Raw genomic sequence first — 239,103 nt, forward strand, 5'->3', positions numbered from 1 at the left:
ACTGCAGTTAGAATTAACTGAAGCAGTCTGAGGAAACAAAAGCTAGGTTTGTCTCTGTATTACAAACTAGAATGAGAAATACAAAATTCTCCCTAGGTAGAATGGTCCATTTCATACTGACATCCTACAGAAGCGCTCTTCCGTTTCTATTCCTCATTCAGCCAGGAGACCAAACTCAACACTGCTCAGTTCCAGAGACTCAGGGACAAAACCTGGGGTCTGAGACTGGAGAAGTAAGGCATGTGATAATGTTCCTCACTAACAATTGTTTGAAAAAGCAATACATTTTTAAAAATTGTTATAAATTGCATTGTTCTTTCTTTCGGCTAAAGTGTTTTATTTGCCTTTTAAAACCACCTCCCCTCCTCCCCCAGTTTTATTGAGATGTACTTGACATACATCACTGTATAAGTTTAAGTTGTACAGCATAATGTTCTTACATATATTGAAATAATTACCAAAATAAGGCTACTGAGTATCCCATCATCTCAAATACATGCAATAAAAAGACTATATATATATATATATATATATATATATATATTTCTTTTTATTAGAACTGCATTATTGGTACTTCCCTGGTGGTCCAGTGGTAAAGAATACGCCTTACAAGACGGGGGACGCCGGTTCGATCCCTGGTCAGGGATCTAAGATCCCACTTGCCGCGGGGCAACTAAGCCCACGCGCCAAACTACTGAGCTGGTGCACTTCAGCTAGAGAGCCTGCGTGCCGCGAACTACAGAGGCCACACGCCCTGGAGCCTTCGCACCACAACTAAAGAGAAAACAACCCACACACCACAACTAGAGAGATGCCTGCGTGCTGCACCGAAGAGCCCGCGCGCCGCGATGAAAGATCCTGCAAGCCTCAACGAAGATCCCGAGTGCCTCAACTAAGACCGGATGCAGCCAAAAATAAATAAATTAAATAAATAAATAAATAATAAATCTTTTTTTTAAAAACTGCGTTATTCATTAAAATACCTGCTCTATTCTACACTTGTTTTTTGTTATTGTTGTTGTTGTTTTTTTAACAACAATCCCAAGGGGATGTGGGATCTTAGTTCCCTGACAAGGGATCAAATCCAAGCCCCCTGCACTGGAAGTGTGGAGTCTTAACCACTGGACTGCCAGGGAAATCCTATTCCACACTTTTGAGAGTTACCTTTAAATATCTTTCAGAAAAACTTGTTTATGAAATTATAGTTAAGTATATAATAACTAAACAATGTAATTTCAAACTGACTATATGTTCATTATGAGGGTAATTAGAAAGTTTCACTTTCTATATTCAAATTGTAATATATTTTAGCTCTTTAGTTTTTTATTTCGAAAAGTACTGTCAAGTGTGGATAAAAGAGCCTATAAAATATACAGCCTTTAGAAGACATTGGGATTTATTTCCATCTAAAGAATAATTAAGTTGCAATATTTCTAAGGGTATTTAGTAAGGAGAATGTCCTGGTGTAGCACATACATAAATACAAGAAGATATATCACATTTTAAAAGTTGCAGTGACTCAAATTTTGTGAACTGTTAGGTAGATTACTCTGTATTATACAATATTTCTAACTAGCATGTTGGCAAAAAAGCCATTTCAGCATGGACTTCCATGATTCCAAGCAAAGAAATGAGTCGATAGTGGAACTTTTCATTAAACACAGAAGAATAGAGGAGAAGCCAATTATAGGGGAAAGTCATTTTTTGAATGGAGAGTTTTGTTGCAGGAAAATATATTCATAAGGGGAAAATAAAAACCTAAATTTCCTAAATCACAGGAAGATTTTGACATGTCTCCCTGTATTTCATTATGATACAGATGCAAACAATTCAAAAATGTAAAAAACACAAGGATATAGTTTGAGACACACACACACACAAACCCTGTCCTAGAAAATTAAAAAATACACATTTTTGAGTTCAGATGGAATGACTGAAATATTTACCACTGTCAAACTTAGGTAGGGACAGGTTTTATTCCAAATGATTATTACAATATAGAGAATGATCCAGCCATAAAATCTGTAAAGCCTTAAAATTCAGACCAGAAAAGAACTTTTTTTTACACCAAGAGGTCAACAAGTGGGAAAACTCGCATATGGTGGAGTGGATGACCAGGTGGCATGAGCTTACATACTTGGGGGATGTTTTACACTAAAGTCACCTATGCTTGGTTAAGTTTCTGCAGCGCTGTTGTTCTGAATTACAATGCTTAAAAGGGGTTCAAAACATAGGCCCCTTGGGAGAGGAGGAAAGCACAAGTAAATTTTGATTAAATCATGGTAAGTGCCATTATATCCAGAGATAAGTGAAGACAAACAATAAGGCAATGGATGGGAATTTGGAGGATTCTCATCTGGCTGGTTTCTAAGTAAACAAGGGGGCTATCAGGAGTCTTACTGAAATTAATGGGGAAGTGTACTTCTTAGCAAATAAACTGTTTCCGTCCAGGCAAAAGAAGAAAGGGAGGTCTTTAACCTTCAATATTTTCCAGAGTTACAGACTTGGAGTAAAGTCTAACATTGTCTCTACATAATATGATGTCAAGCAAAATTCAAAAAATAATAAGTACACATTATATTTGAAAAATGGAATATTAGAAATTTAAACCAATAATGATAATAAAAAAACTTGCCCAGGAACCTCAGCATTTGAGTTTGGATGGTATTGAAGGACCCTGCATGCTCATTGTGCCTCTGTTGTGTCTGTCCCTGTCACGTGCAAGAGAAATCATTAAGTGTTGAAAGATGTTGCTCTAAATCATCAAGTCAGAGGTCTGTGAACTATAAACTGAATAAAACCCTAGAGGTTATTTTAAGACCAAAATTGTTATAACTCTATTTCTGTTTTGTAGGTAAGTTCATTTGTATGCTTTTTTTTAGATTCCACATATAAGCGATATCATATGGTATTTGTCTTTCTCTGTCTGACTTCACTCAGTATGACAATCTCTAGGTCCATTCATGTTGCTGCAAGTAGCATTATTTCATTCTTTTTATGGCTGAGTAATATTCCATTGTATATATGTGCCACATCTTCCTTATCCATTCCTCTGTTGATGGACACTTAGGTTGCTTCCATGTCCTGCCTGTTGTAAACAGTGCTGCAATGCACACTGGGGTGCATGTGTCTTTTCGAATTATGGTGTTTCAACTTTGTTTTCTAAAAGTCCCTGGGCAAGGTACCATTGCTGGAGAGGGGATGCTTTCCTCCCTCCACAGAGCACCTCCTGGTCCATGCTGGGCTGGTTCTAGGCATGGGAGTCGGCTTCAAAGTTTCACCACATGCTGCCTAAGCCCGCTGGAGCACATTGAAGAATTTTCACCATCATTTTCAGTCAATATCACACCCTTTTCACATGAGAAAGTTGAGTACCTCCCCCGACCGCAGCTGTCACCACAACAAAGAGACATCAATAAATGAAACTAATAAAAATACGGTAATATATGAAGGAAAACAAAAAACAAAAATCAGCCCGCCTCAAGCTCCTCCAAGTCAAGCAACAATGAGTTCACAGGAGCCAGATGGCAAATGTAGCAGCTCATGACCAAGACTTTCCCTTGTCTCTGGTGGAGCTGCAGCACCAATGGAGGGTGAAAGAACACATTTATTTTACATATGGATGGAGAAAGTGATAAGTTATGGACAAGAAAACTTCCTATGAGAGTTCAAATAATAAATAAACTTCTGTATTCCCAAAGAACTCTCCAAAGAGGGGAGAGTTTCTCAAACGCTGAGATCTGAGATCTGACCTGTGTTCACACTTCAGTACATCCCCAAAGGCATTCACCTCACTATCTACAGCCTAGGCCTCTTTCTCTTGCTACAAAGTGGGTAAAATATTCAAATGAGAAGCAGAAATTCCTCCACGTAGGAAAAAAGAAACATGATTTGCTGTGGCTTTTCCTGAAAACTAGTTCTTTGTTCACCTGAGGATTGAGGACATTACCAATGGGTCTAGAAAAATATTTCAAAAATTCACCCACTGCTTGCCACCTTCTGAATACACAGCAAACAGTATAATATGCAGAAATGAAGCTCTTTTCCTAGAACTCCTAAATCGAAAGCACATGGGTAGAAAAGAGGAGTGGGTATGTTAAAAGTTTGCCATTGAGCTTTATAAGTAAACTGTGTTCATTTGCAGAGGACATCTGACTATTGTCTCTCTTACTCTGAACCCCCCTATTCCTGCCTCCATCTTAGCATTTTTGTTTGTCTTTTTCAGTTTTGAGGACTGAGACCCATTTTAAATACTAAGTACAGTTAGATACTCTCTCCAAAAAGAACTGCCACACACAGAAACACAGCCAATCTGGCCAATCAGTTCAGGCGTCAGTGTTGCTCAAACTGAGAGTTTCTGGTCTAGTCTCTCATCTCCATGTTACAAGTGGGCTCCCTGAGGCCCAGACGGGAGATATTTCTGAAGAGGTCTAAATTGAGTGAATAGAACCGTGTGTTCTGTTGGGCTCCCTGAGGCCCAGACGGGAGACATTTCTGAAGAGGTCTAAATTGAGTGAATAGAACCGTGTGTTCTATTGGGCTCCCTGAGGCCCAGATGGGAGACATTTCTGAAGAGGTCTAAATTGAGTGAATAGAACCGTGTGTTCTATTGGGCTCTCTGAGGCCCAGACGGGAGACATTTCTGAAGAGGTCTAAACTGAGTGAATAGAAACCGTGTGTTTCCGAATGGAATTCTGGAAAGGCCACCTGAGCGGCCAGTGGACAGAGCTTGTCCTTATTCTCCCTCTCATTTAAAACACCATCTTTCACGTGCTTCAGCAATGGAAACTTCTCGTTCAAGAACTGATCACACTGATTACCAAGCTTGAATGGCATTCCAGGAGCTTAGGCTTCAGATTGAGGGCTACAGGGAGAAGGGGAGGCTTGTATGCGGAGGAGTGAAGGGCTCTTACAGGGGACGAATGGGAGTGTGGGCAGATCCAATACAAGGAGATAGTGATGGGCTGTTGCACTGTCTAGCCGAGAGAAGACCAAGTCCTGGAGAACATGGGTGCAGTGGTGATAGGAAGAATTCTGGTAATTCTTCTCCAGAAAAATCACAGTAACATTTAAAAATACAGAATAGCAAAACATAGCAGAAAACCTTTTTAGGGGTCAGCCTAGAAAGAAACTATGAGCAAACTTCTTCATCATGAATACAGGGGCTCTGATGGAAGAAGGTACCAAGTCAATCCAGTCCTTCCTTCATCATTTGCAGAGGACAGTTAAGAGGAACCTGATGGAAACATCATCTCACATTTCAAGAGATCACAGAAAAAGGAGGAAAATGGAATAGAAGGGAACAGGTTAAACTAGATTTTGAATGTTAATATAAAAGATATTTGACATCTTTGCCAAGTACTCATCAAAATAGACTAAAATTATTTATCACTTACTGAAGTACTTTTCCAAGATCTCAGATAAAGAGGAGGAAGCACACAAACATCAAACAAATGTCAAAAATAGTTAATGGGAAATAATTTGTGAACTACATTAAATCTAAAATTTCTGGTGTCAGGAATTCACTGGCGATCCAGTGGTTAGGACTCTGTGCTTTCACTGCAGAGGGAGCGGGTTCAATCCCTGGTCGGGGAACAAAGATCCCGGAAGCCATGCAGCGTGGTCAAAAAAAAAAAACATAAAAACAAAAAAATAAAAATGCTGGTGTCAAAGATTTAAATATTTGAGAATCTATCATATTTAGAAAAGAACGACATGAGTTAATTATAGAAGGCCACCAAAGCTAAGTTCAGTAGTCAGTAATTATTTATAGAAAAGTAGAAATTGGACATATTAAGATTTATTTCAAACTCCAAATAATTAACTGTAAAAAAGAAAAAAAAAAGTAAATCCAGTCCAAAAAAACCCCCAAGAGTTTTAACATTTCTTTAAAGAGGCACCTTGCGGTGATAGGCATTTCTTTCCCCACTTCTCCTCTCCCCTGTCCTCTACCCCATGTCAGGAAAAGGGAACGGGGTGACCGACAACTGTCTGAGTCAAGTCACTGCCCCCGCCCCGGGCTGAATAGGAATTACAAAAGGGTATTATCTTTGAAACAAATGATTACTAAAGGCACAAAACGTATAGACAGTTTTGCAACTGTCATCCTCATCTGTATAACTAACCTAAGGCAACAAATTTGAAATTTATTAGATTCTGAAGCCACAAATCAGTTTATCACACATTAATCATCCATATGCAAATGCACCGCCGACCTGAATCCAGTTTCCCCCCTCTCAATACACTACTACGTACTTCCGTTTCATTCTGTTTATCCATCTCCCTCTTTCTTTCTCTTGCTTTTTGTTCCCCTCTGCTCTACTGGTGCTCCCGCCCTATTTCGACCCTCACACACGTCATGCCTGCTCTACAACTTGTTTCCCCTCTTATTGCTCTTTCTCCTCAATCTTTTTTTTTTTTTTTAATATTTATTTATTTATTTAAGGCTGTGTTGGGTCTTCGTTTCTGTGCGAGGGCTTTCTCTAGCTGAGGCGAGCGGGGGCCACTCCTCATCGCGGTGCGCGGCCTCTCACTGTCGTGGCCTCTCTTGTTGCGGAGCACAGGCTCCAGAGCGCAGGCTCAGTAGTTGTGGCGCACGGACCTAGTTGCTCCGTGGCATGTGGGATCTTCCCAGACCGGGGCACAAACTCGTGTCCCCTGCATCGGCAGGCGGACTCTCAACCACTGCGCAACCAGGGAAGCCCCTCCCCTCAATCTTTGACTGCATGATATCTCTCTGTCTTTCTGCCTTTCTTTCCCATCTCTGCTCCCTCTGTGCCTCTGGGGGTAAACCCCTTCTATCCCTGTTACGCTCACTTCCGCCCCACTCTCCGGCACCCCAGGTGGCTGTGCATCCTTCCTGCTCGCTCTCTTCCTCTGCTCCTCCAATCACTAGTTTTCCCTGAATGCCAAATTTCCAACTCCTTTATCCTTACCCCCGACGCTCTGTGTGAAGTGCTTCACCACTGTTGCTCCCCCTCCTATCAGACTCAGGACTCCTCTTCCTATGTTCCTCTGCTACCCCTGCAGATCTTGTTTTAATTACTTTTTTTATTTTAGAGAACTGTGACTTTCAAGGCTAAATTTCTTTTATGTTACTGTCTCTTTGCAAGATCCTCAGCCATCATCTATATTCTCATCGGTTTTCCCACATTCCTCTCTCCTCAGATTTTCTCTCAGTCCTTCTCTGTCTCTGCTTCTCCCGATCCCCCTCGCCTACCTATTTGCAAGGATGCGACTGAAAAAGATGCCTTCCTACCGGAAGAGCACATTTTCGAATTGCGCTGAAGACAGAAAAACAATGGCTGCCACATGGCTGACCCAGGTCACCTCCACAACGGGATAAGGGGAAGGGCTGACTACAAAGGGGAGGCCTGCAGAGCAGGACCAGCCACAGGAAGACGCAAGGGTCTGGGAGGAAGGGTGGAGGGGGCGTGGCGAGCTCTCCAGAATCCCAGGACCAGGGAGAGGACGCGGCCTCTCCAGGAGCCGGGAAGCCAGCACTGCCCTCCAGGGGCGGAGAGGGCGAGGCTGGGGGGTAGATGTAGTAAAGGGTATTTACCTACTTATGCAGCGTACGGGATCTTCGTTGCCACGTGCGGGATCTTCCTCGCTGCCTGCGAGATCTTCCTTGCAGAATGCAAGATCTTTAGTTGCGGAATGCAGGGAACTTTAGTTGTGGCATGCGAACTCTCAGTTGCCGCATGTGGGATCAAGTTCCCTGACCAGGGATGGAACCCAGGCCCCCGTGCATTGGGAGCACGGAGCCTTAGCCACTGGATCACCAGGGAAGTCCTGGTAAAGGGTTTCAAGCAAGAAAATGTTGAACGGCAGCTCCCACGTGGACGAATGGCAGAAAAGCCAAGGGCAGGGACCAGCTTCAGGGTGAATTTAAACCCAAAGGAAAACATACACGACCTGGAACGGACCTGTAGGTGACGTCTGGATTTACTTGTATCCCGGATGCTGGGATACAAGGTCGAGCCTTTCCCAAGGCCCTGAGGACAGAATAAGGGGGACCACACAGCACAGACTTACAGAAAAGGAGCCTGTTGAGTGTGAACTTCATCCCGTGTACTCCAATTCTGGTTCCAGAGGAAAGTGTGGGCGGAGAGAAGCAGGGCTGGGCGGGGGCGAGTAGGGAGCGCAGATCAGCGCAAAGAGAACTGTAGGGCTAACCCGGGGAAAGTGCTTCCCGGGACCTTGACCTGTTTAAGTTACTACCTGTGACAGTTTCTGGTGTTTTGTTTTGTTTTTGTTTTTTTTTTTTTTTGCAGTATGCGGGCCTCTCACTGCTGTGACCTCTTCTGTTGCGGAGCACAGGCTCCGGACGCGCAGGCTCAGCGGCCATGGCTCACGGGCCCAGCCGCTCCACAGCATGTGGGATCTTCCCGGACCGGGGCACGAACCCGCGTCCTCTGCATCGGCAGGCGGACTCTCAACCACTGCACCACCAGGGAAGCCCGTTTCTGGTGTTTTAAAAATTTTATTTTTGGCCGCACTGGGTCTTCGTTGCTGCGGGCGGGCTTTCTCTAGTTGCAGGGCGCGGGGGCTACTCTTCCTTGCGGTGCACAGGCTTCTCATTGCTGCGGCTTCTCTTGTTGCAGAGCATGGGCTCTAGGCGCGTGGGCTTCAGTAGTTGCAGCACGCAGCCTCAGTAATTGTGGCTCGCGGACTCTAGAGCACAGGCTCAGTAGTTGTGGCTCATGGGCTTAGTTGCTCAATGGAATGTGGGATCTTCCCAGACCAGGGCTTGAACCTGTGTCCCTGCATTGGCAGCCGGATTCTTAACCACTGTGCCACCAGGGAAGTCCTCTGTGACAGTTTTAAGGTAAAAGCTTAAAATTTTGTGGGCCACTTACGTTGGAAGCTGTTTCCGCGAGATGAAAATGGTTTCAAAAAAGCTGTTTTTTAAAAAAAAAAAAAAAGCTGTTTTGCCAGCAGGTTGCTTCCCATATTCCTGCTAGCGAGGAGAAAGCAATTCAGAGGCCTGGAAACTTGGGTCTCCAAGTGGTTGCTGTGGGGCGGTGGATTCAGAAGTATTTCCTGCACTGGGCGTTTCTCTGTATTACAAACTAGAATAACAAATACAAAACTCTCCCTAAGTAGTAAGTGCTACTTCTTCCTCACACCCTAAAACTGCTTTTCCATTTTCTCTTCACATTCAAGCAGGAGGCCAAACTCAACACTCTGCTCAGTTCCAGAGACTCAGGGACAAGACCTAACATCTGAGACCGGAGGACTAAGTCATGCAAAGTTTATCTCCTTATCACAGAAGTAAGCTGGTGAGGACTTTCCTGGTGGCACAGTGGTTGAGAATCCACCTGTCAATGCAGGGAACATGGGTTCGAGCCCTGGTCCAGAAAGATCCCACATGCCGCGGAGCAACTAAGCCCGTGAGCCACAACTACTGAGCCTGCGCTCTAGAGCCCGCAAGCCACAACTACTGAGCCCACGTGCTGCAAATACTGAAGCCTGCACACCTAGAGCCCATGCTCTGCAACAAGAAGCCACAGCAATGAGAAGCCTGCGCACCGCAACAAAGAGTAGCTCCTGCTCGCTGCAACTAGAGAAAGCCTGCGTGCATCAACGAAGATGCAACGCAGCCAATAAGTAAATAAAGGCTCAACTTAAAAAAAAAAAAAAGCTGGTGAGACATGAGCTACTTTTTTAGACTTTTTTTTGATGTGAACCATTTTTAAGTCTTTACTGAGTTTGTTACAATATTGCTTCTGTTTTATGTTTTGATTTTTTCGCCACGAGGTATGTGGGATCTTAGCTCCCCAACAAGGGATCGAACCCACACCCCCTGCATTGGAAGGTGAAGTCTTAAACACTGGACCAGCAGGGAAGTCCCTAAGCTACTCTTTATTGATGTGATGAAGGGTCTTTTGTTTTCTGTTACTTGGGAAAGAGAACCACATGTGACTTTGTCATTTGCATTGGGCATGGAGACAGTACACACATGTGGATGAACTGGATATTATGTTAAATCTTTTCCAATGCAGACACACCTGCTGGTAAGTCTTCATGTAATCCTGCAGAGGACCAACTGAGGATGTATCGAATCTAAATAAGTATACAATAACTGACCTGAATTATCCAATAAATAATCTTTCTTTCACATCAACACTGTGGGGAAATACAAATACGAACAAAACCAAAATGTAAGACCAATAAATTTCCTACACCTAGGTAATATGGAAAGGGAACAGCTTTACTATTGAATAATCATTACTCATGATCACAACACACAACCCGCTTCGTATCCTGATTCAGCCACTTGCTGGGATGGAACTGAGTGACTCTGTAAACCTGTCTTTGTCCTAAATTCCTTCATTTCTGAAATGAGAATAAGTACTTTTTTCAGAGATGAAAATTCAGTAAGTTACTATGCATAACGCATTAATAACAGTGACTTGTATTTGAAGTGTAATATGAAAGACAATAGAAATAAAAAAAGATCACTTATTAAAGGGGACTTCCCTGGTGGTGCAGTGGTTAAGAATCCATGCTCCCGGGCTTCCCTGGTGGCACAGTGGTTGAGAGTCCGCCTGCCGATGTAGGGGACACGGGTTCGTGCCCCGGTCAGGGAAGATCCCACATACCACGGAGCGGCTGGGCCCGCGAGCCATGGCCGCTGAGCCTGCGCGTCTGGAGCCTGTGCCCCGCAATGGGAGAGGCCACAACAGTGAGAGGCCCGCGTATCGGGGGGGAAAAAAAAAAAAAAAAAAAAAAGAATCCATGCTCCCAATGCAGGGGGCCCAGGTTGGATCCCTGGTCAGGTAACTAGATCCCACATGCATGCCGCAACTAAGAGTTCACATGCCACAACTAAGGAGCCCGCCTGCCACAAATAAGACCCAGCACAACCAAATAAATAAATAAATTTTTTTTTAAAGATCACTTCTCAAAGAATCTGTATTATTTTGGTTAGTAACAAAGTCTAAGTGGAGCATAATGGGTGTCAGCTGTCATGCTAAACATAGCACAAATCTTATTTTCTCTGCAAGGAGCTCTGCCTTTGAATGTCAGTACATCACTGGGAAATGGCAGAATGGCTTCCAGGCATTTGGCAATGGAGATTGTCTCCTTGTTACAAACTATAGTTGGACTCTTGGGGTCTATCTCATTAATCCTTTTGGTTTCACTGTGTGCTTCCTAAACTCCACATACTGGATTTTGAAACACCTGACCACAGCCAACTCCCTCATTAAAGGATTTCAGTTTACCCTCATGATATTCCAAAATGAACTAAAGTCCTAAAGGCTTCCATGGAATTAAAGTCCTAAAGGAACTCTCTTCATATTTAAAGTGCCTCTACTTTCTACCTCTCATTGACTTATGTTCATTTTCATTTCATAGGAATCCTAAAACAACCCACTGATTTAGAGATCCTTTGGTTTAAAACAAGGGAAATATGTGGAGAAAGAAAAAGTAATGCTAAGAAAAAACTGTATTCAAAAAAAGTTTTTTTTCTGGAATTCCCTGGCAGTCCAGAGGTTAGGACTCTGCTCTTTCAATGCAGGGACCGGGTTCGATACCTGGATAAGGAACCAAGATCCCCTAAGCTGCATGGTGAAGCCAAAAAAATATATATATATATCTTAGAGTAGAAAATTAACCATGTAAGACCATATTGCTTAATACCACAATCTGAAATTGAGATTTTAAGAGCCTATCGATAATTGCTCTTCTAGTAAATTGCGTAGTTATATTATCTGATAAACACATCCAAACACCCATTTTTATTAATCTAGGATAAAAATACCTTAGGCAATTTATTTAATATTTTATAAGCATTTTCAACAATCATATTGCACAATGAGATGAATGTGTGCTGCAAACAAAAATATGTAATAAATTATTATCATAAAGAAAAGTGTGGTGCTCCTTATCAAGAAATCAGGAGTTTTAAGAGCAAATATTCACTGTTTTGTCAAACAGTTAGACTCCATTTTTCAGGGTTTGATTACTGACACCTTTTAATCTTCGAGATAACATCTTCCCATTCGGCCTGAGCAAGCTGATAAAAAAAGCCTAAAGGGTCCCTTCTTTGATTCAACCTGGAAGTTCAAACGTCAAGCCTCATCAAGTAATTTCCTTAACACACCAAGCCAATCACCATTCCCTGTCCTCTCAAACCATTTTTTGAACGCCTTGGAAGTCTCCAACATGTGCCTAGAAAGCTGAATTATGTAACATTCTCATAACATTTCAATGTTAATATCACCCTCAATAACCAAACCAAACTTTGGGTGGAGTTCTACTATACTCCAGTGAATGACCACAAGTGCAAACTAGCAAAAATAAAAAAATGTTTTAAGGGTGAATATATGAAGTTTCTCAAACAAAAACATTCCCATTGTATAATACTCATTTTTAAAAGAAAATCCATGAACACTGATCCTTTAAAATTAATACACTGATGGACTTCCCTGGTGGCACAGTGGTTAAGAATCTGCCTGCCAATGGAGGGGACAGGGGTTTGATCCCAGGTCCGGGAAGATCCCACATGCCACAGAGCAACTAAGCCCATGCACCACAACTACTAAGCCTGTGCTCTAGAGCCTGCAGGCTGCAACTACTGAAGCCCACGTGCCTAGAGTTTGTGCTCTACAACAAGAGAAGCCACCACAATGAGAAGCGCATGCATCACAAAGAAGAGTAGCCCCTGCTCACCACAACAAGAAAAAGCCCGCGGTCAGCAATGTAGACTGCATGCAGGCCAAAAAAAAAAAAAAGCACTGAGCTCAAAAAGGACAAAAACATTGTATAATGTTTAAATTTTCTAATATTTTGCATGTGTTTACTACATTGCTATTTTCCCATCATGTAAATCAAGGTGCATGTCATGATATATGTAAAGGACAAATGTGAAACTGCATGATTTTTAAATTTTTAGTATTTTGCATACACTTACTACATTCCTATTTTCTCTTCATCTAAATCAAGGTGCAGGGGGCTTCCCTGGTGGCGCAGTGGTTAAGAATCTGCCTGCCAATGCAGGGGACAGGGGTTCAAGCCCTGGTCCACATGCCACAGAGCAACTAAGCCCGAGCACCACAACTACTGAGCCTGTGTTCTAGAGGTCTTGAGCCACAACTACTGAGCCTGCGTGCCACAACTACTGAAGCCCAAGCGCCTAGAGCCTGTGCTCTGCGATGAAAAGCCACCGCAATGAGAAGCCCACACACGGCAACGAAGAGTAGCCCCTGCTTGCCACAACTAGAGAAAGCCCTCACAGCAACCAAGACCCAACAGAGCCAATAAATAAATAAATAAATAAATAAATAAATAAATAAATAAATAAATATCAAAGTGCATACCATGAGATTTATTTAGACACATGAAAGAACAAGAAAAACTACATTCATATACTGCATATTCAAGAATGGGGAGCAGGTATTAAGGAGCGTTTAACAAAAATAGAACAGTCCCAAGGTGGAGAACAGCTGTAATGCTCTGTTCAGTATGGACTGTCTTATGATTAGTGAGATGTGAGCCCCGAGTAAAGTTTTCTCTCCCATTCATAACATATGTGAGATAATCTCCAGAATGAATTCTTCGGTGAATAAATTCCATGTTTAAAGGACAGGACACGACAATTACATTTATCTGGTTTCTATCCATAATGAGTTTTCTAATAAAGCCTAAGATGGGGACACCTGCTAAAAGTCTTGTCACATCAAAACATTATTAAAGTCTCTCACCAATATAGATTACCTGATGGTATTAACTTAGGCTTGAAAGCACACTGAAGAATTTGCCACGCTCATTATACCTGTAAGACTGCTCACGAGTATGTAATCTCCGATGACTTCATAGGGTTGAACTTTGACTAAAGGCTCTGCCACACTCATTACATTTGTAAGGTTTCTCTCCAGTATGAATTCGTTGATGCCTTTTAAGGGCTGGCTTCTCATGAAAGGCTCTGCCACAGCTGTTACATTTGTAAGGTTTCTCTCCAGTATGAATTCGTTGATGCCTTCTAAGGGCTGGCTTCTCACGAAAGGCTCTGCCACACTCATTACATTTGTAAGGTTTCTCTCCAGTATGAATTCGTTGATGCCTTCTAAGAGATGGCTTCTCACGAAAGACTTTGCCACAGCTGTTACATTTGTAAGGTTTTTCTTCAGTATGAATTCTCTGATGAGCTGCAAGGTTTCCTTTCATACTAAAAGCCTTGCCACACTCATTACATTTGTAAGGTTTCTCTCCAGTATGAACTTGTTGATGCCTTCTAAGGGTTTGCTTTTCACGAAAGAACTTGCCACACTCATTACATTTGTGAGGTTTCTCTCCAGTATGAATTCTCTGATGATTCACAAGGACTGATTTTTGATTAAAGACTTTGCCACATACATCACATTTATATGGTTTTGCTCCTGTATGGATTATCCCATGTTTCCTGAGGCTTGTTTTAAAAAAAAAGGTTTTCCCACACAAATTACATTTGTAAGGTTTCTCTCCAGTATGAATTCTCTGGTGACATTTAAGGTATGAATTTTGACCATAGACTTTGTCACATACATCACATTTATATGCTTTTGCTCCTGGATGGATTATCTCATGTTTCCTGAGGTCTGTGCCACAAAGAAAGGTTTTCCCACAAAAACTACATTTGTAAGTTTTCTCTCCAGTATGAATTCCCTGATGACGTTGAAGGGATAGATTCTGACGATAGACTTTGCCACATATATCACATTTATATAATTTCTCTTGAATGTGTGTTATCTGATGTCTTTTGAGGTATGAGCCTATAGAAAAGGTTCTGCCACACTCATTGCATTTGTAAGGCTTCTCTCCAGTATGAATTCTCTGGTGAACTGCAAGACTTCCTTTCTTATCAAAGACCTTTCCACACTCATTACACTTGTAAGGTTTCTCTCCAGTATGAACTCTTTGATGAATTATAAGGTTTGAATTTTGGCAGAAGACCTTGTCACATACATCACATTTATGCAATTTCTTTCCTATATGGATTCTCTGATGAATCCTGAGATTTGAGACCTGATGAAAGGTTTTGCCACACTCATTACACTTGTAAGGTACTCCCCTGTGTGGGTTCTGGTCTTGTGTCAGTATTGAAGGATGCATAAAATCACTCCCATATCTATTAGAAATGTTGTTTTGGACAGGAGGAGAAATTCCTTGAAGTGGTGAAAATGAGGAACTAATGCTGATACTCTTAACAGCTTTATTAAATTCATCAATTTTCTGTTTACTTTTAAACATATGCAGCTCATCCTGAAGGCTTAACACAAGTCTATTTCCAATAGGCTTGTTTTTTGCATCCCTTCCACTATGTGGACTTCTACCAGTGACATCTTGGTGACAGGATACAGGGATATTTTTGTAACTTCTTCCATCATCTCTCCACTGAAAACCATGGTCATACATATTTTCCTGAATTTCCGGGAGGTAAAAATGTTTGATTCCCTGGGTTTCATGTCTTCCCAACATCAATGTGTGGAATATTCCACCTCTATCGGTGTTTGACTTTAGTTGTAATTTCTTGATCACATGTATATGAAAGATATCTACAAGACATAAAGAAACATACATGACCTACTCATTACAATGCATGAGTAAATGTTTCATGTTAAATACATGATATCATACCAAAAGTAATACTTATAAACAATCAGTTATGAAACTGTGCAACCATGATGTTCAAATTTTTAGAAACACTAAATAGGATTACTTACTAAAGAAAGTGATAACACGTAATTCAAATTAAGTTTAGGGTAGCCTAGGGGATTGGGATTGACATATATACACTAATACGTATAAAATATATAAGTAATAAGAACCTGCTGTACAGAAAAAAAAAAGTTTAGGTTAGCCTAATTTGAAACACACTATGACAAAACATTCAAATTGGAAAAACTTATATGAGCTCTCAAAAAAAGTGTTTTTCCACCATGACCACAAAGAACATAGCAATTAACATTAAACACACAAATACCAGGAGTTTAGAGAAAAAACTTCCGGGGAGATGCAAGAAGAAGTGACCCATGGAACTAAAAACATTATTCACTCATCCCTACTTGAAATGGTTTCTGAGTCATCATAACTGCACATAATGATTTAGGTTGTGTCCTGAGAAAGCTGTTCAATGGATGAACGGGGATCATTTTTACAGTGTGAGTAATGAGGCAACTGAAAATACTGAAGTTAAAAGAAAAGAAGCTGGCCTAGCAAGTAACATAATACTGCTACAATTTTAACAGTGGGAATTATAGTATAGGTATGGAACAGAAACCAAAGACATTCAAAAAGGGAGAAAATGAAGCATTACAGAAACAAAGCAGGTTTACATCTATCACATTGTTTCCTATGTAAGGCATAAATTGAATATTCCGTAAGTCCCATTTCCATGCATATATTCACAAAGAGCATACATAATATTCCATAAGATGTACAATAATGTTCTTAGCTGAAACTTGAAGGAAAAGCCAGAAGAAGGCCATCAAAAACAGATGAATGAGTTTATGCTATACACAAACATACAGATATAAAGAAATCGAAAACTATAAAAGTTCCTCAACATATTTTAAAAAGAACAAAACTATCATATAATGCAGCAGTTACAGTGTTGGCAATATATCGAAAAAAATGAAATCACTGTCTTAGAAGATACCTGCACTCCCACATTCATCAGAGCAGTAATCACAATAGCCCAGGCATCAAAACAACCTAAGTGTCCAACAGACGAATGGGGAAAAACCCTGTGAGATATACAGAATGTAATATCATTTACCCATAAAGAAGAAAAAATTCCTACTATTTTTAATAATACAGATGGACAACAAGGGTATAGACTCAGTAAAATAATCCACAGAGAAAAAATAATACTCAATAATCTCACTTATGTGTAAAACATATCAAAAAAAAAAAGGGCCAAACTAAGAGCCACATAGAGTAGCACAGTGGTTACCAAAGGTTTTAAGTTGAAAGATTTCTACATATTTAATGTACAGCATGGTAATGATAATTATCAATACTATACTATATGCCTGAAAGTTGGTAAGATGGTAGACCTTAAATGTTCTCACCACACATAAAAAACTGTAATTATGTCACAGATGAATGTATTAAGTGACCTACCAAGGTAATTATTTTGCAATATAACTGGATCAAATCATTACCCTGTACACCTTAAACTGATATATATTAATTAAATTTCAATAAATCGGGAAAAGAAAAAAAAATTGGGAAAGGGAAAATACAAATAAGTAGACAAAAAAGGTAGTGGTTTACCAAGTAAATAAATTTCAAGAAACTTAAAAAATAAATGATTTAGAAGTAGAAAATATGCCAAAACTAGCAGATGTAAAAAGCATTAGATTACAAATCAATGAAATAGAGAATAAAAACTACATAAAATCACAAGCTCACAACTTGGTTCTTACCTACATCTAGAATAACTACCAAAAAGAGTAAAGACTCAAATTACTGAAATCAGAAATGAAAGAGAGGACATTACAACTGATTCGACAACAATCAAGAAAATTAGAACAAAATATTAAGACAATTCTATTCCTAAGTATTGAATAAACTAGAAGAAGTAAATAAATTCTTAGAAAAACAACCTATCAACGCAAACCAAAGAAGAAATTAAAATCTGTATGAACCAGTAACTGGAAAAAAGATGGAATCACTAATCAAAAACCATTCAAAGGGCTTCCCTGGTGGCGCAGTGGTTGAGAGTCCGCCTGCCGACGCAGGGGACACGGGTTCGTGCCCCGGTCTGGGAGGATCCCACATGCCGCGGAGCGGCTGGGCCCATGAGCCATGGCCACTGAGCCTGCGCGTCCGGAGCCTGTGCTCCGCAACGGGAGAGGCCACAACAGTGAGAGGCCCGCATACCGCAAAAAAAAAAAAAAACAACCATTCAACAAGAAAGGCCAAATACATTCACTGCAGAATTCTAGACAACATTTCCAAACAATTAAAAATAATCTTCCTTAAACTCTGCCCCCAAAGAAATACAGAGAAAGAAACAGGTGCAAACTCTATGACACGAGAATTACTCTAATACCAGTGCCAGACAGACATTAAAAAAAAACACAGATTAAAATCTCTATAATGAATAATGATGCAAAAAGCATCAATACAACAATAGTAAGCTAAACTTAACACCAAATTAAAAGGATTATATATCATAAAAAAAGAGAGTACATTCTTGAAATATCAGGACGCTTCAACATATGAAAACATTCAGTGTAAAACAATACATTAAGAGAATGAAAAAAGGACTTCTCTGGTGCCAGAGTGGTTAAGGCTCCGCCTGCCAATGCAGGGGACATGGGTTTGATCCTTGGTCCAGGAAGATCCCACGTGCCATGGAGCAACTAAGCCTGTGCACCACAACTACAGAGCCTGCGCTCTAGAGCTCGCAAGCCACAACTACTGAGCCTGAGTGCCACAACTACTGAAGCTCACATGCCTAGAGCCCGTGATCCGCAACAAGAGAAGCCACCGCAATGAGAAGCCCACGCACCGCAATGAAAAGTAGCCCCTGCTCACCGCAACTAGAGAAAGCCCGCACACACCAATGAAGACCCACACAGCCAAAAATAAATAAATAAAATAAATAAATGTATACAAAAAAGAGAATATAAAAAAAAACCCTACATGATGGTCTCAATCGATGCTGGCCAAGCATCTGAAAAGAGTCAACAGCCTTTCATGATAAAAATACTCAATAAACCAAAAAAGTTTTAAAAAGCCACCTCAACACAATAAAGGACATGTATTGACAGCACACAGCTAACATTATGCTCAATGGTGAAAGACTGAAAGCATTCCCTCTAAGATCAGAAAGAGGACAAGAATACTTGCTCTTAATTCTAAAAACTTATGCCTGGAAATCCTAGTAGGGACAAGAACAAGTAGGCAAAAAAAGAGATAAAAGGTATCCAAATCTAAAAAGGAAACAAAATTATCTGTTTAAAACCAACATGATCTAATTTGTAGAAATCCTGAAGATTCTGGAAAAAAACAAAAAACAAAAAACCCTGCTAGAAATAATTACCAGACCTTTAATCAACATGCAAAAATCAATGTATTTCTATACAACAGAAATTCCACCATGAGGGGGCTCTTCCCCAATCAAACACTCACATGGAAAATAGAAAACAAAAACACTAAAAGTAACATCTAATACATAGACCTGATGATAAAATTAATAAAATCAAGACCACTTGTTACCCATAGAAATGTACAAAATGAAAGCAGCAGTGCTGTAAACAAAAAAATGACAGCTCACCATTGATAAAGTATCACTCCATAAACTGTCTCTTTAAGACGCTTCAAAATTAGCTGTGACTAATGAACAATGGCACAAACGGGACAAAAAACATGGCATGACAGCTGAGTCAACAGTCTGACCTGAGAATGTGAACTTGGACAATGTTATCCCTAGGAGAAATTCCTATACCATTGCTTGAGGCTCAAACGATGGTAATTATTACATGTGAACAACATTGTCACAGTGCCTTTGAGACATGTTTTGGTGATATTCCTCAAAACCAAAAGAAGAACTGCAAAGACTTATCAGGGTCTTACAACATATGAGGGAAAGTATTCTCCATCAGAAATTTTCTGTTACACAGCAAACCCATTCCACAGTATCCACCAGAAGTTGTCCATTAACTACAGGTACATTATCAAGGAAAGAAATGAGATAAAATTTCACTCCCTAGAAGCATGTCTTTCAAAAGCAACTTTCAAAGGCAAAATCATGCAAACTTAGGAGAATATTAAATCAGAAAGAATATATATTTCCTGACTAAGTACAGCAATAAGAAAGGAAAAAAATATAAGATACGGGATTCAGATATTATGGGTCCTTGACATGGAATCATGAGCTCAACCCATAGAGTCCAAGATAAAGCCGGAAAGATTCATATCTTCTCCCCATGTAGGACTGGGGATTAAAACAAGGATCTCTCTGTCCACCGTCTTTAGAGTTTCCCTAAATTACAATAACAGAAGATCTAATGTACCTCCCTATTACACACATCCCTGATGGGTGTGGCAAAGTCAGAACAGAAGAAATGGCCGATGGATCTAAACAAGCAGACGGGGCTTGAGAAAGCTCCATGCAGGTTCTGAGGTGCCAGATGGAATGAAACAGCAAGCAGTGTTTTCCCATCTTATAATTAGATCTTCTATAAAACATCAGATGGGGGTGTAATCCAGAAAGGCCCAGGGACTGGAATCTGGAGGCATCAGCTCTGATCTATATGGACTGAAAACTGAGCATTCAAGAGAATCAAATCTAAAAGGAGAGATGAGAGAGCAAGAGACCCCTTTATTTTATTTTATTTTATTTTATTTTTTTTTTTTGCTGTACGCGGGCCTCTCACTGCTGTGGCCTCTCCCGTTGCGGAGCACAGGCTCCGGACACACAGGCCCCGCGGCCATGGCTCGCGGGCCCAGCCGCTCCGCGGCATGTGGGATCCTCCGGGATCGGGGCACGAACCCGCGTCCCCTGCATCGGCAGGCGGACTCTCAACCACTGCGCCACCAGGGAGGCCCGAGACCCCTTTATTTTAAAAGTTTCCAGTTGGGGGCTTCCCTCGTGGCGCAGTGGTTGAGGGTCCGCCTGCCAATGCAGGGGACACGGGTTCGTGCCCCAGTCCGGGAGGAGCCCACATGCCGCAGAGCTTGCGCATCCGGAGCCTGTGCTCCACAACGGGGGAGGCCACAACAGTGAGAGGCCCGCATACTGCAAAAAAAAAGAGAAAAAAAAAAGCTTCCAGTTGGGTGTTTTAAATATTTAAGCACTGGAAAAAACTCCTGGTGTATCATGAAGTGGGCAGACCATCTAAAGAAATGGCACATTTAAACTCCTGAGGCCTGAGACATCAAGGCATTGAGTTCAGTTAAGCAAGGCATGGGATTCCAAAAGGCAAATAAGGGTAAATGCAAAGATACTCTCCCAACATTTGGAGGGAAGCTATCCTCACCCACAGAGATCAGGTTCCTGTAGGTCTCCAACATCACGTCCCTGTACAAGGCCCTCTGACCAGGGTCCAGGCATTCCCACTCCTCCTGAGAGAATTCGATGACCACATCATTCAATGTCAACTGACCCTGAAAGAAAAACACATTTCACCAAGTGTGAAAGAGTTTATTTGTGTATTCCACTAATAAAACACTGATTCAGGGGCTTCCCTGGTGGTGCAGTGGCTAAGAATCCGCCTGTCAATGCAAGGGACATGGGTTCGAGCCCTGGTCCGGGAAGATCCCACATGCTGTGGAGCAACTAGGCCAGTGCACCACAACTACTGAGCCTGTGCTCTAGAGCCCACGAGCCACAACTACTGAGCCCGCATGCCACACTACTGAAGCCCTCACGCCTAGAGCCCATGCTCCACACCAAGAGAAGCCACCACGATGAGAAGCCCACGCACAGCAACGAAGAGTAGCCCCCGCTCGCCGCGACTAGAGAAAGCCCACGCGCAGCAACGAAGACCCAATGCAGCCAAAAATAAATAAATAAAATAAATAAATTTATATATAAAAAAATACTGATTCAAAATTAGAAAAGTTATTACTATTATACATTAATTTAACAGGTTAAGAAAAAAACTATCACAATAGTAAAGTTGAAAACTTACTGGAAAATTAAAAACCATTAAAAAAAAGGAAAAAAAATATTGCAATTAAGAAAGAACATTTCGCCAAACATGATGATCAGAAGGAAACATCTGGAGAGAAGTTAACGCTCTTACACTGTTGATGGGAATATAAATTGATGCAGCCATTATGGAAACCAGTGTGGATGTTCCTCGATAAATTAAAAATGGAGTTGCTATATGTTCCAGCAATTCCACACCTGGGCATACATCCAGACAAAACTATAATTCAAAAAGATACATGACATGATCCCCTATGTTCATATGATCATTAGTAACAAAATTCAAGACATGGAAACAACCTAAATGTCCACTGACAAATAAATGGATACAGAAGATGTGGCACATATATACAATGGAATATTACTCAGCCATAAAAAGAAACGAAATTGAGCTATTTGTAATGAGGTGGATAGACCTAGAGTCTGTCATACAGAGTGAAGTAAGTCAGAAAGAGAAAGACAAATACCGTATGCTAACACATATATATGGAATTTAAGGGGAAAAATATGTCATGAAGAACCTAGGGGTAAAACAGGAATAAAGACACAGACCTACTTGAGAATGGACTTGAGGATACGGGGAGGGGGAAGGGTAAGCTGTGACAAAGCGAGAGAGAGGCATGGACATATATACACTACCAAACGTAAGGTAGATAGATAGTGGGAAGCAACCACATAGCACAGGGAGATCAGCTCGGTGCTTTGTGACCGCCTGGAGGAGTGGGATAGGGAGGGTGATGCAAGAGGGAAGGGATATGGGAACAGATGTATATGTATAACTGATTTACTTTGTTATAAAGCAGAAACTAATAAAAAATGCATAAAGTAAAAAAAAAAGAAAATGTGGTATATATATATACAATGGAATATTACTCAGTCATAAAAAAGAATGAAAGAATGTCATTTGCAGCAACATGGATGGACTTAGAGATTATCATACTAAGTGAAGTAAGTAAAAAGACAAATACCATGTTATCACTTATATGTGGAATCTAAAATATGACATAAATGAACATATTTACGAAACAGAAATAGACTCACAGAGAACAGACTTGTGGTTGCAGGACTGTGGTGGGGGGAGGATTGCAAGTTTGGGATCAGCAGATGCAAACTAGTATATATAGGATGGAGAAACTACAAGGTCCTACTGTAGAGCACAGTGAACTAAATTCAATACCCTGTGATAAAACATAATGGAAAAGAATATGAAAAAGAATATATATGTATAACTGAGTCACTTTGCTATACAGCAGAAATTAACATAACATTGTAAATCAACTATACTTAAATAAAATTTGAGGAAAAAAAAAGGGAAATCCTCAATGCATTCCCACTGACATTACAGTGCAGTGAAGGGGGCTGGCCAGGGCTCCTGACTTTCACCACTGTACGGTGTGGCTGAGCAGGGACCACTAGAGGAAGTAACAGGAGGCAAAGAGAGAGCAAGAGCAAGACACAGAAACAGCATGTCAGAGAGTTAACACTGTTAACATTCACAAATCTAAGGACACAGAAAAGCTAAAAGTGAAAGGATGGAAAAAGATATTACATCCCAAAGATAGCAGGGATGACTGCATAATATCAGACAAAATGAATTAAAGAGAAAAATTGACATAAGACAGAAAGGACATTATATTAGCATAAAAAAGGGTAACTCTCCAAGATATAACAATTATAAATATTTAAACACCTAACAGAGTTCCCCTCAATACCCCAGTGTTAAGTACCAATGGAAGCAAAGAGAAGACCAACAGGAAACAGAGCACGTGAACAACACTATAGACTCACAAGACCACAGAGATCACCCCATCCAACAAAAGCAGAAAACACATGCTTCTCAAGCACACATGAAACATTCTCCATCACAGACCACGTGTTAGGCCACAAAGCAAATCTTAGCAAATTCAAGAAGGCTCAGATCATAAAAAGTACTTCTCCAAACATAATGAAACCAAACTTCAAAAAGCCAGCAGAAGGAAAACAGAAAAATTTCAAAAATGTAGAAATTAAACAATTCATTTTTAAACCAATACTTGAAAGAAGACAAGGAAACTTTTAAAATATCTAAATGAAAGTAACAACACAACATATGAAAAATTATACAGTCAAGTAGTACAAAAAGGGAAGTCTACACTGCTAAACATCTACAACAAAAAAGAGAAGAGAACACAAATCAGGAATATATTCACTACAAGGAAGGAGAAAAAGAAAAAACTAAACAAAAAGTTACTAGAAAGAAACAGAGAAGAAAGATTAGATGAGAGATAAATGAAACAGAATGTAGGAAAACAAAATAAAAATCAACCAACCAAGAGTTGGTGTTTTAAAACTAGGCAGGAAACAGACTGCAACTGATATCACAGAAATGTTTTTTAAAGGAAGATAAGGGAGAACTATGAACAATAATGCCTACAAATTACATAATCTAGACACAGGTAAATTCTTACAAATGCCAAACCTAACCAGGGCTAATCATTACAAAATAAAAACTTTGAATAGAATTATAACTGGGAGATTCAAGCAGTAATCAAAAATCTCAAACAAGGAAAAACCCAGGACAAGACAGCCTCACTACTGAATTGTACCAAACATGTACAGAAGAATTACCTCTAATCCTGCTAAAATCTTCTTGAATAGTCTCAGAGGGAACACTAGCAAATTCCTTCTATGGAGCCTGCTTAACTCTGATACCAAAGCCAGAAAAAGATGCAAGAAAAGAAAACTACAAAACCAATATCACCCACACATACCGATGCAAAATCCTTAACAAAATACTACAAAATCAAATTCAACAGCACATGAAAATGTATTCAAATCAACACCAAGTACATTTTATTCCTATAATGCAAGGTGACTCAACACAGAAAAATCAATTAATGTGATGTAACACGTTGACAGAATAAAGGAAAAAAACACATATGATCATCTCAATTGATGCAGAAATAACCCACTTAACAAAATGCAGCAACCTTTCAAGATATAAACCCTCAACAAACCAGAAACAGTAAACTATCTCGACATAATAAACACCAAATATGAAAAGAACGCAGCTAACATTATACTCTACAGTCAAAGACTAAAAGGTTTTCCTCTCACATCAGGAGGAAGGCAAGTGTGCACACTCTCTACTATTCAACAAAGTACTGAAAATCCTACCAAAGCCGTTAAATGGAAAAAGAAATCAAAGATACTCAAACTAAAAAAGAATTATCTTGTTTTGTGGGTGACAAGTTTTATACGGACAAACCACAAAGATACTACAAGAAAACAACTATGTTGGGACTTCCCTGATGGCGCAGTGGTGAAGAATCCACCTGCCAATACAGGGGACACGGGTTTGAGTCCTGGTCCCTGGTTCCTGGTCCGGGAAGTTCCCACATGCCCGGAGCAACTAAGCCCATGCGCCACAACTACTGAGCCTGTGCTCTAGACCCTGCAAGCCACAACTACTGAGCCCATGTGCCACAACTACTGAAGCCTGTGCACTCTAGAGCCCATGCTCCATAACAAGAGAAGCCATCACTGTGAGAAGCCCAAGCACTGCAAGGAAGAGTAGCCCCCGCTTGCCGCAACTAGAGAAAGCCTGCGCAAAGCAACGAAGACCCAACGCAGCCAAAAATAAATAAATAAATAAATAGAATTTTAAAAAGAAAAAAAACCCCAACTATGTCAAAAAATATGTTTAGAAAAGTTGGATAAAAAAAATTAACATGCAAAAACCAGACAAATTTCTATATGGAATGAAAAATGTCAAAAAAATTAAGAAAACAATCCAATTAACTACAGCATTAAAAAGTACAGCATACTTAGGAATAAATTAGCCAAGGAGGTAAAACACTTGTACACTGAAAACTATAAAACTTGTTAAAAGTAATCCAAGGAGATACACACAAATAGAAAGATATCGTGTATGCATGCACTGGAAGACTTAATATTCTTAAAATGACCACAGTCCCAAAGTGTTCTATAGATACAGTAGAATCCCTGTCAAAATTCCAATGGCGGGGGCCTCCCTGGTGGCGCAGTGGTTGAGAGTCCGCCTGCCGATGCAGGGGATACGGGTTCGTGCCCCGGTCTGGGAGGATCCCATATGCCGCGGAGCGGCTGGGCCCATGAGCCATGGCCGCTGGGCCTGCGCATCCGGAGCCTGTGCTCCGCAATGGGAGAGGCCACAACAGTGAGAGGCCCACATAACGCAAAAAAAAAAAAGGAAAAAAAAAAAAATTCCAATGGCGGGCTTCCCTGGTGGCGCAGTGGTTGAGAGTCCGCCTGCTGATGCAGGGGACACGGGTTCGTGCCCCGATCTGGGAGGATCCCACATGCCGCGGAGCGGCTGGGCCCGTGAGCCATGGCCGCTGAGCCTGCGCGTCCGGAGCCTGTGCTCCGCAACGGGAGAGGCCACAACAGTGAGAGGCCCGCATACCGCAAAAAAAAAAAAAATTCCAATGGCAATATTTGCAGTGACAGAAAAAAACATGGTAAAAAACATGCTAAGAGAATCTCAAAGGACCCAAAATGGCCAAAATACTCTTGAAACAGGAAGGAGATGGAGAAGGCCCTTTTTGAGTATCAAAGCATTACATACAAATTAATCAAGATGGTGTGGTACTGGCATGAACACAGACACATAAAGCAAAGGAACAGAACAGAACGCTCACAGATAATCCTTGGCATGTATGTAACGTACTCACAAGGCTGGTAAGACTACACAAGGGAAAAAGGACAGTCTCAGTAACAAATGCTGCTGGGAAACTGGATATCTACCAACAAAAGAATAAAGTAGGAACCTTGCTTGCATAAAACAGAAAAACTTTTCTGTCATGAAAAAGGCAATCAACAGAGTATAAAGACAACCCCTGAGAAATGGAGGGGAAGAAAGTGACTTGAAGAATCCAGAGAATTTTTTTGATTTCGTAGTTTAAAATCGATGATGGAATAAAATGCCTTCTATCACCGATGTCTCTTTCTGAACTTCCCATTCCATTTTCCAATCATTCAGATTTTGAAGTCAGTGACTCACTCATTTAGCTTCTAGTGTATTATAAAAAAAATCAGAACAAATTTCTTGTTATTGTTCAGTTTTCCAGAATTTACCAAATATTGTGCATATTCAGATGATTCCATGAACAGGATAGGTCACGGAATTTACAAAGAGCGGACAGTGAATTCAGACGAAGCCCTGTAACAATACCTGCTGCCCAATAGCACGGAGACCCCATCCACAATCCATAGGTGTGAAGCCCTGCCTGAGACAATGTCCACTGGAACCTCAGAGGAGATGAAATCTAAGTGGACATGACAGGGACTGAGGGAAGGCACTAGATAAAGGTGAATGTACAGGTGTCAGGAAGGATACCTCAGAGTGAGACAAGATTAGCAAGTCCAGTTGAGGGCACTTCAGAAAGGAAAGACTGAAGAATCAACTGAGAATATGACTTTACCTCAGAAAGAGCCATTCCTGACTCCTTTTCTTTTCCTTCTCTTAAGGGCTTCTTTGTTAGACAACTGGACTCTTTAGAGGTCTATCCTGAGAGCTGAAAACATGCTGTTTAATGCTTAGAATCAACACACCCCCTTCCTGAGTCACCACCACACACACAGGGAAGCCCTCAGCATGTGGAACAGACAGTCCTCTGCTGCCCACTGTCCCAGGAGGGATCAGGACAGTAACTCCCACACAGAGACCAACAAGTCAGTTTGCCCACACTTTCCATCAGATCACACTCCCCTCCTGGCGAGGCCCTCACGTACCCAGCAGCAGCAGGCACCTCAGCTGGACCCGACGATCCCCTGCAGGTCACAGACCAGCCCTGATCCATCCCCACGCAGAGCAGAGCCCTCAGCCTCAGCCCAGATCTCAGCCCTCGGGAATGGGGGGACCCAGAGTCCTGATGCTCAGTGACGGATCCAGATTGGAGCATCCTGGGGCACTTAAAGGATTACTGATGTTGGGCCCCATCCATACTATTGGAAAGCAACCCTCTTGTTATATGAAGGGGATATATGAAGATGCCTTACTCAGATCAATGTGAAGTCTGGGTGGAGCACCACCTAGAGGAGGTGAGCCCAGCACACCCACCACGTTCTTTTTTTCCCAAAAGCTCTATTAATGTATAATTGATGAATAAACATGGTGTACATATAAGATATACAATGTGATTATTTGTCAGATATATACACTGTGTAATAATTATCACAAAAATTACACATGAAGGCACCCAAGGACCCACTAAACCTAAGATACCATATTTTCATTTACAATGATTCCAGCCCAAACACTGTCATCTCCAAAACCTACTAATTAAAAGAGACACATGCAATAATGCACATGCCACAGTCAGACCACAACCTCTCCCAATGAAATGGCCCAAATTCTCCACTGTATCCTTCAAAGTGCATCTGAAATGGTCTTCAGTTACACAATAAAATGCTCAAAAATACCAAAGGTAACCCACAAAATGATCTCTAAAATTTTCTGTGTATCACTTTAAGGGTTGCACGATGATTCTCCCACTCTCAAAAGACCCAACATGAGTCAATGTATAGAGTGGATTCTGTGGGGCACCCTATAGATCCATTCCCTCAGGACCATGGTGTCCATCCACCTGTACCCAGAGCGTGCTGTTCGCATAGCTCAGGTCATATCTCTAAGAGCATAGGAGGAAAACGTTTGTCTTTCTAAACCCACTGCCTTCATTCCTACTCAGGTGTGACCATGAGTTATTCAATGTAACCAATGCATGCAATCCGCAGTCTCAGCATCTATGTCCCAGGGAAACTGAGCTAGGACTTTATGGCAATTCAGTTTGTGTAATGAAGCCCACAACTACACATATCACCTCAAGGTGCTCCAACCACAATTAAGACACCCCTTTCAGGGCTTCCCTGGTGGCGCAGTGGTTGAGAGTCCGCCTGCCGATGCAGGGGACACGGGTTTGTGCCCCGGTCCGGGAAGATCCCACGTGCCGCGGAGCAGCTGGGCCTGTGAGCCATGGCCGCTGAGCCTGCGCGTCCGGAGCCTGTGCTCCGCAACGGGAGAGGCCACAACAGTGAGAGGCCCGCATACGGCAAAAAAAAAAAAAAAAAAAAGACATCCCTTTCAAACAGTTCTCCAGATGCCTTGACCCCACAAGGGCCAGGTGCCCACACCATTCACTTGGCTCACCTTGAAGCCCACACTGGCTGCCACATCCCTCCTGAAGACCCCTACAGGCTCCACGCACTTATGGGCAAACAGGGCTAAAAGGCACAAGGGCCTCTCAGCAAAGCCATTGCAACAGGAATACACACAAGCTGCCACCCAAAGGCCACTGGCCATTCATTATGAAGGTCAAGAAGTTGGCCATCCTGGGAAAACTGACCAACAATTGGGAATGTCATGAAGTCCAGCTACAAAGGCATTTGAGTTCATTTCTGGAGACTCAAAGCAGACAGTCCCCAAGTTTCTTGACTCCTGTTCTACCCACTCACAGGTAATTAAAAGATACTCTAGCTCTTTGAGGGAGGCCTCCTTCATGCCCCATTAGGCTCCAGACTTCTGCCCACCCTTAGCACAGTGAAACCACGATCCTGGACTCTGAGCAGATGAACTGCTGGAAGGCAAGGCTCCTGTCCAAGGTGGCGACTGGTCACCTGATGTGCACAGCCTGGAACACCTGGGGGCCAAAGCAGAGCGCTGACACAGCTCACTAAACGTGGGAACACGTCACCCACTGCTTGAGGACACCAGTTGTGCAGGACTTCTTAGGCCTCCCTACATCTTTTTGCTCTTGAGTTACTAAACAGACACATAAGGTAAGGATCAATTAGAGTGGAAATGTCCAAAACCAGTGTGAGACCCATCCTCATTACCTGCCCTGGCACCTTGATACTTCCTGAGGCGTACTCAGCCCAATCGATAATCCTAGCCTTGAAAACGTCCCCAGAGTGAGGTGTTGCAGTGACCCTGTGTCCTTCAATGGAGGTTAAGCACGAAAGACTAAAAATAATCAATACACAAGTACATTTCTGTTGAGGGTGACTGATACAGAGGCAATAAAACCTGGGTGTCGGAGGAAGGGGAAGGGGACACATCTCTGAAGTAAGATGTGGAGGACAAAGGGCCTGAGCCATGGTGACTTAAAGGCCAACCGTAAGAACAGGAACTAAGATCTGAGAACAGAAAACGTGTTGGGGTTTGGGAACAGAAAAAAGGTGAATGTGTCCGGGGCAGAGTGAACCATGAGGAAACGGTCACTTCCCAAGATGAGGCTGGAGACACTGGCAGGGCCCTGAGCATGACACAGGGCTGTGCAGACACAGTGAGGAGACTGGACTTTGTCGTAAAGACAAATAACAGCCGGCGGAGATATGAGTGCCAGCACTGACTGAACTCTCTTCAAATTTAAACTTTCTGCAGAGAAATACATCTCACTATGGTCACTTTAACTCTGAGCCTATGTTCTTGTGTCCTTTCTAGGGTTTGTTTTACTTTTACATTCTGGGATGACTGTGACCCATGTAAATTTCTAAATACAACTAGACACTCTCTTCAAAAATAATTGCCACACACGGTGGGTGGGGGTGGGAGGTGGGGAGGGATGATGGGAGATTCAGATTGACATATACACACTACAATGTATAAAATATATAACTAATGAGAACATACTGTATAGCACAGGGAAGGCTATACAGTATGTTCTCAATGCTCTGTGGTGACCCAAATGGGAAGGAAATCCAAAAAAGAGGGGATATGTATACATATGGCTGATTCACTTTGCTGTACATCAGAATCCGACAGTACAGCAGTGTAAAGAAACTATACTCCAAATAAAAAGTGCTACTTATACTTTTTATTAAAACTTTATCCAGGGCTTCCCTGGTGGTGCAGTGGTTGAGAGTCCGCCTGCCGATGCAGGGGACACGGGTTCGTGCCCCGGTCCGGGAAGATCCCACATGCTGCGGAGCGGCTGGGCCCGTGAGCCATGACCGCTGAGCCTGCGCATCTGGAGCCTGTGCTCCGCAATGGGAGAGGACACAACAGTGAGAGGCCCGCGTACTACAAAAAAAAAAAAAAAAAAAAAAACTTTATCCATAAAATAAGACTATAATGATACATACTAAAAGGTTAATACCATCTTTTTTGAGTGGGATTAGAAATGATGTCCATTTTCTTCTTTTTGTCTATTCTCACATGGGCTTGATATTACCTTTGCAATAAATATATACTCAAAGAAAAAGAACTGTCACACACATACACACACCCAATTTCACCAATGAATTCAGGGGTTAAGTGTTGCTCAGACTGAGAATTTCTGGTGTAGTCTCTCTATGTTACAAGTGGGCTCCCCGAGGCCCAGAGGGGACACATTTCAGAGAAGGTCTGAATTGACTGAACAGAATCAGGTGGAAATGAATTCCGAAAAGGTCACCCGAAGGGCCTCTTCCTTTAAAGAGGTACCACGTGCTGACAGTTTTTTCTTACCCAGTCCTCGACCCCCTGACAAGGACTGTAAGGGGGTGAAGGACAAGTGTCTGAGTCAAGTCACTGCCCCGTGGCTGACTAGGAACTGAATATGGAAATCATCTTATGATTCAAATAATTACAAAATGCACAAACCTTATGGCCAGTTTTTCGATTCTGATCCTTGTCTATGTAAGTCAAACAAAATTTACATTTATTAGATTTTAAAGCCAGAAATCACGACTTAATATATATCGTGATTATTTATACCACGACTTAACTGTCCACATCCAAAGAACTCACCACCCGTCTGGACCCTGTTTCTCCCTTGTACCTGCACTACTACATCTTCACATTTCATTCGGTGTATCTGTCTCCCTATTTCTTTGTGTCCATCTTTTTCTTCCCCTCCGCTCTCCTACTGTGCCTGCCCTCCTCTCTGTCTCCTCCCTCACGCCTGCCCTGCCCCACTCTGCGACCTGTTCCCCCTCCTGTTGCTCTCTCCGCCCAACCTTTCTGACTGTCCTAAATATCCGTATCTTTCTGCATCTTTCTTCCCGACCTCGGCCCCCTCTCTCATCCCCTGGTTACGGCGTTTCCATCCCGGCCACAGTCCCTTCCGCCCCACTCTGTGGCACCACCAGGTGGCTGTACTTCCCATCGGCTCTCTCTTCCTCTGCTCTTCTAGTTCTTAGTTGTTCCTCTCTTGCTCTCCCAGAGCCACTTGGCTCTGAAGGCCAAGGTTCAAACTCCGTTCTCTCCGGCCACTCTCTGCGTGAAGTGCCTCGCCACTGTACTGTCCTCCCTTCTACGGGTGATCCAGGGCCCCTCCTCCCACGCTGCTGTGCCATGGGTTCTCCCCCGTTCCTTCAACGTCTCCGTTACTCCTACTTCTCTGTCAGTCGCTCCGTCTCTACTCCTTACTTCCCATCGCCCACGTGTTTCCAGAAATGGCGACTGAATAACATACCCGCCTACCGGAAAAGAGATATTTTCCAGCGGATGGAATTCGGGAAGAAACAACACTGGGTGTCACACGTCTGGCCCAGGTCACCTCCCCCTTCGCGGGGTGAGGAGAGGGCTGACTACGAACGGGAGGCCGGGGGAGCAGAAGGACCGGCCTGTGGAGACGCGAGGGCAGAGGCGCTGGGAGGGAGGGAGGGGGTCTGAGAGGGGCGGGCCCTGCAGAACCCCAGGACCGGGGAGAGGACGCGGCCTCTTTGGGAGAGGGACGGCCAGCGCTGCCCTCCAGGGGCCGAGAGGGCGAGGCTGGGGGCGCGAATCCACCTCGCGGAAGAGGACGTTACGGGGTGGGCCTGGGGGTGGGGCGGGTCACTGTAAGTCTGAAGCAGGAAAACGGCGCTAAGACCGTGTCTACGTGGACTGAAGGCCGTAAAGCGAAGGGCAGGGACCAGCCTCAAAGCGATTTCAAACCCAAAGGAAAACATACCCGCCCTCTAACGGCGACGTCTGGATCTATTAGGTAGGAGGCCGGATGCTGGGATTTACGGTTCATAGTAACTCCGAAGCCAGTACGTTGCAGTACGAGGAGCAGCGAAGCATAGATCTTCACTAGCGATGGGCAACTTCCCTCCGCATCTTACCTCGTACCGTGACCTTCAAAACTCGGCCCCCGTTTGCGGTTCCGCAGGTAACTAGTAATTCGGGGGAGAGGCGGGGCTTCCGGGGCGGGGCCTGGGCGGAGCGCTGTGTGCGAGAGGCGGGGCGAGGAGAAAGCCCAGACGCTGGGATGGCCGGAGGGCGGGGCTGGGAGCAGCGAGCAGGGCAGTCACTTTCATCAAAAACTAAGACGTTTCCTCTTAAGAACGGTTTAAATAAAAAGCTCCCCCACTCCACCCCACAACAGGTTGCTCTAAAATCCCGTTAGTGAGGCTGAAGCAATTCAGAGCTCTGGAAACTTGGGTCTCCAAGTGGTAGCTGTGGGGCGGTGACTGGAGCCTGGAACATTTCCTGCAGTTAGAACTAATAAAAGCAATTCAGGAAACAAGAGCTGGACTTGTCTTTCTATTACAAACTAGAATGACAGAATTAACAAAACTCTGGGTAGAATGGGCTTTTTCACACTGAAAACTCTACAGAACATTCTGTTTCTATTCCTTGCTCACTCAGGAAGCCAAACTCAACTGCTCGGCTCATTTCCAGACAATCAGGGACTAGACCTGAGGTGTGAGACTGGTGAACTAAGGCATGTGATAATTCAGGGCACTAACCGTTGCTATAAAAAGAGCAATAAATTGTAGTATTCTTTTTTAAGCAAATTTTTTAAATTGTTTTGCTTTTTTGCCTTTTAAAACCTGCTTTCCCCCGGAGAATAACAGAGAAATACTTGAGATACATCACTATTCAGTAAAGGTGTACCACAGAATTCTCTGACTTAATGTATCTTGTGAAAAGATTAGGACAGTAAGTTTAGTTAGCATCCAGCATTTCATATAGATACAATAAAAAGAGAAAGAAAAAAGAGAAACGTTGTATTCCTTTGATGAGAAGGCATTATTCTTTAAAATACTTCTCTTCTACACTTAATAATTTCTTTCAAATATCTTTGAGAAAAACTTCTTTATATCATAGTACACTTAAGTCAAACATAACTAAAAATAATTTAATTATAATTCAAACGTTTTTTATTTTGAAATTGTAACATATTTTAGCTCTGTTTCTTTTAATATTTATTTATTTATTAAACCTTACTTTATTTTTGGCCGCACTGCATCTTCATGGCTGCACACGGGCTTTCTCTAGCTGACGCAAGCCGGGGCTACTCTTCGTTGCGATGTGCAGGCTTCTCATTGCAGTGGCTTCTCTTGTTGTGGAGCACAGGCTCTAGGCACACAGGCTCAGTAGTTGTGGCTCACGGGCTCTAGAGCACAGGCTCAGTAGTTGTGTCTTGCAGGCTCTAGAGCGCAGGCTCAGTAGTTGTGGCACATGGGCTTAGCTGCTCCGTGGCATGTGGGATCTTCCCAGACCAGGGATCAAACCCGTGTCTCCTGCATGGGCAGGTGGATTCTTTTTTTTTTTTTTTTTCCCCCACTGTTCAAGGTTTATTTATTGTTTTAGTTGGTATAACACTTAGACAGTTGGTTGCATTATTTATGTCGATTTTTCTTTTTTACATTACATGGCAATGTATACTACTCTGATACATATAGTACATAAAATAAGATTCTTTAGAACAGTTATGCACAAGACATACAATACTGGATTTATAATCAATCCCAGAATGTGATTAATTGGAGAAAAAAAGTTGGATTAGGCATCTTGGCTAAAGGAACCAGAAGTTATATAACACGGAGTTAAATACACATCTGGTTTGAAGGGCAACTGCAGCATCTGCAACATCGTCAGTGGTACCTCTTGAGGAAGTAGAACTATTTTACACGAACCAATTTAGGAACACACGAGATACGTGCCATGCAGCATCAGGATACAGCTGCAGGGTTTTATGAACCATTCCTATTGCTAATGTTAGGAAACTGATGTTTTTCCTAGGCTGTCTTAACATGACTGCTTTAGTCACAGATCAGATACAAAGGACAATATGCACAACCTTCCACTAAAATCCTGTTGTAGCCTAGACAGTGAAGTGGTATGATATTAGACTTTAAAACTGCAGCTCTTTCTGGATCCCCCAAAGTGTATCTGCACTCTTCTTCAAACAGGCCTGTTCCTCAGGAGTCAGAGTCACTTTCACAACACCTGCGATTCCGTTCTGTCCCCAGATGCAAGGACACTAAGGAAGACATCCTCTCTTACTCCACAGAAACCCTTAATCGTGGTGGAAACCAGACGTACCCGCCTAAGAGTCTTCATTACACTTTCTGCCAAATCTGCCACAGATAGTCCAATGGGCCAGGATGTGTGTGTAGCCTTTCAGTCTGATCACCTCAAAAGCACTGCCAGCCACCTGTTTGTGAACTGCCTTCCACTGTTCCTTATCTGCATCAGTGCCTAATTCGGGGTGCAGATTCTTCGGGGAGACACCAGCAACATTCCCCCCACTCCATACAGGCACACTAGAGTCTCCCCAGGGATCCACCCATGACAGGTTGATGGGTGAACCCCCAGCCTTTCCCCCATGAGGTAACGGAACCGGGCCGAATCCAAATTGCAACCGCTTCCAATAACACGGTTTTGGGGAAAGCTGCTTATCTTCCAAGCCGCAGAGGTCAAGGTATCCACTGGATTGGAAACAACAAGCAACTTGCAGTTTGGGCTGTAGTTTACAATATTAGGAATGATGAAGTTAAAGATGTTCACATTACACTGGACCAAATTAAGACGGCTTTCTCCCTCTTGCTGACGTGCCCCAGCTGTGATAATAACCAGCCTGGAGTTTGCTGTCACATTACAGTCTTTGCCAGAGACGATTTCTGGTGTTCTAAGGAAAAGGCTGCCATGTTGGAGATCCATCATCTCTCCCTTCAGTTTGTCTTCTATGACATCAACAAGAGCAATTTCATCTGCCAAGTCCTTCAAGATACTGATGGCACAGGCCATGCCAACAGCACCAACACCAACCACTGTAACCTTATTCTGGGGGACATGTTCTTCCTTGAGAAGATTCTGAATCAGCTGATCCTTGGGAGTTGCCATATTGGACTTAGAACCGAAAGGAATCGGGAGTGCATGTCGGGCGGGCTGGACCCGGAATTGGCGGTAGCTGCTCGGGTACTCCGAGTAGGGACCGGGAGGGGCCTTAAATAGAACCGCGAGGCTGACATCAGGGGGGAGCCGGGCGGACGTGCGGGAACCCACCAGCAGGCGGATTCTTAACCACTGTGCCACCAGGGAAGCCCTAATATTGATTGACTGATTGATTGATTTGGTTGTGCCAGATCTTTAGCTGCAGCAACTCCTTAGTTGCGGCTTGCAGGCTCCTTAGTTGTGGCATGCAAACTCTTAGTTGAAGCATATATGTGGGATCTAGTTCCCTGAGCAGGGATCGAACCCAGGCCGCCTGCATTGGAAGCACAGAGTATTAACCACTCCGCCACCAAGGAAGTCCCTAGGTCTTTGTTTCTATTTCTGAAAGTTCTGCTACGTGTGGATGAGAAAGCCTGTAAAGTATACAGTCTTCAGAGGAAATTAAGATTAGTTTCATCTAAAGACTAATCATTTTTACAATGTTTTAAGGGCATTTTGTAGGGAGATACATTCTCTTTAATATAAACCCTAAAGAAATTAAAACTAGGTTATCAGCTATGCAAAAACTTCATTTCAACCCTCGGTATCTTTATGGAAATAACTGATAACACCTACAACGTATGTTTTATCACATGCCTACATGATGATATTTACATAGGGAAATAACCTAATTACAATATTTTCAGGTAAACGAATAACCTGCCACAATTCACCCTTGAGAAACAGATCATTTGAGTAAATACTTTGAATTACAGACTACATTTTTAATTTGAAAATCGCCACCACCCAGAAAACAAATCTAAAATCACAGATGGTGGCCATGAGAGGCTAGGTAACGTACTCCATAATGCGGTGACCTCAGCATTTATTTGGTGTAGGCAACTGGCCAACAGGGATCTCGATCTGACTCGAGCCTTTCCCCTGACAACACATCCTATGGAACAGCCCACAGAGTCACAGCAAGTTTAAGTTCCTGTTATGACTGACTCCCCCAGCTGCCCTTGTGATAACCATTTTCCCCTGTCACCCAAGGCTTTCCCCTGGTTCTTCTTTGGATGAGACACGCTTCCAACAAGGAAGCCTACCAATTCCTGTTTTTTTGGTTTGCACTGACAAATGCAGCCTGAACCCAAGAAGCCAAAACATTTCACCCATGGACCCTAATGAAGGTACGTGCCTCAGGGCATGCCCCATGCTCTCTGCCTGCACCCTTCCTTGAATTCTGACGTGTTCCCTCCAGCTGTATCTTGTACCTCCTCCAGGACCTGTGAGTAATAAACACCTCCATTTCACGTTCCCTTGCAGTCTTTTACTGAGTTGTGGCTCAACAATCAGTATCAAGAAGCTCTAGGTTAACAAATGCTAAATTTAAAAAGTCACAAGAGGGATATTAGACAATTCTATCAAATGTAAGAAGAATAATTAACAGTAATTCTATACAATTATATTGTTCCTTGTTCTCTGTCGTGTGTGTGTGTGTGTGTGTGTGTGTGTGTGTGTGTGTGTACACTCGAAGGTTTGACACAGGTAGGGAGAGGACAGTAGGAGAACCAGCACTGACCTGGCAGTAAGAAAGTAGCAACTACAGCTTCTCAAGGATGAGCCTCTGGGCTGCAGATCACTGTAGTGTTGCTGGCCCTCTGATTTTTGGAACACATTTTCCCTACATCCAAGAAGTTACTGGCCTCTCTCAAATTGTGTCCACGGACACATACCTACCAGAATCTATCTAATGAAAACATACTGCCATGTGAAGTTTATACTCATAATTTCCTTTCAGGATTCAAATGAACTTACACACTCTCATGGGGTCCAACACAGCCTCCATGCAACCCATAATGATCCACTAATTCTGCTATAAAATACCAGAAAACATTCCAAACTCTGATAAATCATGCCTGAGGGAAAAATACATATGAAGACACCCAAGGAAACACTACATGCAAAACACCATTTTTTTTTTTCCTTTTTTGCGGTACGAGGGCCTCTCACTGTTGTGGTCTCTCCCGTTGCGGAGCACAGGCTCCGGACACGCAGGCTCAGCGGCCATGGCTCACAGGCCCAGCCGCTCTGCGGCATGGGGGATCTTCCCGGACCGGGGCATGAACCCATGTCCCCTGCTTCGGCAGGCGGACTCTCAACCACTGCGCCACCAGGGAAGCCCTGGAAACACCATATTTTCATTCATAGTGACCACAGACCAGACACTGTCATTTCCAAAAACTACATAAAGGAGATGTATCCAGTGATGCACATGCCACAGAGAGACCCCACCATTTCCCAAGGAAACACTCCAAATTCTCATTCTCTTTCTTATCTTTTGTATCAGTGCATCTGAAACTTTATTTGCAACACAAAATACTAAAAAATACAAAAGGTAACCCACAAAATGATCTCTGAACTTTTCCCTATATTACTCTAAAAATAGCAGTGATTCCCTCCCGATGCCCGCCCCTGGACAAGGAAGGATTTATTACTTGCAGCAATTAATAAGAACACCAGAGTTCTTTCCCAAAGCAGTGCCCCTGTACCATGATCCTTGATCTCCCAAAAGACCGACACAAGTCACTTGTGGAGTGGATGCTGTAGGGCACCCTCTACCTCCATCGCCTGAGGACAAGGCACCCATCCTCCTGCACTGAAGGATTCCTGCAGGCTCAGCTCAGGGAACACATCTAACATTGGAGAAAAAATGTTTTTCTCTGCCTAAATCTACTGCCTTCTTTCTTCCCGAGGTATGACCATGAAATATCCAAATAAACTAATGCATGTAAACCTCAGTGTCAGCAGCTATGTGCCAGGGAACCTGAGCTAAGGCACTATGGAACCTCAAACCATGCAACGCACCCCACAACTAGCCATAAACCTAATTCCAGGTGCTCCAGGCAGAAGTGAGACACCCTTCGCCAACAGCTCCACCCACCCTTTGAGCCCACAAAGGGACAGGTGCACACATCTTGATGCCCCGACTTGCGGCCATGTCTCTGCTGCAGAGCCCTCCAGGCTTCCCTCCGATTTCCCCAATTATCTACCTGTTCCCAAAGCACTCATGGGCAAACAAGGCTGAAAGACACAAGGACCTCTCAGTAAAGCCATCACAACAGGAATACACACAAGCTGCCACCTAAAGGACACTGGCCATTCAGTATGAAGGTTAAGAAGTTGGCCCTCCTGGGAGAATTGACCAGCAACTGGGGTTGTTATGAAGCCCAGTGACAAAGGCATTTGAGTATAGTGAGGAAATCTCCAAGACGGACGGTTCCCAGGGTTTTTATCTCCTGTTCTCTCCACTCACAAGTAATTAAAAGATACCCTAGCTCATTGAGGGGGGCCTCCTACATGCCCCCTTAGGTGCCCAACACCTGCACCCTTAGCACAGTGAAATCACTATCGCTGACTCTGTGCAGATGACCTGCCGGAAGGCAAAGCTCCTGTCCAAGGTGGTGACTGGTCCCTGGATGTGCACAGCCTGGAACACCTGGGGGCTACAGGAAAGCAGTGACAGAGCACACTAAACATGGGGACAACTCAGGACCCTGCATGAGGACGCCAGTTCTGTAGGGCTTTTTAGGACTGCCTACATCTTTTCCTCCCATCCTGGGAGGAAGAGAAACACGGTGCGCCCTTCAACGAACGGAAAAGGGGAAAGACTCCAAATGATCAATGGAGGAAGGCATTTCTGATGAGGGGGGTTGATATGGAGGCAATAAACTCTGATGAATGTGACAGAGACTGGCTGGAGGGGATGGTGGGGACCTCTCAGAGCCTAGAACTGAAGGAGGACAGAGGGCCTGAGCCAGGGTGACTTAAAGGCAAAAGGCTAAAACAGGAACTAAGATGTGACACAGAAAAGGCACCCCAGGAAGGACCCTGAGTCAGACCAAAAATGGACCAAGTAAGATGACTGGCCAGAGCCAACCCGGAACCTAACCCCATGACCATCAACCTGAGACTGCGAGCCACGTGGCGGAGCCTGGGGTCCCTCACCCCGCTGCTCTTCGCCCCGGCGCCCCTCCCCAATAAAGTCTCCTGCTTTGTCAGTACGTGTGTCTCCTCGGACAATTAGTTTCCGAGTGTTAGACAAGGGACCACTCTTGGATCCTGGAAGGGGTCTTCCTTCCTGCATCAAAAGTATGAACGCTGGGCTTCCCTGGTGGCGCAGTGGTTGAGAGTCCGCCTGCCGATGCAGGGGACACAGGTTCGTGTCCCGGTCCGGGAAGATCCCACATGCCGCGGAGTGGCTGGGCCCGTGAGCCATGGCCGCTGAGCCTGCGCGTCCGGAGCCTGTGCTCCACAAAGGGAGAGGCCACAACAGTGAGAGGCCCGCGTACCGCAAAAAAAAAAAAAAAAAAAAAAAAAAAAGCATTCCCAAGATAGACTAATGCTGTAATGCTCTGTTCAGTATGGACTGTCTGATGATTAGTAGGATGTGAGCCCCAAGTGAAGGTTTTTTGCATTCATACGCTCATGAGGTAATCTCCGGAATGAATTCTTTGGTGAATATATTCCTTGTCAAAAGGCCAGGCCACATTAATTACAATTATTGGTTTCAATCAGGAATGAAATTTCTAATAAAGCATAAGATGGGGACACCTGCTAAAAGCCTTGTCACATCACTACATCATTAAAGTCTCTCACCAATATGGATTGCCTGATGGCATTAAGTCAGGCTTGAAAGCACACTGAAGAATTTGACATGCTCATTACATGTGTAAGACTGCTCACTATTATGAATTATCTGAAGACTTGGAAGGGCTGAACTCTGACGAAAGACCTTGCCACACTCATTGCATTTGTAAGCCTTCTCACCATTATGAATTCTCTGATGACGTACAAGGTTTGCATTTTGACTAAACACTTTGCCACAATCACAATGTAATTTGCTCCATTACGTATTTTCCAATGAACTCGAAGTTGGGGTTTTTGACTAAAGACCTTGGCACACGCATTACATTTGTAAGGTTTCTCTGCAATATGAATTTCTTGATGCCTTGTAAGGGTTGTCTTCTCACAAAAGACCTTGCCACACTCATGACATCTGTAAGGTTTCTCTCCAGTAAGAATTCTCTGAAGAAGTACAAGGACTGCATTTCGATTAAAGACTCTGCCACACACATCACATTTATATGGTTTGGATCCTGTATGGATTATCTGATGATGCCAGAGAGTTAAGCCATGATGAAAAGTTTTGCCACACACATTACGTTTGTAAGGTTTCTCTTCAGTATGAATTCTCTGATGAATTGCAAGGTATGAATTTTAACCAAAGACCTTGCCACATATATCACAATTATGTAATTTCTCTCCTGTGTGGATTATCTGATGCCCACTGAGGTATGAGCCCTGATGAGAGGTTTTGGCCACACTCATTACATTTGTAAGATTACTCACTATTATGAATTGTTGGATGACTTGCAAGGTTTGTGTTTTGACTAAAGACTGTGACACACTCATTATATTTGTAAGGTTTCTCTCTAGTATGAATTTCCTGATGAAGTCCAAGGACTGCATTTCGATGAAAGACTCTGTCACATACATCATATTTATATGGTTTTGCTACTCTATGGATTATGTCATGCCTACTGACGCCTGAAGAAGAAAGAAAGATTCTCCCACAGACACTACATTTTTAAGGGTTCTCCACAGTATGAATCCTCTGATGAGTTACAAGGTCTGGACTTTGACTAAAGACCTTGGCGTACACATCACATTTATGTAATTTCTCTCCTGTATGGATTATCCGATGTCGACTGAGGGCTGAGCTCTGATTAAAGGTTTTACCACAGTCATTACATTTGTAAGGTTTCTCTCCAGTATGAATTCTCTGATGAACTGATAGCTTTCTTTTCTGACTAAAGACCTTGCCACACTCATTACATTCATAAGGTTTCTCTCCAGTATGAACTCTTTGATGAATTACAAGGTCTGAATTTTGACTAAAGACCTTGTCACATACATCACATTTATGTAATTTCTCTCCTGTATGGATTATCCGATGTCGAGTGAGGATTGAGCTCTGATTAAAGGTTTTACCACACTCATTACATTTGTAAGGTTTCTCTCCAGTATGAATTCTCTGATGAACTGATAGCTTTCCTTTTGTCCTAAAGACCTTGCCACACTCATTACATTTGTAAGGTTTCTCTCCAGTATGAATTCTCTGATGAACTGAAAGCTTTCCTTTTGTACTAAAGACCTTGCCACACTCATTACATTTGTAAGGTTTCTCTCCAGTATGAATTCTCTGATGAACCGAAAGCCTTCCTTTTGTACTAAAGACCTTGCCACACTCATTACATTTGTAAGGTTTCTCTCCAGTATGAATTCTTTGATGAATTATAAGATATGAATCTCGGCTAAAGACCTTGTCACATACGTCACATTTATGTAATTTCTTTCCTATATGGATTCTCTGATGACTCCCGAGATTTGAGCCCTGATCAAACGTTTTGCCATACTCATTACATTTGTAAGGTATTTCCCTGTGTGGGCTCTGGTCTTGTGTCAGTATTGAAGCATGCATAAAATATATATTAGAAATGTTGGTTTGGACAGGAGGAGAAATTCCTTCAACTGGTGAAAATGAGGAAGTACTGTTGATACTCTTATTAGCTTTATTAAAATCATCAATTTTCTGTTTACTTTTAAACATATGCAGTTCATCCTGAAGGCTTAACACAAGTCTATTTCCAATATCGTTGTTTCCCACATCCCTTCCACCATGTTGACTTCTTCTATCAGTGACATTTTGGTTATGGGATGTAAGGATATTTCTGTAATTTCTTTCATCATGTCTCCACTGAAATCCAAAGTCAAACATATTCTCCTGTATTTCCGAGAGGTAAAAAGGTTTAATTTCCTGGATTTCATGTCTTCCCAATATCACTGTTTGGAATACTCCTCCTCTATCAATGTTTGATTTTAGTTGTAATTTCCTTATCACGTGTATATGAGAAATATCTACAAGATATAAAGAACCATACATTTCCTATTCATTACACTGCATGAATAAATGTTTCACGTTGAATATATGATATTAAAGAAAAGTAACACTTTTATCAAACAGAGTTACGAAACTTTTCAACCATGATGTAAATTTTTGAAGAACAGTAAGAATAGGATTCTTCACTACAGAAAGAGTGATTATACGTAATTCAAATTAAGTTCAGCGTAGCATCGTTTCAACCACTGTGACAAAAACATTCAAATGGAAAACTTACATTAGCTCTCAAAAAGGGTATTTTCCACGGTGACCACAAAGCACATACCAACTAACAGTAAACATACAAATACCAGAAGTTTAAAAAGGAAATCTTAAGGGAGATGCAAGAAGTGAGCTATGTAACTAATACTGTTATTCAAGCATCCCTGCTGGAAATGGTTTCTGAGTCATCACAGCTGCACATATTGATTTAGGTCACCTACTGAAAAAGTTTTTCAGTGGATGAAAGGGAATCATTTTTACAGTGTGAGTAATGAGGAAGGTGGAGGGATGGATGATGAAGTACTGTGGAAACTGGGGAGATCAAGAGAACAACTTAAATACGTGACCAACGACAGTGATTCTATCCACATCAAGAGACAATGTAAACGGACTTCCCTGACGGTCCAGTGGTTAAGACTCTGTGCTTCCAAAGCAGGGGGTGCAGGTTCCATCTCAGGTCAGGGAACTAAGATCCCACATGCTACGGGGTGTGGCCAAAAAAAAATAATAAATAAATAAATAAATAATACAAAAAGAGAGACAGAGAGAGACCATGTAAAGAAAGACCATGACTGATAACAGGACTGAGTGGAGGAGAGGGAATAATAAACATGGGGTATCATAGCTTGTGATTGCATATATGTGTGAATAAAACTGTATGAGGAAACTAAAAATAATGAGGTTAAAAGAAGAGGACTTCCCTGGTGGTGCAGTGGTTAAGAATCCACCTGCCAATGGAGGGGACACGGGTTCGAGCCCTGGTCCAGGAAGATCCCACATGCCGTGAAGCAACTAAGCCCGTGTACCACAACTACTGAGACTGCACTCTAGAGCCCGTGAGCCCCAGCTACTGAGCCCACATGACACAACTACTGAAGCCCACATGCCTAGAGCCCATGCTCCTCAATAAGAGAAGCCACTGCAATGAGAGAAAGCCCGCACGCTGCAATGAAGACCCAACACAGCCAAAACTAAATAAATATACAAAAAGAAAAAAATTAAACTAAATTTTAAAAATTAATTTAAAAATTAACTAAGGGAAAAAAAAGAGAAAAGAAAAGAAGAATTGGTCCAGCAAGTAACACAACACTATTCCTTTTTTTTTTCGGCCATGCCATGCAGCTTGCTGGATTCTTATTCCCCAAAAAGGGATCAAACCTGAGCCCACAGCAGTGAAAAGAACCAAGTCCTAACCACTGGACCACCAGGAGTTCCCAATACGATTCCATTTTTAACTGTGGAAACTATACTCTGGGTATGGGGCCAAAACAAAAGGGATTTAAAAAGAGAGAGAATGGGACACTGAAGCAATAAAGCAGGTTTACATTTATTACATTATTTGCTACATAAGGTATCAAATTGAATATTCCATAGGCCCCATTTCTATGCATATAATCACAAAGCACATACATAATATCCCAGGAGATGTGAAAGAATGTTCTTAGCCGAAACCTAAAGGAAAAACTACAATAAGGCCATCAAAAAGAGAGTTTCTTTCATACAAAAACATACAGATACAAAGAAACTGAAAAGTATAAAAGCTCCCCAGAATACTGTAAAAAGAACAAAACTGTAATATAATGCAGCAATTACATTATTGGGAATAAATCAAACAAAATGAAATCACTGTCTTAAAAGATATCTACACTTTGGGATTCCCTGGTGCCACAGTGGTTAAGAATCCGCCTGCCAATGCACGGGACACGGGTTCGAGCCCTGGTCTGGGAAGATCCCATATGCTGCGAAGCACCTAAGCCCATGTGCCACAACTACTGAGCCTGTGCTCTACAGCCCGCGAGCCACAACTACTGAAGCCCGCGCACCTAGAGACCGTGCTCCGCAACAAGAGAAGCCACCGCAATGAGAAGCCCGCACACCACAAGGAAGAGTAACCCCCGCTCACCGCAACTAGAGAAAGCCCGCGCGCAGCAACAAAGACCCAATGCAGCCAAAAATAAATAAATAAAATAAATAAATTTATTTTAAAAAAAAAGATACCTGCACTCCTACATTCATAACAGCAGTAATCACAATTGCCCAGGCATTGAAACAACCTAACTGTCCAACAGATGGATGGGGAACAAATCTGGGAGATACACAGAATGCAATTTCATTTACACATAAAGAAGAAAAAAATCCTGCTATTTTTAACAGCACAGATGGACAATGAGGGTATATACTCAGTAAAATTATTCAGAGAAAGAATAATACTGAATGATCCCATTTATGTGCAAAATGGTTTTTTTTGGTGGTACGCGGGCCTCTCACTGTTGTGGCCTCTCCCATCGCGGGGCACAGGCTCTGGATGTGCAGGCTCAGCGGCCACGGCTCACGGGCCTAGCCGCTCCACAGCATGTGGGATCTTCCCGGACCAGGGCACAAACCCATGTCCCCTGCATCGGCAGGCAGACTCTCAACCACTGCACCACCAGGGAAGCCCCAAAATGTATTTTTTTTAAAAAGAGGCATGCTGGGACTTCCCTGGTGGTCCAGTGGTTAAGAATTCACCTTCCATTGCAAGGGACGCAGGTTCGCTCCCTGGTCAGGGAACTAAGATCCCACAGGCCAAGAGGCAAATTAAGCCCAAGCGCTGCCTCAACTGAGCCCGCGAGCTCTGGAGCCCGCCTGCCACAACTAGAGAAGCCTGCGCGCCACAATGAAAACCCAGTGCAGCCAACCAAAAAAAAAATACATAAATAAAAATAAAGTAAAATTTAAAAAAGAGGCATACTAAGAGCAACTTAGAGTAGAACAGCTGTTACCAAACTCTGGTAGCAGAATGTGGAGATATTAGTCAAAGGAGTAAACGGCTAAGGTAGCAAAACAAGCAGACAGGGCTTGAGACAGCTCCTTGCAGGTTCTGAGGTGCCAGATGGAATGAAAGAGCAGCCAGTGTTTTCCCATCTTCTGATGAGGTCTTCAAAGAACACAAGATGGGGGTGGAACCCAGAAAGGCTCAGGGGCTGGAGTCTGGAGGCATCAGCTCTGATCTATATGGACTGAGAACTGAGCATCCAAAGGAATCAAGTCCAAAAGGAGAGCTGAGGGAGCAACAGACCCCTTTAAAACAACCCTGTTGGGGCTTCCCTGGTGGCGCAGTGGTTGAGAGTCCGCCTGCTGATGCAGGGGATGCGGGATCGTGCCCCGGTCTGGGAAGATCCCACATGCCGCGGAGCGGCTGGGCCCGTGAGCCATGGCCGCTGAGCCTGCGCATCCGGAGCCTGTGCTCCGCAACGGGAGAGGCCACAACCATGAGAGGCCCGCGTACCACACACACACAAAAAAAAACCCTGTTCACACTCCTCAAAATCAAGCAGCAACAAGTTCACAGGGGCCAGATAGCCAAGTGCAGTATATCATGATAAAGACTTCGCCTTTTTCTTTGGTGGAGCTCCCGCACCACTGGAGGGGTAAAGAATACATTTTACATGTTGAGGGACCGAGTGATAACTAAGGGAGAAGAAAAATTTCCTCTCAGACTTGACAACGAATAGATTTCTGTTTTCACAAACAACTCTCCCATTTGGTCGAGTTTCCCAAACACTACTAATGCTGCGGTGGGTCTGGAAACATATTTCACACACTCATCCACCGCTTGCCTCCTTCTCAATGCAGAGGGAACGATGAAATATGCAGACATCTAACTCTCTTCCAATAGGTACTGAATCAAAAGCAAAGAGGTAGAGCACAGGGAATGAAATAGTTTAAAAGTTTCCGCTTGGGCGTTAGACACACTCAATCACTTAAAAAACTCCTGGTGTACTGCGAAGTGGCCAGATCATCTGAAGAAATGGCATGTTTAAACTCCTGATGCTACATCAAGAAGCTTTTCATGCCTCAGTCAACATGGCTTTGAGCTCAGTTAAGCAAGGCAGGGGATTCCAAAAGGCAAACAAGGGAAAATGCAAAGATACCCTCCCAACATTTGGAGGGAAGTTATCCTCACCCAGGGAGAGCAGGTTCCTGCAGGTCTCCACCATCACGTCCCTGTACAAGGCCCTCTGAGCAGCGTCCAGGCATTCCCACTCCTCCTGAGAGAATTCGATGACCACATCATTCAATGTCAACTGTCCCTTAAATAAAAAAACATTTCACCAAGAGGACATGAGGACAGTTCTTATTTCCATACAAAATGAGTAGAGGTAGAAGGTCAATTATGTTGAAGTATGTATTCTGACAGATCCATGGAAAAGTATTTGAAGCTAAGTGGGTGTCTAGTTTTAATTTCTTATGCTTTGTCATAGAGATTACAATATCCTTCAAATAGATTTATCCTTCTCGTTCTTGTGGGCAATACATGAAATATATACAAATAAAAATTCAACACCGTGTTGTCCATGTGCAAGTGTTAGATATTACGTTCTATACACTGAGGAATAATCATCCTCCTGGAGGTGGAGGAACATGAGTGGTGTCTTCAGAGACGACAGAGTCCACAGTGGGTTTATAAAGAAAGCTCAAAACCTCCAATTATGATGATGGTAACAGCAGCAAAGATGAACATTATATGAACACTTCCTATATGCTGTGCATTACTCTAAATGTTTTACATGTATTAACTTGTTAGCAACATCAAAGCTCATTAAAGAAAGATCTTAAGGAGGAGAAAACTGTGTCAGAGACACTCTGAAAAACTCGACTGAGTTCAGGAATCTAAGGAATCATACAGTAAGCACATGAACTTGGTTGGGCTACACCATGGTTGGGCTCTGGAACTGAAGCTTAAAAATCAGAGTTAGGGCTTCCCTGGTGACGCAGTGGTTGAGAGTCCCCCTGCAGATGCAGGGGACATGGGTTCGTGCCCCGGTCTGGGAAGATCCCACATGCCGCGGAGCGGCTGGGCCCGTGAGCCATGGCCACTGAGCCTGCACGTCCAGAGCCTGTGCTCCACAGCGGGAGAGGCCACAACAGTGAGAGGCCTGCGTACCACAAAAAGAAAAAAAAAAAAAAAATCAAAGAGTTAATAAGTAACACATAGAGCATTAAAACTTCATTGACAGATGATTACCTGACAAAACTTTAAAGAAGTTCAAGGTAAACAACATGGAACAGCCTGAAAGTTCATTATACACGTGTACACGCACACACACACACAAAATGTCAGTAAACTTATTACTATTTAAACCATGAACATGATACGGTAGAAAAAATTCAAGGCCAGGGAATATATTAAAGATACAATATGAACTGCAAAAAGATATCTATAGATTTAAAATCATGATGTCTTTTATCTAAACCATGGACTTGCACATCCATGCACATATGCACACATCAACGATAAATTAACTGAAACGAGAGTGGTCTCCTGACAGATTTTCAGACTATTTTTTCATTATCATATTTATTCACGTGTATTTCAGGATATTTCTTACAGAAATGAAAATGTACAAACTGTACTGAGTTTCTCAACCTGATTCTATAGTAGGCTACTAAAAAAGAAAATAGTACAGACATTAAAAAAAAAAGAATACTTTAACTCCAATTTCAATAACTATATTCAAAAATATAAATCTGTCCATTTGAATTTATACAGATAGGCATTAACAAAAGCCAAAAAGGGTTTCTTTGTTTTTCCCCTAATAAAACATTGATTCAAAATCAGAAAAAAAATTTTTAATTAGAAAAGTTATTACTATTATACATTATTTTAACAGATTAAGAATAAAATTCTCACAGTGGTAAAGTAAAAAGTTTCTTGGAGAATTATAAAACATAACAAAAAAGAATATGGAAAAAATAAATTGTTATTAAGAAAGAACATGTCACCAATGTCATCAGAAGGAAAGGGTCGATGCATTCCCTCTGGAGTTACAGTGGAGTGAAGGGGGCTGGCCAGGGCACCTGCCTTTCACCACTGTACAGTGTGCCTGAGCAGGGACCACTAGAGGAAGTAACAGGAGGAAAAGAGAGAGCTAGAGCGAAAGACAAATCTAAGGACAGGAAAGGCAAACAGCAAAAGGAAGGAAAAAGACATTCTATCCCACAGACAGCAAGAGTGACTGCACAATATCAGACAAAGTAAACAGAAAAACTGACATAAGAGACAAAGGACATTACGTAATCATAAAAGGGTCAATTCTCCAAGAAGATATAACAATTACAAACATGTACTGAGGGAAGGCACTAGGTAAGGATGAATGCTTAAGCGTCAGGAACAACACCTCAGAGTCAGAGAGGATTAGCGTGTCCAAAGAAGGGAATTTCAGGATGGATACACTGAAGAATCAACTGAGAACATGACTTCACCTGAGAAAGAGCCATTTCTTACTCTTTCTCTTTCCTCTTCCTCCTCTTCTTATGGGCTTCTTCCTCAGACCATGTGAGGCTTTAGAGGTCGATCTTCAAAGTTGGAAACAGGCTGTTTAATGCTCGGAATCAACACACCCCGTTCCTGAGTCACCACCACACACACAGGGAAGCCCTCAGCATGTGGAACAGACTCTGCTGCCCACTGTCCCAGGAGGGGCTCAGGACAGTAACTCCCCCACAGAGACCAACACAGGAGTTTCCTCACACTTTCTTCAGATCAGCCTCCCCTCCCGGTGAAGCCCTCACGTACCCAGCAGCAGCGGGCACCTCAGCTGGACCCGACGATCCCCTGCAGGTCACAGACCAGCCCTGATCCATCCCCACGCAGAGCAGAGCCCTCAGCCTCAGCCCAGATCTCAGCCCTCGGGAATGGGGGGACCCAGAGTCACGATGCTCAGTGACGGATCCAGATTGGAACATCCTGGGGAACCTTAAGTATTATTCATGTTGGGCCCCATCCCAGCTACTTTAAAAGGCATCTCTGGTCAGGGGGTATAAAACATATAAAGATGCCTTACTCAAATCAGTGTGAAGCCTGGGTCGAGCACCATCTAGAGGAGGTGAGCCCAGCACACCTCACGCTTTTTCTTTTCAAGCACTACTGAGGTATAACTGATGAGTAAAAATGGTGTACATATGGGCTTCCCTGGTGGCGCAGTGGTTGAGAGTCCGCCTGCCGATGCAGGGGACGCGGGTTCGTGCCCCGGTCCGGGAAGATCCCACGTGCCGCGGAGCGGCTGGGCCTGTGAGCCATGGCCGCTGAGCCTGCGCGTCCGGAGCCTGTGCTCCGCAGCGGGAGAGGCCACAACAGTGAGAGGCCTGGACCGCATACCACAAAAAACAAACAAACAAACAAGAAAAAACCAGGACCAACCTTCATGTTCCTGACCAAAGGAAACTTCTCTTTCAAGGTCTGATCACACAGATATAATACTGAGTATTCAATTCTTCTTTCCAGAAGACCTCAGTAAAATATTTAAACATGCAGATTTGCAAAAATATAGCCACTGGTGAAGAAAACATGGTAAGGGGTCAGCTGAAAAATAAACTGTGAGCAAACTTCTTCATCATGAATAGATGGCTCTGTTAGAGAAAGGTTCCAAGTCAATCCAACCCATCCTTCATCATTTGCAAAGAACACTAAAGAGGGACCTGAGCGAAAACATCTTCCTGTCACCTCATAGCTATTTTAACAGACCAAATTAAAGAGGAAAAAAACAAATATTAGACTAACTGGTTAAATTAGGTTTTGACTGTTAATGTAAAAGACTAATGAACTTTTTACCAAATATTCATCAAAACAGTCTAAAATTATTTACTAGTTATCAAAGAAGTTTTCCAATATATAAGATGAAGAGGAAAAGCACTCAGGCCTCATATAAACCTGAATCAATAAAAAGAAATAACTTGTGAATTATTTTAAATCTAAAAATGCTGGTGTTGAAGTTTTTCAAAAATTGAGGATTTCCCTTATTTAGAAAAGAATGTGATGAGTAGACTACCTAAGGGAACCAAACTTATTCCAGAAGTTAATAATTACCCACAGGAAAGTAGAAATTGAATGCACTAAGATTTATTCCAAGCTACACAAAGAATTAAACGTAAAGAAACCAGAAAGAAAGAAGAAAATTCATTACAAAACCCAAAACTTTTAATGTTCCTTTAAAGAGGCACCATGTGGTGACAAAGCTAGTCATTTCTTGTGCCACTAGTCTCTCTCCTCTCCTCTACCTCATGCCAGGAAAATGGAACGGGGTGACCCACAACTGCCTGAGTCAAGTCACTGTGCCTTGGACGAACAGGAACTGCAAATGGAAGTTCTCTTCTCTTACAAATACTTACAAAATACACAAACCTTTCACTTTTTGCACTTCCCATCCTTATCTAATTTAAGCAAGTAAATTTTAATTCATTCGATTCTAAAGCTACAAATCAACATATCACAACATAGTCATCCATATCCGAACAACTCACCACCCATCTGGACCCAGTGTCTCACCTCTATCTGCACCATTATGCGTTTCCATTTCATTCTGTTTCGCTGTCTCCTATTTCACCTGTCTTTGTTTCCCTCTACACTCCTGCTGTTTCTCCCCTCCTCTTTCTCCCTCACCCTTGTCCTGGCCCACTCTGCGACTTCTTCCCCTTCTTGCTGCTCCTTCTCCCCAACCTTTATGATTGTCCTAAATATCCATGTATTTCTCCATCTTTTTCCCAAACTCAGCTCCCTCTCCGATCTCCAGATTACATCCTTTCTGTAGCTGCTACAATGCCTTAGTCTGCACTCTCTGGCACCCCAGGTGGCTATGCCTCCTTCCTGCTTTCTCTCTTCTGCTTTTCTAGTCACTAGTTTTCCTCTCTTTCTCTCCCAGCACCACGGTTCGCTGAAGGGTATGGTTGCAGCTATTACGCTCTCCGCCCACTCCCTGTGTGAAGGCCTCCCTCCTACCGGTGATACAAGGCTCCCCTTCCTATGTTACTACTCCATCGGTTCTCTCTCATTCTTTCCTCCTTCTCAGTTTTTCTGCTTCTCTCCCAGTCGCTCGGTCTCTGCTTCTCCTGATCCTCCTCGCCCACGAATTTACAAGGATGAGGGATGGTGACTGAATAAGATGCCGCCCAACCGGAAGAGACTATTTTCCAGCGGGGTGGAACCTGGGGACAGACATACACTGGGTGTCACACGGCTGGCCCAGGTCACCTCCCCCTACTCGGGGTGAAAGGAAGAGCTGACTAGGAAGGAGAGGCCTGCGGAGCAGAAGCACCGGCCTGAGGAGACGCGAGGACAGAGGCGCTGGGAGGGAGGGAGGGAGGGGGTCTCCGGAGAGGGGCGGGCTCTGCAGAACCCCAAGACCGGGGAGAGGACGCAGCCTCTCCGGGAGCACGGCGGCCGGCGCTGCCCTCCAGGGGCCGAGAAGACCAGGCTGAGGGCGCGAATCCACCTCGCGGAAGAGGACTTTACACTGCGAGGGCGAGACATTAACAGGTTTGAAGCAGGGAAATGCTAAGAAAGGCGGTGTCTACTTGGACAAGGTGAAAAAGCCAAGGTCAGGGACCAGCCTCAGAGCGAATTCAAACCCAAAGGAAAAAACACCCGTCCTGTGAGGGCGACGTCTGGATTTACATGGGGTGGAAGGCCGGCTGCTGTGATTTTACGTCCATAGTGACTCCGAGACCCCGAGGATGGAGTAAGGGGGACCGCGCGGCACATATACACCACGAAAACTTACAGTCAGCCGCACGACGTTAACCTAGAGCTCACCGCTTCTGCTTCCGTAGAAAACCGCGGACACGCAGAGAGAAGAAGCGGGGCTTCCGGGGCGGGGCCTGGGAGGAGCGCTACGTGCGAGGGGCGGGGCGGGGAGAGTGCAGGTCTGCGGAGAGAGCGCGGGAGTGCGGCGCAGGGGCCGAGGTTCCTGTCCATAATACTTTCAAGGTAAAAGCGTACAGTTGTGTGGGCCGGTTTTCCAAAAACCAAGAAGATTCCTCGTAAGTTAAAAACAGATTAAATAAAAAGCTTTTTTTTGCCAACTGATTTCTCGCTCGTCCCGCTAGTGAGGCTGAAGCAATTCAGAGCTCTGGAAACTTGGGTCTCCAAGTGGTAGCTGTGGGGCGGTGATTGGAGCCTGGAACATTTGCTGCAGTTACAATTAATATAAGCACTTTAAGGAAATAAAAACTGGATTTTTCTTTGTATTACAAACGAGACTGTGCATTAACAAAAAAAACTCTAGGGCTTACCTGGTGGCGCAGTGGTTGAGAGTCCGCCTGCCGATGCAGGGGACACGGGTTCGTGCCCCGGTCCGGGAAGATCCCACATGCCGCGGAGTGGCTGGGCCCGTGAGCCATGGCCGCTGAGCCTGCGCGTCCAGAGCCCGTGCTCCACAACGGGAGAGGCGTCAACAGTGAGAGGCCCAAGTACCGCAAAAACAACAACAAAACAAAACAAAACTCTAGCTATGTAGAATGGTTGTTTCATACTGAAACCCTAAAGAACGGATATTCTGACCTTTCAGCCTCCGCGGCCGCCTTGGAGCCCCTGAAGCTTGTGGCAAAGGGGGGCAATTAAAAAACCAAAAGAAGCAGGTCCTGAAGTTTACTCTTGACTGTACCCATCCTGTACAAGATGGAATCATGGATGCTGCCAATTTTGAGCAGGTTCTTCAGGACAGAATCAAACTGAATGGAAAAGCTGGTAATCTTAATGGAGGCGTTGTAACAATCAAAAGCAAAAGCAAGATTACCGCAACTTCTGAGGTGTCTTTTTCCAAAAGGTATTTGAAATATCTCACCAAAAAATATCTGAAGAAGACTAATCTCCGAAATTGGTTACGTAGGTTAGGTAGGTGCTATCACCAAAGAAAGTTACAAATTGCATTACTTCCAGATTAATCAAGATGAAGAAGAGGAGGAAGATGAGGATTAAAAGGCAATTATCTGGGAACTTCCCTGGTGGTCCAGTGGCTAAGACTCTCCACTCCCAATACAGGGGGCCTGGGTTCAATTTCGGGTCAGGGAACTAGATCCCACATGCTGCAGCTAAAAGATCCCGCATACCACAACTAAGACACAGCACAGCCAAATAAATAAAATAAAAATTATTTTTAAAAAAACCTCAATTACCTGGAATATTCTGTATGAGTTCTAGAATAAAACATAGGAACCAAAAACAAAAACGGATATTCTGTTTCTGTTCCTGATTGACTCAACACTCTGCTCGGTTCCAGAGACTCAGGGACCAGACCCGGGGTCTGAAACTGGAGGACTAAGTCACCTTAGCTAGCCACAATATTGTGCAATAATTTCAGGAGTTGGTTGCACTCCCAATGCGGGGGGCCTGGGTTCGATCCCTGATCAGGGAACTAGATCCCACATGTAGGCTGCAACTAAGAGTCCACATGCTGCAGCTAAGATCCCGCCTACCACAGCTAAAAGATCCCACATGCCGCAACGAAGATCCTCCATGCCTCAGCTAACACTCAGCATGACCAAATAAATAAATATTTTTAGAAAAATAAAAAAACAAAAATTATTACAGTAGAAAATAAACCATGTAACATATTGCTTAGTAACGTTATTTGAAATTAAAATTTTAATAGCCCTTGGATAATTGCTCTTCTACTAAATTGCCTAGTTATATTATCCAATAAACAGTTCCACACATTAATTTTTATTAAACAGGGTAAACGTATTTAGCCAATTTTTTAAAATAGTATTTTACAAGCATTTTCAACAACCCAATTGAACAATATGTCTGCTGCAGGAGAAAAAAAATGTAATAAAATTATTAGCATGAAGAAGCGTATAGTGTGTCCTAACCAAGAAATCAGGAGGTTCAAGAGTAAATATTGTGTTTAATTAAACAATCTGACTCCAGTTTTTGATGTTTCACTACTGACACCGAATAAGTCACAACCTCTTCCTATCCAGCCTATGTGGGCAAGCTGATAAAGAAGCCTGATGGCTCCATCCTGTGATACAAACTGAAAGTTCAAACCGTAAGTGTATCCTCCATCAAGCCTCACCTGGTAATCACATTAACACACCAAGCCAGTCACCATTCCCTGTTATCTCAAACCATTTTAAAACACCTTGGAAGTCTCCCCTGTCCCCCTAGACAGCTGAAGTATGTAACAAATATTCGCATACACTTTAATGTTAGCATCAGCCTCAATGACGAAATAAAACTTTGGATGGGGTTCCACCCTATTCCAGTGAATGGTTACAAGTGCACATTACCAAAAATAAAGAATGTTTGGGTAGTGAATGTATGAAATTTCTACTTTATCTCTCAAAGGAAAAAGTTCTTCTTGTATATTGTTCGTTTTTAAAACTCATGAACATTGATATTTTCAAATTATTTCCCTGAGCAATTCAAGCATAAGAGATCGTACGATTTTAAAATTTTCTAATATTCACACGTGCTTACTATATTCCTATTTTCCATAATGTAAATCAAGGTGCATGCCATGTACTGAATATTCATGAATGGGGAACAGGTTTTAGGGAGTGTTGAAAAAAATAAAACAGTCCCAAAGTGGTAATTTGCCCCAAAGACAGCAAAACAAGACTTTATTGCAGTTACACCCCTCCCAGAAATGTGACCTTAAACCAACCACTCTGGAATTTCATGAATGATACCACTGAGGTAAACAACAGGATAAGACCTTTGCCATACCTCCCCCAGAAAAATGTAACCTCGACAAAAAAATTTTTCTTCTCTTCGCAATAAAAAAAATTTTTTTATTATATGTCCTGGAATTATCTCCAAGATATATACTAATGAAAAATTTAAGTATAAAACAGTGTGCATGCTATGCTGTCATTTGCATCTATTTTTTGAACTTCGTTTTATTTTGTATACAGCAAGTTCTTATTAGTTACCCATTTTATACATATTAGTATATATATGTCAATCCCAATCTCCCAATTCATCCCACCACCACCACCCCCTTTCCCCATTGGTGTCCATATGTTTGTTCTCTGCAACTGTGTCTCTGTCTTGCAAACCAGTTCATCTGTACCCTTTTTCTAGAGTCCACATATATGCATTAATATACGATATTTTTCTATTTCTGACTTACTTCACTCTGTATGACAGTCTCTAGGTCCATCCACGTCTCTACAAATAACCCAATTTCGTTCCTTTTTATGGCTAATACTCCATTGTATATATGTAGCACATCTTCTTTTTTTTTTTTTTTTTTTTTGCGGTATGCGGGCCTCACTGCTGTGGCCTCTCCCGTTGTGGAGTACAGGCTCCGGACGCGCAGGCTCAGCAGCCATGGCCCACGGGCCCAGCCACTCCGCGGCATGTGGGATCCTCCCAGACAGGGGCACGAACCCGTGTCCTCTGCATCGGCAGGTGGACTCTCAACCACTGTGCCACCAGGGAAGCCCTTGGCACATCTCCTTTATCCATTTGTCTGTTGATGGGCATTTAGGTTGCTTCCATGACCTGGCTATTGTAAATAGTGCTGCAATGAACATTGGGGTCCATGTGTCTTGTTGAATTATGGTTTTCTCTGGGTATATGCCCAGTAGTGGAATTGCTGGGTCTTCGCAATAAAATTCTTATGCTGCCTAGCTTCTATCTATAAAAGCTTTCTGGCTTGTACAGCTTTGACCACCACTTTATCATCTAGATGTGATGCCGAAAACTCAGCCTCTGCGCAACGGTCCCCAATCAAATCTCAGAGACAGAACTTTGAGTGAAGTAGAAAAGAATAGCTTTATTGCTTTGCCAACCAAAGGGGGACACAGCAGGCTTGTGCCCTTCAAAACGGTGTGTCCCGGGGCCTCCCTGGTGGCGCAAGTGGTTGAGAGTCCGCCTGCCGATGCAGGGGATACGGGTTCGTGCCCCGGTCTGGGAGGATCCCATATGCCGCGGGGCGGCTGGGCCCGTGGGCCATGGCCGCTGAGCCTGCGCGTCCGGAGCCTGTGCTCCGCAACGGGGGAGGCCACAACAGTGAGAGGCCCGCATACCGCAAAAAAAAAAAAAAAAAAACAAAAAACGGTGTGTCCCAACCGGAGGCGGGGGAGGGGGATATGGTGAGGAGTTTTATAGCACTTGTTCAAGGGCAGGGTTGTTGATAAGTATCAGGGTGTGTGCAGGGCCTGCTTCCTTTAATCTGGCCTCAGGTGATCTCCTGATGTTTCTGGAATGAAGAGTGCTTCATTAAATTTTGTTCTGCAGAAAAGCTCAAAGATATTGTTCTGTGTATCCCTTGAGGCAGGAGGATCCTATCCCAAGGATGCACTGTTATTTGACTGCCCTTCCTTTGTCTCTGTATCCTGATTAGCAACTGTTTCCATCTGCCCTTTGAAATTCAGGGAAGATCATGGAGGCTGAAGCCTATTCCCTACAAACAGGAAACAGGAGACACAGGAAGGCTTCCATGTCCAGGAGGCCCTCAGGGTCCTGCTCGGTTTCAAATGGGATGCACCCCAAACCTTGAAGCACTCAAGAAACCTAATTTACTTAGTTCAATTTTTGTACTTTAGTAGAAGGCAGAGCCTTAAATGAACTCCTATGGTATTTTCATTATAGCTGCATAAATATTCTGGAGCAGAGTTTACAGAGAATAAGTCAGGTACAAATTATGAATATATAATTCCTAAACCGTATGTTGTTTGATTCCATCAGGGAAAGAAATTGTTACAGATTCTTTCAACCCTAAGAGCCTAATGGTGCTTCTGTTATAAAGCACTGACGTGGAACAAAACTGTGCTGGCCGAAGAAACATGATTCACCCAGGGTTATGAAAACTGACTGAATTTTATTAATTAAAATAGGATACCCATTTTAATTAATTCAGAATTAAACTATAGAAAAATGTAATGGCAGCAGTTAAATGTGAATCATACACATATAAATACTATTTTCATTCTTTTGATTAATTGTTCCATTCACAATTACTGGTAGTAAAGGGTTTTACGATGGAAAATGTCACAAAAGGCTGTCCGTGGACCAAAAGCAGAAAAGCGAAGGAAAGAGAGCAGCCTTAGCACGATTTCAAACCCAAATAAAAAGATACATGACTTGTAATGGCGATCTCAGGATTTGGCAGGGAGAGGGCCGGGTGCTGGGATACCAGGTCTACAGTCACTCCCAACACCGTGAGGACTGAGTAAGGGGGACAGCACAGCACACGGTCCCACCAGTAAAGAGAAACATATACTCTGCAGAGTGACCTCCCCATGTACTCTGTTTCTGCTTCTGGAGTGAAGTGTGCCTGAAGGAAACAGGCAAGGCTTCACGGGCTGTACCCAGACAGTGCTACTGTTAAGAGGCGGGGTGAGGAAGGAGCCTAGGTGGGATCAAAGAGCCCGGGAGGGCGGCTGGTGAAGCTGCTCCCCTGTACCTTGACCTGCGTACTTGAAGTGACTATCTGTAACAGCTTTAAAGTGAAAGCTTAAAATTGTGTGGGCCCGTTATTCCAACACTTTGAAAACTAAGATGTTTCCTATTAAGATGAAAATGGTTTCAATAAAAAGCTGTTTTTATAGCAGGTTGCTCGCATGTCCGGATCCTGAAGCTCAAACAATTCACAGGCCTGGAAACTTGGGTCTTCAAGTGTTGGCAGTGGGGCAGTGGTTAGATCCAGAAACATTTTCTACAATTTGAATTAATTTATGCAGTTTAAAGAAATAATAGCTGTTCTTGTCTCTGTATTAGAAACTAGCATGACAAATACAAAACTTACCCAGAGTAGTAAGGGCTATTTCATATCATACTCTCATCCTACAGATCACCTTTTCTGTTTCTATTCATATTCAAACAGGAGGCCAACCTCAGCTCCAGAGACTCAGGGACAAGACCTGGGGTCTGAGACTGGAGGACTCAGGCCTATAAAATTTATCCCCCTATCACAGAAATAAGCTGGTAAGTCAGAAGCTATTCTTTATTGAAGTGATGAAGGGTCTTCTGTTTTCTGTGACCTGGGAAAGAGAACTACACCTGAATTGCCAACTGAATTGGGCATCTAGACAATCCACATACATGGATGAGCTGGGTATTATGTTAAAACTCTTCCAGGCTTCCCTGGTGGCACAGTGGTTGGGAGTCCGCCTGCCGATGCAGGGGGCATGGGTTCGTGCCCCGGTCCGGGAAGATCCCACATGCTGCGGAGCGGCTGGGCCTGTGAGCCATGGCCGCTGAGCCTGCGAGCCAAGGCCGCTGAGCCTGCACGTCCGGAGCCTGTGCTCCGCAACGGGAGAGGCCACAACAGTGAGAGGCCCGTGTACCGCAAAAAAAAAAAAAAATTAACATACCAGGGACTTCCCCCATGGTCCAGTGGTTAAGACTCTGTGCTTCCACTGCAGGGGGCACGGGTTCGATCTCTAGTTGAGGAACTAAGATCCCACATGCCTCGCAGCAGGGCCAAAAACCAAAACAAAACAAAAACCATGCCGGGACTTCCCTGGTGGTGCAGTGGTTGAAAGTCCACCTGCTGATGCAGGGGACACGGGTTCGTGCCCCGGTCCTGGAAGATCCCACATGCCACGGAGTGGCTGGGCCCGTGAGCCATGGCTGCTGAGCCTGCGCGTCCAGAGCCTGGGCTCCGCAACGGGAGAGGCCACAACAGTGAGAGGTCTGCGTACCACAAAAAAAAAAAAAAAGGAAAAGAAAATGACACTTGGTTAGAAAGATACCTGGTGCTCGGGCATCACCAGAAAAAAAGCAAGAAGTCAGATATCTCAAAAGCCAGACCATTTCCCACTTCTGAACTTGTCCTCTATTTTTGTTAAAAAAAAAAAAAAAGAAAAGAAAGGTCAGGGACCTTCCTGGTGGTCCAGTGGTTAAGACTCCATGCTTCCACTGCAGGGGGCATGGGTTTGATCCCTGGTCAAGGAACTAATATTCCACATGCTGTGCAGCTCAGCATCCAACCCCCCAAAAAAGAGATAAAGAGCATATATATTTATGAGTATGAAGAGGAAACCATTTGCTACGAAAAGTTTTCCTGACAATCTCTGTCTACGTAACAGACCGCTAATCATGAACATTTAGCACATTAGCGCTGAAAAGACACAGAGCCTGTGATGTGAATCCAGCACCACGCGGGAGCCCAAAGTTCCACTCACTACGCAGATGTCACCTAGCACCTTACCTCCCTGGGAGCCCTGTCACACACTAGGACTTAATGAGAAAACCTAACACACCTGGGGGAAAATGGGAATCTAAAAGGGACAATGGTTTTCCAAAATCCTTTGGGGATTCTTAGAAGACGAGCCATTACCAGGGTGGGGTGTCTGTCTTGATTTCAGCGGCATCTCTCAGGCATCCGCAAAGCCCCTTCCTGAGTCATAGTACCTACACGCACGCCCTTGGAGTGGCAAGGTCATCAGGGCGTCAACGTCATCCAGATGACCCCACACTGTCCTGCAGTCTTCTTCCCATCAAGGTTCAGTTTTTCTCTCTGATTTTCCATCTAGCAAATCTCCAAACCCCAGGACCTCCTGGTGGTCCAGTGGTTAAGACTCAGTGCTTCCATTGCAAGGGATGAAGGTTCGTTGCCTAGTCAGGGAACAAAGATACCGCATGCCACGTTGCATGGCGAAAAAGAAAAGAAAACAAAACAAACAAATCTCCAAATTCCAGTTTTTCCAGGGGTTGTTGTAACATCAGTTGCCTCTCCATCCTACATTCTGAATATATTGTTTTGATTCATTTCTGTAAAGTATCGTCAAAACTACTGCCTTGGAGACACTTCATGAAATTCTCTTTAAAGCTTTTACATTCACTGAAGTGATCCAGCAGGTAGCCACCCTTGTCTGGTGTGGGGCCAGGGCTGGAAGCACTTGGACCTGAAGATCATGGCCATCGACCAAGCCCATCAGTTTTAGATTTTAAAACATTATTACAAAGTAATCAAGATGATGTGGTACTGGCATAAACGCAGATACATAAGCCAATGGAACAGATTAGAAAACTCAAACAATCCCTGGAATATATGGAAAAGGTATAGAAAAGGGTACCAAGACTAAACAAATGGGAAAGGACAGTCTCAATAACAAATGGTGCTGAGAAACTAGATATCTACAAGCAAAAAAATAAAGCTGGTCCCTAACCTGCATCAATGGTAAATACTGTGTGTCAAAAGATACAATCCACAGAGTAAAAAGACAACCTCTCAGGAATGGAGGTGATGAAAGTGACATAAAGAATTTCCAACAGTCAGAGGTTTAGGTTGATTTCATAGTTTAAATTCCAGGATGGACTAAAACACCCTCCATCACTGATGTCTAGTTCTGAACTTACCATTCCATTCCCAGTCATTAAGATTTAGTCAGTGACTTGCTCACTTAGCTTCAATTGCCTTTGAATAAGTCAGAACAAATTACCCTTAGTTGGCCTGATTTCCAGATTTTACCAGGTATTGTGCACATTAATACCCGACTTTCATGTGCACCATCTAGATCCTGGTTTACAGAGAGCAGACAGTGCATCCAGATGGGGCCCCTAAGCAACTACTGCTGGCCAATAGCACTGACACCCCGACTAAATCCATGGGGGTGAAGCCCTGCCCAGGACTACACCCAGTGGAGCCTCTTCACAAGTTCCAGGTCACTGGGTCATGGGGAGACGGGATCTAAGTGGAGACAACAAGCCCTGAGGGAAGGACCTGGGTGACCGTGCATGTACAGATGTCAGGCGGGATACTTCAGAGTCAGACAAGGTTACCGAGTCCAGAGAAGGGCATTTGAGGAAGAATAGACAGAAAAACCAACTGAGAATATGACTTTACCTGAGAAAGAGCCATTGCAGACTCCAGTTCTTTCCTCTTTCGCCACTTAAGGGCTTCTTCCTTAGACAAAATGAATGTTTAGAGGTCGATCCTGAAAGTGGAAAAGATGCTGTTTAATGCTCAGAATCGACACACCCCCTTCCTGAGTCACCACCACACACACACGGAAGCCCTCAGCATGTGGAACAGACAGTCCTCTGCTGCCCACCGTCCCAGGAGGGGCTCAGGACAGTAACTTCCACAGAGACCAACAGGTGAGTTTCCCACACTTCTCTTCAGATCAGGCTCCCCTCCTGGTGAGGCCCTCACGTCCCCAGCAGCAGCGGGCACCTCAGCTGGACCCGACGATCCCCTGCAGGCCACAGACCAGCCCTGATCCATCCCCACGCAGAGCAGAGCCCTCAGCCTCAGACCAGATCTCAGCCCTCGGGAATGGGGGGACCCGGAGCCATGATGCTCAGTGACGGATCCAGATTGGACTCACCTGGGGCAACATAAATATTACCGAGCTTTGGTCCCACACTGACTACATGAAGAGGAATCCCTGGTCAGAGGGTACAAGACATGTGTATGCATAAAGCCTCGTCGATCTAATGGGAAGCCTGGGTGGAGCACCACGCACAGGAGGCAAGCCCAGCACGGCCCCCACTTGCTTATTCTTTCCCAGCTTTACTGAGGTGTAACTGACGAATGAAAATGGTGTAAATGTAAGAGGTACGATGGGATTACTTGACAGATGTAGACACTGTGAAATAATTATCACAATCAAGTAATTACACTTCCATCAACTCACAGTTATCATTTTGTTTCCGTGTAGTGAGGCCACTTAAGTGTTACTCTCTCAGCAAATTCCAAGTATATAGAAACACAGTGTGATTAACGACCGTCAGCATGCTGGGCATTAGATGTCCATGTTGAACTTACTAATTTCACAACTGGACCTCTGTAACCCTTGAGCAGTATCTCCCCACTAACCCCACCATCCAACTCCTAACAACCTTTGTACTCTATGGCTCCATGAGTTTCACATTTTTAGTTTCCACATTAAATATGTGTTTTTTTTCTGTCATAATAATGTCATAATTTATGGCAGACATAAATTTTCTATATCCATTCATTTATCAGAGAACATTTTGGTTCTTTCTACATATTGGCTGCTGTGAATAATGCAGTAACGGTCATTGGAGTGCATATATTTCCCTCACTATAACAATTATGTTTCCTTTGATATCTAGCCGCAAGTGGGTTTCATAGACCACACAATGCACCCCGCAACTACCCATAAACGCAATTCCAGGTGCTCCATCCAGAAAGAAGACCTTACTTGCCAACAGTTCCACACACCCCTTGAGTCCACAGGGACAGGTGCACAAACAATTCATGGGGAGAACTCTGAAGCCCCCACTTGCTGCCCAATCCCTCCAGCAGACCCTTACAGCCTCCCTTCCAACTTCCCAATTGTACTGCCTCTCCACCATGAACTCATGAGCAAACAGGGCTAAAAGGCAAACAGGGCTAAAAGGCCCGAAGACCTCTCAGAAACACATTTCAGGACTTCCCCGGTGGCACAGTGGTTAAGAATCCGCCTGCCAATGCAGGGGAAAGCAGGGGTTCGAGCCCTGGTCTGGGAAGATCCCACACACTGCGGAGCAACTAAGCCTGTGAGCCACAACTAGTGAGCCCGTGTGCCACAACTACTGAAGCCTGTGCGCCTACAGCCCGTGCTCCACAACAGGAGAAGCCACCACAATGAGAAGCCCGCACACCACAACGAAGAGCAGCCCCCGCTTGCTGCAACTAGAGAAAACCCATGCGCAGCAACGAAGACCCAATGCAGCCATTTATTTATTAATAAATAAATTAAATAAATTTATATAAAAAAGAAAACACATTCCAACAGGAATATTCACAAGATGCCACCCAAAGGACACTGGGCATTCAATATGAAGGTCAAGACATTGGCCCTCCTGGGAAACCTTGCCACCAACTGGGGACATTATAGAGTGCAATTACAAAGGCATTTGAATTCAGTAAGGAAGTCTCAAAGACAGATGGTCCCCAAGCTTCTTGTCTCCTGTCTCCCCACTCGTAGGTAATTAAAAGATACCCTAGCTCTTTGAGGGGGGCCACCACATGCCCCCTTAGTTTCCAGCCTTCTGTTCACCCTTACACCGTGAAATCACTAAGGCTGACTCTGTGCAGATGACCTGCTGGAAGGCAAAGCTCCTGACCAAGGTGGCAACTGGTCACGGATGTGCACAGCCTGGAACACCAGGGGGCTGTAGCAGGGGCTACCCTGTGCCCGTGGTTTTCCCTGAGGATTATTCAGCCCGACCCACAGTCCCAGCATCTAAAGACATCCCTACAGTGAGATACTGCAGCCATCCTGGAAAAAAGAGGAACACTGTGAGCCTTTAAATGAAAGGAAAATGGCAAAGACTTCAAACAATCAATGGAGAAGGGCATTTCTGGTGAGGGTGATTGATACAGAGGCAATAAAACCTGGGTATCGTGAAAGAGATTGTCAGGAGGGGATGGGAGGACATCTGAGTCTAGACCTGAAGGGGGACAAAGGGCCTGTGCTATGGTGACTTAAAGGGAGAAGGTAAGAAAGGAACTGAGATCTGAGACAGAAAAATTGGGGGAACAGAGAAAAGGTGAAAGTGCCCAGGGCAGAGTGAACCATGAGAACAGGGTCAGCTCCCAGGATGAGGCTGGAGACACTGGCAGGGCCCTGAGGATGACACAGGGCTGAGTAGCCACAGGGAGGAGCTGGGATTTGTCCTGAGGGCAAATAAGAGCCAGTGCAGGTCATAAACTCTAAACTCTCTTCAGATTACACTGAATGCAGAGAAATATGTCTGACTCTGGTAACTTTTACTCTGAGCATATGTTCTTGTTTCGGTTCTAGAATTTGTGTTTTTCTTTTTCATTCTGGGAGGACTGGGACCAAATTCAGCTTCTAAATACAAATGGACACTCTCTCCAAAAAGAACTGCCACACAGAGACACACAGCTAATCTGGCCAGTCATTTTGTGGGTCGGTACTGCTCACGCTCCAGAGTTTCTAGTCTACTCTCACGTCTCCATGTTATAAGTGGGGTCCGTGAGGCCCAGAGAGGAGACATTTCTGAGAAGATCTGAATTTAGTGAAGAGAATCAGGTGAAAGTGAATTCTGAAAAGGTTGCCTTAAGGGTCAGTGGGCAGAGTTCGTCCTTATCATCCCTCCAACTTAAAAAAACAGGACCATTTTTCATGTGCCAGAGCAAAGGAACCTTCTCTTTGTAATTACAAGTAATTACAAAGTGCACAAGTCTTGTAGAGAGCAGCTTTGCAATTCTCATCCTCATATGTATAATTTAAACAGATTTTAAATTCACTACATTCTAAAGCCAAATCATGTATCATGACTTAATCATCCATATCCAAACAACTCACCATCCATCTGCATCCAGTTCCCACCACCTACCTGCACTACTGTGTTACCATTTCATTCGGTTTATCTGCCTCCTTATTTCTTTCTATGCTTCTGCCTCTGTTTTTTTGGTTCGCGGGCCTCTCACTGTTGTGGCCTCTCCCGTTCCGGAGCACAGGCTCCGGACGCGCAGGCTCAGCAGCCACGGCTCACGGGCCCAGCCGCTCCGCGGCATGTGGGATCTCCCCGGACCGGGGCACGAACCCGTGTCCCCTGCATCGGCAGGCGGACTCCCAACCACTGCGCCACCAGGGAAGCCCCCCGCCTCTCCTTTTGCTCCCCTCCGCTCTCCTGCTGTTCCTGCCCTCCGCTCTATTTCTTCCCCCACACCTGTCCCACCACACTCTGCATCTTCTTCTCCCTCTTGATGCTCTTTCTCCCCAACCTTTCGGATTGCCCAAAATTTCCCAACTACAGACTGGCATTTGACATCTACCTCTATAAGGATTAAATCATGAGCTGCTGCAGCTGCTGACCTTCCTCACCCCATGAAGGGAGCTCAGGGTGGGCATCAGGAAAGAGGCGCTCTGCGCTCTGGGAAAAACTGGCAGAATAGGTCTTCAGATAGTTAGATATTTTTAGAAAATTTTAGGAGCCCAATTATTGCATCTCCTCGTATCTAGGAAAACACTAAAATCCTTCATAGTGACGTCTGCTCCTCGTGACTAGCAGAAACCTTCACGAGACTAGCAGAAACCTTCTGCAGAAGATGTGCTTGACTGCATGTATGCTCCTGTCACTAAAATCGGTTTCTCAGAGCTATCTGAAATGTGGTCTCCTGGGCTATAGTCCTCATTTTGCAGAAACAAAACTTAACTCACAGCTCTCACGTTGTGCATTTGTTTTCAGTCGACAATCTCTAAGTATTACCGCCCCTTATTTCCCAACACCTCTGCTTCCTCTCTGCCCTCCAGTTACACCACTTCTGTCCCTGTTACACTCCCTTCCTTCCCACTCTCCGGCGCCCCAGGGCGCTGTGCTTCCTTCCTGCTCTCTCTGTTCCCCTGCTCTTCTGATCACTAGTTGTACTCTTTGTCTCCCAGCACCAAGTTGCTTTGAAGGTCATGGTTCAAACTTTTTTTTTTTTTTTTTTTTTTTTTTTTTTTTTGCGGTACGCGGGCCTCTCACTGTTGTGGCCTCTCCCGTTCCGGAGCACAGGCTCCGGACGCGCAGGCTCAGCGGCCACGGCTCACGGGCCCAGCCGCTCTGTGGCATGTGGGATCTCCCCGGACCGGGGCACGAACCCGTGTCCCCTGCATCGGCAGGCGGACTCAACCACTGCGCCACCAGGGAAGCCCGTTCAAACTCTTTTATCCTCTCTCCCAACTCTCTCTCTGTGAACTGCCTCACCGTTACCTCTCGCCCATAGCTGATCCAGGGCCTCTCTCTATGTTGCTCTCCAATCCCTGGAGATCCGGCTTTTTTATTTACTTCTCTATTTTTATTCATTTGCTACTTCCCCTACAGGAAAAGACCATTTTCCATCGGGTGGAATTTGGGACAGAAGAACACTGGGTGTCACACGCCTGGCCCAGGTCACCTCCCCCCACGCCGGGTGAGGGGAAGGGCTGACCAAGAAGGGGAGGCCTGTGTGGCAGAAGGACCGGCCTGAGGAGGCGCGAGGACAGGGGGGCTGGGAGGGAGGGAGGGAGGAGGTCTCCGGAGAGGGGCGGGCTCTGCAGAAACCCAGGACCGGGGAGAGCACGCGGCCTGTCCGGGAGCGGGGCGGCCGGCGCTGCCCTCCAGGGGCCGAGAGGGCGAGGCTGCGGGGCGCGAATCCACCTCAGGGAAGAGGGTTTTACATGGGGGGTGGAGGGGGGAGCGGAGGTAGTCATGGGTATGAGTGTGTGTGTGTGTGTGTGTGTGTGTGTTGTGGTTTATTACTGCTTTTATTTGAGCTACATAAGGGAGGGGGCACCATAACATCTCAGTGGTTGGAGACTTGGCCTAAGCGCCAAAGGCAGGCTGAGAAGGCGCAGGAAGCAGGTTCTCCTTTGAGACATACTTGGTCTTTTCTGCCTCCCTTTGGCTCTAGTATTGACAGATCGTATATCTGAATGCGAACTGTGACTACGGTGGTTCCACCTCCATGGGTTCGCCCCCCACCCCCCAATAATGGGTTTTAAGCAGGAAAATGTAGCGAAAGTTGGTGTCTACGTGGACCGAAGGCAGAAAAGCCAAGGTCAGTGACCAGCCTCGGAGCAAATTTAAACCCAAATGAAAAGATACCCGACCCGTAACGGCGACGTCTGGATGTACTGGGGGCGAAGGGCCGGGTGCTGGGATTTTAGGTCCGTAGTGACTCAGAGACCCTGAGGACGGAGTAAGGGTGGGTGGGGCACGCGGCGCAGATTTACACTAGAAAAGAGGAACTTACCGCTTCTGTGCGACCTTCTCTCCCCACTTCCGGTTCGGTAAAAAACCACCAGCGTGGAGCTGGAAGCCGGGCTTCCGGGGGCGGAGCCTGGGCGGGGCGCTACGGCCGAGGGGAGGGGCGACGACGGAGCCAGTTTTGCGCACAGACCTACGGAGGGCGGGGCAGAAAGCCGGGAGGAGGCGGTGCTTCTCCGCGTCTTGGAAGTAATTTTTGTTTGTTTGTTTGTTTGTTTGTTTGCGATACGCGGGCCTCTCACTGTTGTGGCCTCTCCCGTTGCGGAGCACAGGCTCCAGACGCGCAGGCTTAGCGACCATGGCTCACGGGCCCAGCCTCACGGGTCCAGCCGCTCCGCGGCATGTGGGATCCTCCCGGACCGGGGCAAGAACCCACGTCCCCTGCATCGGCAGGTGGACTCTCAACCACTGCGCCACCAGGGAAGCCCGGAAGTAATCTTTTTAACTTACTGTGTTGAGCCGTTTTGCGTAAAAGCTTACAGTTGTGTGATACTTACGTCGGAAGATAAGACGTTTCCTCTTAACAAGTTGAGAATGGTTTCAGTAAAAAGCTGTTTTTCCCACCAGGTTGCTCGCATTGTCCTGCTTCTGATGCTCCAGCAATTCAGTGGTTAGAAACGGTCTGCAAGTGGTAGCTGTAGGACAGTGGGTGGATCCCGTAAAATTTCCTGCAGTTAGAATTAATTTATGTAGCTTAAGGAAACAAGAGCTGGACTTGCCTCTGTATTACACACTAGCATGAGAAATACAAAACTCTCCCTAGGTAGAATGGGCCATTTCATACTGACACCGTACAGAACAACTTTTCTATTATTCCTTCAGCCAAGAGGCCAAACTCAACACTCTCGGTTCCAGGGACTCGGGGACAAAACCTGGGGTCTGAGACTGGAGGACTAAAGCATGTGATAATTTCTGTCACTAACCATCGCTGTAAAAAATGCAGTGTATTTTTTTTAATTGTTATAAATTGCATTGTTCTTGCTTTTTATTAAGTGTTTTATTTTACTTTTAAAACCACCTTCCCCCGCCCCCAACTTGTATTGACATAATCACTGTATGAGTTTAAGCTGTAAGGCATAATATTCTGACTTACATATATTGAAGTAATTACCACAATAGGTTTAGTAAGCATCCATCATCTCATATAGACACCATAAAATGACAAAGCAAAAAAACAAAAAATATTTTTTCTCTTTATAAGAACTGCATTATTCTTTAAAACAGTCTATTCCACACTTGAGAATTACCTTGAACTTTCTTTCAGAAAAACTTCCTTATGAATATACTTAAGTATATAATAATGAAACATATGTAATCTAAAAATTACTACAGGGGGGCTTCCCTGGTGGTGCAGCGGTTGAGAATCTGCCTGCTAACGCAGGGGACATGGGTTCGAGCCCTGGTCTGGGAAGATCCCACATGCCGCAGAGCAACTGGGCCCGTGAGCCACAACTGCTGAGCCTGCGCGTCTGGAGCCTGTGTTCCGCAACAAGAGAGGCCACGATAGTGAGAGGCCCGTGCACCGCGATGAAGAGTGGCCCCTGCTTGCCACAACTAGAGAAAGCCATTGCACAGAAACGAAGACCCAACACAGCAAAAATGGATAAATAAATTAAAAACAAATTACTATAAGTTCGTTATGAGGGTAATCATAAATTTTCACTTTTTATTTTCAAATTGTAATATATTTTAGCTCTTTGTTTCCTATTTCTGAAAGTTCTGTGAAGTGTGGATAACAGAGCCTGTAAAATATGTAGTCTTCAGGGGCTTCCCTGGTAGCACAGTGGTTAAGAATCCACCTGCAAATGCAGGGGACACAGGTTCGAGCCCTGGTCAGGGAAGACGCCACATGCCATGGAGCAACTAAGCCCGTGCACCACAACTACTGAGCCTGTGCTCTAGAGCCCGTGAGCCACAACTACTGAGCCCACGTGCCACGACTACTGCCCGTGCACCTAGAGCCCATGCTCCACAACAAGAGAAGCCACCACAATAAGCCCACGCACTGCAATGAAGAGTAGTCTCCACTTGCCACAACTAGAGAAAGCCCACACGCAGCAATGAAGACCCAACGCAGCCAAAAATAAATTAATCAAAAAAAATCACTCTAGGAGACATATGCTCATTGTCACTACCAGCAACCTTCTAGTGAATAGCAGCAAACTTCTGCCAAAATCTGTGCTTCATTGCACGTATCCCCCCTTTACCAAAAACATGTATAATACTGACCCCTCACCCTAACTCTTCACAGCAGTTCCTCAGAGCAATCTGAGAGGCTGTCTTCGGGCTATAGTCCTCAGTAAGCCCCTAATAAAACTGAACTCAAGGGCTCCCCTGGTGGTGCAGTGGTTGAGAGTCTGCCTGCTGATGCAGGGGACACGGGTTCGTGCCCCGGTGCAGGAAGACCCCACATGCCATGGAGTAGCTGGGCCTGTGAGCCATGGCTGCTGAGCCTGCACGTTCAGAGCCTGTACTCCACAATGGGAGAGGCCACAACAGTGAGAGCCCCGCGTACCGCAAAAAAACCCAAAAAAACAAAAAAGAAACTGAACTCAAAGCTCTCACATTGTACTTGTTTTTTTCAGGCAACATCCCCATCCTCACTTGGTGGGAAGTTCTTATTTTCTGCAAAACAACTCAAAGATATGCTTCAGATTCTTTTTTATATCACTTCAGGAGGAACTAGGAGTCCTTTGACTTTATTCTTCTAATCATTAACTGGTTGAGATTGCTCTTTGGAATTCAGGGAAGGTTTAGAAGACCAAAACCTTTTCTCTACAAAAAAGGAACGGGGGACACCGAGGTGACTTTGTACTCAGAAAAGTCTCGCAGTGTCCTCCTTGGTTTTAATTTCCCCTTTACTTTGATACTCCTCAGTCAGGAGAACAGGGGAGAGACAAGAAAGGGAATAAAGTTTTGGAGAGAGAGGCTAATCACAAATTCAGCAGGGGAAATTAGTTTTAAAGGGACTCAGTTTCAGGTTTTGTTCTTTCTGTATCAAGGCTTCATCCTTGGTGAGCATTCATTTGTTTTCTGAAGTACCCAGGAGCAATGTTGTCTTTTGGAGATTGAGCTCACTGGGATACAATTTTTTTTTCAATTTTTTAAAAATCTGGGCTATAACTGTGGCACTTTTCTTGCGATTCCAGGATAACTTGAGGAAATGGGATCCTGTTCATCTAAATGTTTTGAGGGCAGCTTTCTTTCAGGGAGTCCAGCCTGTTTTACGTTTCAAAACTATGAAAAGTCCACATGCACAATTTTACTAAGTGCATTGAACAAACTAAAAGTAATCCAGGATTACGGTGGCCATTATAACCTTCCATCTCTCCGAACTCGTTTTCCTTAAGATTAAATTTGAGGACTACAGTTCTAAAATTAAACAAAATGAATGGAATATTTATTTTCATTGGTACCTGGAAGCTTCCAAACGTGCACAAAATTCTAAAATTGCCTACTTGCGATATACTATTCTGCACTGACCAAAACCGAAAAACTAGAAATGAACGAAATAACTTCTGAAGCCTTGTGTTCCTAGTGTTTTCCTCCCCCAAACTGAAAGCTCGTGTGTCTTCTCAGAACCTTTTGTTTCAGACTCCACCCAGGCAACAGTCTGGTGCTCAGGCCCTGCCCTGATGCCATCTTTCTTTCTCTGCCTCTGCAAAAGCCTGCCCCTTTAAACTGAGAGCGTCTGAGGATCGAAATACTAATCCCCAAAATAATGTTTCTAAGATAAATTAGCAATTGCTATACATTTTTGATAATAGCCATTACACTTCAAAACTCCCAGGAGAAACCTTGCTTTTTGTTACGCTCTGTTTGTTAAGGTCTTTTGGTAAGTCACCCATCCAGTTGAAAAGGGAGAGCCATTGTTTTAAATTATTCCACCTTAAGGGGCACCCCATATGAGAGAGGATTCCAATTCTCTCTGTAGACAATGTAATGCATTCATTGACTGGTACACACAAGCTTCCAAAAGATGAGTTGACTTCAAAAAAGCTTTAAAAGAATTCATACACCACGGAACCACAAACTGGATCTAACTATTTTTTTAAGTTCATATCTGAGACCTGGCTAAAAGTTAAAGGCAAATATGTATTTTTAGTCTCTATCTGTCTGTATTTTCATGTGTATCTCTATACATGTGTATATATGTCTAGTAAATGTGCGGTATTTTTTTTTCTTTTCTCACTCAGGTTGTTGCTGCTAAAATTAATTTGTAAAAGAACTCTATGTAATAGGCCTAAAAACAAACCAGCAGTTATATGAATTAAAGAAATATAATAGAAACCTATCCAAAATGCTTTTCAAGTTCCTGCAATGTGTGATTAAAGTTCAGTAACTGGGAGCTAGCTTAAGGATTTTGGTACAATTAAAAGGGACATATCTTTAGAGTTATCAAAACTAAAAATAATACAGGCATATAATTTTCATTCAACCTGGGCTTTTTGGCCACATAAGTTTATGTTCTATCTGTAACCAAATTGGTGGCGAGATAAATAACTCTGTATAATAAATTTTTTGTTAGTAATCTAAACAGGAATGTTGAAAACAACCGAATTGACTGGAAGTGTATGAAATAAAAGGTTCGAGGTAGATCTTTAAATCTCTTTCCAAAATCAACTCTGAAACCTTACACTTGTACGAAGTTAAATTAAACGCTGGAGATGACTGGGACTGAGGGTAGGCTCCAGGTGACGGTGACTGTACAGGTATCAGGCAGGATACTTCACAGTCAGACAAGATCAGCGAGTCCAAAGAAGGGCATCTCAGGAAGGACAGACAGAAGAATCAGCTGAGAAAATGACTTCACCTGAGAAAGAGCCATTGCAGACTCCTTTTCTTTCCTCTCCCTCCTCTTCAGGGCTTCTTTCTCAGACAACGTGAATCTTTAGAGGTCGATCTTGAAAGTGGAAAAGATGCTGTTTAATGCTTAGAATCGACACACCCCCTTCCTGAGTCACCACCACACACACAGGGAAGCCCTCAGCATGTGGAACAGACAGTCCTCTGCTGTCCCCTGTCCCAGGAGGGATCAGGACAGTAAACTCCCACACACAGACCAACAGGTGAGTTTCCCACACTTTCCTTCAGATCTTGCTCCCCTCCTGGTGAGGCATCATGTACACAGAAGCAGAGGGAACCTCAGCTGGACCCAACAATCCTCTTTGGGTCACAGACCAGGCCCTGATGGATCCCCACACAGAGCAGAGCCCTCAGCCCAGATCTCAGCCCTCAGGAATGGGGGGACTCAGAGTCACGATGCTCAGTGACGGATCCAGATCGGAATCACCTGGGGCACTTTAAATATGATTGAGGGCTTCCCTGGTGGCGCAGTGGTTGAGAATCTGCCTGCTGGTGCAGGGGACACGGGTTCGAGCCCTGGTCTGGGAGTATCCCACATGCCACGGAGCAACTGGGCCTGTGAGCCACGGCTGCTGAGCCTGCACATCTGGAGCCTGTGCTCTGCAACAGGAGAGGCCTCGATGGTGAGAGGCCCGCGCACCGCGATGAAGAGTGGCCCCCGCTTGCTACAACTAGAGAAAGCCATTGCACAGAAACGAAGACCCAACACAGCAAAAATGAATAAATAAATAAACTCCTACCCCCAACATCTTCTAAAAAAAAAAAAATTGAGGTTGGGTCCTACACTGACTACATAAAGGGGAATCCCTGGTCAGAGGGGTACAAGACATGTATATGCAAAATGCCTCATCCATCTAACGTGAAGACTGTGTTGAGAACCATGGAAGGATGAATGAATAGTGAAACGTGGTGTATATACATAGAATGGAACATTACTCAGCCAGAAAATACATCTTGCCATTTGCAACCACATGGATGAAGGAGGTACTATGCTAAGAGAAAAAAACTCAAAGACAAATACCACATGGTTTCACTTATATATGGAATCTAAAAAATTAAAAAACAAAAAACACAAAATACAGTGAAAGGAGACTCATAGAACTAACATGTGATTTCCAGAAAGGGGTAGGGGGGTGAGAGAATTGAAAAAGATCAATGTTCATGACTTTTCTCTGAGAATGAACATACACAATGGAAATTTTTGATAGATAAACTAGAAATTTCACCTATTAACTCTCCCAACACATTTTTGTTAGTTTGCACTTAGGCTTTCTCCATTGGAAAAGGATGGATCCCCACTCAAAGTTGAGATTCGATGGCAGGACTGATGACTCCATACATTAAAGTGTTAGGAGTGAATTCCCTTGATGGTCCAGTGGTTAGGACTCCGAGCTCAGCTTCAACTGCAGGGAGCCTGGGTTCCATCCCTTGTTGGGGAACTAAGATCCTGAAGGCCACATGGCGCGGCAAAAAAAATAAATAATGTGTTAGGAAAATGTTTGTTACATAACGAGGCTTTCTGGGGAGAGCAGGGTAGACTTCCCAAGTTCTTAAAAATGGCTACAGAGAGCAGAGAACGCTGATGGGCTTGTGTTACTCTGGATGTAGGACCGGGCTGAGGTGATGGTACTTGCTCGTTGTGTGAACCTACAACTGCTGCCAAGGGAAGGAACACTCAGCTTTATCATCAGCCTGTCCTGCCCACGTGAGCAGAAGAGGAACAGTTTGTAGTGAGACTTAAAGGTGTCTATAGTCAGACCTCAAATATGGAATCAGACTCTTTCATACAAAACTGAATGTTTACTCAAGAGTAAACTCCTGATGTCTTGCTTAGGAAAGACCGCAATTTTCCACCTGCTAATAATATACAAACTACATTCCTCTTCCTGATGCACAGAGATCGCATTGCACAATATGTTTGTTGGAATCCTAACCACGAGGCCAACAGGCAACTCCCCCATATCCATTCATCTGTTGATGGACATTTAGGTTGCATCCATATCTTGGCTACTGTAAATAGTGATGCTGTGAATGTTCAAGTGCCTGTATCTTTTCAAATTAGCGTTTTCTTTTTTCCTAGTAATGTACCCAGGACTGGAGTGGCTGGGTCATATGGCAGTTCGACTTTCAGGTTTCGAGGAATCTCATCTTGTCAAGCATATATATTATATTTTTCAAAGATACTGTTCTGTCCAATTTATATATTTAATTTGTATTTCTCCCTTTACGTCAGTGAAATGTTTGGAGGTTGCATAAATCAAGGGGTTGTTTTCGGATTTGCGTCACATGAAAATGTACAAAGAGGAATGACACATGCAATTACACATATACATATTCTTTTTCACATTCTTTTCCATTACGATTACAGGATATTGAATATAGCTTTCTGTGCTATATAGTAGGACCTTGTTGTTTATCCATTTTATATATTACTTTGCATCTGCTAATCCCAAATTCCTAATCCAACCCTCCGCTACCTGCCCCCCTCCACCTGGGCAAACCACAAGTCTGTTCTCTATACCTGTGACTGTTTTTTAGGTATGTTCATTTGTGTCGTATTTTAGATTCCACACACCATCAATGCTATACAAGATGTTTTCATGAAAAAATCTTTTCAAATTTCTTGGGTATATTTGCAAAGGTAGAATTGCTGGGTGTGATATCCTGATGTTTAAGAAATAATGATGTCCTCATTCAAATGAGAAACGCACAACTTCCATGCACAAACAACTGGGCAAAATTGGTCTCAAGACCTGGCCTTGATGCAAGAGGGATGAGAAATTGGGGGAACACATGGCTATGTGTAAAATGGTATTAAAAGAGTGCAGAAAGTCATTATACTGAAACGATCTCTATTATACATAAAAAACAAAGTATAAAATCTTATATATAGCATCTATTGATATTTTGTTGTAAAAAAAAAATACACCTGAAAATCAGATGAAAGTTATCTTACTGAATAAATATACTTCAGAATGAAGATTGTAATGGGTATACTTGCAGTGTATATATTTGTAATATATATATTTCATGTGATTTTATGAATTAAAACAGGAGACCTATGATACATTTAGAATAAAACAACAGCAAAATGTAATGGCAGCAGTTAAATGGCGAATCACATACACACACACACTACTCTATTTTGATTAAATTTCCTCTCAACATAACTGTTCTCTCTTCAATTTCAAAGAATAAAACTAATTTTCCTTTAAACATAGATGTACACGACTGCTATCACCATCCAATGGAGAAAGTGACCAACTTTTCCTGTGCATTGTATCTACCTGATAATCAGTACCTAGTAACCTGTCACTCTCCTGCCATGAAAAGCCCAGTCCCTTAATGTCCTGCCTGCTTTATTCATGGTCAATTGGTAGAGGATTCTGTCCTGTCACCCACACTGGCCTATCCACAGAAGGGCTCCCTGAACGTAATAAGCACGATGAATCATGTCATAATTTTACATTATTCCCTGCCCCTCCCTGCCGCTAATTCACACACTACTGAATTTGATCATTCAAGGTCTTCGTTTTTCCAGGGAACATGGATGTGAAGGAACCATGCCTAACGAAGTTGGCCCCTTTATGTTACTGCTTTCTTCCCAGAGACAATCATCAAAGGCCTGTAATGAAGGCATAAGATCAACAGACTTTAACCTTCAGATTGAAAGGCATAAATAGTAATTAAGCCTTTTCAAGAAAACTCAAATAATTATTCATACACTGAAGATAATGGGCTATTTCCACCTATCTCCTTCCTCTTCCCATACACGCAAGTTTTAACATGCTGTGATTTGTAATTATTCTGAAGTATGTCATAACTCAAGTTAATCTCAGACAACTAAAGGATTATTTAGTCCTAGTATGCATTCTCTGAGGTGTGGTTTATTGAAGAATTGCTCAAAATACTCACCAAATTCATTATATTTGTGAGGATTCTCACAAATATAAGTTCTTTGGTGACCCCTGAGGACGGACTGTTTCTTGAAAGTGTTTTCATGTTTAGTATACCTGTATACTTTCTGACCTGTAAGAATTCTCTTATTATACCAAACATGTGGATGCCTGATGAAACACTTTACAATATTCATTACACTTGAATGCTTCTTCTCCAACGTTAACGTTACGTTCCAGATTTTTTTTTGTTTTAATAAATTTATTTATTTTTGGCTGCGTTGGGTTTTCGTTGCGGTGCGCAGGCTTCTCATTGAGGTGGCTTTCCTTGTTGTGGAGCACAGGGCTCTAGGCGCGCAGGCTTCAGTAGTTGTGGCACATGGGCTCTAGAGCACAGGCTCAGTAGTTGTGGCGCACGGGCTTAGTTGCTCCACAGCATGTGGGATCTCCCCGGACCAGGGCTCAAACCCATATCTCCTGCACTGGCAGGCGGATTCATAACCACTGCACCACCAGGGAAGCCCTGTTCCAGGGTTTTGATCTTTAGGTTCAAGCATTAGCACACATATTGCTCTATGTGGATTCTCACAAAGATGTATATTCTTAAGTCTACTGCACGTTGAGTCTTGGATAAGATGCTTATGTGGATACGTGGTTTCAAACATCTTGGGTGCCTTTCTAAAAGCGGCATCTCTGGGTCTGATATTGTGTTTTATAAGAAATATGGGGCTTTCCTGATGGCACAGTGGTTAAAAATCCACCTGCCAATGCAGGGGACACGGGTTCGAGCCCTGGTCCGGGAAGATCCCAAATGCCGTGGAGCAACTAAGCCCGTACGCCACAACTACTGAGCCTGTGCTCTAGAGCCCGTGAGCCACAACTACTGAGTCTGCGAGACACAACTACTGGGCCAGCATGCCACAACTACTGAAGCCTGCGCACCCAGAGCCCGTGCTCTGCAATGAGAAGCCACAAGAAGCCGTGCACTGCAACAAAGAGTAGCCCCCAGTCGCAGCAACTAGAGATAGCCCACACGCAGCAACAAAGACCCAATGCAGCCAAAAAAAGAAGAAAAAAAAAAGAATATTTCTGAACTACAAGTCTTTGGTATATGTCTCACTTTCAGGTAGGATGGCATGAATTGAAAACATCTCAAAATGGATTCTTCTGGGGTAATTCCCTGTTGCTCCAGTGGTTAAGACTCGGCGCTTTCACTGCCATGGGCCCGGGGTTCGATCCCTGGTCTGGGAACTAAAATCCTGCAAGCCACGCAGCATGGCCAGAAAAAATAAAGGATTCTTTTATTTCTTATCATGATACCAGAATCAGAATTATATTAAAACTGAAGGATTATTTCACCGTGTTTAGAATCAGAGCAGCAAGGAAATAAACCTGTGAGTTAGAAAACACTATGGGCCTAATAATTTTTGCCCAACACTTGGAACACTGGGCAGACTGGCCAGGTGTTACATGGAATATTACAGTATCAGGAAAATGAACAAAGTCCATAGATACAATCTGGCCCTAACACCGTTTCCCTTTACCTATCTCTGTTCTTGAGATAGAAATATGAAACTTGAAAATTCACATTTCATATTAAAATCATGGTGGATATTGAACACAAATTGTTAATATATTGGGAAAAGATGTCTCGAATTAATATTTCTATGAAAAGGAGACAAAATCTAAAATTGGAAAGGATTGTACGTCACAATGATCAATCTCCTCAGTCATCCAGCAGCCAGGTTGCTAGAAAAACACTGAAGACTAAGTGGTCGTGGAGGAAGAAGGGAGAGGACCCATCACATCCAACACAGCACCCTCTGGATGTCCTGTGAGGTGAGAAAGATAAATCTATTTCTTTCAGTTACTGTTTTCCAGGCAATCTATCACAAATAGAAACTGTCCAACCTGAGAAATAGGATTGTTATTTAGTGATGGGCACAGAATGGAGCATTTGAGAAAGAATCTTGAATTTAAAATGTTGTGGCTGAAGAAAACTTCATAAAGACATCCCTTCACTCATGAGCTAGAGCTGTTCAGCACGTGTTGTGGAAAATTCATGTGTGAAAAAATTATGGTGTGAGAATTTACGACAAATATTCAGAACATTAGGCTGTAAAGTACAGGACAATTAAATTTCAGTCCACAAATATAATCACATGTTTATTTGACCATCTGACCTACTGATCTATGATCCTATTCATCACACTAACTGTCTTTGCACTCATAAAGTACATTCACTCATTCTGTCAATGGGGAATGAGTCCAATCACTGAATATGTAGGAAGAAATACAATAACCTGCCTTCAGGAGCTTATACTGTGTAAGGGAATGTCAGCAATTATTAAATAAGGTATGACTGTGTTAGGTATGATGAAGAGGTATATATATTAATACAATGATAGAGTGAGATGGTGGCCTAATTTAAACAATGTGTTCAGGAAATGCTCAAATGAAAAGAAGATAACTACACAAAAGCATTGATTAATTAAGAGTGTGTCATGCAAACCCACATGAAGACCATGAGGATAAGGATGAAAGTGATATTTGGAATTCAGGAAAGGAAAGAAAACGAATTGTGACCTGGAATACCCAAAAGAGCCCAGTGCTTTGGGTCCATTTACAACTCTGGACAGAAAAAGAAGAGAATAAATTTGTTTACTTAAGGCACTCTGTGGTAATTTCGTACAGCATAAATAGGAAATTTAATTACATGGTGTATGTAGAAAAACAAAAGAACCTACAAACATTTCTGGAAAAAGAATAATTTACAAGGTATCAGGACACAAGTAGAACATGCAAAAATCGATCACAATTCTATATACTAGAAACTTACAAATGAAATTGAAATTTAAAATGTAATATATTGGTGAATGCTCAAGAAAGTAAAAGAAAAATGTGTAAACTAAGAAAATAAGGGGTCAAGGAAAAGGAAGAGTCTCTGCTACACTGTAGTGATGTTCATTAGCAACTTGTAGTTGTTTGAGGGAATTGGCAACTGGAAACAAAGTTTTGCAGAAACATTCTCACCACACCAAGTGTGCACTATCCTTGCACTTCTGCTGAAGTTATGTTGCAGTTCTAGAAAATGGTACGTCAGAATCACAAACACATCACAGAGACTGGCTGTCACCTTCTCCCCCAAACACTGTTACAAAATGCTAAGCGGGTAGTCCTGGCACCAGGAAGCAATCAGAGGAGTATTTTGCTGTTTGAGACTAAGAGGCAGAGTCTATGAGAAGTGGGGGAAGTGCTCCCAGCTCAAACGGGATTCCTCTGGGACAGACAATAGTACAGTAGCAAAGATGCAAACGTAGGAGGAATAATTTCATAATAATCCAGCACAAATTATCTGATGCCTGGTGAGCTGTTAGCCCCAAGGAAAGGTTTTCCCATTCATAACATCTGTGAGGTAATCTCCAGAATGAATTACTTGGTGAATAAATTCCTTTTCTAAAGACCTGGCCACAATAATTACATTTATCTGGTTTCTTTCCAGAATAAGTATTCTAATAAAGCTGAAAATGTGGACACCTACTAAATGCCTTGACTCTTCACTACACTGTTAAACTCTCTCAAGATCATGGATTACCTGATATTCAGTTAGGCTTAAAAGCACAATGAAGAATTTGCCACACTCATTACATTTGCAAGGTTTCTCTCCAGTGTGAATTCTTGGGCAGATTATAAGGTATGAATTTTGACTAAACACATGTAGACAGTCATTATACTTTCAAGGTTTCTTTCTGTTATAGATTATCTGGCGGTAAGAGAGGCTGCACACACACAAACACTTTACAACACTCGTGATACTTGTACACTTTCTCCCCACTGTGATTTCGCCAAAGAATTGTAAGGTGTGAATTTTCAAATTTGAATTTTTTTTTCAAGTTTGAATTTTGAAGACCTTTCCACATACAACGTATTTATATGGCTTTTCTTTTTCTTTCTTTCTTTTTTTTTTTAAAGAAGATGTTGGGGGTAGGAATTTATTAATTTATTTATTTTTGCTGTGTTGGGTCTTCGTTTCTGTGCGAGGGCTCTCTCTAGCTGAGGCGAGCGGCGGCCACTCTTCATCGCAGTGCGCGGCCTCTCACTGTCGTGGCCTCTCTTGTTGCGGAGCACAGGCTCCAGACGCGCAAGCTCAGTAGTTGTGGCTCATGGGCCTAGTTGCTCCGCAGCATGTGGGATCCTCCCAGCCCAGGGCTCGAACCCATGTCCCCTGCATTAGCAGGCAGATTCTCAACCACTGCGCCACCAGGGAAGCCCATGGTTTTTCTTAAGTATGGATTTTCTGATGTGTAGCAAAGGTTGAGACCTGAGTAAAGGCTTTTCCACACTCAATACATTTGCAAGGTGTCTATCCATTATGTAGTCTGTGATGAATTCGAAGTCGTTGTTTGTAACGAAAGACTATGCCACACTCATTACATTTGTAAGGTTTCTCCCCAGTATGAATTCTCTGATGACACACAAGGTTTGAATTTTTACTAAACACTTTGCCACACTCACTACATTTGTAAGGTTTCTCTCCAGTATGAATTCTCTGATGAACTGAAAGGTTTCCTTTTCGATTAAAGAGCTTGCCACACTGATTACATTTGTAAGGTTTCTCACCATTATGAATTCTCTGATGACGTGCAAGGTTTGAATTTTGACTAAAGACTCTGCCACACTCATTACATTTGTAAGGTTTTTCTCCAGTGTGAACTTGCTGATGCCTTGTAAGGGTTGGCTTCTCACGGAAGAACTTCCCACACTCATTACATCTGTAAGGTTTCACTGCAGTATGAATTTGTTGATGCCTTGTAAAGGTTCTCTTATCCCGAAAAAACTTGCCACACTCATTACATTTGTGAGGTTTCTCTCCAGTATGAGTTACCAGATGACTTGTAAGGTGTGTTTTTTGACTAAAGACACTGACACATTCACCACATTTGTAAGGTTTCTCTCCAGTATGAATTCTCTGATGAACTGCAAGGACTGCATTCTGATTAAAGACTTTGCCACATACATCACATTTATATTGTTTAGCTTCTCTATGGATTATCATATGTCTCCTGAGGCCTGAGGTAGAATAAATGGTCTTCCCACACACATTACATTTATAAGGCATCTCTCCAGTATGAATTCTCTGATGACTTGTAAGATGTGAATTTTGACTAAACCTCTTGCCACACTCATTACATTTATAAGGTTTCTCTCCAGTATGAACCCTCTTATGACTTACAAGGTGTGAATTTCGATTAAAGACCTTGCCACACACATCACATTTACACAGTTTCTCTCCTGTGTGGATTCTCTGACATCTACTGAGGTTTGAGCCCTTAGGAGAGGGTTTGCCACACTCATTACATTTGTAAGGACTTTCCCTGTGTGCTTTCTGGTCTTCTGTCAGTATTAAAAGATGCATAAAATCACTCCCATGTATATTAGAAATTTTGGATTGGCCAGTAGGAGAAATTTCTTGAGATGGTGAAAACGAGGTACTATTGTTGATGCTCTTATCAGCTTGATGAAATTCATAAATTTTCTGTTTACTTTTAAACATATGCAGTTCATCCAAAAAGCTTAATGCCAGCCTATCTGCAATTGGCTTCTTTCCTGAATCCCTTCCACCATGTCGAACTCTTCTATAAGTGACATCTTCGTTAGGGGATGTAGGGATATTTTTGTAATTTCTTTCATCATCTCTCCACTGACACCCAAGGTCATGCATATTCTCCTGTATTTCCCGTAGGTAAAAATGCTTGATTTCACAGCTTCCATGGCTTCCCAACAGCACTGTTTGGAATATTTCTCCTATATCAGTGTTTGATTTTAGTTGTAATTTCTTGATCACGTGTATATGAGAGAGATCTACAAGATAAAAAGGACCATAGGTATACTATTCTTTACACTGCATGAATAAATGTTTCATGGTGAATATATGATGTTACACCAAAGTAATACTTTTACCAAACACAGTTATGAAACTTCTCAGCCATGATGTTAAAGATTCTTAGGAACACTAAAGAATAGTATTCTTTACTAAAGAAACAGTGATTATACGTAATTCAACTTAAGTTTAGGGCAGCCTACCTGCAAACACGCTGTGACAAAACATTCAATTGGAAATACTTGTATTAGCTCTCAAAAAAAAGTTTTTCCACCATAACTACAAAGAATATACAAATTAAGACTCAACATACAAATACCAGTAGTTTTGAAAGGAAAACTCAACGGAGATGCAACAAGAAGTGAGCTGTGTAACTAATACTGTTATTCAGCAATCCCTCCTTCAAATGGTTTCAGAGTCATCACGGTTGCACATCTTAATTTAAGTCGTATCCTGAGAAAGTTGTTCAATGGATGAAAGGGGATCATTTTTACAGTGTGAGTAACGAGAAAGGTGGAGTGATGGGTGAAGAAATGCTGTGGAAACTGGGGAGATCAGGAGAACAACTTAAATATGTGATCAAATGACAGTGTCTCTGTCAGCATCAAGGGACCATGTAAAGAAAGACCAGGACTGATAAGGGCCTCAGTGAAGCACAGGGAATAATAAACATGGGGTATCACTCCTTGTGACTGCATATATGTGTGAATAAAACTGTACGAGACAACTGAAAATAAGGAGGTTAAAAGAAAAGAAAAATTGGCTTAGCAAGTAACACAATACTGTTCAATTTTTTTTTTTTTTTTTTTTTTTTGCGGTACGCGGGCCTCTCACTGTTGTGGCCTCTCCCGTTGCGGAGCACAGGCTCCGGACGCGCAGGCTCAGCGGCCATGGCTCATGGACCCAGCCGCTCCACGGCATGTGGGATCCTCCCGGACCGGGGCACGAACCCGTGTCCCCTGCATTGTCAGGCGGACTCTCAACCACTGCGCCACCAGGGAAGCCCTGTTCAATTTTTAACTGTGGAAATTATCCTATGGGTATGCGGCCAAAATGAAAGAAATTTAAAAAGAGAGCTAATAGAATATTTTAGATATAAAGCAGTTGTACATCTATTACATTATTTGCTAAGTAGGGTATCCAATTCAATATTCCCTAAGTCCCATTTCCATGCATATTTTCACAAAGAACAGATATAACATTCCATGAGATGTGCAAGACTGTTCTTAGCTGAAACCTGAAGGAAAAACTAGAATAAGGCCATCAAAAGGAAATGGGGGACTTCTCGGCTAGGGCAGTTAAGAATCCACCTGCCGATGCAGAGGACATGGGTTCAATCCCTGGTCTGGGAAGATCCCACACGCCGTGGAGCAACTAAGCCCGTGCACCACAACTACTAAGCCTGTGCTCTAGAGCCTGTGAGCCACAACTACTGAGCCCATGTGCCACAACTACTGAAGCCCACTCACCTAGAGCCTGTGCTCCACAACAAGAGAAGCCACCGTGATGAGAAGCCTGCACACCACAACAAAGAGTAGCCCCTGTTCACCACAACTAGTGAAAGCCCACATGCAACAATGAAGACCCAACAGAGTCATAAATCAATTAATTGATTAATTACTTAATTAAAAAAGTAAACTGAAACTAACACCACACTAAAAGGATTATATAAAATAACATAAGGTGATATATTCTTGAAATGTAAGGTGGTTCAAGATATGTAAACTTTTGGTGTAAAACAGTACATTAACAGAATGAAAGAAAAAATAAAATGACCATCTCAACTGATGCAGTAAAAACCATATAACACAAGTCAACAGGCTTTCATGATAAAAACACTCAATAAACAAGGAATTTAAAAAGCTACCGCAGCACACTGAAGGACATATATTAACTGCCGACAGCTAACATCAGGCTCACTGGTCAAAGACTGAAAGCATTCTTTCTAAATCAGAAACTAGAAAAGGATACCTGCTCTATTTCTAAAAGCTTATTCCTGGAAATCCTAGCAGGAAGAAATAGGCATAAAAAGACATAGAAGTATTAAAATAGAAAAACGAAACAAAATCATGTGTTTAAAAGCAACGTGATGTAATATGTAGAAAACCATGAAGATCCTGCTAAAAATCTTCTAGAAATAATGAATGAACTCAGAAAAATTACAAGATAGTAAGTGAAAAAATCAATTGTGTTTCTATATATTAACAATGAAAAATCAAGAAAGAAATTGAGAAAACAATTCCATTTACAATAACATCAAAAAATAAAACAAGGGGACTTCCCTGGTGGCACAGTGGTTAAGACTCCACGCTCCCAATGCAGGTGGCCCACATACGATTCCTTGTCAGGGAACTAGATCCCACATGCATGCCGCAACTAAGGAGCCTGCCTGCCACAACTAAGGAGCCGGCGAGCAGCAACTAAGGCCTGGTGCAACCAAATAAAAACACATAAAATTTTAAAATAAGTAAATAAATAAAATAAAACTAAACACTTGGGCATAACCTTATAAAAGGACAGAAAGATGTGTACACCGTAAACTAAAAACATGGCTAAAAATATTAGAAAAGACACAAATTGATGCAAGGATATCCTAAATTCATGTATTTGAAGTCAATATTGTCAAGAGGTCAATACTACCCACAGTGATCAACAGATTCAACTCACTCTCTAGGAAAATCCCAATAGCATTTCTTGAAGAAATAGATAAATACACCCTACAGATTCATTTGGAATCTCAAAAGATGCTGAACAGCAAAATAAGCTTGAAAAGAACAAAGTCATAGGTCTCACGTGTCTTTACTTCACAACTTACTCCAAACCTACACTGATCACAACACTGTGGTACAGAGATAAAGACAGAGAGATGGTGGAATAGTACAGAGACGTCAAAAAAAAATCTCTTGTACGTGGTCAAGTGATGTTGTACAAGGCGGTCGAGACAACTCAATGGGGGAAGGTCAGTCTATTAAGAAAACCAGTTACCCAAATACAGAACAGTTAAGTTGGACCATTAACGTATATGATATACAAAACTAATGACAGACCTAAACCAAAGACCAAAATGTATAAAACTGCTAGAAGTAAACATACAGGAAAAGCTTTCTGACATTGCATTCACCAATGATTTATCAGACATAACACGAAAATCACAGGTGACAAAGTAAAAGCAGCAATTTGAACTACCTCAAAGTTATAAACTACTGTGCATTAGAGCACACTCAGTAGAGTCAAAAGTAATCTACTGTATGGGAGAAAATACAAATGATCTATGACATAGTAGAATATCGAGACTATATAAAGAACTCTAAAAAGAACTAATCACCAATTCTACCATAAGGGGGCTGGCTCTTCCCCAATCAACCAAACATACATGGAAAATAGGAAACAAAACCACTAAGAGCAACATCAAATACACAGACCTGATGATTAAAGAAATAAAATCAAGACCATTTATTACGCATAGAAAAGTACAAAATGAAAGTAGCAGTGCCGTAAACAAAACAAATGATGGTTCATCATTGAAGGTATCACTCCACTTCATAAGCTGTCTCAAATTTTTTTCTTTTTTTTTTTTTTTGACCACGGCTTGGCTTGTGGGATCTTAGTTCCCTGACCAGGGATTGAACCCGTGCCTTCAGCAGTGAAAGTCCTAACCACTGGACCGCCAGGGAATTCCCAAGCTCTCTCATTAAGATGCTGCAAAATTAAGGGTGGATGTAGAATGAAGAGTGGGCACACAGGTGACAAAAAATATGGCATCAACAACAGTTTAGTCAATAGCCTAACTTGAGGATGTGAACTTGGACAATGTTATCTCTAGGAGAAATTCCTATACCATTTCTTGAGGATCAAAAGGGATGATCAGGGCCTCCCTGGTGGCGCAGTGGTTGAGAGTCCGCCTGCCAATGCAGGGGATACGGGTTCGTGCCCTGGTCTGGGAGGATCCCATATGCCGCGGAGCGGCTGGGCCCGTGAGCCATGGCCGCTGGGCCTGTGCATCCGGAGCCTGTGCTCCGCAATGGGAGAGGCCACAACAGTGAGAGGCCCGCGTACCGCAAAAAAAAAAAAAAAAAAAAAAAAAAGGGATGATCAGTAGTATATGTAAACAACATTGTCACAGTGCTATTGAGACATGCGTTGGTAACATTCCTCAAAAGCAGAAAAAGAACTGGAAAGACTTATCAATCAGGGTCTTTATTTTGCATCCTAGAACATGCTGACCCCGTACTAACTAGCTTATAGTGGTGATTTCCTATGTAGCAGGAAATATTGCAACAATGAGGAAAAGTATTCGCCATCAAGAATTTAACGTTGGGACTTCCCTGGTGGTGCCGTGGTTAAGAATCTGCCTGCCAATGCAGGGGACACAGGTTTGAGCCCTGGTCCGGGAAGATCCCACATGCCGTGGAGCAACTAAGCCCGTGTGCCACAACTACTGAGGTTGTGCTCTAGAGCCTGTGAGCCACAACTGCGGAAGCCTGCACACCTAGAGCCCGTGCTCCACAACAAGAGAAGCCACCACAATGAGAAGCCCGTGCACTGCAACAAAGACCCAACACAGCCAAAAATAAATAAATAAAATAAATTTATTTTAAGAAAAGAATTTAATGTTACACAGTAAACCCATTCCACAGTGTCCAGCAGAAGTTGTCCATTAACTGCAGGTACATTATCACAGCAAAGAAATGGGATAAAATTTCAGACCCTGGGAGTATGTATTTCAAAGTAAGTTTCACAGGCAAAATCATGCAACGTGGGAGAATATGAAATCAGAAAGAATATATATTTCCGTACAAGGTAGAGCATAATAGAAGAAAAAAACACGAGATATGGGGTTCAGATATTATGAGTCCTTGACATGGAATCATGAGCTTGACCCACAGATTCCAAGCTAGCCAGAAAGATTCATATGTTCTCCCCAGGAAGCACTGGGGATTAAAAAGAGGATCTCTCTGTCCACCATCTTTACAGTTTTCCTGAGTAACAGTTACAGAAGACCTAATGCACCTCTCTGTGACACACATCCGTGATATGTGTGGCCAAGTCAGAACAGAAAAAACGGCTGAGGGATCTAAACAAGCAGACAGGGCTTGAGACAGCTCCATGCAGGTTCTGAGGTGCCAGAACTGAGAACTGAGCATTGAAGGGAATCAAATCCAAAAGGAGAGGTGAGGGAGCTAGACCCCTTTAAAACAACCCTCTTTGTGCCTCTCAAAATCAAAGAATAACAAGTCCACAGGAGCCAAATGGCCAAGTGACCTAGACCATGATAGAGACTTTGCCTTTGTTGCTGATGGAGCTCCTGCACCACTGAAGGTGACATGATACATTTTACATGTTGAGAGACAGTGATAACTCAGGGAGAAGAAAAATTTCCTCTCAGACTTGACAACAAATAAACGTCTGTTTTCCCAAACTACTCTCCATCTGGGTAGACTTTCCCAAACACTACTAATGCTGTGGCTTCCTCTCTGCCCTTCTGAGATCTGATCTGTGCTCAAGTTTCGATTCATTCCCACCCATTTGGTTTTTTGCTATTTTCATGTCACTCTTCATAGTCCAGAGTGCTTCCTCTTGCTCAAATATGCAAATAATGTTCACATAAAAAACAGAAATTCCTGCCTATCGAAAGAAATGTCAACGGCTGTGGCTTTTCCAGAATTCCAGCTCTCTGTTCACATGAGAGTGAGGACATTACAGGTGGGTCTGGAAAAATGTTTCACAAATTCAGCCACTGCCTGCCTCCTTCTCAATGCAGAGGGAACCATGTAACATCAGATATCCAGCTCTCTACCAAGAAGTACCGAATCAAAAGCACTGGGGTAGAGCACAGGGAATGAAATATTTTAAAAGCTTCCGGTTGGGCATTAGACGTACTCAAGCACTGGAAAAACTCCTGGTATATCATGAAGTGGCCAGATCATCTGAAGAAAGGGCATGTTTAAACTCCTGATGCTAGGACTTCCCTGGGACTTCCCTGGAGGTGCAGTGGTTAAAAATCCGCTTGTCAATGCAGGGGACACGGGTTGGAGCCCTAGTCTTGGAAGATCCCACATGCCGCGGAGCAACTAAGCCCATGCGCCCCAACTACTGAGCCTGTGCTCTAGAGCCCGTGAGCCACAACTACTGAGCCCACGTGCCACAACTACTGAAGCCCACGCACCTAGAGCCCAAGCTCTGCAACAAGAGAAGCCACCACAACAAGAAGCCTGTGCACCGCAACGAACAGTAGCCCCTGCTCACTGCAACTAGAGAAAGCCTGCGGGCAGCAACCAAGACCCAACGAAACCATAAATAAATAAATAAAATTGAAAAAAAAACCCAAAAAACCAAAACTCCTGATGCTACATCACAAAACTTTTCTTGCCCGGTCAACATGACTTTGAGTTTAGTTAAGGAAGGCAGGCGATCCCAAAAGGCAAACAATGGTAAATGCAAAGTTACCCTCCCAACTTTTGGAGTGAAGTTATCCTCACCTACAGACATCAGGTTCCTGTAGGTCTCCAACATCACGTCCCTGTACAAGGCCCTCTGAGCAGGGTCCAGGCATTCCCACTCTTCTGGAGAGAACTCGATGACCACATCCTTGAAGGTCAACCGTGCCTTAAATAAAAAAAAAAATTTCGCCAAGGGGCCATGAGCAGAGTTCTTATTTGCACATAAAATGAATAGAGGTGAAAAGATCAATTCGGTTGAAGTATGTATTCTTTTTTTTGTATTCTTTTTCTAAAAACATCTTTATTGGAGTATAATTGCTTTACAATGGTGTGTTAGTTTCTGCTTTATAACAAAGTGAACCAGCTATACGTATACATATGTCCCCATATCTCCTCCCTCTTGCGTCTCCCTCCCACCCTCCCTATCCCACCCCTCTAGGTGGTCACAAAGCACCGAGCTGATCTCCCCGTGCTATGCAAAAGTATGTATTCTGACAGTCACTTAAAGGTATTTGGAGCTACTTGTGTGTCTAATTTTAATTTCTTATGCTTTGTCACAGAGATTACAATATCCTTCAAATAGATACAGATTTATCATTTTTGTAGGAAACACATGAAATAGATACAAATAAAAATTCAATGCCGGGTTGTCTATATGGAAGTGTTAGCTATTATGTTCTACACACCGAGGGATAATTAAACCTGGAGGAGCATGAGTGGTGTCTTCAGAGACGACGGAGTCCAGAGTGGGTTTAAGGAAAGCTCAGAACCTCCTATCATGATGATGACAGCAGCAGAGACGAACACCGTTTGAGCACTTGCTATGTGCTATGCATTACTCTAAAGGTTTTACTTGTATTAACTTGTTATCAACAACACAGCTCATTAAAGACCTGTTCCGATACTGCAGAGGAGAAAACTGTGTCAGACACTGAGAAACTCGACTCAGGTCAAGAATCTAAGGAATCACACAGCAAGCAGCCGAACTCCGAAGGCTGGACTTTGGAAATGAAGTTTAAAATCAAAGAGTTACGCAACACATACAGCATTAAAAGTACACTGCCAGAATCTCAGGGCTTTCCCAACGCCCCCCAAATCCCACCCCACCCTCCTCTGCCCTTGGGATCCTTTAGAAGGAAAAGGAAAAAGAGGAGATGGAAGGAGAGCCCGTTTTCCTGGAGGGAGCCGAGCCCGTTTTCCTGGAGGGAGCCTTGCCCGAAGCCTCCTCATCTGACTGTAGCTTCCCACAGGTCACTGCCCTTCCACAGGAGGGGTGAGCACCCAGGGTGCGTGAACGGGATGGAAAATGCCAGTCTGTCTGGCAAAGGGAGGGAGAAACGGGCAGGCCGACGGGAGCTGCCTAAGAAACACGCAGTGGCTCAGGTGGGACCACAGCGTCCCCTGGTGGAGCTGCTGGTGGCCAACGGTCTGGAGGGGCCTATGTTGGACCAAAGGGGCTTGGGGGCCCTGTCGGTGAGGCAGGGGCATGCTGGGAAAGGCAGTGCCAGCCCCAGCAGGCTGGGTGAGGGGCAGTGAGGATGTCTCCACACCGAGCACCAGGGACCGCTGCTGCCCAGTGCTCACATCAGCATGAATCTGTCTGTGGGCAGAGCTCAGGGCGGTGTGTTCAAGGTTCTGGGCTAGGCTGCCTGGGTTCAAGTCTCAGCCACACCACATCCCAGCTATGTGGCCCTGGGCAAGTCTCTTAACCTCTCTCTGAACCTCAGGCTCCTCCGCTGTAAAATGAGGGTAATAACTAGGCTCCACTTAGTGCATGGGAATTAAACACATTAATATTCTTAAAACCCTCAGGACAATGCTGTGTTCATGCTAAGTGCTACTGGGAGGAGGAGGAGGAGGTTAAGTAAACAAAATGCTCTTGGAAGCTTAAAAAACAAACAAAGTACATTGCCAGACAGTTCCCTGAGAAAACGTGAACGAAGTTGAAGGTGAACAACATGGAACGGCCTAAAAGGCCATTACACATGTGTGCACGCACATATGCACACAAAATATTAGTAACTGTATTACTATTTAAACCATTAATAGTATAAAAATATTCAAGGCCATGGAATATATTAAAAATATAATTTCTACTGCAAAAAGGTAAAATACATAGTTTCAAAATCATGATGACTTTTATCTAAAGCATGGAATTGTACATCCATGAATGTATGCACACACATGTCAACACTATATCAAGTGAAATGAAAGGAGTGTTCTCCAAACAAATTTTCAGACAATTTTTTCACCATCATTTTTATTCATGTGCATTTCAGGATCTTCCAGACAATGAAAATGTTATTGATCGTACTCAACTGCATTTGTCCACATAATTCCATAATGGGCTACTAAAAAATAACAGTAGAGACATGAAAAAATAGCAGAATACTTTAATTCCAACCTCAATATAATAGCTATATTAAAAAATATGATTTTGTCCATTTAGCCTTAGATAGGTATTAACAAAGGCAAGAGAGTTCCTTTTTTTTGCACTAATAAAACTTTGCTTCAAAACTGGAAAAGTTATTACTATTATACAGTATTTGCACGGATTAATAATAAAATTATCATGATAGTAAAATTAAAAACTTATTGGAGAATTAAAAATCATGACAGGGCTTCCCTGGTGGCGCAGTGGTTGAGAGTCCGCCTGCCAATGCAGGGGACATGGGTTCGTGTCCCGGTCCAGGAAGATCCCACATGCTGCGGAGCGGCTGGGCCCGTGAGCCATGGCCGCTGAGCCTGCGCATCGGGTGCCTGTGCTCCGCGACGGGAGAGGCCACAACAGTGAGAGGCCCGCGTACCGCAAAAAGAGAAAAAAAATCATGACAAAAAAAATGGAAAAAAAATATTGTTATTAAGCAAGAATATTCCACCAAACATCATGATCAGAAGGAAACACTTAATTAATTCCCGCTGAAGTTACATTGGAGTGCAGCGGGCTGGCCAGGGCTCCTGCCTTTCACCACTGTACAGTGTGCCTGAGCAGGGACCACTAGCGCGAGTAACAGGAGGAAAACAGAGAACAAGAGACACACAGAGAGTGTGTCAGAGCTGCAAATGTGAACATTCACAATTCTAAGGACATGGAAAGGCGAAAAGTGAAAGGATGGAAAAAGACCTTCAATCCTAAAGGGAGCAGGGGTGATTGCACAATATCAGACAAAATAAACTGAGGAAAAAACTAGAGACAAAAATACATTACACAAGAGACAAAATACATTATGAAATGAGAAAACGGTCAATTTACCCAGAAGCTATAACGATTACAAGTATGTATACAGCTAACATCAGCGCTCCCCCCAAATTGAAGAAGCTCTTAACAGAAATAAAAATGGAAATAGATAACAGCACAATATTCGTATCAGATTTCAATACCTGAGTTTTACCAATGCATGGAAACCAAAAGATCAATAAGGAAACCGAGCACTTGAACAACACTGTAGAACAATTGTACCTAACACACATGTACAGAACACTGCACCCAACAGCAGCAGAAAACACATCCTTCTCAAGCACGTGTGAAACATTCTCCATGACAGACCACATGCTAGACAATAAAACAACTCTTAACAAATATATGAAGATTCACATCATAAAAAGTATCTTCTTTAACCACAGTGAAATGATATCAGAAATAAAGATCAGAATGAAAACAGGAAAATGCTCCAAAAGTGGAAATTAAACAGTTCATTCTTAAAGAAGCAATGGGTCAAAGAAGAAATCACAAGGAAATTTTTTAAATATCTGAATGAAAATAAAAACAACATGCCAAAATCTATAACAGGCAGTCAAAGATGCACTAAACAGGAAGTCCACGCTGCTAAATCCTTACAACAACAAAGGAGAAAGATGCACACTCTGCACTACTGTTCAAGAAACTACTGAACAAGTTAGCTAGAGTTATTGGAAAACGAAAAAAAATTCGAAGTTATCCAAACTGAAAAAGAGGTAAAATTATCTTTTTTTTTGTAGGTGACAAGCTTTTCTATATCAAAAGCAAAAAGATTCCAAGAGAAAACTAGTACCTCAGAAAACAACTTTGAAAGAGTTGCAGCATAAAAAATCAGCACATGGGGCCTCCCTGGTGGCGCAGTGGTTGAGAGTCCGCCTGCCGATGCAGGGGATGCGGGTTCGTGCCCCGGTCTGGGAGAATCCCATATGCCACGGAGCGGCTGGGCCCGTGGGCCATGGCCGCTGGGCCTGCGCGTCCGGAGCCTGTGCTCCGCAACGGGAGGGGCCACAGCAGTGAGAGGCCCACATACCGCAAAAAGGAAAAAAAAAAAAAAAAAAAATCAGCACATGAAAATCAGCTGCATATACAATGAGCAATGTCAACAGAAAATCAGAGAACAATCCTACACAATCCTTAGGAAAAGATCAGCCAAGTAGGTGCAAGACTTGTACACTGAAAAGTACTAAACGTTCTAAAAAACAGTGCATAGGGATACATAGAAACACCCTGTACTCATGGATTGGGAACTTCATAGTTTTAAAATGACCAAATTAGAGAATTCCCTGGCAGTCCAGTGGTTAGGACTCTGAGCTTCCACTGCAGGGGGACACAGGTTCAATCACTGGTTGGGGAACTAAGATCCTGCAAGCCCTGTGAAGCAGCCAAAAAAAAAAAAGAACAAATTGGGGCTTCCCTGGTGGCGCAGTGGTTGAGAGTCCACCTGCCGATGCAGGGGACACGGGTTCGTGCCCCGGTCCGGGAGGATCCCACATGCCGCGGAGCGGCTGGGCCCGTGAGCCATGGCCGCTGGGCCTGCGCGTCCGGAGCCTGTGCTCCACAACGGGAGAGGCCACAGCAGTGAGAGGCCTGCGTACCACAAAAAAAAAAAAAAAAAAAAAAAGAACAAAAATGATCAAATTACCCTAAAGTGTTCTACAGATTCAACGGAATCCCTATATAAAATGTCAAAGGCAATGTTTGCAGTAACAGAAAGAAATCATGCTAAAATTCATAGGGAATGTCGAGAGTCAGCAAACAGCCTCTGGAAAAAGAAGAGGAAAGCAGTCATGTTTAGATTTTAAAACATATTACAAAGCAATCAACATGATGTGGTACTGGCATAAACACAGATACATAAACCAATGGAACAGATTAGAAAACTCAAATAATCCTTGGAATATATGTAAAATGCATAGACAAGGGTGCCGAGACTACATAAAAGGTAGGATAGTCTCAATAAGAAATGGTGCTGAGAAAATACATACCTACTAGCAAAAGAATGAAGCTGGAACCTTACCTACGTTAAAGGTAAAAACTTCTGTCTCAAAGGATACAATCCACAGGTAAAAAGTCAGCCTCTGAGGAATGGAGGTGATGAAAGTGATTTAAAGAATGTCCAACTGTCAGAGATTTAGGTTGATTTCATGGTTTAAATTCAAGGATGGAAGAAAACACCCTCTGTCACTGATGTAAGGTTCTGAACTTTCCATTCCATTCCCAGTCATTAAGATTAAGTCAGTGACTTGCTCCTTTAGCTTCAACTGTCTTTGAGTAAGTCAGAACAAATTTCCCCTTAATCCCTCTTCACTAGAATCCACCTTGGCTAAGAGACTCGTGCACACACAGGGGAGGACCCTGGGATAAACCAAATACAGACTCGGAGCCAGGCAAAGCAAGATGACTGTCCAGAGGAAACCCAGAAGAAAAGCCCTATATAAGAAATTCAAACTACCACAAAGGCACGACTCTCTCTCTGAGCCTGCCCGTGTGTGTCTATTCAGACGTAAACTTTTGCCTCCTAATAAACACTTTATTTGCTTCACTACTTTCCGTCTGTCGCAATTCGTTTCTATGGACGAATTCGGGCCAGGGGCCTTGTCAATGGCCACTGGCCCTCGTGGTCTAGGGGCTAGGATTCAGCACTCTCACTGCCTCGACCTGACTTCAACCTCCAGCTAGGAGCTGAGATCCTGCTTCAAGCCTGTAGGCCCAGGCCACCAGAGATCAGCTTTCCAACATATCCCTATCTAAATGATGTCTATTGTCTCTTTCAGGCAATTAGATAAGTGAAATCAGGTAACTCTGCTGCCAATATAATGTCCTAAAACGAAAATCTGATCAGACCACTCTTTTTTTTTTTTTTTTTTTTGGAGCAACAGGATTTATTTTGTGCTCAGGTTAAATTCTGGCTGCAATATTCACATTTTCTTCATTCTGGAACCCAAAAGGGTAGAGCAGTCCTTATCTAGGACACCCTACTCATATCACAGAAGGATCCATGGTACAACCACACAATGGTTCCTAAAGCTTCGGCTTGAAAAGGGCATGGGTCACTTTTGCTCACATTTTATTGGTTTAAGCAAGGTCTTTGACCATGCCTGATGCCCATAGAGAATTAGAAGTATAATTCTCCCATAGGATAGGGAGACAAATAATTGAGACCCATGACATAGTGTGCTAATGCTACGTTTAAGATTTTTGCATTTATATTTAGGGGTGAGATTGGCCAGCCTATAGTCTTCCTTCCTCAAAGCGTCCTTGTTGTGCTCGCTTCGGCAGCACATATACTAAAACGGGAAAGTGTCCTTGTGATCAGACCACTCTTGACTTTGATCCCTTTATTGGTTTTTCATTGTTTGGTTAAATAAATTTCTTAGCCATTAAAAAAAAATTCCCCCTTATTGTTCTGTTTTCCAGATTTTACCAGGTATTGTGCATATTAATACCTGAGTTGCATAGGCAGCTTCTTTATCCTGGTTGACACAGAGCAGACAGTGCATCCAGATGGGGCCTCTCAACAATCCCTGAGGCCCAGAAGCACTGACACCCCATCTCCAATCCATGGGTGTGAAATCTGAGTGGAGACGACAGGGACTGAGGGAAGGACCCAGGTGACTGTGATGTACAACTGTCAGGCAGGATACTTCAGAGTCAGGGAAGAGGAACGAGTCCAAAGAAGGGCATTTCACAAGGACAGACTGTGAATCAACTGAAAATATGATTTTACCTGAGAAAGAGTCATTCCTGACTCCTGTGCTTTCCCCTTCCTCCTCTTCCTCTTAGCAGAACACAAGAAAAGGAGAAAACAAAATATTAGACGAACTGGTAAAACTAGGATTTGACTGTTAACATAAAAGATCATTGACAACTTTACCAAGTGTCCACCAAAACAGTCTAAAATTATTTGTTACATACCAAAGAGCTTTTCCAGTACAAAAGATAAAGAGGAGAGAGCAGGCAGGCCTCCAAGAAATCTGAAACACATTTTAAAAAGAAACAATTTGTGAGGTTTTTCATCTAATAATTGTGGTGTCAGAGTTTTAAAAATTTGACAATATATCATGTTTAGAGAAGAATGACTTGACTTGATTATAGAAGACCACCAAAGCTTGTTACAGAAATTAATGATTATTTATAGGGAAGTAGAAACTGAATGAAAATTTATTCCAAGCTACAAAAAGAATTATATGTAAAGAGATGAAAAAGAAAAGAAAACCCATCACAAAAAATGAACACTTTTAATATTCCTTTTAAAAGGTACTATGTAGGGCTTCCCTGGTGGCACAGTGCTTAAGAATCCGCCTGCCAATGCAGGGGACACAGGTTGAAGCCCTGGTCCAGGAAGATGCCACATGCTCTGGAGCAACTAAGCTCGTGCGCCACAACTACTGAGCCTGAGCTCTAGAACCCGCGAGCCACAACTATTGAGCCTGCGAGCCACAACTACTGAAGCCCATGCGCCTAGAGCCTGTGCTCCACAACAAGAGAAGCCACCGCAATGAGAAGCCCGTGCACCGCAACGAAGAGTAGCCCCCACTCCCTACAACTAGAGAAAGCCTGCGCACAGCAGCGAAGACCCAACACAGCCAAAAATAAATTAGATACAACATTAAAGAAATAAAAAATGTTTTAAAAATATACAAAAAATAAAAGGTACCATGTAGTGACAGATTCCACCATTTCTTGCCCCACGTGTCCTCTCCCTACCCCTCTGCCCCATGTCAGGAAAAGGGAAGCAGGTGACCCACAACTTAGTGGAGCACATCACTGCCCCCTGGCTAAACAGGGTTTGCAAATGGAAGTTATCTTCTGATACAAATAATTACAAAATGCACATGACAGGAGTTCTGCAATTCTCATCCTCATCTGTACAGTTAAAGAAAAATTAATTACATTTTAAAATAACAAATCATGTATCACAACTTAATCATCCATATCCAAACAACTCACCATCCATCTGCATCCAGCTCCCACCACCTACCTGCACTACAATGTGTTTCCATTTCATGAGGTTTATGTCTCCCTATTTTGTTACTTGTCTCTGTCTCTCTTCTTGTTTCCCTCCGCTCTCCCGCTGTTCCTGCCCTCCTATTTCCTCCCTCACACCTGTCCTGCCCCACTCTGCAACCTGTTCCCCCTCTTGATGCTCTTTCTCCCCAACCCTTCTGATTGCCCTAAATCTCTATGTATTTCTGCCTTTCTTCCCCCACCTGCTCCCTCTCTGCCCTTCGGGTTACACCCCTTCTGTCCCCGTTACACTCCCTTCCTCCTCCCTATCTGGCACCTCAGATGGCTGCGCTTCCTTCCTGCTCTCTCTCTCTCTCTCTTCCTCTTCTCTTCTAGTCACACTTTGTCCTCTTTCTCTCCCAGCACCACGTTGCTCTGTAGCCCAAGTTTCCAACCCTTTCATCCTCTCGCCCACTCTGTGTGAAGTGCCTCTCCTTTGTTACCCCCGTCCCGCCGCTGACCCAGGGCCCCTCTATGTTGCTCTCCCATCCCTGCAGATCCGACTTTTTAAAAATTTACTTCTTTATTTTATTCACCTATTTCAGTGCTTAATCGCTTTCATTTCCCTGTCTTTTTACAAGTCCTCAGCCACCCCCTGTATTCCCATCGATTCTCCCTCATTCTTTTCTCGTTCTCAGTTTTTTATTTCTGTCCGTCTCTGTCTCTGCTTCTCCTGATCCCCCTCGCCCACGTATTTACAGAGATGGTGACTGAATAAGATGCCCGCGTATCGAAAGAGCAAATTTTCCAGCGAGATGGGCTTGGGACGGAAGAACACTGGGTGTCACACGCCTGGCCCAGGTCACTCCCCGCCCCCTACGCCGGGGAAGAGGAAGGGCTGACTACCAAGGGGAGGCCGGGGAAGCAAAAGGACCGGCCTGAGTTGACGCGAGGACAGAGGGGCGGGGAAGGAGGGGGTTCCGGAGAGGGGCCGGTTCTGCAGAATCCCAGGACCGGGGAGGGGACGCGGCCTGTCCAGGAGCGAGCGGCCGGTGCTGCCCTCCAGGGGCCGAGAGGGCGAGGCTGCGGGGCGCTAGTCCACCTCGCGGAAGGGGACGTTACATGGTGGGGCGGGGGGGGGGGCGGGGCGGAGCTACTAAAGCGTTTTAAGCAGGAAAATGTAGTGAAAGGCGGTGTCTACGTGGACCGAAGGCAGAAAAGCCAAGGGCAGGGACCAGCCGCGGAGCGAATTCAAACCCAAATGAAAAGATACCCGACCCGTAACGGCAACGTCTGGGGTAGGAGGGCCGGGTGCTGGGATTTCAGGTCCACAGTCACTCGTAACACACTGAGGTTTGAGTAAAGGGAGCCGGGTAGCACAAATTTACACTTCAAAGGAAACACTTACCCCCTGCAGCTCGACCTTCACTCCGAACTCCCCACTTCCGGTTCCGTAAGAAACTGAGCTGAGTTAGAAGGGCTTCCGGGGGCGGGGCCTGAGCGGAGCGCTAGCGGCGAGGGTCGGGGCGAGGAGGGAACCAGTTTTGTGAACGGAGCACCGCGGGTCGGGAAGCAGTTGGTGCTTCTCCGTAACTTGGAGTAAAATCTTACGTTGTGTAGGCTACTTAGGTGGGAAGCTAATATGTTTCCTCCTAACAAGCTGAAAACGGTTTCAATAAAAACCTGTTTTTTGCCAGCAGGTTGCTCGCATGTCGTGTTCGTGAGGCTCAAGCAATTCAGTGGTTGGAAACGTGGGTCTCCAATGGGTTGCTGTGGGGCAGTGGTTGGATTCCGGAAAATTTCCTGCAATTAGAACTAATTTAAGCAGTTTAAGGAAACAAGAGCTGGACTTGCCTCTGTATTACACACTAGAATGAGAAATGAAAAAACACTCCCAGTGTAGAATGGGCCATTTCACAGTGACACCTTACAGAAGAGATTTTCCTTCCTATTCTTCATTCAGCCAGGACTATAAACTCAACACTCTCTTGGTTCCAGACACTCAGAGAGAAAACCTAGCATCTGAAGATGGAGGACTAAGGCATATGATAATTTCTGTCACTAATCATTGCTTTTAAAAATGCAATACATTTTTTAAAAATTGTTATAAATTGCCTTGTTCTTTTTGCTAAAGTGTTTTGCCTTTACTTAAAATCACATTCCGCTCCCCCCTCCCCCAGTTTTGATACGTATTTGACTTACATCACTGTGTGAGTTTAAGTTGTACAGCATGATGTTCTGACTTACATAGATTGAAATAATTACCGAAATAAGTTTAGTAAGCATCTATCATCTCATCCTCAGGATAAAGAACAAACTCCACTCACATACTCTGTCCCTAACATCTTTTCCCTTTACTTTTCTCTGTTCTTTAGGTGGAAATATGAAATTCAAAAATTCACATTTCTTATTAAAACTATGATGGCCACTTAAAAAGTAGGTAATATTTAGAAAAACATGTGAGACTCACGTTTCGCTGAAAACGAGACAAAATCTAAAAATGAAAAGGGCTTTGCTCTCAATCGTCACCCTTCTTAGTCATCCAGCAGCCATGCTGCTACAAGCAAAGTAAAGACTAAGTGCTCATGGAGATAGAAGGGGCAAAGGACCCATCACATCACAAACTTGGCCTTCTGGACTTCTTCTTATGTGAGAATGATAAACCTCCAACTTCTTTCAGTCACCATTCTCCAGGTGTTCCTGATGAGTATCAGGTGTTCCTGATAAATAGGATTATTATTTTCTGATGGGTATAGAATGAAGCCTTTCAGAAAGAATCTTGAATTCAAAATTTTGTGGCTTAGGACTTCTCTGGTGTCGCAGTGGTTAAGGATCCGCCTGACAATGCAGGGGACACGGGTTCGAGTCCAGGAAGATACCACATTCGGCGGAGCAACTAAGCCCGTGCGCCACAACTACTGAGCCTGGGCTCTACAGCCTGCGAGCCACAACTACTAAGCCCCCGTGCTGCAACTACTGAGCCTGCGCGCCTAGAGCCCGTGCTCTGCAATGAGAAGCCACCACAATGAGCAGCCCGTGTACCACAACGAAGAGCAACCCGCGCTCACCGCAACTAGAGAAAGCCCGTGCACAGCAACGAAGACCCAATGCAGCAAAAAAAAAATTTTTTGCAGTACGCGGGCCTCTCACTGTTGTGGCCTCTCCTGTTGCAGAGCACAGGCTCCATACGCGCAGGCTCAGCGGCCATGGCTCACGGGCCCAGCCACTCGGTGGCATATGGGATCCTCCCGGACCGAGGCACAAACCCATGTCCCCTGCATCGGCAGGCGGACTCTCAACCACTGCGCCACCAGGGAAGCCAAAGCAAAAATTTTAAATAAATAAATAAAAAACATTTTGTGGCTTAAAAAGACTTTATGAAAACATCACTTAAGTGAGTTAACAGCTGTTGAGCACATGTTGCCTAGAATTCACACCGCGTTAACAAAATATAGCATGAGAATTTATGTCAAATGTTCAGAATGTTAGGTTGTAATGTCACAGAAGTAAGGAATCCAGTGCCACAAATACTTCCATGACCATTAAACCTACCGGTCAATGAGCCTGTGCATTCCAGCACCCTTGTTTACACTGGCAACGTGGATTCACTCATCCTGTCAGCCGTGAATGATTCCCTCACTGACGATCCAGCAGGAGATCAAATCAATACCCTGCTTTCAGATAGCTTCTGTTCTATAAGGGACGGTCAAAAATAATGAAATAAATTAAATAATTCAATAATACATGAAATTTAATGGAATGATGTGTGTAGAAAGTCAAAGGAGTCTACAGAAACTTAGAGAAAAACTGCAATTTGCAAGGTGTCATGATATAAGAACACCCCAAAATCTATTATAATTGTATATACTAGCAATTTACAAATGGAAACTGAAATTAAAAATATAATATCATGTTTGAATGTTCAAAAAAGAAAAAGTAGAAGAAAAATGAGTAAATCTAACAAAACACTGACTTTCATGAAACAGTAATGAAAGAAATCAATGATGAACTTTTACTTACATTTACTTATGACATACCGTATTGAATATGACATATCATATTCATTGATTGGAAAACAACATCGAAATGTTGTTAAATTACCCCAAATTGTCATACAGGTATAATGCATTTCCAATCTAGATTTTTATGGAACAACCACTATTATTCTAAAATTAATATGGAAAGGCAAAAGAACGGGAAGAGCTAGAGCATCACAAACATACTGAAGTGGCTGGAACCATTGCACATGATCTCAAGACTTCTAATATAGTAACAGTAATCAAGATTGTGTGGGATTTGTTGAGGGACAGACCCACAGACCAAAGGAACAGAATGAGGAAAAGAACCCCACACAGCTACAAGTAACCTTTAACAACATGGGTGTGAGCTGTGCGGATTTACTGTTTTACACAGATGCCACAACAAATTTAATAATAATGAAAACATTTGAAACGTTGGGAGAATTGCCAAAATCTGACACAAAGTGGCTGTCGGAAAAATGGTGCAAAGACTTCCTCCATGCAAAGTTGTCAGAAAACTGAAAGTTGTAAAAAAATTGCAGTATCTTGAAGCACAATAAAGCAAATTGCAATGAAAGAGGTATAACTGGATTGACATAATAGGAAGTTACCATAACCACAATTATATATGACGATAGTCGATTTAAAAATGGCAAGTTATACTCATAAAATTAACGATAGATGTTGTGTGATTTAAGGATTTAAATAACTTAGCTTATTAGAGTAGCAAAATGGTTAAGATACCTCTCTTTGAAGCCAGTCAACATGGATTCAATTCCTGATTTACCCACTTGCTGGGATGGGACTAAATAAGTCTTTAAACCTGTCATTGTGCCAAGCTGCTTCATTCATGAAATAATAAACAACAGTACTTTTCTTCAGAGATGAAAATCCAATATCTTATTATGCATAAAGCAATAATAACAGCGACTCTTACTAATCAAAATCAACAACACTTATCAAAGAAAAATATATCATTTGGGGATGGGAGGAAACTCTAAGTGGAGGATATCAGGTGTCAGTTGGCATGATAAACAGAACAAATCTTTTCACTGGAAGATCCTCTGGCAATGAGAAAGGACAGAATGACTTCCAGGAGTTGGGCAATGGGGATTATCTCCTTGCCACAGACTATACTTGGATTCTTGCCATCTTTCCTTCTTATGTATCATGATATTTTCATTCTCTTCACTGCATGCTTCTCTACCTCCACACACTTGCTTTTCAAGCACCTGACCATAGCCAACTCCCAGAGAAAAAGATTTCCTGGCACCATTTTGCCATTTCAGTTCTTTCATTGAACTAAAGCCCCGAAATAACTCTTTCATCACGTTTACAGTACACCTATTTTGTGTCATTGCTTATATGCATTATCACATCACAAAAGTCCCAAAACAACTCACTGATTTATACACCCCTTGTTGCAAAACAAGGGAAATATGCAAGGGAGGAAATAATCATGCAAAAACAAAAAGTGTATAAAAAACATTTTACTATACTAGAAAATTAATGATGGAACATACTGCTTAATACTGTAATTTGAAATACAAATTTTAATAGTCTTTGGATAATTGATTCTCTAGTAAATTGTTTAGTGATATCATCAACTAAGCATTTCCAGACATTAATTTTTAGTAAACTAGTATAAAGATATCTTAGACAACTTATCTAAATAAAATCTTTACAGCATTTCCAAAAACCAAATTGATTTTTTTTTTTTTTTTTTTTTGGTGGTGCTGCTTAGCTTGTTGGATCTCAGTTCCCTGACCAGGGATTGAACCTGGGCCACAGTAGTAAAAGTCCCGAATCCTAACCACTAGATCACCAGGGAACTCCCTACATTTTTTTAATATTCTTTTCCATTACAGTTTAACCCAGAACATTGAACATAGTTCCCTGTGATCTACAGTAGGACCTTGTTGTCCATCCATTCTATATATAATAGTTTGCATCTACTAACCCCAAACTCCCGGCCCATCCCTCCCGTACCTCTCCTCCCCCTTGGCAACCACAAGGCTATTCTCTATGCCTGTAAGTCTGTTTCTGCTTCATAGATAGGTTCGTTTCAGTCACATTTTATTTTTTTATTTTTTATATTTTTTGCTGCACTGTTTGGCTTGTGGGATCTTAGTTCCCGGACCAGGGATCAAACCTAGGCCGCCGCAGTGAAAGCGCCAAGTCCTAACCAATGGACTGAGGAGGAATTTCCTGTGTCATATTTCAGATTCCATAGATAAGTGATAGCATATGGTATCTATCTTTCTCTTTCTGACTTTCTTCACTCAGTATGATAATGTCTAGTTCTACCCATGTTCCCAAAAATGGCATTATTTCATTCTTTTATGGCTGAGTAGTATTCCACTGTATACGTGTACCACATATATCCATTCATCTGTCCACATCCATTTTTTAGCAGCCGGCCAAAAAATAAAATAAAATAATCCAACTTGAACAATGGAATTTACATGTGGTGCAGGAAAAGAAATGAAATAAATTAGTAGCATGAAGAAAAGTGTGGTCTTTCCTAACCAAGAAAACAGGATTTTCAAGAGTAAACATCCAGTGTTTTATTAAAGAGACTCACATCTTTTTTTTTTTTTTTTGCGGTACACGGGCCTCTCACCGCTGTGGCCTCTCCCGTTGTGGAGCACAGGCTCCGGACGCGCAGGCTCAGCAGCCATGGCTCACAGGCCCAGCCGCTCCGCGGCATGTGGGATCCTCCCAGACCGGGGCACGAACCCGTGTTCCCTGCATCGGCAGGCGGACCCTCAACCACTGTGCCACCAGGGAAGCCCTCACATCATTTTTTGATGTTTGACTACTTACAACTATATATTAAGATTCACCATAACCTCTCCTTATTTGGCCTATGTGGTGAAGAAGACCAAGTCTGAGGGCTTCCTTCTTTGATACCAACTGGAAGCTCAACCATAAGTGGTTATCCTTCCCTAAGCCCGATCCAGTAATCACCTTAAAACATCAAGTCATTCATCATTCCGTTATGTCAAACCATTGTTTGAACACCTTGGTATTCTTCCCTGTCCCCCTAGAAAGCGGAATTACATAACAAACATTCTCGTAACACTTCAACATTAATATCAATCTAAATGACCAAACTAGCCTTTGTGTGGAGTTCCACCCTATTCCAGTGAATAGCCACAAGTGCAAACTAGCAACAACAAAAACTGTTTTGGTGGTGATATGTGAAATTTCTAGTTTATCTATCAAGCAAAAATCTTCCCATTGTATATTGTTTAGTGTTAAGAGAATACTCAGGAACACTGTTATTTTCAAATTATTTCACTGAGCGGTTCAAGGACAAAAGTGAAACTGGATGATTTAAAATTTTTCTAATATTTTTTATGTGCTTCTATATTCCTATTTTTCCTTCATATAAATCAAGGTGCACGATGTTAGATTTACTGGGCACAAAAAAGATCACGAAGAAATACATTCATACACCACATATTCATGAATAGGGATGAGGTTACACATTCACAAGGTGGGGTCACTTGCCCCCAAGACAGAAAACCAAGAAGTAATTGCAGTTTCACCCCTTGCAGGAATGTCACCTTAAACCAATCACTCTGGAATTTCCCGAACACTAGTGAGGTAATCTGCAGGATAAGACTAAGACTTTGATGCTACTTTCCCCCAAAAAAGGTAACCTTGCCTGAAAGAACCTTTTCTTTTACTAATAACATTCTTATCCCACCAAGTTACTGCATATAAAAGCCTTCCAATTTGTACAGCACCGTTTAGGACCTCTTTAATTTCTAGGTGGGATACTGCCCAATTCATGAATCATTCAATACAACCAATCAGATCTTTAAATTTACCCTGTTCAATTTTTGCACGTCAATAAAATTCAGAGTTTGAAATAAACTGCTATGTGACTTGCATTATAGCCATCTGAATATTCTGGAATAGAGTGGAGGGAATAATCAAGTACAAATTATGAGTATATAATCCCCAAATTATATGTTGATTCCATATTCGAAAGAAATTGTTATAGCTTCTTTCCACCCTGACAGCCTAATGGTGCATTCTTAGCGTTTATTGTAAAGCACCAAGACAGGATAAAACTGTGTTGGTAAAAGAAACAGGATTCAACCAGGGTCATAAGGAAAGTAATTAAATTTTATTACATCTGTGTGGTTTCTCTCCAGGATAAATATTCTGATATCTAGCAACAAGTAAGTAATAATTTGAAACATTGCCATATTTATTTACTGCATATAAAAGCCTTCCAATTTGTACAGCACCGTTTAGGACCTCTTTAATTTCTAGGTGGGATACTGCCCAATTCATGAATCATTCAATACAACCAATCAGATCTTTAAATTTACCCTGTTCAATTTTTGCACGTCAATAAAATTCAGAGTTTGAAATAAACTGCTATGTGACTTGCATTACAGCCATCTGAATATTCTGGAATAGAGTGGAGGGAATAATCAAGTACAAATTATGAGTATATAATCCCCAAATTATATGTTGTTTGATTCCATATTCGAAAGAAATTGTTATAGCTTCTTTCCACCCTGACAGCCTAATGGTGCATTCTTAGCGTTTATTGTAAAGCACCAAGACAGGATAAAACTGTGTTGGTAAAAGAAGCAGGATTCAACCAGGGTCATAAGGAAAGTAATTAAATTTTATTACATCTGTGTGGTTTCTCTCCAGGATAAATATTCTGATATCTAGCAACAAGTAAGTAATAATTTGAAACATTGCCATATTTATTGCATTTTATTTACTTTTTTTTTTTTTTTGGCTGCATTGGGTCTTCATTGCTGTGCGCGGGCTTTCTCTAGCTGCTCTAGATGCAGCAAGTGGGGGCTATTCTTCGCTGTGGTGAGCGGGCTTCTCATTGTGGTGACTTCTCTTGTTGCAGAGCACAGGGCTCTAGGCACACGGGCTTCAGTAGTGGTGGTTCACAGGCTTAGTAGTTGTTGCTTGCGGGCTCTAGAGCGCAGGCTCAGTAGTTGTGGCGCACTGGCTTAGTTACTCTGTGGCATGTGCGATCTCCCCGGACCAGGGCTCAAACCTGTGTCCCCTGCATTGGCAGGTGTATTCTTAACCACTGCCCTACCAGGGAAGTCCCTATTGCATTTTAAAGTATAAAGTATTTGGTGAACCCTCAGTTTAAGGCACAACCAAAAAGCTTTGCCATATTCAGTACATCTGTAATGTCCTGTTGCGCATAGATTATCTGATGATTAATGAAATGTGAGCGCCGAGTAAAGGTTTTTCCCATTCAGTGCATTTGTGAGGTAATAATCTCCAGAATGAATTATTTGGTGAATGAATTTGTTGCCTAAAGCCCTGGTCAAACTAAATACATTTACCTGGTATTTCTCCAGTATGACTTTTCCAATGAAGCTAAGATGTGGACACTTGTTAAAACCCTGGCTTAAAGTCCCTCACCAATATGGATTACCTGACAGTAAGTTAGACTTCAAAGTACAATAAATGATTTGCCATACTCATTATATTTGAAAGGTTTCTCTCCAGTATGAATTTTTTGGTGCACCTTAAGGTACAAATTTTGACTAAAAACTATGAGACATTTATGACATTTCTACGATTACTGTCCAATATGGCTTATCTGATGCTAAGTGAGGTTTTGCCACAGGCGTGAATGTGCATGTTTCCTCCCACTATGAATCTCCCATGAATTTAAACTGTCAGTTTTGAATGAGGACCTTCCCATATATATCACATTAATATGGTTTCCCCTCTGTATTTATTATCTGATGTGTAGTGAAGGTTCAGATGTCAGTAAGGTCTTTTCAACACTCATTATTTTTGAAAGGTTTCTCTCCATTATGAATTCTCTGATGCTTTGCAAGGGTGGCTTTTTGACGAAAGACCTTGCCGCACTCGTTACATTTGTAAGGTTTCTCTCCAGTATGAATTCTCTTATGAACTGCAAGGTTTGATTTCGGACTAAAGATCTTGCCACACTCATTACATTTGTAAGGTTTCTCTCCAGAATGAATTCTCTGATGAACTGCAAGCTCTGAATTTCTACTAAAGGCCTTGCAACATATATGACATTTATGTAACTTCTCTGCTGTATGGATTATCTGATGACGCCTGAGTTTTGAGCTCTGACTAAACGTTTTCCCACACTCATTGCATTTGTAAGGTTTCTCTCCAGTATGAATTCTCTGATGACTTGCAAGGATTTGTTTTTGATTAAAGACCTTGCCACACTCACTACATTTGTAAGGTTTCTCTCCAGTGTGAATTCTCTCATGAACTGCAAGGTTTGATTTCCGACTAAAGACCTTGCCACATTCCTTACATTTGTATGGTTTCTCTCCAGTATGAATTCTCTGATGAACCATAAGGTTTGAATTTCGACTAAAGACTTTTTCACATATATCACATTTATGTAATTTCTCTCTGGTATGGATGATCTGATGTCTACTGAGGTGTGATCCCTGAAGAAAGGTTTTGCCACACAGATTACATTTGTAAGGTCTTTCCCTGGGTGCTTTCTGGTATTTTGTCAGCAATGAGGGATGCATAAAATCACTCTCATGTATATTAGAAATGTTGGCTTGGACACCAGAAGAAATTCCTTGAAGTGGTGAACATGAGGCATTACGGCTAATAGTCTTGTCAGCTTGATTAAACTCATCAATTTTCTCTTCACTTTTAAAAATATGCAGGTCATCCCGAGAGCTTAAGGCAAGGCTGTTTTCAATAAGCTCAACTCCTGCGGTACTTCTACCGTGTCCTTCTCTCTTACCAGGGAGATTTTGGTTATGGGTTATAGTCACGCCTTTGTAATTTCTTACCTCAGCTCTCTGCTGAGACTCAAGGTCATAAATATTTTCCTGGACAACCTTGAAGTAAAAATGTTTGATTTCATTCCTTTCATGTCTTTGCAGCATTATGGTTTGGAATACTTCTTCTCTATCAGTGTTTGCTTTTAGGTGTAATTTCTTGATCACAAGTATACGAGAAATATCTACAAGATACAAATAATCATATGTATCCAGCGCATTGTAATTCACAAATAAATATTTCAAGTTACATACATGATACTACACTAAAAATAGTACTTATTTCAAAGACAGTTATGAAACTACCTACAATGATCTTAAAAACTGTAGTAAAGCAAAAAAAAAAAAACAGGATTCTTGGGGCTTCCCTGGTGGTACAGTGGTAAGAATCCGCCTGCCAATGCAGGGGACACGGGTTTGAGCCCTGGTCCAGGAAGATCCCATATGCCACGGAGCAACTGAGCCCGTGCGCCACAACTACTGAGCCTGCATCCTAGAGCCTGAGAGCCACAACTACTGAGCCCATGTGCTGCAACTACTGAGCCCGCATGCCTAGTGCCCATGCTCTGCAACAAGAGAAGCCACCACAATGAGAAGCCTGCACACCACAATGAAGAGCGGCCCCCGCTTACCACAAGTAGAGAAAGTCCATGCACAGCAACAAAGACCCAACACAGCCAAAAATAAAAATAAATAATTTTTTTAAAAAACAATAGGATTCTTTACTAAAGAAAAAGTGATCAGAGGTAATTCTAATTGTTTTAGGGCACCCTATTTTCAAACAACCTATGACAAAAACACTCACATTAAACAAACTGGTATTAGCTATCAAATAAAGTGTATTTTTCCACCATGACCCCAAAGCACATGACAGTTTTGAATTGGAAAAGTAATCTAGCACAAAGAAAGTGAAGAATTTGACAAAACAGTTTAATCAACCAAATATTTTTCTAAATACCTCTTATAAAACTATGTACCTATAAAGAAGTATAAAACATTCTAAAAGTACAGAACAGTAGAAAACCTAGGCAGAACACTTTACCATTAACCAGAGCCGTATCTTTCTGGATCCATCTACTAGAGTAATGGAAAGTAAAACAAAAATAAAGAAATTGGATCTAATTAAACTCAAAATCCTCTGCACAGAAAAGGAAGCCATAAGCAAAATGAAAAGACAACCCACAGAACGGGAGAACATATTTGCAAATGATGCAACTGACAAAGGGTTAAACCTCCAAAATAAACAAACAGCTCATACAACTTAATATCAAAACAACAAGGACTTCCCTGGTGGTGCGGTGGCTAAGAATCCACCTGCCAATGCAGGGGACACAGGTTCAAGCCCTGGTCCGGGAAGATCCTACATGCTGAGGAGCAACTAAGCCCGTGCGCCACAACCACTTAGCCTGCACTCTAGAGCCCGCGAGCCACAACTACTGAGCCCACATGCCACAACTACTGAAGCCTGCGCACCTAGGGCCCAGGCTCCGCAATAAGAGAAGCCACTGCAGTGAAAATCCCGTGCACCTCAACAAAGAGTAGCCCTCGCTCTCCACAACTAGAGAAAGCCCATGGGCAGCAACAAAGATCCAATGCAGCCAAAATAAATAAATAAAATAAATTTATTTTAAAAAACCACCCAAAAACACTAATTCAAAAAGATACATACACTGCAATGTTAATAGCAGCACTATTTACAATAGGCAAGACATGGAAGCAACCTAACTGTCCATCAACAGGTGAATGTATAAACAAGATGTCATATATATATGCCATGGAATATTACTAAGCCATAAAAAAGAATGAAATAATGCCATTTGAAGCAACACGGATGGACCTAGAGATTATCATACTAAGTGAAGTAAGCCAGACAGAGAAAGCCAAATATCATGTGATATGGCTTATATGTGGAATCTTATTAAAAAAAGGTACAAATGAACTTATTTACAAAATAAAAAGACTCACAGACATAGAAAACAAACTTATGATTACCAAAGGGGAAGATAAAATTTGAGAACCTAGGACTATGTATTTCTTTTTTTTAAATGAATTTATTTATTTATTTATTTATTTTTGTGCCACCAGGGAAGTCCAGGACTATGTATTTCAAAAGCAAGTTTCAGAGGCAAAATCATGCAAACTTAGGAGAATACAAAATTAGGAAGGTAGACTAGGTAGAGCAGTACACGAGTGAAAAAAATACAAGATATGTTTGTCAGATATTATAGGACCTTCAGATGGAACCATGCACTCTACCTACAGATGCCAAACAAAAAGCCTGAAAGATGCACATATTCCCCCCATGAGGGACTGGGGATTAAAAAGAGGATCTTGGGACTTCCCTGGTGGCGCAGTGGTTAAAACTCTGCGTTCCCAATGCAGGGAACAAGAGCCCACATGCATGCCACAACTAAAAATTTGCATGCCACAACTAAGGAGCCCTCCTGCCGCAACTAAGACCTGGGAAAACCAAATTAATAAAATATAAAAAATAAAAACAAAATAAAAAAATTAAAAGAGGATCTCTCTGTACACTGTCCTTACAGTTTTCCTAAGTAACAATAACAGAAGATCCAACCAACAGGGCTAGTACACACATCCCTGAACTGTGTGGCAAGAGGAGAACAAAGAAGTAGACAGGACTTGAGACAGCTCCATGCAGGTTGTGAGGTGCCAGATGGAATCAAAGAGCCCAGTGTTTTCCCATCTTGTCTGGGTCTTCTAAAAACATCCAATGGGGATGGAACCAAGAAAGGTTCAGGGATTAGTCTGGAGGCATCAGCTCTTATCCATGTGGACTGAGAACTAAGCATCCAGTGGAATCATGCCCTGAAGGAGAGATGAGGGCGCAGGAGACCCCTTTAAAAATCCCACCTCATGGGCTTCCCTGGTGGCGCAGTGGTTGGGAGTCTGCCTGCCGGTGCAGGGGACACGGGTTCGAGCCCTGGTCTGGGAGGATCCCGCATGCCGCGGAGCGACTAGGCCCGTGAGCCACAACTACTGAGCCTGTGCGTCTGGAGCCTGTGCTCCGCAACGGGAGAGGCCGCGACGGTGAGAGGCCCGCACACCGCAATGAAGAGTGGCCCCCACTCGCCGCAACTGGAGAGAGCCCTCGCACAGAGATGAGGACCCAACACGGCCATAAATAAATAAAAGAAACAAACTTAAAAAAAAAATCCCACCTCATGCTGCTCAAGGTCAAGCAACAACTAGTTCACAGGTACAAGACAGCAGTGTGGTAGATCACAATACTTTGCCTTTGTCTCTGGTAGAGCTGCAGTACCACCGGAGGGTAAAAGAACACATTATATATGCTGAAGGACAACGTGGTAAGTTGGGGAGAAGAAAAATTTCCTCTGAGGGCTCACAATAAGAAACTATCTTGTGTATTCCCACAGAACTCTCCGATGAGGGGAGAGTTAACCAAACACTATTAATAGTGAGGTTTCCCCTCGGCCTTTCTGAGATCTGACCTATGTTCACACTTTGATACATGCTCAAAGGCATTCACATCACTCTCAACAGCCCAGCACTCTTTCTCTTGCTGCAAAGTGGGTCAAATATTCAGCTGAGAAACAGAAATCCCTCCACACAAGAAGAAAGAAAGGTGATTTCCTGTGACATTTCCAGAACTCTAATTCTTTGTTCAACTGAAGATTACAAATGAATCTAGAAAAATATTTCAAAAATTCATCCAATTTTCCCCCTCCTTCTGAATGCACACGGAACAGTATAAAATGCAGAAATGTAGCTCACTTCCTAGAACTCCTAACTCAAAAGCACAGGAGTAGAAAAATAGGAACGTGGGTATATTAAAAGTTTGCCATTGAGCTTTATGAATACATAAGCTCTGAAACAACCCCTGATAAATCATGAAATGGGGAGATCATCTAAGGAAAGGTAGGATTAAACTCCTGATGCCACGTCATGAAGCTTTCCAATGTCTGAGATAATAGGGATTTCGGATCAGTCAAGCAAACAGGGCCTCCCAAGAGGCCCACAAGAGAAAATGGAAAAATACCCAAGGGCAGAGCCCAACTTCTAGAGGGAAATTATCCTCACCTAGGGAGACCAGGTTCCTGAAGGTCTCCAACATCACGTCCCTGTACAAGACCCTCTGAGCAGGGTCCAGGCATTCCCACTCCTCCTGAGAGAATTCTATGGCCACATCCTTGAAGGTCAGCTGTGTCTGAAATGAAAACACATTTAACCAAAGAGCCCTGAGGAGACTCTTATTTTCACACAAAATGAGAAGAGGACAGGGGAGTAAGGATCAATTCAGTTGAAGTAAATATTCTGACAGATCCATGTAAAGCTATTTGAAGGAAACTGTCATTCTCTAATTTAATTTCTTAGGCTTTCTTAACATTATGATATCCCCCATCAATCAATGGATTTTTTCCTTTTGTAGTCAATACATAAAATACATACAAATAAAATTCAACAATGGATTGTCTATGCAGAAGTGTTACATATTATATTTTACACACTGAGTGATATTTAATATCTAGGTAAGCTACACTAAGAGTGGTATCTTCTGGGCTTCCCTGGTGGCGCAGTGGTTGAGAGTCCACCTGCCGATGCAGGGGACACGGGTTCGTGCCCTGGTCCGGGAAGATCCCACATGCCGCGGAATGGCTGGGCCCGTGAGCCATGGCTGCTGAGCCTGGGCGTCTGGAGCCTGTACTCCGCAACGGGAGAGGCCACAACAGTGAGAGGCCCGCATACCACAAAAAAAAAAAAAAACAATTATAAATATATATATATACATCTAACATTAGACCTCCCTGCAAAATGGAGCAAACATTAACAGAAATAGAGAAAGAAATAGACTAGAGCAAAACGTGAGTAAGAGACTTCAATACTCTAGTTTTACATACGCGTGAAAACGAAAAGGTCAATAAAGAAACAGAAGACTTGGACAACACCATAGAACAACTGTACCTAACAGACATGTACAGAACGCTCCACCCAACAACAGCGGAAAACACATCCTTCGGAAGCACATGTGAAGCATTCTCCAAGACGGAACATACCTTATACCACAAAACAAATCTTAACAAATTTAAGATGATGGAGATGATAAAAAAATATCTTCTCCAAACACAATGAAATTGGGAATTCCCTGTCGGTCCAGTCGTTAGGGCTCCATGCTTTCACCGCCAAGGGCCCAGGTTCAATCCCTGGTGAGAGAACTAAGAGCCCACCAGCCAAAGTGGCCAAATAAATAAATAAATAAGCACAATGAAATGATACTAGAAATAAAGAGCAGATGGAAAACAGGAAAATCCCCCTAATGTGGAAATTAAGCACCTCATTCTTAGAGAAGCAGTGGGTCAAAGAGGAAATTTTAAGCAAACGGGAAAAAAATCTGAATAAAAATAAAAACACAGCATACCAAATTTATCACAGGTAACCAAAGCTGTACTAAGATGGAAGTCTACACTGATAAATGCTTACAACAAAAAAGGGGAAAGATGCACACTCTGCACTACTGTTCAAGAAAGTAATAAACTTCCTAGCTAGAGCCATTAGACAAGAAAGAGAATTCTAAGCTACTCAAATTGAAAAAGAAGGAAAATGATCTTTTCTTTTAGGTGACAAGGTTATATATGTACAAACTAAAAAGGTCCCACAGTAAAACAACTATTTCAAAGAACAACTTTACAAAAGCTGGAGCATAAAACATCAGCACGCAAAAATCAGTTGCATTTCTGTATACAATGAACAATGTCAAAGAAAATTAGAAAACAATTCAATTTACTATAGCATCAAAAGGAACAGAATATTTAGGAAAAAATTAGCGAAGGAGGTGCAAGACTTGTATACTGAAAACTACTAAATGCTGCAAAAAGAAGTCCAAGGAGATACAAATAAATAGAAACATACCCTGTACTCATGGATTGGAAGACATAATATTGTTAAAATGACCATATTACCCAAAGCGCTCTATAGATGCAATGGACTCCCTATCAAAATTTCAACGGCAATGTTTGCAATAATAGAAAAAATCATACTAAAATTCATATGGAATCTCAAGGGATCCCAAAGAGCCAAAATACTCTTGAAAAAGAAGATGGAGGCCGTCATATTTGGATGTCAAAACATATTACAAAGTAATCAAGATGATGTTGTACTGGCAGAAACACAGACACATAAACCAATGGAACAGATGAGAATATCAAAAATAAGCCTTTGAATTTATATAAAATGTATAGACAAGGATGCCAAGATTGCAAAGGGGAAACTCCAGCCTCAATAACAAATGGTGCAGAGAAACTAGATCTGTTAGCAAAAAGATGAAGCTGTAAATCTACCTACAGCAAAGGTAAAAACTTCTGTGTCATAGGATACAACCCAGAGTAAAAAGACAACCTCTGAGGGGCTTCCCTGGTGGCACAGTGGTTAAGAATCCACCTGCCAATGCAGGGCACACGGGTTGAAGCCCTGGTCCAGGAAGATACCACATGCCGCAGAGCAAATAAACCCGTGCGCCACAACTACTCAGCCTGCTCTCTAGAGCCTGCAAGCCACAACTACTGAAGCCCACACACCAAGCGCCCATGCTCTGCAACAAGAGAAGCCACCACCATGAGAAGCCCACGCACCGCAACGAAGAGTAGCCCCCGCTCGCCGCAGCTAGAGAAAAGCCCACATGCAGCAGCAAAGACCCAATGCAGCCAAAAGTAAATAAATAAATTTATTTTTAAAAAAAAGACAACCTCTGAGGAATGGAGGTAATGAAAGTGATATGAAGAATTTCCAGCTGTCAGAGATTGAGGTTGATTTCAAGACTAAATTTGCTAATGGACTAAAACGCCCTCTACCACTGATGTCTGTTTCTGAACTTTCCATTCCATTCGCAATCATTAAGATTTGAAGTGAGTGATTTACTCGTTTAGCTTAATTGCCTTAAAAAAGTCTGAACAAATTGCCCATAATTGGTATGATTTCCAGATTTTACCAGGTATTGTGCATATTAATATCTGACTTCCATGTGCAGCTTCTTTATCCTGGTTTACAGAGAGCAGACAGTGCATCCTGATGGCGCCCTAAAAAATCCCTGCTGCCCAGTAGCACTGACAGCACGTCTCTAATCCATGGGGGTGAAGCCCTGCCCAGGACTGGGCCCAGTGGAGCCTCTTCACAAGTCCCAGGCCACTGGGTCATGGCGAGACGGGATCTCAGTGGAGATGACAGGCCTTGAGGGAAGGACCCGGGTGAGTGTGAATGTACAGGTGTCAGGCAGGATACCTCAGAGTGCGAGTCCAAAGAAGGGCATTTCTGGAAGAACAGACAACAATCAACTGAGAAAAAGACTTTACCTGAGAAAGAGTCATTCCAGGTTCCTTTTTTTTCCTCTTCCTCCTCTTCCGGGCTTCTTACCCAGGTAGCAATACTCTTTAGAGGTTGACCCTGAAAGTTGGAAAGATGTTGTTTAATGCTCAGAATCGACACACCCCCTTCCTGAGTCACAGCCACACACACAGGGAAGCCCTCAGCATGTGGAACAGACAGTCCTCTGCTGCCCACTGTCCCAGGAGGGGCTCAGGACAGTAACTCCCACACAGAGACCAACAGGTGAGTTTCCCACCCTTTCCTTCAGATCACACTCCCCTCCTGGTGAGGCCCTCACGTACCCAGCAGCAGCGGGCACCTCAGCTGGACCCGACGATCCCCTGCAGGCCACAGACCAGCCCTGATCCATCCCCACGCAGAGCAGAGCCCTCAGCCTCAGCCCAGATCTCAGCCCTCAGGAACGGGGGGACTCAGAATCCTGATGCTCAATGATGCATCCGGATTGGAATCACCTGGGGCACCTCAAATATTACTGAGGTTGGACCCCACACCGACAATATTAAGTGAAACCTCTGGTCAAAGGGTACAAAACATGTATATGAAAAATGCCTCAATGACCTAATGGGAGGCCCGTGTTGAGCAACACCCACAGAAGCCTAGTCCAGCACAGCCCCCACTTTCTTTTTTTTCCTAGCTTTACTGAGGTATAATTGATGAGTAAGAATGGTGTACATATGAGTCATCGAATGTGGTTATTTTACACATGTAAACACTGTGCAATAATAATCACAATAAAGTAACTTTCAACTCCATCAACTCACAGTAATCTTTGTATCTGTGTGCTGACACTTAAGTATTACTTAAGTATTAAACACTTAAGTATTACTCTCTGGAAATTCCAAGTACATAATAACACAGTGGATTCACTATAGTCAGCATGCTGTACATGAGATGTATGTGTTGTACACATTTACAACTGAATGTTGTATCCTTCGAGCAACATCTCCCCAGTTACCACACTACCCAAACCCTCCTAAGAACCTTTATACTCTACGGCTCTATAAGTCTGATATTTCTCCTTTCCACAAAAAAATGTCTGTCTTTTTTTGTCATAATAATGTCATAATTTATGGATGACATAAGTTTTCTACACCCATTCACTTGTCAACAAACATTTGGTTCTTCCCACATCTTGGCTGCTGTGAATAATGCAGTAATGGTCAATGGAGGGCAAATATTTCCCTCACTATAATGATTTTGTTTCCTTTGGATAACTAGCCAGAGGAAGGTGTCACACACTGTTTGCCTGTTCTCTGTTTAATTTATCGAGGAACCTCCACATTGTTTTCCATAAGACCATAGCATTTATATTCCCACAAAGCACAAGGGTTCCCTATTCTCTGTACTCTGTGTGTGTGTGTGTGTGTGTGTGTGTGTGTGTGAGTGTGTGTTTGAGACAGGTAGGGAGAAGACAATAGAAGAAGCAGCACTGGTCTGGCAGCAAGAAAGTAGCAACGGCACCTGCCCAAGGATGATCCTATGAACTGCAGAGCATTGTGGCATTCCTGGCCCTCTTGGAAAAATCTTTCCCTACATCAACGAACTTAACGGCCCTTCTCAGGTTCCGTCCACAGACAAATACCTAGCAGAATATCCCTAATGAAAACCATCTGCCGGGCTTCCCTGGTGGCGCAATGGTTAAGAATCCGCCTGCCAATGCAGGGGACATGGGTTCAAGCCCTGGTCCGGGAAGATCCCACATGCCGTGGAGCAACTAAGCCCGTGCACCACAACTACTGAGTCCACGTGCCACAACTACTGAGCCTGCGTGCCACAACTACTGGAGCCCGTGCTCTGCAACAAGAGAAGCCACTGCAATGAGAAGCCCGTGCACCACAATGAAGAGTAGCCCCTGCTCGCTGCAACTAGAGAAAGCCCGCGCGCAGCAACAAAGACCCAATGCAGCCAAAAATAAATAAATAAATTTATATTTAAAAAAAAAAACTAGGACTTTCAGGGCTAAATTTATTTTTACTGTCTCTTTGCAAGACGCTCAGCCGTCGTCTACGTTCTCATCCGTTCCCCCTTATTCCTTCCTCCTCAGATTTTCGCTTTCTCAGTCCTTCTCTGTCTCTGCTTCTCCTTATGCCCTCGTCCACGTATTTACTGGGCTGGCGACTGAATGAGATGCCCCCCCTACGGAAGTGCATATTTTCCAACGGAGTGAAATTGGGGAATGACAACACTGGGTGTCACACCTCTGGCACAGGTTACCCCGCCCCCCTCAATCTACGCCGGGTGAGGGGAAGGGCTGACTAGGAAGGGGAGGCCTGCGGAGCAGAAGGACCGGCCTGAGGAGACGCGAGGACAGAGGCGCTGGGAGGGAGGGAGGGAGGGGGTCTGAGAGGGGCGGGCCCTGCAGAACCCCAGGACCGGGGGGAGGACGCGGCCTGTCCGGGAGCGGGGCGGCCGGCGCTGCCCTCCAGGGGCCGAGAGGGCGAGGCTGGGGGGTGCGAATCCACCTCGCGGAAGGGGACGTTACATGGCAAGGACGGAGGTAGTAAAAGGTTTCAAGCAGGAAAACGGTGCGAAAGGCGGCGTCCGCGTGGATGTAAAACCCAAGGGCACGGACCGGCCTCAGAGCAATTTCAACTACAAAGTGAAACGACCCACACTTTGAATTTACTTAGGATGGAAGGGCGCGGGCGAATATTTTAAATTCCGTAGTGAGTCCCACACTGTGAGGATGTATGGGGGAACCCCGAAGTGCGGGTACACTAGAAAAAAGAAATCACCCACCGAAGAAGAACTTGAGATCTCCGTAGTAACCCCGGCTCACCCCGCCGCTTCCGGGTTCGTAGACCATTGCGCAGGCGCAGAATGCTTTGAAGGAGCAGCCCGAGGGCGGGGACTGAGAAAGGCGCTTACGCGAGGAGGCGGGGCGAGGAGAGCGCACAGGCCTGCGGGAGAACACCCCCAGTGGGCGGGGAAGGAGGCGGGGCCTCTGCATCCCCTCCCCCACCCCCAGCCTTGCCTGTAAAGCTACTCTTAGGGATTTAGAAACGTGTGTCTTTTGAACTCTGTGTAACCCCTTGGCCTCCTGCCTATTTTGATTTACTGTTGAAACCAGTTAGATCCATTAAACTCTAACTTAATAAATAATAAACTGTAACCTGCTTTTGAGGATCAAGCCCACTTTAATTATTTTTAGGAAAGCTTGCACATCCTGCAAGTGTCATTTAGCTAAAGATATTTGTCCAAGTTGTTTTTTAGAAACTTGGAGTCAGCTGTGTCCAGTTTGATGCCGAGCTGGTTACAACTAGTTAGAACCACTGACCCTCCACCTGCGCATCTGTGAGTGTCTGCTCTGTGACATTTTGCAATCAGAGGGCCAAAAACTCCACCTTCTGAACAAGCTAAGAGCCATTTTCTGAACATGAGTTCCATGAAGAAACCTGTAGCTAAGCTGAGCTGGTGCAGAACAAAGATTACCTCACATTTTTCTTATCTCCAACCACTTTTCCCGTGTCCCAGGCCACCTTCTTTCTTAATCCTTAAATACCAGAGGGCCTTGTGGTCAGGGAGGCAGATTTGATGTTTCTTCTCCCATCACGTAGCTTGGCTGCCTCATGAATAAACCTTTCCCTGCTGCAAACCTTCACGTCTTGCTGAGCATTGGGCAAAGGAACCTGGTCTGGTAATGTAACCAGATAGGGTAGGGGGTGCTGGGAGAAAGAGAACCAGGCATGGCTTTCTTGACATATGAGAAACCATTTTTGCCTTAGCCATTTCGTGATCTAAGCCTGACCACAATGCTTGCCCTTGAACAGGTCTCAGGAATTAAAGATCTTAAGGGAATAAAGGAACGCAGAAACATAGCCTTCTATCAGGCAAGAGAAGTTACAATAGCAAAGATAATATATCAGTTGTAAAGACTCCCAGTTCTGTTTCAGTAGTAAAGATTAGCCTGAGGCACTCAACCACCAGGTCAACTGGAACCTAAGGGATGTTGATGTTGACCTTTTCTGACCCTCTTGCCCAATCAGCTAAACCTTGGACACTGTTCACAGCCCAAGCCCCTTCATGGATATGCATGTACCATTAGCTTAAAACTTCCCCTTTAAAAAAAAAAAAAAAAAAAAAACTTCCCCTTTGACCTCTCTGGCAGTCAATTGGTTGAGACAACATGCTTACACTGCGGGGTCAAGGATTTGTTCCCTGGTCGGGGAACAAAGATCCCGTATGGGGCTTCCCTGGTGGCGCGGTGGTTAAGAATCCGCCTGCCAATGTAGGAAACACGGGTTCGAGCCGGAAAGATCCCACATGCTGTGGAGCAACTAAGCCCGTCCGCCACAACCACTGAGCCTGTGCTCTAGAGCCTGCGAGCCACAACTACTGAAGCCCGTGCACCTAGAGCCTGTGCTCCACAATAAGAGAAGCCACAGCAATGAGAAGACCGCGTACCACAACGAAGAGTAGCCCCTGCTCACTGCAACTAGAGAAAGCCCACGCACAGCAGTGAAGACCCAATGCAGCCAAAAATAAATAAATTAAATAAATAAATTAAAAAAAAAAAGATCTCGTATGCTGCACGGCACAGCCCCCTACCCAAAAAAAGCTTCCCCACTTTTGCTGTTAGGGAGACACTGCTTTGGGAAAGATCCCCACTGTTCTCCTTGCTTGCTGTAAGTAATGTCCTTCCTGTGAATTCCATGGTGGTCCAGTGGTTGGGATTCCAGGCTTTCACTGCTGGGGGCTCGGGATGGATCCCCACTCAGGGAACTAAGCTCCTGCAAACCATGCGGCGTGGCCAAAAAAATATAAAAAACAAATCATTCCTTCTTTCTTGCTTTGGCTTGGTTGTGTCTGTTGGCTACACATCCGCCAAGATTTTCCCTGTAACAGTAACACTTTCTCTAATAGTTTTAAGGCAAAAGCTTGCATCATGTGGGACACTTGTCAGAAACTGAGATGTTTTTTGTTTTTTCTGCTACACACGTGGCTTCCGGGATCTTAGTTCCCCAACCAGGGATCAAACCAGGAGCGAACCCAGGACCTCAGCAATGAAAGCACAGAGTATTAACTACTGAATCGCCAGGGAATTCCCAGAAACTGAGATGTTTTTTTCACGACAAGTTGAACATGGTTTATGTCAAAACCTATTATTGCTAGCAGGTTACAGGCAAGTTCCGCTGGTGAGGCTGAAGCAATTAAGTGGTGTAGAAACTGGGATCTTGGTGAGAGCCTGACGTGGCAGTGATTGGACCCAAGAACATTTCCTGCAATTACAATTAATATAAAATAAATAACCAACAAGCACCTACCATACAGCATGGTGAACTATTCTCAATATTTTGTAATAAACTATAAGGGAAAAGAATCTCAAAAAGAATGTATATATAGAAAACTGAATCATTGTGCTATATAACTGAAACTAATGTAACATTGTAAATCAAATATACTTCAAATTTTTTAAAAAAGAGAATTAATTTAGTTGGTTTAAGAAAACAAAAAACAGAGTTGTTTGTATAGGGATTACAAATGAGAATGTGAAATGCAGAACTCTCCCTGAGTAGAATGGACAGTTTCATACTAACATGCATTTCTGTTTCTCTTCAGAAACAGTAACGGCATTTCTGTTTCTATTCTCCATTCACCTCAAGACCTAAGAAAGAGCCCGGAGACAGTGACAGACACATCAGTGGTTTATTGGACAGGGGAACTTACATGTCATAAGCAAGGTCCTGAAATGACACCCCACCATGTATAGCAGAAAGCAGGCAGGCAGCACAGGGCAGCAGTCTTCACTACTGGAGGGGAAGAGGTAGGTTACCAGTTGGTGGGGGAATTGACCTAAACTTGGTTCATGGGTTACCAAGGAAACTGTCATAGTGGAGCTGTTCTGATCTAAAGAGTAAAACAATCACTAGCTGGGGCGGAGGGGTAAGCATGTAGGCAGTTACTGATTAGGCTCTGTGATTAAAAAATATAAATAGATCCTTTTAGGGTCTGCAGAAACCTGGGAGTGTTTCTGATCCTGAAGCAACATACAGTGAGGAGGGAGGACAGGACAGTGGCAGGGGAGCAGGGAATAAGTAGGGGTGAATTCAGGGCTTATATGGAGGTTTGGTCAGGAAAAAGGAAGGTCCAGCGGGTAGCACCACCAGGCTTCCCTCTGCTCTGCACCTGGGGGTTTCCTTCTGCCTAACTGAACTGGATCATTGCCTTCTGGATCTCTTGGAGTCTCTGTGGTGTCCTGGGGAGTACGGCTCCTTCCTGCTTATTTCAAAGTAATGTTTGAAACAATCAAGGAAAATGCTTACAGATATCGTTTTGGGCCACATTTTGAACACGGTTTTGTTTTGTTTTGTTTTCCTTCTTAAATTGAATAAAGAACTGTTCAAATGAAAAATTGGGGGGACTTCCCTGGTGGTCCAGTGGTTAAGACTCCAGGCTTTCACTGCAGCACGGGTTCCAAAAAAGAAAGAAAGAAAGCAGAGGGCAAGAAGTAAAGATTTATGATTCACTGCAAAGACATGATAGACTAAGAAAGACACTCGGGCATGAGTGGGTGGAGACAGGTACACTAGGACTCAGCCGTGGGATGCAGGGTGTCTAGGGTTCTAGGTGGAGGGTCAGTGTGGGTGCTGACTACACCCAGAGCAGGCTCATACAATTAAGTTGTCTTTGTAGTGAACGGAAATTGAAAGGTGAAATGCAAAACTCTGATCGTGCTGACTGAGCGTTTTCATACTAAAGATATACGAACATCATTTCCATTTCTATTCCCCTAAAACCTAGGAGGCAGAGACCAACTCTGGTCCAGGGAGTGTAGGTCAAGGGGAATCTGACAGTTTAAGTCAAAAGCATTGCTTTATAACATTAATGTAAAAAAAATTTTTTTAAACACATATTAAGTCTTTGGTTCTTTATATTTAATTTGTTGATCTGTTACAATCAGGAGGTGACTTGCTATTTCATAAATATGAATGAAATTAAGCCTAGGGGCATCTACTTTTTTCAATAAACTGAAATTTTCTTTTGGCCAACTTTAAGGTCATACTTGCTGTCTTTTCTATGTGTGTGTTGTAAGGACAAATACAAATTAAAACTAAGAGACTTAATTCCTCTTGCATGTGACAGGAATAGACACAACACAGGCACAAGGAGCATGCAGGGTCCTTCAATGCCATTCAAAGGCATAAACGCTGAGGTTCTTGGGTATGTTTGTTATTATCATTATTAGTTTAAATTTTCTAATATTCCGTTATCCAAATGTAAAATGTGTATTTGTTATTTTTTGAATTTTGCTTGATGTCACATTATGTAGTGACAATGTTAGACTTTACTCCAATCCTGGAACTCTGGAAACTAGCAAAGGTAAAAGAACTGCTTTTCTTCTTTTCTGCGGAAGGTAACAGTTTACGAGCTAAGAACTACACTTCCTCTTTAATTTCAGTAAGACGTATGATAGCCCCCTTGTTTACTTTGGAAACAGCCAGAAAGGAATCCGACAAATTACCATCCATTGCTTTATCAACGATTACTGATTTGTTGGTCCTTAGATCAGTGGACAGAATGCCTGTTAACATGATTTAATCAAAATTAAGCTTTTCTCCTCTTCCAAATGCCTAACTTTTTGGACCACTTTTGAGCTTTGTAATTCAGAGCAACCTTGCTGCCAGAATATGTGCACCCAAGAGTAAGTGACTTCAGCATAAAACATCATCTGAGAAACTCAGGCGCCTGCCATGTGTTCATCCACCCCTCTATATGGGAGTTTTCCTACCTTGTTTACTCCTGGGTATAAAAGAAAAGCTCTTTTTTTATCTGACTTTTGAGGCTTTACAAATTTTGTGGTTGCAACATTCTCTCTATGGTAAGAATCTTTTTTTTTTTTTTTTTTTTGCCACACAGCGCACCTTGTGGGATCTTAGTCCCTGGACTAAAGATCAAACCGTGCTCCCTGCAGTGGAAGCGTGTAGTCCTAACAACTGGACGGCCAGAGAATTCCTGGTAATAATCCTTTCTGGTAAAATTTATCCTTATCTAAGTTTGAGAGTGGTAAATATTTCGGTCCTTCCACCCGGACTCAGAAATGTATATTCTTTAATTTTTAAGGACACGTCATACTATATCCTTGTGTTTTTCACATTTCTGAATCCTTAATAATTTGTATCAGTTTCATAACAATATCACAGGGTGACCTGTGTCAAAATCTTCCTGTGATTTAGGAAATTTCCTTTTTTCTTGTAAATATGCTAATTTGGCTGCCTTGATAATTATGTAAGCAACAAAATTCCTCATTAAAGAAATGGATCCGGGCTTCCCTGGTGGCGCAGTGGTTGAGAGTCCGCCTGCCGATGCAGGGGACACGGGTTCGTGCCCCGGTCTGGGAAGATCCCACATGCAGCGGAGCGGCTGGGCCCGTGAGCCATGGCCGCTGAGCCTGCGCATCCGGAGCCTGCGCTCCGCAACGGGAGAGGCCACAACAGTGAGAGGCCCGCGTACTGCAAAAAAAAAAAAAAAAAAAAAAAAAGAAATGGATCCATGACTTTGCCTTATAATCAGCTTCTCTATTGTTCTGTGTTTAACGAAATGTTCCACCATTGACTCGTCCTTGACCGGAATCATGGAAGTCCACACTGAAACGTCTTTTTTGCCAACACAGCTAATTTCAAATGTTGCATAATACAGAATAATCTATCCAATATACATCCTAAAATTTATTCCAGTCACTGCATCTTTTAAAAATGTGATGTTGTTTGCATATTGTGTTACACCAGGACATTCTGCTCATTTTGTCTGAAAACATTTAAAATATGCTAATATCCCTATGTAAACATCAATTGTAAACAATTGATTGCCATTTCTCTATGGAGAAAATCTTCCACCTGTAGGGATGTAGGAAAACATAATTTCTAGTAAATGTTTTTATTATTTATTTTTGGCTGCATTGGGTCTTCATTGTTGTGTGTGGACATTTCTCTAGTTGTGGAGAGCGGGGGCTACTCTTCATTGCGGTGAGGCTTCTCCTGTTGTGGAACACCAGGCTCTAGGTGCGCGGGCTCCAGTAGTTGTGATGCATGGGCTCAGTAGTTGTGGCGCAGGAGCTTAGCTGCTCTGTGGCATGTGGGATCTTCCCGGATCAGGGCTCGAACCCATGTCCCCTGCATTGGCAGGCGGATTCTTAACCACTGCGCCACCGGGGAAGCCCCTGTAGTAAATGTTTAATGACACATATTGCCATAGAAATATTGAGGGCAGAAATGAAGTTATTGCATAGTTGATAATTTAGTTTTACTTTCTTTAGGGTTCATATTAAAGAGAATATGGACCTCCTCACTAAATGCCCTTAGAAATATGGCAAAGTTAATTATTCCTTAGATGAAAATAAATCCCAATGTCTTCTGAATACTATATATTTTACAGACTCTGTTATCCACCTTTGACAGAACTTTCAGCAATAAAACATAAAGAGCTAATATACATTACAGTTTAAAAATCAAAGGTAAATTTCTAATTACTCTCATAACGAACATAAAGGGAATTTGAAATTGCATTATATTTAGTTATTGACTTAAATATACTATGATGTAAACAAGTTTTTCTCAAAGATATTTGAAGGTAATTCAGTACAAGTGTGGAATTGGATAAGCATTTTATGAAACTAGGCAGTTCTCACCAAAAGAAAAAATTTTTTTCTCTTATTGCCCGTCATCCTTTTATTTTACCTATATTGAACGATGGATGCTAATTTAAAAAAATTTTTTTAAAAATTTAGGCTAAAACGTTAAATAATTAAAACACGTTAGCAAAAAGAAAGGGCAATACAATTTATAACAATTCTTTCTTTCTTTCTTTAGGCCACACTTTGCGGCATGCGGGTATCTTAGTTCCCTGACGAGGGATCGAACCCATGGTCCCTGAATTGGGAGTGCAGAGTCTTAACCACTGGACCACCAGGGAAGTGCCAATACATAACAATTTTTAAAAACGTTTTGCTCTTTTTAAGCCAATGGTTAGTGACCTAAATTACCACTTGCTTTAGTCCGACAGTCTCAGACTCCAGGTCTTGTCCCTGAGTCTCTGGAACTGAGCAGATTGTTGAATTTGGCCTCTGGTGTGAAAGGGGAATAGAAACCGAAAAGCTATTCTTCAGGCTGTCAGTATGAAATAGCCCATTCAACCCAGGGAGAGTTTTGTATTTCTCCTTCTAGTGTGCAATATAGAGACAAGTTCAGTTCTTGTTTCCTTAGACTGCTTAAATTAATTCTAATTTCACAAAATCTTCTTGGAGCCAACCACTGCCCCATGTCAACCACTCTGGGAGGCCCGCATTTCCAGAAACCTGAATATCTTTGGCCTCATTAACAGGACATGAGAGCAACCTGTTGGCAAAAATAGCTTCTATTTAAACCGTTTTCAACTTGTTTAGAGAATACATCTTGGTCTCCGACATAACTGGCCCCCACAAACGTAAGCTTTACCTTAAAACTGTTACAGACTGCAACTTAAAATAAGCCCGTCAAGCACGGGGAAGCACCTTCCGGGCCCGCCCCCTTCCGCTTCCGCTTCCCCTTCCCCGCCCCACCCTCCGTGTTCCCTTCCCAGACCCGGGTTCCCCTCATCGCCCCCGATCCCGACGCTAGCGCTCCGCCCAGGCCCCGCCCCGGCCGCCACGCCTCTTCACCATGCGCAAGCGCACTTCTCTACGGACCCGGAAGTGAAATCCTTGGAACGAAGGTCACACTGCCCAGCGTAGGTTTCTCCTTTCTAGTTTAAATCTGGGCTTCGCGGTCCCTTTACTCCATCCTCAGGGTTTTGAAGTCACTGTGGTGTTTTAATTTCCACTCCCTCCCCTCCTCCTCATGTAAATCCAGACGTCAGTATTACAGATCGCGGACCGTTTCCCTTTGGGTTTTAAATATCTCTGAGGCCATTACCGAAGCCCTTGCCTTTTCCGCTTTCGATCCACGTAGAAACCGCCTTTCGCTACATTTTCCTTCTTGAAACCCTTTACTACCTCCGTCCGTCCCCACGTAACGTCCTCTTCCGCGAGGTGGATTCGAGCCTCGCCAGCCTCGCCCCCTCGGCCCCTGGAGGGAAGCCCCCCCCCCCGCCCCCGCTCCAGGAGAGGCCGCGTCCTCTCCCCGGTCCTGGGATTCTGGAGAGCCCGCCCTTCTCCCTCCCAGCCCCTCTGGTCTCGCGTCTTAGACCGGTCTTTCTGCTTCACAGGCCTCCCCTTCCTGGTCAGCCCTTCCTCTGACCCCGTGTAGGGGGAGGTGACCTGGGCCAGCCTTGTGACACACAAGTGTTCTTCGGTTCTGAGTTCCAAACGGTCTCTTCCAGTATGCGGGCGTCTTATTCATTCGGCATCCTCGTAAATACAGGGACGAGGGGGATCAGGAGAAGCAGACACAGAGAGCGACAGAACAAAATAGAAAAACTGAGGAGGATAAAGAATGAGGGAGAACCAATGGGAACATAGAGGGACTTGTAAATAGACGGTAACGTTAAAGTGATCAAGCCTGTAAGGTAGCAGGTGAATAAAATAGAGAAGTAAATTAAAAAGCCGGATCTCCAGGGATTGGAGAGCAACAAAGGGAGAGGGGCTCTGGATCAGTGGTAGAAGAGTGGTAACAATGGTGAGGCATTTCACACGGAGAGTCCGGGAGAGGATAAAAGGTGGAACCGTGGCCTTCAGAGCATAATGGTGCCGGGAGAGAAGGAGAGGAAAAATACTGACTACTAGAGCAGAGAGAGCAGGAAGGAAGCACAGCCACCTGGGGCGCCAGTAAGGGAGGAGGGAGGGAGTGAAACTAGGATAGAAGGAGTGTAACCAGAGGGCAGAGAGAAGAGATGGGGGAAGAAAGTGGCAGAAATACATAGAGATGTAGGGTCATCAGAAATGTCGGGGAGAAAGAGCATCAATAGGGGACACAAGTTGCAGAGTGGGGTAGGACAGGAGTGAGAAAACAGGAGGGGAGAAACAGCAGGAGACTACAGGGGAACAAAAAGAGACATAGAAAGCAATAGGGAGACTGATAAACAGAATGAAATGGAAACGCAGAGTGCTACAGTTGGAGACATGGAGATGATCACACTGTAATACTGCCCAGCAGCGCGCAGCCCTTAGCACAGGGCCCTTGGCGCACGCTGTTTCCCCCACCCCCGTTACCAGGCAACAGTTACCAGGAGACCACTGAAGGAACATTGGAGTGGCCTTAGAGCTCCCGTTCAGCCATTGGTCGGTGCCACAGTGAGCCCCTCCCTCAAGCGACCAACTGTCAATGAGTGACATTTAGTGGACCCATTCAGCCAAATGTCCACGGAGTGGTGGTCGTCAGGCGGAGAGTGAAGAGAGGGATCCCGACCTTCTCCCCTCCCCTTCTCCGTGGTCCGGCAGGTGAGCTGGGAGGCCGAGGGAACGGGCTGGGGCTGTGTCTTGCGGGGATCCAGAGCCCTCGCCAAGGTTGCCCACTGCCCGGGCCCTGAGGCAGCGGTGACCCTCTCCCCCATCCGCGCCTCTGCGACCTCATGGCCGCGGCAGTCTGCAGGGGCCGCTGTCTGCGGGACCTGGCCCCTTGCCGTTGGGCGGCCAGAGGAGCCGGAGGGCCAGTTGGGTCCTGGGTGCTGGGCAGGGTCTGGGGACCTGGCCCTGAGGGAGCTGCCAACTGAGATCTGCTGCTTCAGCCAGGCCTGGGCATTGGTGGGAGGACCCAAACCTGGTTCTGGGCGAGTGCTCCGGGGCAGGGTAACTGGCCCCCCTGCAGGGACCCCTTTCTGTTAGCCGGGCCTGGACCTCGGAGGGTGAAAGTTGTGCCTTGGCACCTTCCCCTTTCTTGTCAGGACAGAGAGTAACGTTTGTTTGGTGGAGGTTTACAGGAACATCTTTACCTGACCATGACCTGACCTCAAGTACAAAGGATCTGCCACCAAGAAGTCTGCAACAACTAACCACACCCCTCCCTCACCGTTCCTATAAGAGGGCTTTCCTGGAAGCTTTCAGAGAGTTTGGGGTTTTTAAGGCATGAGCCACCCATCTCCTTGCATGGCCCTGCGGCAAACCTTTCTGTTCCAAACCCCGACGTTTTGGTATTGTTTGGCCTCACTGTGCGTCAGGCACAGGGACTTGCGTTTTGGTAACATGACCACTATCACCGCTATCCCACTATCCCACCACCACCATCACCGCTGTCTCGAGAAGAAATGGCGTGATAGCTCCGCCTCCGCCACTGTCTCCTGGGAGCCCGGAACCCGGAACCGACCGGTCACAAGGGGCTCCATGGAGATGGGAGGGCTGGGCTCAGGCTGACCATCATCAACAGTGCAGAAACAGGAAGGGGGCGGGTGGGCAGGCGGAGGGGGTGATTCCAAAAAGACAGCAGGATGAGTGTGTGCCGAAGAGGGCATGCCCCCCCCCACTACTTTGAAAGGATACTGTTTCAAAGTGGCACTGAAGAGTATTAACTGTTTCAGAAACCAAAAACACTAGAACTAAGAGGGGTTTTGCCACCTCCTCCTACTAAAAACGCCGCCAGTGAGGCTATTGGAAGGGCCCCACCTAAACTCAAAGGCATCCCTATAATCTACCCCGGGTGAGGAGTCACTGGGCTAATTTTACCTCACTGATTCTGAGGTCAATGCTGCCTAACTGACTCACTCAAGCTCAGGAAGTGCTGGATCCAACCTTGTTAAGGGCACTGAAAATGAACCCACAGTGGAGTGCTGGACCCTGCTGTGAACTCAGCGGTACTTGAGACAGGCTGAGGATTCTTCACACCAGAGCCTCTCAACCTCGGCTGTGCCGTGGGTGCTGCGTAGCCGTTCAGGAGCATCCCTGCCCTGAGTGTGACGGCCACGGCCCCTCAGACCCCGCCAGGTGTCACTCCTTCCTCTGTCCCCACGTCACCCCCCACCCCCTCTCACCCTCCTGGCTGGGCTGTGCTTCCACCCTCCTTGCTCTCTGATCCCCCGGCACAGGCTACACTGCTCCTGGCTCCATCCAAACCTCTGCTGTGACAACCAACACTGCTGACACAAGCAGACTAAGCTGTGATTTTAGGACCTTAGTCCTTCGGGTGTTTGGAGTCCTATATCCACCCATCGCAGGAATTAGCAGACTCTGGGCGACACAGAGGATTTAAATAAAGATATAAATTTGAAGATATAAATTCGACTATAAAAGGTATATAACATGGTTTAGGGTCTTCCCAGGTGGTGCAGTGCTTAAGAATCCGCCAGCCAATGCAAGGGACACAGGTTTGAGTCCTGGTCCGGGAAGATCCCACATGCCACAGAGCAGCTAAGCCCCTGTGCCACAACTACTGAGCCTGTGCTCTACAGCCCACAAGCCACAACTACTGAAGTCCACGTGCCTAGACCCCATGCTCCGCAACAAGTGAAGCCACCGCAGTGAGAAGCCCGTGCACTGCAATGAAGAGTAGCCCCTGCTCGCTGCAACTAGAGAAAGCCCGTGCACAGCAATGAAGACCCAACATAGCTATAAATTAATTTTTAAAAAAGATATATAACATGGTTGACTTGCACATCCATGAACTTATGCACACATGTCCACACTAAAAAAACTGAAATGAGAGGAATTGTTTCTTGACAAATTTTCAAATTTAGTAACCATCATTTTATGGGTTTTTTTTGGTTTTTTGTTTTTTGCGTTACGCGGGCCTCTCACTGTCGTGGCCTCTCCCATTGCGGAGCACAGGCTCCAGACGCACAGGCTCAGTGGCCATGGCTCATGGGCCTAGCCGCTCCGCGGCATGTGGGATCTTTCCGGACCGGGGCACGAACCCATGTCCCCTGCATCGGCAAGCGGACTCTCAACCACTGCGCCACCAGGGAAGCCCTTAACCATCGTTTTATTCATATGTATTTCAGCATCTTTCGGACAATGAAAATGTATCAGCTGTACTGAATTTAGTTTGTCAACATGATTCTATAATAGCCTAATAAAAGAAAAATGGTACAATCATGGAAAAAAACAATATTTTAACTCCACTTTCAATAACTATATTCAAAAATATAAAAACAATTTTATCCATTATAACTTACGTACATGGGCATTAAAAACAGCCAAAGAGTTTCTGTTTTTTCTAATAAAACATAGATGCACAATGAGAAAAGTTAATAGTATTATACACTATTTTCACAGATTATGAAAAATATTACCACAATAACAAAGTTATGAACTTGGAGAATTAAAAATCATGAAAAAAGTATATTGGAAAGATATAGTTATTAAAAAATACATTTTAACCAAACTTCATGAAGAGAAGGGAACCCTCGGTACATTCCCTCTGAAGTTACAGTGGAAGGAAGGGTGCTGGCCAGGGCTCCTGCCTTTCACCACTGTACAGGGTGCCTGAGCAGGGACCCCTAAAGAAAGTTAAGAGGAGGAAAACAGAGAGCGAGAGACACAGAAACAGCCTGTGAGAGAGTTAAAAGCTGAACATTCACAAATCGAAGGACTTGGAAAGGCGAAAAGCAAAAGGCTGGAAAAGACAGTCCATCCTAAAGAGAGCAGTGGTGACTACATAATATCAGAAAAAAATGAACACAAAGAACGTTATATAATGATAAAAGGGTCAATTCAACACAAAGATAGAAGAAATAAAAATATATACACATATAACATTAGATCTCCAAGAAAAAGGAAGCAAACATTAACAGCAATGAAGACAGAAACAGCGTGGGAGACTTCGATGGCCCAGGTTTACTCATGGATGGAACCAAAGAGAAGATCAATAAGGAAACAGGACGTAAACAACACTATAGACCAAGTAGACATAAAGGACACATACAGATCACTCCACCCAAGAGCAGCAAAAACAGGCTTCTGAAGCACACATGGAACATTCTTCATGACAGACCACGTGTTAGGCCAAAACACAGATCTTAACAATGTTAAGAGATTGAGATCATAAAAAGTATGTTCTCTAATCACAGTGAAATAAAACTAAAACAGAAGAAGGAAACCAGAAAATTCCCCAAATTGTGGAAATTAAACAACTCATTATTTAAAAATAATTTTATTTATATAAATTCATATTTATAAATTTATTTATTCAGCTGTACCCAGCAATCCCCTTCAAGTCACACACCAGGCCCTGATCAATCCCCATGCAGGTAGATCCCCTCACCCTCAGCCCAGATCTCAGCCCTCAGGAATGGGGGGACTCAGAGTCCTGATGCTCAGTGATGGATCCAGATTGCAATCACCTCAGGCACGTTAAATGTACAAATATTTACAAAATGCAAAGGCCTTGTAGACAGGAGTTTTGCAATTCTCCTCATCTGTATAATTTGAGCAAATTTTAATTTTACTATATTCTAGCCACAGAACACATCGCAAATTAATCCACATCCAATGAAATCACTACCCATCTGGATCTAGTTTCTCCCCTCTACCTGCACTTCTGATTTTCCACTTCATTCTGTTTATCTGTCTCCCAGGGATTTTAACTCTTTTTGTCTCTCTTTCTCTTCCCCTCCGCTCTCCTGCTGTTTCTTCCCCCCTCTCTATTTCCTCCCTCACACCTGTCCTGCCCCACTCTGCAACTTGTTCCCCCTCTTGATGCTCCTTCTCTCCAGGCTTCTTTTTTTTTTTTTTTTTGCAGTATGCGGGCCTTTCACTGCTGTGGCCTCTCCCATTGTGGAGCACAGGCTCTGGACGCGCAGGCCCAGCGGCCATGGCTCACGGGCCCAGCCGCCATGTGGGATCCTCCCGGACCAGGGCACGAACCCGTGTCCCCTGCATCAGCAGGTGGACTCTCAACCACTGCGCCACCAGGGAAGCCCTCTCCAGCCTTCTTGATTGCCCTAAATCTCTAAGTATTTCTGCCTCTTTCTTCCACCACCTGCTCCCTCTCTGACCTCCGGATTACACCCCTTCTACCCAAGTGGTTGTTGTGAGGGGCTAGTTCCATCCGGGAACATTTCCTGCAATTAGAATTAATTTAGGGGACTTCCCTGGTGGCGCAGTAGTTAAGAATCCGCCTGCCAATGTAGGGGACACGGGTTCAATCCCTGGTCCGGGAAGATCCCACATGCCGCAGAGCAACTAAGCCTGTGCACCACAACTACTGAGCCTGTGCTCTAGAGCCCACGAGCCACAACTACTGAGCCCACGTGCCACAACTACTGAAGCTCATGCGCCTAGAGCCCACGCTCCACAAGAGAAGCCGTCGTGATGAGAAGCCTGTGAGCAGCAATGAAGAGTACCCCCCACTCGACGCAACTAGAGAAAGCTGGTGCGCAGCAACGAAGACCCAACACAACCAAAAATAAATAAAATTGGTTCTTTAAAAAAAAAAAGAATCAATTTAGGCAGTTCAAGGAAAGAAGAGCTGAACTTGCCTCTATATTACAAACTAGAATGAAAAATATGAAATGCTCCCTGGGTGGAATGGGGCATTCATGCTGACACCCTACAAAACAGTTTTTCCTTTCTGTTCCTCATTCAGCCAGGCTGAATGACAACACGTGTCGGTTCCAGAGACTCAGACACAAATCCCAAAGCCTTGAGACTGGAAGACTGAGCCATGTGATAATTTCCGTCGCTAACCATTGCTTTAAAAAGAGAAATACACTCTGAAAAATTTTCTAAATTGCATTCTTCATTGTTTCTTTTTTTCCCCAAAGTGTTTTATTTGCCTCTTAAAACATTTTCCCCCAGTTTTACTGAGATGTATTTGACATACATCACTGTATGAGTTAAAGGTGTAAAGCATAATGTTCTGACTTTCATATATTGAAATAGTTATCAATAAGTTTAGTAAGCATCCATCATCATACAGATATCACTAAAAGAGAAAGCAAAAAAAAATAAAAACAGAAAATATATTTTAATGAGACTGTCGACTGAAAAAAATGCACAATCCAAGGGTTTTGAGTTGTTTTATTTGGGGCAAAATGAGGGTTACAATCTAGGAGACAATGTCTCAGATAGCTCCGAGGAACTGTTCTGAAGAGGTAGGGGGAGAAAAATCAGTATAACTTCTTTCCTGTATGAATTTTCTGATGTCTAATGAGGTTTGAGCGGTAATTAAAGGTTTTTCCACACTCAGTGCATCTGTAAGGTTTCTCTCCAGTATGAAGTGTCTGATGGCTTGCAAGGGTTGCATATAGACTAAAAACCTTGCCACACTCATTACATTTATAAGGTTTCTCCCCAGTATGAACCCTCCGATGAACTGCAAGGTTTGAATTTTGACTGAAGACTTTGCTACACGTATCACATTCATATAACTTCTTTCCTGTATGAATTTTCTCATGTCTAATGAGGTTTGAGCGGTGATTAAAGGTTTTTCCACATTCATTACATCTGTATGGTTTCTCTTCAGTGTGAATTCTCTGATGATTTGCAAGGACTGAATTTCGACTGAAGACTTTGCCACATACATCACATTTATATGGTTTCTCTCCTGTGTGGATTATTAGATGTTGAGTGAGGTATAAGCCACGTCTAAAGGTTTTGCCACACTCATTACACTTGTAACATTTCTCTACAGCATGACTTTCCTCATGACCCACAAGGTGTGAATTTTGACCAAAGATTTTACCACATATATCACGCTTATACACTTTCACTCCTGTGTGGATTCTCTGATGTCTAGTGAGGTTTGAGCTGTTAAGGAAGGTTTTGTTACACTCATTACACTTGTAACACCTTTTGCTGTGGGCTTTCTTGTCTTGTGTCAGTATTGAGGGATGCATAAAATCATTCTCATTTGTATTAGAAATACTGGTTTGAACACTAAGAAGAATTATGTGAAGCGGTGAAAATGAGGCACTACTTTTTCATGCATTTCCCTGAGGTAAAAATGTTTGATTTCGTGACTTTCAGGTCTTCCCAACATCACTGTTTGGAATACTTCTCCTATATTGCTGCTCATTTTTGGTTGTAACTGCTTGATCACATGTATAGGAGAGAGATCTACAACATACAAAGAACCATGGTTATCCTATTCATTACAGTCCATAAATAAATGAATATATATTACACCAAAAGTAATACTTATACCAAACAGAGTTATGAAACTTCCCAACAATGATCTTAAAATTTTTAGAAACACTAAAGGAATAGAATTCTTTACTAAAGAAAGAGTAATAACATAAAATTCAATTTAATTTTAAGGTAGCCTTGTTTCACAAACCCTATGTCAAAAACACTCATACTGGACATCAGCTATCGAAGAAAGGGTATTTTTCCACCACAAACCCAAAGCACATACCAATTAACATTAAACATACCACTGTCTCATAACTGAGAAGAAAAAATATATCATAAATTCTGCATACTTACTGTACATACATAAATGCTAAAAAACAGACAATATACTGTAATGCTAAATAATCCAAACAAGCTTACCTAATAAATAATCTAATTAATTGGCTGTTTAGGAATGAAAAATTAATATATGATAGGGAAAATAAAGATTTGATAAAACAATTTTTAAGAAAACAAAATATTTTTCTAAATATATGCTATAAAACTATGTACCCATAAATAAAAGGCATTTTACAACATTAACAAGTAGTGCAGGTCAGTTGTATTGCAGAATACACACCAAACAACCATCATCTGGAAATCACAATTAAGAATGAATACATAGGGCTTCCCTGGTGGCGCAGTGGTTGAGAGTCTGCCTGCCGATGCAGGGGACACGGGTTTGTGCCCCGGTCCGGGAGGATCCCACATGCCGCGGAGCGGCTGGGCCCGTGAGCCATGGCCGCTGGGCCTGTACGTCCGGAGCCTGTGCGTCCGGAGCCTGTGCTCCGCAACGGGAGAGGCCACAACAGTGAGAGGCCCGTGAACCGCAAAAAAAAAAAAAAAAAAAAGAATGAATACATAAAATATTCTCCAGGTATCAAACAGGCAATATTTAGAGCAATCCCTACATGTGCAGTACCCTTAAATTATCTACGTTATTGGCTCCAAATATACGTAATGAAGAGTGAGCACTTTGTAGATTTTTAAACCATGGTCAGACAAAATGTTCAGAAAATTGCAAAAGAAAAGCACACAAAATATAATAAAGGGATATTAAAAACCTGCGACGGGACTTCCCTGGTAGCGCAGCGGTTAAAACTTTGTGTTCCCAATGCAGGGGACCCAGGTTCAATCCCTGCTTAGGGAACTAGATTGCACTTGCATGCCGCAACTAAGAGTTCACATGGCACAACTAAGGAGCCAGCGAGCTGCAGCTAAGGAACACGCCTCCTGCAACTAAGACCTGGTGCAACCAAATAAATAAATAAATAAATAAATAAATAAAATACTAAAAAACAAAACCAAAGAAAAAATACCCTGCAACAATGTTAATACTATCTTTTTATACAAAGTAACTTTTAAGTCTTTCCTATACACCATGCAATATTCTAAGCCATCTAACAGCACTAATTTGTTTCAAATGGGTGGAGGTAAATTAACATGATTTTTCAAATCAGGGCAGTAGACGCATAGCTCTATGTACGCGACCCCGATGGACACAGAATCAAAATGTGAACCTGGACCTGCAGACTGAGACAACATACTCCTAAGAATGGCCGCCCTGGGGCTTCCCTGGTCGCAAAGTGATTAAGAATCTGCCTACCAATGCAGGGAACAGGGCTTCAATCCCTGGTCCAGGAAGATACCACATGCCGCGGAGCAACTAAACCTGTGCACCACAACTACTGAGCCTGCGATCTACAGCCCGTGAGCCACAACTACTGAGCCCACGTGCCACAACTACTGAAGCCCACATGCCTAGAGCCTGTGCTCCGCCATAAGAGAAGCCACTGCAATGAGAAGCCCACACACTGCAACGAAGAGTAGCCCCTGCTCGCCGCAACTAGAGAAAGCCCGCGCGCAGCAATGAAGACCCAACGCAGCCAAAAATAAATAAAATGAAAAAAAAAATTTTTAAACAATGTTTAAAAAAATTATTAAATAATAAAAGAAATAAATCAGCTGTGAGCAAACTTCTTCATCATGAATACAGGGGCTCTGTTGGAAGGTTTCACATCAATCCAGCCCATCCTTCCTCACTTGCAGAGAATAGTCAAGAGGGCCCTGAGGGAAACATCTTTTTTTTCTTTTAATTAATAAATTTTATTTTTGGCTGTGTTGGACCTTCGCTGCTCCCCGCGGGCTTTCTCTAGTTGTGAAGAGCGGGGGCTACTCTTCACTGCGGTAACAGTGCTTCTCATTGCGGTGGCTTCTTGTTGCAGAGCACAGGCTCTAGGCACGCAGGCTCAGTAGTTGTGGCGCACAGACTTAGTTGCTCCGCGGCATATGGGATCTTCCGGGACCAGGGCTCGAATCCGTGACCCCTGCATTGACAGGCAGATTCTTAACCACCGCACCACCAGTGAAGTACCAAGGGAAACATCTTTATATCACCTCACAGCTCACAATTTTAATAGATCACACAAAAAGGAAGAAAACGGAATATGAGACTAACTGGTTAAATTAGGCTTTGGCTGTTAATATAAACAGTCATTGATATCTTTACCAAGTACTCATCAAAATAGCCTAAAATTGGGGCTTCCCTGGTGGCGCAGTGGTTGAGCGTCCGCCTGCCGATGCAAGGGACACGGGTTCATTCCCCGGTCCGGGAAGATCCCACATGCCACAGAGCGGCTGGGTCAGTGAGCCATAGCCGCTGAGCCTGCGCATCCGGAGCCTGTGCCCCGCAACAGGAGAGGCCACAACAGTGAGAGGCCCGTGTACCGCAAAATAAAAACAAACAAAAATAACCTAAAATTATTTATTAGTTACCAAGGAACTTTTCCCATATAAAAGATAAAGAGGAGAAAGCAGGCAGGCCTCAAAGGAACCTGAAACACATTTTTAAAAGAAATAATTTGTGAATTTTTTTCATTTAAAAATTCTAGTGTTAAAGTTTTAAAAACTTGAGATTATAATGTTAGAAAAGAATGATATGAATTGATTATAGAAGACCAAAAATTATTCCAGAAAGAAATACTTATTTATAGGAAAGGAGAAATTGAATGAGCTAAGATTTATTCCAACTTACAAAAAAATTATACAGAATAGAGAAAGAAAAACTAAATGCATTACACACAAAAAAATACTTTAAATAAATGTTCCTCTAAAACGGCACCATGTAGTGACAGAGTCAGTCATTTCTTGCCCCAGGTGTCCTCTCCCCTGACCTCTACTCCATGCCAGGAAAAGGGAAGGGCGTGACCCACAACTAAGTGAATCAAGTCACTGTCCCCCTGGCTGAATAGGGATTGCAAATGGAAGTTATCTTCTCATATAAATCATTACAAAACGCATAAGCCTGTAGACAGCAGCTTTGCAATTCTCATCCTCATTTGTATAATTTAAACAAATTTTAAATGTACTATATTCTAAAACCACAAATCATATATCACGACTTAATCACCCATATCCAAACAACTCACCATCCACCTGCATCCAGCTCCCACCACCTACCTGCACTACTAGGTGTTTCCATTTCATTCCGTTTATCTGTCTCCCTATTTTAAATTTTTGTCTCTCTTTCTCTTCCCCTCCGCTCTCCCGCTGTGCCTGCCCTCCTCTCTGTTTCCTCCCTCACACCCGGCCTGCCCCGCTCTGCAGCCTGTTCCCCCTCGTTCCCCTTTCTCCCCCACCTCCGCTCCTTGTCTACCCTCTGGGTTACACCTCTCCTGGTCCCCTTACATTCCGTTCCTCCCCACTCCCCGGCACTCCAGTTGGCGACGCCTCCTTCCTGCTCTCTCTCTTCCTCTGCTCTTCGTGTCACCCTTTGTCCCCTTTCTCTCCCAGCACCTGTTGCTCTGAAAGCCTTCGTTCCCCCTTTTACCCTCTCCCGGACTCACTGTGTGACGGGCCTCACCACTGCCGCCCTCCCTCCTACCGCTGATCCAGGCCTCTCGCCATGCTGCTCACCCGGAGATCCGGCTTTTTAAAATTTACTTCTCTATGTTATTCGCCCGCTAGTTGCAAGGCTACATCTGTTTCATTTCACTTTCTCTTTGCAAGTCCCTCAGCCACCGTCTAAGTCCCCATTGGTTCTCCCTCATTCTTTTCTCCTCAGTTTTTCTATCCCTCTCTCGGTCGCTCTGTCTCTGCTTCTCCGGATCCCCCTTCGCCCCCATATTTAGAAAGACGGCGAGTGAATAAGACGCCCGCCTACCTGAAGAGACCATTTTCCACCTGAGTTGAACTTGGGACGGAAGAACCATGGGTGTCCACAAGGCTGGCCCAGGTCACGTCCCCCCACGCGGGGTGAGGGGAAGGGCTGACCAGGAAAGAAGCCTGTGGAGCAGAAGGACCGGCCTGAGAGACGCGAGGACAGGGGGGCTGGGAGGGAGGGAGGGGGTCTCCGGAGAGGGGCGAGCTCTGCAGAACCCCAGGACCGGGGAGAGGACGCGGCCTGTCCGCGAGCGGGGCGGCCGGCGCTGCCCTCCAGGGGCCGAGAGGGCGAGGCTGGGGGTGGGGTGGAGGGCGAATCCATCTCGCGGTCAAGGACTTTACAAGGGGAGGCCGAGACAGTTAACAGTTTTTAAGTAGCGAAGTGTTGCGAAAAGTGGTGTCTACCTGGACGGAAGGTATTAAAGACCAAGGGCAAGGACCATCCTCACAGAAATCTATAACCCGAAGAGAAAAGATCCCCGAAAAGATTCAGACCGGTTAGATCTGAATTTACCTGGGGTAAATTCAGGGGCGGGTGTGGGGATTTTAGGTCCGTAGTCACTCACAAGACCCTGAGCAGGGAGTAAGAGAGGCCCCGCAGCGCAACTTTTCAGCAGAAAGGAGAAACTCACTCTTGGTCGTAAGACCTTCACGCTCCACTCTCCACTTCCAGGTCCTATGGAAACTACTAGTGCCCGATTAGAAGCAGGGCTTCCGGGGGGCGGGGCCTGGGCAGAGCGCTTCCGGCGAGAGGCGGGGCGAGGAGAGTGCCCAGGTCTGCGGCTGGGAGAGGGAGAAGGAAGGGCAGGGGGCAGGGGGCAGGGGGCAGAGGGCAGGGGGCGGACACTGGAAGGTGCTTCCCAGTCAGCTCATGTGCTTCCTTTAAGTTGCTGTCTGTAACAGTTTTTTTGGTTTTATTTTGCTTTGATAGGTAAGAAGTGGATTTATTTAGAGAGAAACATACTCCACAGACAGAAGGTGGGCCATCTCAAAATGGAAGAGGCCTTGGGAGAAACACTCCACAGACTGAGTGTGGGCCCTCTCAGCAGGTGAGAGCAGCCTGGAAAAATGGCGTGGTTAGTTTTTATGGGCTCGGTAATTTCATAGGCTAATGCGTGGGAGGATTATTCCAACTATTTCCAGAAGGGGCGGGGATTTCCAGGAATTGGGCCGCCGCCCACTCTTTGATCTTGGATGATTTGCCTCAGAACTATCACTTAGCTTGCTGTTCTATTACAATGAGCATATACTGAGGCTCAAGGTCTAGTGGAAGTCGACTCGCTGCCATCTTGAACCTATTTGGTTCCAATCATTTTACGTTGTCCTTGGGCTATTTCATTCTTTTAAAGTTTGTGCCCTGCCCGCTTCCCTCCTGTTTCATTCCCCCCTCAGGGGTTGTACTCCCATATTCTTATGGAAAGAAGAGGGCAGATGGTCAGTCTTCTGTAACTACTTCAAGGCTGAGTAGGGGCGTCGACTCTGACAGGAAAAATCTCTGGATGCCTGATCTAGGGGCCCCAGGGAGCAGGACAGCTCCTTGTTTTAAGTCAGCATGGGCCGGAATCCTTGCATAGCCATCATCTTGGTGTGACTGTTATTACAACTTCCACAGTATTACACTTCCAAAGTGCTTGTTGAAGCACTTTTTGTAACAGCATCAGAGTACAAAAATATCTATAAATGACAAAAGACTTAAAAGGCATGGTAAAACATCTGATTACAGTGTAATCGATAAAGAAACTTGGTTACAATAACGTACCAAATAATCCTAGTTAAATATTTCTCTTTAAGTTACCTCAGGGGCCCCTGAGTTAGCCAGAAATCAAAAGAAATTTAATTAAAATTTGATATTGGGGACGTTTGTCAAAAAGTTTTAAAACACTTGGTCAAGAAAGATCATGGGTCACTGTGAGACAATACTTATTTCTTAACCAACGTTACAAAAGAGCTCAAAAGAAAATACAGATCACTTAAAGGCAAAGAAACTCATACTATCTGATATTAAAAGCGGCATTTCAAGAAAACTTTGGAGGGAGAAACCAAATCCAGTCTTCTCCCAGCCCACTCTCAACAAAATTCATTTACCCAACTAAATTTAATCCAGTCTTAGAAAATCCTGATCATGCACAACTCTTTTATCAGTATTTTTTTTCTCATTCCTCCCAGCTTTTTTTTTTTTTTTTTTTTGCGGTACGTGGGCCTCTCAGTGTTGTGGCCTCTCCTGTTGCGGAGCACAGGCTCCGGACGTGCAGGCTCAGCGGCCATGGCTCACGGGCCCAGCCGCCCCGCGGCATGTGGGATCTTCCCGGACCGGGGCACGAACCCGTGTCCCCTGCATCGGCAGGCGGACTCTCAACCGCTGCGCCACCAGGGAAGCCCTCCTCCCAGCTTCTTTTACTGAAAACATACATGTTACTTTCCTTAAAAGTTTTTTTTTTTCACATCGAGTTACTTTTTTGGCTGACAAAGTTATAACAGAAGAGTAACGTCTTATTTGACCTCTAGTAAACCTAGGTACAACAGAAGTATTATACTTAACACTGATGAATTTAAAGACATGTCTATATTAATCAAACCAACAAGCTTAAGCCACCTTCAATACCAGAAATCAGTTTAGTACTGAATATTTTCCAGATGATGTGCACCTGAAATTCATTCTGGCCAGATTATTTTTTATTTCTGAGCATTTATACAAGCGCTTAATTTTTTTGAAAGCCAATTAAGTAGAGCTCTTTTACGAATTGATTTTTGGCAATACCATGCACCTACAACACACATATACATACATATGAACATACAACAGTCTAACAGTTTTAAGGAAAACTTACAATTGTGTGGGCCAGTTACCTTGGAAACTAAAATGTTCCTCTTAAGATGAAAATGGTTTAAGTAAGGGAATTCCCTGACGGCCCAGTGGTTAGGACTCGGGAATCTCACTGCCGAGCGCCTGGGGTCAATCCCTGGTCCGGGAACTAAGATCCTGCAAGCTATGTGGAGCGCCCCCCCCCCAAAAAAAAAACAACAACAACTAAAAAAAGCATTCAGTGATTTTTTTTTCCCAACAGGTTGTTGTCATGTCCCGCTAGTGAGACTGAAGCAATTCAGGGTTTTGGGAAGTTTAGTCTCTGAGAGGGGTTGAAATGGGACATTGGTTACATCCGGGAGCATTGGTTACAAGAATTAATCTAAAGACTACGAGAAACAAGAACTGGGCTTGTCTCTGTTTTACAAACTAAAAGAACAAATAAAATTCTCCCTGCGTAGAATTGATCTTGGGTAACCTTGGCCTGCAGCGGCTTGAAGCCAGGTTTCGGTTCCCGGCCAGAGATTGAGATCGGGTCGCAGCAGTAAGAGAGCCGAATCCTAGCCACTGGACCAGTTATCAGTGACAAGGCCGTGGCGCTTCAGCTTTGCAGAAAAGAATTCCCAGAAAGATGGAAAGTAGTGAAACCAGTAAAGTGTTTGTTAGGAGGAAAGAATACAGTATGTGTGGATAGACACGGGCAGACTCAAGAAAGAGAGTTGCACCCTCGTGGTAGTTTAAGTCACTTACATGGGGAATTTGTTCCGGGTTTCCTTTGGCCAGTCTTTTTTTTTTTTTTTTTTGCCGTACGCGGGCCTCTCATTGTTGTGGCCTCTCCCGTTGCGGAGCACGGGCTCCGGACGCGCAGGCTCAGTGGCCATGGCTCACGGGCCCAGCCGCTCCGCGGCATGTGGGATCCTCCCGGACCGGGGCACGAACCCGTGTCCCCTGCATCGGCAGGCGGACTCTCAACCACTGCGCCACCAGGGAAGCCTCCTGGCCAGTCATTTTGATTTGGCTCGTTCTGTGTCTGTATTTGGTGTATCTCAGGATCCTCCCACGTGTGCATGTGCATCTGTCAGCCAAGATGGATTCCACCGAACAGGCCTATTGGGGGACTTTGTTGCTCCGAGGCATGTGGGATCTTCCAGGACCAGGGCTCGAACCTGTGTCCCCTGCATTGGCAGGCAGATTCTTAACCACTGCACCACCAGGAAAGTCCTGCAACATTTTCTAATGTCATGTGGTCCTCTTGGATCAAATGTCCAAAACCTTTTGATATCTTTGACAAAATTCCCCAAAATCAGGATCTGAATGAAGACTTTTGACACTGAAAAAGCTCGGGGCTCTTTTAGAGGTCCCCTGAAATATCTTGAAGGATTTGTTCTTTACCTGGTAAACTGTCAAATGAATAAGGCTTTTAATATGTTAAACTTCAGGGGAGCTTTGTCAAATAAGAAAAGAAAAACTAAATCTTTTAACCTTATATTTATATAGGAATATATTAACAGAAGTGTTCCAAAATTGTATGAAATTCCTGAAATTCTAAGATGCCCTGATATAATGTTATCAGTCGTAATTTAACAATTTATGTCACAGAAATAAGCAGATTTGTTTGTTAATCCCGTTATAATGATCTCTCATTAGGTCTTTAATAATAAACATTTTCAGGAGGGAGGGACAAATTGGGAAATTGGGATTCACATATACACATGACTATACACAAAATAGATAACTAATAAGAACCTGTGGTACAGCACAGGGAACTCTACTCAATACTCTGTAATGGCCTAGATGGGAAAAGAATCTAAAAAAAAAGGTGAAAAAAAAAAAAAAAGAATAAGGAGAAGGGCTTCCCTGGTGGCACAGTGGTTGAGAGTCCGCCTGCCGATGCAGGGGACACAGGTTTGTGCCCCGGTCCGGGAAGATCCCACAAGCCGCGAAGCGGCTGGGCCCGTGAGCCATGGCCGCTGAGCCTGCGCGTCCAGAGCCTGTGCTCCGCAACGGGGGAGGCCACAACAGGGAGAGAGGCCCGCGTACCGCAAAAAAAAAAAAAAAAAAAAAAAAAGGTGGATACATGTATATATGTAACTGATTCACTTTGCTGTACACCTGAAATGAGCCCATTTTGTAAATTAAGTATACTCCAATAAAAATTGAAAATAATAAACATTTTCAAGACTTTTTGTAATTTATAGACAACTGTTGCTTTACCCTGATGCTTTTGCAAATGTGTTTCCTCTTCAGAGAAATTCAGTGAAATGATTCTGACGGGCACTCGGAAATACAGTTCTTGAAACTTTAAGATCATAACAATGAAGTGGGTTCATTAGGAGTCTGTTTTCTTTGTAACACGATACCTGCTGCAACTATCTCCTGCTTCATTTGATCCAGGACTGATAAAGTAAAACTTAAATCAGTATTTTAAAGACCTAAAAATAATAATGCTCTATAGAGCACTGTTTTCTTAACACATTCCCAGGAGATGAAAACAAATATCACACTCTACAGCCCTAAGATGTGTACTGGAAAAGACACTTGCAAGGGCCTCCCTGGTGGCGCAAGTGGTTGAGAGTCCGCCTGCCGATGCAGGGGATACGGGTTCATGCCCCGGTCTGGGAGGATCCCATATGCCGCGGAGCGGCTGGGCCCGTGAGCCATGGCCGCTGAGCCTGCGCGTCCGGAGCCTGCGCGTCCGGAGCCTGTGCTCCGCGACGGGGGAGGCCACGGCAGTGAGAGGCCCGCATACCGCAAAAAAAAAAAAAAAAAGAAAAGACACTTGCAAATGTACTCTCTGCAGGCTCACTGGAAGGGACCCTATCTGGTACTGTTGACTAAACTTTGTAATGCCAAAGTCCAGGGAGTACACTTCTGGATCCACATGGTGCACCTAAAGAAGACACTCAACCCCAGCTGGACCTCCACACCATCTGACAACCTGAAGATAAAGCTCATGAAAATCAGAAGCAGATGATGTCTGAGGCTGATGGCTTTCCCAAACTATCAAGACCAGGCTTGTGTAACTTCTTTTCAATACAATCTCTTAGCTTGTTTTCTCCTTCCCTTCCATAGAAGGACAATGCCTTCGTCCATATTCCCCAATCACCTGTAAAATGGGAAGCCTGTCTGATTGCTAGATTTGCCATCAGAAATCTCAGTGCATCCAAGGAGGAACGACCCTTTGGTTCACCCTATATGTCACTGGGGTTCCATATGCTGTTTTCTGTCCAAAGTGTTCCACTGGCCCATTTTATGGAGCTAGGGTACTCAGCCTATCTGAACTCTTCCTTGCTTCAATTTGATACAGCCCTGGGACAGGAAAACAAGACCTTTTGAATATTTTCATGAAAAGTTTTGTCGAACTACCAGTGCAAGTCAGGTCATCTAAAAACTTAACGAGGTATCTATATATCTAGGTAAACTCTGTGTGTAAGAACACAATATCTAAGCCTTGGTTCAGTAGCGCTAATGCTTCTATACAATTGAATGAATCCATAGATACTATCACTTATGTGGGGGACCTAGAGGTTACACCTTCATGGGTGTAAGTTTCACGAATGACTTCTATGCCTGGGCAATTCATTGCCTTGATACCTGGAGAATACAAGGACACAGTGCTAGCTGTGTTCACTGTCCTATTCACTTTATTATTTTTTTAATTTAAAAAATTATTTATTTTGGCTGCACCGGGACTTAGTTGTGGCACGTGGGATCTTAGTTGTGGCACATGTGTGGGATCTAGTCCCCCAACCAGGGATCAAACCCGGGCTCTCTGCATTGGGAGGTTGGAGTCTTAACCACTGGACCGCCAGGGAAGTCCCACGAAATGTATATTCTTCAATGGTTAAGGACACATCATACTATATCCTTGTGATTTTCACTTTTTTTTTTAAAGAAGATGTTGGGGGTAGGAGTTTATTAATTAATTTATTTATTTTTTGCTGTGTTGCGTCTTCGTTTCTGTGCGAGGGCTTTCTCTAGTTGTGGCAAGCAGGGGTCACTCTTCATCGCGGTACGCGGGCCTCTGACTATCGCGGCCTCTCTTGTTGCGGAGCACAGGCTCCAGACGCGCAGGTTCAGTAGCTGTGGCTCACGGGCCTAGTTGCTCCGTGGCATGTGAGATCCTCCCAGACCAGGGCTCGAACCCGTGTCCCCTGCACTAGCAGGCGGATTCTCAACCACTGAGCCACCAGGGAAGCCCGATTTTCACATTTTTTAATCGTTATTAGTTTGTATCTGTTTCATAATGATATCACAGGGAGACCTATGTCAAAATCTTCCTGTGACTTAGGAAATTTCCTTTTTTTCTTGTGAATATGTTCATTTTGGCTGCCTTGATAATTATATAAGCAACGAAACTCCCCATTAAAAACTGGATTCGTGACTTAGCCTTATAATCAGATTCTCCTCTATTGTTCTGTGTTTAATGAAATGTTCCACCAGTGACTCATTTCCCTGCTTGGAATCATGGAAGTCTACACTGAAATGTCTTTTTTGCCAACATGGCTAGTTTGAAATTTTCCACAATACAGAGTAATCTTTCTAATAAACATCCCAAAATTTATTCCAGTTACTGAAACTTTTAAAAATGTTATGTTTTCATATGTATGCTACACCAGGACATTCTGCTCATTTTGACTGAAAACATTTTAAATATGCTAATATCCCTATGTAAGCATCATGTTTCAATTGATTGCCATTTCTCTATGGATGAAATCTTCCACCTGTAGGGATGTAGGAAAACATACTTTGTAGTAAATGTTTAATAACAGATATTGCCATAAAAATATTGAGGTAGAAATGAAGTTTCTAAAAATATTGAGGTAGAAATGATAATCTAGTTTTACTTTCTTTAGGGTTCATATTAAAGAGAATATACCTCCCCACTAAATGCCCTTAGAAATATGGCAAAGTTAATTATTCCTTAGATGAAAATAAATCCCAATGTCTTCTGAATAGTATATATTTTATTTTATTTATTTATTTATTTTTTAAATGAACGCTTATTCCTTTTTTTTTTTAATTTTATTTATTTATTTATGGCTGTGTTGGGTCTTCGTTTCTGTTCGAGGGCTTTCTCTAGTTGTGGCAAGCGGGGGCCACTCTTCATCGCAGTGCGTGGGCCTCTCACTATCGCTGCCTCTCTTGTTGCGGAGCACAGGCTCCAGACGTGCAGGCTCGGTAATTGTGGCTCACGGACCCAGTTGCTCCGCGGCATGTGGGATCCTCCCAGACCAGGGCTCGAACCCGTGTCCGCTGCATCGGCAGGCAGATTCTCAACCACTGCGCCACCAGGGGAGCCCTGAATAGTATATATTTTACAGGCTCATAAGAGAACTTTCAGCAATAGAACACAAACAGCTAAAATACATTACAGTTTAAAAATCAAAGGTAAATTTCTAATTACTCTTATAATGAACATATAGTGAATTTGAAGTTGCATTATATTTAGTTATTATTGACTTAAGTATATTATGATGTAAACAAGTTTTTCTCAAAGCTATTTGAAGGTAATTCAGCACAAGTGTGGAATAGGATAAGCGTTTTGCAAAATAAGGCAGTTCTCATCAAAGGAAAAAATTTTTTTCTCTTATTGCCCTTCCTCCTTTTATTTTATCTATATGAAGTGATGGATGCTAATTAAACATATTGTGGTAATCATTTCACAATATAGGGAAGTCAGACTATTTTGCTTTACACTTTAAACATATAGTGATGTATGTAATTGTATAGTTTATACAACTCACTGTGTAAAGAATTGGTTTTAAAACTGCAAATAGTTAAAACACGTTAGCAAAAAGAAAGAACAATACAATTTATAACAATTTTTTAAAATAAATTTATTTATTATTTGGCTGCGTTGGGTTTTCGTTGCTGTGCGTGGGCTTTCTCTAGTTGCGGCGAGCAGGGGCTACTCTTTGTTGCGGTGCACAGGCTTCTCAGTGCGGTGGCTTCTCTTGTTGTGGAGCATGGGCTCTAGGTGCGTGGGCTTCAGTAGTTGTAGCACGTAGGCTCAGTAGATGTGGCTCGCAGGCTCTAGAGCACAGGCTCAGTAGCTGTGGCGCAAGGGCTCAGTTGCTTCGCGGCATGTGGGATCTTCCCGGACCAGGGCTCGAACCCATGTCCCCTGCATTGGCAGGCGGATTCCCAACCACTAGCGCCACCAGGGAAGTCCAATTTATAACAATTTTGGAAACGTTTTGCTCTTTTTGAAGCAACGGTTACTGACCTAAATTATCACTTGCCTTAGTCCTCCAGCCTCAGACCCTACGTCTGGTCCCTGAGTCTCTGGAACTGAGCAGATTGTTGAATTTGGGCTTTGGAGTGAAAGGGGAATGGAAATGGAGAAGCTATTCTGCAGGGTGTCAGTATGAAATAGCCCATTCGACCCAGGGAGAGTTTTGTATTTCTCATCCTAGTGTGTAATACAGAGACAAGTTCAGTTCTTATTTCCTACTGCTGAAATTAATTCTAATTGCACAAAATGTTCGTGGAGCCAACCATGCCCACCAGTCTAGGAGACCCACATTTCCAGAAACCTGAATAACTTTGGCCTTACTAGCAGGACATGAGAGCAACCTACTGTTACAAACAGCTTTTATTTAAACCATGTTCAACTTCTTTACAGGAAACAGCTTAGTTGCCGACCTAACTGGCCCCCAAAATCGTAAGCTTTAACTTAAATTTTTTACAGGCTGCAATTTGAAGCAAGCCCGTCAAGTACAGGGAAGCACTTTCTGGGCCCTCCCCCTTCCCAGCCCTCCCGCGTTCCCTTCCCAGACCGGGTTCCCCTCACCGCCCCGCAAACTCGGCCATAGCGCTCCGTCCAGGCCACGCCCCGGCCGGTCGGCCTCTTCACCAGGCGCATGCGCAGTTCTCTACGGCCGCGGAAGTGGAATTCTTGGAACGAAGTAGCAACGCAGTTTCTCTTTGCTAGTTGAAATCTGTGCTTCGCGGTCCCTTTACTCCATCCTCAGGGTTTTGGAGTCACTGCGGTCTTTTAATTCCCACTCCCGCCACTCCTCCCTATGTAAATCACTGTTACAGATCGCGGACCGTTTCCCTTTGGGTTTCAAATTTCTCTGAGGCCAGTACCGAAACCCTTGCCTGTTCTGCTTTCGGTGCACGTAGAAACCGCCTTTTGGGACATTTTCCTGCTTAAAACCCTAGTACCTCCGCATTTGGCAAAACTGGTTCTATGACCTTGCCTTTATGTGAGGGGAGTGAGAAATTAAGGGAATACATGGCTATGCGTGGGAAGGTAGTAGAGAGGAAAGTCAGTAGACTGGAATGGTCTCCAACATACATAACGAGCAAAGTATAAATATGATATACATATAGCACTTTTTGTTGTAAAAATACACCTAAAATAATATGAAGGGTATCTTATTTATTTATTTTTGGCTGCATTGGGTCTTTGTTGCTGCTCGTGGGCTTTCTCTAGTTGCAGTGAGTGGAGGCTAGCTACTCTCCCCTGCGGTGTGCGGGCTTCTCACTGCAGTGGCTTCTCTTGTTGTGGAGCACGGGCTCTAGGCACGCGGGCTCAGTAGTTGTGGCTCGCGGGCTCTAGAGCGCAGGCTCAGCAGTTGTGGTGCATGGGCTTAGTTGCTTCACATGTGGGATCTTCCCAGACCAGGGCTCGAACCCGTGTCCCCTGCATTGGCAGGCGGATTCTTAACCACTGCACCACCTGGGAAGTCCAAGGTATCTTTCTAAAAAAATATTTGGCTGGGTTGGTTCTGGATCTTTAGTTGTGGCATGCATATGGGATCTAGTTCCCTGACCAAGGATGCAACCCGGACCCACTGCATTGGGAGTGTGGAGTCTTAGCCACTGGACCGTTAGAGAAGTCCCAGGTATCTTTTTTTTTTTTTTAATAAATTTATTTTTGGCTGCATTGGGTCTTTGTTGCTGCGCCCAGGCTTTCTCTGGTTGCTGCAAGCAGGGGCTACTCTTAGTTGCGGTGTGTGGGCTTCTCATTGCGGCTGCTTCTCTTGTTGCGGAGCACGGGCTCTAGGTTTGCGGGTTTCAGTTGTGGCACATGGGCTCAGTAGTTGTGGCTCGTGGCTCTAGAGCACAAGCCAGGCTCAGTAGTTGTGGCGCATGGACTCAGTAGTTGTGGCTCACGGGCTCTAGAGCGCAGGCTCGGTAGCTGTGGCACATGGGCTTAGTTGCTCCGCGGCATGTGGGATCTTCCCAGGCCAGGGCTCCAACCCGTGTCCCCTGCATTGGCAGGCAGATTCTTAACCACTGAGCCACCAGGGAAGAGGGAAGTCCCAGGTATCTTATTAAAAAAAGGAAATATGGGACTTCCCTGGCAGTCCAGTGGTTAAGACTCCGTGCTTCCACTGCAGGGCAGCGGGTTGTATCCCTGGTAGGCAAACTAAGATCCTAAATGCAGTGTGGCTCGGTCAAAAAAAAAAAAAAAAAAATATATATATATATATATATGCTTGGGAATTCCCTGGTGGGCCCTGAGATTTCACTGCGGAGGGCCAGGGTTCAATCCCTGGTTGGGGAAATATGATTCTGCAAGCCACACAGTGCGGTCAAAAAAAAAAAAATGCTTGAGAATGGATTGTAATGTGGATACTTGTAGTACATATATTTAATGTAATTTTGATGTTTGGGAGTCAATATTTTGTATGTGGACAATGAAAAAAGAAAATTAAAAATGATAATATAAGAATCATTTCATGTCCAGAAACATATAGCTTTCTAGAATTCCTTGGCAGTCCAATGGTTAGGATTCCAAGCCTTCACTGCCGAGGGCCTGGGTTCAACCCCTGGTCGAGGAACTAAGATCCTGCAAGCCCTGCTACCGGGCCAAAGAAAGAAACATAACTTTAAAATAACATTTTAAGGGGGAGTTCCCTGGCGGTTCAGTGGCTGGGACTCTGCGCTTCCACTGCAGGAGGCACGGGTTTGATCCCTGGTCGGGGAACTGGGATCCCACAAGCTGTGCAGTGGGGCCAATAGAACTGTTTTTAAATGAATGATTAAACAAATAAATAATAAAATAAAAATTAAAGTAGCATTTTAAGTGCCTACCCTCAATTGAATATATTCTGTAGTTTCAAGGAAAGCTTATTTAATTCTCTATTCCTCTATAGGAAATACTTAAGGTAGCTTCTCCAATTCTGATCATCCCTCAGATATAACAGGTATGTTAATATCACATAGTAGTTTAATATTAAATGTGGAGTTAATAAGAGCACTCATCGAAAAGGAACAGCAATTTACCAATACACTAAAAGTCTAAGGGCTCATTTGATGTCTTTGCTTGGCTTTTTAGCCCTCAGTGTGAACTTCCTGTTTGTGGTGGGACTGAAGTATTAACTGAGCTCATGTAGTTCTGAGGCTTCCTTCCTCAGGTGAAGGCAGCACCATGTAACTGGGCAATTTTAGTAAGGTTATTTTACAAATATTCAAAGATAAACCAGTTGGAAGTGTTAAAACTGAAAACCTGTAGTCAACCCAGTGTAGTTAGACAAAGAAGGTAATATATTTGTAGCTGAATCAAAATTAAATGGACACTCTAATGGAAAGAGGCAATGTATGAGAGAAGGAATGAGAGACAATGAGTTCTCACCTATAACCTTGACTTTGGGAGGTTAAGGTGGGCATGAAAAAAGAAAAGGTCATTGAAAATGTACCAGTCACCTTTTTACACGTTTTGCTATGTAACAAGTATTCCTGAATTTTCAATGTCTTACAACAACAAACATCTATTTTTCCCTCACATCATATGTATCATTATTCACCTCTTGCTTGTTTGTATAATTTGATTCTGTCATTCAGCATAAAATTTCAGTCTATCCAAGACCCTTCTTGCAGTAGAGAGAAGATAGGGTTATACGAAACAAACAGAAGTTTTTTTTTTTTTTTTTTTTTTTTTTTTTTGCGGTACGCGGGCCTCTCACTGTTGTGGCCTCTCCCATTGCGGAGCACAGGCTCCGGACGCGCAGGCTTAGTGGCCATGGCTCACGGGCCCAGCCGCTCTGCGGCATGTGGGATCCTCCCAGGCTGGGGCACGAACCCGCGTTCCCTGCATCGGCAGGCAGACTCTCAACCACTGCGCCACCAGGGAAGCCCAAAACAGAAGATTTGAAAGCTTCCATTTAAACTTGAAACATGCCTTTCTACTCACACCAAATTGGCCCAGGAACTCAAAAAGCCAAGCTTGCATAAAATGGGCAAGGAAATGCAATGTTCTCAAGTGAAAGGAAGGGTTGCCTGAGTCAAGTGGCCAAGACTGATATCAAAGGGCAGACATGTATGATCTCACGGAAGGGTGATAAATGACTGTTAATAATATTAGTATATATGATAACTGCAGCTTGTCTCAGAAATAATTTTTCCCTCCTTTGTTCACATTAAATAAAACTACTGATTATTAGATAAAATAGGGGATATCACTACAGAACATGCAGACAAGAAAAGGATAGAAATGAACTATTACAAAAACTCTATACAGTATTACTTAAACAAACTAAGATGAAATGGACTGATTCCATGAAACAAGTAACCTAAAACAAATCACCAATGTGAAACAGATTATTTGAATAACTACCTTGAATTACAAAGTAAATTTTAAATTTCAAAATCCCCACTACCCAAGAAAGAAATCTGCAAGCTGAGATGGTGACTGTAAGATCCTAGATAAACTACTCCATAATATGGCTGTTTCAGTATCTATTTGGTATAGTCTGGTGGCCTGCTGGGGCCGTGAACTGACACCAGCCTTTCCTTTGACAGCACATCCTAGGTGAACAGCCCAGAGTCACAGGGATATGACTCCCTGGACTGCCCTCGTGACAACCACACTCCCCCATCACCCCCTGCCTTCCCCTGGTTCTTCTTTAAATCTGGCTCCCCTTCCCCCACTGAAGCTTAGTAATTCCTTTTCTTTCTGGTTTGAATTCACCAATTCCATTTAAACAGCCTATCCATGGACCCTAAAGAAGGTTTACGCCCCAGGTCCGGCCCCATGCTCTCTGCCTGGACCCTACCTGGACTTCTTACATGTTCCCTCCAGCTATACCTTGTAGCTCCTCCAGAATCTGTTAGTAATAAACGTCTCCATTTCACTTTCTCTTGCAGTCTTTTGTGGAGTTGTTACCTAACTTTCAACACACAGGGGCTCAACTTTACAAAAGGTAATTTAACAAAGTCACAACGATGGCATTCAACAATTCTATCAAGTTTATAAAGAAGAATGACCAGTAATTCCATTTTTAAACTTTTACTGGAGTATAGTTGATTTACAATGTTGTTTCAGGTGTACAGCAAAGTGAATCAGTTATACCTATATCCACTCTTTTTTTGTTGTGTTTTTTCAGATTTTTTCCCATACAGGCCATCAGAGTACGGAGCAGAGTTCACTGTGCTGTACAGCAGGCTCTAAAATTTCTTCTTAAGACAAGAAAAGGAGGGAGTACTTGTCAACTCAATTTATAAGGCCAGTATTACTAGGATAAAAAACTAAACAAAGTTAATAGAAAAAAAAGAGAAAGTAAACAAAATGACCAATTAAATCCTACATGAAGATTCAAAAATTCATCATAGGGCTTCCCTGGTGGCGCAGTGGTTGAGAGTCTGCCTGCCGATGCAGGGGACACGGGTTCGTGCCCCGATCCAGTAAGATCCCACATGCCGCGGAGCGGCTGGGCCCGTGAGCCATGGCCGCTGAGCCTGCGCTCCGCAACGGGAGAGGCCACAACAGTGAGAGGCCCGCGTACCGCAAAAAAAAAAAAAAAAAAAAAAAAAAAAAAAAAAAAATCATCATAAAATATTACTAACAGAAATGAATCATACACAGAAAGAATTCATATTAAAGATAATATAAACCAGGGAATTCCTTGGCTTTTGCTGCCGGGGCCCGGGTTCAATCCCTGGTTGGGGAACTAAGATCCCGCAAACCACATGGTACAGCTTAAGTAAGTAAGTTAAGTAAGTTAAGTAAGTAAGTAAGTAAGTAGGTAGGTAGGTAGGTAAATAAATAAATAAATAAATAAATAAATAAATAAATAAATAAATAAATAAATAAATAAATAAATATCAAGATCACTTATCAAAGAAAAATACATTATTCTTGGTTGGGAGCAAATTCTATGTGGAGGATACTGGGTGTCAGTTGACATACTAAAAGTAGCACAAATGTTATTTTCTCTGCAAGATCTTCTGGTTCTGAATGTGAACATATCAATAGGAAAGGGCAGTACAGCTTCCAGACACTTGGGAATGGAGAGTCTCTCTCTGTCACACACTATAATTGGAATTCTGCAGTCTATCTCATTCATCCTTATAATTTCTTTCACTTCACTGCATGTTTTTTCAACTCCACACACTTGATTTTCAAGCACCTGACCATAGCCAACTCCCACAAGAGAGATTTCACGTCACCATTTTGCCATTCCAGTTTTTTCACTGAACTAAAGCCCTAAAGTAACAGTTTTTCTTCATATTTATAGTGCACCTACTTTGTACCTGTCATTGCCTTATGGGCATTATCATGTCACAGAAGTCCCAAAACAACCCACTAATTTACATATCCCATGCTATAAAACAGGAGAAATATATGCGACAGAAAAAATTATCGCTAAGGAAACAATTCAAAACATTTTTTTATTACAGTAGAAAACAACGTAACACATTGTGTACCAGCATAATTTGAAACTCAAATTTTAATAGCATTTAGAAAATTGCTCTTTGAGTGAACTGCTTAATTATATTATCTAATAAACATTTCCAAACATTAACTTTATTAAACTAAGGTAAAAATATCTCTGACAAGTTATCCAAATAGGATTTTACGAGCATTTTCAAGAACAATATTGAACAATGGAATGTATGTGTGCTGCAGATAAAGAAATGTAAGAAATTATTAGCATGAAGAAAAAGTATGGTTTGCCAAGTCAAGAACTCAGGCATTTCAAGAGTAAGCATTCAGTGCTTGTTTTGTTTTCTTTTCTTTTGGGGGGAAGTAGAGAAGAACAGCTTTATTGTTCTTCTGCCAGGCAAAGGGGCCACAGCAGGCTAATGCCCTCAAAACTGTGTGTCCCAACCTGGAGAAGGTAGTGAGTTTTATAGTAATGGTTCAGAGAGGGCGTGATCAGCTCGTGGACATTCTTTTGATTGGCTGGTGGTGAGGTAAGTGGGAGCTAACATCCTCAACCTTCTCCTTCCCACCAGTCTGGGGTGTACATGCTTGTGGGTAGCACACGGTTAATTTCTCCCACCTGGTGGGGGTTTCAGTATCTGGTCTCTGGACTCGCTGAGCCTCAGGTTCTTTGTGTCTCAGCGCAGAAGGAATTCAGCGAGAGGTAAAGTGACAGGCAAGAAGTAGACTGATTAATATAGGACGCCTGTGAGGGATACAAGTGGGTAGGCGAGGGGGGTCTGCCTCAGTGTTTTATTAGAATCTGACTTCATTGTTTCTTTTCTTTTTTTTTTTTTTGGCTGCACCATGCAGCTTGTGGGATCTCAGTTCTCCAACCAGGGACTGAACCCAGGCCCACGGCAGTGAGAGCTCGGAGTTCTAACCACTGGACTGCCAGGGAGTTCCCCTGACTCCATTTTTTGATGTTTGACTATTGACACCTCTTAATCCTCAGGAAAACCTCTTCTTATTCAGCCTATCTGGACAAACTGATAAAAAAGCCCAAGGGCTCCTTCCTTTGAGAGAAACTGGACATTCAAACCATAAGCTTATCCTCCACCAAGCCTCGCTCAGTAATTAAATTTTCCTCTAATGTTAAATGCTTTCCCTTCAATTCCCAAGAATGAGTCTAATTTCTCATTAAACATAGATGCAAACACCACCAGTTCACATGCAGTGGCGGAAGTGACCAACTTTTCCGACACATTGTTCCTACCACATAATCAGTCCCTAGTAACCTGTCACTCTCCTCTCATGGCAAGTCCAGCCCCTTAACATCCTTACTGCTCTGTTCATGGTCATCTGGTAGAGCATTCCGTCCTATCACCCCCTAGAAGTGGCCTATCCATGGACCCTGAACATAACAAGCATGAGGAGTCAAGGCAGTTTTATATTATTCTCTGCCCCTCCCTGTTGCTAATTCACAACTATTCAATTTGGTAATTCAGGGCCCTTGTTTTTCCAGGGAACATGGATGTGAATGAACCACACCTAACGAAGTTGGCCCCCTTATGTTACTGATTCCTTCCCAGAGACAATCATCAAAGGCCTGTTATGAAGGCATAAGATCAACAGACTTCAAATTTCAGGTTGAAAGGCATAAATAGTAATGTGGCTTTTTCAATAAAATTCAATTAACAGAATATTTACAGTGAAGATAATTGGCCACTTACACACGTTATTCTTCCTGTCACATACATACCATTTTGTAATTCTTAACATACTGTGACTTGTAATGATTCTAAGGTACATACAATCTCACATTAATCCTGGAGATACACTTATTCCTAGTATAGATTCTCTGATATGTAGGCTGATTTAAGAATGGCACACAAAATTTACCTAACTCATTACATTTGTAAGGATTATCCCTCATATGAGTTCTGTGGTGAAACCTCAGGACGCATCGCTTCATCAAATTCTTTCCATGTTCAGTAAATCTCTATAGTTTCCGACCTGTATGAATTTTATCATTACACTAAAGGTGTAGATACCTGATGAAAACTTTTACAACATTTATTACATTTGCAACGTTGCTCTCCAAACTAAATCCTCTATGTTTCAGAAACTTCATCTTTAGGTACAAGCCTTAGCACACATATTAATTAGTTCGTGTAGTTCCTCTCAAAGATATATATTGAGAAGTCTGGTGAAGTGTGCAGCCAGGATAAAGCCTCTGCTCATACATTTGTAGTGTTTCTCTTCAATGGACTCTGCACTGTTGCCAAATACTTGAACTCAAGGCAAAGATTTTGCCACACTAGTTGCATTAGTAAGGGATAGTTCCAGTACCTTCCTATCTTGTGATTTTTGCGTAAAATCCTTACCACACACATAATTATTTCAGTGGTTTCTCTCCAGGATAAATATTCCAATATCTAGTGACAAGTGAGCACTAACTTGAAATTTTGCCACAATCGGTACATCTGTAATGTTCCGTCCAGTATGGATTATCTGATGATTGGCAGGACGTGAGCCCTGAGTGAAGGTTTTGCCCATTCATGGCATTTGTGAGGTAATCTCCAGAATTAATTCTTTGGTGAATGACTTCCTTGTCTAAGAACTGGTCATACTAAACACACCTACCCGATTTCACTCCAGAATGATATTTTCAGTGAAGCCTAAGACGTGGACAGCTGCTAAAACCCTTGCTTAAAGTTCGTCGTCTATGTGGATTACCTGACAGTAAGATAAGCTTCTAAGTACACTGACGGATTTTTCACATTCATCATATTTGTCAGGCAGCTTTCCAATATGAAACTTCGGTGCACCTTAAGGTATGAATTTTGACTGAAGACTCTGAGAAATTCAAGACATTTTTAGAGTTTCTGTCCAGTATAGATTATGTGATGGTGAGGCTTTGCCACACTCATGACATGTGCATAGTTTCTCTCCACTATGAATCTCCCATGAATTTAAAGTGTCAATTTTGGGGCCTCCCTGGTGGCGCAAGTGGTTGAGAGTCCGCCTGCCGATGCAGGGGATACGGGTTCGTGCCCCGGTCTGGGAGGATCCCATATGCCGCGGAGCGGCTGGGCCCGTGAGCCATGGCCGCTGAGCCTGCGTATCCGGAGCCTGCGCGTCCGGAGCCTGTGCTCCGCAGCGGGGGAGGCCACAACAGTGAGAGGCCCGCATACCGCAAAAAAAAATAAAAAATAAAAATAAATAAATAAATAAATAAAGTGTCAATTTTGTTTTGTTTTGTTTTAAGGGTTTTTAAATTATTTATTTATTTATTTATTTATGGCTGCATTGGGTCTTCACTGCCACATGCAGGCTTTTCTCTAGTTGCAGCGAGCGGTGCGCAGGCTTCTCACTGCGGTGGCTTCTCTTGTTGCAGAGTATGGGCTCTAGGCACACAGGCTTCAGCAGTTGTGGCAGGTGGGCTCAGTAGTTGTGGCTCATGGGCTCTAGAGCGCAGGCTAAGTAGTCTTGGCGCATGGGCTTAGTTGCTCTGCAGCATATAGGATCTTACCAGACCAGGGATCAAACCCGTGTCTCCTGCATTGGCAGGCAGATTCTTAACCACTGTGCCACCAGAGAAGCCCAAAGTGTCAATTTTGAGTGAAGACCTTCCCACATATATCACGTTAATATGATTCCCCATTTGTATTTATTACCTGATATGTAGTGAGAGTTGAGATCTAAGTAAAGGTTTTTCAACAGTCTTTACTTTTGTAAGGTTTCGCTTTTCTATGGACACTCTGATGCTTTGAAAGGTATGCTTTTCGACTAAAGCAGCTGCCACACTCACTACATTTGTAAGGTTTCTCTCCAGTATGAATTCTCTGATGAATTACGAGATTTGAATTCCGATTGAAGACCTTGCCACACTCACTACATTTGTAAGGTTTCTCTCCAGTATGAACTCTCCGGTGAATTGCAAGGTATGAATTATAACTAAAGACTCTGCCACATATATCACATTTACATAATTTCTGTCCTGTATGGATTATCTGATGTCTCCTGAGGTTTGAGCTGTGATTAAAGATTTTGCCACAGTCTTTACATTCGTAAGGTTTCTCCCCAGTATGAATTCTCCGATGAACTGAAAGGTATGAATTTTGACCGAAGAGTTTGCCACATACATCACATTTATATGGCTTATCTCCTGAATGGATGATTTGATGTTGTATGAGGTGTGAGCCAAAATAAAAGGTTTTGCCACACTCATTACATTTGTAGTGTTTTTCTCCAGTATGAATTATCTGATGACTGACAAGGGTTGATCTAATACTAAATACCTTACCACACTCATTACATTTGTAAGGTTTCTCTCCAGTATGAATTCTCTGATGACTTGCAAGGTTTCCTTTTTGACTAAAAGCCTTGCCACACTCATTACATTTGTAAGGTTTCTCTCCAGTATGAATTCTGCGATGTTTTGCAAGGTATGAATTCTGACTAAAGACCTTGCCACATTCATTACATTTGTATGGTTTCTCTCCAGTATGAATTCTCTGATGAGCTGCAAGGTATGAACTTTGACTAAACACTTTTTCACATACATCACATTTATATAAGTTCTCTTTTGTATGGATTACCTGATGTCCAGTGAGGTGCAAGCCATGATTAAGGGTTTTGCCGCACTCATTATGTTTGTAAGATTTCTCTTCAGTATGAATTGTTCGATGAATTGCAAGGTCTGAATTTCGACTAAAGACTTTGCAACATACATCACAATTAAATATTTTCTCTTTTGTATGGATCAACTGATGCTGAGTGAGATTTAAGCCCCGATGAAAGGTTTTGCCACACTGATTACATTTGTAAGGGCTTTCCATGCATGCACTCTGGTCTTGTGTCAGTACTGAAGGATGCATAAAATCATTCTCATGTGAATTAGAAATGGTGGTTTGGACAGTAGGAGAAGTTCCTTGAAGTGGTGAAAATGAGGTACTAATGCTGATACTCTTGTCAGCTTGATTAAATTCGTCAATTTTCTCTTCGCTTTTGAAAATACGCAGTTCATCCTGAAAGCTTAATGCCAGCCTGTTTTCAATAGGCTTGATTCCTGCAACACTTCTACCATGTCGATCTCTCTTATCAGTCAGCTCTTTGTTATGGTTTATAGGCATTCCTTTATAATCTCTTTCCTCATCTCTTGGCTGAGACTCAAAGTCATGTATATTTTCCTGGATTTCCCTGAGGTAAAAATGCTTGATTTTATTCCTTTCATGTCTTCCCAATATCAGTGTTTGGAATACTTCTGCTCTATCAGTGTTTGCATTTAGTTGTAATTTCTTGATCACATGTACGTGAGAGATATCTACAAGATATAAAGAACCATAAGTATCCTATTCACCCCAATTCATAAGTAAATAGTTCATGTTAATACATGATATTACACCAAAATTAGTACTTACATAGAGTTATGAAAATTCCCAACCATGATATTAAAACCTTTACAAACACAAAAGGAATGATTCTTTACTAAAGATAAAGTGATCCGAGTAATTCCACTTAAATTTAGGGTACCCAATTTTCAAACAACCTATGATAAAAATACTCACATTGGAAAAGCTTCTGTTAGCTATCAAAGAAAGTGTATTTGTCAACCATGACACCAAAGCACATACCAATTATCAGTAAATATACTGGTGCCTCGTAACTGAGGAGAAAAGAATATTATACTATACATATATTGTGCATACTTGTTAAATAGAAATGAATGCTAACAAAACAGACAGTAAATAATTTTAACAGTAAATAATCCAAGACTAACTTATTCAATGAATAATCTCACGGAGTGGCGGTTTCCAATTGGGAAACAAATATAGCATAGAGAAAATGGTGAATATGATAAAACAGTATTTTAAAAAACAAAATGTTCTTCTAAAAACGTGCTGTAAATCTATGTACCCAGGAAGAAGCATAAAACATTCTGAAAGACCACCTTCTGTATATCACAATTAAATATCAATAAATGAAATATTCTCCAGTTATATTAATAGCCATTAAATAGAACAACTCCCTACCTGTTCAGTGCCCTAAAATATCCAGTTCATTGGCTCCAAAATATATGTAATGAAGAGAGAGCAATTTGCGAATTTATTTAACTAGGTTCATACAACAAATTGCAAAAGAAAGGCATACAATATATAAGGCAAAAAAAGGGACATCATAATAAACATGCCAGAATATTAATATATCTTTTTTATACAAAAGCCACTTTTGATTCATTAATATAAAAAATGCACTATTTCTGGGAATTCCCTGGCAGTCCGGCAGTTAGAATTCAGCACTTTCACTGCCACGGGCCCGGGTTCCATTCCTGGTTGAGAAAGTAAGATCCCGCAAGCAGAGTGGTGTGGCCAAAAAAACAAACAAACAAAAAACCCCCCCAAAAAACCCCACTATTTCAAGCCATCTAACATTACTAGTTTCTTTTGAAAGGCTTGAGGAAAATTATCAGAATTTTTTAAGTAAGGAAATTGGAATCACAGGTTTATGTACATGACCCCAATTGATGCAGAAAGTAGTGAGAACCATGATGTGAACCTTGACCAACAGACTGAGACAACATATTCTTAAACATGACCGCCCACCCAAGCAGTACAGATTACAAAATACTACAACAAATATCAGGAGTTGAGAAAGAAAACTTCAAGGGAGATGCAAGGAGTGAGCTGGATAACTACTAAGGTTATTCAGCCACCCCTCCTGGAAATGGTTTCTGAGTCATCACAGCTACACAGAAAATGATTTAGGTTGTGTCATGAGACAGTTATTCAATATATAAAGAGGCATTATTTTTACAGTGTGAGTGATGTGGAATGTGGAGGAATGGGTGAAGGAGTGCTGTAGAAATTGGGAAGTTCAGGAGAATAACTTAAATGTGCTGGGAAATAACAATCTCTCCATCCACATCAAGGTACCATGGAAGGAAAGGTCAGGACTGAGAAAGGGCCTGAGTGGAGCACAGAATTTTTTAACTATGGGAATTACACTATGAGTATGGGAAAAACTGAAAGAGATTTAAACACTGTAGAAAGAAATTAACTTTAAATCTATTACACTATTTGCTATGCAAGGTATCAAATTCCAACAGCTGTATTTCCATGCACATATTCAATAAAAACATATATAATAGTCAAGGAGATGGTGCAATAATGTTCTTAGCAGAAAGCAGAAGAAAAAACCAGGAGAAGGCCACCAGAAGGAGACGGATCAGTCTATTCTGTACACACACATGCAGAACAAAGTAATCAGATCAACACTACTGTAAAGTAGGGAGATCATGATTTCAGAATGAAGAGCTCCTGGCTGGGTGAGCAGGGTTTGTATGGGGAAACAAAGATAGCAGAAAGCGTTTGAGAAAGCCTGAGCAATTTCAGGAGAGGATCACAATAGTTAAGTAAGCAAAGAAAGAAAAAAGTGTTACTAACTAAAATATAGATTACATAATATAATTTCATATATAAAATGTTTATGTTAACACTCCTTGTTATTAAACATGACAGTGTTCTTTTAGCTGGCCTCTCTAAATACTGAAAATCATATCATTAAATTTCTTAACACAAACTCTGCAAAGAAAAACAAAACCATGAGGAGTGATGTCAACAGAACAGTAAACCACAGGCACTCATTAGAGCCATGAGGAAGCCAAGTTAAAAACAATAAACAAAAAAGAATTTGGGGGGCTTCCCTGGTGGCACAGTGGTTGAGAGTCCGCCTGCCGATGCAGGGGACATGGGTTCGTGCCCCGGTCCGGGAAGATCCCACATGCCACGGAGCGGCTAGACCCGTGAGCCATGGCCGCTGAGCCCGCACATCCGGAGCCTGTGCTCCGCAACAGGAGAGGCCACAACAGTGAGAGGCCCGCGTACCTCAAAAAAAAAAAAAAAAGAATTTGGGAAAACTCTACAAACCAGTAAAAAAAAGTGGCAGCACCAGGCAATTGCCTATCCTGAAAACACTAAACCGAAAAATGTAGGAAAGTTCATGACAATTTCCTGGCCTGTGACTCCCCACCTCCTTCTTACATTGCATTGAGACTGAACTGGAAGGAGCCTCCCAATTACCAGAGGTGTCCTCATGGGGAAATGCTAAAAACATGATAAAAACACTCAATAAACCAGAAATAGAAAAAAATGACCTCAACATAGTAAAGGACATGTATTAAAAGTCCACAGCTAACATCATATTCAATGGGGAATGACTTAAAGCTTTTCCTCTAAGATCAAGAAAAAGACAAGGACACTTGCACTCAGTATTTCTAAAAAAAATTACTGGAATTCCTAGCAAGTACACGTAGGTAGCAGAAAAAGACATAAAAACAGTTCCAATAGCAAAAAGAAGCAAAACTATTTCTTTTAACAAATGAAATGCTCTAATAAGTAAAAAACCCTGGGGAATTCCCTGGTGGTCCAGTGGTTAGGACTCCATGCTTCCTCTGCTGGGGGTCCGGGTTTGATCCCTGGTGTGGGAACTAAGATCCCACAAGCCGGGCAGCACGGCAAAAAAATAAAAAATAAAAATAAAAATAAAAAAATAAAAATTTGATAGAAATAATGAACTCAAAAAGATGACAATATATAAAACTGACAAACAAAAATCAATACTGTTTCAATACAGTGACAATAAAAAATCAAGAAGGAAATTCAGAAAACAATTCCATTTACAATACCATCAAAAAAATAAAGTATTTGGCAAAACTTTACAGAAGGGAAAGATATATGCACTATAAACTAAAAACACAGCTGAAAAATATTTGAAAAGACACAAATTAATGCAAAGATATCCCAAGTTCATGGATTAGAAGTAAATATTGTCAGTATGTAAATACTACCCTAAGTGATCAACAGATTCAACACAATCCCTAATAAAATCCCAATAGTGTGTCTCAAAGAAACAGATAAATCCATCCTAAGATTCAAATGCAATCTCAAAAGACACTCAATAGCAAAACCAAGGTTGAAAATCATGAAGTCGGAGGTTTCACAATCATTTCAAAATTCTTAGAAACCTAAATTAACCAAAGCAGTATGGTACTAGCATAAAGACAGAGAGAGACCAGTGGCATACAAGAGAGACATGAGACATAAACTCTTGTGTCAGTGGTCAAGTGATGTTCCACAGGAGTATCAGGACCACTCCGTGGGGGAAGGGCGGTCTACTAAACAGAACGAATTATGGTTCGGATGGAAGGTATCACTCCACTTCATACGTTCTCTAATTTAGATGTTTCAAAATTAGCTGTTGATGTAGAAAGAACAATAGCACACAGGTGACCCCCAAATGGTATCCACGACAGTTTACACAACAGCCTCACAAATATGAGGATGTGAACTTGGGCAGTGTTATCCTGAGGAGAAATTCCTATTCACTGTTTACTGAGGGTGAAAGGGGATGGTCATAGTACATATGAACACCACTATCACAGTGCCCTTGAGACAGGCTTTTGTGACACTGCTCAAAACCAGAAAAAAACCTGGAAAGATGTATCAGCCAGGCTCTGGTGATGCTTTCTATTTTGTATCATAGAATGTGCACACCACTTCACTATGGCTTTAAGTGGTGATTTTCTATATCGCAGGAAAATAGTACAATATATGAGGGATAGTATTCTCATTCAAAAGTATCTGTCACCCAGTAAACCCACCCTATAGAGAGCCCACCAGAAGGTGTTGATTAACGAAGGGTGGATTATCACACCAAAGATTCTGGATAAAATTTCATAGCCTAGTTCTATGTATTTCATAAACAAGTTTCAGAGGCAAAATCACACAAACTTAGGAGAGTATGAAATCAGGAAGAGAATACATTCCCAGACTAGGTAGAGCAGTACAGGAGTGAAAAAAAATATGAGATATGTGTGTCAGATATCATAGAACCTTCAGATGGCACAATGTGCTCTAGCCACAGATGCCAAACTAAGAGCCGGAAAGATACATATATGCTCCTCAGTAGAATTGGGGATCAGAGATGATCCCTCTGTCCACTGTCCTTAGTTTTCCTAAGTAATAATTACAGAAGATAGAATGCACCTCCCTGTTACACACAAGCCTGAAGAATGTGGCCAAAGCAGAACAGAAGAAATGCAGGAGGGATCTAAACAGGCAGACAGGGCTTGAGACAGCTCCATGCAGGTTCTGAGATGCCACATGGAATCAAAGAGCGGCCAGTGTCTCCCATCTTCTGAGGAGGTCTCCTAAAAACATCAAATGGGGATGGAACTGGGAAAGGTTCAGGGATTGGAGTCTGGAGGCATCAGCTCTTATCTATGTGGACTCAGAACTGAGCATCCAATGGAATGAAGTCGAGGAGAGATGAGGGGGCAAGAGGCCCCTCTGAAAAAGTCCACCTCATGCTCTGCTAATTCAAGCAACAGGAGCTCACAGAAACCAGATGGCAGAGTGTTGCAGATCATGATAAAGACCTTGCCTTTGTCTCTGGTGGAGCTGCAGCACCACTGGAGGGTGAAAGAATACATTTTACATGTGGAAGGACAAGAGGGATAAGTTACAGAGAAGAAAAATTTCCTCTGAGAGTTCAAATAGTAAGTAAATTTTTGTATTCCCATAGAACTCTCTGATGAGGGGAAAGTCTCCAAACACTATTAATAATGAGGTTTCCCCTCAGCGCTTCTGAGATCTGACCTGTGTTCACACTTTGATACAACCCCAGAGGTATTCAGATCAGTCTTCACAGCCCAGGGCTCTTTCTCTTGTTACAAAGTGGGTAAAATATTCAGATAAGAAACAGAAATTCCTCCACATAAGAGGAAGGAAACGTGATTTGCTGTGGCTTTTCCAGAATCCTGGTCTCTTGCTCAACTGAGAACTGAGGTGACTACAGATGGAAACAGAAAAATATTTCAAAAAACTGACCTGCTCTTTACCTCCTGAATACACAGGGAACAGTATAATGTGCAGAAACGTAGCTCTTTTCCTAAAACTCCTAAATCAAAAGCACAAGGGTAGGAAACAGGAAAATGGGCATATTAAAAGTTTCCCATTGAGCTTTATATATATGTAAGCTCTGGCACAACTCCTGATGTATCCTGACGTGGGCAGGTCATCAGAGGAAAAGGTAGATTTAAACTCCTGATGCTGCATCCTGAAGCTTTCCATTTCTGAATCAACAAGGATTTCAGATCAGTCAAGCAAAACAGGGGCTCCCAGGAGGCACAGAATGGAAAATGCAAAGATACATAGGGGCAGAACCCAATTTCTGGAGGGAAGTTATCCTCACCCAGGGAGACCAGGTTCCTGTAGGTCTCCAACATCACGTCCCTGTACAAGGCCCTCTGAGCAGGGTCCAGGCATTCCCACTCCTCCTGAGAGAACGTGATGGCCACATCCTTGAATGTCAACTGTGCCTGAAATGAAAACACATTTCACCAAGGGGCCATGAGAAGAATTCTTATTTTCACACAAAATGAGAAGAGGTGAAAAGATCAAGTTGAAGTATGTATTCTGATAGATCCATATAAAGATATCTGGGGAAATTATGGGTCTCTAATTTTAATTTCTTATGCTTTTTCATAGAGATTATGATAACCTGTAATCAATGTGTATTTTTCATTTTTGTGGACAATACATGAAATACATATAAATAAAATTCAACAATGAGTTCTCTATCCAGAAGTGTTAGATTATGTCTTACACACTGAGTGCTATTCAAAATCCAGATGAACTACACTATGAGTGGTGGCTTTAGAGATGACTAAGTCCACAGTGCTTTAAAAAAGAATATCAAAATCTTAAATTACAATGACGATAATAACAGCAATGACTAAAGGTGTCTGAATACTTCACAGATGCTAAGCATTACTCTAAATGCTTTATAGATATGAACTTTTTTATCAACATTGTAGCTCAGTAAAGGAAGATCTGTTCCCATCCTGCAGAGGAGAAAACTGTCAGAGACATTTGGAGAAACTCAACTTAGTTCAAGCTAAGAAATGATACGGCAAGCACCTGAATTAAGGTGGATGCGGTCCTGAACTGAAGATAAAGAAGCAAAACCTGAAGTAACAGAAGAGCTTTGGAAGGACATTGCCAGAGGATTCTCCCAGAAAACTTGAAAGAAGTTGAACAACGTGAAAGGCAGTAAAAGGTCATTATAGATGTAGGCACGTGCGTGCGCGCGCGCACACACACACACACACACACACACACACTACGTTAGTAATCTTACTAGTATCTGAACCATTAACAGGATAGTGTAGGAAAAATTCAAGGCCGTGTAATATATTTATGATATAATTTCAACTGCAATAAAATACAGTACATAGTTATAAAATTATGATGTCTTTTATCAAAACCATGGACTTGCACATCCATGAACTCATGGACACACATGTAAATGCACGAATAACTGAAACGAGAGAAGTTGTCTCTGGATATATTATTGCATGATTTTTTTCATCATCATTTTTATTTACGCGAATTGCAGCATCTTTGGAACAATGAAAAAGTATCAACTGTACTAAATGGTACTAACATGAAAAAAATAGGATCCTTTAACTGCAATCTCTATTGAATACCCATATATAAATACAATTTAAACCACAATATTGACATAGGTAGGTATTAACAAATGCAAAGCAGAGTTTATTTCTGTATTCCACACATAAAACACTGACTCAAAATTAGAAAAGTTATTACTATTATACATTAATTTAAGGGATTAAGAAAAAAATTATCACAATAGTAAAGTTAAAATCTACTTGGAGAATTAAATATCATGACTAAAAAGAATATGGAAAAAAGTATATCGTGGGCTTCCCTGGTGGTGCAGTGGTTGAGAATCCGCCTGCCGATGCAGGGGACACGGGTTCGTGCCCCGGTCTGGGAGGATCCCACATGCCGCGGAGCAAATAAGCCTGTGCACCACAATTACAGAGCCCTAGCACCACAACTACTGAAGCCCGCGTGCTTAGAGCCCGTGCTCCACAACAAGAGAAGTCACCGCAATGAGAAGCCTGCGCATCGCAACAAAGAGTAACCCCTGCTCACCGCAACTAGAGAAAGCCCACACGCAGCAATGAAGACCCAATACAGACAAAAGTAAAATAAATAAATTTATTTTTTAAAAAAAGAAGCAATGGGTCGAAGAAATCACAAGGAAATTGTAAAAATATCTGAATGGAAATAAAAACACAACATACCAAAATTTATAACAGGCAGTCAAAACCATAGTAAAAGGGAAGTCTCCAATGCTAAGTGCTTACAACAAAAAAAGGGAAAGATGCAAACCCTGTACTGCTGTTCAAGAATGTACTGAGAGTCCTAGCCAGAGCCATTAGACAAGAAAAAGAAATCAAAGTTATACAAATTGAAAAAGAAGTAAAATTACCTTTTTCTCTAGGTGACAAGGTTTTACATGTGCAAACCAAAAAGGCTCCATGAGAAAACCACCACTTCAAAAAACTTCAAGGACTTCCCAGTTGGTCCAGTGGTAAAGAATCCACCTTCCAAGGCAGGGGAATTGGGTTCAATCCCTGGTCAGGGAACTAAGATCCCATATACCACAGGGCAACTAAGCCTGCACGCCTCAACGAGAGAGCCCACGTGCCGCAAACTACAGAGCCCACGCACTCTGGAACCCGTGTGCCACAACTAGGGAGAGAGAAAAAAAAACCCGCACGCCACAACTAGAGAGAGAAGCCCATTCGCCACAACGAAGAGCATGCGCCTCAACGAAAGACACTGCATGCCATAACAAAAGATGCCGCACGCCTCAATGAAGATCCCGAGTGCCACAACACCTGACGAATCCAAAAAAAAAAAAACCCAAAACAAAACAAAACAAAGAAAGGAAAAAACAACTTTGGAAAAATTGCAGCAGGGAATTCCCCAGCAGTCCAGTGGTTAAGACTCTGTGCTTTCACTACCATGGCCCTGGGTTGAAAACCTGGTGGGGGAACTAAGATCTCACAAACCACAAGGCATGGCCAGAAAGGAAAAAAAAAAATCAGCACACAAAAATCCGTTGCCTTGGGCCTCCCTGGTGGCGCAGTGGTTGAGAGTCCGCCTGCCGATGCAGGGGAGACGGGTTCGTGCCCCGGACTGGGAGGATCCCATATTCCGCGGAGCGGCTGGGCCCGTGAGCCATGGCCGCTGGGCCTGCGCATCCGGAGCCTGTGCTCCGCAACGGGAGAGGCCACAACAGTGAGAGGCCCGCATACCGCAAAAAAAAAAAAAAAAAAAAAATCCGTTGCCTTGGTATACACAATGAACAAATTCAAAAGAAAGTTAGAAAACAATACTATTTACTATAGCATCAAGAGACAGACTAGGAAAAAATTACCCAAGGAGGTGAAAGACTTGCACACTGAAAACTACTAAATGTTGCTAAAAGAAATCCAAGGATATACAAATAAATAAAAAGACACCCTATACTCATGAATTGGAAGAATTAATATTCTTAAAACGACTTTATTACTGAAAGTGTTCTATAGAGTCAATGGAATCCCTGTCAAAATTTCAAAGGCAATTTTCCCAGTTAAAAAAAAAATCATACTAAAATTCATAGGGAATCTCAAGGGACCCCCAACAGCCAAAATACTCTTGAAAAAGAAGATGGACATCATTTTCAGATTTCAAAACATATTACCAAGTAATCAAGATGATGTGGTACTGGTATAAGCACAGATACATAACCCAGTGGATACCAGAAATAATCCAGTGAATATGTATAAAATGTACAGACAAGGGTGCAAAGACTACACAAAGGGGAAATGACAGTCTCAATTACAAACGATGCTAAGCAACTATATACAAACCAGCAAAAGAATGAAGATGGAACCTTACTTGCACCAAAGGTAAAAACTTCTGTAGCACAGGATACAATCCACAGAGTGAAAAGACAACCTCTGAGGAATGCAGGTGGTGAAAGTGATTTAAAGAATTTCCCACTGTCAGAGATTTAGGTTGATTTCATAGTTCAAACTCAAGAATGGAATAAAACATTCCCTGGTGATCCAATGGTGAGCACTTGGCGCATTCACTGCAGTGGGCCTGGGTTCAATGCCTGGTCGGGGAACTAAGTTCCCACAAGCTTTTGTGGGGCATGGCAAAAAAAAAAAAAAAAAGTTAAAAAGACAGAACAAATTACCTCTCACTGGTCTGTTTTCCAGATTTTACCAGATACTGTACACATTAAGGTCCAGCTTCTTTATCGTGCTAGACAGAGAGCAGACAGTGCATCCTGATGGGGCCCTAAGCAATCCCTGCTGTCCAGTAGCACTGACACCATGTCTCCAGTCCATGGGTGTGAAGCCCTGCCCAGGACTAGGCCCAGTGGAGCCTCTTCACAAGTTCCAGGTCACCGGGTCATGGGGAAATGGGATCTAAGTGGAGATGTCAGGCCCTGAGGGAAGGACCCAGGTGAGTGTGAATGTACAGGTGTCAGGCAGGCTACTTCAGAGTCAGAGATTAGCGAGTCCAAAGAAGGGCATTTCAGGAAGGACAGACAGAAGAATCAGCTGAGAAAATGACTTTACCCGAGAAAGAGTCATTCCTGACTCCAGTTCTTTCTTCTCCCTCCTCTTCAGGGCTTCTTTCTCAGACAAGAGTCTTTAGAGGTCACTGGACCTGAAAGTGGAAAACAGGCTGTTTAATGCTTAGAATCGACACACCCCCTTCCTGAGTCACCACCACACACACAGGGAAGCCCTCAGCATGTGGAACAGACAGTCCTCTGCTGCCCACTGTCCCTGGAGGGATCAGGACAGTAAACTTCTACACAGACTCTAACAGGTGAGTTTCCCACCCTTTCTTCAGATCTCGCTCCCCTCCTGGCGAGGCCCTCACGTACCCAGCAGCAGCGGGCACCTCAGCTGCACCCGACGATCCCCTGCAGGTCACAGACCAGCCCTGATCCATCCCCACGCAGAGCAGAACCCTCACCCTCAGCCCAGATCTCAGCCCTCAGGAACGGGGGGACCCAGAGTCACGATGCTCAGTGATGGATCCAGATTGGAATATTCTCGGGAACCTTAACTGTTGTTGAGGTTGGACCCCCACACTGACAGTATGAAGAGGAATCCCTGGTCAGAGGGTACAAGACATGTCTATACAAAATTCTTCATCCATCTAAGGAAACGCCTGGGTTGAGCAGCACGCAGGAGGCAAGCCCAGCACGGCCCCCACCTGCTTTTCATTTTCCAGGTTTACTGAGGCCTAACAGAACAATGGTGTACGTATGAGGCATCTAATGTGCTTATTAGACAGATGTATACACTGTGTAATAGTCACAAGAGAGTGCTTCACATGTCCATCAACTCACAACGACCATTTTATTTCTGTGTGCTAAGAACAGTCAAGTGTTACTCTCTCAGCAAATACCAGGTATATAGAAACACAGTATGATTAACGATAGCACGATGAACATTAGATGAACATGTTGCGAATATTTACCTGAATATAATGATTTCATTTCCTTTGGCTATCTAGACAGAGGAAGCTCTTTTTTCCGTAATAGCCATACCATTTACATTCCCACAAATGAAGCACAAGTGTTCCCTAGTCTGTGTGTGTGTGTGTGTTTTGAGACAGGTAGGGAGAGGACCATAGAGGAACCAGCACTGGCCTGGCAGCAAGAAAGTAGCGGCTACATCTTCCCAAGGATGTGCCTCTGTACTACTGATCACTATGGTATTGCTGGCCCTCTGATTCTCGGAACAATCTCTCCCTACACTAAAGAACTTAGTGGCCCCTCTCAGGTTCTGTCCACAGAAACATACCCAGCAAAATCTCCCTAATGAAAACCTTCTGCCATTTGAAGCTTAGTACTCATAATTTCCCTTCTGGACTCAAATGAACTTACAAACTTTCATGGGGTTCAACATAGTCTCGATAAAACCCATAATGATCAACTCATTGTGCTAGAAAATACCAGAAATCATGCCAAACTCTAATAAATCATGCCAGAGGGAAAAATAGATATAAGACACCCAAGGAACCAGTAGGTGCAAAATACCATATTTTCATTCACAGTAACCACAGCCCAAACTGTGTCATCTTCAAAAACTACATATAAAAGAAAGATGTTGGGCTTCCCTGGTGGCGCAGTGGTTAAGAATCTGCCTGCGGATGCAGGTTTGAGCCCTGGTCCGGGAAGATCCCACATGCCGCGGAGCGGCTGGGCCCGTGAGCCATGGCCGCTGAGCCATGGCTGCTGAGCCTGCGCGTCCGGAGCCTGTGATCCGCAACGGGAGAGGCCACAACAGTGAGAGGCCCCCGTACCGTATGTTTCCAACGACGCACATCCCCCAGTGAGACCCAAATATCCCCCAAGGCAACACTCCAATTCCCCTTTCGTTATGTTTCACAGTGCAACTGAAAATTTCTTTGTCTGCAACACAAAATACTAAAAAGTACCAAAGGTAAACAATAAAATGACCTCCATATTAGTCTAAAAACTGCACAATGATTCCTCTCTTTCTCTCTCTTTTTTTTTTCTCGAGCAGGAAGGATTTATTACTTGCAGCAAGTAAGGAGAACACCAGAGATCTTTCCCAAAGCAGTATCCCTGCACAGTGATTCTTGACCTCCCAGAATACCCAACACAAGTCACTTGCAGAGTGGATGCTGTAGGGCACCCTCTAGCTCCACTGCCTGAGGACAAGGCACCCATCCTCCTGCACCCAAGAATCCCTGTGGGCTCAGCTCAGGCCATACTTCTAACATCGGAGGAAAATGATTTTCTGTGCCTAAAACCACTGCCTTCATTCCTCCTCATGTATGGCCATGAAATACCAGATTAAACCAATGAATGGAAACCTCAGTCTCAGCAGCTACGTCCCAGGGAACCTGAGCTAAGACACTACGGCACCGCAAACCATGCAATGCACCCACAACTACCTATAAACCCAATTCCAGGTGCTCCAGCCAGAACTGAGACATTACTTGCCAGGAGTTCCACACACCCCTTGAGCCCAAAAGGGACAAATGCACACACCATTCACCGGGCTCATCTTGAAGCCCACACTGGCTGCCATATCCCTCCTGCAGGCTCTCCTCCAATTTTCCCATTGTTCTGCCTCTCCTCCTTGCACTCATGGGCAAACAGGGCTAAAGGACAAAAGTACATCTCAGGAAAGCCATCGCAACAGGAATACACACAAGCTGCCACCGAAAGGACACTGGGCATTCAATATGCAGGTCAACAAAGTTGTCCCTCCTGGGAAAACTTACGAGAAAGTAAGAATGTTACGGAGTCCAGTTACAAAGGACATTTGAATCCAGTGAGGGACACTCAAAGACAGGCGGTCCCCAGATTTCTTGTCCCCAAGACAGATGGTCCCCAAGTTTCTTCTCTCCTGTTCTCCCAGCTCACAGGTAATTAAAAAATACCCTAGGGCTTCCCTGGTGGCGCAGTGGTTGAGGGTCCGCCTGCCGATGCAGGGGACACGGGTTCGTGCCCCGGTCCGGGAAGATCCCACATGCCGCGGAGCGGCTGGGCCCGTGAGCCATGGCCGCTGAGCCTGCGCATCCGGAGCCCGTGCTCCGCAAACGGAGAGGCCACGGCAGTGAGAGGCCCACGTACCACACACACACACAAAAAGATACCCTAACTCTTTGAGGGAAGTCTCCTTCATTCCTCCTTAGGTTCTGGACTTTGGCCCACAGTTACCACAGTGAAATCACTACCCCTGATTCGGAACAGATGAACTGCTGGAAGGCAAAGCTCCTGTCCAAGGAGGCAACCGGTCCCTGGATGTGCACAGCCTGGAACACCTGGGGGCTATAGTGGAGTAGTGACACAGCACACTAAACATGGGGACACCTCAACATACTACATGAGGACATCAGTTCTGTAGGGTTTTTTAGCACTCCCTGCATTTTTTGCTATTATTTTGAGTAATTAAGCAGCCATATGGGGTAATAATCAGAGTTGAAATGTCCAGAACAAACGTAGGAACCATCCTCATCAGCTACCTTGTTCCCCTGGTCTCCTGAGGATTATTCAGCCCAACCCACAGTCCCAGCCACTAAACACATCCCTAGAGGGAGATGCTGCAGCCATCCAGGGAAGAAGAGGAACACTGTGCATCCTTCAATGAACGGAAAAGGAGGAAGACTCCAAATAATCCATGGAGAGGGGCATTTCTGTTGAAGGTGATTGATACAGAGGCAATAAAATGTGACACAGATAGTCAGGAGGAGATAGGGAGCCCTCTCTGAGCCTAGACCTGAAGGGAGACAAAGGGCCTGAGCCATGGTGACTTCAAGGCAAAAGGTAAGAACAGGGACTATAATGTCAGACACAAATAGTTTTTGTTTGGAAACACAAAAGGTGAATGTGCCCAGGGTAGAGTGAACCATGAGAACAGGGTCAGCTCCCAGGATGAAGCTGGAGACACTGGCAGGGCCCTGAGGATGACACAGGGCTGAGTAGCCACAGGGAGGAGCTGGGATTTGTCCTGAGGGCAAATAAGAGCCAGTGCAGGTCTCAGTGCCAGGACTGGCATAAACTCTCCTCAGATTTATACTTAAAGCAGAGAAATATTTCTGACTATGGTCACTTCTACTCCGAGCCTGTGGGAAGATAGGAACCCATATACAATTCTAAATAAAACTAGACACTCTCTCCAAAAAGAAGACACACACAGACACACACTCAATCTGGCCAATCACTTCAGGGTCAGTGTTACTCTGACTGAGAGTTTCTGGTCTAGTCTCTCATCTCCATGTTACAAGTGGGCGCCCTGAGGCCCAGAAGGGAGACTTTTCTGAGAAAGTCCTGGTTGAGTGAACAGAAGCAGGTGGAACTGAATTCTGAGATGAGATCCTGAGGGGTCGGTGGGCAGAGTCCGTCCTTGTCGCCTGTCCCATTTAAAACACCATCTTTCAGATGCCTGATCAAAGGAAACTTCTCTTTCAAGGTCTGATCACACACCAAACAGCTAATTCTTCTTTTCCAGAAAAATCACAGTAAAATAATTTAAAAATAAACAATTGCAAAAGCATAGTTGCTGGTGCATAAAACATTGCAAGCATTCAGCTTAGAAACAAGATCTGAGCAAACTTCTTCATCATGAATAGAGGAATAAAAGGGGAAAATATTAGACTAAATGGTTAAACTAGGTTTTGACTGTTAATATAAAAGATCACTGACATATCTACCAAGTACTCATCAAAAGAGTCTAAAATTATTTACTAGTTACCAAAGAACTTTACCAGTATAGAAAGATAAACCAGGGGAAGAACTCAGGTGTCAATTATATCTGAATCAATAAAAAGAAATAATTTGTGAATTTTTAAAATCTAAAGATCCTGCTGTCAATGTTTTTAAAAAATTGAGGATTGGGGCTTCCCTGGTGGCGCAGTGGTTAAGAATCCGCCTGCCAATGCAGGGGACACGGGTTTGAGGCCTGGTCTGGGAGGATCCCACATGCCGCGGAGCAAGTAAGCCCGTGTGCCACAACTACTGAGCCTGTGCTCTAGAGCTGGTGAGCCACAACTACTGACCCGCGTGCCACAACTAATGAAGCCCGCGTGCCTTGAGCCTGTGCTCCACAACAAGGGAAGCCACCGCAATGAGAAGCCCGCGCACCGCAACGAAGAGTAGCCCCTGCTCGCCGCAACTAGAGAGGGCCCACGCGCAGCAGCGAAGACCCAGTGCAGCCATAAATAAATAAATAGATAGATAGATAAATAAATAAATAAAGGATTTATCATATTTAGAAAAGAATCAGGGCATGGTCGGCAGGTGAACTGGGGGGCCTCCGGGAAAGGCTCAGGCTGCGTCTTGCCGAGCCCCAGAGCCCTCGCCGCAGGGCCGGAGCCTGGAAGAAGCAACGAACTGCTCCCCCACCCCCACCTCCGTGACCTAAAGGCAGCGGCCCCTCGGAGCCGAGATCCCGCCCACCACCCCTCCCACCACCTGGTCTCTTGACCCCACGCTGCAGGGGTTAGGCAATGCCTCCGGCAGGCCACCGAGGACGTGGCCCCTTTGGGCATCGGGCGTGGCAGGGCGTGGCAGGGCGAGAAGAATGGCGCCGCTGGAACTCACCAGCTGGAACTCACCATCATTAATCGTTAGAGAAATGCAAATCAAAACTACAATGAGATATCATCTCACACCAGTCAGAATGGCCATCATCAAGAAATCTAGAAACAATAAATGCTGGAGAGGGTGTGGAGAAAAGGGAACCCTCTTGCACTGCTGGTGGGAATGTGAATTGATACAGCCACTATGGAGAACAGTATGGAGGTTCCTTAAAAAACTACAAATAGAACTACCATTTGACCCAGCAATCCCACTACTAGGCATATACCCTGAGAAAACCATAATTCAAAAAGAGACATGTACTAAAATGTTCATTGCAGCTCTATTCACAATAGCCCGGAGATGGAAACAACCTAAGTGTCCATCATCGGATGAATGGATAAAGAAGATGTGGCACATATATACAATGGAATATTACTCAGCCATAAAAAGAAATGAAATTGAGCTATTTGTAATGAGGTGGATGGACCTAGAGTCTGTCATACAGAGTGAAGTAAGTCAGAAAGAGAAAGACAAATACCATATGCTAACACATATATATGGAATTTAAGGGAAAAAAATGTCATGAAGAACCTAAGGGTAAAACAGGAATAAAGACACAGACCTACTTGAGAATGGACTTGACGTTATGCGGAGGGGGCAGGGTAAGCTGTGACAAAGCGAGAGAGAGGCAAGGACATATATACAGTATCAAATGTAAGGTAGATAGCTAGTGGGAAGCAGCTGCATAGCACAGAGAGATCAGCTCGGTGCTTTGTGACCGCCTGGAGGGGTGACATAGGGAGAGTGGGAGGGTGGGAGGGAGGGAGACGCAGGAGGGAAGGGATATGGGAACAGATGTATATGTGTAACTGATTCACTTTGTTATAAAGCAGAAACTAAAAAAAAAAAAAAAAAAAAAAGAATCACATGAGTAGAATACATAAGGCTACCAAACTTATTTCACAAGTTAGTAATTATTTGCAGGAAATTAGATATCTAATGCACTAGGATATATGCAAAGTTAAAAGAAAGACATAAATGTAAAGAAACCAGAGAGAAAAAAGTAAGTCCATTACAGAAAAACAAAATTTTTAATGTTTCTTTAAAGAAGCACCATGTAGTGAGAGTCAGTCATTTCCTGCCCCACTGGTCTCTCCCCTGTCCTCTATTCCACGCCGGGAAATGGAAGGGGGTGACCCACAACTCTCTGAGTCAACTCACTGCCCCTTGGCTGAATAGGGATTGCAAAGGGAAGTTTTCTTGTCATACAAACAATTACAAAATGCACAAACCTTCCAGTTTTGCAGTACAAATCCTCACCTGTATAATTTAACCAAGCAAAATTTCAATTTATTAGAGTCTAAAGCCAGAAATCAGTATATCATAACTTAATCGTCCAAATCCAATCAACTCACCCCCAACCTGGACCCAGTTTGCCCTCTACCTGCACAACTATGTGTTTCCATTTTATTGTCTGTTTCTTTCCCTTTTTTTTGGTACGCGGGCCTCTCACCGTTGTGGCCTCTCCCGTTGCGGAGCACAGGCTCCGGACGCGCAGGCTCAGCGGCCATGGCTCACGGGCCCAGCCGCTCCGCGGCATGTGGGATCTTCCCGGACCGGGGCACGAACCCGTGTCCCCTGCATCGGCAGGCGGACTCTCAACCACTGCGCCACCAGGGAAGCCCTTCTGTCTCCTCCTTTTTGATCTCATCGACTCCCCTGGTGCTCCTGCTGGCCTGTCCACACATTTCTGCCTCTTTCTTCCCTCAACTCTATTCCCTCTCTGCGCGGCCCGTGACACCCTTCTGTCCCTGTTACTCTCCCTTCCGCCCCACTCTCCGGCACCCCAGGTGGCTGTGCTTCCTTCCTGCTCTCTCTCTTCCTGTGCTCTGCTAGCCACAAGTTGTCCTGTTTCTCTCCCAGGACCAGGGTGCCCTGAAGGCCGTGGTTCCACCTTTTATCCTCTCCCAGACTTTCTGTGCAGGGCCTCACCACTGCTGCTCTCCCTACTACCGCTGATCCAGGGCCTCTCTCTACGTTGCTCTGCAATCCCTGGAGATCCGCCGTTTTCATTGACTTCTCGATTTTATTCACCTGCTATTTTCAAGGCGTACTTAGTCTCCTTCATTTCACTGTCTCTTTATAAGCTCCTCAGCCATCCTCTACGTCTCCATCCGCTCTCCCTCATTCTTTCCACCCTGTCAGCTTTTCTATTTCTCTCGCAGTCGCTCTGTCTCTGCTCCTCCAGTTCCCCCTCGCCCACATATTTACAGAGACCGAGACGGAATAACATACCGCCTACCAGAAGAGACCATTCTCCAGCGGGGTGGAATTTCAGACGGAAGAACACTGGGTGTCACACGTCTGGCCCAGGTCACTCCCCACCCCCCACGCCGGGTGAGGGGAAGGTCTGACTACGAAGGGGAGGCCGGGGGAGCAGAAGCACCGGCCTGAGGAGATGCGAGGACGGAGGCGCTGGGAGGGAGGGGTTCTCAGGAGAGGGGCGGGCTCTGCAGAACCCCAGGACCGGGGGGAGGACGCGGCCTGTCCGGGAGCGGGGCGGCCGGCGCTGCCCTCCAGGGGCCGAGGGCGAGGCTGGGGGGCGCGAATCCACCTCGCGGAAGGGGACTTTACAGGCGGCGGGAAGGGGCGGAGGCAGTAAGGGATTTTAAGCAGGAAAATGTCGCGAATGGATGTGTCTACCTGGACCGAAGGCAGAAAAGCCAAGGGCACCGGAACCGGCCTCTGAGCGAATTCAAACCCAAAGGAAAACATGCCCGACCTGTAACGGCGACGTCTGGATTTACTGGAAGCATAGGGCCGGATGCTGGGATTTACGGTCCTTGGTGACCCCCACACTCTGAGGATGGAGACAGGGGGGCCGCGCGGCACATATTCACACCAGAAAAGAAAACTTACTCTCAGCAGGGTGACCTTCTCTCCGCGATGTCCGCTTCCGCTTCCGCTATTAACGGCGCGAGCGCGGAGTTAGAAGCAGGGCTTCTGGGGGCGGGGCTTGGGCGAGCGCTAGCGGCGAGGGGCGGGGCGAGGAGGAGCCTCTGTCAGTGCAGCGAGCGCCGTTAGGCGGGGCAGAAGGCGGCGAGGGGTAGGTTGGTCCCTGCAGCTTGAAGCTGCTTGTTTTAATTTACTGTTTGCTACAGTTTTAAGGCAAAAGCTTACCGTTGCTTGGGCCAGTTATAACGGAAACTAAGATGTTTCCTCCTAACGAGTCGAGAATGGTGTCAATAAAAAGCTGTTTTTGCCAGCAGTTTGCTGACGTGTCTAAGTGAGTTGAAAATGTATATGAGATAAAAGGTTCCAGGTAGGGCTTCCCTGGTGGCTCGGTGGTGAAGAATCCGCCTTACAATGCAGGGGACTTGGGTTCAAGCCCTGGTCTGGGTAGATCCCACAGGCTGCTAGAGCAACTAAGTCTATGTGCCACAGCTGCTGAGCCTATGCTCTAGAGCCCGTGAGCCACCACTACTGAGCCCATGTGCCACAACTACTGAAGCCCACGTGCCTAGAGCCCGTGCTCCGCAACAAGAGAAGCCACAGCAACGAGAAGCCACGCACCGCAATGAAGAGTAGCCGCCGCACCCCGCAGCTAGAGAAAGCCCTTGAGCAGTAACAAAGACCCAACGCAGCCGTAAATTAATTAATTAATTAATTTAAAAAAAACCCACACCTGCTACATTCCGCTTCCTAATGCACACAGAACTCATGGTGCAGTATGACTGTTAGAAATACTTGTGAAATACTGTTCAGATGAATTGCCTAGGATATTTTCCACTTGTTTCATGAAAATTAATGTGTGCAGGTATTTATCAGATTATAAATATGAATCATAACTTTTCAAGAGGCTTTTTGAAAGGCTATTAAAAATTTAAGTTATAGTAATAAGCATTATATCTCAACTGTTATAAAATTCCACTTTGTGAATCCTATATGATACATATGCATGATATATATTTATTTATTGAACTATGGTTGATTTACAATATGACATAAACTGCATGTGCACAGCATAGTGATTCAGAATTTTCATAGATTATAAAACTTATTACAAAATAATCGCTATGATTCCCTGTGCTGTGCAATATATTATTTAAGATATTGCTTATCTATTTTATACAAAGTATTGATAGCTTGGCTCTCTCAATCCCATACTCTTATCTTGCCCTTCCCCTCCTCCCTCTCTTCACAGGTAACCTAGTTTGTTTTCTCTGTGTGTTCTGTTTCACTATATACATTCTTTTCTAGATTCCACATGTAAGTGATATCAAGTAGTATTTGCCTTTCTCTGTCGGACATATTTCCCTTAGCATAATATGCTCTAGGTCCACCTATGGTGCTGCAAATGGCAGAATTTCATTCTTCTTTGTGGCTGAGTAATATTTCATTGTAGATATGTATACCACTTCTTCTTTAATCCATCTTTTTCCTTTTTTTATGGCTTAAAAAAAAGAAATTTATTTATTTTGGGCTGTGTTCGGTCTTCATTGCTGCGCACGGGCTTTCTCTAGTTGCCGCGACCAGGGGCTACTCTTCGTTGCGGTGCATGGCCTTCTCATTGCAGTGGCTTCTCTTGCTGCGGAGCACAGGCTATAGGTGCGCGGGCTTCAGTAGTTGTGGCACGTGGGCTCAGCAGTTGTGGCTTGGGATCTCTAGAGCGCAGGCTCCGCAGTTGGGGCGCACAGGCTTAGTTGCTCTGCGGCATGTGGGATCTTCCCGGACCAGGGCTCGAACCCTTGTCCCCTGCATTGGCAGGCAGATTCTTAACCACTGCACCACCAGGGAAGCCCTAATCTCTCTTTTTCTTGATAGACACTTGGGTTGCTCCCATATACTGCCTACTGTAGATAATGCTGCTATGAACATTGGGATGCATGTATCTTTTCAAACTAGTGCCTCCATCATTTCCAGATATATACCGAGGAGTGGAATTCCTGGATCAAATGGTAGTTCTATTTTTAGTTTCCTGAGGAAGCTCATTTTGTGAGTCATATATTTCATTATTGTTTTCAAAAATACACTTTGCCCAATTTATCTATTTCATTTGCATTTCTTCCATTTTACTTCACTGAAATGCCTGGAGGATGCATAAATCAAGGGGTTGTTTTAAGATTTGTGTGGCATGTACACAGAGAAATGACAGATGCAATGTATGAATTCTATAACCAGGAAGACAGAATCTCCTCACATTTCAAGTTTATTGAGACAACTGGAATAGTACCAGATAATGAACTAGTCTCACAGTGGCGTAGCAAGAGACTTATTGCTAATGTGCAGGTACATCACTGGGATTTTATTTTATTTTTATGATTATGATTATTATTATTTTTAGCCAGGTTCTATGGTATGTAGGATCTTAGCTCCCAAACCAGGAATTGGACCCACATCCCTTGCATTGGAAGCATGGAGTCTTAACCACTGGACTGCCAGGGAAGTCCCTATCTGGCATTTTGGAAACACAGTCTGTTAATTTTACCTTTAAAATGTCTCTCTCACAGAAACAGACTCATAGAGATAGAAAATTGACTTGTGGTTGCCCAACGGGGGTCGGGAGGGAGAGGGATGGACTGGGAGTTTGGGGTTAGCAGACGCAAACTATTACATGTAGAATGGATAAACAACAAGGTCCTACTGTATAGCCCAGGGAACTATATTCAATATCCTGTGAGGAACCATAATGGGAAAGAATATTTTTTAAAAAAGACGGTCTATATGTGTATAACTGAGTCACTTTGCTGTACAGCAGAGATTGACACAACTTTGTAAATCAACTATACTTCAATTAAAAACAAAAGGTATCTCGGGGCTTCCCTGGTGGCACAGTGGTTGAGCGTCCACCTGCCGATGCAGGGGACACAGGTTCGTGCCCCAGTCCGGGAAGATCCCACATGCCGCAGAGCGGCTGGGCCCGTGAGCCATGGCTGCTAAGCCTGCGGGTCTGGAGCCTGTGCTCCACAACGGGAGAGGCCACAACAGTGAGAGGCCTGCGTACCGCAAAAAACAAACAAACAAACACAGAAAAGGTATCTCTCCAGTTCCTCCCCTTCTTGCCGTTGTTCCTATCATCATGTCTTCCGTCCACTGGTACAATGGAAACTGCAACTCCTCTCTCCAACACCTTGTAGGCCATGGTTAGTAAATCGGAACAATTTTCTGAATTCAACATGGAGATATTAGCTTGTTTCTTTTATTGTATAATTTGCATACAATAAAATATACAGTTTTCACGTTCACCATACAGCGGGATTTAGTATGTTTGCAATGCTGTCCAACAACATTTACATCATTCGTCATCACCTCTTAAAAAAAACCTGTACACATTAACAGTTACTCAGCACTCTACCCTGAGCCACAATCAAATATTTAGCTACTTTCCATCTCTACAGATATGACTATTCTGGGCATTCTATATATATTAAGTCACACAATATATGGCCATCTCCCTTCTTGTACTTGGCATAATGCTTTCAAGGGTCATCCCTGATTAACTTTTATCAGTGCTTCATAACTTTTATTTCTGATGAGAAACATTCCAGTTTGTTTAAACATTCATCATTTAATGGAGCTTTGGGTTCTTTCCACATTTTGGCTATTATTTTAAAAATGCTTCAGGCTTCCCTGGTGGCGCAGTGGTTAAGAAACCGCCTGCCAATGCAGGGGACACGGGTTCGAGCCCTGGTCTGGGAAGAGCCCACATGCCGCGGAGCAACTAAGCCCGTGTGCCACAACTACTGAGCCTGCGCTCTAGAGCCCACGAGCCACAACTACTGAAGCCCCCAGGCCTAGAGCCCATGCTCCGCAACGAGAAGCCACCACAATGAGAAGCCCGCACACTGCAACGAAGACCCAACGCAGCCAAAAATAAATAAATTTAACAAATTTAAATAAATAATAAAAATAAAAACCGCTTCTATCAACAATCTTTTATAAGGTGTTAACGTGGAAAATGTTTACAAATCCCTTGGGTAGATATGTAAATGTGGCTTGCTTGGTGGGTTATTGTGATTTTTTTGATTTTTTTTTTTTTTTTTTTTTTTTTTTTTTGCGGTATGTGGGCCTCTCACTGTTGTGGCCTCTCCCATTGCGGAGCACAGGCTCCGGACGCGCAGGCTCAACGGCCATGGCTCACAGGCCCAACCGCTCCGCGGCATGTGGGATCTTCCCAGACCAGGGCACGAACCCGTGTCCCCTGCATCGGCAGGCGGACTCTCAACCACTGCGCCACCAGGGAAGCCCTATTGTGATTTTTAAGAAATGTGGATTTGGTCATTCGAATGAGTAGTGCATTATTTCCACTCTCATCTTATTTGGCAAAACTGGTTGACTTGAATTTTAAGGATCAGTAATATTTTATTGCAAACTACAAATAAAAAGGAAAATGGTAATTTAAGAAAGAATTTATATTAGGACCTACAACTTTCCAAAAGTAACAATCTGTACAAAAGGTTGCCACAAAACTAATCACCAAATATGTTCCCAGTCCACCTGTGCTCATCTATAAATTACTTTATTAAGATGAAATGTAGCACACATATGTATGTCATATTTAGTTTCTAACTAGTAAAATCAGATCTACATTGGATAATGATATTTTAAAAGGAGAATGAATCACCCAGGAAATAATCATTTGCGGCTAAACTAACATTTTGAAGTCATTAAACTCCGATTTTTCAATAAACAGTATGGTAACAACAACAAAAAAGAATTATTTCCTGTCTTACAGAACAGCATAATTTTAAGGTAACATTTTCAGGGCTTACCCTCAATTGAATATATTCTGTATTTTCAAGGAAATACTTCTTTTTTATTTACTTATTTTAAAACATTTATTTATTTATTTTGGCTGTACCAGATCCTAGTTGCAACAAGCAGGATCTTTCGTTGCGGCATGGGGGCTTCTTAGTTGTGGTATGAGAACTCTTAGTTGAGGCATGCGTGTGGGATCTAGTTCCCTGACCAGGGACTGAACCCAGGCCCCTCCATTGGGAGCGCAGATTCTTACCCACTGGACCACCAGGGAAGTTCCACTTCTTTTTTTGATCGAAGGATAGCTGATTTACAATATTGTATGAGTTTCAGGTGTTCCACAAAGTGGTTCAGTTATATACATTTTTTTCAGATTAATCTCCATTGTAGGTTTTTCCAAGATAGTGAATGTAATTTCATATGCCATACGGTAAATCCTTGTTGCTTATCTATTTTATGTATAGTAGCAAGTAAATCCTATTTGAGCCTCTAGTATTTCACAGAAAGTATTTAATGTTCCTTCCCCAATATTTAACATCTCAGGGTTAACATCTCAGCAATTATATTACTATAGAGTCTAATATTAAAATATATTTGGAGGTGATATTAGAATATTTCCCAACTACAAGCCTTTGTATATTTCTCACATTCAGCTAGGATGGCGTGGATAAAAAACATCTCAAAATGGATTCCTTTACTTCTTATCCTGATACTGGAATCAGAATAACTACATCACAATTGGAGAGGGAATTCTCTGGCAGTCCAGAGGTTGGGACTTGGCACTTTCACTGTGAGGGCACCAGTTCAATCCCTGGTCAGGGAACTAAGATCCTGCAAGCTGTGGGGCACAACCAAAAAAAAAAAAAAAAAAATTGGAGAATGATTTAAGTGTGTTTAGAATCAGACACAGCAGAAAGGAAATAAATCTGTGAGTTAGAAAACACAAGGGCTCTAAAAACTTTTCCTTGACATTTTGAACATCAGGCAAAGTAGCCCAGTGTTACATGGAATATTAGCCTATCATGATAAAGAAGAAAGTCTTTTGATATAATCTGTCCCTGACACCTTTTCCCTTTACTTTTTTTCTCTATTCAAGAGGGAAATATGAAATTTGAAATTTCATTATTATTAAAATTACAGTGGCCATTTAATGCAACTGGCTCATAATCTTCCATGAAAATGAGACAAAACCTAAAATTGAAGAGGGTTTTGCCTCTCAGCCTTCTTCGTCATCCCGCAGCCAGGTTGCTACGAGGACACTGAAGACTTAAGTGCTCACGGTGGTAGAAGGGGCAAAGGACCTATCACACCGCCCACGGCACCCTCTGGACTTCCTGTTTGGTGAGAATGATAAACTTACTTCTTTCAGTTATGACCTGAGAAACAGAATTATTATTTTGTCACGGGCGTGGAATGGAGCACGAATGAAAGAATCCTAAACTTAAAATGTTGTGGATGAAAAGTACTTCATGAAGACATCTCTTCACTGATGAGTTAGATCTGTTGAGCTCATGTGGGAGAAAATGTCACAACGTGTGAATAAATCATACTGTGAGAATTTATGACAAATGGTCAGAACGTTCAGGTGTAATGTTAATGGAGTAAAGAATGTGAGGCCACAAATGCAATTATGTTTATCTGACCATTTGACTTACTGACCTATAAGCCAATGCATTACACAAACCTTCTTTGCACTGATAAACGCATTCACTCACCTGTCAGTTGGGAATGCTTCCAGTCACTGGGTATCTAGCAGGAAACAAAATCAATACCCTGCCTTCAAGGAACATATATTTTCTACAAGGGAAAGTCAGCAATAATTAAATCAGATATGATGGTGTTAAGTACGATGAAGGTGTACACGTACAATGAGAGAGCGACAGGGTGTCCTGATGTAAACAACGTGTTCAGGAAATGCCCACGTGATAAGAAGATATCTGAATAAAATCATGAATTAATTGAAAGAGTGTCATGCGAATACACATTGGGACCATGAGACAAAGAAGGTAAGTGGCTTCTGGCATCCAAGAAAGGCAAGAAAACAAATTCTGCCCTGGAATATCCAGAAGGAGCACAGTGCTTTGGATCATTTTACACATCTCACCTCCAGAACCATAGGAGAATAAATCTGTGTTCCTTCAAGGCCCTCAGTTTGTGGTAATTTGTTACAGTAGAAACAGAAAATTTAATAGATTAATGTATGTAGAGAATCAAAACAATCTATACAAATTTCTAGAAAAAGTATAATTTGCAAGATGTCAGGGAACAATGTGCAAAAATCCACTGTAATTTTATACACATGAAATTTACAAATGGAAATTGAAATTAAATATATAATACGATGTTTGCTCAAAAAAGTAAAAGTAGAAGGAAAATGTGTAAATCTAACAAAGTTAGGACTTTTATGCTGAAACCTACAACTATAATGAAACAAAATGACCTTCTATTTAGGTCATCTGAGCAAAACATACCATATTCATTGAATTGTTAACAAAATATACCAGATTAACTGACTGGAAGACACAACATAGAAATGATATTAAAATGCCCCAAATTGACATACAGGTTTAATGTGTCTTCAATCAAGATTTCTGTAGATTCAAACAAGATTTTTCTAAAAATAATAGGGAAAGGCAAAAGAACTAGAAGAGCTAAAATACCTGAAAAATACTGAAGTGGCTGGAATCACTCCACATGACCTCAAGATTTCTAATATAGTGACAGTTATCAAGACTGTGTGGGATTTGTGCAGTGACAGACAAATAGACTAATGGAACAGAATGTGGAAACCAGAAAGAGCCCTACATCAGTGCCATTAACCCTTGAACAGCACAGGTGTGAGCTGTGTGGATTCAATTCTATGGGCATTTTTTCCAATAAATACTACTACAGTACTACAGCATCTGTGGCCGGTTGAATCTGAGGATGTGGAACCATGGGTAGAGAGGGACAACATTAAGTTATACGTGAATTTACAACTGCTCATGAGTCTAAAACCCTAACTCCATGACTTGTTCAAAGGTCAAGTGTACTTCCAACCACTTTTTGACAAAGGTACTCAGGCAATTCAGTGAAGGAAGGACCTTCCAACACTGGTGCTAATCAATGAAATATTCAAAGAAGAAGAAGAAAAAAAAAAAGAGATCTCCATTTAAACTTTACATCTGTACAAACACTAGCTCAAAGTTAAAGCTTTAGCTTTAGAACAAAGTTTAAAACTTTATTCTATAAGAGATTTAGGAAAAACGGTATAGAATAAAATCTCCAGAATCCAGAACTGGATGCAGAGTTCTCAGACATGTCACAAGAGCATGACCCAAAGAGAATACATCTGGGATGAATGTTTCCATGAAAACAAGACAGAATCTTAAAACGAAAAGGGTTTTTGCCCTCCACCTTCCCCCTTCTCGGTCCTACAGCAGTCATGTTACTATAGGAAGGTGAGGACCAAGTGCTCATGGATGAAGAAGGAAGAGAGGACCCATCACACCCCACACTACACCCTCTGGACTTCCTGTCAGGTGAGAAGGATGATGCTCCCACTTCTTTTTGGTCACGGTTCTCCAGGTGGTCTGGCACTCACAAATATAAACTGTCTTACCTGAGAAATAAGATTATTTCACATTCGTGGCATTTGTGAGGTAATCTCCAGAATGAGTTCTTTAATTAATAAATTCCTCCTCTTAAGGCCTGGCCACGATAAGTGCATTTATCTGGTTGCTATTCAGAATGAATTTCCTAATGAAGCGTAGATGTGGATGCCTGATAGAAGCTTTGTCATATCACTATATTATTAAAGTCTCTCACCAGTATGGATTACCTGATGGTAAGTTAGCCTTGACAGAACACTGAAGGATTTGCCACACTCATTATATTGGAAAAGATTTTCTCCAGTATAAAGTATTTGGCAGATCTTAAGGTATGAATGTGGACTGAAGACGTGGAGATACTCGTTACATTTGTAAGGTTTCTCTCCACTACGGATTATCTGATAGAAAGTGAGGCTTGCAGGCACAAAATCTTTGCCGTATTCATGACGTTTGCTCAGTTTCTCCCCACTATGAATTCTCCAATGAATTGTGAGGTGTAAATTTGGAATGAAGACCTTCCCACATATGTCACATTTACATGGTTTCTCTCACGTATAAATTATCGGATATTTAGTGAGGGTTGAGATCTGAGTAAAGGCATTTCAACTTCATTAAAGTTGAAAGGTTTCTCTACATTATGTATTCTCTGGTGAATTGCAAAAAGTGAATTGCGACTGAAGACCTTCCCACACTCATTACATTTGTAAGGCTTCTCTCCAGTATGAACTCTCTGATGCTTTCCAAGGTTTGGCTTTTGAGAAAAGAACCTGCCACACTCATTACATTTGTAAGGTTTCTCTCCAGTATGAATTCTCCGATGACTTTCAAGATTTGAATTTCGATTGAAGACCTTGCCACACACATTACATTTGTAAGACTTCTCTTCATTATGAACTCTCTGATGCTTTGTAAGGTATGCCTTTTGATTAAAGAATTTGCCACACTCGTTACATTTATAGGGTTTCTCTCCCGTATGAATTCTCTGATGACTTACAAGATTTGAATTTTGACTGAAGACCTTGCCACACACGTTACAGTTGTAAGGTTTCTCTCCAGTATGAATTCTCTGATGACTTGCAAGATTTGAATACTGATTAAAGACTTTGCCACACTCTTTACATTTATAAGGTTTTTCCCCGGTATGAATTCTCTGATGTCTTCCAAGATGTGAATTTTGACGAAAGACCTTACCACATTCATTACATTTGTAAGGTTTCTCTCCATTATGAATTCTCCGATGGATTCTAAGGCATGAATTTTGACTAAAGACTTTGTCACACACATCACATTTACATAATTTCACTCCTGTATGGATTACCTCATGTGTGGAGAGGTGAGAGCCACGATTAAAGGTTTTGCCACACTCATTACATTGGTAAGGTCTCTCTCCGGTATGAATCCTCTGATGACGTTTGAGGGAGGAATTCTGACTACATACTTTGCTACATACATCACATTTATACAGTTTCTCTCTGGTATGGCTTATCTGATGTCTACGGAGGGATGAGCCATGATTAAAGCTTTTGCCACAGTCATTACATTTGTAAGTTTTCTCATGAGTATGAGTTGTCCAATGACTTACAAGGTGTGACTTTAGACGAAAAACATTGCCACATACCCCACATTTATATAACTTCTCTCCCGTATGGATTATCTGGTGTCTGCGGAGGGATGAGCCATGATTAAAGGCTTTGCCACACTCATTACATTTGTAAATATTGTTCTTAAATACATGCAGTTCATCCTGAAAGCTTAATGTAACCCTATTTTCAATGGGTTTCTTTCCTGAATTCCACCTACCATGTCGATCTCTTCTGTGAGTTACATTTTCCTTACAGGCTACAGACATTCCTTTGTAATTTCTTTCATCATCCTTCCACTGACACCCAAAGTCATCTTCCTGGATTTCCGTGAAGTAAAAATGTTTCATTTCATGGCTTTTCTGTCTTTCCAACATCACTGTTTGGAATACTTCTCCTCTATCACTGTTTGCTCTTGGTTGTAATTTCTTGATCACATGTATATGAGAGATATCTACAAGATACAAAGAACCATAAGGTGTATTATTCATTACAATTCATGAGTAAACGTTTAATGTTGAATATATGATATTAAACCTAAAGTATGTAATTCCCCGGTGGTCCAGTGGTTAGGGCTCTGCACTTCCACTGCAGGGGGCATGGGTTCGATCCATAGGCCGGGAACTAAGATGCCACAAGCCACACAGCGTGGTCAAAATAAAGTAAAATAAACACAAAGAAATACTTATGTCCAAAAAGGTTATGAAACTTCCCAATCATGACCTTAAAAATTTTAGGAACACGAAAAGAATAGGACTCTTTACTAAAGAAAGAGTGATTACATGTAATTCAAATTAATATTAGGGTAGCCTAGTTCTAACACCCTATAACAAAAACATTCACACTAGACAAACTTATGTTAGCTCTTGAAGAAACAATATTTTTCCACCAAAGCATATACCAATTAACAATAAACATACTGCGGTCTCATAAATGAGGACGCAAAAAATATTATACTGTACATATATTCTGCATACTATGGTACATAAATAAATGCTAAAGAACACACAATGTACTGTAATGGTACATAATCCAAAACAGACTTATCTAATGAATAATTTAAATAACTAGCAGTATAGAATTACAAAATACAGCATATAGAAAATGAAGAATTTGATAACACAATTTTTCAAAAAATATTTTTCTAAATATCTGCCATAAAACTATGTACCCATAAACAATACATATTTTACTACATTAACAAGTGGTACATGTCAGTTGTATTCTATAATAAATGCTGAAAAACCATCATATATAAATTACAATTAAAAATAATAAATGGGGCTTCCCTGGTGGTGCAGTGGTTAAGAATCCACCTGTCAATGCAGGGGACACGGGTTCGAGCCCTGGTCCAGGAAGATCCCACATGCCGTGGAGCAACTAAGCCCATGCACCACAACTACTGAGCCCGTGTGCCTAGAGCCCATGCTCTGCAACGAGAAGCCACCACAATGAAGAGTAGCCCCCGCTCGCTGTAACTATAGAAAAGCCTGCTCACAGCAACAAAGACCCAGTGCAGCCAAAAATAAAATGAATAAATTTTTAAAAACACCAAAAAAAATAATAAATGAACTATTCTAGAGTTACCTAACCTAACAGCCAATAAACAGAGCAATATACCCTACCTTCACAGAGCACTTAAATTCTCCAGTTCATTGCCTCTAAAATATATGTAATAAAGAGTGAGCAATTTGTATATTTATTAACTAGGGTCAGACACAACCTTGTTTAGAACAAATTGGAGATGAAAAGCATACAAGATATGATACAAAGTGATATGACAATAAACATGACAGAATATTAATATAACTATTTATAAAAAGTAACTTTTCAGGGCTTCCCTGGTGGCACAGTGGTTGGGAGTCCGCCTGCCGATGCAGGGGACACGGGTTCGTGCCCTGGTCCGGGAAGATCCCACAGGCCACGGAGCGGCTGGGCCCGTGAGCCGTGGCCGCTGAGCCTGTGCATCTGGAGCCTGTGCTCCGCAACGGGAGAGGCCACAACAGCGAGAGGCCCGGGTACCGCAAAAAAAAAAAAAAAAAAAAAAAAGTCACTTTTCAATCTTTACTATGAAACATACAAGATTCTAAGCCATCTAATGGCACTAATTTGTTTAAAAGGCTTGAGGGCAATCAACACAATTTTTCAAATCAGAGAAGTAGACTCACACGTTTATGTACATGACTGCAATTGATACAGAAAGTACTGAGAGAAACTGGATTTGAACCTGAACTTCCAAACTAAGACAACATATTCCAAAGCATGACTGCCCACCCAGGCAGTACAGATTACAAAATATTAAAACAAATACCAGGAGTTTAAAAAGAAAACGTCAAGAGAGACGCAAAAGAATTGAGCCATGTAACTGATAATGTTATGCAGCCACCACTCCTGAAAACGGTTTCTGAATCATCACAGCTGCACGTAGTGATTTCGGTCATGTCATGAGAAAGTTATTCCACAGAAAAAGAGGGATCATTTTTACAGTCTGAGTAATGTGGAAAGTGGAGGGATGGGTGAAGGAGTGCTGCAGAAATTGAGACAATCAGGGGAACAACATAAATATGTGAGCAAATAACAGTGGTTCCATCTACATCAAAGTACCATGTCAGGAAAGGTCAGGTCTGAGAAAGGGCATGAGTGGAGCACAGGGTATATGCATATTGGGAGCACAGCTCGTGATTGTCTACCTGTGTGAATATAACTGTACAAGAGGAGAGCGGCCAAGATAGTGGAGTGGAAGGACCCTAAGCTCACCCCGTCTCAGGAGCACACCCAAATGACAACAACCATCGCTGAAAAAGACTGAAACCTACCAGAAACCTACCAGAACATAAAGAAACCTACCAGACATAAAGAAAAAACCACAACCAGATATGTGGAAGGGGGCGGACCCATGATACCACCAAATCCCATACTTTGTGTGGGTGACAGACAAACTGGAGAATAATTATATTACCGAGGTCTTCCCACAGGAGTGTGAGTTCTGAGCCCCATGTCAGACCCTCCAGCCCTGGGGTCTGGCACCAGGAAGAGGAGAACTTGGACAAAGTTTTCCTGGGATAAATTCTTACATCATTTCCTGAGGCTCAAAGGGGATGGTCATTAGTATATGGAAACAAGATTGTCACAGTGCCCTTAAGAGAGGCTTTTGTGACAGTCCTCAAAGCCAGAAAAAAAAAGAGAAAGGCTTCTCAGTCAGGCTCTCGTGATACTTTCTATCTCGTGTCCTACAACACGCAGACCACTCTACTGGGTAGCTTCAAGTGGCGACTTACTGTGGAGCGGGAAAATATTACAGCATATGAGGGAAAGCATTCTGCAACAAAAATTTCCTGTCACCCAGTAAACCCACTCCACAGAGAGTCCATCCGTAGCTGTCTGCTACAGGTGGATTATCGCAGCAAAGAAACTGGATAAAATTTCAGACTCTAGGAATATGTATTTCAAAAGCAAGTTTCAAAAGGCAAAATCATGCAACCTTAGAAGAATATGAAATCAGGAGAGTCTACATTACTGACTTGGTAGAACAGTACAAGAGCGAAAAAAATACAAGATATGGGGGTCAGATATTACAGCCCTTGAGAAGAAGCCATGCATTCTATCCAAGATGCCAAACTGAGAGCCTGAAAGATTCACATATTCCCCCTGTGAGGGACTGGGAAATAAAAAGAGGATCTCTCTGTCCACTGTCTTTATAGTTTTGCTCTGTAAAAATTACACAAGATCCAATCTACCTCTCTGTTTCACATATCCCTGAAGTGTGCTGCAAAATCAGAACAGAAGAAATGGCTGTGAAATCTAAACAAGCAGACGGGGTTTGAGACAGCTCCATGCAGGTTCTGAGGTGCCAGATGGAATGAAAGAGCAGCCAGTGTTTTCCCATCTTCTGATTAGGTCATATAAGAACACAAATAGGGATAAAACTGAGAAAGGCCCAGAGACTGGAGTCTGGAGGTGTCAACTCTTATGATATGGACTGAGAACTGAGCAACCAGTGAAATCAAGTACAGAAAGAGAAATGAAGGGGGCAAAAGATCCCTTTAAAACAACCCTCTTCACACTCCTCAAAGCCAAGTAAAAACTAGTTCACAGGGGCCAGATGGCAGAGCATAGATCATGATAAAGACTTTGCCTTTTGGGCTTCCCTGGTGGCGCAGTGGCTAAGAATCTGCCTGCCAATGCAGGGGACATGGGTTTGAGCCCTGGTCTGGGAAGATCCCACATGCCGCGGAGCAAGTGAGCCCGTGCACCACAACTACTGAGCCTGTGCTCTAGAGCCTGTGAGCCACAACTACTGAGCCCACGTGCCACAACTACTGAAGCCTGCGAGCCTAGAGCCCGTGCTCCGCAACAAGAGAAGCCACTGAAATGAGAAGCCCACGAACCACAACGAAGAGCAGCCTCCGCTCGCTGCAACTAGAGAAAGCCCGTGCGCAGCAACGAAGACCCAACACAGCCAAAAATAAATCAATAAAAATAAATAATTTTTTTTTAAAAAAAGAAGACTTTGCCTTTGTCTCTGATGGGGCTGCAGCCCCATCAGAGGGTGAAAAAATACATTTTACATTTTGAATGGCAGAATGATAACCCAGGAATAAGAAAAATGTCCTCTCAGAGTTCACAATACATAAACTTCTATTTTCGGAAAGAACTCTCCCACTTGGGTAGAGTTACCCAAAGACTACTAACGCTGCCGCTTCTTCTCTGCCCTTCTGAGACGTAACCTGTGCTCATACTTTTTTTTTTTTTGCGGTATGCGGGCCTCTCACTGTTGTGGCCTCTCCCATTGTACAGCACAGGCTCCGGATGCACAGGCTCAGCGGCCATGGCTCACGGGCCCAGCCCCTCCACGGCACGCGGGATCCTCCCGGACCGGGGCACGAACCTGTGTCCCCTGCATCGGCAGGCGGACTCTCAACCACCGCACTACCAGGGAAGCCCTGTTCACACTTTTGATAAATTCCCACCCCCTTGGTTTTTTGCTATTTTCACATCACTCTTCAGAGGCTAGGGCTCTTCCTCTTGTTCCAAAATGCAAATAATATTCAGATCAGAAATAGAAATTTCTGCTTCTCAAAAGAAATAAATAAGATCTGTGGGGCTTCCCTGGTGGCGCAGTGGTTGAGAGTCCGCCTGCCGATGCAGGGGACACGGGTTCGTGCCCCAGTCCGGGAAGATCCCGCAATGGGAGAGGCCACAGCAGTGAGAGGCCCATGTACCGAAAAAAAAAAAAATAAGTAAGTAAGTAAGTAAGTAAGTAAGATCTGTGGCTCTTCCAGAATCCCAGCTCTTTGTTCAGCTGAGGAGTGAGGACATGACAGGTGGGTCTGGAAAAATATTTCACCGATTGCTCCACCACTTGCCTCCTTCTGAATGCAGAGGGAACGGTGTAACATGCAGATAATTAGCTCTCTTCCAAGAAGCAGTGAATCGAAAGCACAGGGGTAGAAAAAAGAGAATTTGTTATTTGAAAAGTTTGCCCTGAGCTTTATAAATACTTGAGCTCTGGAACAACGCCTGACATATCATGAAATGGATAGATCATTTGCAGAAAAGTGAAGCTTAAACTCATGATATCACATCGTGAAGCTTTTCATATATGAGTCAACAGGGATTTCAGATCAGTCAAGCAAAAGAGGGGCTCCCAAGGGGCACAGAGGGAAAATGCAAAGACACCCAAAAGGCAGATCCAAACTTCTGAAGGGAAGTTATCCTCACCCAGGGAGATCAGGTTGCTGTAGGTCTCCAACATCACATCCACATAAAAGGCCTTCTGAGCAGGGTCCAGGCATTCCCACTCCTCCCGAGAGAATTCTATGGCCACATCTTTGAATGTCAACGGTGCCTGAAATGAAAACATATCTCATCAAGGGGCCATGAAGAGAGTTCTTATTATCACACAAAATGAGAAGAGGAGTGGTAAGGATCAATTCAGTGGAAGTATGTAGTCTGACAGATTCATGTAAAGGTACTTAGGGAAATTATGGGTCTCTATTTTTTTTTTTTTTTTGCGGTACGCGGGACTCTCACTGTTGTGGCCTCTCCCGCTGCGGAGCACAGGCTCCGGACACACAGGCTCAGCAGCCATGGCTCACGGGCCCACCCGCTCTGTGGCATGTGGGATCCTCCTGGACCGGGGCACGAACCTGTGTCCCCTGCATCGGCAGGCGGACTCTCAACCACTGCGCCACCAGGGAAGCCCGGGTCTCTAATTTTAATTTCTTATGCCTTTTCATAGCAATTATGATATCCTCCAATCAATGTAGATTTTTCATTTTTCCAGACAACACATGAAAAACTTAGAAATAAAATTCAATAACAGGTTGTCTATGCAGAAGTGTTACATATTATGTTTTACACACTGTGTGATATTCAAAATCTAAATGAGCTACAGTATCAGTGGTGCCTTCAGAGATGACAAAGTCCACAGTGGCTTTACAAAAAGGTCAAAGTCTGCAATTATGATAATGATAACAAGGGCAATGACTAGAAGTGCTAGAACAATTCCTATATGCTAAATATCATTCTAGCTTTCTTTCTTTCTTTTTTTTTTTGCGGTACACGGGCCTCTCACTGTTGTGGCCTCTCCCGTTGTGGAGCACAGGCTCCAGATGCGCAGGCCCAGCAGCCATGGCTCACGGGCCCAGCCGCTCCGCAGCATGTGGGATCTTCCTGGACCAGGGCACGAACCCGTGTCCCCTGCATCGGCAGGCGGACTCTCAACCACTGCACCACCAGGGAAGCCCTAAATATCATTCTAAATAAATTCTTTACATGTATGAAATTGTTATAAACATAATAGCTCATTAGAGATGACCTGTTCCAATCTTACAAAGGATAGTACTGTGTCAGACACACTTGGAGACACTTGACTCAGGTCATGAAACTAAAAATGACACAGGAAATATCAGAACTCAGAGCGTTAGTGTCTGGAATTGAAGCTAAGGAATGAAACAGTTGAGTAACAGAAAGAGCATTAAAAGCACACTAACAGAGGATTCCCTGAGAACATTTGAAAGAAGTTCAAGTTGAACGAAGTGGAAGGACATAAAAGGTCATCATATATGTGGGCTCACACACAGATGCACAAAAAATGTTAGTAATCTTATTGCTATTTAAACCATTAACACAATACTGTAGAAAAAATTCGAGGCCAAGGAATACATTTAAGACCTAATTTCAAATGCAAAAAGATAGGTTTGAAATAATGATGTCTTTATCAAAACCACGGACTTGCACTTCCATGCACTCATGCACACACACGTAAACACACAATTAATTGAAAAGGCAGGAGTTCCCTGATGGTCCAGTGATTAGGTCTCGGTAATTTCACTGCTGTGGCCCTGGGTTCAATCCCTAGTTGGGGAACTAAGATCCCTCAAGCTGCTTGGCTTGGACAATAAAAAAAAAAAAAAAAAAGATAGGAGTTGTCTATTGACATATTTTTGGATAACATTTTCTGTTATCATTTTCATCCACATTTATTTCAGCATTTTCGAAGAACAAGAAAGTATTACCTGCACTTAATTTACTTCATCAACATTATTCTATAGTAGTCTTGTAAAAGAAAAATGGTACAAACATAAAGAGAAAAATACAAAACTTTTAACTCCTATCTCCATACAACACCTAAATTGAAGAATGTAAGTACAATTTTATCCACTAAAATTAAAATAGGTAGGTATTAACAAATGCAGAACAGAGTCTGTGTATTCCACTTATAAAACACTGACTCAAAATTAAAAGTTATTACTGTTATACATTAATTTAACATATTAAGAAAAAGACTTATCACAATAATAAAGTTTAAAACTTCCTGGAGAATTAAAAATCATGACAAAAAGGAATATAGAAAAAAAGATACTGTTATGAGGCAAGAACATTTCACCAAACATTATAATCAGAAGGAAACCCTCAATGCTTTCCCTCTGAAATTACACTAGAGTGAAGGGGGCTGGCCAGGGCTCCTGCCTTTCACCACTGTACAGGGTGCCTGAGCAGCGACCACCAGAGGAAGTAACAGGAGGAAAACGGAACGAGAGTGAGAGGCACAGAGAGAGTGTATTAGAGCTGGGACTGTTAACTTTCACAAATATAAGGACATGGGAAAGTGAAAAGTGAAAGGATGGAAAAAAATATTCCATCCTAATGCGAGCAGGGGCGACTACATGTCAGACAAAATAAACTAAAGAAAAAATCTGATACAAGAGACAAAGGACAATATATACTATTAAAAGAATCAATTCCCCAAGAAGATATAATAATTATAAATACTTATATATCTAACATTAGAGCTCCCTCTAAAAATGAAGGAAACATTAACAGAAACAAAGAGAGAAATAGCAGCGCAATAATCGTATGAGACTTTAACATCTCAGTTTTTTCGATGGGTGGAACCAAAGAGAACATCAATTAGGAAACAGAGGACTTGAACAAGACTATAGACCGACAGGACCTAACAGACATGTACCAATCACTCTACCCAACAACAGCAGAAAACACACACTTCTCAAAAACAAATAAAACATTTTCCATGAGAGACCACATGTTAGGACATCAAAGAAATCTGAACAATTTTAAGAAGACTGAGAGCGTAATGAATTTTCTCAAACTACAAAGCAATGTAATTAGAAATAAACAGCAGAATGAAAACAGAAAAATCCCCCAAATGTGGAAATAAAACAACGGATTCATAAATAACCAATGGGTCAAAGAAGAAATCACAAAGGAATTTTTAAAATATCTGGATGAAAATGAAAACATACAAAAATGTATAAAATGTAGTGAAAGCCATACTAACAGGGAAGTCAAATCAGAAATCTATTGTTACTACTCAAGGAGGTAGAGAAGAATAAACTAAAATCAAATTTAGCAAAAGGAGGAGCTTCCCTGGTGGCGCAGTGATTAAGAATCCGCCTGCCAATGCAGGGGACACGGGTTCGAGCCCTGGTCCGGGAAGATCCCACATGCTGCAGAGCAACTAAGCCCGTGCACCACAGCTACTGAACCTGTGCCCTAGAGCCTGTGAGCCACAACTTCTGAGCCCATGTGCCACAACTACTGAAGCCCACGCGCCTAGAGCCCATGTTCCGTAACAAGAGAAGCTTCTCACCTCAGTGAGAAGTCCGTGCACCGCGATGAAGAGTAGCCCCAGCTCGCCGCAACTACAGAAAGCTCACACGCAGCAACAAAGACCCAACGCAGCCAAAAATAAATATATAAAATAAATTTAAGAAAACAAACTATAAGGGGTTCTATGAACAATAATGCTTACAAATTACATAATCTAGAAGATACAGGTAAATTCATTGAAACATACAACCTATTAAGCTCTCATCTTTAAGTAGTAAAAAAGTTGAAGAGAATTATAACTAGAGAGGTTCAAGCAGTAATCAGATCTCGAACAAGGAAAAAGCCAAGACCATATCGGTTCGCTGCATAATTCTACCAAACATTTACAGAAGAATTACCTCTAATCCTGATAAAAAGCTTCCGAAGAGCTGTAGAGGGAACACTGGCAAACTCATTCTATGGAGCCTGCATGATTCTATACCAAGCCCAGAGAAAGACACACGAAACACAGAAAACTACAAACCAGTATCCCTCATGAATACTGAAAAATCCTCAACAAAATAGTACCAAACCAAATTCAACAACACATTAAAATGACTTTACATCATGACCAAGTGGATTTTATTACTATAAGCAAGGATGACTCAACATACAAAAATCAATTAATGTGATACACCACATTAACAGAATAAAGGAAAAAAACATATGATCGTCTCAATTGATGCAGAAAAATGCATTTCACAAAATTCAACTATGTTTCAAGATATAAAAACTCTGGGAATTCCCTGGCAGTCCAGTGGTTAGGACTCAGCACTTTCACTGCCGTGGCCCAGGTTCAATCACTGGTCAGGGAACTAAGATCCCACCACAAGGCCAAAAAGAAAAAAAGAGAGATATAAACACTCAACTAGAAAGCTTTCCTTCTCAGATCAGGAAGAAGGCAAGGATACACGCTCTCTGCACTACTGTCCAGCAAAGTACAGAAAGCCCTCACCAGAGAAATTAGACAAGAAAAAGAAAGTTACCCGAATTGAAAAAAGTAAAATTATCTTTTTTCGTAGATGATAACTTTTATATGTAAAAACAGTAAAGATTCCACAAGGAAACTGCTACATCAAAAAACAAATCTAGAAAAGTTGCAGGATACCGAAAGTCAATGCCCAAAAATCATGTGCATTTCTATACACAGTGAACAATGTCAACAGAAAATTAGAAAACAATCGTATTTCTATAGCATCAAAGGGATAGAATACTTAGTAAGAAATTCACCAAGGAGGCAAAAGACTTGTACACTGAAAACTATTATATGTTGCTAAAAGACACACAAGGAGATACAAATAAATAGACATCCTATACCCATGGATTGAAAAGACTAAATATTCTTAAAATGACCCTATTACCCAAAGTGTTGTATAGATTCAATGTAATCCCTATCAAAAGTCCCATGGCAGGGTTTCCCTGGTGGCGCAGTGGTTGAGAGTCCGCCTGCCGATGCAGGGCACACGGGTTCGTGCCCCGGTCAGGGAGGATCCCACATGCCGCGGAGCGGCTAGGCCCGTGAGCCATGGCCGCTGAGCCTGCGTGTCCGGAGCCTGTGCTCCACAACGGGAGAGGCCACAACAGTGAGAGGCCCGCGTACTGGAGAAAAAAAAAAAAGAAAAAAAAAAGTCCCATGGCAATTTTCGCAGAAATAGAAGTAACTATGCTAAAATTCATAGGGAATCTCTCAAATCTCCAAAATACTCTTGACAAAGAAGAATAATAGAGGGCACCCTTTATAGATTTCAAAACATATCACGAAATAAGATGGTGTGGTACTGGCATAAACACAGATATGTAACGTAACAGAATAGAACCCTCAGAATTGACTTTGCATAGACGTAGAACGCATCTTCAAGGGTGCCAAGACCACGCAATAGAAAAAGGACAGTCTCAGTAACAAACGGTGCTGGGAAACCGGATATCTACCAGCAAAAGTGTAAAGCCTGGAACCTTACCTGCATCAGAATGAGAAACTTCTATGTGTCAGAGGAGGCAACCAACAGTGAAAAGTAACCTCCAAGGACCAGAGATGATGAAAATGGGTTAAGAATCTCCATGTGTCAGAGATTTAGGTTGATTTCAAAGTTTAAAAGCAATAATAGAATGAAACGCCCTCTATCACTGATGTATCTCTGAACTTTCCGTTCCATTCCCAATCATTACGATTTTTAAATCACTGACACACCCATTTCGCTTCTAATGCAGCATGAAAAGTCAGAACGTATTTGCTGTAATTAGTCTGTTTCCTACAATTTACCAGGCATAAGTGCATATTATTGCCTGACTTGCATGTGCAGCTTCTTTATCCTGGTTTACAGAGAGCAGACAGTGCAGTGAGATGGGGCCCCTCAACAATCCCTGCTGCCCAGTAGCACTGACACCATGTCTCCAGTCCATGGGGGTGAAGCCCTGCCCAGGACTGGGCCCACTGGAGCCTCTTCACAAGTCCCAGGTCACTGGGTCACAGGATCTAAGTGGAGATGACAGGCCTTGAGGGAAGGCCCTGGATGACTGTGAATGTACAGGTGGCAGACAAGATTAGCGAGTCCAAAGAAGGGCATCTCAGGAAGGACAGACTGAAGAATCAACAGAGAAAATGACTTTACCTGAGAAAGAGCCATTTCTGACAACTTTTCTTTCCTCTTCCGGGCTTCGTCCTCAGGCAGTAGGAGTCTTTAGAGGTCGATCTTGAAAGTTGGAAAGATGCTGTTTAATGCTTAGAATCAACACACCCCCTTCCTGAGTCACCACCACACACACAGGGAAGCCCTCAGCATGTGGAACAGACAGTCCTCTGCTGCCCACTGTCCCAAGAGGGGCTCAGGACAGTAACTCCCACACAGAGACCAACAGGTGAGTTCCTACACTTATTTGTTTTCAGTGCATGATAGATCTTTGAAGATCAAATAGTGTAGGTTATCCTTTTTTTTTTTTTTTTTTTTTTTTTTTTTGCGGTGTGCAGGCCTCTCGCTATTGTGGCCTCTCCCGTTGCGGAGCACAGGTTCCAGACACGCAGGCTTAGCGGCCATGGCTCACGGGCCCAGCCGCTCTGCGGCATGTGGGATCTTCCTGGACCAGGGCATGAACCCGTGTCCCCTGCATGGGCAGGCGGACTCTCCACCACTGCGCCACCAGGGAAGCCCTCCTTTTTTTAATTGAATATATTTTTCAGATTATTTTCCATTATAGGTTATTATAAGATACTGAATATAGTTCCCTGTGCTATACAGCAGTTCCTTGTTGTTTAATTACTCGATATGTAGTAGTGTGTATCTGTTTATCCCAAACTCGTAATTTATCCCTCCCCCTCCTTCCACCTTTGGGAACCATAAGTTTGTTTTCAATGTCTGTTGAGTCTAGTTCTGCTTTGTCAATAAGTTCATTTGTACCATTTTTTTAGCTTTCCCCATATAAGTGATATCATGTGTCTATTTGTCTGATTTAATTCACTTAGTATGATAACCTCCAGGTCTCCACCTGCACGACTATGTGTTTCCATTTCATTCTGTTTATGTCTCCCTACTTCTATGTCTCTGCCTCTTTGCTCCCCTCTGCTCTCCGGCTGTTCCTGCCCTCCTATTGATTGTCTCACTCCTGTCCTGCCCACTCTGCAACTTGTTCCCCCTACTGATGATTTCTCCCTAACCTTTCGGATGACCTACATTTTTATGTGTTTCTGCCTTTCTTCCCCCCATTTCTGCTCCCTCTCTGCCCTCTGTTTTACACTCCTTCTCTCCCTCTTACACTCCCTTCTTCCCCACTCTCTGGCACCCCAGGTGGCTATGCTTCCTTCCTGCTCTCTCTGCTCTAGTAGTCAATATTTTTCCTCTCCTTCTCTGCCAGCACCATGATGCTCTGAAGGCCACGGTTCCACCTTTTATCCTCTCCCGGACCCTCTGTCTGAAACGCCTCACCCTTGTTACCACCCTCCCACCACTGATCCAGAACCCCTCACCCTTTGTTGCTCTCCAATCCCTGGAGATCCGGCTTTTAAATTTACTTCTTTATTTTATTCACCTGCTATCTTACAGGCTTGATCAGTTTAATTTTACTGTCTATTTACAAGTCCCTCTATGTTCCCATTGGTTCTCCCTCATTCTTTATCCTCCTCAGTTTTTCTGTTTCTCTCAGTCGCTCTCTGTGTCTGCTTCTCCTGATCCCCCTCGTCCCTGTATTTACGAGGATGGTGACTGAATAAGACGACCGCATACTGTCAGAGACCGTTTGGAACTCGGGACCGAAGAACACTATGTGTCACATTGCTGGCCCAGGTCACCTCCCCCTACACGGGGTCTGAGGAAGGGCTGACCAGGAAGGGGAGGCCTGCGGAGCAGAAAGACCGGTCTGAGTAAGAGGTGAGGACAGAGGGTCTAAGAGGGAGGGGGTCTCAGGAGAGGGGAGGACACTCCAGAATCCCAGGACCGGAGAGAGGACGCGGCCTCTCCGGCAGCACGGCGGCCGGAGCTGCCCTACGGAGGCAGAGGGCGAGGCTGGGGAGCGCGAGTCCACCTCACGGAAGAAGACTTTACAAGCAGGGCGGAGGTACTAAAGAGTTTTAAGCAGGAAAATGTAGCGAAAGGCGGTGACTACGTGGACCGAAGGAAGAAAAGGCAAGGGCTTCAGTACTGGTCTCAGAGAAATTTAAAACCCAAAGGGAAACGGTCCGCGATCTGTAACAGTGATGGGAGGAGGGGCGGAAGTGGGAATGTAAACACCGCAGTGACTCCAGCACCCTAAGGATGGAGTAAAGGGACCGCGAAGCACAGATTTAAACTAGAAAAGAGAAACTTACGTTCTGCAGTGTGACCTTCGTTGTAAGCATTCCGTTTCCGGGTCCGTAGAGAAGTGCGCATGCGTGTGGTGAAGAGGTGGGGCGGGGCCTGGGTGGAGCGCTAAGGACCGGGTTGGGGGGAGGTGAGGGGAACCCAGGTACAAGCAGGGACTAAGGGAGGGTGGGAAGGGGGCGGGCCCGGAAGGTGCTTGGAAGGTGCTTGTACTTGACGGGCTTAAGTTGCAGTCTGTAACAATTTTAAGCTAAAGGTTACATTTGTGGGGGCCAGTTATGTCGAAAACGAAGATGTTTCCTCTAAACAAGTAGAATATGGTTTAAATAAAATCTATTTTTCCCAGTAGGTTGCTCTCGTGTCCTGCTAATGAGCCCAAAGGTATTCATATTTCTGGAAATGTGGGTCTTCCAGAGTAGTTGACATGAGTCAGTGGTTGGATCCAGGAAGATTTTGTGCAATTAGAATTAATGTAAGAACTGAACTTGTCTCTGTATTACACACTAGAATGAGAAATACAAAACTCTCCCTGGGTTGAATGGGCTATTTCATACTGACACCCTGCAGAGCAGCTTCTCCGTTTCTACTCCCCTTTCACTCCAGAGGCCAAATTCAACAATCTGCTTAGTTCCAGAGACTCAGGGACAAGTCGTAGGGTCTGAGATTGGAGGACTAAGGCAAGTGATAATTTAGGTCAGTAACCGTTGCTTTAAAAAGAGCAAAACATTTTCAAAAATTGTTGTAAATTGGGACTTCCTTGGTGGTCCAGTGGTTAAGATCCTGTACTCCCACTGTAGGGGGCACGGGTTCCATCCCTGGTCAGGGAACTAAGATTCCGCATGCTTCACAGCGCGGCCTGAATAAAAAAATAAATATGTTAAAAAATTGTTATAAATTGTATTCTTCTTTCTTTTTGCTAACGGGTTTTAATTATTTGCCATTTTAGTCTAAGTTTTTTTTGTTTTTTGTTTTTTGTTTTGCCTATTTGCCATTTTGAAACCAACTGTTTACACAGCGACATATAAGAATTGTATAAACAACTCTTTATACAATTACATACATCAGTATATAAGTTTAAGGTGTACAGCAATAGTCTGACTTCCCTGTGTTGTGAAATGATTACCACAATATGTTTAATTAGCATCCATCATTTCACATAGATAAAATAAAAAGAGAAAGGAAAATAAAAGAAAAAAATTTTTTTCTTTTGATGAGAATTGCCTTTTTTTTGATTCTTCTACACATAATCATATATTTCTCATTTGTTATTGTCTTTGGCTTTGAGCCATAAGAATTGCCTTATTTTGTAAAATACTTATCGTATTCCTTGCTTGTGCTGAAATACCTTAAAATATCTTTGAGAAAAACTTGTTTACATCATAATATACTTAAGTCAACAATAACAAAATATAATGCAATTTCAAATTCACAGTATGTTCATTATGAGAATAAGTAGAAATTTACCTTTTCTTTTTCTTTTTTTTTTTTTTTGCGGTACGCGGGCCTCTCACTGTTGTGGCCTCTCCCATTGCAGAGCACAGGCTCCGGATGCGCAGGCTCAGTGGCCATGGCTCACGGGCTCAGCCGCTCCGCTGCATGTGGGATCTTCCCAGACCGGGGCACGAACCCGTGTCCCCTGCATTGGCAGGCGGACTCTCAACCACTGCGCCACCAGGGAAGCCCCTTACCTTTTATTTTTAAACTGTAATGTATTTTAGCGGTTTGTGTCCTATTGCTGAAAGTTCTGTCAGGTGTGGATAATAGAGCCTGTAAAATATATACTATTCAGAAGACATGGGGATTTATTCTCATCTAAGGAATAATTAAGTTTGCCATGTTTCTAAGGACATTTACTGGGAAGGTATATTCTCTTTAGTATGAACCCTAAAGAAGGTAAATCTAGATTATCGACTATGCAATAACTTCATTTCTGCCCTCAATATTTCTATGGCAATATCTGTCATTAAACATTTATTGCAGTATGTTCTACCACATTCCTGCAGGTGGAAGATTTCATCCATAGAGAAATAGCAGTCAATTGTAATATGATGTTTACATAGGGCTATTAGCATATTTAAAATATTTTCAGACAAAATGAGCAGAATGTCCTGGTGTAACACAACATGCAAACAACATCCCATTTTTATTTTATTTTTGGCTGCGCCGGGTCTTAGTTGCAGCATGTGGGATCCATTTCCCTGACCAGGTATCGATGGAACCCAGGCCCCCTGCATTGGGAGTGCGGAGTCTTAGCCACTGGACCACCAGGGAAGTCCCCAACATCCCATTTTTAAAAGATGCAGTGACTGGAATAAATTTTGGGATGTGCGTTATTTAGACTATTATGCAACGTTTGAAACTAGCCGTGTTGGCGGGTGGCAGCACCGGGGACGCCCTTGGGAAGACACTGGTCTCGATCTCTCAAGGAATAACTTCTCATCCAGCCGCCCCCCACCCCGGGCTCCCCACAGTGCCCGGCAGGGACATCACAGTGGCCTCGAGCAGGAGCCCCCGGTGCCTTATCGCCCAGCTACGATGGGGATCTCCACGGCACGCAGAGCAAGATGGAGGACCACCGGGACGAGGCCATCCATGTCCTCTGCGGCCTCGCCGTGGGCAGAGCGGGGGGTGCACGGGCTGTTGCCGGGTCACTGGGCGCTGGCCTCAGGCTTTGCTGGCCCCGTCAAGCCAATGCGCCGGTGGCACGCCAGCCTGGTGGGAGGCGGCCACTCCATCTGAAACTGCGTCTCAGCCCTGCTGGCCAGGCTTAGGCCGAAAGGAGCCTTTTTTGTTTGTTTGTTTGTTTTCGGTAACCAAACTGCAAAGAAAGCAAGCAGGAAATATATACACTTTGTCAGACAGGAGAAAAAGATGCCTTAAGTATAAAACGTGAAGAGTCAAACATACCGCTCATGGGAGGGAGATGCTGTGTGGAGCCAGCTTGGTTGGCAGCCACCATCAACTTGTGCTTAAGCCTGATAGTTTTTTTTTTCTTTTTAAGAAAATAAAAGGAACCATAGTTATGAGGTTTTCTTTTCTTTCTTTTTTTTTTAATAATGTGGAAGAAAATTATTAAGAATGGTGCCTGGGCTTCCCTGGTGGCACAGTGGTTGAGAGTCCACCTGCCAATGCAGGGGACACGGGTTCGTGTCCCGGTCCGGGAAGATCCCACATGCCACGGAGCGGCTGAGCCCGTGAGCCGTGGCCACTGAGCCTGCGGGTCTGGAGCCTGTGCTCCGCAACGGGAGAGGCCACAACAGTGGGAGGCCTGCGTACCGCAAAAAAAAAGAAAAAAAGAAAAAAAAAGAATGGTGCCTTTGTTCTCTTTAATTTTTTAGCTTTTTTTTGCATATTTTAAAATATATTTTTAAAATTATTTATTTATTTATTTTTAGCTGCGTTGTGTCTTAGTTGCAGCACCGGGGATCTTTCCTTGGTGGGGGGGTGGCTGGGTGGGTGGGGTCGTTTCTAGTTGTGGCACGCTGGCTCCAGAGTGTGGGCTCTGTAGTTGCCGCAAGCCGGCTTAGTTGCCTCGTGGCACGTGGGATCTTACTTCCCTGACCAGGGTTTCTAACCTGCGTTCCCTGCGTTGGAAGATGGATTCTCAACCACTGGACCACAAGGGAAGACCCTGCATATGTCTTGCATGCAACACATTTTGTTAATATAAAAGTCTCCTGTCTCTTGCTTAAAAAAAAAAAGAAACTAGCCGTGTTGGCAAAAAAGACGTTTCAGTGTGGACCTCCATGTTTCCAAGCAAGGAGATGACTCAGTGGTGGAACCTTTCATTAAACACAGAACAGTAGAGGAGAAGCTGATTATAAGGCAAAGTCATGAATCCATTTTTTTAATGGGGAATTTCCTTCCTTACATAATTATCACGGCAGACAAATTAACATATTCACGAGAAAAAAAGGGAACTTCCTAAATCACAGGAAGATTTTGACACAGGTCTCCCTGTGATATCCTTATGAAACTGATACAAATGATTAACAATTCAAAAATGTGAAAAACAGAACAATGTAGTATGACGTGACCTTAAAAATTAAAGAATATACATTTTTGAGTCCAGGTGGAAGGACTGAAATATTTACCACTGTCAAACTTAGATAAGGATAGATTTTATTATAAAGGATTATTACCAAGAATTCCCTGGTGGTCCAGTGGTTAGGATTCTGTGTTTCCACTGCGGGGGGGACGGCTCAATCCCTGGTCGGGGAACTAAGATCTAGCAAGCTGCCCTGCCACAAAATTTGTAAAGCCTCAAAAGTCAGATAAAAAAAGAGTTTTTCTTTTATACCCAGGGGTAAACAAGGTAGGAAAACTCCTATATGGAGGGGTGGATGAGCACATGGCAGGAGCCTGAGTTTCTCAGATGATGTTTTATGCTGAAGTCACTTACTCTTGGGTGCACATATTCTGGCAGGAAGGCTGCTCTGAATTACAAAGCTCAAAAGTGGTCCAAAAAGTAAGGCATTTGGAAGAGGAGAAAAGCTTAATTTTGATTAAATCATGTTAACAGGCATTCTGTCCACTGATCTAAGGACCAACAAATTGATAAAGCAATGGATGGTAATTTGTCGGATTCCTTTCTGGCTGTTTTCAAAGTAAACAAGGGGCTATCATTAAGTCTTACTGAAATTAAAGAGGAAGCATAGTTCTTAGTAAGTAAGGTGTTACCATCTGCAGAAAAGAAGAAAAGGAGTTCTTTTACCTTTGCTAGTTTCCAGAGTTCCAGGATTGGAGTAAAGTCTAACATTGTCACCACATAATGTGACATCAAGCAAAATTCAAAAAATAACAAATACACGTGTTACATTTGGATAATGGAATATTAGAAAATTTAAACTAATGATCATAATAACAAACATACCCAAGAATCTCAGCGTTTATGCCTTTGAATGGCATTGAAGGACCCTGCATGCTCCTTGTGCTTGTGTTATGTCTATTCCTGTCACATGCAAGAGGAATTGTCTCTTAGATTAAATTCGTATTTGTCCTTACAACACACACATAGAAAAGACAGCAAGTATGACCTTAAATTTGGCCAAAAGACAATTTCATTTGATTGAAAAAAGTAGATGCCATTCGGCTTAATTTCAATCATATTTATGAAATAACAATTTACCTCCTGATTGTAACAGATCAACAAATTAAATATAAAGAACCAAAGACTTAACATGTGTTTTTAAAGGTTTTTTTGTTTTTTGTTTTTTTACATTGATGATATAAAGCAATGCTTTTTGACTTAAACTGTCAGATTCCCCTTGACCTACACTCCCTGGACCAGAGTTGGTCTCTGCCTCCTGGGTTTTAGGGGAATAGAAATGGAAATGATGTTCTTATACCTTTAGTATGAAAACACTCAGTCAGCACGAGCAGACTTTTGCATTTCACCTTTCAGTTCCCGTTCCCTACAAAGATAACTCTGTTATCTCTTGCTTAACTAAATGAGCCTGTTCTGGGTGAGAACCCACCCTACATCCCATGGCTCCCGTTGCAGTCATCTCACTCCCAGTGTACCTGTCTCCACCCACTCATGCTCGGCTGTCTTCCTTAGTTTATCATGTCTTTGCAGTGAAACATAAATCTTTCCTTCTTGCCCTCTGTTCTCCCTTTCTTTCTTTCTTTCTTTCTTCCTTCCTTCCTTCTTTCTCTTTCCTTCCTTCCTTCTTTCTTTCTTTCTTTTTTTGGAACCCGTGCCCCATGCAGTGGAAGCCTGGAGTCGTAGACCACCAGGGAAGTCCCCCCAATTCTTCATTTAAATAGTTCTTTTTTCAATTTAAGAAGGAAAAAAACCCAACAGAACAAAACAAAACCGTGTTCAATATAAGTGGCCGAAAATGACAGCTCTAAGCATTTTCCTTGATTGTTTCAAACATTACTTTGAAATAGCAGGTAGGAGCTGTACTCCTCAGGACACCACAGAGACTCCAAGAGATCCAGAAGGCAATGATCCAGTTCAGTTAGGCAGAAGGAAACCCCCAGGTGAAGAACAGAGGGAAGCCTGGTGGTGCTGCCCCCAGAACCTTCCTTTTTCCTGACCAAACCTCCGTATCAGCCCTGAATTCACCCCTACTTATTCCCTGCTCCCCTACCACTGTCCTGTCCTCCCTCCTCACTGTATGTTGCTTCAGGATCAGAAACACTCCCAGGTTTCTGCAGACCCTAAAACGATCTATTTACATTTTTTAATCACAGAGCCTAATCAGTAACTGCCTACATGCTTACCCCTCTGCCCCAGCTAGTGATTGTTTTACTCTTTAGATCAGAACAGCTCCACTATGATAGTTTCCTTGGTAACCCATGAGCCAACCTCAGGTCAATTCCCCCTCTAACTGGTAACCTACCTCTTCCCCTCCAATAGTGAAGTCTGCTGTGCCTGCCTGCCTTCTGCTATACAAGGTGGGGTGTCATGTCAGGACCTTGCTTCGGACCTGTAAGATCCCCTATCCAATAGAATCACTGATGTGTCTGTGACTGTTTCTGGGCTCTTTCTTAGGTCTTGAGGCTGTGAATTTACAAGGTTTGCAGGCCTTGGGGGTGCAGCCCAGTAGGCCTCCTGTGTGAATGGGGAATAGAAACAGAAATGCTGTTACTATTTCTGAATAGAAACAGAAATGCATGTCGGTATGAAACTGTCCATTGTACTCAGGGAGAGTTTTGCATTTCACATTCTTGTCTGTAATCCCTATACAAACAACTGCAATTTTTGATTCGTTAAACCACCTAAATTAATTTTCTTTTTTAAAAAATTAAAGTATAGTTGATTTACAATGTCATGTTAGTTTCAAGCATACAACACAGTGATTCAGTTATATGTATATATGCAGTTATATATAATATATATTCAAAATGAATACATATATATATTTTTTGAGATTCTTTTCCCTTATAGTTTATTACAAAATATTGAGTATAGTTCCCCATGCTATACAGTAGGTCCTTGTTGGTTATCTATTTTATACTAATTCTAATTGCAGGAAATGTTCCTGGGTCCAATCACGGCCACATCAGGCTCTCACCAAGATCCCAGTTTCCAGACCAGTTAATTTTGCTTCAGCCTCACTAGCAGGACCTGCCTGCAACCAGCTAGCAAAAATAGGTTTTAACTTAAACTATGTTCAACTTGTCCTGAAGAAAACATCTGTTTCTAGGACTGCTCTGGTGGGCTAGTGGTTAAGACTCCGTGCTTTCACTGCCACGGGTTGGGGTTTGATCCCTTGTTGGGGAACTAAGAGCCCACAAGTCGTGCGGCAAGGCAGAAACAAAACAAAACAAAACAATTTTGACAGAAGTGTCCCACACGATGTAACCCTCTACCTTAAAACTATTAGAGGGACTTCCCTGGTGGCGTGGTGGTTAAGAACCCGCCTGCCAATGCAGGAGACACGGGTTTGAGCCCTGGTCCGGAAAGATCCCACATGCCGTGGAGCAACTAAGCCTGTGTGCCACAACTACTGAGTCTGTGCTCTAGAGCCCAGGAGCCACAACTACTGAGCCCGTGTACCCCAACTACTGAAGCCTGCGTGCCTAGAGCCCGTGCTCTGCAACAAGAGAAGCCACCACAATGAGAAGGCTGCAAACAAAACTGTTAGAGACAGTGTTACTGTCCTCCAGTGGGTGTGGAGCCAACAGATGCAAAGCAGGAAAGAAGGAAGGGTTTGTTTATTTATTTATTTTTGGCCCTGCCACGTGGCTTGCAGGATCTTAGTTCCCTGACCAGGGATCCAACTCCGGGCCCCCAGAAGTGAAATCCTGGAATTGTAACCACTGGACTACCAGGGAATTCCCAGGAAGGACTTATTACCTGCAACAAGTTGAGGAGAACACTGGGGATCTTTCCCAATGCTGTGTCTCACCAACAGCAAAATTAGCAAAGTTTTTTGTTGGGGGGGGGTGTGCCTCGAGGCATGCGGGATCTTATTACCCCTGACAAGGGATCGAACCCATGCTCCCTGCAGTGAAAGCGCAGAGTCTTAACTACTGGACCACCAGGGAAGTCCAAGGGGATGTTTTAAGCTAAAAGTACATGCCTATTCATGAAGGGGCTTGGGCTGCCAATGGAGTCCAAGCTTTAGTTGATTGAAGTAAGGAGGGTCAGAAAGGTCATCATCAACATCCCTTAGGTTCCAGTTGACCTGGTGGTTGAGTGCTTCAGGCTAATCTTTACTATTGAAACAGAACTGGGAGTCATTACAACTGATATATTGTCTTTGCTATTGTTAGTTCTCTTGCCTGATAGCAGGCTACGTTTCTGCATTCCTTTATTCCCTTAAGATCTTTAATTCCTGAGACTTGTTCAAGGTCAAGCATTGTGGCCAGGCTTAGATCACGAAATGGCTAAGGCAAAAATGGTTTCTCATATGTCAAGAAAGCCATGCCTGGTTCTTCTTCTGGGGATCCTCTAACCTATCTTGTTACCTTACCTAACCAGGTTCCTTGACCCAATGCTCAGCAAGACATGAAGGTTTGCAGCAGAGAAAGTTTTATTCATGAGGCAGCCAAGCTAAGTGATGGGAGAACAAATATCAAACCCACCACCCTCATGGCAAGACCTGGGACATAGGAAAAGTGATTGGAGATAAGAAAAGCATGAGGTAATCCTTGTTCTGCACCAGCACAACTAAGTTAAAGGCTTCTTCAGGGAACTCATGTTCAGAAAATGGCTCTTAGCTTGTTCAGAAGGTGGAGTTTTTGGCCCTCTGATGTCAAAATGACACAGAGCAGACACTCACAGATGCGCAGGTGGAGGAAGGGTCAGTGGTTCTAACTAGTTGTAACCAGCTCGGCATCAAACTGGACACAGCTGACTCCAAGTTTCTAAAAAACAACTTGGACAAACATCTTTAGCTAAATGACCCTTGCAGGATGTGCAAGCTTTCCTAAAAATAGTTAAAGTGGGCTTGATCCTCAAAAGCAGGTTACAGTTTATTATTTATTTAGCAAGTTAAATAGATCTAACTGGTGACTACCTTTGGTTTCAACAGTAAATCAAAATAAGCAGGAGGCAAAGAGGCTACAGAGTTCAAAAGACACACGTTTCTAAATCCCTAAAGAGACGCTTTACAGGCAAGGCTGGGGGTGGGGGAGGGGATGCAGAGGCCCCCGCTCCTCGCAGGCCTGGGAGCTCTCCTCGCCCCGCCTCCTCGCGTAAGAGCTTTTCGCAGTCCCCGCCCCCAGGCTGCTCCTTCTGCGCCTGCGCAGTGTTCTACGGACACGGAAGCGGAGAGACCAGCGTGGGTCACCACGGAGAGCTAAAGTCACTCTTCGGTGCGTGAGTTTCTTCTTTCTACTGTATCTGCGCTTCAGGCCCCCCCACCATACATCCTCAGAGTGTGGGACTTACTGCGGAATTTTAAGTACTCGCCCCCGCCCTTACATCCTAAAGAAATTCACAGTGGGGGGCCGTTTCCCTTTGGGGTTGAAATCGCTCTGCGGCCCGTCCCGGTCCTTGGGTTTTCGGCCTTCGGTCCATGTAGACACCGCCTGTCGCGCCGTTTTGCTGTTTGAAACCTTTTACTGTCTCCGCCTTCGGCCTGTAAAGCCCCCTTTCGCGAGGTGGATGCGCGTCCCCCAAGCCTCGCCCTCTGGAGGGCAGCGCTGGCCGCCCCGCTCCCAGAGAGGCCGCGTCCTCTCCCCGGCCACGCCGCGTCCTCTCCCCGGCCCTGGGTTTCTGGAGAGTCCGCCCCTCTCCGGAGACCCCCTCCCTCCCCGCCCCTCTGTCCTCGCTCCTCCTCAGGCCGGTCTTTCTGCGTGAACACCCAGTGTTCTTCGGTCCCCAGTTCAACTTATTTGGAGAATGGCCAACAGAGCAACATGGTGCTGGGAGAGAAAGAGGACAGCTGGAGGCGCGAGCAGAGGAAGAGAGAGCCGGAAGGAGGCGTAGCCGTGGGGGGTGCCAGAGAGTGGGAAGTCAAAGGAAAGACGACAGGGGTAGAAGGGGTGTAACCCGAGGACAGAGAGGGAGCAGAGATGGAGAAAGAAAGAGGAAGAAATATATGGAGGTTTCGGGCAATCAGAAAGGTTGAGGAGAACGAAGAACAAGAGGAATAAGTTTCAGGGTGCGTCAGGACGGGAGTGAGGGAAGAAATAGGAGGGGAGAAGGAGACAGAGAATGAAATACAGAGATATATAAACGGAATGACATGGAAGCACATAGTAGTGCAGGTAGAGGGGGGGAACTGGATCCAGACGGATGGTGAGTTGTTTGGATATGGGTGATTAAGGTGTAATATATTGATTTGCGGCTTTAGAATCTAATACAAATAAAACTTTTTGGTTTATACAGATAAGGATGAGAAGTGCAGAACTCATGTGCACAGGGCTTGTGCATTTTGTAATTATTTGTAATGGAAGATAACTTGCATTTGCAAGCCCTGTTCAGCCAGCGGGTAGTGACGTCACTCCGTTGTGGGTCACCCCCTTCCCTTTTCCTAACACGGGTAGAGGACTATGGACAGGAATCGTGCAGCGAGAAGTGACTGACTCTGTCACTACATGGTGCCTTTTTAGTTTTTGGTTGTTTTTTTTTTTTTTTTTTTTTTTTTGCGGTACGCGGGCCTCTCACTGTTGTGGCCTCTCCCGTTGTGGAGCACAGGCTCCGGACGCGCAGACTCAGCGGCCATGGCTCACAGGCCCAGCCGCTCCGCGGCACGTGGGATCTTCCTGGGCCGGGGCACGAACCCGTGTCCTCTGCATCGGCAAGCGGACTCTCAACCACTGCGCCACCAGGGAAGCCCCCGGATTTACTTTTTTCTTGCTGTTTTCTTTATATTTAATTCTTTTTGTAGCTTGGAATAAATCTTAGTGTATTCAATTTCTACTTTCCTATAAATAATTATTAACTTCTGAAATAACCTTTGCTGGTCTTCTATAATCAAGTCATGTCATTTTTTTCTAATTATGATGTATTCTCATTTTTTTAATCGGACACCAGAATTATTAGATTAAAAACTTCACAAATGATTTCCCTTTAATATTTTTTTGAGGTTTATTCGATATCTGTGTGCTTCTTCCTCTTTATCTTAGATTATTTTGATGAGTACTTGGTAAAGATGTCAATGATCTTTTATATTAACCGTCAAAACCTAGTTTAACCAGTTACTCTATTAGTCTTTTTTCTTCCTTTTTGTGTGATCTGGTAAAAGAGTGAGCTATGAGGTGACAAGATGTTTCCCTCGGGTCTCTTTTGACCGTTCTCTGCAAATGACCTGAAACCGTCTTCCAACAAAACCCATCCATTCATGATGAAGAGGGCATGCACACACACGCATGTGCACACAAAATACCAAGAATGGGGAACACTTGTGCACTGTTGGTGGCAACGTAAATGGTACAGCTTTGTGAAAAACAGTAAGGAATTTCCTAAAAAATTGAAAATAGAACAGGCACGGGATCTAGCAATCCCACTTCTGATAGTATATCTAAAAAAACAAAAACAAAAGAAAACAAAAACAGGAAATGAAAGCAGTATATTGAAGAACGTACCCAAACTCACATGAGCGTTACTGCATATGTGTATATTTCACAACGGCCAAGGTACAGAAACAACCTAAATGTCTACTGATAGATTAATGGGTAATGAAAACATTGTGAAATATTATTTAGCCATAAAAATTAAGGAGATTTGCCATTTATGACAACTTGGATCAGTGTAGAGAACATTATGCTAAGTGAAGTAAGCCAGACAGAGAGAGACAGATATTGTATGGTCCCCCTTATATGTGGATTCTGCAAAAGTCAAATTCTTAGTAACAGACAGTAGAATGGTGGTTACCAGGGGATGGGGGTGGGGAAAATTGGGAGATGTGGGTCAACAGGTACAAACTTCCAGTTGTTAAATGAGTAAGTTCTAGAGTAATGTATAGCGTGATCACTATTGTTAATCATACTGTGCTACTAAATACTTGAAATTTTTGGCGAGAGTAAATCCTTTTTTTAATTAAAAAAAATTTTTGGCTGCATTGGGTCTTTATTGCTGCACGTGGGCTTTTCTCTAGTTGCGGCGAGCGGGGGCTACTCTTCGATGCGGTACATGGGCTTCTCACTGTGGTGGCTTCTCGTTGTGGAGCACAGGCTCTAGTCGCGTGGGTTTCAGTAGTTGTGGCTTGCGGGCTCTAGAGCGCAAGCTCAGTAGTTGTGGCGCATGGGCTTAGTTGCTCCGCGACATGTGGGATCTTCCCGGACCAGGGCTCGAACCCATGTCCCCTGCATTGGCAGGCAGATTCTTAACCACCGCGCCACCAGGGAAGCCCCGAGAGTAAATCTTAAGTGTTCTCACCTCACAGACATGAAAAATGGTAATTGTGAGTTGATAGATATGTTAATTCCTTGATTGTGATAAATATTTCACACTGCATATGCCTGTCAAATGATCACATTGTACACCATATATATAATATATACCATTTTCATTAGTCAGTTATACCTCAGTAAAGCTGGAAAAGGCAAAGAAAGTGAGAGGTGTGCTGGGCTTGATTCCTCTGAGTGGTGCTTAACCCAGACATCACATTAGATTGCTGAGGCATTTTGCACATATGTTTTGTGTCCCCTGACCAGATATTCCCCTTCAAATAGTTGAGGTTTGGCCCAGCCTCAGTAATATTTAGAATTCCCCAGGTGATTCTAATTTGTATCCATTTGAGCGTCATGGCTCCAGGTCCCCCGATTCCCAAGGGCTGAGATCTGGGCTGAGGGTGAGGGCTCTGCTCTGCGTGGGGATGGATCAGGGCTGGTCTGTGACCTGCAGGGGATCGTCGGGTCCAGCTGAGGTGCCCACTGCTGCTGGTTACGTGAGGGCCTCACCAGGAGGGGAGCCTGATCTGAAGGGAAGTGTGGGGAAACTCACCTGTTGGTCTCTGTGGGGGAATTACTGTCCTGAGCCCCTCCTGGGACAGTGGCAGCAGAGGACTGTCTGTTCCACATGCTGAGGGCTTCCCTGTGTGTGTGGTTGTGACTCAGGAAGGGGGTGTGCTGATTGTGAGCATTAAACAGCCTGTTTTCAACTTTCAAGGTCAACCTCTAAAGACTCACGTTGTCTGAGGAAGAAGCCCTGAAGAGGAGGGAGAGGAAAGAACTGGAGTCAGAAATGGCTCTTTCTCAGGTAAAGTCATTTTCTCAGTTGTTTCTTCTATCTGTCCTTCCTGAAATGCCCTTCTTTGGACTCGCTAATCTCTGACTCTGAGCCTGACACCTGTACATTCACACTCACCTGGGGGCTTCCTCTAGGGCCTGTCATCTCCACTTAGAGTCTCCACTAGGCATAATCCTGGGCAGGGCTTCACACCCATGAGTTGGAGACACCGTGTCAGTGCTGTTGGGCAGCAGGGATTGCTTAGGAGCCCCATCTGGATGCAATGCCCACTCTCTCTAAACCCTGATAAAGAAGCTGCACGTGGAAGTCACATAGTAATATGTACCAGTACCTGGTAAAATCTAGAACATAGACCAATAAGGGGAGATCAGTTCTGACTGTTTTAGTACACTTGAAGCTAAATGAGTGTACTTCATTCAAAGTCTTAATCATTGGGAATGGAATGGAAAGTCCAGAGACATCAGTGATAGACGGTGTTTTATTCCATCACTGATTTTAAACTATGAAATCAACCTCAGTCTCTGACACTTAGACATTCTTTAAATCATCTTCATCACCTTCATTCCTTGGGGGTTGTCTTTCCACACTACCCACTGTGTCCTTTGACATACAGAAGGTTTTTTAAGTTTGATGCAGGTAATGTTTCAGCTTCATTCTTTTGCTGGTAGATTCTCAGTTTCCCAGCAGCATTTGTTGAAGAGGCTGTCCTTTCCGCATTGTGTAGTCTTAGCATCCTTGTCAAAAATTAGTTGGCATGTGTGCAGGGGTTTATTTTTGAATGTTCTGTTTTATTTATTTATTTATTTTTAATTTATGTATTTATTTTGGGGCTGCGCCGGGTCTTTGTTGTGGCACGCGGGATCTTCATTGCGACATGTTTAGTTGTGGCATGTGGGATCTTTAGTTGCGGCATGCGTACTTCTTAGTTGCGGCATGTGTACTTCTTAGTTGTGGCATGCAGATTTCCTTGTTGTGGCATGCGAACTCTTAGTGTGGCATGCATGTGGGATCTAGTTCCTGGACCAGGGATCAAACCCTGCATTGGGAGCACGGAGTCTTACCTGCTGGACCACCAGAGAAATCCCTGGTTTATTTGTTTAAATATCTGTTTATGCCAATGCCATGCTATTTTGCTTTTTAATATGTTTTGAAATCTAAAACAGCACGGCATCCATCTTCTTTTTCAAGAGTGTTTTGTCTACTTGGAATCCCTTAAAATTCCATATGAATTCTAACGTTAAGTCTTCCAATTCATGAGTAGGGGATGTGTTTCTGTTTATTTTTTAGCAGAGTTTAGTAGTTTTCAGTGTACAAGTCTTTCATCTCTTTGGCTAAATTTACTACTAAGTGTTTTTTTTGTTGATGCTATAGTAAAAATGATTGTTTCCTTTCAGATTATTCATTTTGAGTGTATAGAAAAGCAGTGATTTTTTTTGGTGTTGATTTTATATCTTGCAACTTTTCTAATATCATTTTTTATTTATAACATTTTTCTGTGGTATCTTTATGGTTTTGTACATATAAGATCTTGTCATCTGCAAAAAAAAGATAACTTTACTTCTGTATTTTTCTTGCCTAATTGCTCTGGCTGGGTATTGCAGTACATTGCTGAATAGTAGTGCAGAGAGTGTACATCTTTTTTTTTTTGTTTTTTTTGTTTTTGTTTTTTGGGGTTTTTTTGGCGATACGCGGGCCTCTCACTGTTGTGGCCTCTCCCACTGCGGAGCACAGGCTCCGGACGCGCAGGCTCAGTGGCCATGTCTCACAGGCCCAGCTGCTCCGCGGCATGTGGGATCTTCCCAGACTGGGGCACGAACCCGTGTCCCCTGCATCGGCAGGCGGACTCTCAACCACTGCGCCACCAGGGAAGCCCCGAGAGTGTACATCTTTGCCTTATTTCTGACCTTAGAGGAAAAGCTTTCATCTTTTACCATTGATTTTGATGTTAGCTATGTGCTTTGTTTTTTAACAGACCCAAAATGTTAAGATTTTATTTACAAAGCTTCTTTGTTGTACAGAAAGTAAAAATGCTGTTACAATCTCAGTGTAACTGGCAGCCACGGACGGTTGACTCACCAATCACAGCTATCCACGCTACAGCAAGAGTCTTACACGAAAACCTAACAACGCTTACAATACTGTTGGGGTGAAGTCCCCAAGCTTGGTGGTGGATTTCCAAGAGGGACTAAATGTCACAGGAACTATTCTTTGGCTCTTTGGGTGGGTGGGTGTCCTGGGGTTTGTATCACAGCTCCTTTTTTTTTTTTTTTTTTTTTTTTAACAGCTACCAAATCCATGTGAGCAGTCCAACCAATCCTGAACGGTTCTTTTTTTGCAGGTTATTTGGGGTCTTAATCATCTTCTCCTTCATCATCTGTTTCTCTCTTCATCTTTTCACCTTTCCTGCTTTCTTCCTCTTCTTCCTCCTCCTCATCTTCATCTTCATCTTCATCAGCTTCTCCATCATGTCCGAATTCTTCCTCTGCACTGACTTCATCTTCATCCTCCCCTGCTACATCTTCATCCTCTTCATCCTCACACTCTTCTTCCTCACCATCCTCCTCCTCCCCCGGTCCTCATCTTCTCCTTCCTCATCGTCCTCTTCTTCGTCCACACCATCCCCCTCGGCATCTGAGTCAGGGGCTTCACTGTCCTCTCGGTCGTAGCCCTCCAGGTAGGTGAGCTGGGGAAGGAGCTTGAAGACACTCTCTCGGTAGTCATTCAGGTTAGTAACCTCACGGTTAAACAGATCCGGGCTCTTCAGACATTCCAACTGTTTCAAAGGTTCCAGGGTGCTGATATCTTTCAGTTTATTTCCACTGACGTTTAAATGTGTAAGATTTGGAAGTTTTTCTGCTAACATATCCAGACCTCCAAAGATTCTGTTGTCACTGGGCTCAAGCTTTTTCAATTTAGGTCGTTTGGGGAGATTTGAAACTGAAATCAAGCCTACATTTGTTAAACTGAGGAACTCTAAGTTCACAGATTCAGCCATTAGGCCCTCGATTTTCCCATCGTTTGATTTGCAGTTGTCCAGGACAAGTTCTCGAACAGCTGCGGGGTCTGGTTCCTCAGCTCCAGGTAGATCCTCTTCTTCATGTCCATGTTTCTCTCTTCCCCCCTCTTCAAGCTTAACTTTCCGTGGCGTGGGGGCGTAGTGGGGAGAGGCGTCCCAGCCTGCGCAGTGAGAGGGCGGTCAGCGAGCGGAGCCCCCGGAGCCAGGTTACTCACAGGAGCGGAGAGAAACCATGGAGGGAAAAGGGGGGCTGGGGCGCAGCGCTGGTCTCACTACCACTGCCCCCGGCCGCGGCCCTGCACTGCGATTAAACCGGTGACGCAGCACGGGTGGCTCCGCTGGGCTCGCTGGGTTCGCTGGTCTCGGTGGCCACAGCGCACCAAGGACGGGGCGGGGAGAGGCACCTTGGCTATGTGCTTTTAATATTAGCTGTTATTATGCTGAGGTAATTTACTGAGTGTTTTTATCTTTAAATGTCCTTGAATTTTGTCAAATGCTTTTTTGGCATCAATTGAGTTGATCATGTGTTATTTTTCTTTCATTCTATTAATGTGGTGTATTGATTGATTTTTTTTGCGCTGAATCATCCTCGCCTTGCAGGTTTTTGATTACTGCATCAATCTCTCCAGGTATGACTCAGTTCACATTTTTTATTTCTTCGTGATTAGATCTTTGTAGGGTGTTTTTCTAGGAATTTACGCATATCTTTTAGGTAATGTAATTTTTTGGCATAAAATTGTTCATAGTACTCTCTTTTAATAGTGATTAAAATTTTCTATGATTCAGTTACAGTTTTTCCTCTTTCGTCTGTGATTTTAATTCAATATTTTCTTTTTTTTTAGCCTAGCTAAGTGTCAATTTGTTCATCCTTTCAAAAAACCAACTTTTGCTTTTTTGATTTTTATGTAGTTTTCCTATTTTATATTTCATTTATCTCTGGTCTTATCTTTATTATTTATCTCTTTTGTTCTGATTTGAGATCTTTTCTCCTTTTTTAAAAAAATTAATTAATTAATTATTGCCTTCTTTGGGTCTTCATTGCTGTGCACGGGCTTTCTCTAGATGCAGTGAGCGGGGGCTACTCTTCGTTGCAGTGCGTGGGCTTCTCATTGTGGTGGCTTCTCTTGTTGTGGAGCACTGGCCCTAGAGTGCTCAGGCTTCAGTAGTTGTGGTGCGTGGGCTCAGTAGTTGTGGCTGGCGGGCTGTAGAGCGCAGGCTCAGTAGTTGTGGCGCACGGGCTTAGCTGCTCCGCGGCATGTGGGATCTTCCCGGACCAGGGCTCAAACCCATATCCCCTGCATTGGCAGGCAGATTCTTAACCACTGCGCCACCAGGGAAGTCCCGGTACATTATATTTTATACTTTATTTTCGTCCAGATATGTTTAAAATTCCCTTGTCATTCCTTCTTTATCCTGTTGGTTGTTTAAGAAGGAGGTGATTAATTTCCAGATTTTATGGATATTTGTTTTTCTTCTGTTATCTGTTTCTGTTTTCATTTCTGTGAGGTAGAGGAGATATTTTTTATTATTTCAATCTTCTTAAACTTGTTAAGATTTGGTTTGTGGCCTAACAAATCGTCTGTCATGGAGAATGCTTCATGTGTGCTTGAGAAGGCTGTTTCCTGCTGTTATTGGATGGAGTGATCTCTATAGATCCATTTGTTCCCATTGGTTTATAGTGTTGTTCAGGTCCTCTGTTTCCTTACTGATCTTCTGTTTGGTTCCATCCATAAGTATAACTGGGGCATTGAAGTCTTATACTATTACTGTACTATTACTGTCTGTTTCTTGCTTCATTTCTGTCAATGTTTGCTTCATATATTTGGGAGCTCTAACGTTAGATATATAAATATTTATAATTGTTATAACTTCTTGGTGAATTAACCCTTTTATCATTATATAATGTTTTTTGTCTCTTGTGACATTTTTTGTCTTTATTTTGTCTGATGTTAGGTAGTTACTCCAGCTGTCTCTTTACCATGGAATATCTTTTTCCCTCATGGCACTTTAATCCTATCCATGCCCTTAGATTTGTGATTTTTAACAGTTCTAGCTCTTTGACTCTCTCTGTTTCTCACTCTCACTCTCTATTTTTTCCTCCCTTTTACATCTTCTACTTGCTCCGACATACTGTATAGTGGTGAATGGCAGGAGCCCTGGCCAGCCCAGTTTTCTCCACACTAATTTCAGTGGAAATGCATCCAGTGTTTTCTTCTGATCATGACGTTTGATGAAATATTTTTGCTTAATAAGGTTTTCCCCCAATTTCATTTTTGTCATGGTTTTTAATTATGCAGTGATGTTTGGAAGTATCTAATACTGTGATTAATTTTTTTATCTTAATCTGTTAAATTTCTGTGTAACCCTAATAAGAGATGGGAGATAAAGTATTCTATGTATTTTTTCATGTTTGTACCTTTTTTTTTCTTTTTTTAAAAATTTTTGGCTGCATCGGGACTTAGTTGTGGCTTGCGGGATCTTCCTTGCGGCACGCAGGCTTCTCACATTGTGGCACGCGGGCTCCAGAGCGCGTGGGCTGTGTAGTTGAGGCGCAAGGGCTCCAGAGCGAGTGGACTGAGACACCTCTCATTTCAGTTAATTATGTGTTTACACATCAGTGCCTGAGTGCATGAATGTGGAAGTCCATGGCTTTTATAAAAGACATCATTTCATTAGTAAGTTTTATATTTTTTAGCAGTTGAAATTATATCTTTTTTTTTTAAGATTTATTTATTATTTATTTTTGGCGTTGGGTCTTAGTTGTGGCATGCGGGCTCTTCGTTGTGGTGCATGGTCTTCTCTGGTTGTGGCATGCGGGTTTTCTCTTCTCTAGTTCTGGTACTCAGTCTCCAGGGTGCATGGGGTCTGTAGTTGTGGTGTGGGGGGTCCAGAGCACGTGGGCTCTGTAGTTTGCGGCACGCGGGCTCTATTTTAGGCACAGCAGTGCTCACTAGTTGTGGCATGTGAGCTTAGTTGCCCTGCAGCATGTGGGATCTTATTTCCCTGACCAGGGATCAAACCCGCTTCCCCTGCATTGTAAGGCAGATTATTTACCACTGTACCACCAGGGAAGTCCCTGAAATTATATCTTGAGTGTATTCCATGGCTTTAAATTTTTCCTACACTATCACCTTCATGTTTTATAGTAGGAAGATTATTAATATCTTCAGTGTGTGTGTGTGTGTGTGTGTGTGTGTGTGTGTCTGTGGTGACCTTTTATGCAGTTCTATAGGTTAACCTTGAAATTGTCTCAAGTTTTCTCAGGGAACCCTCTGTCAGTGTACATTTATCCTCTATCCGTCACTTAGCTTTGATATTTTATGTTCCATTCTAAAGTCTGACTACCTGAGTTTTCGTGCTTGCAGTGCCATTTCCTAGCTGTTTGTTGTGAGGCAAGTTTCTTAGAGTGTCTTGGACACAGTTTACTCCTCTGAAAAATAAAATGGGACTTTCTCTAATGAGCTCTTATGTTGATAACAAGTTCATACATGTAAAGCATTTAGAGTAATGCTTAGCATATAGGAAGTGTTCAGACAGCTTTAGTCATTGCTCTTGGTATCATCATCATAATTTAAGATTTTGACTTTTCTTTAAAGCAACTGTGGACTTTGTCATCTCTGAAGACACCAGTCATACTGTAGGTCATCTAAATATTGAATATCACTCAGTGTGTGAAACATAATATATAACACTTCTGCCTGGACATCCTGTTGTTGAATTTTATTTGTAAGCATTTCATGTATTGTCCAAAAAAAATGAAAAATCCGTATTGAATGGAAGATATTATAATCTCTATGAAAAAGCGTAAGAAATTAAAATTTGAGACTCATAATTTGCTCTAAATACATTAACATGGATCTGTCAGAATACATACTTCAACTGAATTGATCCTTACCCCTCTCTCCTCTTCTCATTTTGTGTGAAGATAAGGACTCTCCTCATGGCCCCTTGTTGAAATGTGTTTTCATTTCAGGAACAGTTGACCTTCAAGGATGTGGCCATTGAATTCACTCAGGAGGAGTGGGAATGCCTGGACATTGCTCAGAGGGCCTTGTACAGGGATGTGATGTTGGAGACCTACAGGAACCTGGTCTCCCTGGGTGAGGATAACTTCCCTCCAGAAATTGGGATCTGCCCTTATGTATCTTTGCATTTTCCCTTCTGTGTCTTTTGGGAGCCCCTGCATTGCTTCACTGAGCTCAAAGCCCTGTTGACTCAGACATGAGAAGCTTCATGGTGTAGTGTCGGGAGTTTAACGTTGTCCTTTCTTCTGGTGATCTGCCCACTTCATGATACACCAGGAGTTGTTCCAGAGCTTAAGTATTGATAAAGCCCAATTGGAAACTTAAAATACCCGATTCCCTATTTCATACCACTGTTCTTTTGAGTCACTATTTTTAAAAAAATAAATTTATTTATTAATTTTAATTTTTTTAATTTTTTTTGTGGTACGCGGGCCTCTCACTGTTGTGGCCTCTCCCGTTGCAGAGCACAGGCTCCGGACACACAGGCTCAGCGGCCATGGCTGACGGGCCCAGCCGCTCCACGGCATGTGGGATCCTCCCGGACCAGGGCACAAACCCGTGTCCCCTGCATCGGCAGGCAGACTCTCAACCACTGCGCCACCAGGGAAGCCCTATGTTAATTTTAATTTTTGGCTGCTTTGGGTCTTCATTGCTGCACGTGGGCCTTCTCCAGTTGTGGCGAGCAGGGGCTACTCTTCATTGCAGTGCACAGGTTTCTCATTGTGGTGGCTTCTCTTGTTGTGGAGCACAGGCTCTAGGTGCGTAGGCTTCAGTAGTTGTGGCTCATGGGTTCAGTAGTTGTGGTTTGTGGGCTCTAGAGTGCAGGCTCAGTAGTTGTGGCACATGAGCTTAGTTGCTCCACGGCATGTGGGATCTTCCCAGACCAGGGCTCAAACCCGTGTCCCCTGCATTGGCAGGCAGATTCTTAACCACTGCACCACCAGGGAAGCCCTGAGTCACTACTTCTTGGAAGAAAGCCAGTTATCTGCATATTATACTATTCTCTCTGCATTCAGAAGGAGGCAAGCAGTGAATGAATGAATTTGTGAAATATTTTTTGAGATCCATTTGTTGTGTGCTCACTCCTGTGCTGATCAAAGAGCTGGGATTCTGGAAAACCCACAGCATGTTATTTATTTTCTCTTTTCGGCAGTTATTTCTGTTCCTGACCTGAATATTATTTGCATTTTGGAGCAAGAGGAAGAGCCCTTGACTGTGAAGAGTGACATGAAAATAGCAAAAAAACAATGGGTGGGGATGTATCAAAAGTATGAACACAGGTCAGATCTCAGATGGGCAGAGAGGAAGCCGCACCATCAATGGTGTTTGGAAATCTCTCCCTTCGTGGGAGAGCTCTTTAGGAAATTCTAAGTTTATTACTTATGAACTTTTCCCAGGGGAAATTTTTCTTCTCCCCAACATAGCACACTATCCTTCAATGTGTAAAATTCATCCTTTCACCTCCCTGCGGTGCTGCAGCTCCAATAGAATCCAAGGCAAGGTCTTTATCATGATCTACACTCTGCCGTCTGGGTCTTGTGAAGTTGTTGCTTGATTTGAGTAGCACGTGGTGAGCTGTTTCAAAGGAATCTGTTTCCCCCTTGGTCTCTTCTTCTGTACTTGATTGCATGGGATTTTCAATTTTTAGTCCATATAGATAAGAGCTGAGGCCTCCATGGTCCAAACCCCTGGACCTGTCTCAGTTTGGTGTACTTGGAAGAACTAATTAAATGATGGGAAAACAGTGGCTGCTCTTTGATTCCATCTGGCACCTCAAAACCTGCATGGATCTGTTTCAGCCCATGTCTGCCATTCAGATCCCTCAGCCATTTCTTCGTTTTTTGTTTTCGTTTTTTCCTTTTTTTTTTTGGCTGTGCCGTGTGGCTTGCAGGATCCTAGTTCCCCAATCAAGGATTGAACTTGGGCCTGTGGCAGTGAAAACCCGGAATCCTAACCAGTGAATCTGCCAGGGAATTCCCCCTCAGCCATTTCTTCTGTTCTGCTTTTGCCACATACTTTTGGGGTGTGTGCAATGGGGAAATGGGTTGGATCTTCTGTAATTGTTACTTAGGAAAACTATAAACAGTATGGACGAAGAGATTCTCTTTGATCCCCAATCCCACGTGGGGAGCATATGTGAATCTCTGAGCTTGGCGACTGTGGGTAGAGCCCATGGTCCCGTGTTAAAGTTCTATAATATCTGACCCCAGTATATTGTATTTTTCATGTTTTTTTACCTCTCTACTTAGTCTGGGAATGTAGACTCTTCTTTTTTTTTTTTTTTTTTTTTTTCGGTACACGGACCTCTCACCGCTGTGGCCTCTCCCGCCATGGAGCACAGGCTCTGGATGCGCAGGCCCAGCGGCCATGGCTCACGGGCCCAGCCGCTCCGTGGCATGTGGGATCTTCCCGGACTGGGGCATGAACCCGCGTCCCCTGCATCGGCAGGCGGACTCTCAGCCACTGCGCCACCAGGGAAGCCCTGTAGACTCTTCTTGATGTCATATTTTCTTTAGTTTGCATGATTTCGCCTCTGAAATTGCTTTTAAAATACCCATTCTTAGGTATTTGGTATTTCATCCTTTTGTTTGTTTGTTTGTTTGTTGCTGTGGTAAGCCGTCTTTAGGTGATGAATAACTTCTCTCCACTCCCCTGTGGAATGGGTTTACTTGGAAACGTAGCATTCTTTTTTTTTTAAATTAATTAATTAATTTATTTATTTTTGGCTGTGTTGGGTCTTCGTTGCTGCATGTGGGCTTTCTCTAGTTGCAACGAGCGGGGGCTACTCTTTGTTGTGGTACGCAGACTTCTGATTGCAGTGGCTTTTCTTGTTGTGGAGCATAGGCTCTAGGTGTGCAGGCTTCAGTAGTTGTGGCACCTGGGCTCAGTAGTTGTGGCTCACAGGCTCTAGTGTGCAGGCTCAGTAGTTGTGGCGCACGGGCTTAGTTGCTCTGTGGCATGTGGGATCTTCCTGGACCAGAGCTCAAACCCGTGTCCCCTGAATTGGCAGGCAGATTCTTAACCACTACGCCATCAGGGAAGTCTGGAAACATAGCATTCTTTTTTTTTTTTTTTTTTTTGCGGTATGCGGGCCTCTCACTGTTGTGGCCTCCCCCGTTGCGGAGCACAGGCTCCGGACGCGCAGGCTCCGGACGCGCAGGCTCAGCGGCCATGGCTCACGGGCCCAGCCGCTCCGCGGCATATGGGATCCTCCCAGACCGGGGCACGAACCCGTATCCCCTGCATCGGCAGGCGGACTCTCAACCACTTGCGCCACCAGGGAGGCCCTGGAAACATAGCATTCTTGATGGAGATATTTTTACTAATTCATTGCAATTTTTTTCTGCTACATACGGAAGCACCACTTGAAGCTATTCACTAGAGTAGTCAGCATGTCCCAGGATACTGAAATAGAAAGCATCACAGGAGCTTGAGGGGGGACTTCCCTGGTGGTCCAGTGGTTAAGACTTTGCGCTTCCAATGAAGGGGGCACAGGTTCAATCCCCGGTCAGGAAACTAAGATCCCACATGCTGCATGGCCAGAAAAACGAAACCCACAAAGAAACACTTGACTGATAAGTGTTTCCAGTTTTTTTTTTTTCTGGTTTTGAGGAGTATCACAAAAGCGTGTCTTAAGAGCAACTGTGACAATGTTTTTCACATATACTAATCATCATCCCCTTGGAGCCTCAATAAATGGTATAGGAATTTCTCCTTGGGTCAACGTTGTCCAAGTTCACATCCTCATATCTCTGGGGCTGTTGACTAAACTGTTCATTCCACAGTTTTCATACCCTGTACGTGTCATTGTTTATCCGACCTCAACAAATACTATTTTGAAGCATCTTTGTGTGTGTGTGTGTGTGTGTGTTTAATTAATTAATTTTATTTTATTTTTGGCTGTGTTGGGTCTTCGTTGCTGCGCGTGGGCTTTCTCTAGTTGCGGCGAGCAGGGGCTACTCTTCATTGCGGTGCGCAGGCTTCTCATTGCAGTGGCTTCTCTTGTTGCAGATCACTGGCTCTAGGTGCGCAGGCTCAGTAGTTGTGGCTCGCGGACTTAGTTGCTCCTTGGCACGTGGCATCTTCCTGGACCAGGTTTCGAACCCGTGTCCCCTCATCGGCAGGTGGGTTCTTAACCACTGCGCCACCAGGGAAGACCATTTTGGAGCATCTTAATGAGAGAGCTTATGAAGTTGAATGATGCCTTCAATGAAGTACTGTTTTTTCTTTTTTCTAAGTAAATTTTTACTTATTTATTTATTTTTGTCTGCTTTTGGTCTTTGTTGCTGCTTGTGGGCTTTCTCTAGTTGCGGCAAGGGGGGCTACCTTTGTTGTGGTACGTGGGCTTCTCATTGTGGTGGCTTCTCGTGGAGCACGGGCTCTAGGCATACGGGCTTCAGTAGTTGTGGCTTGTGGGCTTAGTTGCTCTGCGGCATGTGGGATCTTCCTGGACCAGGGATCAAACCCGTGTCTTCTGCATTGGCAAGCAGATTCTTAACCACTGTGCCACCAGGGAAGTCCCTCTATGCATTATAAATGAACTTGACTTTTATTTATTTAGTCAGCAGGTTCATTTTTTTTTTTTTTTTTTTTTTTTGCGGTATGCGGGCCTCTCACTGTTGTGGCCTCCCCCGTTGCGGAGCACAGGCTCCGGACGCACAGGCTCCGGACGCGCAGGCTCAGCGGCCATGGCTCACGGGCCTAGCCGCTCCGCGGCATATGGGATCCTCCCAGACCGGGGCACGAACCCGTATCCCCTGCATCGGCAGGCGGACTCTCAACCACTTGCGCCACCAGGGAGGCCCAGCAGGTTCATATTTTTATGATATTCTTAGTGTTCTTGTTTTTTTTGGTAGTGCGTGGGTGGTTGAATTGGGGAATGGCCCTTCATTGTGAAATTGGTGACCAGACTCTTTTACAATTCTTCATATATTTTCAGTATTAACCCATTATCACATACATGATTTGCAAATATTTTCTCCCCCTTCTGCGGATTGTCTTTTCACTCTACTGAGTGTGATTTGACGCGCAATAGTTTATAATTTTGATGTAGTCCAATTTATCTGTTTTTACTTCCGTTCGCTGTGCTTTTGCAGTCATATGTTCTCAATCATTGCTGTATCCACTGCCATTAAGATTTTTTCCTATGTTTTCTTCTAGGAGTTTGATGCTTTTAGGTTGTATGTTTAGATCTTTGTTCTATTTTTTTTTTAAATTGTTTATTTATTTATTTATTTGGCTGTGTTGGGTCTTAGTTGCAGCATGTGGTATCTTTGTTGTGTCACGTGGGATCTTTTGTTGTGGCGCACAGGCTTCTCTCTAGTTGTGGCACGTGGGCTCAGTAGTTTCAGCACGTGGAGTTAGTTGCCCTATGACATGTGGGATCTTAGTTCCCCGACCAGGGATCGAACCCACATCCTCTGCTTTGGAAGGTGGATTCTTAACCACTGGGGAAGTCCCTAGATCTTTGTTCTATTTTGAGTTAATTGTTTACATGGGTTCATGCAGCAGTCCAACTACATTCTTTTACATGTGGGTATCTGATTTTCTCAACATCTTTTTTTCAAGAGGCTGCTTTTCCCTCATTGAGGAACCTTGACACCCTTGTGGCACATCATTTGACTGTATATGCAAGGTTTATTTCTGACGTCTTTTCCACTGGTGTTTCTCTCTGTCTTTATATTGGTACCATACTCTTACTATTAGTTTTGCTTTTTAATAAGTTTTGAAATAAGGAAGTATGAGACCTTCAACTTTGTTCTTTTCAAGGTTGTTTTTCCTATTCAGGGTCTCTTGAGATTCAGTGTATGTCCTAGGATGTAAGTGTTTATTTTTTCCAAAATTGATATTGTGGTTTTGCTAGGTATTGCTTTGAATCTCTTGATCATTTTGTTGGTATTGCCGTAATGACAGTATTGTCTTTCAGTCCATGAACTGGGGATATCTGCATTTACTTGTGTATTTTCTAATAATTTTCAGCAACGATTTTAGTTACAGTGTACAAGTCTTTTTTATGTGGCTAAGGTTTTGTCTAAGTATTTTATTCTTTTTGATGCTATTTGAAATGGAAATGTTTTCTCAATTTTCTTTCTAATTGTTCATCATTAACATATAGAATACAATTTTTACATGTTGACTTTATATCTTCCAATTTTTCTGAATTCATTAGTTACTTATATCAGGGTTTTTTTGTGGAATCTCATGTTTTTTCTACATATTAGATTATGTCATCTCTAAACAGACATAATTTTCTTCTCCTTTCTCTAATTGGATACTTTTCATTTTGTTTTCTTGCCCATTTGTCTGGCTGGGACTCCAGCTATGTGTTTAATAGAAATAATGAGAGCAGGTATCTTGTCTTGTTCCTGATCTGAGAAAAAAAGCTTTCAGTCTTTCCCCATTGTGTATGATGTTAGCTGTGGGCTTTTTATATTAGTCTTTTATTGTGTTACTGTATTTATTTCTATTCCTACTGTATTGAGTGTTTTTATTGTGAAAGGCTGTTAACTAGTCAAATGCTTTTCTGCATCAATTGAGATTATCATGTAGTGTATTTTCTTATATTTACTGTGCAGTTTTACATTGAAAGATTTCATTTGTTGGAGCATCCTTGCATTCCAAGAATATATCCTCTTTGGTTGTACTGTATAATCCTTTTGTAGTACTGTTAAATTTCATTTACTCTTGTTTTTTGTTTTTGGTTTTTTTTTTTTTTTGCAGTACACAGGCCTCTCACTGTTGTGGCCTCTCCCGTTGCGGAGCACAGGCTCCGGACGCGCAGGCTCAGTGGCCATGGCTCACGGGCCCCACCGCTCCGCAGCATGTGGGATCCTCCCAGACCGGGGCACGAACCCGTGTCCCCTGCATCAGCAGGTGGACTCTCAACCACTGTGCCACCAGGGAAGCCCTACTCTTGTTTGATTGATGAGTTTTGCATCAGTATTCATGAGATAGTGTGTGGGTTTTTTTTTTGAGATTTATTTATTTATTTTATATTTTAGTTTTGGCTGCGTTGGGTCTTCATTGCTGAGTGTGGGCTTTCTCTAGTTGCGGCGGTGGGGGCTGCTCTTCGATGTGGTGCTCGGGCTTCTCATTGCGGTAGCTTCTCGTTGCAGAGCACGGGCTCTAGATGCACGGGCTTCAGCAGTTGTGGCATGCGGGCTCAGTAGTTGTGGCTCGTGGGCTCTAGAGTGCAGGCTCAGTAGTTGTGGTGCACGGGCTTAGTTGCTCCATGGCATGTGGGATCTTCCTGGACCAGGGCTCGAACCTGTGTCCCCTGCATTGGCAGGAGGATTCTTAAACACTGCACCACCAGGGAAGTCTGGTTTTTGGTTTTTTTTGTAGAGTCTTTGTCTTTGATTTTAGAGTAATTCTAGTCTTATAATGAGTTTTGAAGTGTTTCCTGTTCAAATTTTGGGGATGAGTTTGAAGAAACTTGATCTTAATTCTTTTAAGATGTTGGGTAGAATTCAGTAGTGACGCTATCTAGTTTTCCTTTGGATTTTCTTTCTTCCTTCCTTTTTTTTTTTTTTTTCCTCTGGCTGCCCCATGCAGCATGTGGAATCTTAATTCCCTAACCAGGGATCAAACCTTGCCCTGCAGTGGAAGCACGGAGTCTTAACCACTGGAGCACCAGGGAAGTCCTCCTTTGATTTTGATCAGTGATTTTTGGTTAGTGACTCAGTCTCCTTACAAGGAATGGGTCTGTTCAGATTTTTTATTTCTTCATGACTCTATTGATAGGTGTGTGTCTCTGGGAATTCATTCAGATTTTGCAATATTTAGGCATAGAATTGTTCTTGGTATCCTCTTCTAATTTTTTTTTATTTCTGTGGAATCAATTGTTATGCCCCCACTTTCATTTTTTATTTTAGTTATTTGGCCTTCTCTATTTTTCGTTAGTTAATCTACTTAAGGGTTTATTATGTCTATCTGATCAAAGAACCAACTTTTAATTTTGTGATTTTCTGTAGTTTTTTATTCTTTTTGTATATCTCTTAATTTAATTTTTTTATTTCTAGCTTTGACTCTGTTTCCTATGGTCTTTTTTTCTTTTTATTTTCATTTTTAAAATTATTTTTATTCACATGATAAACCAGTGTCTTTTATGTGCATTCCTTTGTATTTTCTTTTTTCAAGCTTTAAGATATAATCAACATATAATATTGTGTAAGTTAAGTGTGATGATTTGATACATGTTTATATTTTGAAAAGATTACCAGGTATGTTTGTTAAAACATCCATTAACTCACATAATTAGTTTTGTTTGTGTGGTGAGAACATTAGAAGGTTACTGTCTTAACAACTTTCAAGTATATAATACAGTATTAATAATCATAGTCAGCATGCTGTATGTTAGATCCCCAGAACTAATTCATCTTGACTAACATCTCCCCATTTCTGCTATGCCCCATCCTTTGGTAATCACTGTTTTACTTTCTGTTTGTATTTGGCTTTTTTCCCCCCAAATATAAGTGAGATTATTCTTTGTTTTTCTCTCAGACTTATTTTACTTAGCATAATCCCTTCAAATGCTGTCCATGTTGGTACAGGTAGCAGGATTTCATTCTTTCTTATGGCTGAATAATATCTCATTTTGTATAGAAATGAGATTTTTTTAAATCCATTCATTAGTTGGACACTTAGGTAGTTTCCATATCTTGGCTATTGCTTATACTGCTCTAATGAACATAGGAATGGAAATATATCTTTGTGATAGTGATGACTTCCTTTCTTTTCGGTATATACCCACTTGTGGAATAACTACATTATGTGGTACTTTAAAAAATATATTTTGACTGTAATTAGTTTTTTCCAGTGACTAAAACTAATTATAATCTTCTGATAGTACGGTAGGGTTCTCTTTAATCCACAACCTTACTAACACTCATACCTCTTGGTTTTTTTGTTTTTGTTTTTTTTGGCTGCTGGACCACCAGGGAATTCACCCTCTCATGTCCTTTTTATTTTATTTTATTTTATTTTTTGTGGTACGCGGTCCTCTCACTGTTGTGGCCTCTTCCGTTGCAGAGCACAGGCTCCGGACGCGCAGGCTCAGCGGCCATGGCTCACGGGCCCAGCTGCTCCGAGGCATGTGGGATCTTCCCGGACCGGGGCACGAACCCGTGTCCCCTGCATCGGCAGGCGGACTCGCAACCACTGTGCCACCAGGGAAGCCGCTCTCGTCTTTTTGATTATAGCCATTCTAAAGGTGTGAAGTGATAACTCCTTGAGGGTTTGATTTGCATTTTCTCCTAAAGGAGGAGGTGGGAACTGGGAAACTTTCTCCTGTTTATTCTCACTTTATTGTGCCTTGCAGGGATTGAGTCAAAAATCATTATGGTTACACTTTTTGGTTCTGTGTTTTGAGTGTAGGCATTTCTTCGGGTGCTTCAGCTTCTCACCTGGTTCTTAGAGTTATTCCAAAGGATTTTGTTGGGAATTCCCTGGTGGTCCAGTCTTTAGGACTCTGTGCTTTCACTGCTGAGGGCAACGTTTTTTTTTTTTTTTTTTTTTCATGTCTTTTTTATGGCAGAGATTGTGTTAAGAGATCCAGTGCTATGATTTCCAGTAATTAGAGCAGGGCAGCAAAAGGGACACTGTTGTTTTTAACACCAAATAAGGAGTCTTAGTCTAAAAAGTTGATATGACAAATTGTTAAAATGTTTACAGTGTTAGGTAATTAATAATTTAGTTAGTAAGATTCTTTTTCTTTTTAAATTTACGTATTTATTTTTGGCTGAGTTGGATCTTTGTTGCTGGGAGCGGGCTTTCTCTAGTTGTGGCGCGTGGGGGCTACTCTTCGTTGCGGTGCGCGGGCTTCTCATTGCAGTGGCTTCTCTTGTTGCAGAGCATGGGCTCTAGGCGCACGGGCTTCAGTAGTTGTGGCACATGGGCTTCAGTAGTTGTGGCACGTGGGCTTCAGTAGTTGTGGCTCACAGGCTCTAGAGCACAGGCTCACTAGTTGTGGCACACAGGCTTAGTTGCTCCACAGCATGTGGGATCTGCCTGGACCAGGGCTCGAACCCATGTCCCCTGCATTGGCAGGTGGATTGTTAACCACTGTGCCACCAGGGAAGCCCTCTTTTTCTATTTTTAACTAATATGATCACATCTTAAAATGCTCATACCTTGGGAAACACCTCCTGTTATCTTTGTTTCCTGAAACAAACTGTCTGCCTACCCAGCTAGGAGTTTATCATTGTGAACTCTTGTCTCCCTGCTTTGCTATACTGTAAGGTTTCATTGTATGTGCAAGAAAATGTGCAGAATAAACTCATCTATCTCCTCTTGATGGACGTTTCTTATGTTTTCCTTACAGATCCCGCTTCTTACATTCTTGGATGTATCTCCGGTAACGTCTGTGTATTTTTCTCACTCTCTCTTTTTTTTGGGGGTCTTTGTTGCTAAGCACGGGCTTTCTCTAGTTGCGGTGATCAGGGCTACTCTTCGTTGCAGTGCACAGGCTTCTCATTGCAGTGGCTTCTCTTGTTGCGAAGCACAGGCTCTAGGCGCGCAGACTTCAGTAATTGTGGCACGTGGGCTCAGTAGTTGCAGTTCGCGGGCTCTAGAGCGCAGGCTCAGTAGTTGTGGCACACAGGCTTAGTTGCTCCATGGCATGTGGGATCTTCCCGGACCAGGCCTGAACCCATATCCCCTGCATTGGCAGGCAGATTCTTAACCACTGAGCCAGCAGAGAAACCCGTGTTTTTCTCTTGAATATATATTCCTGGAAATGGAACTCATGGATATTAAAATTGGTACATTTCGTACCAAATATTGCTAGAGATGAAAACCTGCTTTCTCTTTACAATGTCACACTCTCTCCCTTTTAAAATTTCTTTTGCTTTTGTTGCATGCCCATGGTATAAGTCCCACGGTTAAAAATGAGATGGTACAGTGCTACTTGCTAAACCAGTTCTTTTCTTCCCCAGTCAGTATGCTCATTGCCCTGGTACACTTACATTCCCACAGTTTAGAAAACACAAGCTGTGTTCCCATACGTCCATTACTCCTTGTCCTCCATTCTTGGCCTTCCCAGGCTGACCTTTCCTCACGTGATCCCTTGATGTGGATGGAATACACTGTTATTTGCTAGCATATTCAGTTTTTTCTTCTGAAGTCCCTAATTCCCAGAGCCCTTTTTCACCCATCCCACTGTCTTCCCACACTATTCACATTGTAAAAAATCATGTGCATTCCTACAGTGAATTAATTTCACTAGGCAGGACCTTAATTTATACGTGCAGAGGTGGTGCCTCCGAAACCATTTCCAGGAAGGATGGCTGAATAATGCTATATACAGCTCAGTTCTTGTATCACCCTTGAAATTTTCTTTCTGAACTCTTGGTATTCATATCCTGTATCTCTCACTTACTTTGTGTGTAAATTGGTTTCATGTACATGAACCCTGTGAGTCTGATGCCCTTATCTGAAAAATTGGGCTTAGAATATTTCATGTTTCACAGTAAAGATTTGGTTACTTTAAAAAAATATTAACTTTCATGTTTACTGTGAGCTATCCGTTTGTCTACATTATAACGTGGATGTTTTTATTTGTAATTGATCCCAACAACATTGTCTCTGATCCTAGTTAATAAATTTTCAGGGATTCCCTGGTGGCGCAGTGGTTAAGAATCCACCTGCCAATGCAGGGGACACGGGTTAGAGCCCTGATCCGGGAAGATCCCACATGCCGCGGAGCAACTAAGCCCATGCGCCACAACTACTGAGCCTGTGCTTTAGAGCCCACGAGCCCAACTTCTGAAGCCTGTGCACCTAGAGCCCATGCTCTGCAACGAGAGAAGCCATCGCAATGAGAAACCCGTGCATGCACCACAACGAAGAGTAGCCCCTGCTCGCCACAACTAGAGAAAGCCCGTGCACAGCACCAAAGACTCAACACAGCCAAAAATAAATAAATAAAATAAACAAATATTTAAAATAATAAATAAATAAATAAATTTTCAATGCACTTTATATTACATACACTTTGGGGCCAATGATTTAAGGTAACTGCCTAGATAGGCCATAGCTGAATGCTATCTGTTTTTCAATACTAAACTGCCATTTGTTTACATTATTCATCAGGTAAGCTTGTTTTGGATTATTTACCATTATAATGCATTGTCGGTTCTTTAACATTTACTTACGTACAAATATGCAGAAATTTTGTACAATATAATACTTTTTTCTCCTCAGTTACAAGACAGCAGTGGGATTCCCTGGCAGTCCAGTGGTTAGAACTCAGCGCTTTCACTGCCATGGGCCCAGGTTTGACCCCTGGTTGGGGAACTAAGATCCTACAAGCCACTTGGCATGGCCAAAAAAAAAAAAAAAAAAAAAAAAAGACAGCATTATGCTTACTGCCAATTACTGTGCTTTGGGGTCATGGTGGGAAAATGCCCTTTTTTTGAGAGCTAATACAAGTTTGTACAGTGTTAGGGTTTTTGTCATAGGGTGTTTGGAACTAGGCTACCCTAAAATTATTGTTTCTTTATTTTTTTATTTTTCTCAGTTATATATCCTTATTTTGTTATTAACGTGTAGTTGATTTACAATATTATATAAATTTCGAGTGTACAGCATAGTGATTCACAATTTTTAAACATTGTACTCCACCTAAGATTACTTTGAATTACATGTGATCACTTTTTTAAGGGATCATATTTCTTTACTGTTCCTTAAATTTTGAACATTTTGTTTAGGAAGCTTTATTACTCTGTTTAGGATAAGTATTATTTTTGGTTTAATATGTTATCAACAAGAAATGACTTTGTTCTGAACTATAATTAATAGGATTCCTATGGTTCTTTATATCTTGTAGATATGTGTCATATATATGTGATGAAGAAATTACAACCTAAAGTGAACAGTGATGGAGGAGAAGTATTCCAAACAGTGATGTTGGAAACATGTGAAAGCCATGAAATAAGAGATTTTTACTTCAAGGAAGTCCAGGAAAACATGCATGACTTCGAGTATCAGTGGAGAGATGATGAAAGAAATGGCAGAGGAATGCCTATAACCTGTAAAGAAAATCTCACTTATAAAAGAAATCAACATTGGAAAAGGGATGCAGGAAACAAGCCTGTTGAAAATAGGTTTGGATCAAGCTTTCGAGATAAACTGCTGATATATCAAACTCAAGGGAAAATTTATGAATGTAATCAAGCTGTGAAGTCTACCAACAGTAGAGGCCCATTTTCAATACTTGAAAGAATTCCTCCTAGTGTCCAGGCCAACATTTCTAATATATATGGGGATGATCTTATCCATCTTTCAGGACTGGCACAGGAACAGAAAGCATACAAGGGAAAACCTTATAAATGTGGTCAGTTTGGCAAAATGTTTCATCAGGGCTCATACCTCACTAGACATCAGATAATCCATACAGGAGAGAAATCATACAAATGTGATGTATGTGGCAAAGTCTTTAGTCGAAGTTCACACCTTGCAAGTCATCGGAAAATTCATACTGGAGAGAAACCTTACAAATGTAATGAGTGTGGCAGGCTCTTCAGTCAAAAAGCACACCTTGGAAATCATCAGCGAATTCATAGTGGAGAGAAACCTTACAAATGTAATGAGTGTGGCAGAGCCTTTACTCTTCGCTCAAATCTCATCAGACATCAGAAAATTCATACAGGCAAGAAATTATATAAATGTGATACATGTGACAAAGTCTTTAGTCGAAATTCACACTTTGCAAGTCATCAGAGACTTCATACTGGAGAGAAACCTTACAAATGCAGTGAGTGTGGCAAGGTCTTTAGTCGAAATTCACATCTTACAAGACATCAGCGAATTCATAGTGGAGAGGAACCTTACAAATGTAATGAGTGTGGCAAAACCTTTAATTTTTGCTCAAACCTCATTAAACATCAGAAAATTCATATAGGAAAGAAATTATATAAATGTGATGTATGTGGCAAAGTCTTTATTAGAAATTCACACTTTGCAAGTCATCAGACACTTCATACTGGAGAGAAACCTTACAAATGCAATGAGTGTGGCAAGGTCTTTAGTCAAAATTCACATCTTACAAGACATCAGAGAATTCATAGTGGAGAGAAACCTTACACATGTAATGAGTGTGGTAAAGCTTTTAGCCAAAGTTCAAGCCTGGTTGACCATCAGAAAAGTCATTCTGGAGAGAAACCATATAAGTGTTTTGAATGTGGCAAGGCCTTTAAGCAATGGTATTACATCAAGATTCACCGAAGAATTCACACTGGAGAGAAACCATACAAATGTGATGTGTGTGGCAAAGCCTTTATTGCTCCTTCAAGCCTAACTAATCATCAGGTAATCCATAGTGGAGAGAGACCTTACCAATGTAATGAATGTGGGAAGACATTTAGGCAACAGTCTGAAATCAGGATTCACCAAAGAATTCATGATGCAGAGAACCCTTTCAAGTGTAATGAATGTGGCAAAGCCTTTACTCAGCGTTCAGCTCTCACTACACATCAGATAATCCATAAAAGAGAGAAACCATATAAATGTGATGTATGTGGAAAGGTCTTTAGTCAAAAATCACACTTTAAAATCCATCAGAGAATTCATTCTGGGGAGAAGCCATACAAGTGTCACGAGTGTGACAAAGCCTTTACTGTGCGTTCGAGCCTCACTTCCCATCAGGTAATCCATACAGGAGAGACAGCACATAAATGTGACGTTTGTGGCAAGGGTTTCAGTCAAAATTCACACCTTGTGGCTCACCGTAGAGTTCATACTGGAGAGAAACCTTACAAATGTAATGTGTGCAGCAAAGCATTTAGTGTGCGATCAGGCTTAACTTCCCATCAGGTAATCCATACAGGAGAGAAACCACATAAATGTAATGTATGTGGCAGGGGCTTCAGACAGACTTATCACCTAGCGAATCACCAGAGGATTCATACAGGAGAAAAGCCTTTCAAATGTAATGAATGTGGCAAAACATTTAGCGTGCAGTCAACCTTAACTTCCCATCAGGTAATCCATACGGGAGAGAAACCACATAAATGCGATGTGTGTGGCAAGGGCTTCAGACAAAGTTCACAACTCGTGACTCACCGTAGAATTCATACTGGAGAGAAACCTTACAAATGTAAAGAGTGTAACAAAGCATTTAGTACACGATCAACCTTAACTTCCCATCAGGTAATCCATACAGGAGAGAAACCATTTAAATGTGAAGTATGTGCAAAATTCTTCAGTTATAGGTCTCACCTTGTGTACCATCGGAGAATTCATACTGGAGAGAAAAAATGACTTGATTGTGGCAAAGTCTTTATTTTGCGTTCAAGCCTGTCTTACCATCAGGTAATGCACGCTGGTGAGAGACATTACAAATGTAATCAGTGTTGCAAGGCTTTTAGAAGGTGTTCACTCCTTAGGCTTCATGAGAAAATTCATACTCAATAGAAGCTGTATAAATGTATTGCGTGTGTCAAGCCTTTTAGAGAATGGTTTGACCTTAGTATTCTATAAAGAATTCATTCTGGAGAGACCTTACAAATGATATGAGTGTGTAAAACCTTTACTCGGGTCACATCTCACCAGTCATCAGGTAATCCATACTGGAGAAAACCTTACACGTTTACTGAATGTGGCAAGGCTTTTTAGGTATTGCCTAAACTCGGGGTTCACCAAATGCTTTGTACTTAACAAATGCAAGGAGTGTGGCAAAGTTTTGAATTACTGCTTACTTTCAGGATACATAAGAATATATGTCTTGGAGACAAACCACACGAATCTAATGTGCATAGCAAGGATTTTACCCAGACATAAAAGGGGGAATATACTGGAGAAATAGTTTACAAATGCACTGGGAGTGGCAACAGTTCTACCTTGAGTTCAAGTATTATACAACAACTGAGAGTCCATATTGAGGAGAAGCTGTATAAATGTGTGGACAGGTTTATCCAGGCCTCACACTGCACTAGACTTAAAAATATACATCTTTCAGAAAAACCACACAAAAGTAATGTGCAGGCTAAGGCTTTACCCAAAGATCAAAACTGTGGAACATAAGAGGAGGTATAGGGCTTCCCTGGTGGCACAGTGGTTAAGAACCCATCTGCCAATGCAGGGGACACGGGTTCAAGCCCTTGTCTGGGAAGATCCCACATGCCGCGGAGCAACTAAGCCCGTGCACCACAGCTACTCAGCCTGCGCTCTAGGGCCCGTGAGTCACAACTACTGAGTCCATGTGCCACAACTACTGCAGGCCACGTGCCTAGAGCCCATGCTCCACAATAAGAGAAGCCACCACAACGAGAAGCCTGCGCACTGCAACCAAGGGTGAACCCCGTCGCCACAACTAGAGAAAGCCTGCGTGCAGCAATGAAGACCCAATGCAGCCAAATAAATAAATAAATAAACCTTTATTTTAAAAAATCCGCCTGCCAGTGCAGGAGACATGGGTTTGAGTCCCGGTCCAGGAAGACCCTACATGCCACGGAGCAGCTAAGCCCGTGTGCCACGACTACTGAGCCTGTACTCTAGAGCCCATGAGCCACAACTACTGAGCCCTCGTGCCACAACTGCTGAATCCCGTGGGCCTAGAGGACATGTTCCTCAACAAGAGAAGCCACTGCAATGAGAAGCCTATGCACCGCAACGAAGAGTAGCCCCTGCTCGCCGCAACTAGGGAAAGCCTGTGCACAGCAACGAAGACCCAAAGCAGCCAAAAAGAAAAAAAAAATTAAATTGAAGAGCAACCTTACAAATGTAATGAATGTTGTAAAGTTTTTTTTATCAACTATTCACATCTTGGGCATAATGAGTGAATTCATGCAGGACAAAAACTATACAGATATACTAAACATGGAAATACCTTTAAGAAACTGTGTTCTTAAGATTCACCAAAGAATTCGTGTTGGGGAGAATCCTTACAAATGTAATGAATGTGTAAATTTTTTGGCCAATTCTTACAATACACCATACATCCAATAATCCATACTAGGAATAACTAAGTCTTTACTTCTCTGAGATTAACTTGAGATGTTACGTACTACAGACTAATTACAAGTCACAAAATATTAAAACTTATGACGTGTATCACTGCAGCAAGGACATGTGGAAATGGTCCTTCTGTTCTAATAAAATACAGAGTATTTCATTTGAGTGTTCTTGAAAAGACTCCATTGCTAGTTTATGAATTTCAAGCTAAGGTTTGAAGTCTTTTGATTTTATACCTTTCTTACAGGACTTTCCTGATAGTCTCTGGGATGGAGTCAAGACGAAGGGGCCAAATTCACTAGGTGTGGTTCATTCATATCCACCTTTCCTGGAAAAACAGTACTAAAGGACTTCCCTGGTGGTCCAGTGGTAAAGAATCTGCCTTCCAGGCTTCCCTGGTGGCGCAGTGGTTGAGAGTCCGCCTGCCGATGCAGGGGACACGGGTTCGTGCCCCAGTCCGGGAGGATACCACATGCCTCAGAGCAGCTAGGCCCATGAGCCATGGCCACTGAGCCTGTGCGTCCGGAGACTGTGCTCCACAACGGGAGAGCCCACAACAGTGAGAGGCCCGCTTACCGCAAAAAAAAAAAGAATTCGCCTTCCAATGCAGGGGATGTGGGGTTAATCCTTGGTCAGGGAACTAAGATCCCATATGCTGTGGGGAAACTAGCCCACGCGCTGCAACTACTGAGCTTGCGCTTCTTAAGAAGAGAGCCTGCATGCCACAAACTACAGATCCCATGTGCCCTGGAGCCTGCGTGCCACAGCTAGAGAAGAGAAAACCCTCATGCCACAACTAGAAGCCCACCTGCCACAACAAAGACCCAG

The 239,103-nt window shown here is 43.1% G+C and overlaps 6 protein-coding genes, 1 non-coding gene and 2 pseudogenes across 7 annotated transcripts; 1 reads left to right on the forward strand and 8 right to left on the reverse strand.

Annotated features, from left to right (window-relative positions):
• Positions 1 to 13,821: 13,821 nt before the first annotated feature.
• Positions 13,822 to 31,458, reverse strand: LOC132480698 (zinc finger protein 320-like). Its single transcript, XM_060085082.1, has 5 exons — positions 31,401 to 31,458; positions 28,821 to 28,894; positions 20,982 to 21,108; positions 14,742 to 15,152; positions 13,822 to 14,405 (listed from the first exon to the last, which is right to left on the reverse strand). Exons 1-5 carry the CDS (start codon positions 31,456 to 31,458, stop codon positions 13,822 to 13,824), a joined length of 1,254 nt encoding a protein of 417 aa, XP_059941065.1.
• Positions 31,459 to 34,503: 3,045 nt separating this feature from the next.
• Positions 34,504 to 35,749, reverse strand: LOC132480834 (L-lactate dehydrogenase A chain-like; annotated as a pseudogene).
• Positions 35,750 to 39,132: 3,383 nt separating this feature from the next.
• On the reverse strand, positions 39,133 to 49,593 carry LOC132480699 (zinc finger protein 883-like). Its single transcript, XM_060085083.1, has 5 exons — positions 49,483 to 49,593; positions 46,913 to 47,039; positions 41,513 to 42,722; positions 40,708 to 41,007; positions 39,133 to 39,247 (listed from the first exon to the last, which is right to left on the reverse strand). Exons 1-5 carry the CDS (start codon positions 49,591 to 49,593, stop codon positions 39,133 to 39,135), a joined length of 1,863 nt encoding a protein of 620 aa, XP_059941066.1.
• A 29,358-nt stretch (positions 49,594 to 78,951) lies between these two features.
• Positions 78,952 to 98,264, reverse strand: LOC132480800 (zinc finger protein 347-like). Its single transcript, XM_060085261.1, has 5 exons — positions 98,070 to 98,264; positions 95,630 to 95,688; positions 95,442 to 95,490; positions 88,516 to 88,642; positions 78,952 to 82,017 (listed from the first exon to the last, which is right to left on the reverse strand). Exons 3-5 carry the CDS (start codon positions 95,454 to 95,456, stop codon positions 80,519 to 80,521), a joined length of 1,641 nt encoding a protein of 546 aa, XP_059941244.1. The 5' UTR covers positions 95,457 to 95,490; positions 95,630 to 95,688; positions 98,070 to 98,264; the 3' UTR covers positions 78,952 to 80,518.
• A 4,175-nt stretch (positions 98,265 to 102,439) lies between these two features.
• TRNAK-UUU (transfer RNA lysine (anticodon UUU)) lies at positions 102,440 to 102,511 on the reverse strand. The gene has a single exon. It is a non-coding gene; the product is annotated as a tRNA-Lys (tRNA).
• Positions 102,512 to 106,405: 3,894 nt separating this feature from the next.
• Positions 106,406 to 177,255, reverse strand: LOC132480775 (zinc finger protein 160-like). The gene is given in 8 exon segments (XM_060085200.1): positions 106,406 to 107,169; positions 132,793 to 133,464; positions 155,741 to 155,836; positions 157,086 to 157,933; positions 158,102 to 158,679; positions 164,607 to 164,733; positions 168,865 to 168,955; positions 177,142 to 177,255. Coding segments are annotated over 7 exon segments (3,033 nt in total). The 5' UTR covers positions 168,880 to 168,955; positions 177,142 to 177,255; the 3' UTR covers positions 106,406 to 106,472.
• Positions 177,256 to 184,961: 7,706 nt separating this feature from the next.
• On the reverse strand, positions 184,962 to 201,243 carry LOC132480802 (zinc finger protein 665-like). The gene is made up of 4 exons (XM_060085263.1): positions 201,197 to 201,243; positions 199,011 to 199,091; positions 193,009 to 193,135; positions 184,962 to 187,741 (listed from the first exon to the last, which is right to left on the reverse strand). The coding sequence occupies exons 2-4, from the start codon at positions 199,023 to 199,025 to the stop codon at positions 186,267 to 186,269; spliced, it is 1,617 nt and encodes a 538-aa protein (XP_059941246.1). The 5' UTR covers positions 199,026 to 199,091; positions 201,197 to 201,243; the 3' UTR covers positions 184,962 to 186,266.
• Positions 201,244 to 216,588: 15,345 nt separating this feature from the next.
• Positions 216,589 to 217,389, reverse strand: LOC132480840 (acidic leucine-rich nuclear phosphoprotein 32 family member B-like; annotated as a pseudogene).
• A 3,964-nt stretch (positions 217,390 to 221,353) lies between these two features.
• Positions 221,354 to 238,440, forward strand: LOC132480779 (zinc finger protein 665-like). The gene is made up of 4 exons (XM_060085208.1): positions 221,354 to 221,400; positions 230,356 to 230,536; positions 231,647 to 231,679; positions 234,152 to 238,440. The coding sequence occupies exons 2-4, from the start codon at positions 230,389 to 230,391 to the stop codon at positions 236,581 to 236,583; spliced, it is 2,613 nt and encodes an 870-aa protein (XP_059941191.1). The 5' UTR covers positions 221,354 to 221,400; positions 230,356 to 230,388; the 3' UTR covers positions 236,584 to 238,440.
• The last annotated feature ends 663 nt before the right edge of the window (positions 238,441 to 239,103 follow it).

The sequence above is a fragment of the Mesoplodon densirostris genome, chromosome 19 (genome assembly GCF_025265405.1).
Source record: "Mesoplodon densirostris isolate mMesDen1 chromosome 19, mMesDen1 primary haplotype, whole genome shotgun sequence".
Classification (NCBI taxonomy): Eukaryota; Metazoa; Chordata; class Mammalia; order Artiodactyla; family Ziphiidae; genus Mesoplodon; species Mesoplodon densirostris.

What these genes read in the sequence shown, in the direction of transcription:
- LOC132480800 (XM_060085261.1), bottom strand. An exon ending in CAGGAACCTGATGTCTGTAG is followed by an intron (nt 82,018 to 88,515) that starts GTGAGGATAACT and finishes TTTATCTTGTAG; the next exon opens with ATCTCTCTCATATACACGTG.
- LOC132480779 (XM_060085208.1), top strand. Translation starts at nt 230,389, where the DNA reads ATGGCTCACGGGCCCAGCTGCTCCGAGGCATGTGGGATCTTCCCGGAC. An exon ending in TGATTATAGCCATTCTAAAG is followed by an intron (nt 230,537 to 231,646) that starts GTGTGAAGTGAT and finishes TTTTCCTTACAG; the next exon opens with ATCCCGCTTCTTACATTCTT. An exon ending in CATTCTTGGATGTATCTCCG is followed by an intron (nt 231,680 to 234,151) that starts GTAACGTCTGTG and finishes TATATCTTGTAG; the next exon opens with ATATGTGTCATATATATGTG.
- LOC132480699 (XM_060085083.1), bottom strand. Translation starts at nt 49,593, where the DNA reads ATGGATCAGGGCTGGTCTGTGACCTGCAGGGGATCGTCGGGTCCAGCT. An exon ending in CAGGAACCTGCTCTCCCTGG is followed by an intron (nt 42,723 to 46,912) that starts GTGAGGATAACT and finishes TATATCTTGTAG; the next exon opens with ATATTTCTCATATACACGTG. An exon ending in AAACCTTACAAATGTAATGC is followed by an intron (nt 39,248 to 40,707) that starts GTGTGCCAAGGT and finishes GCTTTCCTGTAG; the next exon opens with CCCCCAGGTGTTCCAGGCTG.
- LOC132480802 (XM_060085263.1), bottom strand. An exon ending in CAGCAACCTGATCTCCCTGG is followed by an intron (nt 187,742 to 193,008) that starts GTGAGGATAACT and finishes TGTATCTTGTAG; the next exon opens with ATATCTCTCATATACATGTG.
- LOC132480698 (XM_060085082.1), bottom strand. Translation starts at nt 31,458, where the DNA reads ATGAAATGTGAAGATGTAGTAGTGCAGGTACAAGGGAGAAACAGGGTC. An exon ending in CAGCCAGTGTGGGCTTCAAG is followed by an intron (nt 21,109 to 28,820) that starts GTGAGCCAAGTG and finishes TTTTTCTTTCAG; the next exon opens with GGTCAGTTGACATTGAATGA. An exon ending in CAGGAACCTGATCTCTGTGG is followed by an intron (nt 15,153 to 20,981) that starts GTGAGGATAGCT and finishes CACCACTTCAAG; the next exon opens with GAATTTCTCCTCCTGTCCAA.